Here is a 261,907-nt window from a genome sequence, read left to right as displayed (position 1 = left end):
CCATGGCCTCCAACCACCCGGCCTTCTCCTTCCACCAGAAGGAGAGCCTCCGACAGCAGCTCGCCGACCTGCAGCGGCGGCCCGGCAACGGCCGCAACTTCCAGAAGGCGGTCACCAAGGTAAATGGAACCGGGGTGGGGGGGGGGGGGGAGAATGGTGGGGTGCGATGGGGGGAGGGGGGGGGGATGGAGGGGGAGGGGCAAATGGAGGAAGGGGGGAATGGGGAGGGGCAAGGAGGAAGGGGCAAATGGAGGGGGGAATGGGGAGGGGCAAGGAGGAAGGGGCAAATGGAGGGGGAATGGGGAAGGGCAAATGGAGGGGGGAATGGGGGAGGGGGCAAATGGAGGGGGAGGGGCAAGGAGGAAGGGGCAAATGGAAGTGGAATGGGGAAGGGGCAAATGGAAGTGGAATGGGGAGGGGAATGGGGAAGGGGCAAATGGGAGGGGAATGGGGAAGGGGCAAATGGGAGGGGAATGGGGAAGGGGCAAATGGAAGTGGAATGGGGAGGGGCAAAGAGGAAGGGGCAAATGGGGGAAGGGCAAGAAGGAAGGGGCAAATGGAGGGGGGAAATGGTGGAATGGGGAGGGGCAAGGAGAAAGGGGGGAATGGGGAGGGGCAAATGGAGGGGGAATGGGGAAGGGCAAGGAGGAAGGGGCAAATAGAAGGGAATGGGGAGGGGCAAGGAGGAAGGGCAAATGGAGGGAATGGGGAAGGGCAAAGAGGAAGGGGCAAATGGAGGGGGGAAGGGGAGGAGGGGGCAAATGGGGGAGAGGGGATGAAGGGAGGGGGCAGATGGGGGAGGAGGGGGCAGATGGGGGTGGGGGTGAAGGGAGAGGGGGAAGCGAGGGGCGATAGGGAGGAGATGGGGGCCATAGGAGGGGAGGGGGAGGGGGCGGGAATTGGCGGAGGAGGTCGGCGGGGAGAACACGACGGGGCGTTGGGGATAATTGGAGGGCGCTTCAGGGACAGGAATTGGAGGAGGGGGGGGGGCGAAGGGGATTTGTTTGGGGGAGGGGGGATCGGGTGAGGGAAGGGGAGGGCGAAGTTAGCTGAAGGGGAGAATTGAAGGTTTGGGGGGGAGAATACGAGGGGGAGGGGGGGGTGCGGGGGATAATTGGAGGGGGGGGGATGGGGAGAAATTACTGCCGTGCCCGGCACCGTCTGCTTTGACAATTTAAAAAGAACATCATTGTTTTTTACGTGTGTGAGTCTCTCAGTCTTTTTAACCCTCGATATTTGATTTTATATTTTTTTAACAGCCGGGCCTCAGGCCGTTGGGTGGGGGGGGGGGCGGGATGTGTGTGGTGGTGGCGCGCAGGCGCACTCTGGGCGGTCCGTGTGGCCAGGGGAGGGGGGCGGGGGCGGGGCGTGCGGAGCCTGTGGTATTTCGTCTCTTTTTTTTGAATGGGGCCGTTGGCGCTTGAAAGCAGCCAATCAGGTGCCGCGCTCAGGTAGGTGTCCGTTGGTGGTGGGGTGGGGGGAGGGGAGGGGAGCGGTTGTGGCAGAGTCTGGATCCCCAGCTCTGTGGCGGGATGTGTTTGATCGCTAATCTCACACCAATCTTGATGGGATTTCCCCCCACCCCCACCCGCCCTCTCGACCGTCTTCCTTTGTGGCCACGAAGGAAAGGTCTGTGGCAATTACCTATTCATTCAGAAGAAAGTGTTATTTGAAAGATTTGATGATGGTTGGCCCAGAGCTGTTGCCTTTCACCTAACAAGACGTTGTATAATGACATGAAGGTGCTACAGTTTAGTTTGAGCAATCGTGTTTTTCTTTTTAAAAAAAAAAACATCTAGTTCGAATGTTTATTGCAGATTGGGTTTCCATGCCAGCTGCCTCCAAACCCCAGGTATCAGCGGTGGCTGAGTTGGCAGCACTCCTCCCTCCGAGGGTTATGGTCCACTCTCGGCCTTTGAGGGTCAGGGTTGATATTCCAGTTCAGAAGTAAGGGGAGTGCTGCGCTGTTGGAGGTGTCATGCTGTGTTGGAAGATATTAAACAGCCTCTTTGTCTGTCCGCTCAGCTGAGCGTACAGTATCCCAAGGTTCAATTTTAAGAAGCCAAACGCGCCCATCCAGGACCCCCCCCCCCCGGCCCGTCCCCCTGACCTCATCCCGTCTTCCAAACCCGGCCCCGGCCGTGTAATTCACCATACCCCCCTGACCTTCCCCTCTCTGATGCTGAGCGTTCAGTGCTCGGCAAAGGACTCCGTTTCATACCCTTACGCCCTCACCTCAATGAATTTCGGGCTCAGCGCGACGCTGGACTCATCTTCCGCCGCCTTCGTCACCGTGCTCACTTCTTTGAGCAGGAGTCCTCCCCGTTCAACGGATCCTTTTACCCGCCTCCAATATTCTCCCTCCACCTGGACCCCTCCCTCTGGATTCTTACCTGCTCTTGATCTTGTCATTGAGAACTGTCGGCATGACATCAGTCATCTCAATTTCTCTGCTCCTCTCACCCACTCTAACCTGTCTCTTTCTGAACTTGCCACACTCCGTTCTCTCGGGTCCAACCCTGACTTTGTCATCAAACCCGCTGACAAGTGTGGTGCTGTTGTTGTCTGGCGCACTGACCTCTACCTCGTAGAGGCTGAGCGTCAACTTGCAGACACTTCCTCCTACCTCCCCCTGGACCATGACCCCACCACTGAACATCAAGCCATTGTTTCCAGGACTGTCACTGACCTCATCTGCTCTGGAGATCTTCCCTCCACAGCTTCCAACCTCGGACAGCCCGCTTCTACCTCCTACCCAAAAGCCACAAACCGATCGTGTCAGCCTGTTCCTGCCCCACGGAACTCATTTCTTGCTATCTTGACTCCGTTCTCTCTCCTCTTGTCCAGTCTCTTCCCACCTACATCCGCAATTCCCCTCGTGCCCTACATCTATCAACAATTTCTAGTTCCCTGGCCCCAACCGCCTCCTCTTCACCATGGACGTCCAATCCCTCTACACCTCCATGCCCCACCGGGATGGTCTGAGGGCTCTCTGCTTCTTCCTCGAACAGAGGCCTGAACAATCCCCGTCCACCACTACCCTCCTCCGTCTGGCTGAACGTGTTCTCACACAACAATTTCTCCTTTAACTCTTCTCACTTCCTCCAAATAAAAGGTTTGGCTGTGGGTACCTGCATGGGCCCCAGTTATGCCTGTCTCTTTATAGGGTATGTGGAACATTCCTTGTTCCAGTCCTACTCAGGCCCCCTCCCACAGTACATCGATGACTGCTTTGGTGCCGCTTCATGCTCTTGTCTGTATTAATTTTGATTTAAATGTATTAATTTTGCTTCCAATTTCCACCCCTCCATCATTTTCACGTGGTTCGTCACTGACACTTCCCTTCTCTTCCTGGACCTCTCTGTCTCAATTTCTGGCGATAGACTGTCCATCAATATTCATTACAAGCCTACCGACTCCCACAGCTACCTCGACTACAGCTCCTCACACCCCGCTTCCTGTAAGGACTCCATCCCATTCTCTCAGTTCCTTCGCCTCCGTTGCATCTGTTCTGATGATGCCATGTTCCAAAACAGTATCTCTGACATGTCTTCCTTCTTCCTTAATTGAGGTTTTCCACCCACGGTGGTTGACAGGACCCTCAACCGTGTCCGGCCATTCTCCCGTGCATCCGCCCTCACACCTTCCTCTCCCTCCCAGAACCATGATAGGGTCCCCCTTGTCCTCACTTATCACCCCACCAGCCTCCGCGTTCAAAGGATCATCCTTCGCCATTTCCGCCAACTCCAGCATGATGCCACCACCAAATACACCTTCCCTTCACCCCCCCCCCCCCCCCCCCCCCCAAGCGGCTTTCCACAGGGATCGTTCCCTCCGGGACACCCTGGTCCACTCCTTCATCACCCCCTACACCTCAGCCCCCTCCCACGGCACCTTCCCATGCAACCGCAGAAGGTGCAACACTTTCCCCTTTACTCCCCCCCCCCTCACCGTCCAAGGGCCCAAACACTCCTTTCAAGTGAAGCAACTCTTCACTTGCACTTCCCTCAATTGCATTCGCTGCTCCCAATGCGGTCTCCTCTACATTGGAGAGACCAAACGCAGACTGGGTGACCACTTTGTTAAGCACCTTCGGTCTGTCTGCAAGCATGACCCAGACCTCCCTGTTCCTGGCCATTTCAACACACCACCCTGCTCTCATGCCCACATGTCCGTCCTTGGCCTGCTGCAGTGTTCCAGTGAAGCTCAACGCAAACTGGAGGAACAGCACCTCATCTTCCGACTAGGCACTTTACAGCCTTCCGGACTTAATGTTGAGTTCAACAACTTCAGATCATGAACTCTCTCCTCCATCCCCACCCCCCTTTCCGATCCCCCCTTTTCCAATAATTTTTAATTTTTAAAAAATACATTTTTCTTTTCCCACCTATTTTTAAATTTATTTCGATCTATTGTTTTATCTCCACCTTTTACCCCATTTTGATCCCTTCCCCCCCACCCCATCCCCACTAGGGCCATCTGCCTCTTGCTTGTCCTGCTTGCTACCCTTAATGTCCCCATCAGCACGTTCCTTAGATAATATCACCACCGTCAACACCCCTTTGTCCTTTTGTCTATGACATCTTTGGCAATCTCTTCTTTGCCTCCACCTATCACTGGCCCCCTATCCAGCTCTACCTGTCCCACTCCCCTCTACCAGCTTATATTTCACCTTATGTCTCAATTTCCTTAGTTCTGATGAAGAGTCATACGGACTCGAAACATCAACTGTGTTCCTCTCTGCAGATGCTGTCAGACCTGCTGGGTTTTTCCAGCTGTTTTTGTTTTTGTTTCAGATTTCCAGCATCCACAGTAATTTTCTTTTATCAATTTTAAGAACATCCAGGGAGCTATCTTAATTAGCAGATTGTTATCGTTTTGCTGTTTGCGTTTGCTGTGCACATTAGAACAGTTACTGCATTTTAAAAGTTCTTCACTTCTTATAAAGCATTTAGGGAAGTCCTGTAGTTGTGAAAGACACTATATAAATACAAGCCTTTCTTTTCAGGCACGGTTGGGACACTGGGTGTTTTATTAGCAGAACTGCAGCAGTTGCACCTCTTTTTACAAGCCCCATCTCTCACATCTCAACCTGTGACCTGATATTTGGTTTAGGGAGCATCAGCCCAAAGTTGTATTCTGTTTCAGATGCTCACCTTTGCAAGCTGTACGATTGCACCCGTTCGCAACTACAAATGCTTAAATTGTCCTTACAAAGCAGTATTGCTTTTAATGTAGACAATTCCTTTTTCTTTTGTCAGGATATTCATTGTTGCACAAAGCAAACTTTCCTCCCTGAAGGTATTGACTGTTTGTTGATGTACAGTTCTTCAGTTATCAACAATTTTCAGGGCATGGCTGAAGTATCTAATTTTTCATATGTGAAGCTGTATAGTGAGTGATGGTGGGATATTCAACTGTTGGTTGCGTCACAGAACCCAGTCATATTCTCTTTACAGCAGCAACAACAACAGGATGGGAATTGGGAGCAAAGAAGTGTCATAATATAACTGGAATGCTCTGGTGAATAACTCCGGTTCGGTATTGTGTAATCCTTCAATAACCCCCGCCCTTCAGGAACTGCAAATCCTTTTCGCATTCGTCCTGGGGACAGGCATTCAAAATCACTGAACTCAAGGGCTGAAAGGCTTACTTCTGTTCCTATGTTCCAATGGTTCATACTGAGGCCATGAATTCAGGTACATTTTGATCAGGGCTACTTCATTGAAAAGTCTTTTGAGCCTGTACCTGCGGCACACTCTCAGAATGTTTAATTCTGTCTGGGCAGAGATTATGAAATAGTTACACTACTGAATGAGAATTATTAGACTATTGCTAGTTATATTGAGACACTTTAAAACAAACTAGTTTAGTGAGGGCAAGCTATTTAAGTGTAAACGTTCATTGGGGTGACTCCAGTTTCTAAGTGACTAAACTGTTTTCTTGAAATTAGCTAATGGACAATTGTTGACAAACTGTAATCAGCTACATTCTCAGGTAGCTTTAAATTCTGTAATCGGATTCTCCAACAGGTAGATACACAACCATACTGGGGCGATGGCTGGTGGAGGGGGGTCATCTTAAAAACAATCTTCCACATTCAGCAGATAACATCCAGAGCAAACAGCGTTCTTGGATTTCTGAGGAATCATCTTTGGTATTGCAGCAGAAATGTCAGAGTTATAGCTTACCGAACATTTCATTTCTCCAATCCTGGAGAATACAAGCTGTGTGTGGAATTCTTATGGCGAGAGATATAGATAAGATTGAAGTGACCCAAAGACGTGCTGCATGAATCAGTGTGGGAAACACACCAGAATTACATCATTGATTAAAGACTTGGAATGGGAATCGCTACAACAAATGAGGGGAACTAATAGACTTGCTGTGTTCTATAAAATATGGAATGGGCTAGTGGGAATTGACAAAAACAAATACCTGGTGCTTTCCAGCAATGACAAAACACAAGGTAACCATCCACACAATCTGCAAAGACCATTTCTTTCCAGGAGAGTGTATCAAGAATCTTTCTTTTTAAAGACAGTCCCACAATGGGACAAGCTGCCATAGGAAATAGTCACAGTCACATTGTTTGAAATCTTCAACACCCATCTTTAGATTACTTCCATTGAAGTTTTCATTATTAGGACTACCATTTCAGCAAGTCATGCTCGGGTTTAGCTAAAACTATCCATGTAAATGTTGAAAGAATAATGGATATTAACCTGTGATGTACAGCTAAAGCAAATGCTCCCCTGTCATATTGTTGACGGCTTCTGTGAATCTGAGTCTATTGTAGAATACTTGACCTGTACAATCGTTGAGCTGAAAGGGCCTCTAGGGTTCAGGTATTCATATTTTTCATATAGAACAAAAATGCTGGAAACTACAGGTTAGGTGAGTGGAGAGAGAAACATCAGGTTAGTAGCCATTTGCAGTTCTGACAAAGGGTCATTAACCTCAGATACTAATTGTGTGTGTGTTTCCAGCATCTGCAGTATTTAAATTGTTCGTTAAAATTGGACGTAACTCTTTGTGGCCTTTTAAGCACAAGTATTCATTCTGGTCATTTAGGTAAATATATTATGAAACTTAACTACATTCAGAGCACCTGATATTGAAATAAAGGCAAAGTGCTGGAAATACTCAGTAGTTCTGGCAGCATCTGTGGAGAGAGAAACAGTGCTAATGTTTTGAGTCCAATATGACTTGAGCGTCACATTTGACTGGAGTAGTTAACTCTGTTTCTTCTCTGCACACATGCTGCCAGACCTGAGTATTTCCAGGACTTTGTTTTTAATTTAAATTTCCTGCATAATTTTACTTTATTTTAGACCTGACACTGCTTTGCTATGTAAGTTATTTATATAAAAAAAGAATATTTCAGGTATGGTACAAGAGGAATTGTATCAGTGTGGATAGAAAGTTGATTGACAAACAGGAGAGTGAGTTAGTATGATTGGGTATTGCTCGAGTTGAAAATGGTTTAGCACTTGGGCCAATGCTGGGTAATGTTCTTGATAATTATAGACACAATCTGAAATTGAACATAAGGAATAATCTCAATTTCTGACAAGTGGGGAGTTTGGAAAATACTGAGGCACTGTAAAAGTCTTCAGGAATACATAGGTTAGTGAAATGATAGCTGGCAAATGCAGTTGAATGTAGAGCAGTGTGAGGTGATTTTTGGAAGGCAAAACAAGCAATAAATACACACCAGAATAGAAAGTATTGAAAGGTGTGGCTGAAGAGAGAGGTCAAGGGGTTCAAACAACTTGAATCTACAAGTGCAATAAATAGTGATTTATTTAAAACAAAGGCTAACAGGAATTTGAGTTTTGAAATAGAGGCTGTGGTCATCTTGTTAACACCAGTTGAGCTAGAAGTTAACTAGGATTGTCAGTGATGCAGACTTCAAGAATAGGAACGACTTGTATTTATACTGTTATTACATTTCTCAAACCTCACTATTAAACATAATGTAGTACAATCTAATCTTTGAGTTGCTTAAAGCTTTAGATAGTATCATGTTCACTGTGTGAATTTAGAGCACTAAAATACATTGCAGATGTTCAGACAGGGAGCAAGATTTTTGCTATCCATTTGACTACTTTAATTTTCCAGCTAAATAACAAGATGGCCAAAGTCATCTATTTGTCTCCATGTCTGATTCAATGTATTTCTGAGAAAGTGTTGTAGCTATTTAACATGTATCAAGGTGCAACAAATGTTAATGGGACCAATGTCTAGTTAATCTGCTTTTGGTCTCTAGAATGTACTGTCTGAATGTGTGGTTGAGGCGGATTAAATCCTGGCATTCAGAAGGGGATTGGATTCATTATCTGAAAAGAAAAAAAAAAATGCAGGCAGGGCTATGGGGGAAAAAAGAGTGGGACTAAATGAGTTGCTCTTGCAGAGAGCCAGCAGTGACATGATGGGCTGAATGGTCTCATTCTGTGTTGTAACCATTCTATGGTGCTGATTGAGTGAAAAATGTTAGGTAGGTTTATTTCAGCCAACTTTCTCAGAAATACATTGAATCAGACATGGAGACAAATAGGTGACTTTAGCCATCTTGTTATTTAGCTGGAAAATTAAAGTAGCCAAATGGTAGCACAAAAATTGCTCCCTGTCTGAACATCTGCACTGTATTTTAGTGCTTTAAATTCACAGTGAACATGACACTATCTAAAGCTTTAAGCAGCTCATAAAGATTAGATTTTATTGGATTTATAAAATTACCATTGAGTGTCATTATTATGGAAGCATATTAGAAATGGTGTATGTTTTCCATTAATGAAACAAAACAAAAGGGGATGTTGCAGCAGTTCAAAGGCTTAATGATGAGAGCTTGCTGCCTTTCATAACCTATTCACACATAAAAATGGTTTGCAAATAAATTGGCTGCATGAGCCATGTGAGCATTAGACTAAATAGAGCAGGATGGGTGCCATTATTAACCTTCAGCTGATAAATTAGTAGAGCAATTTTCTTGGAGCTTGTCTCTGAATGCTTGAAATATGTTATAAAGCAGTAGCTCATTGCTTAAATTATCATTATAGTCTGGCTCTGAATTCAGGAATGTAACTAAAATTAGCTGATCATTCAGTTTCTTCACAATTGTAGAACTTCCCAAAATTCTTTATAGCCAATGGAGCACTTTTTGAAGTGTAGTCACTATTCTAATGTAGGAATGCGGCAACTAATTTGCAGGCTCCCACAAACAGAACGAGAGAACAATCAAATCACCTGTTTTAGTGATGTTAATTGAGGGACAAGTAATGGCCAGGATGCTGGCGAGAATTTCCTTTCTGTTCTTTGAAATGGCGCTTTTAACCTTTTACATCCACTTACAAAAGCAGGTGGCAGAAAGGGCGCATCTCTGATGTTGCAGCACTTGCTTAGTCCTGCCCTTTCACCTTTTGTATTTTTTTTTTGAGTCCATGTCAGAAAATGGTGTATACCCTGCGGACCACAAATACCTTAACGTTAAATGAGTTTCAGCAATCTTTATTAAAGAGCCTGTGTAGCACAAAATTACCCCTAGTTCCCCACACTGCACTAAATTGGTGGTTGGCTAGGACACTACAAGCACTGGAGATAACAAACTGGAGAGGAAATGATCACACTGATGTAGTAGGTGATGTTCTAAAATGGGGTTAAATAATTTGGAATGTCTAGTTTGCAGCCAAATGCTAAAACCAAACTAGAGCCCTGAACTGCAGTATGTTTGCTTCCTTTTTGAGTACAAGATATTTCACGTTGAGAAGGAATTTAAAGCTTAAAGATGCAAATGGGACTGTAGGGTTCATTTCTATTGGAAATACAATTATTTGGAGGTTCTGTTCTGCCTATTGTGTTCTCGTCCTAACGTACATCATTTATGTTGTGGGGCAAAATGCCAAGTGTGGCTGGCAGTTCAGAAAAACGGATACCTGTATAGTTGATTCAAAATCATAATGCAGGTTCCTGGCCACAGAGAAAGGCAATCTCATTCACTCTTGGCAGGCCTTCTACCTCTGTAGGAGCTTCAAAAATATATCTGCTGAGGTGGTTCTTGGCTCCTCTTGCAAATGCCACTTCGGTTATGTTGGTGTTGACACTTCAAAATGAGAAGTGAATGACTGTACATATAGAGGATAAATAACAGAACTCAGTGAATACAGTGAAATATAAAAGTGAAGGATTTTAAAAGTCAGCTTTTTAATTGGTATGGTGGTATCTATCCAAAATATTGAGACTGGGGAGCCCTAGATTAAATCTCTGAGCATTGAGCTAATTTAGTTCAGCTACAGTGTCATTAGGGGCAAGATTGGGCTTGAGTGTTAAGCCCTTTCTAGCTAATTAGTCTATTGACTCTCACTGTCTAGTTAACACGTGGATACTGGTCACTTGGACACAGTGCTGGAAAGCGACCAAAGGAAATGTGGAAAAGAGAACTGGGGAGTGGTGGGGAAGGAGTAACATGAAAAGCACAAATGCTTTTTTTCCTGCAGCCATTCAGGCCAGGGGTGTTGGGGTAGAGAATAAAAAGCCTTCACTGCAAGATTAGCATCTAGAAGGAAGGTATCTATTAGGGGGAAAAGCTGAGTTTAAAAAGTGAAGAATTCACACTGCTGCTTGTTCCTGTATCACTATCAGTGGAAATGATGTGTGCGTGCACCAGCAATTCCCGATAACAGAATTCTCCAGTTCCCAGCAGTGCTGAACTTTAATTGTTGTTCATTGCCTTTTGTACACACAAAGCAGAACTTCTGCATTTGGTAGTTACTGAGCTGTGCCACCAGCATTGAATATATTGGTGAAAGGGTAAAATTGTGGAAAATCCTAGTAAAGACTATGTTTAGGATCCAAAAGTTCAAGTTAAAATCACTGATTTACTACAACTATGCCTTGAACCTTCTATTTTGATAACATCACATATCGTGTACTGTCTTGTGGTTACTGCATTGCTGATCCTCCCACCAAACTTGGAATGCTTGTTTACTGTTGTATCTTTCTGCTGTTTCTCATCCTGTCAAAAATTCTTATCTACACTTTCCTAAAGTTGTTCATGCTTGGGCTATGGTTCAGCAGGTAAGGCCAGAGTTTGCAAAAATAGCAGATAAAAACAGATCTAAAGGCTCCATATCTGAATGCGCCTAGCATTCATAGCAAATTGGATGAATTGTCAACACAAAAAGAAATAAATGTGCATGACCTAATAGCCATGGCAGTGTTGTGCCCGCACAATGACCAAGCCTGGACCTGACTGTTCAAGTGTACTTGATGTTTCGGAAGGACAGGAAGCTAGGAAAAGGTGGTGGGATAGCTCTGTTAATTAAGGCTGGCATTAGTACAATAGTGAGAGGTGACCTTAGTTCTGAAGATCAAGGTGTTGAATCAGTTTGGGTAGAGATAAGAAATAGCAACGGTAAGAAGTCACTTGTGGAAGTAATGTATAGCAGACCTAACAGTTTCTACACAGTAGGATGAGGTATACAGGAAGAAATAACAGGCTTGTGAGAAAGGTATGGCAATAATCTTGAGTGATTTTAATCTACTTATAGATCGGACAAATCAGATTGGTAATGGTAGCCTGGAAGATGAGTTCATAATGTTTTTGTGGCAGTTTCTTAGAGTCGTACTTTCTAGAGCCAACCAAAGGCAAGGCTATTCTGGACCTGGTAATGTGCAAGGAGGCAGAGATTAATTGATGACCTCCTAGTAAAAGAGCCTAATAGTTGCAGTGATTATAACATGATTGAATTTCACATTCAGTTTGAGGGAGAGAAGAATGGATATAAAGTGAGTGTTTTAAACGTAAATAAGGCAATTATGAGGCTATGAAGTCAGATCTGGCTGAAGTGAACTGGGAAATTAGGTTAAGAGGTAGACATTGAAAGAGATATTTCATAACACTCAGCAAACATACATTCCAGTGAGAGAGAGAGAGACTCCTGGAGAAGGATGTACCATTCGTGGCTAAATAAGGAACTTAAGGATAGTATGAAATTGAAAGAAGCGTAGAATTCTGCTAAGGGTAGTATAGGACAGAAAATTGTACAGGATTTAAAAAGCAAGAATGACTTAAAATTAATGAGGGAGAATTTAGAGGATAAGAGAAAGCTAGCTAGAAATATAAAAGCAGCACTGAGTGTACCTACACCAGATGGACTGGACTGCAGTGGTTCAAGGTGTCTCACCACCACCACCACCTCGAAGGCAGTTAGGGATGGACAATAAATTCTGGCCTAGCTAGTGACACCCACGTACTGTGAAAGAAACTTTAAAAAAGAGTTTCTGTAAGTATTTATAAAGGAAAATAGTAAGTAAAGGGAGTATTGGTCCTCTAGAGAGTGTGTCTGGGAATTAATAATGGGAAATAAGGAAATGGTGGAAGCATTCAATAGACATTTTGTGTCTGATTTCACTAGAAGACGCACAATATCCCAGAAATACTTGTAAAGTCAAGAGGTGAAAGTTAAAATAATTACATTCACCAGGGAAAGGGTACTGAGAAAACTATTATAACTAAAGGCTGACAAATCCCCGGGACCTGATGGCTTGCATCTCAGGGTCTTAAATGATTCTGTAGATAGTAGATGCATTGGTTGTAATTTTCCAAAATTCCCTAGATTCTGGAAAGGTCCCATCAGATTGAAATATAGTGAATGTGATCTCTCTTTATTCAAGAAAGAAGGGAGACAGAAAGCAGGAAACTGCAGGCCAGTTAGCTTAACATCTCTCATAGGGAAAATGCGAGAAACTATTAAGGAGGTTATAGCAGGGCACTTAGAAAATCCTAATCTTAAGGCAGAGTCAACATGGTTTCGTGAAAGGGAAATAATGCTTGACCAATTTATTAGAGTTCCATGAGCAAGTACAAGCTACGTGGATAATGTAGATGTGGTGTACTTGGATTTCCAAAGGCATTTGGTAAGGTGACACATCAAAGATTACTACACAAATAAGAGCTCATGGTGTAGGGGATTGGTTAGCTAACAGGATGCAGAGCGTAGGAATAAATAGGTCATTTTGGGGTTGGCAAGCGGTAACTAGGAGTGCCACAGGATCAGTGCTGGGGTCTCAACTATTTACAGTCTATTTCAATGATTTGGATGAAATGGCCAAATGTATGATTATTCGTTTGGTAGTACAGAACTTGGGTATTGCTGAAAAAAGACATTTTGCTGAAGCTTTTCGTCATATCAGGTCAGCAAGAACACCAATGTCAGGGGAAGCAACAACTTTGTACTCTTGAGAAGAGAGTGCTGATTGTTTGGCAAGTGGACTCTGATTGGTAGAGGTGTTGCCATGGAGAATGCACCAGTTAATGGTGACTGATAGTTTCCAAGCATTGTTGACTGGTTAAGGCATTGCCTTGAGGAATGAACTAGCGAATGGCTATCGCTTATTTTGTTTAGCTGAAACAGGTGCAATATGTGTACACATTCTGTCTGCAAAGAACAGGGCTCTGTAAATTAATATATGTAGCTTCCAGTACACACACCTGTGCCACACTGCGAGGCTGACTGACAATCTTAAGTTGGTTGTCAGCATAATTTTTAGCACACTGAGGATTATTTAGCAAATGTTGTCCAATCGCAGAATCACATCTAATTTTGGACACCGTGTTTTGAGTTTTGCAAGTACAGGCTGGTTGGGTATGATCTGTACTTTGCCCGTTGCGAACAACGGAAGGGACATGCTATTTGATATGATCATCAGTCTTTAGGATGTATGGCCTAAGTACCTAGCATCAAACTGGCACTGAAATTCGTTTACCACATTACTCATTGATGTTATAAGCAGAAAGTCTTTTTGGCTTGACGGCAGCGTCCTGTCAGTGGTGAATACCACTTGTGTTGCTACTGCATAGCAGCAGTGTGAAACAGCTAGCTTCACCTGTTCAAATTTTTGAGATACCATGCCCTTCCAGAGTAACCTGAGGTAGACTAGGCACTTTTCAGGGCCAGAAGTGACAGCCTTGGGCCCGTTTGAGTTTGCGTGATATACAGCGTGAAATGACCTGATCAGGGTAGCCATTATCCCACAGGATGTCTTTGACACGCCCTATTTCAGCACCAAGCTTGCATGGTGCGCAAATGGCTTGGGCCCTATTTACGAGGTTGCTGATGAGGCCAATTTTATAGCCCGTATATTGATCAGTGAAGGTAGGCTTGCGGTAGACTGTGGTTGAGAACCCCCTGGCAGATTTCTCAACTAGTACATCAAGGAAAGGAAGTTCATTTGACTGATCGGTTTTGAAGGTGAGTTTGAGCGCAGGATGGAGCCCATTAAGACATGCAAGGAAATTATTACATGCTACTATGGATTTAAATATAGCAAACGTATCATCCACATATCATAAATATGCAATGCGTAGGAGGTTAGATGTCATTCCATCGAAGACACGTTTCTCCTGGAACCCGACAAAGATGTTTGAGAAAGCTGGGCCTAGAGGGGACCCCATGGCAACACCATCTCTTTGGGCATACATGGTGTTGTTAAAGCTAAACTCAGCTGTGAGAGTTGCCAAGTTTATAACCCCAGTGAATACTGATTTATGCAATGGTGGTGGGTCTAGATTGCCATGATATAATGCTGCAGCGCAAACACCTATGGCTTCCTTAAGTGGAACATTGGTGAATAGGCTAGCAATGTCAAATGAGCACATGGACACAGTGTTGCTATCGATATGCAAGTCCTGTATGGTCTTCGCAAATGTGAAGGAATCCTTCATCGTGTATCTGGAAGACTGGTTGTAACAATTCACCCAACTGTTTGGCCAATTCTTGCTGTGCAGAACCGGTAATAGATAGAGCCACTTGCCAACCAATCAGCACTCTCTTCTCATACAGTATTGTTGTTTTCCCCTGTCATTAGTATTCTTGTGATTGACCTGATGAGTGCAAGATGAAAAGCTTTGATGAAATGTCTTTCAGCAATACTCAAATGTATGATTGCTATATTGTTGATGACGCAAAGATAGGTAGGAGAGTAGGTTATGAAGAGGATATAAGGAGTCTGAAAAGGGATATAGATAGGTTAAGTGAGTGGGCAAAATTTTGGCAGATGGCGTATAATGTGGGAAAATGTGAGGTCCACCTTTGCAGGAAGAATTTTAAAAATGTATGCGTTAAATTGAGAGGTTACAGAAATCTGGTACAAAGGGATCTGGGTGTCCTGGTATATGAATCACAAAGTTAGAATGCAGGCACAGCAAGTGATTATAAAGGCAAATGGACTGTTGGCATTTATTGCAAGGGGAATGGAATATAAAAGTTGGGAAGCATGACCCTGGCCTTCCTGTTGCTTACCATTTCAGTTCACTCCCTTGTTCACATTTCTGTCCTCTGCCTGCTGCAATGTTCCAGCGAAGCCCAGTGCAAGCTGATGAACAGCACCTCATCTTCTGACTTTGCTCGATTCTAACCTGTCCCTTTTTTTCCACTAAGATAAAAGCAAAAAACTGCGGATGCTGGAAATCCAAAATAAAAATACTTGGAAATACCTCTTTTTCCACCCTCCTTCCCTTTTTTCAACAGCATAAAACCCATCACATTTCTACCTCTCTCCAGTTCTGAAAAAGCCAAATTGAACTTGAAATGTTAATTCTATTTCTTTCTCCACAGATGCTACCAGACCTGCTGAGCTTTTTCCAGCTTTTTTTTTATATAAAAAGTGGGAGAGTTTTGCTACAGTTGTACAGGGCATTGGTGAGACCACAACTGGAGTGCTGTGTACAGTTTTGGTGGTGTTACTCAAGAAAGGATCTAGTTGCATTAGAAGCAGTTCAGAGAAGGTTCACCTCCTGGGCTGAGGGGGTTATCGCATGAGGAAAGGTTGGACGAGTTGGGCCTGTATTCATTGGAGTTCAGAAGAATGAGAGGTGATTTAACTGAAACATAAGATTCTGAGGGAAGTGATGGGGTGAATGCTGAGAGGATGTTTCTCCTTGTGAGAGACTAGAGCTAGGGGACACAGTTTAAAAATAAGAGGCCTCCCATTTAAGACAGAGATGAGGACAATTTTTTAAATTTTCTGATGGTTGTTAGCCTGTGGAATTCCCTTCCCCAAAGGGTAGTGGATGCAGGGTCATTGAGTATTCTTAAGGCTGAGTTAACAGTTTTTGTCATTGACAAGGTAGTAAGAAGGTATATGGGGTAGACAGGAAAGTGCAGTTGAGGCCACATGAGATCATGGCTGATCTGACTAAAATGATGGAACAGGCTTGAGGGGCCCAATAGTCTAATTGTCCTCATCGTATGTTCGTAATAGCGACCATTGGTTTTGTCTTGCCCAAGTAATCACTCTATATGTCACTGACCTGAATGAACAGGCAATATGCCTCTGGGCATCACTGCCCCATCTGGGCCATTGCTTGGTCCTCATGCTCAACTCTATCCATGGTCTCGCCCCTTCCTATCCCTAACTTCCTCCAGCCCCACAACCCCCAGATCTCTGCATGCCTGTAGCTTGCTTTCTTTCTATCCTTTCCTCCTTTTCAGATACTCTGAAAACTTAACTTTTTTTAATATATTTTTCTTTTCCCACCCATTTCCATTATTTTTAAATTTATTTCCATCCTTAGTTTTATCTCCACCTTTTAGCCTATTTCGATCCCTTCCCCCCCCCCCCCCCCCCCCCCCACTAGGGCTATCTGTCACTTGCTCATCCTACTTTCTACCCTTAATGTCACCATTAGCACATTCCTTAGATAATATCACCACCGTCAACACCTCTTTGTCCTTTTGTCTATGACATCTTTGGCAATCTCTTCTTTGCCTCCACCTATCACTGGCCCTCTATCCAGCTCCACCTGTCCCAGCCCCCCTCAACCAGCTTATATTTTGCCTCATTTCTATATTTCCTTAGTTCTGATGAAGAGTCATATGGACTCGACACGTTAGCTGTATTCCTCTCCGCAGATGCTGTCAGACCTGCTGAGTTTTTCCAGCTATTTTTGTTTTTGTCTCAGATTTCCAGCATCTGCAGTATTTTGCTTTTATCTGAAAACCTACCTCTTTGCCCAACCTTTTGGTCATCTGTCCAGTATCTCCTTGGCTTGTTAGTACTCCCATGAAGCACTTTGGAATGTATCACGACATTAATGGTGCTATATCAATACAAGTTGTTGTTGTTTTACTTTCCAACAGAGGTCATGGAATAACGGTCCAGGAGCAGAGTCCTACCTGATTTCTTTGAACCTCGTAGTTCAAGAGCATTTGGTTTGTTAGCTGATCCTGGCCGGGATTGCAGAAGTTGTCTTATATTGGTTTTCTTTGTTTGCAATGTAAGCATAAAGCTAAATTCTGAGAAGCCTTATCAAAACCTTAAAAAATCTTGGTTCTGAGAACTAAAGAATTAAAAGAGGCAATTTGTCATTGTATCTGGGTCAGCTTTCTGGAAAAGCCTCCATACATAGTCCCATTCTGCATACCTTTCTAATTGTTTTCTATTTCAAATGTTTTTTTTCTCTTCCCTATTGTGGATTGTAGTGTCAGCAATGTTTCTTGTTAGATATTTCATGCCCTAAAGAAGTTATTTTCCTTGCAAATTCCTCCCCTCATTTTTGTTGGCGTTGAGATGGGGGAGGCTTGGTCTAAAATTTATTCCATCAGCTACCAATCCAGTGAAATGAATGATCTCTACCTTATCAAAAATCCTCAATTTTGCAAATCTTAATTCTCTCTGTTCTAATGAACAGAAGGAGGTTTGTTTTAGATTATTAAGTTAAGTTTGTCATTCCTGCATTATGAATTTCCTTTGCACCTTTCCATTATATAAAAAACAAGTAGAAATGGGTTTGAATGGCTTCCTTTGCCCCATTCAGTAGGATAGGTTGGGGTCAGTAACTAGAGCAAACCTATCTTCCTGCTGTGAAGATCAGTTTTAACGAGTGTACTGTAACTGATTGACATGCTGATTGATAAGTAGCTTGTATTCCAGTTGGCAGTAGTAAAAGCCACAACCATCAACTTGGACCCTGTATTTGTACAGCTGGTGTTTCATTTGAGCACAAGTTAGTGCAGAGCCAACAATTTAAGCGTGTGTATTTGAGGCAAATCTACTTGCTTGTCCGTCCTTGACTTTTAACTAGTTTTGCATTAACAGGTTTTGTGGGAGAATGTTTTTAATTATAAAACACCAAGAGGTATGCAAGCTTAAAGTACAGTGGAGTTTTTTTTCAAAAGGAATGAGTACTGCATGAGGTCAGACTAAGCAAAATCAAAAGCTAAGTCATCTTATTATGTGAAATATGCATTTCTCAGCCAGTGTCAGGTTGTAGTGTTTTTTTAAAAAAAAAAAGAGCTTAAGCTCACTAAATAATGCATCAAAATGCTGAATATAGAAATATAATTCTGCCTGGATGAAGCAGGTTTTAATGGAAGTTTACAATGGAGGAAACAATATGACCAGCATGCCAAGGTGCTAACTGTCTGAATGAGCGAACTGCTTGGCCCTATAATGTAAGTTAGGATGCAGGTAGCAAAATTTGGGCGAGTCAGCCTTTATATTGAGCTCAGCAGGCTAGAAAAGAGAAGCTGACCTTGGAGGTGGTTGAAAATTTTGGAGTTGGTGGGATGTTGACACTGAAATCGGACTGCATTAGATTTACCCTGGGTAAGTCATTGAGAGGCGGCCAGGGATTAAGGATTTTGATTAGAATTTTTGACAGGAACTTGAGATGGCTTGGTCATGCCAGTATTGAAAGTTCTAATTTCTTCTGGTTATTTTGCCACAGAATTTTATGGTGGTTTTTGGGGGCAGTGATGGAGAAAGGTAGGCCTGGGTGTCAACATGCGTATAGAAGCTGGCCCCATGCCTGTGGATAATATTGCCTTGAGGCAGCAAACAGACGAAAGGGGATCAAGGATGAAACATTTTTGAGGGAATCCTTTTGGGATTGTTCCCAAAAGATATACTGGCTATGATGTAATGGGTGAGAGTGCAACCAAGCAGAGCCAGTCCCAAAGAAGTGGAAAATGAAAGAAGATGGCGTGTTCAAAAGTATCGAATGCCTCAGTGGTCAAGGGAGATGATGAAGAGTAAAACACCATAGTTGCAGTCAAAAAGACTGTTGGCTACTATGATCAGGGCAGCCTCAGTACAGTGAGCTGGCGGCATCAGACTGGAAATCAGGAGAAACTGTTGGGAGAGGTAAATGTGAAACTCAGTTGTAATGATGCATTCCAAGATTTTCCAGAGGAAAGGGAAGTAAGCGATGAAATAGTAGGCAAAGTGGAGAAGTTACAGTGATGAGGTGATGACAGCCTTGGAGGGGTTGGGAGGAGGGTGAAGAGTGCCATTGACTCTGTCAACAGCAAAATATAGTTGCATAGTCGGAGAGATTGGGAGGGCAGTAGAAACCCACTTTCTGTACTATCATGGAAGAACTGATAAAATGGCATTGTTCAAAACCTGCAGGAATATTATCCACTGTCATCTCCTACCTGAATAAGGCAAAAACAGCTTGCCATTAAAACTAAGTTAATATTCAACAAATCTCCCATTGAATGTTTCAGTGGAATTGTTGCCTTCGTGAAATTTTTTGGAATTTTTCGTATCTTGTGTTGATCAATATTTGGGGGAAAGTTATAGACATTGAGTGTTGGAAGTTGTTCTTAGAATAAGCTCCTTGAAGAAGCCTTCAATAAGCTGGTTATAAAATGTCACTCCTGGAAGTTATGTTAGCTTACAGCTTTCAAATTTAGCTTGCATTATTTGACAAATACTAATCCAGTATTTAGAAGGGATATTTCATGTTTTGGGGAAGGAAGATGTGAAAATTTGCTTGATCTATAAGAGAGCCTTTGGTGATGTGTTTTTCCTTTTTGCATTTTTTTAAAGGACCGTCTTTCCAGGAAAAATTATTCCTCGGGGACAGAGAGTAACTACTACGAAAGAACTCCTCCATCATCTTGTGAAGGGGCTGAAGCAATTGCTCAGCGACCAGGTAATCTGATTTATTTTAAATTACTGATTCACTGTTCTTATCAATCAATTTCTTACAGAACTGCTCAATATTTTCATTAACCACCTTTTGAAGGATTGGGATATCTTTCCAGGGTATGATTGTATGTTTGCAGGTAAACTGGAGGATATAGTAATAAGAATAATAACCATTTTTGTCAACCCTTACTACTGTCTGATGAACTCAGAATGGTGGGATTTTTTTTCTGGATAAGATGATAGCCCATGGTGTTGGGTGTAGTATATTAGCATGGATGGAGGATTGGCTAACTAAAAGAAGACAGAGTTGGATAATTTCAGGATGACAACCTGTGACCAATGGAGTGCCACGGGGATCAGTGCTGGAGCCACAATTATTTGTAATATATAATAATGACTTGGATGAGGGAGGTGAGTGTACTATCACCAAGTTTGCGGTTGACACAAAAATAGGTGGGAAGGCAAGTGGCAAGGGTGACAGTCTACAGAGGGATATAGACGGGTTAAGTGACTGGGCAAAAACTTGGCAGATGGAATATAATGTGTGAAAATGTGAGGTTATGCACTTTGGCTGGAAGAATAGAGGAGTTGAATATTATTTAAATGGAGAAAGACTGCAGAAAGCTGCAGCACGGAGAGCGTTGGGGGCCATTGTGTACGAATCAAAAAAAGCTAGCATACAAATTCAACAGGTAATAGGGAAGGTAAATGGAATGTTGGCCTTTATTTCAAAGGGAATGGAGTATAAAAATAGGGAAGTCTTGCTAAAACTATACAAGGCACTAGTTAGACCACAGCTAGAATACTGTAAACAGTTTTGGTCCCCTTATCTAAGGAAAGATATACTGGCATTGGAGGCAGTCCAGAGAATGTTCACTAGGTTGATCCTGGGTATGGAGGGATTTTCTTATGAGGAGAGGTTGAGTAGGTTGGGCCTGTACTCATTGGAGTTTAGAAGAATGAGAGGTGACCTTATCAAAACGCACTAGAATCTTAGGGGGCTTGACAGAGTAGAAGCTGAGAGGTTATTTCCCCTTGTGGAAGAATCTAGGACCAGAGGGCATAATCTCAGAGTAAGGGGTTGCCCATTTGAGACAGAGATGAGGAATTTCTTCTGAGGGTAGTGAATCTGAGGAATTCTTTACCGTGGAGGGCTGTCGAGGCTGGGTCGTTGAGTATATTGAATGCTGAGATAGACAGATTTTTAATCAGTAAGGGAATCAAGTGTTATGGGGAATAGGCAGGAAAGTGGAATTGAGGATTATCAGATCAGCTACGGTCTCACTGAATGGTTAAGCAGACGCAATGGGCCAAATGGCCTACTTCTGCTCCTATGTCTTATGGTTTTATAGTCATGGGCAGGTTAAATGTAAAATCACCCAACAGGGGAAATAATTAAAATTAGCGGTGAGGCAGAGAGATCGGGGTGTTTATCAATCTCTAAAGGTCCATAACCACTGCTGTGTAGCTATAGCTAAGGTGAATAGAGTTCTAGGGTATAGTCTCAGGACAATTTATCCCTTGTAAAAACCTAATGTCCTTGTATACCACCTTGATTAGGCCTCAGAATACTGTATCCAGTTTTGGTCACCTTATGTTGGGTGATATTGATATTTTGAAAAGGGTGCAGAGGTCAACCACAAGATAAACCACCTTAACTATACAAATCAGCTCAAGAAACTGGGTCTCGAGTTCAGGGACGTGCAGATATGAGAGTGATTTGATTGAGGTTTGATAATGTAGGCACCGGATTGCGTTTATGTAGACCCATGCTTGAATAGGTTAGGAAGGACTGGGGTTCACATTTGTAACTTACATAGGGCAGGCCTAGGTTGGACATTAGATTGTTCTTTTCCCAGAATGAAGTGGATTCGGGAATAGCCAGCCAGCTCATGTAAGCGCTCGATTCACTGTGTCCTTCAAGCAAGAGCTGAACCAGTTTCTTGCTGGGGTGGTGATAACCTCATGGAAGAAGTAGTTATCCTGCTAACAAAAACAGAAAATGCTGGAAAAACTCAGCAAGTCTGACAGCATCTGTGAAGAGAGAAAAACAAAGTTAACCATTTCAAGTTTGTACAACCCTTCTTCAGAGCTGAAGGAAAGTGGAAATGTGATGAAATTTATACTGTTTTTAAGGGGGAGTGGGAAGGTGGAGCTGGATAGAAGGCCAGCGATATGTGGGGACAAAGAAGGGATTGACAAATATGTCATGAACTAAAGGACAAAGGGATTGTTAATGGCAGTGGTTAGTGCTTAAAAAAAAAAAGAAGGTGCTAATAGTGGTGTAGAGGTAAGAAAGCAGAATGTGATTATAGCAGAAGGATAGTATTAAGCAAAAGAACAACATTGAACAAGTGACAGATGGCCCTGTAAGGGATGGGGTGGGGGGGGAGGGGGCGGTGATGCGGCAAAAAAAGGATAGAAAATGGGATAATAAAGGGGGATAAAACTACAGATGAATAAATAAAAAATAAAAGTGGATAAAAAATAAAAATGAATATAGAAGAAAGGGATTTTTTAAAAAGGGGTGAGGATGGAGGAGAGAGTTCATGGTCTGAAATTCTTGAACTCAGTGTTAAGTCCGGAAGGTTGTAAGGTGCCTAATCGGAAGATGAGGTGCTGTTGCTGCAGTTTGCGTTGGGCATCAGTGGAACATTGCAGCAGGCCAAGGACGGACATGTGGGCATGAGAGCAGGGTGGAGTGTTGAAACGACTAGCGACCGAAAGGTTTGGGTCGTGCTTGCGGATAGATGAGGTGTTCCGCAAAGCGGTCACCCAGTCTGCGTTTGGTCTCCTTGATCTCTCTCCACAGATGATGTCAGACCTGCTGAGTTTTTCCAGCATTTTCTGTTTTTGTTTCAGATTTCCAGCATCCACAATATTTTGCAGTTATCTTGCTAACTTCAGTCAGAGCCCGTGTTATCTCCTGGACCAATTTTGATCACCTAAGGGTGTCGATAAAGAATTGTCCATGTTTTCTTTGCCCTAGCCGGTCAAGGTATTTGTGTATGTACTTTTTTTTAACTCATCCCAGGAGATTGCATTGCTCCAAGTGGCTGGGAAGTATTTGAATTATGGTGCATAAGACATCAGAACTGTGTGGACCAAGTATAGTGTCTGTTATGTATACTTGCTGTTGGTAGAGCTGGTCTGTGATGCACACCTGACCTGCCTCCTACATCACCAGAAAAGTTCAGGAGCAGATTGAAGACCTAAATATTGAGTTGTTTGTGCTGATGATGAGCTGTGATTAGCTCTTGACAAGCAATGTGGTGGTAATGTTGTTAGATATTTTGTACAGAAAGTATTCCCATTAGCTTTTCCTTTCCGCTTCAGCCAGAACTGAAGATCAAATTCTAAATTGTGACCTACATTTCTTATTGACCATGTACATCAGTGTGTCACTATAAATAAATAAGGCAGCATTATCTTTGTCCTCTTCCTGCCTGATTATATGATCAGATACAATGTGAGAGGCAGCCCAACAGACGAGAACTACTCTGGCACCAAAGTTCTTCACAGTGTGATAACTGAAGATCAAAGTTCTCAATGGGGCACTGAAATCTTTGAGACTAATTGACGAGAATACTAAGGTTTCGTTAAGTTTTAATGTTGACTGGTGGGTGCGCCAAGAAACCACATTGTTCTGCTTCGAGAAAAATATGTTGTAAAGCAGTCAAAAGACAGAACTGTGAATAACATTGAAAGAATCACCACTGTAATTGCTTAACTGTTCACTTTCCCTATTTCACATTTACTCATTTAAACCTTGCAGCAAGTTCCCTCTTTTTAAAAAAAAATGTATTGATAATTACATGATTGAAACATTACCTTTTTTTTCAGGGTAGTGAGTGCCTTTCAGGTGTGTTTGGACACTCGATTTTTTTTTTAAAAAGCTGACCAGAATGTTGGAAATAGTATTGCAATGATGTCGTGACAACTGCCAGACAGATGTCTTGTAGAGCCCAGAGGGAAATGGTAGAGCTTTTTTTTTAGGCTTTAGTTCAATTTGGCCGTTTCCTCTTTGGTCCATCTTGGCTTCAGTTTGTGCTCCGGAACTCTGTCGCAGTCGAGCTGTTCTCCGATGTAGTAGGGAACTGAGACTAAAACTGAATTTGGATTTTTTTCAGTTGGAGACAAAATTCTCCGATGTTCAGATAGGCATCAGTTTGCTTTTTACCGTTCTATTTACACTTCAAGTTCAATATTGGTGCCGACTAACTTCCGCTTTAGACATGTGCTGAACCTGAGTTGTAAGTGTGCAGTCGGGGCCCAGCCCTGACTCCAAAGTGATGAGATTTTCTATGGCAGGATTGGGTGGGGTTGGTGGTGGAGGGGATGGCAGTAGTGTCATGCCACTTCAGTTTGACACTGCTTGGACTGTAAATCCAGAGTGGGGTCACACATGGTTTATAAACCATTTGGTGGACCTGTTGATTTGCAACCCATAACTGCAGTGTAAACACCCCACTTAAAGCTTTTTACCAGCTGACTGCACATTCATTTAATTCTGTCCTAATGGACAAAAGTTATTTCAAACTGATCATGGGCTCTTTATTTTGTAACTAGAGTTTTCTGTTTGTTTTTCAGGTGTACAGATTGAAAATATTATCTTTAAAACTGTCTCAAAAAAGAGAACTGACAACTACTGGGAGTACACATTTGAGGTAAGTAATAGATTACCTTTAATTTGCTCTATATTAATGAAAAGAAAAATACAGTAGATGCTAGAAATCTGAAGTAAAAGCAAACAATCTTGTTAAGTCTCAAGTTAGCTGTTATAAGTGGTGACAGAGGAGTTCATGTTTCAGGTGTGGAGCCTTCACTTTCTGCCTGAAGTTGACTTTAGTTGAATGGAAATAGCCACTTGGTTCAGGTGCTTTTTCTATTCAAGATTGAAGATGGATAAGGGGTTGTATTTGACATCTACATTCATAGCTGCATTGAATAATGGCTTTATTAATATCACCTTTAAATTTATATGATTCGGCTTGATAAGAGCGTTACATTTAGCATGGCTGTTATCTTTGATGTCGGGAAAATCCAATAATTGAGGCTTTCAAAAAAATGACATTGTGCTTCTCGTGTTTGTTTTATTTTAGTATGCTCACTCATCACTCCCTGCAAAGGAGGAATAAATCAAAGACAAAATGTTATCAAATGACCTGTCATTCCTGAAAAAGAGAATATACTAGTAATACAGCTATGCTATTTAGACCTGGATGTAGTGATGAATCAGTCATGCCTTTTGCAAGAAAGGGATTGGAACCATCCAATAATTTGAATTAAGCAACAAAAACAAAGCAAAGGGGCGTTTAGTGCTTAAAGATATTTAATTGTGACTTTAGTTCAGAAACTGTATATATCGTGTCAATTTTTAGCTCTGGAGCTTCTTTCGAAGATGTACTTGAGCTTCTTAAAAACTTGAGATGGGTAATTGGAGGCGGTATCTGGACTTTTGTACGCAATTAAATTAACCTTTAAAGTACACAGCCCTGGATTAAATGGCAGAAGATGATTACAGTATTTGAGATTGACAAGACTAGCGCCGATATGTAATCATCATTTTTGTTTTAATCTGCAAGTAGTTGAATTAAATCAAGTGACAGTTATGGACAAAGAAGACCTTGGGACTAAAGGTGGAAGCCAGCCTGGTCCACCCCTTATCCTTTCTTTCCTCGTCCCGGCTGGGTCCAGCTCGGCGGCAAAGTCATCCCGGCTTTAAGTTATCCTATTCCACCACATACCTCCCCACCCCAGGACCCAAAATCGGGAAAATCTCTGCATCTGGTACACGTCTGGTCCTGAGCTTCCCGGATACAGGGTCTGGTACCTGTATATATAAATACCAAAGTACAGGTTCTTTAAGTCTCCATATTTTAGCATCCACTTATTTAAAATTGCAAAGCGTTTGCCTTATGATTGTCCTGCACATTAATTCTATATATTGTTCACTTTTTCAATATAAAGAAGAATTTCCTAGCGTCAATCCTAAATGTGCTGTTTACTAGCCTGAATCTGAGTGCCCTTAGCCTGCTATCGCCACTTAACTCAAAATAATAGCCTTGATTTAGCTTTTTTATATTCCCTCTCCTCACAACTCGGACACTAGGGACCAAACCTATGGCTTTTCTCTGCATTGTGGGCAGCACTTAGATGTTCTCCTTGTGTTTCAGCATCCAGAACTGGTCATGGCCCTGGAGATGCAGTCTGACCAGAGTATAATACTGTAGTTTAATGTTCTGTTGGATTTGTTGTTGCTACACTACATTGGCTGGATGTGTTGTGTCAAGTCCACTACGACTAATTCAACTTTGTCCTTGGCTAGTTCCAACACTTATTTGTGGAATACATGTATTGCTTATTTTTCCTTTCTGCATGCAGCACTTTGCACTCGTTTGCCTTAAATCCATCTACCATTTTTTCCAAATCATTCTGGTTTCTGAAATGCCTGTCCTGGTTCCACTGCCTCTTCCAGTTTGGTAATGTTTACAATTTTGACCACTTAGCATTTGATTTCTGAATCCAGGTCATTTATGTAAGTTAGAAATGGTAGTCTCAACACTGAACTCTGGGGCACCCTGTTCAATGCTCCTCTTTTCTCCCAACGCTGACATAACCCTTAATGTTGGGCAGTTTTATAACCAGAGTTGACATGTATTGACGTCAGCTGCAGGAGCCCACAAGACAGACTTGCCATTGTGAATAGGCAAACAGAATTTTGGTTTCACCCGTGGAAACATGGATATAGAAGCAAGGCAGGGTAATGTTGAACTTGTACAAGCCCTGATTCCAGGATTAGTAGTTATGAACAGAGCCTTGGGACTTTTCCCAGTGTAGCTGTAATGGTTTAACGATCAACCTTGTGGATGTCTTTGAGATAATAACTAATTATATTCAGTTAAATAGTGATAAGTTGTTAGCAAGGCAGTAACATGAGGACACAAATCTAAGCCATTCACACAAGAATTAAATGGATCGTTGCGGGGCGGGGGTGGTAAATGTCTTTACCCAATGGTTGGTTGAATGTGGAAGTCTTTATCAAAATCTGTTGTTGAAGTTGAGTAATAAATCCTTTTAAGGAAATTACTTAGATGTTTCAAACGGAATATTTAAGGGTATGGTGAGCAAGAGGTTAGGCTTTGGAATGAAAGATATTGGCGTAGACACATGGAGCCAATAACTTGTTTGTCTGCGGTTAACATGGATTTTTTTTATATCTTGTATTTGTACCATCGTTCACAACATTTGTAAAATTGTATTTGAAGGTCTTGCGGACTGATCTCTCGATGTGTACTGTGAGGAAAACACACCAAGAACTGCAGGAGTTTTTAACTAAAGTAAGTTTTTACTTGCTAAAATTTCAAATTTGCAGAGTCGGGGCAATAAGAAATAAGGTGCATAGATGACTGCCCGTTGTTCATATGGTCTTATTGTTCCAAATCAATTTTAACTTGAGTAAGATAGGAAATATTAATATGTGGTAATAAATTCCTGTCCTGCTAGATATTTGAGTGCCACCTCTGCCTCCTTTCAAAGATCCTGGTTTATTGTTTATTTTGTTGATGAGTTTGTACCCGCTGTTCTCCTGCAGAGCTCTTTGTACAATTAAGGTGAAAGCAGTATACTAATCCTAGTTCTGAAGAAGAGTCTATTTGGACTTGAAAGGTTAACTCTGTTTCTCTCTCCACAGATGCTGCCAGCCCTGCTGAGTTTTTCCAGCACTTTGTTTTTATTACTAATCCTAGTATCTGGAGGAGACAATTTCTTAACTAAGCACCGTTTACAAGGAGCCTGTGCTCTTGTAGTTGAAGCCAAAGTAGAACCTAATAGTGATTTATGCTTGGAAGAGGCTTATACTATTCGGCTGTCTGCCATATTTAAAAGTATTGAGTCCTTCCTTTTTTGGAGGTGGAAGGAATGGGATCATGGCCAGATCATCATTTTGTTCATTCTAATGACAGGTGAAATGCAAACAGCTCAGTGAACTGCTGTAATTAACTCATTGGACAGCCCAGCTTAATTGATATTCTTTGCATACCACCCTAGATTCCTATTTAAAGTGGGTTTTGTCGTATACCAATAGGAGCTTTGCTTTTTATCTTTCCCTAAGCTGGTCAGATTTCACTCCCATTTGCTGTTTTAAGTGCAGTTTAGAAAAAGGGCATGCATTGTGCAAAATGTTTGTAGTACCATCAGTTGAGATCTGTTTTTGTATTCTAATCAAAAAATTGAGTGAAATAGATTTTAGAATGCAGGCCTCGCTGTTTATTACAAGTTAGAACCATTATTATTCAAAGGACACCCCAACAGTTATCTTTGTTCTGAGCAAAGATCAGAAAAGTATTCATTAGGTAACATCTGACATGCCTTGCTACAGCAACCTTACTGGCTTGGATGCTTGCTATTTTTTTCCTCTTGTTTGGCCGTCTTTTAATTTTCTCTCCTACTTTCTGCCTCAATGGAGGAAAGTAGCCAGGGCATCCTGCAATTTTACATTTCTCAGTTTATAATGTTGCAAATGAGACCCTTTTTATTCACCAAGATGCTTCAGATAAAGTTTGAGAAGGGATTCAGGGATCCTGCCTTAGCAATTAAAGTCTTTTTAAAAATTCATTCATAGGAGCATCACTGGCAAGGCCAGCATTTATTGCTTACCCCTCACTTGCCCTTGAGAAGATGGAGGCTTTGTATTGTACATGTGAGGGTTATGAGGCTATGAAAGCATACACATTTAATAGTTTATAGGAGAAATTGACAGGTTACTACAAGGATGATTTATATTGGAAGTACAAGTGTTACACTGGTATTGGAGGAGGGGGTGCATTTTCTGAAATTAATGTATTGCTTTCAAGGGGTTGAGAGTGATTTTTTTTTCTCTCTGCGGCTCAGAGCACAAACTAACTGGCTGTTTATTACAGGAGTCACCTTCCAAGGTGACTCATTCTTACCACTGTTTGTTCTTTGGTAATGCATTTTTCCTTCAGTGTGGAGGAAGCAATATGCCTACAGACATATGATCTTCAGACTTGGACCATAAAAGGCTTCTTTGGCTTTCACAGCCCTGCCAAGAAGACGCTATTTGGTTAAGAGTCTAGGTCTGATAAAATTTCCTATTGAGTTGGTTTGATTCTTTCTCAACCTGGTTCCCGAAGAAATGTGTGAAATTATATTGCTGATCATATATTGGGGGATTAAAATAGGCCCTGAATAATGCATAGAAATGCAGTTCTTAACTGGTAAATCTGCTCATTTTAAACAACATACAGACTTTGGGCTTGTAATGGAAACCATTAGTTAACATAATTCTTTAATTCATTCACGGGAAGTGGGTGTCATTGGCAAGGCGAGCAGTTATTACTCACCCCTAATTATCCTTAAGAAGGTGAGCCACCTTCTTGAATGCCATCTTCCCTAATTAGGATGTTTTAAAGCTCAGTTATGTTTTCAGTGGTGGGTTGAATTAATTGTGCATGACCCAATTCCCCACCCTTGTGTGATTCTAAAATAGTACTCTGTTTTCTCATACAGCTTCCTAAGGATCTTTCCATTGATGCTTCTGGCAAGACTGCAGTGCGGGCATTAAGTCACGGCTCACAGACGAGAGAAGACAGACGGCACTCTGATCTGGAGTCACTCATAAGGTAACTGCTGAGCACTGGTATTAAAGTAATAATGGCGCTAAGTGCTAATTTTACCTCATCTTGTACAGATATCCCCTCTGTTTATAGAACCTACCCACTGCTGTTTTCATCTTCCTATGCATATCTACCTAATGCCAGGGTTACTCAATTCAAGTGGCTACACTGGGACAATACTTAATCATTGAGAACAAAACTTAAACTTAAATCATTCAAAGTTAAACCTTCCAGTTTTCAAATGTGGTGCTATTGGGAAACATGAAACTTTTTTAGTAATATTATTCTGGTATCTTTGTATGTCAAAAATGTTTACTTATGTTTCACAGTCATTTTTCTCTTTCCTGCCCCATCCTCCAATTCCTCCCATCTCTTGAAATCTGTGATTTACTTTTTACAGTAGTTTGACACTTCTGATATAGGAACATTTAGGCCCTCCTGGATGATCTGTGATCTAACTCCAAATCTATGTTTAAAGGCTTTGAAAATTGAACCTGCAGCAGAATCTGTTTTGATATAGTTTGCCATGTGTTTATTCTTTCAGAAACATATTTTGAGTTCTTATAAGCAAATCCAAGGAAATATGTTAAAATGTTCATTCCCCTACCATACATATATATCTTTTTATACCTAACAATATTGCATTGGTGTTTTAAGAGTTGTCTGTTTCTGCCAGTTGGATTGAATGGCAAACTTTATATTTCAGACCCCACCCCACAATTTCTGCTTTTGAGAAATGTTGTATTCTTTTGCCCTGTTAATTTTCTTTCCTGTCAGTACTGTCATTGGGCGGCATTATAAAATATCTATTTTTCTACTTTTCACCACATCCACTGTGATGTGTGCCACTTGCCTGAATCAATTTATATTTCACACTTATCTGAATTTACGCTGCTCAAATTATTTAATTTTGTTCATGTGCCTAAATGAACTTGTGCTGATGTGGGGTTATCAGTGCCGTAAGGAATTAAATCTCTGATCTGCAGCGTTTCCTTGTCTTTGTTCATCTGCCATTTCTTGTCTATCTTAATCTTATCTTTCTGGTCTTGCATACTTGTTAAGCCTGTCTTAACCATTTTTTTACTGTTCCGTTTTTCATTCTGACAATCGCATCAACATTTCTCGTACTACAAACAATCACTTGGTAGTATAGAACTTGAATATTGCTGAAAAGAGAGACACGTTGCTGAAGATTTTTGTCTTGCACTCATTCCTTTTCTCCTGTGGTATAAATTGTGATCGTTCAAAATTTGGTACTCTTGCATCAGTCCTGATTAGTACAAGACGAAAAGCTTTGGCAATGTTTCCAGTACTCTACTTTCAGCAATAGTCCTTTACATGACTTTATAATTTTACTTGTTGCTACTTTTCAACGGCATGAGTTAAAATGAGTGACAATAGCCATTTCCCCCCCTTTTTGTTTCCTCTCAGCTGCCCCATGTTCTGTTTTTGGCCCAAAACTCTTCCCATGGTGATTTTTGGCTTCTTTTCTGTGCTGGTTGACTTGCAGTGTTCTTTGCCCAGGAGAATACTTTCTTGCTTTGGGCCCACGTTCTTTGATTCAACGAGCATTCCAGCCTCTACAATGGCCTTTTCCAGCCTTGTACATCTCCTTGGAGCCTAAATAAGATTTTCCATTAATTATCCAGTTAAGGGCTATGCTCAAATTTGTCAGCCCAATAGGAACTCTGACCAACTTACACCATCCTTGCTTGGAGCTACTGCCAGGATATTAGTAAGGAATCTCTGACATCTTGCATGCAGCCAAAATAACATTGAGTAAACCAATAAAAAAAACAACTACAGATGGATAACTGTGCTTTCATAAATGGAAAATGTGATGTGCTGTAGGGCGCTTGCAAGCTACTTCTTCATACTGAGCTGTCTGACAGCCTTCCCTAATTTAGCAAGAAATGGCAAGAACTATAACCCTTTACCATGTAACTTTAGGAGAGAAGATGAGCTCTTTTTTTTTTGGAGGGAAAGGATTAAAGCTGTTTTCACGGTTTATATTTAGTTCTCTATTTTATTAACTGTGTGTCTGAAAGCATCTAAAGGCACAAAAAAAACTGAAGAGGGCACATTAGATCTTGAACCACGATACAGTGCAAAAAGAGTGCTAATGTGTGGTAAGACTTCATTCTATAGAATGAGTTCCCCTTCTCTGCTTACCGGTTACCCCTATTATAATGGTTATAAATGAATGTTCGGTGTTTTTGTTATAAGGCCTGAATTTTTAAATGCTACTCTACAAACTTGCTGGACAAAAGTTGACCATAGCAAGATCCCTTGTACATAGAACGAATTGAAAATGGGTCAAATGTAACAATGTCGGATTCACATTAAAATGCGTAGTCATTGATAGGTGATGTAGAAGCATGACCATAGAAATGTTTAGGGCTGGAAAAGACCACTTCAGCTGAACTGGCTGGCCTTGGAGCTCAAAAGCACTGCACAGAATTTATTATCCATATGTCTCAATTGATTTTCTTGCCAATTGCCCATCTAGCATTCACTTAAATTCCTGATATTACTGGCCTTGATTGCTGTCCTAGGATGCCCTCTGCAAATATGCATTGGTGACTTGTGTGAAGCAGATGTATCTGATCTTCTATGAACTTCATCTCTCAACACTAAATTTATTTTACCATTTAGCCTAGTTGCTCAAAATATCTAAGGATCCTCTGATTACAGTGAGCCTGCTCTTGTTTATAGCCTTACACCTGTTGTCACCTCCTTTGCATCATGATCAAACTTCAACAGTTCTTCCCCTCTTCCAAATCATAGATGTATAATGTGGCTAGCAATGGCCCAAGCACTAATCCTTGGGCGCTCGACTAGTCATTTGGCCTGTTGTGCAACTCGTGGCAATATACTTCAAAAACTTCCATCCTATTTCATACCTTTTCTACTTTATTTATCAGCTCCTGAGTGGCACCGTATCAAATGCTTTATTAAATTTACAATAAACATTATCCATGAAGTTTCTTTTACCGTGAATGATTCTCAGTAAACCTGTTAGAATTCTTTATCTTTGTGCCCCGCCCAGAAAGCTTTGCTGATAACTTTGTGCTTCCCTAGGTGTTCCACGATTCCCTTTTTCAGTGTGGTTCCTAACATTTTGCTCGTGCACTGTCCAGTTTATCAAACTAATCTTCAGGCTACGCACTTTTGTTTTTTGTAATTAATATAAAGGCTCAATCTTAGTTGCAATTCTTAATTCTAATGATTCCCTAAATATCATTGCTAAAAGTTGACTAACTTGTCAGTCATTGGCTTTATCAGCCATTTCCTTAATATGCCCTTGTGTGCAAGCCATTCGGCTCTGGGTCTCATTCTCTTTGTGTGTTCAATGTTTTCAGCATTTCTTCATCAGTAATTAACGTTGTCATAAAAAATTTTCTCCCTGTTTCTTGGAAAATCAACCCCTACTTCGGCTGTAGAACTTTAAAAAGGCATCCAGGTAGCCTTTTTACGATTTCTCTTTAATTGCTGTTTGTGGAAGAAGCCGCCTTTCATGAGTAACATCGGTGTTTAAAAGAAAATTGTTCAGGATATTGACCATCTTTGCTTAATTCTACCTCTCCCTTCAAAGGTCCTACATCCTTGGCTCAGTTCACTCCAGACATAGTTGCAGGAGCATTTTATGCTCCTTGCATTCTTTTATGTCTTGAAGTTTTCGTCAAGCTCTTTTTTTTTTTAAAAGTGGTTTTCACTTTATCCTTGTACTCTCCTTTGTCTACCACAGAGGTGATCTTAATGAAACATACAAGATCCTGAGGGGACTTGACAGGGTGGATACTGGGAGACTTGAACTAGGGGACACAGTTAATGTCAGGGAGAAAAAATGGCCTGCCTTTTAAGATGATGAGAATTTTTTTTCTTTGGAGGGTAGGTTAGCCTGTGGAATTTTCTTCCCCAGAATGCAGTGGAGGCTGGGTTAGACAGATTTTTGATAGACAAGGAGCCCAGGATTATGGGGGGGGGCAGAGAGAAAGGTTGAGTTGACACCATAGCCAGATCAGCCATGATCTTATCGAGTGGCAGAGCAGGCTGAAGGGCTGAATGGCCTATTCCTGTTCCTAAGTCCTATGTTCCTAACCTGAAGATCTATATTTGAGCCCCATATTCCTTGTATTATTGCCTTTTGTAGTCTCTGGGTTTTTCTTTACTCCTATACCCTGTGGTATACATAAATGCACCATACTGTAATAACAATGTTAAAGTTTACCACTACGCCATGCCTTGTGAGTGTAATGTTTTCAGCCCAGCTTCATTAATTGCTTTCTGCGTTCCCTCCAACAACTAGTGTTTGAAAATCTAAAATCTTTATTGTACTCTTTTAACTGTGGTGAGTCTGCCACCAGAGCCGACTATAGTTTTGTTTTTAACATGTTCCCTAACTCTGTGCTTTTGTAAATAAAATTGGATAGCGTTGCCAACCCCTCATGCTTTTTAACTGAGTGAACAGATAGTTTAGGGGCATGACCAGGAAGCATATACCTTGAATAAAAACAGAAGGCCGTGGAAAAGCGGGAAGGCAATGGCATAGTGGTATTGTCGCTGGGCTAGTAATCCAGAGGCCCAAGGTAATGCTATGGGGACCCAGGTTGGAATCCTGCCACGGCAGATGGTGGAATTAAAAGTCAAATGATGAAACCATTGCTGATTGTTGTAAAAACCCATCTGATTCACTAATGCCCTTTAGGGAAAGAAATCTGCTTTCTTTACCTGGTCTGGCCTACATGTGACTCTAGACCCACAGCAATGTGGTTGACCCTTAAATGCCCCCTGAACAAGGGCAACTCGGGATGGGTAATAAATGCTGACCTAGCCAGTGGCGCCCACATCCCATGAACAAATTTTTTAAAAAAGCTCAGAAGAGTCACATTGGACCTTCAAACATTAACTCTGTTCCTCTCTCCACAGATGCAGCCAGATTGGCTGAGTTTTTCCAGCTCTTTCTGTTTTTGTTCCAGATCTCTAGTGTCTGCAGTATTTTTCTTAGCATATATCTTAATCCTGATCTCTCCTTACTCCTTGCAGTTAATCCTAGGAAATTAAAAACCCCTTAAGGCAATTTAAATATGAATGTAGTTGTCATCTTAATCTGGTTAAATAGCTCAGCAACCATAGTCACACTCTGACTTGGTGACCAGTTACACAATCCAACAACAAGCTTCTTTTATTTCAAATAAACCTGGAATTAGCGTGGCATTTGGATCTGTACGTTAAAAACGCCACCATCTCTATCCTTTCATGTTAAAATATTTCCTTATAGGTATATCCCCACTTTGTTCAAATATCATTGTCCATTTTGTCACCGGAGCTCTGGATTATTTCATTCATTTCTTGATGCTGTATGCATTTGTGCACAATTTTTAAAGATATGTGCTTCCATTCCTCATGATCTGTGCTAGTCCTTAAACTTTTAAATTTCCCCATTTTCAAATGCTTGCTGTGTGGTTCAATTCTATGCTGGCTTTTTCTTGATGTTTGAATATCCCTCCTTGGCATATTAATTCACCCCCACTATTCTAGTTATTTTCTTTACCAGTTTGGTTCAAGTGAAAGCAATCCGGTTTTGGGTTCTCTTCCGGTTTTACAACTTGGCATGATGCCTGAAATATCTAAACCCTTCCCTCCTGCACCATGTCTCTAGCCATGCATTTACCTGCCTAATCCTATCCTATTTCTGCTGCCCAGCATAAAGTCTGTGAATTTGATTAGATTTTTTTTAAAAGATCTTGCACTAATCTCTTGCTGTTCTGAATGGAAAGAGCAAACTGTCCTGTTGATTCTCTTCAGTCAAAGCTAAACATAAATGTGTATCCTAAATGGCAGTCACCATACACTAGAATGCACATTAGTAGAGCCCTCCAGTCATTGTAAACAAACAGTATACATTGACCCTGCTGTTACAAAAATGCAGCTTAGGTATAAGTAGAAATGCCATCAAATATGGACTTGTTTTGGGTCTGCTTTGATTCTTGTTCCTAGTACTGTACCCTAGTAATTGCTCAGAAAAGAGCTGAGGTGGCTTTCTTAATGCAAATTTGAGGATCAATGCTCTGACCATATGACACTATAATTAGACCAAGTTGAGTGTTTGTTCTCCTATGTAGTGTTTTGCTTCTGGTATGAAATGTTGCCCAAATCTGTCGAGTACATGCAGTAAGGTAATCTCTTGCCTTTATCTATTAGGCAACTGTTTTCGTCTCCATCTCGAGCTTTCTTAAAAAGTGAACATGTTCGTGAATTCTTCTTTGGGAAGTTACCCGACTACAGTCAGCATCATAGTAAGTGAGCAACGTTAAGCAGAATTGATGAAATTCTTTAATGAAATAAACACGTGTAGTATGTGCATCTTCTCCTATTTCTTTAGAAGAACATGTAAAAAAAATAATTCCATTTTATTTTTTTTCAAATCTTGACCTCCCTTTGATTCAGCTAGTTAAAACTGAGTTCTTTATACTGAATAAGTGCTAGAAATCCACAGACCAGTCAGCACCCATAAAGAGAAGTAATGTCAGCATTTCAGGAGTAGCTCTTTGTCAGAACTGAAAACTCAGAGAGAACACTAGTAAAGTCAGGAAGAGGGGACAACAACAGAAACTCCAATCATAGATGGGGAGTTAATGATCTTTAAGTTGTTTAATAGCAAATCATTAACATGATTGTACTCAACACATTAAATTGCTCTTTCTAATCAGTCCCTGATTCTCTTCCTCTGTTTTTCCAAACCTTCTTAAAATGCTTGCTTTTCTTTGTTTTCAGTGCCTCTTGTGGTAGATGGGTTTTTGGGCATAACAAGGGTTAAAGTAAGACTGGGGAAACAGTATGATGTGGAGAGTCACATGATAGACTGAATACAGTAAAAGCCTAGCAGAAGCTAGCACCCATGCAGGGCTACACCTTGGAGACATATATAGTTATAAGTTGTTAATAAACACTTAATGTTCAATCATACAAGTTTCCAGACCTCTGAGATAACAAACAACCTTTACAGCACCTGTAGCATAAAATAATGTCTCAAGAAACTTCATTGAGATACCAAGTTAAAGGAAGAGATAATTGGCAGGGGGGAGGAGGGGGATGACCAAAAGTCTGAAGGAAGAGTTGGGTTCCGAGGAAAGTTTTGAAGGAAGAAAAGGGGTTAGAGATCCAAGCAGTGGGGCTGAGGTCGGTGAATGTAAGGCTGTCAGTGATGGGATCAAGGAAGAGTGGGTGTCTGAGGTTGGCATCAGGAATCGAGAGCTTGGTGGCTGTCGTGCTGAAGGAGGTTACATAAATGGGAAGGAACAATGCCATTGGGGGGTGGGGTGGGGATGAATTTAAACACTTTGGAGGACTGGAGGGAAATGTTGGCCAGTGTGTACGTGGGGGTTTGGTTGGTGGGTGAGTCATGGTGATGCATGTTATACTACAGAAGACAGTTTTAGATGAGCTGGTGTTTGGGTATGGGATGTACAGGAGACAATTGGGATAGTCAGGTCTGGTGGTGACTAAACAAAGATCAAGGTTTCAACCGCAGGTGGACATGGAAGAAAAGCTGCTGAAGAGGGCCTTTGGAGTTCAAGGAAAAGGAGAAAACTGAATAGGGAAGGGAAACATTTTGAAATCTTTTCATACAGGAAGATGAGGCCTTGCTTACTGTTTTCTGTAGGAACTTCTAATGAGTTTGAATTAGCATAATGGGATTAAGTATTGCTGAAAAAAGAGAGACGTCAAAGCTTTTCGTCTTGCACTCATCAGGACACTTTGCAAGACACCAATATAAGGGGAAGACAACTTATACTGTTGTCCAATTGTGAAATCGCATCTAATACTGGATACCGTGTTTTGAGTTTTACAAGCAAAGGGCTGGTTGGCCACGGTCTGTAACTTGTACGTTTTGCACACAGAACGCATGCATATGTTGCACCTGTTTCAGCTAAACAAAATGAGTGACAGCCATTCGCTGACACATTCCTCGGTAATACATTGACCAATCAGGGTCAAACTGGTTTAAATTTCAAACAATGCTTGGCAGTTAACTGTCAGCCGTCATCACTGATGCATTCTCCGTGGCAAAGCTTCTACCAATCAGAGTCCACTTGTCAACCAATCAGCACTCTTCTCATACAGTATAAATTGTTGTTTTCCCCTTATATTGGTATTCTAGTGAAATATCCTGATGCGTGTAAAATGAAAAGCTTCAACATGCCTCTTTTTTTAAGCAATACCAAACGACTGTAATGGGCTTAATTGTTTCACTGGAATATTATAATTGCAATGGGATTTACTTTTTTTTAATTGCTTCTAATTTCTTCTGCAGCAAACTTACAGCCAGCGTTAAAGTTGTCTAAATCTGTAGAACACTTCAAGGAAGACAGTTCTGAGGCTTCCAGCCAGGAAGAAGGTACATGGCTTTACACACTGCTCCATGTGCTTTTTACAAGTCTTTTCAGTTCTGGGCTTCAGTCACTTTGGACTCCTCTGAGACAAGAGGGGCAAATTGATGATTCAACTTTGTCTTTTTTATTGTCTCATTTTGCTCCCTACCCCCTCCATAAAATTTCTAATTTGCCACAGTTAATATGAATGTTCTGACATTTCTGGGTAGGCAAGGAATCAATTAAATGTAACTGCATGGCAGCTGCCAGGCTAATGCAGTTGAAGTTAATATGATACTTCATTTGATCAGCTGGTGGTGCTGTTGCATGAAAAACATCAATAGGTTCAAATCGCATTTAAATGAAATAGGTTGGCGCTCTACAATTTTTTTAAACAAGTGGCACCCAGAGCTGAGTCTTAAATGATTGTGAGTCTGTTCTGTCTCCATGCCCTTTCTTCACATGTCAAACCTGGCTGTGTGATAAGCTAATGAGGTGAAGTTTAAAAATTCAATAAGTGTCTGTACTTTGAAATGAATGCAGCTTTGCGTTCCTTTTACCCTAAATTGTTAACATCCCAGTGGTCTCATGTCGCTGCTCTTTTCAATGTAGTCCGTATCTTCTGATCATTTCTCACCCTGATTTTCTATTCCTCCCAAGGAATTTTTTTGCACAAGGGATAACCTAGTATAAAATGCAATTTGAGACTACCTGCCTTTTGATCAGATAACTGAAATTAAGAGCTACAGATAATATCTTCCTGTCACTAGAAGACCCTTTCAAATTAGGGAAAGAAAATGGAAATTGGCCAATTGGAGTGATTTGCTTTAATGGTGGGAAGGTTTGGTAGATCATTTATAACACTGACTTTTGATATTTTTCTAGATGGACAACAGCAATCGATTCATCATAAGAAAAATATGGGGAAATCAATAGGCTGCAGGTAAGTTTAAGTATAAATTTCCTTCTCAGGCATGCTGACCTATAGGAATGGTTATGGTTAGGGCTGAACTCACTGCAATTCAAGTCTGCAATTCAAAAGCATGTTTGAGAAAAATCTTTTGAAAGTTTTAATTTTTTTCAGCCTTGTGAAGTTATTTGAATGTTGGGTTTAATTTAGCAATATTCTGTTATTTTGTCTGGTATAGGGATTTGTTGTACTGGTGGAATATTTTGTTTGGTTTGTATTTAAATTCTACAGCTAAGCTCTGGGTGAAGCTTAGTGTCAATTATTACAACTGTCAAAGTCTTTTCAGTAGTCTGTTAGTAGTAACTGGCTCTCTAAGGGTCAGCGTGCTTTTTAAAATTTTATAATTTCATGAATTAAGTAGAAATGGGGTTGGAAAAAGTGAAGAATAACTTCACCACCAGTGAAGAAATCAAACATTTTTGAGGTCGGAGGCTAAATTTGGTGTTAATGGTCTGTACCTCTACTGTCCAGTGCACTGAATTAAAGCTTTGTATTGTTGACAGGAGAGGCTCATACTCCTGACAATGTTGTAGATCATGTTTCAAATTCATTCCATTGTGGTTTTTGTTTTCCTGAACATTTCAATTCTCTTTACAGTGTCTCTGGCGTAAAATCTCCAGGGGTAGGTGCAAGCTTACAGCACCCTGAACAGAATGGTGTACTGGACTGGAAGAAAAGGAACTACAGCACAAAACGTAACACTGACCACTGTACAGCTGTGATGGAACATGTGGGTTTGAAATGTTGTCTTACCAAATTCATTATTCTAATGCACTCATTGAACTTAATGCTGCAAGGCTGTCTTCCATATCTCCATGATTACCATCCAACATTTTGTAGTAATTTATTTTTAAAATTCGGTCGCTGGATGGTGAGGGTCATTGACTAGGTCCGCATTTGTTGCCCATCCCTAATTGCCTTTGAGAAGCTGGTGGTGAACTGCTTTGTTGCTGCAGTCCGTGGTGTATGTACACCGACAGTGCTGCTGAAAGGGAGTTCCAGGGTTTTGACCCAGCGACTGGAACAATGGCGATATAGTTCCAAGTCAGAATGATGTGCAGCAGGGAACTTGTGGGTAATAGTATTCCCATGTATCTGCTGCTTTTGTCCTTGCGTGCTAGAGGTTGTGGGTTTTCAAGCTGCTATTGAAACAGCTTTGATGCTTTGCATGTTGTGGATGGCACACGTGGTGAGGCAGTGAGTGTTTATGGTGGTGGATGGGGTGCCAATTAAGTGGGCTGCTTTGTCTTGAGTGTTGTTGGAGCTGCACTTATCCAGGCAAGTGGAGAGTATTCCATTACATTCCTGACTTATGACTTGTAGATGGTGGATAGGCTTTGGGGAGTCAGGAGGTGAGTTACTCGCCACAGAATTCCCAGCCTCTAACCTGCTCTTGTAGCCACAGCATTTATATGGCTGGTTCAGTTAAGTTCAGTATGTGCCTTTTCCTCTGCCCTCCCTATTCCTAACCCACCAGAATTTTCTTTAAATTGAGTAATTTTATTTAACAGCTGAAGTGTTTCAGAGCTCTGCAGTTAGCAGAGAGCAAATCAGTTGACATGAACTACAGGACTCATCAGTGAATGACGCTGTTACATATCTAGTATTGATGTGTGCTTCCTTGGGTACCTTACCACACGAGGGCTGGAAAGAGTGCATGTTGTAGCTACTCCTTATAAGGCTGAGCTCTTCAAGTTCTTTCAAGCAATTGGCTGCTACGTTTTGTAAATTTTAGTGGAATGAAGGAAATTTAAAACTTGTACAAATACTGAGATTTATTGTTTTTTTAAAAAAGTGTTCTTGTCTTTTCCCTCCTGCGTTGCCCCGCAGCTTGTTTTGGTTGGACAAAGTTTATTTTGAACATGCAACTTCCCTCTTAGACTTAGACATAGGCACACACTGTCCTGCCTCCCTTAGCAATGCTAGCATTCCAGGCAGCATCCAGAGTTGCCAATAATGATGGAAAATGTTACATGCAATATCACTTGTCACCTCATTTAAGAGCACCTACCCACAATTGAGCAGGTACATCTGGCCTCCTTTGGAAATGACAACTAGAAAATTTGATTCTGCACAGAAATGGGTGGGAATTTTCTTCAACTGAATCCTAAACCAATTTTCTGCTGCTGCATGTCCCAGTGCTTTTTTTTTTTTCTTTCTTTCATGGGATGTGAGTGTCACTGACAAGGCCAGCATTTGTTGCCGATCCCCAATTACCCTTCAACTGAGTGACTTGCTAGACCATTTCAGAAGGCAGTTAAGAGTCAATCACATTGCTGTGGATCTCAAATTGGATGTGGGCCAGACCCAGGGTAAGGATGGCAGATTTCCTTCCCTAAAGGGCATTAATGAATCAGATGGGCTTTTACAATAATTGATAGTTCAGTCACCATTATTGAGACTAGCTTTATATGATGGAGATGCGATGGCGTAGTGGTATTGTCACTGGACTAGTAATCCAGCGATACAGGGGACACTGGTTTGAAACCCCTCACAGCAAATGGTGGAATTTGAATTCAATAAAAATCTGGAATTAAAAGTCTAATGATGACCATAAAACCATTGCTGATACTTGTAAAAACCTATCTGGTTCACTAATGCCCTTTACGTGCCAAAATTAGGAGAGCTGCCTCACAGACTAGTCAAGCAAGTCATAGTCATCCTTACGGAATCATATCTTAGATATAATGTCCATCACCATCCCTGGGTATGTCCTGTCCACTGGCAGGATAGACCCAGCAGAGGTGGCGGCACAGCAGAATACAGTCAGGAGAGAGTTGCCCTAGGAGCCCCCAACATTGACTCCAAACGCCACGCAGTCTCATGGCACCAGGTCAAACACGGTTAAGGAAACCTGCTGATGAATCAGTGCTCCTTCATGTTGAACACCACTTGGAGGAAGCACTGAGGGTGGCATGGGCGCAGAATGTACTCTGGATGGGGCGACTTCAATGTCCATCACCAAGAGTGGCTCGATAGCATCACTACTGACTTAGCTGGCCGAGTTCTAAAGGACATAGCCACTATACCGGGTCTGAAGCAGGTGGTGAGGGAACCAACAAGAGGGAAAAACATACTGGACCTCATTCTCATCTGCCTGCTGCAGATACATCTGCCCCATGACGGTATCAGCAGGGTTGACCACCACAGTTGTGGAGATGAAGTCCCACCTTCACATTGAGGATAGCCTCCATGCGTGGCACTGCCACCATGCTAAATGGGATAGATTTCGAACGAATCTAGCAACTCGAGACTTGGGCATCCATGAGGTCCTGCGGGCCAACAGCAGCAGAATTGCACTCAAACACAATCTGTAAGCTCATAACCTGCATATCCCCCACTCTACCATTGCTATGAAGCAAGGGGATCAACACTGGTTCAATGAAGAGTGCAGGAGAGCATGTCAGGAGCTGCACCAGGCATACCTAAAAATGAGATGTCATTCTGGTGAAGCCATAACGCAGGACTAATTGTGTGTCAAAAAGCCTAAGCAACAGTCAGGAGACCGAGCTAAGCGATCCCACAACTAACGGATCAGATCTACAGAGCTGAAGCTTATCAAATAGGTCCCAACTTGGCAAAGGCCACATAGAAGGTCAAAGCTGAGCTGATTGGACAATGTATGTGGAAAGTTGTAATGGCTTGATGGGTGTGGGAGCTGGTGGAAGTGAAGAAGGAGATGGCATAGTCTTGTGGTTTGTGGCTGGCTTGTTTATGGCACAACATTGACCTATATAGATCAGTAAATCCCAAGTTTGATTCCCAGTCTCTGCTCTATTAACTGATGTTGGTTAGGGTGACAGCTATCATTTACACTGAAAACGGCGGGGGGTGGGGGAATTATTAGCCAGAAATCCGATTCCTGGTTTTGTGTGTGTGTCTGTATGTCTGATGAGGTTTTTGTTTATGTTCTTCACATTTGAAATATTCCATTTGATACTCTTTGCTAAGCTCACATGAAAAATGAGCACTTCTGTGAGGTACCAGAAAACTGTTGATGCCTTGTAGGACTATAATCCCAATAAGAGTTATGTTATTTCCCATCCTCCCCAAATATTTCCACTTTCTCTCTTCTGAAAGCTCCTGTGAAAAAGGAAGGATAAATACGACCTTATAGCCAAGTGCAATGGACTAGTTACCAATGAGCATACAGTCTTGCATTATTCGTTTTGTATATGTACTCTACAGGGCAGACCCAAAGCATTTGAAAAAGAACCGTAAAATGTTACAGAAGCTGAGGAGGCCATTCGGCCCATTGGCCCTGGTAGCACTATCCAGTTAACCCCACTCTTCAGTTCTTTCCCCATAGCCCTGTAAATATTTCCCTTCCAAGTATTTATTCAGTTTCCTTTTGAATGTTCCTATTGAATCTGCTTCCACCACCTTTCAGGCTGTGCATTCGCGATCACAACTCGCATATATTTTTTTAAAAAAGGTTTCCTTATGTCGCCTCCGGTTCTTTTGTCAATCACCTTAAATCTGTGTCCTCTGGCTACTTTTGCTACCAGAAACAGTTCTCTTTATTTACTCTATCAAAGCCCTTCATGATTTTAAGCCCCTCTATAAAATCCCATCCTAATGGAGAATAACCTCAGCTTCTCCATGTAACTCAATTCCCTCAACCTTGGTACCATTCTAGTAAACCTCCTTGACAACTTTCCTAAGCTGTGCTGCCAGGAATTGAACACAAAATTCTAACTGAGGCCTAACCAGTGTTTTATCAAAGGTCTAGCGTAATTTACTTGCTTTGAATCACAGTATCTTTACAGTGCAGAAGGAGGCCATGTTACCCATCGAGTCTGCACTGGCTCTCTAAAGGAACATTCTACCTAGTCCCACTCCCCTGCCTTATCCCTGTAACCTTGCACATTCATTCTTTTCAGGTAGCCATCCAATTCTTGTTTGAATACCTCGGTTGAACCAGCTTCCATAACCCTTGCAGAAAGTTTGTTCTTGACTCCAACTGCTCTCTGGGTGGAAACATTTTTCCTCACATCACTTTTACTCCTTTTGCCAATTATTTTGAATCTATGCTCTCTAGTTCTTGATGCTCCCTTGAGTGGGAGCAGTTTCTAACGATTTACCCTGTCCATACCCCTCAGGATCTTGAATACCTCTATCAAGTTTCTTCTCAGCCGCCTTTTCTCCAAAGAAAACAGTCCCAACCTCTCCACTCTATCCTGATAGCTACAGTTCTTCGTGCCTGGAATCACATGGTATCAATTATTTCCTGTAAACCAGTACTGGTTTAGAATGTTGGAATACAAAGTACACAGAAAAAAAAAATCCTAATTTAGACGGTCCTTCCTGTCCCTTAACTGCTGCTAATTTGCTGTTTACTGTGCCTCCAGATATTCAAATGGATTCTGATTATGCATTTTTTCCCCTGTCATTGTAGTGTTTGTCAGAAGATAAAAGAAATACTTCATCTGGGAGTAAGAAGTTGAACACACAGGCAGACAAGTATGTATTAATAAGATGTTGGGAGAGATTTAAGTGTTCCCTTGTTGTTTTTCTTTGTTTAAAGTAAATATTGAGGGAGGTAAAGAATTCCAATTTGAAGTTCATGAGAGGAATAAGTTGCAATAGTATGGTATAAGTCTTCATTTCAATGCAGAGAGGAGTAAAAGATATGGACTAGGTTGGGTCGCAACAACTGACTTGGGTGTCTTTGAGCTGAGAAACCCAAATAACTGCCAGATTTCCTGGTTCTGATTGCTGACCACTGATCCCTGTTTGTTAGTGCTGAGGTAATGATCAAACTTGACTGCACTACCAAACAATCCCGGTAAGAGGATTCTAATGCACTTGTTTTTTAAGCTTATCCGTGAAGAATAGCACTCGGGTATTGCAGATGCCTGCAGCTCCCCTTATCATCCTTGCATATGAAATGGGAGCAGGTGTAGATCATACGGCTCCTCGGGCTGTATCTGCCAGTGAGATCATGGCTGATGATCTGCCTCAACTCCTTTTTTCCTGCCCTATTCCCATACATAAAATTCCATTAATGTCCAAAAATCTATCTATCTCAGCCATGAATGTACTTAACACCTGTGTATCTACAGCCCTCTGAGGCAGAGAATTCCAAAGTTTCACAATCTTCTGAAGAAATTTCTCCTCATCTCAGTCCTAAATGGCTGACTTCTATTTCCTGCAACTATGATCCCTAATTCTATAGTCTCCAGCTGGAGGAAACAACCTCTTAGAACAAAATTCTTAGAGTAAATTTTTTTAGATGAGATCACCTCCCGTTCTTCTAAAATCCAGAAATTGTTCTTGATCTCTAGGACAACCCTCTCACCCTAGGAATTAATCTACTGAGCCTTTGTTGCACCACCTCCAAGACAAATATATCCTTCCTTTGGAAAGGAACCCAAAACTATACGCCACACTCCCAAGTGTGGCCTCATCCAAACCTTATATAATTGCATCTGAACTCCCTTTCGCTTGTACTCAACTCTCTTGTAATAAAGCCTTGCGTACTTTTTGCCTTTCTTATTGCTTGCTATATCCGCATGTTAACTTTGATTTGTGTACAGGGCCACCCATATCCCTCTGAATGCCAACATTTAATAGTTTCTCACCTTTTTAAAAAAAAAAAAAATTTGCTTTTCTATTCTTCCTACCAGAGTGAGAGTTAGTGCCTCCTGGGGCAGAGGTTAGGGTGGGGGTGTGGTGTATAAGAGGAGAAAATTGGGCAATTGTATATCATGCAGAGAGAAAAAAATGACACTTCTTCAGCTTAACAGAAGTCAACTGTAACAATGTACACTCAGCTGATCTTGTGAAAATAAATTATTTCACGCTGGTTAGAGTAGTAAAGTCTGTGGGGTAATAAAGGAGGGTGCCCATGTTTGTATGGGAGCTTATCCTAGTTTAGGGGTTTAGATGTTCTGCTCTATTTACTAGATTTATTTTCAAACTGTGGGGCTAGCACTTAGTGTTTTCATGTTGTAACAGGACACATTACTTTGGCTTCCTTTTATATACTCAGGCAATAAAGACTAATTCTGAAGTTGCAAAAAAAAAAAAGCACTAATTAATCTATGATGCATCCCTAATTGTTTTACCTTTTTTGCTTTATAACAGCAGCAAAAACAAGGGCGACCGAGGGAGTCACAGGGCTCCTGTTGGCAATGGTATTCTTAGAATTCCTCCTGTGCAGCACGTGTGGACTGGGTCAGGAAAAGGTAAGGACTCTTGTCATTTATTCCACTCCCTTAATAATTTATGGCTATTAATATGTATATGTATTTTTCTATTCTAGTCCACCTGTTTGTCAAGAATAAGAATAGTAGTCAGAGCTAGAGGGCATGAAGATAGTTGATCCAAAGTTTTGGGGGAAATGGGGGGAGCTGATGGGAGGGAAGGTGGACTAACTAACTTTTTCAGCTGGTGGGCAAGGGAGTTAACACTTCTGGGGATGTTGGGTTCAAGCCAGCAAAGTGGTTTACTAGGGGTGGGGTGGGTGTTGGCAAAGTGGTTGAGCAAGTGGAGAGGTTAGGGAAGCTGTCACAGTGGCCAGGCTGGGGGGGAGCTGCAGCAATGTCAGTCTTCAAAACTTCAAAATCGCAACTGGAAGGTGTTTGGGATATGGCTGTGGTACGTTAATAGCAAACTTGAAAAGGCCTTGACCATCAATAATGTCACACTCAACAGCCTCCATTACATGATGCCAAGTGGCCCCAAAAGATTTCCAGCATAGGGGACCTGTAACCCCTCTTTTATTATGAGCACGTGTGCAGATAGACTGTCCCTTACCAACTTTTAAAGCTGTTAGTGGAACATGAGCTCATTCCTCAGTTGACACTTTAGCAATTGTGAGGAGGGCGCGATGGGGGTGGATTGCAACTTTGTGTTTTGGGCTTTATGAACGCTTGATAGGGAGGGTGGTTTCAAAATCCAAATCTGTGGTAAGTGGGTGGAGGATAGGGAGAAATTATACTAAGTTAGGTTTTGAGAGAAATTGACTGGGAGGCAAAATAGTGAAAATGGCAGCATCATTAATTCTGTGCGCATTCCCTTAGAAGAAAGCGTGTTCGTTGGTGTTGAGATTTCATAGAGGCCTGCTAATTTAGAATCTCAAGAAGGAGCATCAGGATTAATGGTCCTTTTAGTACGATGACAGTCTGTCATTACAAATGCCGAGCATGGCACTATGTAGGGACATTTCACATAACTGTTGGCACTTTTAAAATGGATTCTGCCCTTGAAGAGGGCCTCACCTAGGAGTTTTCAATGCGTTTTGAAATTAACATTGCAACGTACTCGGCAATTTTACAATAATAAAGATGTGACCGTAGAGTCTAGCAAACTATTTTTAACAAATATAAAAGCAATGCACTGTGGATGCTGGAAAACTGAATAGGAAGTTTTGGAAATGTTCAGCAGGTCAGGCAGCAACTATAGAGAGAGATGATGCCTGACCTGACTTTTTCCAGTGTTTTTGTTTCTAATGGATATTTGTTATGTAAGTAAATATGTATGGTTGTAAATCTCTACGGTCACATTTATAGAGATGATGTCGGGAATATTAATCCAAAGCTTTTGACTAAGTCTTTGCTGTTGGACTGGTTTTGAAACTTGGGTGCTGATACTGGTCAAGTTCATCTGCGCAAATTGCTTCTGTTCTGCACTGTATTCCTTGAGCACAAGGCATTGAGTTTTCCAAAAGGATTATTTTTTTTGTTACTCTGCATATAGTGAAATAACTTTCAGACAAATTAGCCAAGTCCTTCCTCCCCCCACCCGTGTTTCTTTACAAAACACAATAGTTTGCATTTATATAGTACCTTAAACATCTCAAGGTGCTTCACAGGAGCATAATTTGGTAACTGTACATGTCTTTAATTTCTCAAGAAACGAATTGTATACAAATTCCACTTTTTATAATACCATTAGCTTTTTTTAAGGAAATAGCCAAGGAATTTGTTTTAATAGAGTCTCAACATTTATTTCAGCCCCTTTGATTATAATCTAGCGTAACACTAGCTGCCATAGATTCTATTTTTTTTAACTTCTAAGTGTTGACATCATTTATATTCTATGCAGTACCTTTTTTAGGGACTGGGGCTGTGGTGTTGTGGAAATTTCCTTGGACACCAACCTGAAGAATGAAAACATTTCAGTAATAGAGATTTTAGCTTTATTGCAGCAGTCAGTATGGATATAAATTTAGATTATAACTGCTCACTGAAAAACATTACTGTTTTGTCACCTCTACATTCTTCTCATTTTTCAGACTTCCCTTACTGGTTCCCATCTATTTGCAGAGCACTAGTTTTCTGCTTGGCTAAAAAAAAATCCGCTTCATGCTTTGGCCAGAGCAAGATTATTGATGTTTCATTTGTTGGTCAAAAGACAGGGTGCAATCACAGATCAGGGCTCAAGGGTGGGGGGGGCAGTGGTAGTAGTGGCGAAGTGGAGACGTGCAAGATGGCAGTGGGAGGCAGATGGATGGTTGGGGCAGGAGGAGACGTTTGTGCTCATGTGCAGTGCTATGAAGGCACTTAACTTATGGATCCAGCTCTTTGTGCCTCCTTTTTACCTGCAGGGTAAAGGCCAGGAAAACTTGGCAGACTTCAGTTAAAAATAGAAAGTTGATTAATGTGGAAGCATTCAGCCTCCTTAAAAGCTTTCAATGACTGACTTGCTTCTCGAGGACAGATTAGTTGTCTGTCCCACCTCCATTAAAACTGGAAATGGGCAAGTTGGCTTCAGATTTTAATGTCTCCTATAAATTTAAACATCCCACCCAACCGAAATCCACACTTCCTTGCAGGTTAAAATTACCCCAATTAAATCCTGCGGCTGGCTGGGTAGGGACATTTGCCACAATAAAAGCAAGGGAGTGGTTTCATTTATGCAGCAAAATATCTGATGGAATTTGGGGTCTACAGCTTAATCTACCTGTCTTCCAACTGGCTTAGTTTAAGAAATAAAGTAGCAATATGGTATTTGGTAACAACTTACTTTGCCTTAGTTCTGAGACTACTTCGGTTGCACTCTGTATTCCTTGAGTGCAGTTGTACTGGGTTTTCCAAAAGATATTTTTGTCCCCTCTCTGCTGAAAGAATTTCCACACACATGAGCCAAATTTGCTTTTTCCCTCTGGATATTTCTTATGTAACTTTGAATTACACAGACTGCTGCACCATCTTGCTACATTTCATTTCAAGTCTGTCACTAAAATCTGGCAAATGAATTATTGAAATCCGTTTTATTACTCAAGTTTTATATTGTAATGACTTTACTGACAGCAATATTAATATGTGTAATCCTCATTTTATATATACATTAGAGTATATAATGGTAGTGATTTTATTTTGGTTCAGCTTATGTTTTGGTAAGCCGTGCAAATCAGAGTTGAATAAGTCATTGAAGTGGGAAATGTTAATCATTCCAGAGGAAATATTACCAAATCAGAGGGCGATTAAAATTTTATTTCAGTTGATATTGTAAAGGTTTCACAATCAGTGGGAAAGATGCCAACTGTAGCTGGGAAATGAGGCAGAAAAAAGATTTATCAGAGAATTCTCTGGTTCACTGGTACTTACCTTGCAATATATTCAGTACTTAGTGGAAACTCCAGAAAATTCGATTTTTCCAGCAAGCTGCGAGTTAATCTCTAAAAATACTGGAAACATCAGTAGCAATGAGAAGTGTTATTTTAACAAACTAAACACTTTTAATTGGTTCTTTCCCCATTCTAAAGTTGCAATGGTTTAATTGCAGCAAAGATTATAGAATGCCTTATTGTGGTTCATAAGCTTGTAAAGCTGACTGCATCCTGATTCAACTCCCTTGTGGAAAATTCTATTTCTCAATTGAAATGACATTGACAGGAAATGAACAGTATTCAAACTGAACCTGCTTGCAACACCTATCAATCATCCAGTATCATTTGTTGACTTCCTCTGACCCTCCTGTGGTTTTTATATTCTTTAGATTTTCAAATCAATTCAGTTCTGCTCTTGCACGAACCTTTAGAAACTCTGACCATGATAGAGGCCGTTGTTTCTTCTATCCCTTTGAGGGGAGGAGGAGCAGTGGTGGAGAAATACTTGGTTTCTGCTCAGCATCTGCAATGACCAAGTTGAGACTATTAAGTCAATGTGGGAATGTTGCTGTAAACCAGTATCCTGCTACCCTATGGTGCGTTGGAGTCAGTGGGTGATTCTCCCAGTAATGAACCATTTTGATTTTAAAGTTGTACCACCACCTAGTGGCAAAGATTAAGTATACCACAACTCTACTTTAACCTTTGAGAAATTCCCTTTGACCCAACACCTGTCGAGTGTTTGACGTTTGTTCATATCGATGCCATCTACTTGCAGATTGTGTACTTTTTTTAAATTTAAAAATGTCCTTAATTGTTAATTTCAGTATGCTTTTGCTATTTAAAAATTGCATACTCTTACATGTTTTGCAAAATCATCTGGTGTAGCTGTCGAGATCGGCGGGGAGGGTGGTTAATAGCAGCTGGGTTTCTAATCACAGGAAATGAACTGGCTGCGGCAGCACACCTCCAGTTGTGGAATAGTTTTGGTGGCCATGGAGGTGTAGCCCAAACTGTCCTGCGCGCTTAGCTGAAGGACAAGGGAGAGAGAATGAAGAGGCGCAAACAAAGTATTTTGCAAAATAATGCAGTGGCCTACATGGCCTGTAGCTGTGTATCATGCTGCAAACTAAAAAGGTGATTGGCTTTATTTTATTACTGAATGGCACCTACCTAATTGTTTTAGAATTAAGGGATGTTGGCTCTGGTTTAGAAGCATGTGGAGACAGCTCTTCAGAAAGCTACAGTTCTCCCTCCAGCCCGAGACACGACGGGAGAGAGAGCTGTGAAAGTGAAGATGAGAAAGACAAAGGTGAGTTATTTTGAATTTCTAAAATCCCTCTAGATTAGTTTTGAATGACATGCAATTAAGTAAGTCACCATTTGACACATTGTGAATATTGAAATTGCTTGAAAACATATTTTACCTTAAAGCACACAATGGAAATTGGTTGGTCACACTGGTGGGGTAGTTGGATCTCAAGTGGGTATTTGATGCAAATAAAATAATTGCAAACGGTGTCCAAAAAGATTTTAGTGCCTGGTTTAAATTTTCACACTGCTGAAGATGAAATGCAAAACAGAAAAAATCTAACTCAAAATTTGGAAGATTTTTTTATTTCTGTGCACTAAGATTTTGCTGCACTGTGTGACGACAAACTACCAAGAAATTAATACCCATTTATAATTGTCTTTAATTATTCTGGGTTTCTCACTACCTTTTGCTCCAATGACAGCTGCTCTTTCGGCCTTTATGCCCTTGCTCTTTGGAATTTCTCCCAAAACTTAATTTCTTGCTACCTTTCTCTCATCGTATTAAGGCTCCCAGAGTCCCAGCCTGTCGATCCTTTCCTGACATGTATACCCATGTGTTTCTGGTATTGTCCTTGTCGATCTTCTCTTCACCCCTATATCTTTTTTAATAATATGCCGATCAGAACTACAGGCAGTAATCTACATGTGGTTTAATCAAGGTTTGATTCAGATTTAGCATAGATTCCGGACTTTTCAATTCTGTTCCTCTAGAAATAAAGTCTAGTGCTTGGTTTGACTTTTTTCATGGCCTTGCTAACCTGTGGCGCAACTTTGTGATCAAACTGACATCCACTGTTGGTTAGAGATCAAGTCTGATGTTCCACTTCTAACAGTGATATTTAGTCTTTCCAACTAATGACCAGAATTCGAGTGGGAGAGCTTGAATTTACAGTGTGATTTTTTTTTTTCAATGTACTGAAATACTTCACTATAAACTAATTATTTCGGAAGTGAAGTCACTGTCGCATTGCCAAAAGTGGTAGCCAGTTACAATGCAACATTTAACTGCCTTGTATGTGTCAGCCTGGCTCAATGGTAATACTCTTGCTTCTGAGACAAGATGGTGGGTTCAAGCCCAGAATCTGTGCCAAGAATACAGGCTGAAACTTGAATATTGTCAGATATCTCCAACAACTTGAGTTATGTTCAGTGTTTGATTACTTTCTCATCAGAATATCATCTTTGCTGTTGTACCAAATGTTCCCAATCTCTCTCTGTGCAGTATTAGTATGCTGCTGATGTACAGGGTCTCAAATTTTACAGTAAGAGTATTACAATCCAGATAGGCCATTACATCCATGGGTGTGCTAGTTGTAAAATTTTGAACTTCACTTTAGCTCTGATTTTAAATATAAGCATTATGGGTACTTTCTGTAACCAAACTTTCTTCCCAAACGCTGCGAACTTATACTCGGTTCTTTGCAACCATGAAAAAATAATTTAAAATGACATGGATCGATAAAGCACTAGTTTTGTCACCTACCAATTTGAGAAGAAATTTTAAAGACTGAGATTGATGAAGTTTTACAGTATAGTGTCTCAAATCTGACTGTCCAAAAACTGAAGTTATCTGAAAACCGGGCATTTTTAGAATGTGCCTGCATCCATCTTAATTGAGTAAAATATATTTTAAAAAATGCACCTGGACAATTTGATTAGGTGCCACATTGGTGCGCTGTCATCGGGCTGGTTATCTGCTTTGCTACTTGTGTGTCGGCCTATTCCCATGCTCCGAGTGACCCTTACACCCCCTCACCTGGTTTAACCTGAACCACCCATGGTCCGAACCTGACCTGAAATCTGGCGAGATCTGAAATGTAGCACGGCCTCTGTCCTGAGTTTTGAGACACTGTGCATGGGTCAAGGGCAGGTAAGCGCAAGTTGTGGTGCAGATCAGCTATGATCCAGTTGAATGCGAAGGCTTCTTGAAGGCTTGAGGGACTGAGTGACCTGCTTCTGTTCTGTGTCCCTAAAGCATATTTGTACTAGGTCATCTTTGAAAATTGGTCCTTCTATTTATGGTAAATATCAATTTTGCTTAACCACATAATCTTTTCCCCAGCTTATAGTTTGACTGGTTATTAGAGGAATGCCACAATTTTCCTCCACGTTGCATTGTACTGGGTGTTTTTCTGAGCATTTATCAATTTCTAGGTGCTTTTGTATAACATATATGAAAAAATCTTTTGGCAGATTCCAGTTGATCTATTTATTTTTGTTAGAAGCACGCAATGCATTACATTGTATTTCTTTCTTTCCAATAGATTCTGATAGCACTTCGGAGGATTCCGGGAAAGATAAGCAGAAAGAGAGGCTCTCCTGTAACCCAGTTCGTGGAAATATCACAAGGCCAACTGCTCAGGTTGCTCCAGTGCAAAGTGAGAACTGTAGTATTCCAGGGAATCCGCCGGCCCCTTTTCTTCCTCGCATTCCTTTAATGCCTCCTATGCACTACATGATGCAAAATGGTGGAAAGAAGCCAGATTATGTTGCTCCTGTAGACAAAACTGTTGGGATGATTGTAACCGTTCCTCCTGTTGCTGGCTCTCTCCGAGATTCTTCACATGTAACATCAGTTGGCGCTGCTGAAGCAGGGAAGAGAGTGGACCTGATCCCTTCGCCTCTTTCAGTGGCGACTCCTTTCCTACTGCAGGCTACTAGTCCTGCTCTGCATCCCATGGCACACAGACATAAAATGACAGGTTCGCAAATTAACTTGGAGAATTGCCGCGTTCCTGGACCCCAGACACCAGCAGGCACCGTGAACATTGGATCAGCCAACACTGCATTCATCCCAGTTCACAGCCACTCTCCATCGGGGAAACTATCAGCACCCTCGGTTTTGGATCCCACTGCTAAACCTTCAACGCAGAACGTCGTAGGACTGAACGCCTTGTTGCCTCAGGCTGATGGGAATATAGGAACAGTACCTGAGTCGGCCAGTTTAAAAGTGATGCTTCCTGCAGCTGGCCTGCTACCACCACCTGGCTCGTACAACTTGAGTGGAACTCCGACCAGTGTTTTGCCATTGCAGGGCACAGCAACCTCGCCATCTCCTGTAGGCCAAATCCAGTCCACTGGCTCTTCAGTCCCTACTCACACCCCGGGCCCTGTACCAAGTCTCAATACTGCGTTAACTCATAGCACAGCTCAGAGTGACAGCACCTCTTATATTAACACAATAGGAAATACAAGTACTAATGGGACCGTGCAACCAGCTCAGCAGCTTGGCTGTGGGGCTTGTAGTTCCTGTGGATGCCGAGGTAGCTGTGGAACCAATAGTAATCCTCTGCTAAACTACTACTACCCCAACACGATACCCAGCCAGCTTATCAGAGTTCCTTTTATCCCTTTCAGTGGGATAACCTCTCTTTGTAATGGTAGCTACCTCAACCAAGCACATCAAAACAACGGAACCCAGATGCCCTTTTATCAGAACCCTTACACTAATGGACTAATGCACGATCCTATGGCAAATCAGACTAACTATGGGATGCAGCAAATGCCTGGATTTGTCCGAGGATTTCCACTGATGTATCAAGTGGCCAACATGGTCACCAATGTAAATGGGTTGGGACCTAAAAAGAATGGAAATGCATCCTGTTATAATTGTGGTGTAGGTGGACACTATGCACAGGATTGTAAACAGCCATCCATGGAGGCCAGTCAGCCAGGTAAGCGGCGTGTTCAAGATAAGCCAAACAGTAATCTGGGTTTGAACATTTTAGATTGATATGGTGCTGGAATCTTGAAGTAGCACTTTCATGCTCACCTTGATATTAAGTTGTAAAGCATTGAAATTTGCTGGTCTGTTAACTATAATCATGTGATAGCTGGTTGAACCATCGAACTCTGTTTAAGACTCTTGAGTAGATCTGATGATGTAATCCCCAGGTTACTGAGTAACCAGTGAATTATTGAGTTGTGCGTTGAATATTAATGTGCTCCATGCATATTGTGGAGAAAACTTTGCAAATTCAGTAATCAATGCAACTTCTGTATTCTGCAATTTTGAAAATACAGCTTGTACCTCCCTGCTTGAGCATTAATTGAAATTTGAGAGGGGATTGGAGAAGTCAGGTTTTGAGGGCCAAAGGGCCTGTTCCTGTGCTGTACTTTTCTTTGTTCTCTTTTTGCTCAACAGTGAATTGAATATATGGGCTGAGAGATACACCTGAAACCTCCATGACGGAACTGTTTTCAACATTAGATTTTTTTAAAAAAAATACTATTTTGTTTTCCCTCTTCATACCCTGACTCTATCAATCCAACTGCAGAGCTGAGATTGGAATTCTTGGTGATTACAAGTGTAATTGTACTCCACCACATTGTTGCACAAGCCAGCATTCAGTTTTTAAACTAATTGGAACAAAGTGGTCCCCCCCCCCCACCACCCCCACCATTTACAAAGAGAGTCATTATCACTTGAGTTGGTATAAGGTGCTTGGAGAAGATAATTATGTACCCATGCTCTGAGAAGGCAGGGGTTGGGGGGTGGTGGGGGGACTGAAAGATTTCTGGGATTAATGGCAGCGTTAGCATTGAACATTCTAGAGGAGTAAACAGCAGAATGAGCAGCATGCTGAGCCATACTGCCCACATAAGCAGAGCACAAAGTTTGAGGCTGTTTTACATAAGTTGGAAAGTCTGGCAGCACTTTGCTGCAGTCCTGGTCACTGGGACCCTGGGAAGTGGTGGAGGGGAGGGGGCAACAATGATTCCCAAGGGCTCGTTTTACAAATGCACAAAAAACATTCCGGAAGCAGCGGGGAACCAAGGACCTAGTAAAAATGGAAGAACTTGAGGATATTCATGAGTTAAGAAATCGTACTGAAGAAATTTGACAGTCCCTGGGCCTGATGGGCCTACACCCCAAGATTTTAATTGGTATTATATAGCTTCCACCACTTTTCCAATAATGCATTCCAAATCATCATAACAACACTGTTTAAAAGAGAACCTCTCATCTGCCCCTAGTTCTTTTGCCAATCACCTTAAAATCTGTGTCCTCTGGTTAATTACCCACCCTCCAGCCACTGGAAACAGATTCTCCTTACTTATTCCATCGAAACCTTCACATTATTGAACACATCTCTTAAATCTCTTCACCTGCTCTGCTTGAAGGAGAACAACCCCAGCTTCCCCAGTCCCCGCATAACTCAAGCCCCCTCCCCTTGTTATCCCAGTTTTATAACTTGTGTCCGCACTTTCCCTTCATCGGCATTTCCATAGAATTTACGGGTTAGCCATTTCCGCAATGACTTTTTATTCTGATCCCATTCAAAACTTTGCATGAAAATGTTTTTGTTCTTACAGATTTATTCAGCATCCACATGCAAAATGGGATGTTGTTGTTCTACTTAAATCAAGAACAATCCAATAATCCATTTTCAAACCATAATGTTTAAAATCATCACTTCTTGCGACCCTCTTTTTAAAAAAAAAGACTTTTTAAGCAAGATTTGATGTCACTTTTCCTCTGTTGCTTCTGATGTCTGTTGTCCTGCCAGCATCCCTAATTCTGATGCCCTCTGTTCTCACGAGTGCCACCATTTCCTCCCCTGGTGTCTTTCATATTGTCCAATAATGTGGCCATAGGTCCAACTGCTCCAAATCAAGGTCATTGCCCAGTACAAACATAGGACACTTCAGTCTTTATGCAGCGAACAATCTTCAATATCTAGGCATTAGTTACAGCCAAAATCTCCAGCCCTTCCAGGAAAGCCTTCTATGTTTGCCACAATGACCTGGGCAGCTAGAAATCCTGCTTGACTTGCAGCTGGAGAAAGCAAAAATTGCAGTGCTTCCCCACCTCATCTCAGATTCCAGATCTGCCAGTTCATTTGCTGCTGCCATAGCCCATACTCAAATTCCTCTGGACAGGAAGGCAGTCAAGATGAATCGAATCCTGAGCCAGCAGGTAGAGCAAGTCTCCCAAGCTTCAAACCGCTGTTGGGTAGACTTAACCCAAGGTATCCTGGAGCAAGGCCACCACATTTAGGCAAATACCAACTACACTACACTTACTGCCCTTCATAAAGCCTGGTAAGCAGCGAGTGCCAGGTATGGTAGTCCTGACTCTCTGAAGACGAAGCACCAATGGAGATTAAATGGAAGATGCTATTGGAAGGTGGGCCTTGGTGGATTCAAGGGTAGAAAACTTGCATTTATAAAGCACCTCAACGCGTCTCAATGCATTTTACCGCTGATGAACTTTTGAACTGTAGTCACTTGAAATTAAGACATCATGGCAGCTGCCTTGTGAGCAGCAAGATCCCATAAATAACAATGAGACAACCACCAACTAGCCTGTTCTATTTATTGTGGCTGAAGGATGAATATTGGCCAAGCTATCAGAAGATCTTTGGGAGCTTTCACGTTTTCACGAGGGGATGATCCATCTTGGCCTCCTCTGGAGGTCCCCAGATGTCAGTCTTCAGCCAATTCAATTCATTCTGTGATATCAAGAAACAGCTGAAGGCACTGGACACTGGAAAGGCTATAGGTCTGACAATATAGGGCAGACAGGGTTCAATGTCTCATCTGCAGAATAGTACCTTTGACAGTGTAGTGCTTCCTCAATGGCACTGGAAAGTCAGACAATACTTTGTGCTCTGAGAACGATCCCTATATGTGAGTAGATTGTGAATGGAGTTCCCCTTCAAGGTAGATACATAGATTTGACCATAATAGTGGCTCGGCAGCACCAGTATTGACCGAGCTGGCTGAGTACTAAAGGACATAGCTGCTAGACTGGGTCTGCACAGGTGGTGAGGGAACCAACAAGAGGGAAAAACATACTTGACCTCATCCTCACCAATCTGACAGGTGACATCTGTCCATGGCAGTATCAGTAGGAGCGACCACCACACAGTTGTTGTGGCGATGAAGTCCTGTCTTCACATTGAGGACACCCTCCTTCCTGTTGTGTGGCACTACCACCGTGCTCAATGGGATGGATTTCGAACAGATCTAGTAACTCAGGACTGGGCACCTGTGAGGCACGGTGCGCCATCAGCAGCAGCAGAGTTATACTCGAACACAATCTGTAAACTCATGGCGCGGCATATCCCCCACTCTACCATTACAATCCAGCCAGGGGATCAGCCCTGGTTCAATGAAAAGTGTAGGAAGGCATGCCAGGAGCAGCACCAGGCATACCTAAAAATGAGGTGTCAACCTGGTAAAGCTATATTGGTCAGCTAGATTTGGGGGCCAAACAGCATAAGCAGCAAGTGATAGACAGAGCTAAGCGATCCCATAACCAATGAATCAGATCTAAGCTCTGCAGTCCTGCCAAATCCAGTCGTGAATGGCAGTGAACAATTAAACAACTCACTGGAGGAGGAGGCTCCAAAATTATTCCCATCCTCAAAGATGGGGGAGCCCAGCACATCAGTGCAAAAGATGAGGCTGAAGCATTTGCTACAATCTTCAGCCAGAAGTGCCGAGGGGATGATCCATCTCGGCCTCCTCTGGAGGTCCCCAGATGTCAGTCTTCAGCCAATTAATTCATTCTACGTAATATCAAGAAACAGCTGAAGGCACTGGACACTGGAAAGGCTATAGGTCTGACAATATTCCGACAATAATATTGAAGATTTGTGTGCCAGAACTTGCCGCACCCCTAGCCAAGCTGTTCCAGTACAGCTGCAACATGGCATCTACCCGACTATGTGGAAAATTGCCCAGATATGTCCTGGACACACACAAGCAGGACAAATCCAACCCAGCCAATTACCGCCCCATCAGTCTACTCTCGATCATCAGTAAAGTAATGGAAGAGGTCATCAACAGTGCTATCAAGCGGCACTTGCTTAACAAAAACCAGCTCACTGATGCCCAGTTTGGATTCAGCCAGGGCCCCATAACTCATGACCTCATTACAGCCTTGGTTCAAACTTGGACAAAAGAACTGAACTCCCAAGGTGAGGTGAGAGTGACTGCCCTTGACATCAAGGCAGCATTTGACAGTGTGTGACATCAGGGAGCCCTAGCAAAACTGGAGTCAATGGGAATCAGGGGGAAAACTCTCCACTGGTTGGAGTCATACCTAGCACAAAGGAAGATGGCTGTGGCTGTTGGAGGTCAATCATATCAGCTCCAGGAGTTCTTCAGGGTAGTGTTCTCGGCCCAACCATCTTCAGATGCTTCATCAGTGACCTCCCTTCCATCATAAGGTCAGAAGTGGGGATGTTTGCTGATGATTGCACAATGTTCACCATTCGTAACTCCTCAGACAGTGAAGCTGTTCACGTCCAAATGCAGCAAGTCCTGGACAATATCCAGGCTTGGGCTGACAAGTGGCAAGTAACATTCACGCCACACAAGTTCCAGGCAATGACCATCTCCAGCAAGAGAGAATCCAACCATCGCCCCTTCATGCTCAATGACATTACCATTACTAAATCCCTGACTATCAACACCCTGGGGTTACCATTGACCAGTCACTGAACTGAACTAGCTCTATAAATACTCTGGCTACAAGAGCAGGTCAGAAGCTAGGAATCCTGTGATGAGTAACTCACCTCCTGACTTCCCAAAGCCTGTCTACCATCTACAAGACACAAGTCAGGAGTGTGATGGAATGCCCCTCACTTGCCTGGATGAGTGCATGTCCTACAGCACTCAAGCTTGACACCATCCAAGACAAAGCAGTCCACTTGATTGGCACCACATCCACAAACACTCACTCCCTCCACCACCGATGCACAGCAGCAGTGTGTACCATCTACAAGATGTACTGCAGGATTTCACCAAGGCTCCTTAGTCAACACCTTCCAAACCCATGACCGCTACCATCTAGGAGGACAAGGGCAGCAGATTGATGGGAACACCTAACCCTGGAACATTCTTCCTAACAGCACTGAGGAAGTACCTACACCACATGGACTGCAGTGGTTCAGGGAGGCAGCTCACCGCCTTCTCAAAGGCAACTAGCGAAGGGCAATAAATGCTGGCCCAGCCAGTGGAGCCCACATCCCTTGAATTAATTTTTAAAAAGCTGACCAGTGAGGTTGAGTCAGTGACCTGACAATGGTGTTTAAGAGGCAGCTTGACAAATACATGAATAGGATGGGAATAGAGAGATATGGACCCCGGAAGTGCAAAAAATGTTTTAGTTGACGGGCAATAAGATCGGCGCAGGCTTAGACCATAAGACATAGGAGCAGAAATTAGGCCATTCGGCCTATTCAATCATGGCTGATAAGTTTCTCAACCCCATTCTCCCGCCTTCTCCCCGTAACCTTCGATCCCCTTACCAATCAAGAACCTATCTATCTTGGTCTTAAATACACTCGATGACCTGGCCTCCACAGCCTTCAGTGGCAATGAATTCCATAGATTTACCACTCTCTAGCTAAAGAAGTTTCTCTTCATCTCTGTTCTAAAAAGTCTTCCCTTTACTCTGAGGCTGTGCCCTCGGGTCCTAGTCTCTCCTACTAATGGAAACATCTTCCCCACGACCACTCTATCCAGGCCTTTCAGTATTCTGTAAGTTTCAATCAGATCCCCCCCCCCCCATATCCTTCTAAACTCCATCGAGTATAGACCCAGAGTCCTCAAAAGTTCCTCATATGTTAAGCCTTTCATTCCTGGGAGCATTCTCGTGAACCTCCTCTGGACCCTCTCCAGGGCCAGAACATCCTTCCTGAGATACGGGGCCCAAAATTGCTCTCAATATTCTAAATATGGTCTGACCAGAGCCTTATAAAGCCTCAGCAGCACATCCCTGCTTTTATATTCTAGTCCTCTCGAAATAAATGCCAACATTGCATTTGCCTTCCTAACTACCGTGTCAACCTGCAAGTTAACCTTAAGAGAAACCTGGACTAGGACTCCCAAGTCCCTTTGCACTCCAGATTTCTGAATTCTCTCCCCATTTAGAAAATAGTCTATGCCTCTATTCTTCCTACCAAAGTGCATGACCTCACACTTGCCCACGTTGTATTCCATCTGCCACTTCTTTGCCCATTCTCCTAACCTGTCTAAATCCTTCTGCAGCCTCCCTGCCGCCTCAATACTACCTGTCCCGCCACCTATCTTTGTATCATCTGCAAACTTGGCCAGGATGCCCTCAGTTCCTTCATCTAGATCATTAATGTATAAAGTGAAAAGTTGTGGTCCCAACACTGACCCCTGCGGAACTCCACTAGTCACCGGCTGCCATCCTGAGAAGGACCCCTTATCCCCACTCTCTGCCTCCTGCCAGACAGCCAATCTTCTATCCATGCTAGTACCTTGCCTGTAACACCATGGGCTCTTATCTTACTGAGCAGCCTCCTGTGCGGCACCTTGTCAAAGGCCTTCTGGAAGTCCAAGTAGATAAAATCCATTGGCTCTCCTTTATCTAACCTACTCGTTACCTCCTCAAAGAATTCTAACAGATTTGTCAGGCATGACCTCCCCTTGATGAAACTATGCTGACTTTGTCCGATTTTACCATGCACTTCCAATTATTCTGAAATCTCATCCTTAATAATGGACTCTAAAATCTTACCAACGACCGACGTCAGGCTAATCGGCCTTTAATTTCCCGTCTTTTGCCTCACTCCCTTAAACAGGGAGGTTACATTAGCGATTTTCCATTACTCTGGGACCCTCCCTGACTCCAGTGATTCCTGAAAGATCACCACTAACGCCTCCACTATCTCTTCAGCTATCTCCTTCATAACTCTGGGGTGTAATCCATCTGGTCCAGGTGATTTATCCACCTTTCAGTTTTCCTAGCACCTTTCAGTTTTCCTAGCACCTTCACCTTAGTAATGGCCACCATACTCACCTCTGCCCACCGACTCTCTTGAACTTTGGGGATGTCACTCGTGTCTTCCACTGTGAAGACTGATGCAAAGTACCTATTCAGTTCCTCCACCATTTCTTTGTTCCCCACTACTACTACTCCAGCGTCATTTTCCAGCGGCCCTATGTCCACTTTTGCCTCTCTCTTACCCTTTATATATCTTTAAAAAAAAAACTCTTGCAATCTTCTTTTATATTACTGGCTAGTTTACCTTCATATTTAATCTTCTCCCTCATTTCTTCTTTAGTTGTCCTCTGTTGGTCTTTGTAGGCTTCTCAATCCCTGGTTTCCCATTGCTCTTCACTGCATTGTATGCTTTCTCTTTAGCGTTTATGCTGTCCCTGACTTCCCTTGTCAGCCATGGTTGCCTCGTCCTCCCTTTAGTATGCTGCTTCCTAGGGATGAATTTTTGCTGTCTCCCAAATTACTCCCAGAAACTCCTGCCATTGCTGTTCCACTGTCTTTCCTGCTAGGCTCATCTCCCAGTCAATTCTGGCCAGCTCCTCCCTCATGCCTCTGTAGTTGTCTTTATTTAACTGTAATACCGTTACATCTGATTCCAGCTTTTTCCCCTCAGATTGCAGGGTAAATTCTATCATATTATGGTCACTTCCTCCTAAGGGTTCCTTCACCTTAAGCTCCCTTATCAAATCTGCCTCATTACACATCACTAAATCTAGAATTGTCTGTTCCATAGTAGGCTCCACCACAAGCTGCTCCAAAAAGCCATCTTGTAGACATTCCACAAATTCCCTTTTCTTGGGATCCACTACCAACCTGATTTTCCCAGTCTACCTGCATATTGAAATCCCCTATGATCACTGTAACCTTGCCTTTCTTACACACCTTTTCTATCTCCTGGTGTATCTTGTGCCCTACACCATGACTACTGTTCGGAGGCCTGTACATAATTCCCATTATGGTTTTTTTAACCTTTTGCGGTTCCACAACTCTACCCACACAGATTCTACATCATCTGACCCTACATTTCTTGCTATTGATTTAATTTCATTTCTTACTAACAAAGCAAACCCATCCCCTCTGCCAACCTGCCTATCTTTTCGATAGGATGTATATCCTTGGATATTTAGCTCCCAGTCCTGATCCCCTTGCAGCCATGTCTCCGTAATGCCCACCACATCATACCTGCCAATTTCAATCTGCGCCACAAGCTCATTTACCTTATTTCATATACTGCGTGCATTCAGATACAACACCTTCAGTCCTGTATTTCCCGTCCCCTTTCTCATTGTTGTCCCTTTATCTGATGTGCTTGAAGTTAGATTCCTAGTCCTTTCCAAACACTGTCCTATTTTGTGTTCTGGAGACTTTAATAGCCTCTCCTGGGCTCTCCTTTCTTTCAGTTTTTTCATAATTTTCCATGAAGTTGAATCCACTCCCCCACACGCTAACCTGCTGCTTTGTTTCCCATTATTCATACTTCTTGGAGTTTTACCCCCCCCCCCCCCCCCACTCCCCCACTTTCTAGTTTAAAGTCCTGTTGTCCACCCTATTTACCCTTTTCGCTAGAACATTGGTCCCAGATCGGTTCAGGTGGAGACCGTCCCAACGGTACAGATCCCTCCTGTTCCAATACTGATGCCAGTGCCCCACGAAATGGAACCCCTCTTTCCCACACCACTCCTTTAGCCACGTGTTTACTTCCCTTATTCTCGCGTCCCTATGCCAATTTGCACGTGGTTCGGGTAGTAATCCGGAGATTATACAGGTCCTTGAGGACCTGTTCTTTAATTTAGTTCCTAGTTCCTGATAATCCCCAAACAGGTTCTCTTTCCTAGTCTTACCTATGTTATTTGTCCCGACGTGGGCCACAACAACTGGATCCTCCCCCTCCCCCTCCAATGTCCTTTCAAGCCGGTCAGAGATGTCCCTCACCCTGGCACCGGGCAGGCAACATACCATGCGGGACTCTCGATCCTGCTTACAAAGGAAGCTATCAATTCCCCTAATTATAGAATCCCCTACAACTACCACTTGTCTTTTTGCTCCCCACTCTTGAATGGCCTCCTGTGCCACAGTGCCGTGATCAGCTGGCTCATCCTCCCTGCAGCCCTCTTCCTCATCCACACAGAGAGCAAGTACCTTGTACCTGTTGGACAAGGTTAAGAGCTGAGGCTCCTCTGTTCCTGAACACATGATCCCTCTACCTGCCTCGCTTGCAGTCACACCCTGCTGACCCTGACCACTGACCGGACTTAAGGTACTTAATCTACTGGGTGCTTGGAGGGCCGAAGGGCCTGTTCCTGTGCTGTACTGTTCTTTGTTCTTTGTACTTTTGTTCTTTGTTCTTCTCTTTTTGCTCAACAGTGAATTGAATATATGGGCTGAGATACACCTGAAACCTCCATGACGGAACTGTTTTCAACATTAGATTTTTTTTTAAAAATACTATTTTGTTTTCCCTCTTCATACCCTGACTCTATCAATCCAACTGCAGAGCTGAGATTAGAATTTTTGGTGATTGCAAGTGTAATTGTACTCCACCACATTGTTGTACAAGCCAGCATTCAGTTTTTAAACTAATTGGAACAAAGTCCCCCCCCCCCCCCCGCCATTTACAAAGAGAGTCATTATCACTTGAGTTGGTATAAGGTGCTTGGAGAAGATAATTATGTACCCATGCTCTGAGAAGGCCAGGGTTGGTGGGTGGTGGGGGGACAGAAAGATTCCTGGGATTGATGGCAGCGTTAGCATTGAACATTCTAGAGGAGTAAACAGCAGAATGAGCAGCATACTGAACCATACTGCCCAAATAAGCAGAGCACAAAGTTTGAGGCTGTTTTACATAAGTTGGAAAGTCTGGAAGCACTTTGCTGCAGTCTTGGTTACTGGGACCCTGGGAAGTGGTGGAGGGGAGGGGGCAACAATGATTCCCAAGGGCTCATTTTACAAATTGCACATTTCTGGGAGTTTCTCCCAATGGTTTCCTGTCTGCTAGAATTTTTGCAAGCATGCTCCCAGTTTTCTTTGAGGGGATGGGGAGATTATGGGATGTGTCTGCATGGTTTCTCAATTTATATGCTGCCAGGCTTCACACCAGGAGTACAGTCAGAGAATTGTCCCTAGTATATTTGTAACACATGAGACATGGGTGAAAGCAGTGTGGAAGCCTGAAAATGACTGTCTGAGTTGTGTATTGGAGGCAAAAACTCGAGTCATCTACAATCTAATGGGGTGGAGGGGTGGGGGTGAAGCTGGGGAAGGATGAGAGGCTCCCTCATCTGCATAGTCTTTGCGATTAAATTTAACCTGTGTTTTACAAGTGATGAGGCCACACCATGTCATTGAGCAGACCAGAGTTTGTTGTGCTCTTGTTCATCAAGATTGGGTTTTCACAGGGCTGGCTGTCGGCCAGGCTGGAGCTGCACAAACCGGATGGTCGATCTGAAATGGTGTACAGTTGGAAGCTGTCTTAATTGGGGCAGAGTAAGTTTTTGCAAGAATGGCCTTGAAAGCCTGATTGCATTTGGAGAACTGCCTTACTTTCTCTAGTTGTTCAGCAAGTCGCATGCAGAAAGTACAGCAACCAAAGGCACATACTACACCATGATCTGTTGTGGTTTAACGTGCTGAGCAGACTGCTGTTTGTGTTGCTCATTTAACAGGACAAAAGTATGGGGGGGTTGCTCAACAGATTCTAGAGTAGTTTCTTAAATCAATTAAGCATGTGTTATCATCACCTTGTATTTTTACCCTCAAAACAAAAATTGCTCATGTCCACCGACAAATTGTTTTGGACCAAAGCAGGTGTTCTAGAACTAAGTACCTATCCACAAAACAAAAGAAGGAATTGAAAATACAGTATTTTCTAAGTGCACCAGACATTTAAAACGTTTGATTGGGAAAAGCAATCTGTAAAGCCTAGGACATGAGAACTCATGGTTGTACTGAATCTTTTCTTGCTAGTACAGAACTTGAATATTGCTGAGAAGAGAGACCTGCTGCCAAAGCAGTCGCAAGATGAAAAGCTTTGGTAACGAGTCTGTCTTTTCAACAATATTCAAACCTTTTCTATTTGAGGTTGTTGGGCATATGACGTGTGGCTACACAAAATGTAAAAATTAACTCAGATTCTCTTGTTCAAGGCACATTAATGAGAAAACAAATGGAACTTTAAATTGACATTGCTTTTCCAGAAATGTGGCTCAGGTCATCTCAAGTATAAATTAAACTTCATTATTGAACCTGCCAACTGATTTAGCTTTTCGCTGATGGAAACTGCGGTCCCCTGGATGTAACTTATTCTTTGTTTGGACCTCAGAGCCAGGAAATCCTCCCCTGCCGTAGTCTTCCATCCGAAAATTTCAGGTCTTTTAAAACTCGCTGAGCCACGCTTCCTGATTACAGCCCTGTTTTCTCCTTTTATTTTCTTAATCTTTGGTGTAATGAACTGTGAGCCCACTCCCTTCACTTTGGTTTTACAATTTCAAACAAAGCTGGGGGTGATTAACTGGGAACGTCAAGTGTGGGTCTCGCTTTTGACTGGATCATGGTGACAAGCAGAAGAATCTCTCTTCTGTTTCTCAGACCCTGATCTCAATGTCATCACTCACACTCACTGCCCAAAAGTAAGAAATCCTCCCACAATCTTTCTCATGAGTGAAAGTGAGCGTTGATTGTGTGACAGGCATTTGGACTAGTCAAATTTTTTTTTTTTTTTTAAAAATCTGTGGGTGGGATTAAAGTTGGCAAAAGGTACTGTTCTGTGCCTCGACCACGCTAAAGTGATTTTAGTGATTAATTTTTTTCCCCTAACCTCCTTGTTGTTTCCAACTCCCATTGCCTCCCCTCTTTCCTATCCCCACCAAAAAGAATCCTTTACCATGCAAGCCGTTTGGCCAAAGTAGCATTTTAGTAGTCTTATGGATACCGTATTGCAATCTTATGTACAAACTACAGCAAGATGTAATTGATGGCAATGGAAACTTTCTCCACAGATTAATGACATGGCTTTCACAATGTTCTTCACTGTATCTTGTAATAAATGTTTGGAATGTGCTGCAGTGGCTTTTTAATAAAACCAATTTTTTTCTCATTTTCAGGTGCCTTCAAATTAAAGTTTGCTCCATCTCATGATTTGGATTCAGCCGACTAAGCTAGAAAATTATGTCAACTTAGCATTGAGCCTGAATATGTGGGTCTGACCCTAACAATACACTTGATGCTCTGTTAGTCAAGCAAAAACGGTTTTCTCCATTAGATTGGGATTAGTACATGGTCACTGAAGTCTGGGTTGTCTTGAACTTATTGTGGCATTTTTCCCATATATGAACGTGTCTTGACCTATTTTGGCTGCAGTGTTCATGAAGCAAACAGAGCAGTCGACCTAGAAATGCTTACAATATTGACCTCTCGTTTTGCACTGATGAATGTATTATACCAAGTGGCACGTGCAATGTTCGCTGTTTGTTCATAATTTATGGCAGTGTTTGAGAACCAACCTGTCCGATAAAGACACTGGGCTGGAATGAGCAGACTGCTGCCGGTTAAAATGCCAGGTCACATCTTGCATCATGGTACATCTTCTGTCTGCGTCAAGTTGTCTTCAAATTTCGAGTCTCTGTTCCCTCTCTGTTTCATGGTTTTTTGTTTCTCTTTCAGTTGATGTAGAAACCACTCCGCTTTCAAAAGTAGATGCATGAATTTAAAGTACTTCTGTTTGGCATAGTGGATAAAAGAGTAAATATAGACATTGACATAGGGTAATGCCTTTTATATTGTCTTTTTTTGAAGAGAAAAATCTTTGGAAAATTGAGTGCCTGTATTAATCTAGATAAAAAAAACAGGAAAAACAATCTTCAGAATATTGTCTGGTTAGTTTCTTTTTAGACTTTAAAAAAAGGACAGATTTTAAAGCATTTTATTTAGTGCAGCTAATTACCTTTGTTACTTTAATTTTTGGTGGTGATATTTATAACAACTGTTTAAATTTGACAAAAGCGTGAATGTTTTTCAGTTTGTCTTTGGATCAAACCATTGAATAGCCACAATCATTTTTGTGAATCCCATCTTTATACTGTACCATAAACTTGCAACGGATATTACTTGATTTCCTTCTTTAAAAAAAGGCTCTAAGCTGAAACCGATATTGGGGCAGTGTTTACTTGGATTTTAGAATGTAAAACAAACTTTATTTTACTCATAGCTATACAGAAAAAAGGTTACATGTCTCCATGATTTAAAAAAAACCACTTAAGATATTTATTGTAGGTAGCGTGATCTCTGCAGATTTGACGTGGTAGTGAATTCACCATTTCACTTGCATTTGCCACTACTATAATGTGAAGACTGATGCTTGATATTTGTAGATGGTATTAATCATGTCAGCGTTGTCACTGATTTATGCTGCTGCTTTTTTTTTTTAAAAGGAGAGATAAAAGCCAATATGCACTATTCTGCTTCCAGGTTTATTTCTTAAAAGTGCACTGAGGTTATTCGCAAGATGATGGCATTTTTGAGGGTTGCTGCATCCTACAGCGTAAGGTTGAATTAGTGCTGTCCAAGTGTGACCCTTGGCATTCCTTTAACATTAATGGGGATAAATGGAGCTGTGATATTGGCATGCAGCAGTCTGCTTTTTTATAAATGTATAGAGTCCCCACTCTTTTTGAGTGGATTGATGTATTTTGTTGACTTGAAAACGAGTGAGTGTCATAGGAGTTGAATGTGTTTTTGTTTGTAGGCTCTTAAGAGGCCTTTGTCTTGTCTTAAAGCCCTGGTGTCAACAAAATGCTTGTCATCAAAGAGTATTTTTTTAGGGAGAAAAATTGCAGTTGACTTCATCTGTCTATGCTTACTCTAGTCAGGCTGCTTTGAGTAGCTAGGACATTGACCCAAACTTCTTATTAGCATGTGAGAAATACCTGTTGACATTTGGGCCTTTTTAATGCCACCCATGTGAATCAATTAATTGTTATTTCCAGATCGCTAGAGGATGAAGTGTGGCTTTTATTTTCCTTGAAGCACATTTCTTTTACTTCACTTTTTTTTTGGATGACCAATTGAATACAAAACAGCTATCTTGGTGCGACTGTGCTGTTGAGTTCAAAGATTTAAAAATGGTAAGCCACGTGACCCTGTAAGACAATGTGTAAATAACTTGGTGGCTATATTGGAACTAATTTTATGTACTGTATATAGGAGGTACGTTGCTACCTTCAGTTCGTTCATATGTTTACTGTATTCTTTGATATTCAAGATGTTATGTACTGGAAAGGTCACTTATATTTCTAGAACAAATTTTTGGATTTTATGCAACTTTTTTCCCTGAATTAATAGCAATAAAAATTATACAAATCTTTTATTACAGTTTCCTCTCATTTTAAGCACTGTTCTTGTAGGTTGTGCACATAAACCCAATAACCAAACTTGTTTTGCTATTATCTGTCTCGTAACTCCATTAGCAAAAGACTGTACATTAAGAGGGTAGTGTTTGAATCCTTAACTTGGTTGTCATTACTTGTCCCATTTGACAGTTTTGCTGGTTCCAATTTAATGTTCTGTCAACTGCAAAAATGGTTTCTGGGGCTATGTCCATCCTTATGAACGTGCAGTTACTGGGATAGTAACCATGCCCATATCTGATACCAGACCATACCAACCTTATAAAAGGGAAGGCCTATCTTGTACATGAGATTCTTCCCATTATCCATGTACTCAATATTTTGATTACCACTGTACTTATTTTCACAGAGAAATCATATTGAGATTTTTGTTTTAACTAGTTTTGTCATTAATTCTTGGTCCTCATAACTTTCACAATTGGTAGCAAGAATTGTGTAGGGAAAACGATTTACTTTCCTTTTGATGGTCATTGCTTGTGCTTGCTACTTGACTAGGTCACTAGCATTTTACCTACATACTACTATGTCTGAGGTAAGGTGAGATATAGTTCAGTGGTGGAAGAATAGACTTAATAGCCATCCTTTTATCAAAACCTGATTGAAGTGTTCTGGTATACCAGAAAATTGACCAGTAATTAAAAAATGTGTCTCTAAATTATACTGTCGTAACCAGACCTGGGTACAGAATAAAAACAGAAAAAGCTGGGAAAACTCAGCAGGTCTGACAGCATCTGTGGAGAGAGGAACAGAGTTATTGTTTTGAATCCATATAACTCTTCAGAGCTCAGGGTACAGAATGCTACTTATAAAACAACCTCTCACTGTGGTTGAGAAATCTCTGTTCGTATCTATCTTTATAAGCAGTTAGCTTATAGGGAGACGGTGGAATAGTGGTATTGTCACTGACTAGTTTTCCAGAGATCCAGGATAATGCTCTGGGGACCCGGGTTCAAATCTCTCCATGGCAGATGGAATTAAAATCTGGAATTAAAAGTCATGATTGTCTTGTAAACCCACCTGGTTCATTAATGTTCTTTAGAGAAGGAAATTTGACTCCAGACCCACAGCAATGTGGTTGACTGTTAAATGCCCTCTGAACAAGGGATGGGTTATAAATGCTGGCCTAGCCAGTGATGCCCACATCCCATGAACGAATTTAAAAAAAACTCAACTTGGACAAAAGTTAATTTCACTGAGCTTAAGAGTCCAGGTGGGTTGGAAACCAAGACTGACTGGAGAAACGGTAAATGAAAAATGGCAGGCTTTTTCCAGTTATATTAGAGGGAGGTAAATAGTGGGTGCCAGCATCAGGTCCACTGTTCCTTGGCATATATTAACGTTGGCTACAGAGCATAATTTTAAAGTTTGTAGAAGATGTGGAGCTTGTGTACTAAACAGTGAGGAGGACAGTAGCAAACAGGGGAAGACACAAACTGTGAAATGGACAGACACATGACAATGAAATTTAATACAGTGAAGTGGAAAATATGCTTTTTGGAAATATTAACGAGGAAACTAAAACTAAGGGACACAATTTTAAAAGGGGAGTAGGAACAGAGAAACCTGGAAGTGTATGTACACAAATCTTTCAAAGTGATAGGACACATTGATGGATGTTTTTTAAAGGCATACAGGACCTTTGGCTTTATTGCTAGAGCAATAGATTACAAAACCAGGAAATTATGCTTAACTTATTTAAATCACCAGATATGCCCCAGCTGAAGTATTGTGTTCAATTCTGTGCGCTGCACTTTAAGAAGGATGTCAGGCATTAGGCTGCAGAGATTTACTATAATGGTGGTGCTAGTAATGTGGAACTTGAGTTATGTGGAGAGAGTGGAGAAGCTTGTGTTGCTCTCCTTAGAGCAGAGAAGGTTAAAGAGAAGTTTATTAGAGGTATTCAATATCATGCAGGGCTTTGATTGACTAAGTGAGGAACTGTTTACATGGCAGAAGGGTCAGTAACCAGGGATATAAATTTAGTCATTGGTAGAAGAACCAGAGGAGACGAGATTTCTTTGTGCCACGAGTCAAGTTGTGATCTGAAGTGGGCTGCCTGAGAGTTGGTAGAAGCAAATTGAATAGTAACTTTCAAAAAGGAATTGCATAATTATTTGAAAGGGAAAAAGAAAATTACAGGGCCATAGGGAAAGAACAGGGGCTAGGTTATCTCTTTGAAAGAGCCAGCATAGGCATGATGAGCTGAATGGCCTTCTGCTATAGCATTCTATGATTCTAACTAACATTGCTATAACAGATGACCTGGCTATTACTTTATTGCTGTTTTTGGGATCATGCTGTGTGCGTATTGGCTGTGACATTTCCTACAACCATGACTACACTTTGCAAGTACTTCATTGATTGTCCAGCTCTTCAGAATATCCTGAGGTTGTGGAAGTTACTGCATAAATGCACGTGTTTTTCTCTTTATAACCCCATTCAGACCCTTGTGATTTGTCTTTTTTGAAATCCAAGGAAATTGCATTATCTGGGTAGCCTGCATCCATTAGTTTAGTTACAGCAGATTTCTGAGCCATAGCTTAGGTAAGAAGTATGTGTGTATGCTAGATTTATGTTGGTTGGCTCAGGTCAAAGTTAGGTCAGTTTGTGCAATCTGAGTTACGATTAGACATCTGAGATTTAAATGTTCAGTTGGTCTAAAAGCAGTTTCAAATCTGAATTCATTGTTTCCTCAATTTTTCAAGCCAAAGTTCAGATCATGGAAGTTCAAAGTATTTGCATTTGATCATGATGGAAACTGAATCTCAATCCTAACTCCTGATTTGTTGCTTTTTTTAAAAAAATGCAAGTATATTTGCAGCATGATCCTCGAGTGGAATTTCCTGTGTATTTGCGCCCAGAGGTGGACATAATCGAGGCATAAAGTGAATACCCAGTATTAAAAAAACTTGATTGTACATATATGTTTGTTTGTGTGCTTACACCTAAATTTCCTGCATCTCTTAAACCTGTCTATTGATCCTTGCGTCATATATATCATGACTTAATATAGTGGCCCCACCTCATGCTAAAGAGTTATTCATGTGAATTTCCTTTAATTGCACTGGTTCCAAGAGGGTTTAAAATCATGGCCAAAATTTTAAGTGCCACAGGAAACTCATTTTCCTGGGGCAGTATCCTTACTGAAAATGACTTTGCTTTCTGTTTGAATGCATTTTTATGACTCCAGCATGATGTACACTCAGTTTAAAAAGCTTCCATGATTCCATTTTCTTAAAGGTGCTGTGCCTAATGTGCGTGAATGGTTCTTAGATTACCTGAAACTTCAACTATAAGACATAAAGAAGGAATATGTGTTTCCTTGGGCCCTGATTTATGCTTGTTTGCATAGAAATTTCTCCTCCAATGTATGCTAAAGAAGAATTTTATAATATATTGATCAAATGGACCAAATTTCAGATGTAAGATTCCTCTTAGCCCTGCAGGAAATTCTGTCATTTCTTTGAAGTTTGGATATTGGAGCAGATTTTTGTTTCTTTTTGTAAATAAATCTGCTTAGGTTTTTACTAGCAGGAAGCAGCAACTCACCAAAATTTAAAGCAGCTAAAGGTTAGTTGGCAAATCGTCATTGACTTGCTGACAAGCAGCCAAATAACTATAATTTATTTGTTCTTCAAGATCACTTTAAAAAGCCATGTTAGCAACTCGACTGCTGGTTAATGTCACTTCTATTTAATTTGATTATTTACCAAACTGACCTTTTATTATAACCGAGAATACAGATGTTTGCTGTTTACCGTCCAATTCATGACCTAATAAATCTGGCACATGCATAAGAAAATGAACATTAATTTTAGACAGGAACAAATTTTCCCAGTTGGATTTTCATGTTGAATAGCTTTGGATAGTGCTCACAATAGTAAAGTGAGTCATACTTGATTCACTTTTTATTGGTGGCTATTTTCAACTATGTTGAAACCCCTGGATAATGTATGCATTGCATTTCTCTTCCATTGTGAATTGTTGCTGTTTAATGTGACATAAAGTTTATATATACTATGACACCAAAATGTGGCAAGTGTTGCAGTCACAATGCACAAACAATAACTTATCTCCCATTACACTTACTGGGCTGATATGGGAGTGCACATGGTAACTGGACAGGCTTTGAAATAAGTCTATGATTTGGACAGTGATGTAAACGTTCCTTTATTGGTCCCTGGAAAATTTGAGGCAATTAGTATTTTTTTGTGTATGCTGGACATGTGCTACATTTACAACAGCACTTGATGGAGATTCCCCATGGTGTTGCGCGGCGAGCCAGAGGTTATGCAATCACAAAGTGGATGCTAGACTGTGGAAGAAGGGAGCAATGAATATCTGGAAGAATTTTGAGACACATGTAATCATACCTGCCTCTTCTCCGCACTCTTCCCCCCACCCCCCCTCCCCACCCACAACGCTCTCTTTTGTTTCACTTTCTAAATAAAAAGTCTTAATTTTTCTGCCAAAACCTGCAGTCTGTTTCGGTCTGTTTAAAGGAAAAGCTCATTCAATTGTTGTTACACATTGAAAAATAGAAGAATTCACAATTAAATAAAATATCCAGATTACATAGAATATGCAGCACAAAAACAGGCCATTTGGCTCAACCAGTTCATGCTCGCATTTATCATTTACTCACGTCTCCTTCATCCTTCCTCATCCAACTAGCCACACAACTGTGTATAAACCATGTATCAACATACCCTTATGTTCCCTTCTTCCTTATGTACTTGGCTATCTTCCCCTTAAAAGCATCTATACTGTTCACCTCAACCACTCCATGTGGTAACCTGTTCCACATTCTTATCACTCGCTGTGTAAAGAAATTTTCCTGAATTCCCTCTTTGATTTCTTGGCGACTACATTAATGGACTCTATTTTTGCTCTTACATACAAGTGGAAACATTGTCTACCTTGTCAAGCCCTTCATAATTTTGAAGACCTGTTAGGTCAGTCCTCTGCTTTCTCTTCGAGAAAAGCGATCCACCCTGTTTATCCTTCCCTGATTGATATAATCGCTCAGTTCTGGTATCATTTTGTTGATCTGTTTTGCAACCACCAGTACCTTTTATATCCTGTAGGAAATTATACAAACATTTCCTGCAAATTTTCTTCACTTTGCATATACGTGAGTGCAAGATGCTTGGAATAGGAAGCACAGGTGTTTGCTGCAAATTGTAATTCAGTGATGGCCCAATGGAGGGTGTATAACTTAAACCCAAGGCTTCTCAGTAGCACAGGCTTCTTTTATGCTAAATGTTATTTCGGGCATTTTAAACCCATAAAATATTCTATAGGTGGGAGTTTAGTCTCTGTAATACTTGTTATTCTGGGTGTTCTTGTACATGAATCATAAAGTAAGCATATAGGTAAGGAATTAGAATACAAGAGTAAGGAATTCTTACTACAATTGTACAGGGGCTTCGTGAGACAACAGTTGGGAGTACAGTGTACAGTTTTAGTCTCCTTGCCTAAGGAAGGATAAACTTGCTTTAGAGGGAGTGCAACAAAGGTTCAACTAGACTGGTTCCTGGGGTGAGGGGATTGCCCTGTGAGAACATTGGCCTTTAGCAGTTGGGAGGTTGGAGTTTTGGAGGAAGGGTGAGAAAAAGTGTGAAGGGCTGGACTTTGGAGTAACTGCATGGGGGAAGGCATATGTGAGCACTGGGATTCTGAGCTTGAGCACCTGTGCTTAAGAGAAGAATTGAAGCTTGAGTGAAGGAGCACACAGCAAGCTCATTCATGTGTGGGGACAGAGGAACAAGGGAAGCAATCTAGCAGAACTGGGAGCCAGGAGACCAGGAAATGTCTAGAGCAAACAGGAGGGCTTAGAGGTACTTGGGCAGATGAATAATGTTTCAGGTGGGTTAAGAATTTGGATTGGGTGAGTTGGCACAAAGGCTATCGAGTATTTGATGGGTGAGCCATAGGGCAGCCAATGGCAAAGTACTTGGGTAAGGCCATAGTCCAGTCCACTCTGACCCAATCCTGCCAACTGAGATGCTTGCCCCCATGTGCTAGTTTTCTCCTTGGTTATCACAAAACTAGTATCTGTATAATCCTTGATCTAGTACTGTGGTTAGAGGATTGGGGCAAAACTAAAACTTTTATTTGCTGGGCAGGTTTTGTAACAATGAAAGGAGGCAGATGCTCCAGATATCTGAACCAGACCTTCAACATTGAAGGTAAAGCACAAACCCAGAGCCATATTCCTCCAAGAGGTTGAGGAGAGTGGCTGTCTCTGTAACACTAAAGGCTAAAAGCACTGCTCGTTTAATAAATATCAAATGGATAAATAGGTGACCCTTAATAAAAAGGCTGTTTGGCCTTTCAAAAATCATTTCCAAAGTTCAAAAGTTAATCCTTCACTTCAAAAAAAAAAGGTATTCTTTGGATGGGGGTGTCACTGACAAGGGAGTATTTATGGCTCATCCTCCATTGCCATTTAATATTTTTAAACCGAGAAAAGTTCATTTATTTTACTTGTAATATCTTATTCTGTCAGTTCTGGAATATTGGACTTTCCTTTAATGGGGATAGAATACTAAAGAGGGGAAGTGATGCTCCAGTTGTAGAGTGCTATGTTTAGACTCCATCTGGAGCACTGCATTTAGTTTTGGACAAGGGTTGCATAAACTTGGTTTGTATTTCCTTGATTTTAAAGCACTGAGGGCAAATGATTGAGGGGTGATCTAATTGAGGTATTTAATATAATTAAGGGATTTGATGGGTAGATACAGAGGAACTATTCTGTCTTGTTGAGGAATCCAGAACAAAAGGGAGCACAATCTTCCAGGAGTTAAATCTAAGGTAGTTGAAATCTGGAATTCACTTCCCCCAAAAGGCTGTGAATTCTGGGTCAATTCAAATTTTTAAGATGTGTAAGGATGTGAAAGGATATGGAACAAAAGCAAGTAAATAGAGCTTAGAGGTCTGGATCAACCATAATCTGAATGGCAGAAGCTAGAGGGACTGAATGAGCTACTCCAGTTACTGTGTAATGGAATCATTTGGAAAAGAATGCACTGGTCCTGATGATGGTCTGCTCACTTGAGGAAGGAGAAGCATCCTTATTTGCATTCTGGAGCCACAATGAATTGCATTCTGGAGCCACAATGAAGAGGTGGTGCTAATTGTGATTCACATGGACAGCAGCCAAACAGGATTAACCAAGGCATTTATAGAATCAAGAGTTAGCAAAGCCCAATAATTACCCCTCCCAGCCAAGTTATGCTGGCTTCTCAGAATTTTTCTGGTGATTTACAACACCATACAGGCACCCCCCCATTGAATAATACAAGTATTTTATTCAGAATTATTTACTTTTGCAGGTTGCTGGTATTTATAACAAGGAATTTTCAATTTGAGTAAAAATTCTAAGATGGCAGTCTAAACCAACTTGACTAACTTTTGGACCGATTTGATTGGTTCAACTTCTCTTTGCTTTTACCTTGTACCCATTCCTTCCAGCCCATTTGTGATTTGTAGTTTCCTGAGCTTCAAGATTGGTGTTTTTCCTCCCTGAATGGTGCTGGCTGACTGGTATGATACCTGTTTGCTCCCTTGTAATTTGTTGCTGTTTCTTTTGAACATGAAATTTGAGAAAATGCAAGGTTTATGCGTACAGAAGGATACAGAAGCAGGTTTCCTTCCTTAAAAGATGGGATTTACGACAATCTCTGACAGCTTCATTATCACTTTCACTAATACAATTTTTTTTTAATTTGCAGATTTTTAAAAAACTGAACTCAAATTCTTAGGCTGCTGAGCTTCTCAACTTTTCCGCTTCTGAGGTCCCCCCCCACTCCCTGTGTTAAAAATTCCACAAGTATTAGTTATGCAATAAAACATAAGTTTTTACTTTTGTTCTACTTGGTGAAACCTGTTGCTGAGAGACAATTCAGCCAATAATTGATGGTATCTTCAATAAGCACTCATTCATGTACGTCATGGTCACTGTTCATCCTGGTGAGATATTTCATTTTCATTGTCATTTCTGAAAATCCAGCTGATTGTGCTAAATGGGACCAACACTTTCATTGCTGCTGAAGAAGCAGTGCTGTATTCGTTGGAGCATTTCACACCAAAATGTCTGCCGTGACCGTTTACCTAACTTGGTTCTAAGAGAACTGTCTCGAAAAGTCAGTGAGCTCTTTCAACAGCTTTGGGTCAGAGGGTAATAGTCTAGCTTAAATATTCTCACCACAGGGGTCTTTGTAGCCCACATGGGTATGTGGCAGATTGTTTTATCTGGAAAATAAGTATTACATTTGTTGCATAGACTAGAAAAGTAAACTACCAGTTGGGGTTTGCTTATGTCAAAAGTCAACCTTTTTTTCTGGAATGCAAGATTGCAAGAGCTCAGATATGCCCATGGTCACCCCATAAACATGAGCACTCTAGACTTGCTGCTTTTTGAATATGTTAATTCTTTCACTCTCTGGGATCAAAAAGTTCTCCCTCTCTGCATAGTTTTACTTAACTTATTAATTTCACTGAATATGTCTGCGATGTAACCCAGTTTAACCAGCCAACCACCATTCAGAACCTCGAAGTTCAGGTTTCTTATCAGCTAGGAAAGTATGTACCTGTTCCCTGAGATGAAGCATACAGATGAACATTCTGCCTCAAGATAACCATCTCACTTCTGAAAGCATAAGCATGAAATTTTGCTCTGTACCTATTTCATCACGAAGTACAGCAGAACACCTTTAGTATATCGCTCCAGATTTAAAGCATTACCACAAGTGTTGAGAACATCATGAGCTGGTTCTATATCTTAAACAACACCAGATTGCTTTCTGGTTATTGCTGCAGCTCCATCAGTGCAGACCCCAATGCAATTTATAATCATAGAATAGTTGCAGCACAGGAAGAGGCCATTAAGCTCTTACTATCTGTGCCGGCTCTGCATCTCACCTATTCCCACTTCCCACCCCCCCTCCTTTTTCCAGTAGCCCTGCAGTTTTTTTTTTCTTTTCAGATAATTATCCAATTCTCTTTTGAGGGCCTCTATCTGCTTCCACTACACTCTGTGCATTCCAGATCTTAACCACTTGCTGCATAAAAAAGTTTTCCCTCATTTTGCCGTTGCTTCTTTTGCATTAAATTGGTGGCCTTTGGGGTCTCGATCCTTCCGCCAACGGGAGCAGTTTCTCCTTGTCTACTCCGACCAGACCCCTTGATTTTGAACACAGTCAAATCTTCTTTTAATCATCTCTTCAAGGAGTACAGCCCCAGCTTCTCCATTTGTCCAGCTAATTTCTCCCAAAGTCCTGAAATCATCCAGAAATTCGAAAATATTGAACGACTTTGCTGCCTGGAGCTCTTTACAAAACAAAAAGTCATCTCTTATTTCCTTTTTCCACGCAAGTCCAACATAGGTGAGTAAATGGGACATTTTAGAAATGTCAATTCTAACAAAAGGTCATCAACCTGAAATGCTAACTGTTTCTCTCACCATAGGTGCTGCCTGACCTGCTGAGTATATCCATCATTTTCTGTTTCTATTTCCAATTTCTAGCGTCTGCAGTATTTTTTTTTTGGAAGTGACTGTGGATTCAAGTTGTATAGCAGAGTCATTGCCATGCAGCCGATCAATGCACTGCAAAAGTGTCTTCTGACATTAAATCAGACCCTCATTTGAGAATATCATTTGACGTCGGGATTTTTTCCAGCTCCTTGGCCTCCTCTCCAAATATTTCCCTCACCATTTCAATAGCACACACATCATTATCTACCCCTCAGCAATCCTATGCAATATATTTTGCTTCAGCTACTCTTTAAGCGCCAAGTAGGATAACACTCCAAGCTTTTTGTCAATGGCAGTTGTGGATGTCGTTCCTGCTTTAGGACTAACCATTTCCTTTGCCTTTTGCATATGTCATGCTTGATAATTAAATGCCTGTGTCATTTGAAAGGTTTCAAACTTTCGTTGGACAGTTCATGTGCACAAACTAGACATGGTGTTTGAGATACATCTCCACTTCCAGTACAAATAAACTAAATTACTGTCTTTGTATTTCCTTAATTTTGCAGGGTTAATGATGGCTTTAATTTTTTACTCTCACCTTCTCCTTGGTGTTCTTCACTTAACAGCTGAACTTAATGAAAGAAGTTCTGTATCATTGATCTGTGGATGTTATTGTTTTGCAGCTAATGATTCAGTTAAAGATTTATCTACATTTGGTACTTATTCTGTTAACGAGTTTCTTGCTCTTTGTATTTGGGTTCTTATGTTCTTTATAAAATAGCTCCATTACGGCTTATATAAGGAATGTGTTGTAACCGCAGGACCTGTTAATTTATGCACTTTCAGAATGTAACATGTAACAAGTAAGGATGTGCATAAATGCCAACCTTGGTCACATCCCAAGAATCAAACTATACCTTAAAAATATCCCAGCCCTCACGTGAATAAAGCATGATAACCTCAAATGGGAGAACATATCAGATACCTCACATAGACGAACATCAAGTACCCCAGGTGTGAGCAAAGGAACAGGTACTACAACCCCTTCTGAAGAGATATTGCCAGCTCTTCCTCCTAGATGCCTGACCTGTTCAATGACATTGGAAGCACTGACCATATTTTTCAGCTATTTTCTTCCTGATTCCCTTAGTGTTCAAGATTGCATGCCCTCAGACACCAGTGCCTTTTCTACTTTCAATTCCTCCAGTGCTATTACTTTATGTATTTTTATCTTATTGAGTTGCTCCACCTTCTCTTGACCTTTGCCTTCCCTGCAGATATGGAAGGAGTATGCTTGCATACCAGGTCAGATGGCAAGCCCTATAATCCATCAAGACTGAAAGCGAAGTCAAAAACTCATCATAGCCTGACCAGAGATCGCCTCTACACTGATGATGCTGCACTAGTCGCCCACACTCATCTACAAAGATCATGGACTGCCCCTCCTCCCTGACTACAAGAGTCAAGAAAACTGCGGACATGGGACAAGCACCCTGCTGGAAGTGGTGAGCAAATTGTGCTACGTTGGGTGCACGCTGACACAATTTGTTCCTTAATACGGTACCGGATACACACAGCAACGAGCACCTTTGGCTGACTCATGAGACATGCATGGGATAACATCAAGCTGACCCTTAGGACCAAACTGATCGTTTATAAGGCCCATGTTCTCAGCATATTGTTGTATGGCTGTGAAACATGGACGACTTACAGTTATCAAGAAGCTCAACGATTTCCACCTTCATTATTTGCAGCACGTTATGGGCCTATCTTGGCTGGACAAAATCATGAATGTGATAGCCCTCTCAAAGGCAGAACTCCCAGTTATGTTAGCACTCAACAGAGATGGCTTCATTGGCTTGGGCACATCAGCAGGATGACTGTCGCATAGCCAAGGACTTGCCGTGTGATGAGATAGCCGGAGCCAGATGACCAGTGGGGCATCCAAAGCACTACTTCTGGGATGCTTGCAAGCGTGACATGAAGGCCATAAACATTGATTATCATATGGGAGCCACTAGCTGATGACAGGATAACAGCGATATCTCCTGTAGGCTGATCTACACCACCATCGTGACCAATGGCTACTGCAGCTTGGTGCCAGACGCCAACGTCAAAAATAACGAGACACCTGGTAGCTTCATGTGCAGCACTTGTGGCAGAACCTGCCTTTCGAAGACTGGCCTCTTCAGCCATCAGCAAAGGTGTGCCATATGGCGACATCCTATCCGAAATGTATTGCTTGCTGTGTGCCCATCTTTTGCAGATGTAAGGATGCTGACAATCTCTTGTACTGTTTCATTTCTGTGATCACATTCAAGTAAAATTGGGGAGAAAGTATTCATTCAGCACCTCGTCATTCATTATTCTCCATAAAAAGATATGCTTTTTCATCTCTGATAGCCCTCTTTTCTGTATTTCTTTTCACTTTTTGTGTTGTTAAATTCCTTTATTTCCCTTTGTTACAACATCTTTTTAACGCCTTTAATGAAATAAAATGTCCCAAGTTGCTTCACAGGAGTATTATCTTTCCTCTGTTTTCTATTGTCAGCTTGAATTTCTTCTGTTACAGGTATTAAACTTAGATGTACTTTTTAAAATAAATATTCTCATGGAACCACAGATGAACTGAAATCAAATAAAACTTCAGTTTTTGCTGCGCCACTTTTAACTCTGGTGGGAATATATTCGGTCCGTTCTCATCATCACCTGCTTGAACATTTCCTATTTGTGCATTTTTATTTGTCTGTTTTATAACCGTGATGAAAGGTTATTGACTCGAAATTGTTTTTCTCTCCATTGCCTGCCCGGCTGAGTGTTACCAACATTTCTGTCTTGAATCCGGATTTCCAGCGTCTGCAGTATTTTGCTTTAGAAACTCGCATGTTGCTTCCTTGGATTCAGCAAGTTTTCCTCTTTGCATTGTTGTGTTATCTGAATTAGAAACAGTAGAAGCACCAACACCGACCATTAGGGCATCCTACTCAACTACAACCCAACGAAACTTCTCTTAAGCAGCCATTATATCCCACCGTAAAGCTAATATACTCATTCTCAAGTTTTACTCCGAATCCTTTCAGCTTTAAACTTATAAGTTAGCTGCTCATGGAGAATTTGATCGAGTGCTTTTTCGAAGTCAAAGTATATTCATTAATAGGGGTGTCACTTGTGTGAAATTTTGTTTGATGCATACTGCAGAGCTTAACCATGAAATTTATTCCAATGAGGACCTTTTCCAGCAGATACCTCTATTGATGTTGTACATAATGTTTTCTGTTTTTATTAAACAAATTTCTCATGTTTTTGCATTTTTGATATTTCTATGGAATTAATTGATTTGGGAATGAGTTCTGTTTTTAATGGGGTGATTGGAAAAAGTAAATTTGCACAGGTTAATGAATCAAATGTTGAAGTCAACACAATGACTGGGGAATACAAGCCATTGGTTATCTCAAATGGTGACACAACAAAAATACACTCAGCCACAGCAGATTCTATTTACGTGGACAAAGCATGCAGTGTTTACATCTTCCAAGAATCTATTTTAAGCAGTCCCGTTTAGTTGGCAAATCCCTGCATGGTGAAAGTTTCTTTGACACCGACACTGCCCCTCTGTTACCTGGGTTCAGAATTAACCAAAAGATGAGAAAATCCCATGTTCGGGGCCATCAGATTTTGACTGAGGGGCAATGCTGGTTAAAAGGCAGGAGGTTAGTTCTAACAGTTAGCTGGTTGGAGAGAAAGGTAAAGCCAAAAAGAAAAATCAGTCCATAAAAGGGACATTTTACGTTTTAAGGAGTCAAATGGGATTGAAGTAAGTAGAACTTTCTTCGACTGTTGGTATGAATGTTCACTTGCTGTCGAACAAAGTTGCCCAGCGATCCATAGCTGATGTCATCTGTCTTGGAGAAAAATTGAAGTGCATGTGCAAAAGATACTCAGTTTAGTTCACAAAGGGCCCTACTGTCATGCTCCTGGCTTACACTATAATTGGATACTGAGCAGTAATGGTACACTCCTGAATGTAAGGTGCTCTGACCATTTACAGGTGTGAGCAGTGCTGCTGTACTGAGAACATTTAAGGCAGACCTGAAACTCGTAACATCCACTTTTTGTTATCCTTGCTCTTTTACCCAAAAATATCACAGCATCATCACTGCATAGTTCAAAGTGGAATGCTGTCTTTCTTGAAAATAATAATGAGGGTGCGGTGTGTTCAACATGACGTACTTTCTCTTTGCAGCTTTATTTTTCTACTGTATTACTTGCAAGTTTACGTTGTCTATGGTTGTCTTTTAAAGTAGAGCTGCTCTTGTGATACAGACCAGCTTATGCTCCTAACACATTTGTTTTGAACACCTCCCATTGATCTTTTACCCATTAACAAATTTGCCCCACTTTACTGTCTTATCCCATTGAATTCACCTTACCTAGGCTATCTATAAGCATCACCTGTCTCAAGTGGCAAAATGGCCTACTACTACTTACAAAATCTAGAATTTTAGTATAAAAGCAGAAAATGCTGGAAAAACTCTGAAGAAGGGTCACACAGACTTGAAACGTTAGCATCTGTGGAGAGAGAAACAGAGTTGTCAGACCTGCTGAGTTTTTCCAGCATTTTCTGTTTTCATTTCCGATTTCCAGCATCCCCAGTATTTTGCTTTTATCTTAGAATTTTAGTAACTGTTTTGCGTTTCTCCCTTTCAAAAGCAATGTTGAACTTGATCATAAAAGTTGCGCTAGTGCCACCAGTTGCAGATAAATGGATCTTACACAGCTGGTGGCAACCCAAAGTACACTTAGCATATTCACTAAGGCTGGCTGCTGGCAAACCTGTTCTTGTACAATATAAAACCAGTTAATGGCACACCATGGAGTGCTAATCATTTTGAAGAGCTGCAAATTAAGAGCTTTGTGGATCTGTGGAGAACATGTGCCTACAAGTAGCTCAAAACACGATGGAGGTGGCAGATAAGATGTTAACTCTTTTCATTGAGTTGGTGAATAGTAAATGGGCTGTAATGTGGGGTATTATGGATTGATTTAAGGGGACACTTTTGTACAGGCGAAACAAGTGACTGCTGAAAAGTGTCGAATATTAGATGTGATCCGTGATTGGACAACATTTGCTAAATTATCAATGTGCTAAAAATTATGCTGACAAATTTAAGACAGTCAATCAGACGCACAATGTGGCGCATTTGCGTGTACTGGAAGCTACATGTATTAATACACAGGGCCCTGTTCTTTGCAGACAAAACGTGTACCTGCATTGCACCTGTTTCAGCTAAACAAAATAAGTGACAGCCATTTGTTGGCTCATTCCTCAGGGCAATGCCTTGACCAATCGGGGTCAAGCTACCTGATTTAAATTTGAGACAATGCTTGGCAGTTAACTGTCAGTCACCATCATTGATGTATTCTCCATGGCAACACTACTTGCCAACCAATCAGCACTTTCCTCACATACAGTATAAATTGTTCTTTTCCCCCCTTGTATTGGTATTCTTGAGTGTCCTGATAAGTACAAGATGAAAAGCTTAGACTTGTCTCTTTTTTCAGAAATACTCAAGTTCTGCACTACCAAATGACTAAGTGACTAATTCTTGTGTGCTTTCTATTACAATGGTACAGCTAAAAATAAATGTAGTCTAAGATGTTAGTACAAGTGTTTTGTGATTGTTCCACAAGCTTGAGCAATGGCATAAATCTACATGAGCTTATCATAAACTGACAGAAATGACTCAGACAACTGAAAAATTTGTGGTTGCAATATTACAGTTTGAAATTAGTGTTATTTTTAACATGTTCTTCAGTTAGAGAGAAAGGAAAATGTAGGGGGAGTAGTATAGTTTTAAGTACTCAAACTATTTATGTTAGAAGATAACATTCTGGCCCTGCTTTTTCTGAAACATCAATTGTCATGGTAATCATTTTCTGATAGAATCCCCTTCCTTGCTAGCGTGTACCAGTGACATTAATTACGTTTCCCAGAACAGCAGACTGTGACTTCAGATTGGCCTGATGTTTGATCTGGAGTCCTCCAAAACCACAAGGTCTCACAGTGCAGATAGGTTGGAAGTCACATGCCTCACTATCTCATGAAACAACTCCAGGATACTATCAGTAAATGCCAGAATGGTTTGGTGTCAGTAAGAGGGGTGGGGGTTAGGAACAACCCTCCACTCTTGAAGGTCTCCAAGTCAGCAATAAAACTGATTTTTAAAAAAACAAAAAAATGACGTTTCAATTAAAGGGGAGAAAGCATGTCCCTATTTACTGGTAGGTACACTTCAGTGATGGTTGGACTAGTGTGTAGGGAGGTGTCAGCTGTGGCTCAGTTCATAGCACCCTCGCTTTTGAATCAGAGGGTTGTGGGTTCATGTCCCACTCCTGGAAAACCAAGAACTGTGATTGTACTCGAAAGAGTTGCAATCTGTGACTGTTGATAACTCGAAAGAGTTTGGACTAGTGTGTGAGATTTCCCAGTGCTGTTTTATAGGCTGTGGAGATGTAATTACAACTACATTCTTACTTTAACTCTATAAGAACTGTTAGGAGGAAGGGCGATGGTTTATTTTAACTCCATTGTCTAGAAAATATTTATAATAATGTGATATATTGGTGAGCAATCATAACAAACTGCACTCCATATTCATTTTTAAAATAAACATTTTGTACTGCATTAATTTGGATGATTCCATTTTTATTTCATGCTAGGCGTTATCCTGATTTTTGCAGACGTATTTTGTATGTTGTTTAATTTTCACTTTGCTTTAATTTTTTTGGGAGGTCAAGAAAGCTACATCTAGCACTGTTACTCCCACTCTTAGTGTAGGTTTATCAGTCTAGGCGATTCCATCATGAATGTGAAAAGCTCACAAGAACTCAGCCGTTTTCTGTGTGGCTCAGCTGGTTTCACATTAACGTTAATATTTTCCTAAAGGTAAAAGCAAAATACTGCGGATGCTGGAAATCAAACAAAAACAAAAATTGCTGGAAAAAACTCAGGTCTGACAGCAGCTGTGGAGAGAAAAAGTTAACGTTTCGAGTCGGGATGACTACTTCAGAATTGTTCTTAAAGGTTCTCTTCTGCTCTATTTGCACTCCACATAGAAAGCTGGTTAGCTTGACACTGACGCACAGAATCAAAGAGCGGAGTCTGAATTCCTGTCATCTACATTATAGCAGCTGTCTTTGTCAACTTGCCTCAAGTTCTCACAATGCAGATAGGCCTCACTTTGTCATGAAGCAATTCCAGAATATTAGCAGTAAATGCCAGAATGGTTTGATGTAGGAACAACCCTCCACTCTTGAAGGTCTCCAAGTCAGCAATAACACTGATTTTTAAAAACATATAGAAGTGGGACAATTCCTCCCCACCACTGCCCCCTCTCTTTCTTAATACATCGAAGCTGACTTATGGCTCTGGAGCTCGCAGTTAACAAACGTTAATTTATATTTAGCACCTTTCACAACCTCGGGGCATCCTAAGGATTGGGGCAAAAATGAACTGAATGTATCTTGTACAGGTTTATGTGTAGGATTAGAGAGTAAACTAAGAATTGAAACCTTATGTGTGCGCAGTACCAGCTGTACACAGGTGTACACAGATTTGAGTTCAACTCCACTCAGTTCTTTTTGAGATGGGAGTTGCCAAGCAAAGGCTGCATTTCCCAGCAGCAAATAGTAAATTGAAAGTCATGCCCCTGGCACGTTCTGATTACAGAAACAACAGCAATCTGGAATTTGGAAGCCAAGCAGTGAATTTCACTGTGGGCTTTTGGGACCCTTCAGAGGGAAAAATGGTGCCCACTTGCTGGCAGCAGGACTACCTCAGCAATTTTACCGCATGCAGCCCGCTAATCAGCAGTCTGCGCTTTGGCTGTTCAGTTCAGGACGGCAGGTGGGGGCCCCTGATGCTGCCCGCCCAATCCAAAGGTCCAACCACCAGCAGAGGTGGATACACCACTGAAGCAGGCGGGAGACCTCGAGCTTCCAACAGGTAAGCTCAAAAACATTCAGGAGAGGATATGGATGCCTTCCTAGCCGTGGGTCATTAACCTTTGATTCCAAAGCCCCCCCCTTGGCTGCTGCAGGGAGGCTGCCCCTGTTCAGTTGGCAGTTCCCCACGGAATAGCCCTTAATGAGACCATTAATTATGCAAATTGGCTGCTCGTCTCCTCGGAGCGGGCATTGTCGTCCCTGGCTGGGAAAATGCCTCGGCGGTGGGACCACGCCAGGAAGCCATACTGGCGCTACTCCCCACTATTTAAAGCAGCTACCCCCCTCCCTGTCTGCCACTTGGGAAGCAAAATTCATCCCAGCTGTCCTTGTTTACTCTCGGTCACAATGAATGCTCCTTACAATGATGGAAAAAAAACGATTAAAGATTATAAACATACAGTTGAAAAAGTACCCAAATACTCCCCTTACATTTAAAAGTTACATCTAAAATCTATATTAAATTCGATTTCCATCAGTCCTGGTCACCCACCCACTATCTCCACGGAGGTATTTGATCTTGGAGGCGATAAACAGGTCAAATATTTCCTTCGGAGGAAGATCAGACGGAGAACCACCACCGGCTTTCCTCGCTCAAGGTTTCTGGCCAATCGGGTGGAAATATCTCAAATCATTAAGCAAGTCAGACATCTCAGGAAGTGGTTGACCTGACATCTTATGTGGTGAGTGCTTATGAATTAATAACACCTCAAGAATGAAATGACTCACCGCACCAAATTTTTAAAATTACAGGTTGTTTTTATAGATCAGTGAACTCCCTTTTCCACACCTCACCAATCCAGGCTTCGAAGAAAAGCGAGGGGTCTGTATCATTTCCCCATCCAGCAGAAACTATAAGGAAAAAGCCAGCAACGTGACAACTCTAAAGGTAAAAACTTGCAGAGAAACAGAAATCAAGGGAACTATAATATAGTTCAATCAGCCTCAACACTTAAGGACTCGAGGACTAAAACTCTCCTGTTAATATCTTACAAATGCCTCAAACAAATATGCCTTCATTAATTGTGTCTTAAATCTTGCTGTATTCCAGAAATCTTCCATTCATAGTTCCAGTCGAGGCGGCGTCCAAAACCTTTGCACGGACATTATCTGCATGCAACAGCTTTCAGTAAACAAAAATACACGTGTCCATGCTTGCTACTTTGTTACTTCCCCTAGGTGGCATTTGTGCCCTTAAACTGAGTCTTGTGGTTCATTTATGTACTTTCTCGTTTGCAAGATTACTTAAGGCTGGCAGCTGTGCATTCCCAGGGACCTCCTGGGATTGAAGCGGCTCTTGCATACTGGCAGCTGAGTCCTGATACAAACCAGCTGCAGGTTTTGCTACTTCCGCAAATGAATGGCCCAGTGGGCTTTCTGCCACATGTGAAGAAATTGGAGGGGAGCTGGTGGGAAGGCCATCCTGAGAAACAGCACCATCAGATGAGTGGTCTCAGTTCCAAAGCATGATCCTGCTGCAAAGCTCACTGTGGCCACTGATCTGGGCAACAACTGAATTGATGGGGCACCAGTGAATCTGTGAAGTCCTGTTTCATGGCTCTATCTAGTCCGTTAAAGCAGAAATAGCCCCTATTTAACTCTGAATGCCGAAATTCCTATGCCGGTGGCCCTAAGGGCATCTTGCATAGGGACTCCCCTACAAATGCATCTGAATTTGCCACATACCCCACGCTGGGCTAGTGTTGCAAGGATGTGCACATGGTTAGCCAGCTGCAACGTGCTGCTTGATATAGATCCTATGATGTCGCAAACATTTGATGTTCGGAATGCCTCTGTCTTTTAAATCTGACTCAGCAACCCAGTTGGCCCTTTGGCCAATAGGTTCAACCTCCTTTGTCAAACACCTTTTGCTCCTCCTCACCTCTCCACCACCTTTCTGGACTCCGTCACTTCTTTTGTTGCCAAACTGTTTGCCTGCCATTCAGCCCTGGATGAGTTGCAAGTTGTTTCAGTTAAAGGTTGGGGAGCAAGAGGTCATTGTCTTAAGGCCCTGATCACAAACTCTGGTACTATGTCATTAACTCCATTCCCCTCTGGCTGAACCAGATCTTTTGCAATCTCAATGTCCTATTTTAACCACCTAAGTTTCCAACCCCAAAACATTTCCACCATAAAGACTGCCTACTTCCAACTCTGTGCTTTGTCCACATTCTTCCTTGCCTCATTCGTGCTTTTGTCACTTCTTTACTCCAATATTCAAATGCTGGCCTGGCTGGGCCCCATTCTCCACCCTCTGAAAATGTCACCGCATCCAATTCTTGGCTGCCCAGATCTTAACTTTCACCAGGTCTATCGCTAACCCAAGATAAAAGCAAAAAACTGCGGATGCTGGAAATCCAAAACAAAAACAAAAATAAACATACCTGGAAAAATTCAGCAGGTCTGACAGCATTGCGGAGAGGAATACAGTTAACGTTTCGAGTCCGTATGACTCTTCAACAGAACTAAGGACAAATAGAAGAGAGGTGAAATATAAGCTGGTTTAAGGGGGGGTGGGACAGGGAGAGCTGGATAGAGGGCCAGTGATAGGTGGAGATCGCTAACCTACATTAGTTCATGGTACGCCTTCAATATAAATTCTCATCCTCATGTTTAAATCCCTTCATGGCCTCACCTCCACCTAGTTCTTCTGACGTCTAGGCTGCCCCCGATTGGCAGGCTATTTGGCCAATAACTGCTGTTGCTCTGACAGTCTCCAAAGCAGCCACCCAGCGGTGGCAATGGGTGGGATCAGGCAGAAAGAGAACAAAACCCGTACTGGGTTACAGTCATGTGAAGCAAAGCACAACTACTGAGAGGGGGAACAAAAACAGAATTACCTGGAAAAACTCATCAGGTCTGGCAGCATCGGTGGAGAAGAAAAGAGTTGACGTTTCGAGTCCACATGACCCTTCTACTGAGAGGGGGAAGTGGATGTTGGAAAAAAAATGGAAAAGGTTGGAATTCTGGCCAAGGTCATCTCCTACCTGTCTTTTTAAAATTCCATGGCTTTTCAACGCCTTTGAGATTTTTTTTCTTGAAATTTCCATGACTTCTCCGGAACTGGAAAAGTCACTTACAAATTCCATAACTTTTTCCAGGTTTTCCATGGCGCACAGGAACCCTGTGCTTTTCAAAAGTAAATTACCAGAATGGTTGTTGCTTAAATTTAAGTTCTGCAAATGGCATCTGTATTTTCTTAGGAATGAGAGGATTCTTAATGTCAAACTGCCGTGCTGTTTAACCAGTATCTCCTTGCAGCGAACATCAGAAAGTGAGCACCAGGTCCTAGGCAATCGGTGAACCCCATCTACTGTACCAGCAATTCACAATCTGCGAGGCAGGATGAACACAGCACCTTTTACGAACACAGGATGTTCCAAAGTGCTTTTACAGCCAATTATGTACCTTTCCAGTGTAGTTAGTCACTGTTGTCATGTAGGAAACGCAGAAGTCAATTTGCGTACTGCGAGCTCCCACAAGACAGAAATGTGATCATGGGCAGATAATCTGTTTTTATTAATGTTGAGGGATAAATATCGGTCAGGACACCATGGAAACTCTTAAATAAGACCCAAGCACCGCTCGCTGGCTGGCTGCTTTGGAGAGGGGGGGGGGGGGGGGATGGATGGGAGGGGGGGGGGGGGGGATGGATGGGAGGGGGGGGGGATGGATGGGAGGGGGGGGGGATGGATGGGGGGGAGAGAGGGAGGGGAAAAGGGGAGGGGAAGAGGGGAGGGGGAAGGGAAGGGGGAAGGGAAGAGGAGGGGACGTGGTCCCAGCGGTGGTGGGGGGGGGTTGGTAGGATCCAGCGGTGCGGGAGTGGAGGGGTTTGTTCCAGCGGAGGGCGGAGGGGGAAAGGGGAGGAGGGGGGAGAGGGCGTGGTCCCAAAGATGGGGGGGGGGGGGGGGGCGGGGTAGGACCCAGCGGTACGGGAGTGGAGGGGTTTGTTCCAGCGGAGGGGGGAGGGGAGGGGATAGGGTTTGTTCCAGCGGAGGGGGGAGGGGGAGGGCGGAGGGGGGAAGAGGGGAGGGGACGTGGTCCCAGCGGTGGGTGGGGCGTAGGACCCAGCGGTGCGGGAGTGGAGGGGTTTGTTCCAACGGAGAGGGGAGGGGGAGGGCGGAGGGGGGAAGAGGGGAGGGGACGTGGTCCCAGCGGTGGGTGGGGCGTAGGACCCAGCGGTGCGGGAGTGGAGGGGTTTGTTCCAGCGGAGGGGGGAGGGGAGGGGATAGGGTTTGTTCCAGCGGAGGGGGGAGGGGGAGGAGAGGGGTTTGTTCCAGCGGAGGGGGAGGGGGTGGTTTCCATTGCTAAGTCGCTTTGAGCCACCAACAGTTGTCAAATGAACTGTGCAAACAAAAGACTGACAAGGTAACAAGTCCGGGTCCGCTGGACTGATCCAGATCTGTAGAGTTCCATTCACTCCTCTTGCATAAGGCTAATGTATGATCCGATTTTGGAGATAACACTTTAAACGCCTCTTTTTTTAAATTTTCCTCCTAGAAACGTCGGAAGCAAATCAACTCCTTCGACGGCCAAGGAGGCGGCGTGTGCGCATGCGTGGGGAAGGCGCACCGCCCGACGGGAACTGTAGTTCGCATGTTCCCTCCCCTCCCCCCCCCCCCCCCCCCCCGCGCGCGCGCGCGCGGCGGCGGCCGGGGACAGCTGAAAGTGCGCCTTGAAAGGACGGCGAGCCGCGAAAGGTGGGGGTTGCTCCTCAACGGCCGGGCCGCGAGGACGCCGCGGTCCTGTGACGTCACGGCGACAACTTATGAATATTCAGCGCGCAGAGCCACCCCTTCACGCAAAAAGAAGCAAATACCCAAGATGTTTTTTTTTATTGTTTTATTTATCAAACTTCTAAAAATCATTATGTTTTTTTTCTAAAAAAAAAATTATATTTTTTTAAACATGAAAAAAATGAATGACGAATGAAAAGGGGTGGTTGGGAGGAGGTAGACAGTGATGAATATTTATGAGGGAGGAGCCGTTGGTGGGGTGGGGGGGGTTGGCAGGGGCAGGGCTGCTGAATTATTCATGAGGCGGAGGCTGCCCTCTCGCGCCCAGTGTAGTCCGCCCGCCTGGTTGCGCTCGAGCGTCTTCCATTCAGTAATGGCGATAGTAAGCTGGAGTCGCTGAGGGAGGGAAAGAAAGCCAGCCAGCCAGTGACACTTCCCAAGAATGCTGTCATCCGGCCCGAAATCAAGGAAAGGCGACGCGTCTCGGACCGGCTTTTGAAGAAAAAAAAAAATTGCGAAGAACCTTGCGTATAATTTTTGTTTTTGCTTTTTTTTTTGGTGTGTGTGTGTGAAGAGAGAGAGAGAGAGAGAGAAAAACAAAAAAAAACCAACACTTTGGGAACATGGAAGCCGCGTTGGTTCGCGATCTGCACAGGGAGTGCTCGGGTGTTTCGAGGTGTAAAAGTGTTAAATCGAAAGGCGGCGGCAATGCTGTGAGCGCCGAGGAGTTGCAGAGGCTGGATTCCTGTCGGGAAGGTGGAGGTGGTGGTGGAGGAGGAGGAGGTGGTGGTGGAGTAGTAGTAGGAGGAGGAGGAGGCGAGCAAGTGCTGTCTCCCTCCAGCGCCGCGAGAGCCTTGCTCCCTCACCGCAGACCCGGCAACCAGAGCTGGAACAACAACTCCGACTCGCTGCTGTCTCGGAGGAGGCTGAGGAGGAACCTCTCGGCCACGGCGGCCACCACCCCTTCTGGCGGCCACAGCCGCAGCCTGGACCGCCGGAAGATGCCGGGCACCAAGCTGACGGCGGCCGACCGGGACTGGGTCCGAGCCGATGCGCAGAGAGGGTGCCTGCACCTCTACGACCGGCACCTGTGCTCCTACCTGCGACCCGTCATCTGTACCCTGGACACCACCGCGGCCGAGGTGGCTGCCAAGCTGCTGCGCCCCGGCCAACCAGGGGGCATGGCAAAGGCCGACGGCGCGGTCTTTGCCCCTCTGGACAACGTTGCTGGCAGGGTGAAGAGCGTCAGTGCCAGGTCAGGGCCGGCCTCTTCGGTCAGGCCGGGGCCAACAGACACTTTGAGCACCAGGTCGGCAGATATCGCTGCTAACAAGCAAGGGCATGTGTGTACCGCTGCCCATGGGAAACCAGGATTGTCACTGGGCACTGCAGCCAATGCTGGGCAACACTCAAACACTGATATCATCTGGTACGGAAAAGACAACACTACCCTTGCCAGGTTTGGGACTTCACTGGATCACCAGAATGCCACACAGAAGGAAATGAATACTGTGAGTACCAGGCAGGTGTACATAGCACCAGTCACTGCCAGGGAAGGACCAAAATCTGATTCTGAAATTAACAGGCTCAGGTCTTCGTTGGATAATAACACTAATCAACTCAAATTGTTAAACAATTCTTTTAAGTTGATGGCTGCAGATAGTGTTGCTGCTAGACGTAGACCTTCACTGGACAGCGTCACAGCAAATAATGAAAACGTAAATGGCAGTGCCATAAATGATACTGTGGTCAAGGTAGAATATGTGGACCGGTCTGAACTGAGGCGTGACCTCCTTACTAGCAGACAGGGACTGCTGGATGATGGCAGGCTGAATTCTTTTACCCCTGGCACGTTGGGAATGGGAACAGCTGATAGCTTGCTCACATCAATGGTCTATGTGCAACTTCATGGCGAAACTACTAGGAGGCTGGAGCCGCATGAAAACCCCCTTGAAATTCAAAATGAATACCTCTTTAAACTGGGATTTAAAGATCCTTGTAGGGTGCAAGAGGAGGGAATGGATATTGAAATCGGTTGCCTGATTCGATTTTATGCAGGTATGATTGTTAGGTTACATTGATCAGTAGCTGTGAGCTTTCTTTACTGAAACAAAATTGGAATGCTACTTGTCAGTAGCGTCTGAAATAATTTTTTTATTATATACATACTCTGAGAAACCTCTGAAATTGATAAACCTATATAGTACAAATATTTAGGAGCAGTTGAGAATTTTCACCTGTTTAAAACAATAAATGCTGATGTTCGTGTGTGTTTTATTTTTCTTTTGGGAAGAAGGGAAAATGGCAGGTAGACAGACGTACACTTGACTGCTTGCAGTGACTAACTTAGTTCGCAAACATATCTTTTAGGCAGTACTTGAAGTCATGGATGCAGGTACTGGAAAGTGAAATTACAGTAGTCTATAGATTGCAGAAAGGTGAGAATTTATGTTTTTAATGTTTTATAATATATTAAGTATAGTGAGTTAAAAATATTGACATTGAGTAGCATAAATTGTTTAACTGGCATGAACAAAATGCTTTAAAAACAGCATTAACATGTATTTTAATAGGCATAGAACATCATGCATCATACTTGTCAAAGTTTTAAAAGGGAAATAGCAATGATGGAGGCACAAGTGAGTTAGTTGTATTTTGTTGTTGGGTGAGTGAATTAAAACCATGATCACACCCACAGTGGAGCATTATATTCCTCTCTCTGCATGCTTTTTATTTGGACGTGTTGCCCCTTTTATGTTTGTGTAGTTGAATTGGCATTCAAGAGTGTTTCAAATGTGTTTGTGTTTTAGTGCATAATGCTGTTTCTGTTAAGGGTTTAAATAATGCAGTGAAACCGCTTGATTCATTTCCAGAATGTGCTGCACAAAAGGTGCTAGAGCTGGGGGTAACTGACTACACTGGTGACTATTATGAGCTTTATCGTCACTACAGATGGTTATTACGTTCTTCAGGAATGTAAAATAACACTTACACCCACATGATCAGTGATCTGTGCTTTGCAGGAAAACACGACAATATCCTAAATATAAGTATCAGGCTTATTTGCAATATCTACAGTTTGTGCCACACCTGGCATGCAAATATACTCTGAAAGCAATTAATGTCCTTAATGTGTGATATGTTATTGAACTATATCTTGTCACATAGCATGATTTTACATGACAGGGTAGAAGGAACATCTCAGTTCAGATCATAACCTATAAGTGTACCAATAGGACTACATTAAATGTGCTATATAAATGCAAGCCTTTAATAATACCATGGTTCTGATTAGTCTGTGTAATTTGTAAAGCGTTGTGAGGAATTCTATGATTAAAAACCCACAAAGTTGTTCATCCAAATACCATTTAACTACATCAGTTAGATGCGCTTCTGAATGATCCTTGTAAATAATCTTCGTGTGTTTTTATGAAATTTATTTGCTTTTGAAGATGCTAGGAGTTGTGTGCGTCGTAATGAAAATCTTGCAAGATACTTGGAGATATGGAAATGGACCTTTATTGAACTACTTAAAAGTGCAATATATAAATTAAACTGGTAAAACTACAAAATTACTTGCAAAATCAGTAATAGTAAGAACATAAGAAATAGGAGCAGGAGTAGACCACATGGCCTATTGAGCCTGCTCCACCATTCAGTATGATCATGGTGGATCTTGGGTTTCAACTCCATTTTCCTGCCTGCTCCTCCATAATTCCCTGAGACACCTAAAATCTGTCTATCCGAGTCTTAAATGTATTCAAAAATGGAGCATCCACAAAGCTCGGTTAGAGAATTCCAAAGATTCACAACCCTTTTGAGTGAAGTAATTTCTCCAAATCTCAGTCTTAAATGATTTGCTTCTTATCCTCAGCTGCCCCTGTGTTTTAGATTCTCTGACTAATAAAAACAATCTCGCAGCATCCACCTTATCAAGTCCCTTCAGAATTTTGTAGGTTTCAGTGAGAGAGCCTCTCATTCTTCTAAACTCCATTGTAGGACATTGTAGAACCCCTCTCATCCCAGGTACGAATTTAATGAACCTTTGTTGTACTGCCGCCAATGCACATATATCCTTTCTTAAATGTGGAGACCAAAACTGCACCCAGTACTCCAGATGCAGTCTCGCAAAAATCCTGTTCAACGGTAGCAAGACTTCTTTATTCTCGTACTCCAATCCCCTTGCAATTAAGCCTAGTATGCCATTTGCCTTCTTAATTGCTTGCTGAACCTGCATGCTACCCTTCTGCATTCCTTATACAAGGAAACTTAAGTCTCTTGGAACATCAACACTTAATATTTCTTAAAAGAGGAACTTGTCTGCATTTTTATTATTAAGACCAAAGTGGATAATTTCATGGTTCCCTATATTATACTCCATCTGCCATCTTGTTGCCCACTCACCTAACCTGCCTATGTTTCTTTGCAGCCTCTGTGTCTTCGCTGCAGCTTACCTTTCCACCTAGCTTGGTATCATCAGCAAACTTAAATACATTACTCTCTCTTCATCTAAGTCATCAAAATAGATTGTGAATAGCTGAAGCCCCTGCACTGATCCTTGCAGCAGTCTACTATTCACAGCCTGCCAACATGAAAAAGCCCCATTTATGCAGACTCTCTGTTTTCTATCTATTAACCAAAACTCTATCCATGCTAATGTATTACCATCAACTCCGTGATCCCTTACCTATTAACCTTTTGTGCGGCACCTTATCGAATGCCTTTTAGAAATACAGGTATACTGTATCTACTGGTTCCCTTCTATCTACCCTCCTAGTTACATTCTCAAAAAACTCTAATAAATTTGTCAAACAGGAATTTCCCTTTAGTGAAACCATGTTGACTAGTTCTAATCACACTATGCTTTTTTCTAAATGCATTAAGACTTCCTTAATAATAGATTCCAGCATTTTCCCAACTGATGTTAGACTAACTGGCCTGTAGTTTACTGTTTTCTCTCTCCTTTCTTGAAAAGTGGTGTAACATTTGGCAACTTCCAGTCTAGTGGGGCTATCCCCAAATCTAAGGAATTTTGGAAAATCATAGCTAGCACATTCACTATCTCTGTAGCTATCCCTTTAGAACACTAGGGTGTAAGCTATCAGGCCCTAGGGATTTGTCAGATTTTCGTCCCTTATGTTTCTTCAATACTTTATTTCTGATATTAATTTTCCTAATTTCCTCTTTTTAGCCCCTAGGTTATCGTCTATTTCTTGTATGAAACTTGTGTCCTCTACTGTGAAGACAGACACAAAATATTTGTTTAATGCCTCCATTTGCTTTATTCCCCATGATAATTTCTCTTGCCCTTGCTTCTGAGAGACTAGTGTTTTCTTTAGCTACTTTCTTCCTTTTTATATGCTTATAAAAGCTCTTACATTGTGTTATGTTTTTATGTTATTTTAAGCTATTTTACATTATGTTTTTATATTGCTGGCTAGTTTACTGTCATTCTAATTTTTTTCCCTCTTTAGCAACTTTTTGGTAACCCTTTTGCTGGTTTCCAAAACACTTCCAATCCTTAGACTTGCTACTTTTTTTCAACATTGGTGAGGTGAAATATCTTCAACTTCATCATTATCTTCATGAAACAGAGTAATTGTCATCATTGAGGGTAATCTGATTTATGTTTCCATTACAGGATAGTTCTGTTTGTCATTGATCCACACCAGTAAGCCTTCCTGGGAGGGAGGGGGGAGGGTTGCGTGTGGTGTGGTAGTAATGCTTGACTGTCTGTGCTGATAGATTTTCCTTTTGAAGAGAGAGAACTTTGCCATATTCAAACAATTCATCTGCAACTGATGCCCAGTGGCTCAATCCACTGAACAATTTTGAACTTCTTTGCTGTGTATAGCTCTTGCAAGGGCATGTGGGTACATTTTTAATTTGAAGTTCTTAAATGTCAAATGTGCATATATTTAAGGAGGACATATATTGTCTTTCAAAAATTTGAGTACTCAACTAATTTGACCATTTTATTATACTGCATCAATTATATTTTAAGTCGGTGTGGTTTAACATAGAACAGCATTTAAACTAGAACAAGGTTGGTTTTCTGAATTATTTATTTACCTGAACAGGGGTACGTCCCTGACTGTCCAAACTACTGGGAACACAAGAAGCACAATTTTTAAATGTGGCTGCTGCAGATCAATAGATCAAATATTGCAGTGAGTGAGTGGTCAGTCTCTTGAATGGGTGCCCTAGGGAAACAGTGGAAGCAGCTAGTTCAGATTAATTCAAATGTCAATTAATTTCTTTCAGAAAATTATATTTTGGGATACAGTATATGAGTAATTTGAGACCTGATGTGGTGAGTGTAGCATGCTTGGGAGAGTAGGTGATCTTGGCTCTCTATCACTGGGGATGTTTTTTGACTTATGTTTAGATCTGTGGTAGTCTAATTGATAGAGATTGATTGCTGTGACCATAACACCATTTTTAGTATCGTGCATCCGCTAGGATGGCAGAAGGCAAACTAGACGAACCTTTTTCTTGTCTGGCAATTCCTATTTTCTACAGTGATTATTATTTGCTATCTCGGTGCCCAGGAGACCTGTAGTCCTAGGTTTGAATCTTATAAAGCATACACTGATTCAAGAATTTCATTAAAAATCCCAACAGAAGGGCGAAGACATATAACTGCAGCCCGTCAGATGCAACTGTTACTTTCAATAGGATGATGGTTATATAACAACCACAAGTGTAATTGTGTACAATGTGAATGTTGTACCACAGATATGAATATTTCTGTCACGCTGTTATATAGTTTCAATTAAGTTGCTAAACCTTGAAAAATATAGCTGCTAAAGGTTGGATTTATTTTGATAAATGGCAACAAAGTAAAATAAACCTGTCTCACTCTTTCCAGTTAAGTGTAGAAACAATATTCAAATTTATTTTTCCCTTACTAGTGTACTTTTTTTCATGTTTGCTTTCACCTGTAGCACATTCTCTTTCTCCTAACAGTGTTGTTTAATTTTGTAGATGATGTTTTTGTGGAATCCTCAAATTACATTTGATACAAATGTAATTATTGTTATTATGAAATGCATTTTAGCACCAAAATGCTAAACTAAGAGAACATTAAATGCTTGGAGTGTATTTTAGGCAATGCATTGCAAACTGCCAGAAGCAAGGGCCTGTTGTTTACATTATCTGTTCTTTTACATTTATCTTATGTTAATATTATCTTAGTGGAAGGATTTTATGGACCAAATGATCACTTATTATTGATCTAAGCAAAAGATGCTTACTCACTGAGTTTTGCATTCCAATAAGTGCATTGACTTCACAGGAAACAAGTATTTTTGTACATTGAAGCAATCAATATTCATATTATAATGAAAAATGAGAGCCTTGGTGAGCTGTAATTTTTACAAAATTACATTGAATCCTCTTAATCTATCACTGATATAGGAGTACGTGGGGCAGAAGCAAAATGCCTGATTAAGATGAATCTGAAAAAGAAGTCAAATTGTGTGGCAGTAGAGTTGAAGATGCTCAGATGATTTTGCCCATGTTTTGTGGCAATTTTACTGTCAATACTGCAATGCTTTGTGCATTGGCTGTATAGAATCTTGGTTAAGGGCACTCATTCTCTGATTCTTGTTTGTTCAGTATTAACTTGAAACCTTGCCTGAAGTGCAAAGCTTAAATCTCCAGAATGCTTGTAAATTGTAATTAACATCTGCCTCTAATACAAGAAAATTGCCACCCACAGATATATATGATACTTGTGTGCTTAAAACTGCTTTGCAAAGTACATGATGTTCGTCCGATGAGGTCTACTTTGGACAAGTTGTTGTGGTCAAAAAGATTATTGAATGACAGCTTAGCATCTTACAACCACTCCTTTGTCTATGTGAAATAGTTATTAGGCACTGCCATGTTAACTAAAAGCAAAAGCCATTGCAAATATGAATTTTACATGAGGCATATTTAAGTTTGTGGCAAACAATTATAGGTCTGGTGATCTTGTTCAGAATTATTGACGACAAATCTGATTAATTTTTAATGTGCTTGCTGGATACCCAGCAGGTAGCTTCCTGAGTTGGTGTTGCCAGCAGAGAGTCTTACCTGCTGGATCGCCATTTTCGGAAATTATGGGTGGCACCCATGATTTTCCATCAAATAAATGGAATTGTAGGTGCTATGACTGGGATTTACCTGCATGCACAACCTGCAGGTGAGGTTCTTTGGAAATTACACAAACCCAGAAAATTGAGCTCTAAGCTACTTGTTTGTAATGTTGAGTTGAAGGTAAGCAGTTTCTTTTTTTGTCCTGTCCTTTCTCTTCCCATGAATTTTCTTTCCTTCCTTTCCCTCCTGAAGAAGATGATTCCCTCTCAGGTTACAGTATTTTTCAAAAGCACACAAGATAGCAGCTGAACTTGTGCCTGTCCCTACCCAACATCTAAATGCACTTCCAGCAGGGGTGGTTGATAGGAGTTAGAAGCACAAGCCTTGATGTCTTTCTCCTCCCTAACCTTGCAAATTATAATGTCTTACTGTTCCACTTGGTGAGTGCAGCTAACATAGTACAGACTAAGGATAAAACCTGGGATCTTCCTGGTACACCTACTACTGGTTTCATCAGTTGAGCCACATTGAGCATTTTCACAAGTATGATTTCTGGGTCTGAATTGTCTAGTGTTACTACTGTTTGGTAGAAGGACAACATGATTTCCTTCAAATGTATTTGGTGAATGAGTTCAATAATATGCTAATTTTATACTACACTTTTTGTGTGCAGGTCACTGAATCATTTGCATTGTGTGTACACATGGAACTTCAGTGAACCTGTCATATGTCAGTCACAGGATATGAATGTGAATAATTGTAATTTTGTCATTGACTTTATCATCTACCAAAGATTGGTGGCATTTGTTTTTGCCTGAAAATACAATGAAAAAGCAGTTAGGCAAATATATTGAAATTGAAATTTAAGTGAGCTAGAAGTAGGGAACTGAAAGGTGTGCACTTTTACTTTGGTTGCAGGGGGGAAGAAGATGTGCTTTTCCCTTAGTTAACTAGTGGTGGGAGTTTTTGTTGATGTAAATTTTGTAATGGCAACTGTTTACACTCGAGATTTGCAATGTCCTTGTCACCTTACAAGATGACTGTGCTGATGTAGTCATGCTTTTTCTGTCAGTTGCGTGATGTAATAACTATATTCCTTTGAAAACTGCAACAAAATGAACAACCATTGGAAACAGGGACTGAGGTTTAATTTGCTTACATTTCAGATTACATTAGAAGCAAGTATACTTAAGTGAGTGTGACTAGCGTCCAATACATTTTCTTAACCACATATTCAACTTTTTACAACGCTAATCAGCAGCAGCCAGATTAACACCACAAAGTACAAGCTTCCAGTAGACAGAAAAGAAGCTGTTTCCAAGAAGATTTAGAACATGCTCTGCAAAAATATAGGTTAAAATTACTAATCAGGCATTAATTCATTTGAGCTTTAAATAGTATTATTCTTTACTGCAGTGATGGATGATCAAACCTAGCTCTTAAAAAGCTAGTATAATTTAGTTTTATATATATAAATCGTATTAAAAGTTGAATCATGAAAATGATTCTCAATTATATTTGCCTGTCTACACTTAACTATTTCATTTAATTCATGTCCCCTGTCATTTCAAATATCAGCATTAATGTTGTTTTAGTATTAATCTTTCTGTTTAAGCTTCTCTAGTTTTTAAAAACATTCATGTGAATGAAGAAGGTTACTTTTTATAATTGTCTTTTACCAGACCGTCCCATTTGGCAATTAAGAGTAGCGATGTTAACAACCTGAAACTTTAAATGAAAGGCTCTTTTGAAGACCCATGCTACTTCCTGTGGCCAGTCCAACGTTCCCACGGTTACAGTTGAGGTTGTGCTCAGCCTTGTACTCTCAATTCAGAACCTTGTATCTGAGAGAATTCTTCTTGTGTTGACTACACTTTTTATATGCTACTGATTTATAGACTTGCAATACCAACAACTAAAATCCTACTTTGAATATAACTGGCCTTATCCACATTTTTATTTTAAAAAGCATTCTCTCCAATTGCCCATAAAGGGTGCTTTTTTTACTGAGTAAAAGTTATCTTTTTCAAGAATTTTTGGCATTCTCAAATAATCACCATTTATGTTTTTTTAAAAATCTCCATACGCCATGCTTTGAATATTCAAGCAGCATGCTGCAGTTACTAAGTTTCCAAGGATCAACTTTTTATATAATTTAGATATAAAGCAAAATCATTGCAGTTTTTTGAGAGCTAGGGTTGTTCATCCATCAGTGCAGTTAATAATAATACTATTTAAAACTCAAATGAATTAATAATCAGTAATTTTAGCCTATATTTTTGTAGAGCATCTTCTAAAGCTTCTTTCTTGGATACTGGAAGCTTGTACTTTGTGGTGTTAATCTAGCTGCTGTTTACCAGTGTTGTAAAAAGCCACTCAGTTGAATATGTGGTTAAGAAAATATATTGGAGGCTAGTCACACTCACATAAGTATACTTCTAATGTAATCTGCAATGAAGCAAAGTAAATCTCAGTCGCTGTTTCCACACACCCTCCTCTCCTGTCCACACCACGCCAACCCTACAAAAGTATCTGTATAGATTAGTTACATTAGTTTGAGCTGCTTTTTAAAGTCTATGTCTGTGATTGCACATTTTCTTTTAGATGCTTCTGGAAGTGTAGAAGCATAACATGCTGGTTTCATCATTCCTGTTATACTAAAATAAGCGCAATTTGGTAGACCATTTAAAGTGGGTAAAATCATGCTCAAATTTAACAAAGGTCTTTAGACATCGGAGACTAACTTGTTCTAGATTTATTAAACCCGGCCTATTTTGACTGAAAAACTTTAATATTTTCATTCAGCAGAGCTTCTAGATACTTATAATGGAACTGTCAAGTTCATGATTCTTGGTTCTGCAGCAGTTAACATTCAAAGATGTGAACTGACACTTTTCCCCTGAGCTAACTTAGTCCCCAAGGAACTACTTCTTATTTTTTCTAAGCTAATTAGCCATTGCGACTGACATCTTGAGCACTCCTGTTTAAATCTTCTGTGGTGTTTGTAAACATCATAGGAATCTGTAGTCTACTGATGGTGTGTGCTGCCAATACTTTTTGTTATAAGCTGGAGAACAGGAGTTTCAATAAGCTATTTCTCATATCAAATATACAACAGGAGCAACTTGCATCACAGATACAGATGCAGAGTCAAAGAAAAACTTATTGGGAGGGATGAGCAAAAGCTTGGTCAAAGAGGTAGTGAAAGGAGAGTCTTAATGTAGCTGAGGAAGATGGAAAGGTAGGGGCTTTAAGGAGGAGATTCAAGAGCATGGATGCTAAGGCAGGTAAAGGCATGACAGCTAGTGTTGGGTATGGAGGGTGGCACTGGAGGTTTGAGTCACAGGAATGGAGATTTTTGGAGTGCAGCAGAGTTAGTTGGAGAGGGGTTCAGCTATGAAGAGATTTAAACATGAAAATGATCATTTTAAATTTGAGATATTGGGGCACTGCAAGCCATTCTAAGTCAGCAGGCACAGGTTGGTCGGTAAGCAGAACCTGGTGAGTAATAAAGCAGCAGAGCTTTGAGTGAGCTGTAGTTTAAGCAGAGTGGATGACGACAGGCTGGTGAGTAGAAGATTGTAATGTTTAGGTGTGGAGACGACAAAGGCATGTTTGAAGGTTCAGTGGTAAATGTGCTGAGATAGGTATGAAAGTGCTTGATGTTATAGACGTGGAAGTAACATCCGAGGACATGGAGTCAGAAGTTGAGTCTGGGGTTTGTGTTAGGGTACCAAATTAGCGAGCGGTCTGTTCAGCCTTAGATGGTGGCATGGAGGAGCATGGATTTAGCGGCGATGGTATGGAGTTTGTGACAGAGGATGAAAATTATGGCTGCCCTAGAAAATCCTAAAACAAAAGGATACCATACTCATTCCTTATATTCAGAGTTGTAATAATAGTCCTAAACATCCCTAACCTGTCAGTTTGAAATAATTGTTTCACTACACTGTATGTAAAAGAGAAGGGGTGGTAGAAAGTGGTGTCTTGGCACATTGTACACTAGACGTTACTGACCATCTGCATATTCTAGGGCAGATTCCACAATGTTTAAAAAAAATGTTGCCTTGCAGCATTTCCTGGCAATAGCTTGGATGCTTTAAAGGGTGTGATTTTTAAATGTTCATTGATCTTTGAACTCCATTTTGCACATGTCTGTTTCTGTGAATTTTGACCTTGCATGTTTATAGCCTGATTTTTCTTTTGGTTTCAGGTACCCTTGTGTTTAATTCTCTGACCAGCCTTTATCCTTAAGTGGCCACTAATTTTACTATGTCTGACATACAACCACAGATTTTGTTACACCCTTTTTTTTGCCATGTTTTCATTTTTCTTATCCTTTCAAGTTTTATTGTGTGTTTGCTTCCTTTATGCTCCTTTTTCATATTTGTTGCTTATGGGGCCAAGAAAAAGAGAGGATTTTTTTTTTACACAATCGATTTCCTTGCAGAATTTTTCAGATTCTTTTCCCTTTAATTGGCCTGTGCTTTTCATCTGCTTTATTGCATCTCTCAGAAGATTCCATGGTTCCTGGGTGGGGTGTGTAAGGGCAGACCCCATTACTTAAAACATCAATATTTAAAATGGACAGTTGCTTATATTGGCTAAAAAGTGATGACCATTATTCATTACCTCATTAAGGCACACTGAATGTAATAAAAAGAATCTATTGAGACAGATGTCATTTTAATATTTCATATCTTTGGATGGCAATCTTCTACACAGACATACAGGTTTGGTATGCGATTCCATCACCCCCCACCACTAAGGATTAGCCAAAATAGGAAGAAAACTCTTCCAGTGAATTTATGCATACAGTCCATTGGCTGTAATAAATGGCTGGGATTTGAAAACCATCTGGTAAATATGGACCTCTGGTAACTATTTTTGTCACATTTCTTTCAGCTGTGATGTTTATGATGTAACCACAAATGCTCAAAATAAATAATGACTGAAATTAAGCCGTTGCTAAATCCACAATGTAACTTTTAACTGCATGAAGACTCTTAAATCTCTTAAATGAAACCGATTTAAAACCTTGTTGAATATTTGTTGTTGTTTGTAACAAAGTTAATAATGCTGTAGTGGGAGCTACCTTTTCTGTGGCAGTTCTTTTAAAATAAATGGAATTATTTTAAATTTTATTTAAGATATCACATATCTAGAGGACACATTCATGTGACCAATATCTGTCCCCAATAATGGTGGAAACCGTTCTGTGATTAATCACAATTGTGTGGGACAGGCTGTGTGGACAACTAGATATGTTTTTTGTATATTTTTCAACTTATTTCATCAACATAGTTTTCTTTAACTTTTTCATCCTATTCTCTCTTTCTACCTCTGTACACAATATTTGTGGTCTCTTAAACAGTGGTTTCTATTTTTTTTAGAAGAAGCTGCTGGGAATTTTCTTCTGTTAATCATAGGTATCATACAGTAATGCGCACATCCACCAAATGTGCCAAAAACAGCAGCACATATAGCAAGAGCGCAATGACAGGCCTTAGTCGCCATTTTTGACAAGAATTATATAAAATTTATTCAAAGACTGATAAGAGTTTTGAAGGGATTTTGTTTTGATGAAAAGACCTTTGGGGAGGAGGAAAAGCTAGAAGAGCTGAAATATCATGATACACTTTTGGTGTCATGGACACCACATGCTGGTAAATGAATGAAGTGTAGCTTATCACTAGTTAATGAAGGCATTGTCTTTTTAATTACCAAGGACTGGCTTATAGTAGACTAATGCTGAAGTGAAGCTTGAGAGTCATGACTCCAAATTTAGAGACTTGTGTTAGAGACTAATTTATTGCACTGTGATTGAATTTTTTTTAAACAAGACATGGTGAACACCTTATCAATTTCAAGAGTGGTAAGTGTGATCAGGCATGAAAATGATTTACAGCCTTGGGCAGCACATAACTTGTATGTGAAGTGGGACTGCCACATTCTTCAGTAGGAGAAAAATATAGATAACTGCTGCCCTCCCCAAGAACCATGTCAATCAAATGGTGAAAAAAATGCTTAACAAAATAAGTACAGAAAACCAATAGCTTTTTATCATTAAATGTGTGTATTTTGAAGCTATTTAAAAGGAAAAGAAATGGCTGATCTGTTCTCTGTATGCTCTACACAGTATTCACCACCTAAAGAGGATCAGCGGATGACAATTCCTCAGTCACTTTGTGTAAGTTGCAAGGGAGTGTAATGAGAGCTTTTGCTCTCTCTTCCTCCCTATAAAATATATCTTTGGCTTACAATGGGTATGCTTGTTGCATATTTGATTTTAGGACAAGTGATATAAAGTTTGTTATTGGCTAAATGAGTGCTACCAAATCATTGCTTCATTCAGTGAGTTGTGCCACATAACTGCAGTGTTGATTTCACCAGGATATTTGATTAGTAGCAGTTGTTTGTTGTTTTTATAGTTCCTCTGAAGATGTTGAGACATTCACAATTTTAATTTCAGTTACACTATTGCTGATGGTTGGTAAGAAAATAGTAGTTTAGAAAAATATTTATGAGGTTGCACATAAATGTGCAGTTTGGTTGAGGTCTTGCTTTTGGATGAATATAAAAGGCAGTGAGATAAAGACAGGAGAAAGTATTTCACTTAAAGCTGCTAATCCAATTGTGGTAATGAAGTTAAAGGTTTGTCTTTTCTGTCTTGCATGCCAAAGACTGTTTTAGCTTTTGACTGCTTGTGCCAAACTGGGTCCTAGTGAGCAAAAAAAAACTCATGATAAACACATATCGTTCAATATTGCTTAGAAGGAAAAAGAAGCCAGCGAAACACATTGATATCAATGTAAACATGATGGAGAACAACAAATGAGTTTCCATAGTAACAGATGTAAAGATTGATAGGCAACAAAATGAGATGTCAGGAGGGGTGGAGTGGGAGAATAGGAAAGGTAGGGACACTGGAAACTGCTTTTAACCATAGTTGAGTCAATGGTATCAAAGCAGAAGGGAAAAAAAACAATACTTTGTGAAAGCCAACCAGCAAAACCAAGCTAGAATTCTAACTAGATCCTACCACAGTTGTTTGGAAGATTTTTCCTCCGGATGTTGTTCATTGTTGAATTTAAAAATAAGCAGAATCCATTCAGCAACTTGAACGTTGTTGAGGATCTGAATTCCTCTAATTTAGTGGCAAGACCGGGCTTTAATGCATTCATAGAGCTCTGCACTGGCTTCCTGACTTATTGCCAAAGTCTATTCACAGTGCAATGAACACAGGAAGTTCTCACATTCATTGAAAAAAAAAGAGCTGCAGATCAGAGAAACAACTGTTAGGAAAACACGCTAGTGCCTCCAAGAGCAATCAGCCTACTTTTGATAGTCTGTACTTGAGAGTTTACTGCACTAATTGACCTTTGACTTGCTACAGTATGCCTTTAAAATGAGAACTGTGTTGCAAGCAGAGTTGCTAGGGTGCCCTGACCATGGTTTAAAACGCTGTGGCCTTTTGTCAACACTTATGAAAGCTTTTGCATAAATATTGGGCTAGCTTGTAGTAAGCTAATTAAGTATGTGTAACAGCAGTGATCCTTCATGGTCACCCAAGGTGAAATTTTGTTAAAATAAATTGGGATCTTTTTAAAAGAAATCTAAAGAATGGACTAACTACTGACTTTTTTTTTGGTGTGCATTTGCTTTCCCTTAAAAACAATGGCAAAGATGACATGGACATAAGCCCACTCAAAATATGATGTAGACAGGATAGAAATATTACCAGGATACACACACTGTCCCTCACCACCCCCTCACTTGAGTGAAAGATGGAACTACTTGAATTTGCCGAGTTTTGAAGTAAGTTGTTGAATAGAAAAAGCTTAACTTTGGGGAACCACTTTATTTAGTCTGTTGTTAGAGTCTGAGTTGAGTATTATAGTTAGATTTTTAGCAGATAATGAGCTGTTGCCAGCGGTGATGCCATAGAACAGTATAGCACAGAAGGAGGCCATTTAGTCCATCGTGTCTGTGTCAGTTCTCTGAAAGAGAAATTCATCTAGTGTCAGTATGCCATCCTTGATCATACTAGGATATTCTAGTTGACGGGGAGTCAGTAGTAGTTTCCATTTGTATTTTATTTGTTTATTGGATGTGGGTGTCGTTGATGAGGCCAGCATTTATTGCCCACCCTTAACTGCCCTTGAGAAGGTGGTAGCAAGCAACCACCTTGAATCACGACAGTCCATGTGGTATAGGTACACCCACAGTACTGTTAGGGAAGGACTTTCAGGATTTTGGCCCAGCAAGACTGAAGGAATGCTGATTTATTTCCAAGTCAGGATGGTATGTTTCTTGGAGGGAATCTTTTAGGTGGTGTTCCCATGCACCTGCTTCTCTCGTTCTTTGAGGTAGTAGAGATTGTGGGTTTGGAAGCTGCTGTTGAAGATGTTTTGAAGAGTTGCTGCAGTGCATCTGGAGATGGTAAACACTGCAACCATGGTGTGCTGGTGGTGAAGGGAATGAATGTTTAAGGTGATTGAAGGATGGGCAATCAAGCTGATTTGCTTTGTCCTGGATGGTGTTGGAGCTGCACTGATCCAGGAAACTGGGAAGTATTTTATCACTCCTGATTTGTGCCTTGCAGATGGTGGAAAATCTTTGGGGAGTGAGGAGGTGAATTACCTGTCGCAGAATATCCAGCTTCTTACTTGCCCTCTTAGCCACTGTATTTACATGACTAGACAAATTAAGTTTCTGGTCAGTGGTAACCCTCAAGATGTTGGGAGTGGGGGGTGGTGTTCAGTGATATTAATGTCATAGAATGTCATGGGGAGATGATTAGATTTTCTCTTGTTGGAGATGGTCATTGCCTGTGTCACGACTCACTGTATTATCAAGCCCCACTGTTGCCTGAGCTACAACAAATGTGAAAAGTTTGACCAAACCACCAGACTGCCTCAATTCTACCTAACTGTTTAATTTGGGTTAACAGAATGAGAACACCAGGTTTGTAAACTTAATAAGTAGATACCTATTTATTGATCAAACTGTCATCAACCAGTGGCGAAAGAAAGAAATATGAACTTCTAACTTCTAACACTGTAAGTTAAACTCTACCCCCTTAAATTATATGTGTGTGTATATATATATATATATATATATATATATATATACACACACACACGGCACGCAAAACATGTATTTTAAGGGTGAGATAAAACAGTTCAATAGCACCAATCCGGAGTACAGGATTTGATGGGTTGATTTTGATTGATCCCTACCAAATTCCTTTTAGTTCTTGTTGATGCCACGAGGTGGTCTGCCAGTACTTCCAGTATTTAGTTCACTGGTTGAAAACTTGCTTTCCAATGTCTCTAACAGTGCTTTTCCCTTTTTCCTTTTTACAGGGGTTTCCTCCGAGACAGAGTAGGTTATAGAGATATGAGGAAAAGAGATTTTAGATGCTTTCTCTTTGCAGGCCAGGAGCTTTCTGCTGCATTGCTATCCCACAAAACCCTGGTCAGCTGGTCCACAGTCCAACAGAAATAAAAAGATAGGTTACTTACACCTGACACTTGTATGGTGTAAATGTTCTCTCCAGTGCGTTTGTTCAATACCTTCAATTTTACTTTTTAATCATGAAGAAAATGATTATAAGAGGGGTGGAAGAGAGAAGCAAAAACAGAAATAAAGAAAGGAAAGCCATTCACATTAGACTTTTGGATTACAGAAAAGCAATAAAGACCTCAATCACTGTCAGTTTGGCTCAGTCGATAGCACTCTTGGCAGAATTACAGCATTGTAGCATCAAACCACATTCCAGGACTTGAGAATAGAATGTAGGCTGGCATTTCAGTGCAGTACTGGGGGATGCTGTTGTTGGATGTGCCAACTTTTGGCTGCCATATTAAACTGAGGTCCTTCTGCTATTCAAGAGGTAGAATGAATTCTCCTCCAGGCAACCTGGCCCATATTCCATCCTCAACCAAAGCCATCAAAAGCAGATTATATGGTCCATTCATTCATTCATTCCTTCATTCTGCTGCATGTGGGACAGCGCAATGTAAAAATTTGCTTGTGCAATTGTTTATAAAACAACAGTGGTTACAATTCATTTAAAAAGTATTTGTCATAAGAACATAAGTAGGAGCAGGAGTAGGCCATTTGGCCCCTCAAGCCTGCCCTGCCATTCAATAAGATCATGGCTGGTCTGCCCCAGGCCCCAACTCTTCTTTCATGCCAGCTCCTCATAACCCTCAACTCCCTGATATTTCAAAAATCTATCTGCCTCCTCTTTAAATACATTCAGTGATCTCCACAACTTTCTAGGGTAGAGAATTCCAGACATTCACTACCCTCTGAGAGAAGAGAAGAAATTCCTTTGCACTTCAGCTTTAAATGAGTGTCCCCTTATCCTGTAACTCTGTCCCCCAGTTCGAGATTCCCCCACTAGTGGAAACATCTTCTCAACATCTACCCTGTCAAGCCTCCTCAGAATCTTGCCCTTTTCAATAAGATCACCCCTCATTCTTCTAAACTCTAATGAATAAAAGCCTAACCTGTTTGGCCTTTCTTGATAAGTCAACCCCTTCATCCCAGGAATCAGCCCAGTGAATCTCTTTTGAACTGCCTCCAATGCCAGTATATCCTTTCTTAAATACGGGTTCCAAAACTGTACACAGTACTCCAGATGTGGCCTCACCAACACCCTGTACATTTGTAACAAGACTTCCCTATTTTTAAACTTGAACCCCCTAGCAATATAGGCCAAAATTCCATTTGCCTTCTTAATTACTTGCTGCACCTGCAGGTTAACTTTTTGCGTTTCATGCACAAGAACATCCAGATCCCTCTGTGCTGCTCTTTTTTTTGGAGTCTCTCTCCATTTAAATAACAGTCTGCCTTTTGATTCTTCCTACTAAAGTGCATGGCCTCAAACTTTCTTACACTTAAACTCCATCTGCTAAGTTTTTGCCCACTCATCAACCGTCTATATCCCCCTTGCAGACTCCTTTATGTCCTCATCACAACATGCCCTCCCACCTATTTTTGTATCGTCAGCAAATTTGGATACATTACACTCTGCCCCCTCCTCCAAGTCATTAATATAGATAATAAACAATTGAGGCCCCAGGACTGATCCGTGTGGCACTCCACTAGTTACGCCTTTCCAACCTGATAAGGACCCATTAATCTTGACTCTGTCTTCTGTGTGTTAACCAGTCCTCAATCCATGCTAATACATTACCCCCAATACCATGAGCTCCTATCTTTTATGTGGCAACTTATTGAATGCTTTCTGGAAATCCAAATACACAACGTCTACTGGTTCCCCTTTATGAACTCTGCTTGTTTTATCCTCAAAGAGCTCTAGCAAATTTGTCAAACCTGATTTCTCTTTCACAAAACCATGTTGACTCTGTTTGATTGTGTTAAGATTTTCTAAATGTCCTGCTATTTCTTCCTTAATGATGGACTCTATCATTTTCCCAACGACAGATGTTAGGCGGACTGGCCTATAGTTTTCTACTTTTTGTCTCCCTCCTGCCTTGAACAGGGGCATCGCATTAGTGGTTTTCCAATCTGCTGGGACCCTCCCGGAATCCAGTGAGTTCTGGAATATTTCGACCAATGCCTCCATTATCTCTGCAGCCACTTTCTTTTATAATAAATGACTTAAATGGCTGTAAGATTTTGGATAATACTGCTAATGTTTAGGGTTTGTTGTTGGTCTGTAACAATTTATGGATTTTATTGTTAACCACTTTTTAAATGGTTCAGTTTGAATTTCTGCTAGTTGGGGACAGGGAGGCTATTGCTTGTGAGAAACTACACGGAATGGTTCAATGACTTAAAGTTGCCTGAGAGTCTGGATTCAGCAGCTCTATATTTGAAGAAATGGCAGAAAAGTAGCTTGAACTGAGAATGACACTATCTTTAAACAAAACCATGCATTGATTTAATTGATTAACCATATCTGTAGGCTAGAACATCTATATCAGAGGGAGAGTTTTCTTTCTGTTTTGACATGATGATAGGAAGTGTTTTTAACATTTGTTTAATGGTTTTATTATTTGTGGGAATGGTTGACATGAATGAATTATTGACATAAGGAAGTGATGTTATTTGTGACTGCTCTGTATCTAAAGAAAATGTGTTATTTGCTCACTATGGATTGTAAATTCTGGAGGCCATGGGTAAAGGGATGGACATTGCTCTTTAGTCTACATGGCTCTAGTTACAGAGATGGGGTGACACGAGATGGCCCACACCCTAAGCCAATGGAAGAGGTGAATTTGGACTATTTACAAAAAAGGGATTCCGGTATAATGAAGTGGGGATAAAAATTGTACAATTGAATTCTTTGGCACAGTTTAATCATGGCTTCTGTGGTATGATTCTTCTGGACACAGTTCAACATCACTTCAGTGACAGAGAAAGACATCGCCTGTGCTGGCATTGCTCAAGGAATCCTAGGAGCTTGAGGGATAAGGGGCTCCCATGTTGTTTCCGCTGTTTTTTGTTAAGTATATGTAAAATCTTATGTAATAAATTCTACTTGATTCATAAATACTAGTTATTCGTACCTTGTTAGGTCAGGCACAACTGAGGGATCCTAGTGTAAGAAATTTAGAATTCAGAACTTGGAAATTTTAATGAGACAGGTTTTCCTCTCTCAAAATCCTAAATCTTACATGGCTTTGGAGAGTCACAATGTAAATGTGTAGAAACACCTCAAGTAAGATTAGGAAAGCCAACTGGCATGTAACATGTTGAAAAGTATTGTTTTGAGATTCTTAATAAGAACTAAGTCATCCTATTCGGACCTGATATTAGTAGATGGTTGGGACTCAGGAGTCATACAATTTATACCAGGCAAAGTCTAAGTAATTTTTATGTTATAAGAGTGCAGCTGGCGGCAAATGCACAGCGCTCTCACTGTTGGTTATCTTTGCAAAAGTAAGTGCCTTACTGATATTCTGATTGTAGTGAAGCTGCTGCTGAATTCACCATCTATGCTTCTGCCCTCGTAACACACAGAGCTGGCTTATTGTGTTTGTCATCATGGTAGAAAAATAATCAACTTAATTAAAATGTTGAGGTGTCCTGTTTGTGCCTCATTCCTGTGCTTGCTGACCTATTTTGGCTCCTGGTTAAACAATATCTTGATTTTAAAATTCCCATCCATGTTTTCAAATCTCTTTGTAGCCTTGTCCCTCCCTATCTTTGTAATCTCCTCCAATCCTGCCCCTGCAACCCTTCGAGATATTTGTGCTCCTCCAGTCCTGATTTCATGTACGTTGCCAATTATCATTGCTGTGCCTTCAATTACCTAGGCCCCAAGCTCTGGAATTCCCTCCGTGCACCTTTCTGCCTCTCTTCTTTGCTTCCTCCTTTAAGACACTTCTTAAAACTTACCTCTGAGTTTTTGGGTCATCTGACCTAATATCTGCTTCTGTGACTTGGTGTCATTCTATGTTTTATAATGCTTCCGTGAAGTGCTTGGGACATTTCATTACTTTAAAGGCAATATATAAATATATGTTGTTGTTGATAGTAACTCAAGCACGCATTTACAAGAAACCAGTGCTGGGAATTTCCTGTGGAATTCTCTTGATTGGTCACCATACCTTTGGTGGAAGATTGGGGGATATCCCAGATACACATGAGTGTAGGTTTCTACTGATGCTTGATGGCTGGTCAAGAGAACTCCCAACGATGTTCCTGCTGTATGTCTCCATATTTCTAATTTTCACTTGCAGGCTTCCATACACCGGGCAAGTTAAAATAAATTGGAAGCTTACATTGAGGTTGGTACAGCACTGCTTACCTAAATCAAGATTTAAAAATTAAGAGTGAAATAAAATGCATACGTTTACTGGCAATATTTTCGTCTGAAACTCTGCTCATAAAGGTTTGAGCGTATAATCCAGGCTAGCAGTTGAGTGCAGTGCTGTTTGAAGAACTGTCTTTTGGATGAATGAGATCCTACCTACCTGTTCAGCTGCGCATAAAAGATTCTGCAGCTCTAATTGAGGATCAGGGTAGTTCTTCTGACATTTATCCCTCAACCAACATTGAGGATTTGTTATTCATATGATGTGGAAGTTGCTGGTAAGCCCAACTTTTATTGCCTATAGCTAATTGCCCTTGAGGAAATGACGAGCCACCTTCTTGACAACTGAATGGCTTGTTGTCGATGTTCCCTCATAAGCCACACAGCTGCCCAAAAATCCCTTTAGAAAGTGCTGGTGAGCTGCTGCCTTGAATCTCTGCAGCCTGTGGTGAAGGTAAACCCTCAGGGCTGTTAGGGAGAGAGTTCTAAGTCAAGATGGTGTGTATCTTGCAGAGGAATGTACATGCAGCGGTGTTCTGATGCATCTGCTGCCCTTCTAGGTGATAGAGGTTGTTAGTTTGGAAGGTGCTGTTGAAGAAGCCTTGGCTGGCAGTGGAGGGTGTGAATGTTTGAGATGGTGGATGGGGTGCTGATCAAGTGGGTTGCTTTGACCAAATGGTGTCAAGCGTTTTGTGTGTGGTTTGAGGTGCTTTCACCCAGTCAAGTGGAGAGCATTCCATCACACTCTTGACTTGTGGCTTGCAGATGTTGGGCAAGCTTTGGGAAGACAGGTGAGTTACTTACGACAGAACACCCAGACCCTGTTCTGTCTTTGTAACCTCAGTATTTATATGGCTTGTCCGGTTCAGTTTCTGGTCAGTGGTATCCACCAGGATGTTGATAGTGGATTCGGTGATGGTAATGCCATTGAATTTCATGGGGAGATGGTTAGATCCTCTCTTGTTGGAGATGGTCAGTGCCTGGCACTTGTGTGGCACAAATGTTATTGCAAATTATCAGCCCCAGCCTGAACATTGTCCAGGTCTTGCTCCATGTCGACTGCTTTCAGAATCTGAGGAGTTGCGAATGGTATTGACCACTCTGCAATCATCAGCGAACATGGGAGGAAAGGCCATTTATGAAGCAGTTGAAGAGCATTGGACCTAGCACACAACCCTGAGGAACTCCTGCAACGATATCCTGGGCTGAGATGATTGCTGTCCAACAACAGCAGCCATTTTCCTTTGTATTAGCTATGACTCCCAACCAGTGAAGAGTTTTCCTCCTGATTTCCATTGACTTCAATTTTGCCTGGGCTCCTTGATGGTGTACTTGATCAAATACTGTATCAATGTTAAGGGAAATCACTCTCACCTCACCTCTGGGAATCAGCTCTCTTGTCCATGTTTGGATCAAGGCTATAATGAGGTGTGAAGCCTAGAGGCTCTGGCAGAACCAAAACTGAGTATCAGTGAGCAGGGTATTGCTGAGAGCTCTGCTCTGAAGAAGGGTCATATGGACTCGAAACATCAACTCTGTTTCTCCACATTTACAGTTTTTGTTTCAGATTTCCAGTATCTGCAGTATTTTGCTTTTATCAGGGTATTGCTGAGTAAGTGTTGTTTGATTGCACTGTCAATTCTGGTGCTGATGGCATGCAGCACCTCATGGATTTTGAGCTAATGGATCTTTCTGAACCTATCCCTTTGAAGTAATAGAGTTGTGTCATAGAGGTCTACAGCACAGAAAAAGGCCCTTCGGATCATCGAGTCTGCGCCAGTCAAACAAGTACCTAACTATTCTAGTCCCATTTTCCTGTACCAGCCCATAGGCTTGTATGCCATCCTTTCAGGCAGAGAGTTCCGGATTCCCACCACCCTCTGGGTGAAAAAACTCTTCCTCATATCCCCTCTAAACCTCCTGCTTCTTACCTTAAATCTATGCCCCCTGGTTATTGATCCCTCCACCAAGGGGAAAAGTTCCTTCCTATCTACCCTATCTATGCCCCTCATAATTTTATACCACTCAATCACGTCCCCCCTCAATCTCCTCTGCTCCAGGGAAAATAACCCCAGTCTATCCACTCTTTCCTCACAACTAAAACTTTCCAGCCCAGGTAACATCCTGGTAAATCTCTTCTGCGCTCCCTCTAGCGCAATCACATCCTTCCTATAATGCGGATTCCAGAACTGCACACAATACTCTAGCTGTGACCTAACCAGTGTTTTATACAGTTCCAGCATAACTTCCCTGCTCTTATATTCTATGCCTCGGCTAATAAAGGCAAGTATGCCATATGCTGCCTTAATCACCTAATCTACCTGTCCTCCTACCTTAAGGGACCGGTGGACATGCACACCAAGGTCCCTCTGATCCTAGGTACTTCCCAGGGTCCTACCATTCACCTTGTATTCCCGTGCCTTGTTTGTCCTGCCCAAGTGCATCACCTCACACTTATCAGGATTAAATTCCATTTGCCACTGATCAGCCCATCTGACCAGCCCGTCTATATCCTCCTGTAATCTAAGGCTATCCTCCTCACTATTTACCACCCCACCAATTTTTGTGTCATCAGCGAACTTACTGATCAACCCTCCTACATTCAAGTCTAAATCGTTCATATGTACCACAAACAACAAGGGACCCAACACCGATCCCTGCAAACCCCACTGGACACAGGCATCTAGTCACAAAAATACCCCTCGATCATCACCCTCTGCTTCCTGCCACTCAGCTAATTCTGGATCCAATTTGCCAAATTGCCTTGGATCCCATGGGCTCTTACCTTCGTTATCAATCTCCTTTGCGGGACCTTATCAAAAGCCTTGCTGAAGTCCAAGTAGACTGCGTCAAATGCATTGCCCTCATCTACACACCTGGTCACCTCTTCGAAAAATTCAATCAAATTGGTCAGGCATGACCTCCCCTTAACAAAACCATGCTGACTGTCCTTGATTAATCCCTGCCTCTCCAAGTGTAGATTAATTCTGTCCCTCAGAATTGCTTCCAATAGTTTCCCCACCACTGAGGTTAGACTGACTGGCCTGTAGTTCCCTGGTTTATCCCTTCCTCCCTTCTTGAGTAATGGTACCACATTGGCTGTCCTCCATTCCTCTGGCACCTCTCCTGTGGCCAGAGGGGTATTGAAAATTATTGCCAGCGCCCCTACTATCTCCTCCCTTGACTCACTCAACAGCTTGGGTTACATTTCACCCGGGCCTGGGGATTTATCTACTTTTAAGCCTGCCAGACCACTTAGAGCATCCTCCCTTTCTATGCTAATTTCTTCAATTATATCTCAGTCCTTCTGCCTGATTTCCATACCCACGTCGTCCCTCTCACTTGTGAACCCTACCTACGTCTTCCGGCTCCACACACACATTACCACTACGGTCCTTAATGCGCCCTACTCTTGCCCTAGTTATCCTCTTACTCTTAATGTGCTTGTAAAATAACTTTGGATTTTCCTTTATTTTACCTGCCAATGTTTTTTCATGCCCCCTTTTTGCTCTCCTAATTTCCTTTTTAAGTTTCCCCCTACGCATTCTATACTCCTCTAGGGCTTCCGCTGTTTTGAGCCCTCGGTATCTGCCATAAGCCTCCCCTTTTCTCTTTATCCAATCCTGTATATCCCTCAACACCCAGGGTTCCCTGGATTTGTTGGTCCCACCCTTTATCTTTACTGGAATATGTTGGCCCTGTACTCTCCCTATTTCCTTCTTGAATCTGACTCTGACGCAGATTTACCTAAACGTAGCTGCTCCCACTCCACTCTGGCCAAATTATATTTGACCTTATTAAAATCGGCCTTCCCCCAATTTAGAACTCTGATTTCTGGCCCATCCTTGTCCTTTTCCATAACAACCTTGAATCTAACGGAGTTATGATCACTATCTGCAAAATGCCGCCCCCCCCCCCCCCCCCCCCCCCGCCACTGATACCTCTACCACTTGCCCAGCTTCATTCCCTAAAATTAAGTCCAGGACCGCCCCATCTCTTGTAGGACCTTCTACGTACTGGCTTAAAAAGCTCCCCTGGATGCATTTTAAGAATTCCACTCCCTCTAAACCTACCACACTATGACTAACCCAATTAATGTTGGGGAAGTTGAAACCCCCTGCTATTACTACCTTCTTATTTTTACATTTCTCTGAAATTTGCCTACATATCTGCTCTTCTATTTCTCTGACTGTCCGGGGGCCTATAATACATTCCCAGCAATGTGATTGCTCCTTTTTTGTTTTTAAGTTCTACCCATATGGCTTCATTTGAGGAGCCTTCTAAGACGTCATCCCTACTTACTGCTGTAATTGATTCCTTGATCAATATTACGATACCTCCCTTCTCTTTTACCTCCTTCCCTGTCTCACCTGAAGACCCTATATCCTGGAATATTGAGCTGCCAATCCTACCCCTCTCTCAACCATGTATCTGTGACAGCAATTACATCATACTCCCATGTGTTAATTTGTGCCCATACCTCATCTGCCTTATCAGAATCCTTGCGTTAAAATAAATACCATCCAACCTTTCCAAACTCCCTTGTGCCTTAACTAGCCTATAATTTCTATGCCTTCCAGATTCACTTGCTCTCTCTCCTAATTTTGGCTGTGTATCTACCCCTGCTGAACCTCGTCTCAGGAATCCCCCTGCCAGCTTAGTCCTGAGTGTGAAGACTGGACTTAATTTCCACAAGGACTGTGTGGTTGTCACTCCTACCAATATTGACATGGATGGATGCATCTCTGACATTAGACTGTTGAGGACAATGTCAAGTAGGTTTTTTCCTTTTGTCATCCCATGCCGCAGGCAGATATATTCTTCAGAACTGGGCCAGCTTGGTCAGTGGTGGTACTGCTAGGCCAGTCTTAGTGATGGACTTTGAAGTTCCCACTCACAGTACATTCTGTGCCCTTGCCGTCCTCAGTGCTTCCTTGAAGTAGTGTTCAACACGGAGGAGTACTGATTCACCAGCTGACGGAGGGCAGTAGATGACAATCAGCAGGTTTTCTTGTTCAGGTTTGACCTGACATGAGAGTTCATGAGATCCAGAGTCAATGTTGAAGACTCCCAAGGCAATTCTCTCCCGACTGATTACCACTCTGCTGCCACCACTGGTGGATATGTCCTGACAGGACAAACCAGGAATGGTGATGGAGAAATCTGTGATATTGGCTGTAAAATATGATTCGATGAGTATGACTATGTCAGGTTGTTGCTTGATTAATCTGTGGGACAGCTGTCCCAATTTTGGCATAAGACCTCAAATGTTAGTGAGGAGGACTATGCACAGTCGACTAGGCAGGGTGTGCTTAGGTCACAGCTAGGTGATCTGTCCGGTTTTATTCTTCAACTTTTCTGTAGTGACTTGCTAGACCATTTCAGAGGGTGGTTAAGAGTCTTGAATGACATGTAGGCAATAGCCCAGTTAGGATGCTAGATTTATTTCCCTGAAGGACAATAATGAACCAGTTGGATTTTTGTGTAATCTGATAGTTTCATGATCATCATTACTGAGACAAGCTTTTTAATTCCAGAATTCTTAATTAGTTGAATTTAAATTTTCCTAGCTGTTTTCGTGGGATTTGAACACATGCCTGTGGATTTACTAGTCCAGTAACATTAACACCATGCTACCATTCTCTACTGTTGTTGGCATGGGTTTCAGTTTTAAGCATCGTGCAATTTGACGCTAGATAAAGTGTATTGTTGTAGGGCTTCTTAAGTTCTAAGAGAGTAGTGTAGTGATACCATTTTATTTTTAATAGATTACAGGAAAACTCATAATTCTGCTTGAAGAATTGCAGATGTCAGAGGAAAACTTTAGGTGTGTGTGTGTGTGTGTGTATATAGAACTGAGTTAATTTGATGCTACTGTGTGGAATCCATGGGAAAAGGGTTGTCCTGCTCATTTGGTGTAGCAACATTGTAAACACGTTCAAAAAGATACTGTTCAGGATTTTGTTCCTTCAGTTTCATATCCCTCTTACACTTGTCGTTTCTCTGGCTCCAGCCTTGTGTACAGTTTTATCTCCCCCATCCCTTTCATTGGGATCATATTGGTGGTGGAGATTTTAACTGCCTTGATCCTGCTTGCTGGAACTGGCTGTCTCAACACAGCTACCTCTCATGGGTGTTTGTTTTTCCATCCCCCTCCCCTTTACCCCTTTCTCCGCAGTTAACCACAAAACTGCACTGGGACAGATCCTGGGGATAATTGGCCAACTATGTAGCCTCTCGGCCAGAGTGAACAAAGAAAAGTACAGCACAGGAATAGGCCCTTTGGCCCTCCAAGCCTGTGCCGTTCATATTGCCCGTCAACTAAAACATTTTGCACTTCCAGGGTCCGTATAGTGATTGGTTATAAAGGAGAGAAAATATTAATTAAAATTGTGCTGGAGTATGTAGTTTATTTTCTCTGTTTTAAAGGTTTTTTAATGACCTGAACCTCTAATTACTTGAAACTTAGTTGAGAATTTCCACACGTTACCAGTGCCTAATCAGACAGGACTATAGATTTTAGTGGAAGAATATTCAGCAATGTACTCTAGGATGCATTTTTTTTTACAGTCCACTGAATCAAAATAAATGCAGGCTTGTACTTCTACTCAAAGCAACCATCAATTAACCACTTTGATCTGGCTTCCTGCAGCTACCTCCTTTCAAAATTTCTGGTATTTTGCATTGCAGATCACACTTAATCTCTCCAAATGTTTCCTTACGCATCTTTCTATTTTTATCACAGCACATAATGACTGTTTCATCTGAAAACGTGCACTTATAATGTCACACTAGTCACATTGTACAGCAATGCCAGAATGGCTCAAACATTTAATTGAACGTGTAGCTGTTTACGATTTAAAGAATAAACATTTTATGTAATGCTACATTTTTGGCCCGAGGGGGGAAAAAATGGCCTACAATAGTCCCTCACTATAATTCTCTAATATACCACAGCCTAAAATTTGCTTCTGGATCTTTCAAGAGAATCTATTAATAAATAGTTTCTGATGCATTCTTATTTAGTCTGGCTCCCAAAGACTGTATTTTTGCCAAGGTCTAGTGTATGTTGCTTCATTTCCTTTAATTTTTGCAAATCTCTTGTATTAAAAGCAATTGACTGCCCATCAAGCACTAATTCTCATTCTGACTATATGACTATATTGTATTTTAACTGGCAGCATTTTGTGGCAATCTTTTAGCAATTTGGCCATGCATTTTTTAAATATATTGTAACAAACCTGCTGCAGGACTATAAAAGTAACAGTTCAGATACTTCATCTTTCTCCTCACTCTTTCCCTCTCCCCTCCTGATAGCATTCAGTCACCTCTCAGCATTGAACTAAATGCCTCGTTCAATGATGGTATTAGGGTGTAGGGAGGGTCTGATGTAGTGCAAACCTCAGCCACCCTAGATATCTTGGTGGCCTGGGAGGTGCTTGGAGTTATTCTGTTTCTCCACCTCCTTACGTGCATGGCACCACACACCTTTGGCGAAGCAAAATACAATAGACGGCTCCCTCATAATGTACTCGGGACTCACCCTCCTGTGTCCTCCACCTGTACCAGCTGCATTAGCAAACATCAGCTAGTGCTCCAACATGAATTGTTTAGTTTACAGGTAAAAATATTAGCAATTTACCCATGCTCTGGTGGTCACTGCTGCTTGTTCTAAAGTGCTGAACTGCCAATTATGAAAACCCATTTTTCAGGAGTGTGCCATTTGTTTGAATGTGACAATGATGAGAAAGTTAGTCCAGTATTGATGCACTTACTAGATTTTGCTAAGATGTAGTATGCAATAAATAGTAAATCATCAAGTGTCAAAACATTAGAACTTAAAAGACTTGCATTATTTTATAGCGTGTGTAAGAGACCAATATTGCATATGGATTTTGTGTCACATCATTGGTAATTTTGTGAGGTTGATTTTTTTTCCACAGGAAGTGAGAGTCACTGGCTAGGTCAGCATTTGTTGCTCATCCCTAATTGTCCTTGACAAGGTGGTGATGAGCCGCCGCCTTAAATTGCTGTAGTCCATGTGGTGTAGGTACACCCACAGTGCTATTAGGAAGGGAGTTCCAGGATTTTGACCCAGTATCAGTGATGGAATGGTTATATAGTTCCAAGTCAGGATGGTGAACACAGCTGTCACTGTGCATTGGTGCTGGAGGAAATGAATGTTGAAGGTGATGTACGGGGTGCCAATTAACTGGGCTGCTTTGTCCCGGATTGAGTCAAGTGACTGTTGATAACTCGAAAGAATTTAGAGGTGTCAGCTGTGGCTCAGTTCATAGCACCCTCGCCTTTGAATCAGAGGGTTGTGGGTTCATGTCCCACTCCTGGAAAACCAAGAACTGTGATTGTACTCGAAAGAAGTTGCAATCTGTGACTGTTGGTAACTCGAAAGAGTTTTCAGGCAAGTGGAGAGTATTCCATCACACTCCTGACTTCACTTGTAGATGGTGGACAGGCTTTGGGAAGTTGGGGGATGAGTTACTCGCTGCAGAATTCTCAGCCTCTGATCTGCTCTTGTAGCCACAGTATTTATATGGCTTGTCCAGTTTACTTTCTGGTCAATAATAAGCTCCAGGATATTGATAGTGGGGGATTCAACAATGGTATTGCCATTAAATGTCAAGGGGAGATGTTTAGTTTCTTTTGTTGACAATGGTCATTGACAGGCACTTGTGTGGCACAAATGTTACTTGCCACTTATCAGCCCAAGCCTTGATGTTGTCCAGGTCTTGCTGCATACAAAATAAAGGGTGCAACTCTATAGGGGGTATTGGAGCAGAGGGCCCTGGTTGTATATGTCCATATGCCATTGAAGGTGGCAGGACAAGTTGAGAGAGCGGTTAATAAAGCATATAGCTTCATAGGTTTTATTATTAGGGCAATGGAGTACAAGAGTAAAGAATGTATGTTGAACTTGTATAAGTCACTATTTCAGCCTCAGCTGGAATACTGCATTTAGTTCAGGGTGCCACGCTTTAGGAAGGATGGGAAGGCATTGGAAAGAGCGCAGGAAAGATTCATGAGAATGGTTCCAGTGATGAGGAACTCCAGCTATGAAGATAAATTGAAGAAGTAAGGACTGTTTTCCTTAGAGAAAAGAAGGCTGAGAAGAGATTTGTTAGAGGTATTCAAAATCATGGCAGTTCTGGACAGAGTAAACAGGGAGAAACTATTCCCATTCTTGAAAGGATTGAGAATGAGAGGGCACAGATTTTAACTAATTGGCAAATGAAGTAAAAGTGATATGAGAAAATGTTTTTTTTTCCCACACAGTGAGTGGTTAAGATCTGGAATGCACTGCCTGAGAGAATGGTGGAGGCAGGTTCAATCACATTCAAAAGGGAATTATACTGTTATCTGAAAAAGTGTGCAGAGTTACAGGAAGAAGGTGGGAGAATGTCTTTAAGTAACTCGCTCATTCGGAGAGCTGTTGCAGACATGATGAGCCTCTTTCTGCACTGTAACAATCCTGTGATTGTGTGGACACAGGCTGCTTCAGTATCTGAGGAATCGTGAATGATGCTGAACATTGATTGCACAGTGAACATCCCCACTTCTGACCTTATGACGGAGGGAAGGTAATTAATGAAGCAGCTGAAGCTGTTTGGGCCTAGGACACTACCCTGAGGAACTCCAGCAATGTCCTGGGACTGAGATGATTGAGCTCCAACAACCATAACCATCATCCTTTGACTAGCTACATCCTTTGACTCCAACCAGTGGATTTAGTGCACAAATTACTTAACAGAAATAATATTAACCATTCTGAGGAGGCAGTCTATGGTTTTATGTTTGAATGTTCGCCTTCAGTTATATGGTTGGATGTATGACATAAAATGATGAAGCCAGTTGGAAAAAACTGTGCTGTAGCTTTGGGAGTAACAGATCAGTTTCTCTTTCTGGTAATACACCTTTGGCCAACCTGCAGTGCCTTATCTTTTAGTTTACTGCAGATACTAGCAGAGAGCTGCAAAATATTTACAGTGAAATTGGTATCTTTATTGCAACAGAAGACGATGGCACTGTGCTATGTGATAGTGTCAGCACCTCATCTGACCGTACCCTGGAGAGAGATTCAGCGCATCATTAGGCCATGCCCCGGACAGAGTGAGTCGGCACCTTGCCTTACCATAACCTAAGGGGAGAGAGACCGTTTCTCTCCCTCCCCAGACCCCCAGATATGCTTAACTTGGATTTTGTAAGCATGTACCTTTTATAATAGGTACAAAACCCAAATATATCTGATATTTCATACGTGCTTCATTTGTTTATATGAGAGAAATCTGTTGAACGGCCCTTTTTCCTCACTGTCTCCAACTTCCTCATTTCCTGGCCTACTAAATTTATACAGAATGAAATCTTGAACAGTCTTTTGCACTGGTTTCTGATTTAGAACTAAGAAGCTTGTGTTCAGAGGATTAATAGAATCCATTTTCTTCCTAACACTGCAATTTCATTACTTTTGTTCCTCTATCTTGGTTTATTAAGCAGATACTTCCCCGTAGCGTAGTGTTTTTAGCAAAGTTATAGTAAGTCTTGCTTAAAATTATAGTTGTGTTTCTGAAAAGTGCAAATTTAAGTGAAACAACTTTAAGCGAATCAGATTCTCCCATTACAATCAATGTAAAAGCTTTAGTTATGTTCTGTAGAACTTTTCCCTTCAGAAATAATATTAAAGCATTACACCCTGTAAGTTGAAATACTACACATTCCTAAATTCCCATATTTGTAAATTAAATAACTTTTGAAATAAATTAAAAATAGAAAAGAAATATGATGACTCTTTCTACTTGCCCTTTTGCCTGCTTCCCTGCCCGATCCTCCCACTCGCTGCTTCTCTGCCCTGTTGAGAGTGAGGGTTCAGGAGCGGTGAGAGGGAGGAAGTGAGCAAGGGAGTGAGAGGAGCTTGACATTTTTCAGGTGATGAGTTTCTTAATTGAGAGAGTTCGTGTATCTTGTAAGGATTAAGATAATTACAATGTGTGCTTTTTAAAAGTAATTATAATCTTGAAATTTTTTCAAATTCATTATATGAAGAGATTCCACAGTGGGGAACAGCTGAGCAAGAGTTTTACTTCTTCACAAGGAAGACCTTTATATCCCACTTGTGACTCTACTATCCCTGGAATAAACTGGTTACTGCAGCCCATGTCATCCACTGAAAAATATTTAGCGCTGTATATCTTGAAGCCTCGATAGCTTTCAGGGTCAAGCTGAAGTAGTTTTGGAAACTTGCCAATTCAGTCTTATCTGGTATACTTTTTTCTATTCAGCTTCTCCAGCGTAAATGGTGCTGTTGAATCAGCTGTGAGGCATTATTTGGATAATGAGACTAAGCATGAAATATTTGGTCAGTCATGCTGAAAAATTTGCAGAAACCGAGCAAGCTAGATTGTGAAATAAAGTGGATATTGAAGTTTAAAGTAGATAAAACAAGGGCTATTAAGCTGTTATATTCCTCTCGTGCACTGGACTTTAGTTTTAATACTCCAAAGGTAACAAGTTAAGAATTTCTTTATGCATCAAACTCCTTTTCTTTCTCCTTTTTGGTCCTTACAAATGGATGGTCCATTTGTGTCCGTGGAAAAGTTCCAATTTTGTATAAGTCGCTACAAATTTGCAATGAGGCATGGGTGTAACTTTAAAGCTCTACTTTACAAGCTGGTAATAAATTTACTAAATATTTTATTTAGTTCATGGTCTGTAGATTGCATCAGGACTCTTTCACCATTTTGATCACAGCAAAATATGCGGCCTGTCTATGCATTTTCCCCTTCAAGGACCTAAGTAATCAAACTGTAGATTTTAGCCGTCAAACTCGTGCTCCTCTCACTTAATTTAGTAGGTATGCTGCGACAGGTTTGGGTTTCACATTGCTCCACATTTATCTTCCTCCTTCCTTAAACAATATAGATGCTGATGGTCAATTTTACTTCTTTACAATGAAAGGATGAAAACAATGCAATTTGTTTGACTCATTCAGGAGCTGCCCAGCTATGTTACCAGCTACAGTACTTAATTCAGTTTAAGTGTAAATGAGAATGAATAAGTGTTTTAAGGTAGAAGCAGGCTGATGACTGGAAAAAAAATAGTGGGTGATTACTGATAACCCAAAAGAAAGTTTGGTCATTCAGAGAAAGGCACAGGTGCAAATGCAGTAGAGGGCACTTGATGACCCTAAGAGAGGCTTTCACTTATATATCGCCTTTTCATGATCTCTGGATGTCCCAAAGTGTTTTACAGTCAATTAGTACTTTTAAGTTGTTGTCACTGTAATGTAGGAAAACAGGACCAGAGGACTGTTTCGGCCTCATGTTCCTGGCTGTTTTCCCTTCAAGGCTGCCAGACTCCATTCCCCTCTCCCACCACCACCACAGCAACGCCCCCTCCCCTACCACCTCCCTTTTTTCCTGGACCCAAGAATTACTTTTGCAGTGCTCCCAGATACCGAGTGTCATCCCAATGCTGCCAGGTCCAGGGCTGTCATCAATGCTGATAATTCAGTGCCCCTAATAATAGCACTTGGCATAATTACTTTGAAAAATTCTGACTCACTGCCAACAATACCTGTGAATATCAGCTTGTGTGTGCCAACATCATGCTGTGTTTTTGTCTGGATGCGAGGAGGACAATTTATGTTCAAAAACTTGAGCACTGTGATGAATATATTATCTTGCAGGCATGAGTTTCACACACTGGCATGCATGAAAAGAATGTTCTGTTTTTCCAAAAAAAAAACTTCCAGAAGCAGATTACGGTGGAAATTTGCACTCATTGTTCAGATTGAGCAAAGTGAAAGGATACTGTTAGATTTGTGCTTTGATAGATAATAAAACCTGTAAGACGATCTAGAAAATCCCGAAAGTAATCACAGTAAAATGGATTTTATCAACTTGGCTTCTGAAAAAAGGCTTGTGATTTAAGTGCCCGTTGGAAATTCAAACAACAGATGTGGCTATTGATAGAGGCGTTTTAGTAATCCCAAGTGAGGAAACTTTGCTGCACAGTGCGATGCCTTGGTACTCATTGCACCTTCAGTCAATCAATCTGATAGCCTTGTACTGATTTGGTTAACTGCAAGTAAGCAATGTTGCTGTTTCAAAGATTGATATCCTTAATTAAAACTAAAGGCTTACTATGACTCGAAAAAACTACAGAAACGTAAGCCCTGATTTTGTTCGAAAACTATGTGTTGAGGAAGGGTTGGATTAAATTTGGGGCATATATTTGTGCAATTCTGCTGAATCGGAGTGTAAAAGCAGGTTGGCTACAAAAGGGGCCTTCACCCTGAACCAGCCCCACTCCCAGCAAGTGACTTGGGTTAAAATTGGAGCTATAATTGTAGTACTACTTCCAGTTGAAACACAAAATATTCTATTTGTCTGTGTATTTTAGGAACAAATTATCTAACTCGGAAGGGTTTAACACAAGTACCACCTCTGCTGGTGGGAGCATTTGTTCTCGCTGGAGTGGATCAGGCTGATGCTTTAGCTACACTTCGTAAAGTATTTGTACAACTCGACAGTTGTGATTCTTTTTGATAAACTATATGTAAAATATCACTCTTGCTTCTTGTATACTGCTACCTCAGCCATTAGGGAAATGTTTCATTTTTGTTTTTATGTGCACATTAATAGTCAAGATCACAGGAGACACATTACAAACCACGACCACTTCATGGAAGTACAATATATAGCTATGCTATTTTTGGAAGAGTCATCTGTTAGAATTGGCAAGGCAGTTGGTGTTAGTAATAAACTGGATACCAGTAGGTGAAATTCTAAACTATCCCTCAAGACAAAAGTCAGACTGTGCAATGCTGAAACCTGGACAATGACAAGGCTACAAAGAAGGAACGTGACACTTCCAACATTGCATATCTTCACAAGATAATAGGGGTTAGCTGGCCAGATGAAGTGACAAGGAAGGTAGAGAATGAAGCAACTGCTCGTAAGCCAACCTGTGGAGCTAAAGCTTGGAATGAAAAAATGTACTGTACACCAAGTATTGAAATATAGTGATATGGAAAAATGAGGTATGGAAGGCCACAAAGAACCTAGCAAAATGCTGAGAAGAAGGAGCTCCTGGAAACTGGTAACATCCGAAAGCAAAAAATAGAGAAATACTTCCATTTATACAGCTCTTTTCGTGATGTGGGTATGTCCCCAAGTGCATTGCAGTCAATTGTGTACTTTTGCAGTGTAGTCATGTTTTAATATAGGAATCTAGGTGTAGCGCCAAAGCACCCACAGACAAAGATTAATTGTCAGATCATTAACCATGCTTTATTCCCATGTGAAAAGCTGTTCTCCCAAGCTCCCAGACTCTGAAGAAATATGATTCACTGGAATGTTGGTAGATTTAATAGAAAAATCACAAGCTAGCAAATAACTGCCTGAAGGCATCTGTCAACTACAGTGTACTGACTGGATTACATGCACTTGCATGTAATTCTTCATGCCTTGTAATGTTAAATATTGAAATGTTAATTTTTTTTCATGGCTTTTCACTTTTGGCTATTGGTTAAACTACCAACATATTTCTGACCGTTGTTGCCCTGAATAGGTTACACAATTGGTTGCTGGCTCCCATGAGGGTGAGAATATAGTTCACCTTCCAAGTGCTATGATCAGCATGTTTTAAGCTGCTGAGGGTATTCAGTTATGATCAGAAATTGCATTCATGTTTGTTTACATAGGTGCCTGTTATGCATTTATCATTTACTTGGGCACTGTCTGTTCGTCATTGGAAAATAAGAGAATTTGTTCTTCAAGCTTATCAGTTAACCTGAATTTCAGGGCACCAGCATATAAATATTTGTTTTACTTTTTGAGTATTACATGTTTTTTTCAGTCTCCTAATTTCAAGAGAATGTTTGTTTTAATTTTGAATATCGTTAGAGTTTCAGGAATCAGTTTTTTTTAAGTTTGCTGTTTTAGAATAAATCCTAATTTTATAACTAGTGAACTATTAGTACAAAAATAATTGGAACTGCTTTGCCAGGCATTTTCCCTCCGCTTTTATCATTCTTCAGTAAACATCAGTACTGAAATGGTCAGGTGGCTATGGACGTCGCTGGCTTAGTCAGCGTTTATTGCACATCTCTTAATTGTAATTTTAGAACAACTAATGCTCAGATGGAAATTGGTTTACCTTGACCAATCTTCACAATAGAGAATAGAGTCCCAACAGTCTGCAAGGCCCTTTATCTGTAGATCAGCCAGGATGCACATGCTTGGCTTTAAGTTGTTCCTGCTCTAAGCTAAGGCAGAATGGATATTTGTTTTGTAAAGTCCAGTGTTTGCTCATCTGCCTGAGATTTTATTTTCTGCAAGTAGGGCAAATCAAGATACTCAAATGGCTGAAACATGAGGAAGCTTTGTTGTAAGTGGAATTTAACTTATACATTGTTTAAAGGCATTGACAAGGTGCTGTCTCAACTGGCTACAATGGCCAGGCTGTGTCAGCAGAAAGTGGGCAATGAAGGAACCTGCATTTACACTTGAGAGGCCACCAAGTACCATTTGTAGTACATCCCAGGGTTGGTTTTCAGCTCCCTGTTTTGAGTAACCTATAGCATGAGTTGGCTTTGATATAGTGTCCCTCAATTTAGTTTAAAACATCTGAAAAGAGCTACATGGATTTTGGGCTGTGTCCTCTTGGAATTTTTAGATTGTGTGGCGCTGCCAATTCATGCGGTGTCTCTTTGTGCATAATATAAATCTATTAGCCTGAACGCAAAAGGTTTAAAGTACAATGTTTACTGCCTTTCGGAGCAAATAAAAGAACATGGTGGACGTAGACGACAGGCAATGATTTATAATCAAGGGGCAACTGCTAGTTCTGTAGCACACTCCCACACACGGGCTTTGTTTTGTAGGAAACTCTGTTTATGGAAACTGACTCTCTGCAATTCAAAATGTTGGAAGAAAGTCTCAACTGTAATATTCTGGGTAGCAAATGTATAAACAAAATGTCTGAGCTCCAACAGAAATGGCCTGCACATAAAGGTTTTTTTAAAAAATTGATTTAATCTCCAATTTATAGCATTCCTGCATCATTGGTCAAGTATTCTCTTATTTGTTTGAATATTTCTGTAACATTGTTTTGTTTAGTTAGGAATGGCTTGGTGGAACAATCATCTATTCCATTGAAGCAAATTCCATACATTTGTATAAAAAGTGCTTTCTTTTTTCCTCTCTAAGTATATTTCCTGTTAAGTTTTAATCTCGTCACCTGTAATTTTCTGTAAGGCTATTGTAGTCAAGTGTGATGCTGTTTGGGTTTTGATAAACTGCTTAAAATTCAACCTAAACTTTGTAATGTCATCTGTGATCACTTCCTTATGGCACATGGCAACCTTTCTGTTTTCCTCATCTGTATCATTTGGTTGTCAACAAGCTGTACCCATAGTCTGACATCTAATTGTGCATTTGCTCCCTCTGGGAGACGTGGATTTTTGGAACACAGTGGATCCTGACATGCTGTAATACCAGAGCAATGCGAATTTAACATTGCTAATTTTTATGGCTTCCCCTGATGGCAGGAAAGGGAATGGCCACAGTCAGAAGAATAAAGTTGTGAACGTGACTTGATAGCAACCGTGCACAATTGTTCATCTTGCAGTGTGAGTGGGGAGACCACAGCACAGCAGGAATCAATTGCATATTCCATACTGAAATGGTTCTTGTGTATAAATGATGCATGAATAATTTGTTCATTGGAATAGAATGAAAAATCAAACAGCTTGCACAAATTAATTAATGGTTTATTTTCTTTCCCTTTATCTATGTGGGTATGTGTTGTCATGCACTTCAGTGCATAGAACACCAATGGTATGTTCCAATGTAGAGATTTCCAATTGATAGCTTAAAGCTGTCATGAGATTGGTGTGACATGGTTTGTTCTCAATATTAACTCCCCACACGAAGGGTTGTGTGGGGATGGGTGTGTTAAATCATCAAATGCATTAAATGTGACACTAATTCACTGCGCATGCACCTTTTGCCATTTTATGGTGGTGTACTTGGTGAGTCAGAGTATCCTGCAAAGGATCATTAACATACTTATATTGAGCTCCCACAGTGCAGTTCCAAGCCCAATTTAAAATTAACTGCTGCCGTGTATGTTTCCCAGAGGTCAGGAAACCTGCTGTGGAAGGGAGGTGAGAGCTGCTGGCTTCACACAAGGTAAGTGTCTTTTCCAGTACTCCTTGTAGGCAAGGAGGAACAGAAGTGTTCAACTGGCTCCAAAAGGAAGCCTTTGGCTTTCGCTTTGCTGATCATGGCCTCTCTTTTCCCCCTTCCTGCTCGTGACCCCCCCCACCTCCCCAGCAATTCGCCAGTCCAGGTGTCCTTTTCTTTTCCTCCTTGCCGCTCCCCCTCAATCTGCTGGGACTTCCCCCAAGTGTCCCCAGTTACAATCTCCTGCCACTGGTTTTCCTTCCTGGCCACTGTAAAAAGCTGTCAATTTGGTCAGCTGCCAGGCAGGAAATGATCCTTGAAATGATGTCACATCATTGTTTTGCGGGACCTCTGTGTCCCAACCTTGGTAGGTTCTTTAGCTATTTTTTTGTCTCGCCTGAACCTTTTTCGCCTCTCCATTAATTTATTTCTTTGTTTGGAAAACCATCCAGATTATGTGTCAGGTTTCCAAGAAGAAATTTACCTGCTTTTTAATGGGTGATTTTTCAGGTTCTAAATTGATTGCAAGAAAATACTATATCTGAAATTTAAGCATACTTATTTTCTGTGTCTAAGTTCTGAGTGATCTGATGTGTGTTTTCAGCACATTCTGTTTTGTTACAAGGATAGAGATTCAGATTTAGGAACTCCTACTAATTGATATGACTCGGGTGTCAAATACAAGGCTGTCTGTATCAAACCTTTTTTCTAAATGTGCGCAAGAATTGGGTGACATGGTGCTTTGACATATCAGTGTACAGTAACATGGAATGGAAACGTGCCTGCCCAATTCCTGCTTTGCTGACTTCCTGATCACAATTAGGTAGTGCTAAGTAGGAGGCTGGGCACTTGCAGGGTTGGAGGGAAAATCATAGAGAGACTAGTTATTTGGTCTAAATTGCACACCCTTTTTAGTTCTAAATGGGTTGATAAATAAATTGACCAAGCTTTTGGCCATCTACTGTAATATCTTATGTGGTTCGGTGTCAAATTTTGTTTGATAATCACTCCTGTGAAGCGCCGTGGGATGCTCTATTACATTAAAGATGCTATGTAAATCCAAGTTGCTGTTAGTAATGGGGCAGTTGAGAAGCAAATACTTTATTTTTTTTGAGAAAACAGAAAAAGCTGTATGTACATTATTTCTGAAGCCTCATCAGAAAATTAATGAACAAAATAATATTGAGAAGTATGTTTATCTGCATAATGAATAACAAAACCTGATGGCCTTTCTGTGTAACCTTTCACTTGCTGCTTGTTGTGACAAATGGAAGTAAATCTTGTTGACATTTCCTACAGCCTATATCAGCTTAGTGTTGCAAGTTGTGCCATTGTCTCACTGTCCTGGGAAAATGTGATTCAAATTGACAAAACCAAATGACTCCTGAAATATTGTAAGATGTGGATTTACTGTACTGAAGCAAAGTATTATCTCTTCTCTCCCGTGGTGTAAAAGAACAAATGGTACTAATAATAATTGTTTGACTCCTCTCCTGTTCTTTGTTGTAACTAACATTTTGTAATCTTTGAGTTTAATTGAATTTGATAACCAGGCCCTTTGCATTGTGATGTATGTTTTCACTTCAGACATGATTAGATGCGTTATTGAATTTTGAGCAGAAGTCACAGCAAAATAGGCTTCCTGGGAGACTGACGCTTGGATTAACTAACTGTAAGAGCAATTTTTTGCACTGAAGTAAAAGCATATAACAGTTTAATAATTGTATATTATAACATCACACATTGTGTGAAAGGGCCTCAGGTTCATTCTACGATTTTTGTTTCACTTCCAAAGCTAACCTCCGACACTTACCCCCTGCTAATATAATGGCTCTGTAAACGTTGCCTGTTCAATACCATGACCCAGAAATTGATTATGAATTATTTTTGGGCACATAACTAGTGCATAACGAAGAGCACATCCCAGGAAGCCAAAGGTCAGCCTGAAATTGGGCCTCATGTATATTATTTCGACGAGCTGCTGCCCTGTGTTATGTACCCAGGAGAAACTGGTGTATTTTGCACAGCTGAATATCAGGCCACTTACCCTGCTGTTAGCATGAGAAAATCCCAGAAGGGTTGTAGTGTAGCAACAAGGAGGGCAAACTAATTGGGAGTGCTGTGGAGTTTGAGGCAGCTATCCTGTTCCTCTTGCCTCAACAGAAAATTAACACATGATGTTTTGATGATGGATGCTACTTAGGAGAAGCTTCAGGGTAGCAGGGCCAGGCATATACTCCGCCCTCTGATATCCAATATGCTATACCAACGACAACTTACATTTGTATAGTGTCTTTAACATAATGAAATGCCACAAGGCACTTCACAGGACTATTATAAAACAAAATATGACACTGAGTCACGTAGGGAAATGTTAAGTCAATTGACCAAAAATTTGATCAGAGAGGTAGGTTTTAAGGAGTATTGTAATGGAGGAAAGTGAGGCAGAGATGTGTTTGAGCTGTAGGGAAGGAATTCCATAGCTTAAGGCCTAGGCAGCTGAAGGCATGGCCACAATGGTGGAGTGATTAAAATTGGTGATGCTCAAGAGGTGAGAATTAGATGAACATAGATATCATGTAGGGTTTTAGATGAGGTTAGAGATAGGGAGGGGTGAGGCCATGGAGGGATTAAAACAAGGATGAGAATTTTAAAATCAAGGGCTGGAATTTTTCAGCCCCTCACGCCAGCAGGATCTTCCAGTCCCTCCAGTGTGAATGAAGATTTCAACGGCTCGCTGGCCCCGCTGAGAGGGGGTTGCTGGGGCTGGAAAATTCCAGCCAAGGTGTTGCTTCACCAGGAGTTAATGTAAGTCAGCAAGCATAGGGATAATAGGTGAAAGGGACTTGGTGTGAGTTAAGACATTGGCAGCAGAGTTTTGGATGACCTCAAGTTTGTCAAGGTAGAATCTGGAAGACCAGGTCAAGACTAGAAGTGGCTAGTGAGCTAGTTGATGTGTTAGTTTTTCCAAAATTCCTTAGATTTGGGGAAGGTCCCATTAGATTGGAAAATAGCAAATGTAACTTCTTTATTCAAAAAAGGAAGGAGACAGAAAGCAGGAAACTACAGGCCAGTTAGCTTCTAAAATTTTCCCTATTACAGATGTTAAACTATCATTAAAGACGTTATAGCAAGGCAATTTGAAAAATTTAAGGTAATCAGGCAAGAGTCAACATGGTTTTGTGGAACGGGAAAACATGTTGAATCAATTTTTTGGAGTTCTTTGAAGAAGTAACATATGCTGTGGATAAAGGGGAGCTGGTGGATGTACTGTACTTAGATTACCAGAAGGCATTTGATAGGTTATAACATTTCCCTATGACAGACATGCAGCTAATTGGCCTGTAGTTTCCTGCTTTCTGCCTCCGTTCCTTTTTGAATAAAGGAGTTATATTCACCATTTTCCAATCTAATGGAACCTCCCCCGAATCTGGGGGATTTTGGAAAATTAAAGCAATGCACCAGCTGTTTCACTAGCCACTTCTTTTAAAACCTTAGGATGAAGTCCATCAGTACCCAGGGCAGCTCCAATAGTCTTCTCAGGACCACTTCCCTGGTGATTATAATTTTCCTGAGTTCCTCCCTCCCTTCCATTTCCTGATTTTACAGCAATTTCTGGGATGTTATTTGTATCCTCTATAGTGAAAACTGATGCAAAATACCAGTTCAATTCATCTACCATCTCCTTATTTACCATTATTAATTCCCCAGAGTCACTTTCCATAGGAGCCACGCTCACTATGTTTACTGTTTGTTATCTATTTTACTGTTATCTATTGAAACCCTTACTATATGACTTCATATTTCTAGCTAGCTTTCTTTTGTACTCTAATTTTTCTTTCCCTATCAACCTTTTGGTCATCCTTTACTATTTTTAATTGTCTGTCTAATCTTCTGACCTGCCACTCACCTTTGCTATTATATGCTTTTTCTTTAAGTTTGATGTTATATTTAATTTTTTGTTTAGTTAAACACGGATCATGGGTCCTCCCCTTGGAATTTTTCTTTCTTGTTGGAATGTATCTATTTTGTGTATTCTGAAATATCCCCTTAAATGTATAAATAAATCCCCTTCTACCTAACTCCTAGATTGGCTTCATAGAAAACTAGATCACACTCTTAAGAACTAAGCTATGTCATTGTGAATTTGTTATGAATAATACAGTATTTCTTTCCCCTGAATTTCTGATTGCTGTGGGAACCTGACTAAACTGTCTTAGAAATCAAATATATTTTTTTCTCTCAAGTTTCACAATCAATTTGAACTGAACAGTTCTTTTCATTTCCCAAAAAAAAATTACTGAGACTTCTTGGATTTTGAATATCTGACCATTCAAATTTAAGAAGCTGTATGTTCCATTTGAATTGAGCCAATTATGAAGCATTTTTTTGAAACCTGAAATGCATCATTGTATTTGGACAAACAAGGTACAAGGTACTGCTGTAATATTTATTATAACTAGATTTAAAGACATGGCCCCCAAAGCATAACAAGTCAAACTAATTACTTTTATCACAGAGCCCTTTCCCAGTCGGAACCAGAGGGAGACTGGAGACTACCTAAACCAATTTCAGTGCACCCTTACTGCTAATGTACAAAAAGACTTCCCACGTGTTTGGATTTTGTTCAAATCCAGGCCCTAGTGTGCAATGTCCAATGTCTAATCCACTGAACCAGCTAGTCCTTTTAACCAATGCAATAACACTTGATGATGAATTACAAAATGGAGTATAGTTGTCTGCATGATAAACGTGATTAAAGTGAATGTATATTCATGACCACATTAATGTTATTGAGGTGAATTTAGGATTGTATCAATAACAGCATCAATCAGCACAGGAATTGGCAATATTCCAATTTAAGTTACAGTAAAGCAATAAAATGATGTAAACTAAGTTTTAAGGTTTGCGAAGCATGATTTAATACCTACCATTTCATTTCCCTATAGCAAGATTGTAATCAGTTTTCATGTAGTCAAAGGCAATGGCAACGCATTTTAGATACACTTGAATTTATAGTGGCCAAGCATGAGGGTCAGTTTCCAGTTTAGAAAGCATTTTGTCAGATGATACTGTCCCCTGGTTTCATGGCAAGGTATGCATTCTTATTTCAGCGTAGTTTTGAAATGCTTGATTTTTATTGAGTTTAGAAGGCTCCAAGTGTCTAATAACTAGCCAAAGATGAAAACATTGTCGGTCTTTTCACACAGTAGATTCAGTATTGTCTCCATTCTTTAGGTGGAGAAAATGTCATTGTTAGTGGTGCTAGCCTTTCGTGCCATGTCAAGCAGAGGCCCTGTCTGCCATTTCAGGTGGCGTTCAAGATTCCAATGCTCAACTTTAAGAAGAGCAGGGAGATTTCTTGGTATCTTGGCTGACACTTTTCCACCAATTGACACTTACCAAAACCAATAGTTAACAGACCATTAATCTCATTAGCTGTTTGTGGGACCTATTAAGTGTGCAAAATAGCTGTCACATCCACCTACAAAGCAAAAGTGACCAGCACTTAAGTAATTCTTCGCATGTGAAGCACTTTGCAACGTAAGTTTATTTTTTCACTTTTTTCCTTTTCAAAAATGATTAGAATTGGCTGTTTGAAATTTTCAGGTTGGTTGTTCTGCTTAGGGAATTAGTTATATGTTCGTTGTAATCTCAATGCTCCAGCTATTGTGTGTGCAGTGCTGCAATTTATCTTTGGCAAGCATACATCTTTCCTGCATAGATGAATGGCATTATGGCAGATTGCTAGGCATGGATGTGCTAACGGACCAATGATTACTTTTATTCTGTGATCCCACATGCACAAATGGCTTGGCCACTTCCTGGGCTGTGAAGAAACTGGAACCATTTTTAGGTTAGTCTCATCCCAATTGAAAATCAGCTCATTTAAAATAGTTGCACCAATAATCAGAGTTTCATCAGGAGATACAGGAATGATGGGGTGGGGATTTTGCATTACATGTGGCTGGGTCCAATTCAGTCCAAACATGTTTCTGTTTTCTGGGTTTTTTTTGTGACTTGTTGTGCCCTTGCATTTGATAAAACCAAGACAATCCCAACCAACTTATCTTGCAATGTAGTGAGCAGAACCACAAACTTTATCCAACTTTGTTTTCAAGTTGTGTACAGCTGCAACTGTACCAATGCTGAGTTTTGCAAGAGCTCATGTGAATCATTGTGCTTTGATATAATCTTGTACTTTTCGAATTAAGTTCAGTCTACTCTTGCTTATTAAGTCAATTAATATGTATGCCTAGATAATACAAATTGTTTTTAAAAAATCTACTTTATTAAACTTCTGTTAAAGCTCAACCATCTAAATAGTTAGTGGTAAGCTGCAACTGAAATAAGCATCCTCTATTATTTAATATTAATATATCAAAAAGAAAGACTTGTGTTTCTGTAGCTCCTTTCATGACTGTAGGACATCCCAGAGTGTTTTGCAACCAATTAAGTACTTTTGAAGTGTGTCTGTTGTAATGTAGAAAATACAGCAGCCAATTTGTGTTCAACAAGTGCCTACAAATAACAATGATGATGATCTGTGATCTTGGTTTGAGGGGTAAATGTTGGCCAAGACACTGGGGCGAACTCCCCTGTTCTTCAAAATGTGCCATGGAATCCACCTGAGAGAGCAGATGGGAGCTTGATTTAATGCCTAATCCAAAAGACAGCACATCCACAAGTGCAGTGCACCTTCAGTACTGCACTATCTTCTGACTTGAAGGCGAGAATGCTTCCAACTGAGCAATGGATAACAGTTCAAGAATTGTTCTTTTTTTGCTTTTTGCTGCTTTATTCACAAAACTGTTTCTGGTGCTGTGACAAATGCCTTGCTGCTACTCATCCGTGATTCCTCTGACACCTTACGTCACATCAACAATTTCCAGTTTCCTGGCCCCAACCGCTTCCTCTTCACCATGGATGTCCAATCCCTCTACACCTCCATCCCCCACCAGGATGGTCTGAGGGCCCTTAGCTTCTTCCTTGAACAGAGGCCCCAACAATCCCCATCCACCACTACTCTCCTCCGTCTGGCTGAACTTGTTCTCACACTGAACAATTTCTCCTTTAACTCCTCTCACTTCCTCCAAATAAAAGGTGTGGCTATGGGTACCCGCATGGGCCCCAGCTATGCCTGTCTCTTTATGGGGTATGTGGAACATTCCTTGTTCCAGTCCTACTCCGGCCCCCTCCCACAACTCTTTCTCTGGTACATTGATGATTACTTCGGTGCTGCTTCATGCTCTCGTCGGGACCTGGAAAAATTTATTAATTTTGCTTCCAATCTCCACCCCTCCATCATCTTCACATGGTCCATCTCTGACACTTCTCTTCCCTTCCTTGACCTCTCTGTCTCAATTTCTGATGATAGACTGTCCACCAATATCCATTACAAGCCTACCGACTCCCACAGCTACCTCGACTACAGCTCCTCACACCCCGCTTCCTGTAAAGACTCCATCCCATTCTCTCAGTTCCTTCGCCTCCGTCGCATCTGTTCTGATGACGCTACCTTCAAAAACAGCTCCTCTGACATGTCCTCCTTCTTCCTTAACCGAGGTTTTCCATCCACGGTCGTTGACAGGGCCCTCAACCGTGTCCGGCCCATATCCCGCGCATCCGCCCTCACGCCTTCTCCTCCTTCCCAGAAACATGATAGGGTCCCCCTTGTCCTCACTTATCACCCCACCAGCCTCCGCATTCAAAGGATCATCCTCCGCCATTTCCGCCAACTCCAGCATGATGCCACCACCAAACACATCTTCCCTTCACCCCCCTTGACGGCATTCCGTAGGGATCGTTCCCTCCGGGACACCCTGGTCCACTCCTCCATCACCCCCTACTCCTCAACCCCCACTTATGGCACCTCCCCATGCCCACGCAGAAGATGCAACACCTGCCCCTTCACTTCCTCTCTCCTCACCGTCCAAGGGCCCAAACACTCCTTTCAAGTGAAGCAGCATTTCACTTGCATTTCCCCTAACTTAGTCTACTGCATTCGTTGCTCCCAATGCGGTCTCCTCTACATTGGAGAGACCAAACGCAAACTGGGCGACCGTTTTGCGGAACACCTGCGGTCTGTCCGCAAGAAAGACCCAAACCTCCCTGTTGCTTGCCATTTTAACACTCCACCCTGTTCTCTTGCCAACATGTCTGTCCTTGGCTTGCTGCATTGTTCCAGTGAAGCCCGACGCAAACTGGAGGAACAGCACCTCATCTTCCGACTAGGCACTTTACAGCCCTCTGGGCTGAATATTGAATTCAACAACTTTAGATCTTAAACTCCCCCTCCCCCCATCCCCACCCCGTTTCTTTTCCCCCCCCACCCGCTTTTTTTTCAATAATTTATATAGATTCTTCTTTCCCCACCTATTTCCATTATTTTTAAATCTAAAACTAAAACCTTTAGTCTTTCCACCCCACCCCCACTAGAGCTGTACTTTGAATATCCTGTATTCCATTCTTAATTAGCACTTTTCTCAGACAAAGACCACCACCTTCAACACCTCTTTGACCCTTTTGTCTCTGACATCTTTTGATTATCTGCTCACACCACATCCTCAATGTGTCTCTTTCCCCCCCGCCCCCCACCCACCTTAAACCAATTTATATTTCTCCCTTGTTGAAACTATGCTGCAGTTCTGCCGAAGGGCCATGGAGGCTCGAAACGTTGACTGATTTCTTCTCCGCCGATGCTGCCAGACTTGCTGAGTTTTTCCAGGTAATTCTGTTTTCGTTTTGTTTTGGATTTCCAGCATCCGCAGTAGCTTTTAGCTTTTTGTTTTTATTATTGCTGCTACTCATGTCTGTCTGCTTGACGGTGCACTTCCCTATACAGGAATTCAATTTGGGGGCTTTTATGCTTATACATGGATGTGTGACTTGGGTGCTAATATCTTATTTTATGCTTTAAGAGCAGCATTATGATCTTGTTCGATTGCACTGCAGCCTGTTTTCAGTCAGGTGGTATACTGAATCTAGGAATATTTTTGAGTTGCATCTATTGAAGAGACTCAAACTCTAGTCAATTCCGAGTTAGTTGCTCTCAGATGGAATGATGAGTAGGTGAGCCACTGTTAGCCCAAGCTCCTAATTGGGTAGAAAAAATTGACCAAATTTCCAGGGATGGCATAATAGGTGAGGACTAGATCAGACTCTGTTATTGTACCCAATGTGATCAAATAGCTTATTGCCGAGGCTCATGTGAATAGTGACCACTTGTATGAGGTACAACTGGTTGAGTAATCAACAACCTTTTAGGAAATAAGGGGAGAATATCACTGAACATTTATGTTCCAAGTCCCATTCAGCACAAGCTGGTGAAACAGCCTCTTTTGTACTACTAGGCAATTTAACCAACAGGAGGCAGGAAAATGCGGCTTCTGTGCTTCCCTGTTTACCTTCCTCCTGTTTTAACCATCCTTAAAGTGGTCTTAATGATAGGATTGTCTTGTATTTTGTCCTTTATCATTTATTTTAAATGTCTGTCTTCTGGATCAAACACTATTCATGTACATCAGCACCTTCTTTAGTCTTTAACACTACTGTTAACACTCCCTTTGTATTTTGTCCGTGACACCTTTGTCAAATCTCTGTTGTGCTCCCACCTATCCCTGACCTATTTTGCTCCACCCTCTCTCAGAACAGTATAAAATCTATCACATTTCTACCTCTCCATAGCTTTGAAGAAGTCATATGGACTCAAACGTTAACTGTTTCTCTCTCCACAGATGCTGTCAGACCTCAAGCTGATTTTACTGCGCTCCCGTCTTCCTGGAAATTTAAATCGGGCGCGGTGACGTCGGGAGTTCCCCCCCCCCCGATGTCACTGCACGTCATTTTATGCGTCGGTGAGCGAGCCCCCCCCCCCCCGCTCGCCGACTCGTAAAATTCTGCCCAGAGGATTAGATTGAATATTCTTCTAATGTCCTGTGGCTGCACTGCACTGAGATGTTTCTCATTTTTCTCAACATGGTGGAAGTGACAAATTTATGTGTTCTGACTCATAGATGTCTACAGAACAGAAGGAGGCCATTTGGCCCATCATGTCCTCGCCGGTCAACAAAGATCTGACTACACTAATTCCATTTTCCAGCGCTTGGCCCATAGCCCTGGAGGCTATGGCAACGCAAGTGAATATCTAAATATCTAATACTACTTAAATGTTACAAGAGCCCTTTCAGGCAGTGAGTTCCAGACTCCCACCACCCACTGGGTGAAAAAATTTCTCCTCAACTCTCCTCTTAGCCTTCTACCTCTTACCTTAAATCTATGCCCCCTGACTATTGACTCCTCTAGTAATGGAAAAAGTGCCTTCCTATCCACCCTATCTATGCCCCTCATAATCTTATACACCTGTATTAGGTCCCCTCTCAACCTTTATTGCTCCAAGGAAAACAACCCCAGCCTATCCAATCTTTCCTCATAGCTCAGACCCTCCAGCCCAGGCAGCATCCTGGTAAATCTCCTCTGCACCCTCAGTGCAATCACATCCTTCCTATAATGTGGTGACCAGAATGGCACGCAGTACTCCAGTTGTGGCCTAACCAGCATTTTATACAGTTCCAGCATAACCTCCCTGCTCATGTATTCTATGCCTCTGCTAATAAAGGCAAGTATCCCATATGCCTTCTTAACCACCTATCCTGCTACCTTCAGGGATCTATGGAAATGCACACCAAGGTCCCTTTAATCTTCAGTACTTTCCAGGGCCCCACCATTCACAGTGTAATCCCTTGCCTTGTTAGCCCGCCCCAAGTGCATTACCTCACACTTTTCTAGGTTGAGTTCCATTTGCCACTGCTCTGCCCACCTGACCAGTCCATTAATATCCTCCTGCAGTTTACAGCTATCCTCCTCACTATTTACCACCCTCCCAATTTTCGTGTCATCCGTGAGCTTTTTGATCGTACCCCTTACATTTAAGTCCAAATCATTTATATACACCACAAATAGCAAGGGCCCCAGCACCGAGTCCTGCGGAACCCCACTGGAAACAGACTTCCAGTCACAGAAACATCTCTTTACCATCACCCTCTGCTTCCTGCCTCTCGGCCAATTTTGAATCCAACGTGCCACTTTGCCTTGGATCCCATGGGCTCTTACTTTCTTGACCAGTCTACCATGAGGGACCTTATCAAAAGTGTTGTTAAAGTCCATGCAGACCACATCAAATGCATTTACCTTCATCACTCTCCTCAAAAAATTCGATCACATTTGTCAAACACAACCGTCCAATAACAAATCCATGCTGACTATACCTGATTAATCCTTGTCTCTCCAAGTGCAGATATGTTCTGTCCCTCAGAATTCTTTCTAGTAACTTCCCCACCACCGAGGTTGGACTGACTGGCCTGTAATTTCCTGGTCTATCTCTTTCTCCCTTTTTTAATAATGGGACAACGTTAGCAGTCCTCCAGTCCTCTGGCACCTCAACTGTGGCCAGAGAGGATTTGCAAATTACTGCCAGAGCCCCTGATATCTCTTCCCTTGCCTCCCTCAACAGCCTAGGATACATCTCATCCGGGCCTGTGTATTTATCCAATTTTAATGCCACTAGACCCACTTTTACCTCCTCTTTCTCTATGTTAATTTCCTCTAATATTTCACAGTCCTCCCCTGACGTGTATGTCTGCATCGTCCTTTTCCATTGTGAAGATCGGCGCAAAGTATTCATTATGGACTGCACCCATGTCCACACACACATTACCTTTATGGTCACTAAGTGGCCCTACTCTTTCCCTAATTATACTCTGGTTCTTTATATATTAAAAAACACCTTTGGGTTTTCCTTTATTCTACCCCACTAATCTCATGCACTGTCTTAGCTTTCCTAATTTTCTTTTTAAGTTCCCCTCTGCATTTTTTATACTCCTCTAAGGTCTCTGACGGTTTGAGCCCTCGGTATCTGCCATAGCTTCTCTTTTTCCCTTAATCCTAACCTTTATGTCTCTTGACATCCAGGGCTCTCCGGACTTGGTCCCCCACTTTGTCTTTACAGGAACATATCTGCCCTACACTCTCGCCATTTCCTCCTTGAATGCCTCCCACTGCTCTGACACAATTTTATCTGCAAGTAGCTGTTCCCAGTCCACTTGGGCCAAATCGTATCTCACCTTAGTAAAATTAGCCTTTCCCCAGTTTAGAACCTTTATTCCTGGCCCAACCTTATCCTTTTCCATAACTATCCTAAGTGAGGATACTGAGTTATGGTCACTATCCCCAAAATGCTCCCCTACTGATACGCCTTCCACCTGCCTGGGCTCATTTCTAAACATTAGGTCCAGAACTGCCCCCTCCTTTGTTGGGCTTTCTACATACTGGCTAAAAAGATTCTCCCGGATGCAAGTTAAGAATGTTGTCCCCCACCCCCACCTTGCATACTAAAACTATCCCAGTTGATAGTTGGGTCGTTAAAATCCCTTACGATTACCGCCCTATTATTCTTACACTTCTCTCAAATTTGATCCTCTGTCTCTCCCTGACTGTTTGGGGGCCTATAGTACACACCCAACAGCGTGTTTGCACCTTTTGTGTTTTTTTACTTCTACCCATGTGGCTCCATTTGATGACCTTTCCAAGATATCATTCCTCCTCGCTGCTATAATTGATTCCTTGATCAATATTGCAACCCCCCCCCTTTTCTATCCCCCCTCTCTATCTCATCTGAATACCCTATAAACCAGGAATGTTGAGCTGCCAATTCTGCCCTCCTTTTAGCCAAGTCTTGGCCATAGCTATGATATCATACTCCCATGTGCCTATCTGTGCCCTCAGCTTGTCTGTCTTATTCCTCAGGCTCCTTGCATTAAAATATATTCCATTTAGCTTTGCTAAACTCACTGCTTTCTTATCTAGCCCATGTTTCCTCTGCCTTCCAGATTCACTTACTAGTGTTTTAACTTCTAATTCCATCTCAGCTTCTCTCCCCTCTGAACTACTTTTCAGGATCCCATCCCCCTGCCAATATAGTTTAAATCTGCCCCAACAGCATTGGCAAACCTCCCCATGAGGATGTTGATCCTGTTCCTGTTCAGATGTAACCCGTCCAGCTTGTACAGGTCTCTCTTCCCCCAGAAACGGTCCCAATGCCCCAGGAATCTAAAGCTCTCACTACTGCGTGGCACTGAGTAATCCGGAGATTATTACTTTTTAAGTCCTGCTTTTCATTTTCCTACCTAACTCCCTAAAGTCTGCTTGCAAGACCTCATTTCTCTTTCTTCTGTGTCATTGGTCCCAACATGGACCACGACCTCTGGCTGTTTACCCTTTCACCCTCCCCCTTCAGAATATCCTGCAGCCATTTCTGCTTTTGAGAAACTACCTTAGAAATTGAATTATGCCCTCAGTCTTTGCATGTCACAAGGGAAAACAAAAAAATTTGTGCTTTTTAAAAATGATATAAACTGCCTACTGTAGACATTATAAAAGAGCAATATAACAGATGGTGAGTTTATGGCAGTAATTGTCTCCTGGCTGCCTGCTTACATTTATAGATTACTTAAGCTCTGCTCTTGTCATTTATGACATTCAAATTCCTTGATTTGATTTGCTCCCAGCAATCTTTAATTGCTCCTGCATTTCACCCCAGCCTGAAGGTCTCTTCATTTTATAATGTGGAAGATTGTATGTTTTGTAATACATGACAGTCATCTTGTAAATTAGCTGTGTTGTATTGAGGTGGACGTCGTTCACAGGGAAACTGGATATTGAGGTCAATGCTTATATGATGTTGGGAATACAAAAACAGAAAGGAAGAAGCAAGAGAAAAATTACAAGCCAACAATACAAATGAGGGCCTCGGATGATGCCATAAACAGCAAGAAACGCTATTTCAGTAGTTTTAAGAATCTCAGAAATTGGACAAGTAGCTCATGGTTTGCTTAGAAGAAAATTGATTCTTATTACTCAAAGCATTTTCTTTCTCAGAATAGATTGTGGTTTCAATCCCCCACCCCAGGATTTGAACATACAATCTATGCTGATACTTAAGTACCAAGAGAGCACTGCAATGTTGGAGTTACTGCTCTTCAGATGAGATGTTAATTTGATGCCTTGGTTTTTCTGTTCAGGAGGACATTAAAGAACCCATAGCATTTCAAATTTTACATTTGCTGCTCATTGCTTAAACGGAAGTACGCCCATTATAGTCAAAGTTTTTTTTATTGGAAAAGTCATTATTTCAGTTACGGTTTTCAGTTTGCTGCTGTTTCCTCACTGCTCGAGGGCACAAGGCTAGGGATGTGACTGGGTTTATGACTCAAAGTTTGAAGATAAATTTTCTTTTATGACTGGACCTTCAGTTGCTGTGAGGTTTATTTTGAACCTGAAATTTCATGTAATATAGTACCTTGTAGATATATTTGAATATTGCAGTTGTTTATATATGTTTATATATAGTTGTGTAAAAATAGAGAAATGTCACTATGTATGTATATTTATCTTGCACTGGGATTATTTGTAGAAAGAGTCCTAAGTAAAGTCTACTGGGCATCAAGCTGAGAGATTTGTCAGAAATTTCCTGGTAAAAGAGATTGAGTGGTTGTATAATAACTTCTGAAGATCAGTTTGTTGCAGGCATTTGTCATTATTGGGAGTGAACTGTGGCATGATGTGAAATAGTCTAATCAGGTTTTACTGGAAGCCAACCTAAAGAATTAGACGTGTAGCTATGATTTACTATAACTTTTTATTTGCCAAGGACAACGCTTTGTCCTGCAATTTTCAACACAAGCTAGTTGGTTTAATTTTTTTAATGTCTGTCTAAAGTTCAGTGCCCTGTTAATAGCACACCTTGTTCGGCAGTTGCTTCTGTCCCGAAGTATTGGGCATTACGTACTCTTTGTGGCAGCCTTGTGATTTAAACAAAGTGCTGTAGCATTACCAAGTGCAAGGGACTGTTTTGATTGATTTACATGTGGTGACCTGTCACCATCTGAGGACTGTATCCTTACCCTTAATAAATTATACGAGCTCGGAACTTGAATTTAGGAACATGGTTTGCTGTGCGAGGTGGTGGTGGGGTGCCGTGGGCTGCAGAGATCATATATGTTTAAAAATAAAGCCCATTTTCCTGTTCCTGCACCACATAGCCTATTTAAATAATCAGTCCCTGTTTCTTAGAAACCGCTCTGTAAAAGGACTTGATTTAGTTGTGGGTAAAACTCATGTTTTGTCCATGTGAAGAAGTTGCTTCCACCCCTTTGCCACCCACTCATGGCTCTCAATGCTTAAAATTTAAATAAAGGTGCAGTGGCAAAAAGACAGTAATGTTCATCATTAGGACCATTTTAAAACTGATTAAAACTATTGCATTGTGCATGACCTTCCAGCTATCACATACACTTTTATTTCTATTTGGACATTCCCTGAAGGCCTTTGAGTGGGGTCCTCTCCCTAAACCTTTGGCCACATTCACATTATCAGTGTAGTCAAAAAAGTTTAGAATTTCTTTGCTGCTCCTGTGCAGGGGTCACAATATATACTTAAGTCACACATGTATATGTTCTACCTCATGGCCCAGGATTATTGATTGAGTGGGAATTCATGGTCTTGGAATAGTTTTTGGCAGATCAGGAAAAGAGGACGGTAAGAGCATCAGGTACTGAAGTAGAAATGTAGTAAGGAAAGTATCAGGCAGCAGTGATTTTTTTTTGTGAGGAGAGGAAGGAGGAAAAATGTCTCTTGTGAAGAGGGGGAATGGGAAAGTGCATGTTAGATGGGGACACTTGGAAGGAGTATCACTTTCCTGGATTCAGGACTTGGAAAATTCTTCATTTATTCCTTCCTTCCCTAGCCCTTCAATGGAAATATTAAATTGCTCTTCAGTATATGTAGTGTGGATATCTAGCCTTCGACATGCAAGTGACCTCTCTTTGCATTCTCCAACTTCAGCTTCATTTCTCATCACTGACTGGGATTTTACAGGGTGGCAGTGACTCTGTATACTGCTGGAAAGTCAGAGACAACCCTACCCCCGCAGGAAGACCCGACTGCATTTTACTCTCTTCAGGTAATTAACTGTCTGCATTCAGGGCTTCAGTCCTTTGAGAGGAGGTCCTGTCCCCCGAAGAGCTGCTGGTCATTTGAATGGCTTGCTGCTCTATTGTCCCAGCAGCACTATTGGGAGTGGTGGCCAATGCAGGTACTGCCATCCATGGTGGAGGCTTTGGAATTAATTTAAGTCAGGTTGGGCTCACTAGGGCTAATCAGGAAATAATCTGCTGGGGAGGGGAGTGTTGGTTAGTCATGGTGACAGGGTTGGGGTCTTTTAAAGGGGGTGGCCTTTGCTGCAGGGACTGCGGGCCCTCTGAGCCATTGGGTGCCCAAACAGGAGCCACCCCCATTCCCAACCGAGCCTGCAGCCTCGCCACGTGACAGAGGGCCCATACGTCGCTGGTAAAATAATGGTAACTGGGCTAAGGGTGGCAGGGCTGTTCGTCACCTCCCCTGCTGCTGGTAAAATGCCAGTGATAGCAGGAAGTTGACGGGCATGCCACCCCCACCACCTCATCCAATTTTACGACACCACCCACCTCCCAGCATGCCCCCTGGGGCTGCACAAAATACCAGCCATTTTGTGCCAAATGCTGTTTTCCCTGAATTTTTATGAATGGCCCAAGTGCACAATCTCTTGAGGCTTACATACTAGTCTTGTTCTGTGTATTTACATATCTAGATTTGATAGCACATTATAAAGTTTGAAAAATGAACAATTTAAATTGAACTTAAATTGTCTCACTAAGTTCAAGAAAACTCTTCCTCATATGTAATCTGAATATCGAGTTATAAATGGTGATAAACACCTACTAGATTCATGTCTTAAAAATCATATAGAGTCATACAGGTCTACAGCACAGAAAAAGACCCTTCGGCCCATCGAGTCTGCGCCGGTCAAACAAGTACCTAACTATTCTAATCCCATTTTCCAGCATTAGGCCCATAGCCTTGTATGCCATGGCATCGCAAGTGCACACCCAAATACTTCTTAAATGTTATGAGGGTTTCTGCCTTTACCACCCTTTCAGACAGTGAGTTCCAGATTCCCACCACCCTCTGGGTGAAAAAATTCTTCCTCACATCCCCTCTAAACCTCCTGCCCGTTACCTTAAATCTATGCCCCCTGGTTATTGATCCCTCCACCAAGGGAAAAGTTCCTTCCTGTCTACCCTATCTATGCCCCTCATAATTTTTATACACCTCCATCTCCTCTGCTCCAGGGAAAATAACCCCAGTCTATCCAATCTCTCCTCATAACTAAAACTCTCCAGCCCAGGCAACATCCTGGTAAGTCTCCTCTGCACTCGCTCTAATGCAATCACATCCTTCCTATAATGCGGATTCCGGAACTGCACAGAATACTCTAGCTGTGGCTGAACCAGCATTTTATACAGTTCCAGCATAACCTCCCTGCTCTTATATTCTATGCCTCGGCTAATCTTGAATCTTGTCAAGATCTTTAATTCAACACTTTTTGAAAAATAAAATGGAATAGGTGCAGTCACGAAAGGCTAGACAACCTTAGAATTACTGTTTCATAAATCACTGCATACAACATTCTAAACCTATGTACAATGCTTAAAGTTCTGTCTGATTTAGTCCCATTTGCTTTTGAAGTTCAATAATTATTTGAAGCAGGGAGGCAGATGGATGTAATCATAGAACATGTATAAAAGCCAGTAAGAGTTTCCAATTCTGTCCCAATTGACAACAATGCCGTTGAGAGCTGTGGTACCACTTCAATGTCCAAACTTGAAATGAGGCAAGATTACAGAGCGTCATTGTTTTATTCCAGGAATAGCATGAATAGCGTACACTTTTCCATTTGAGATTTCCCTGAAATTGGACTCTCAGATCTCAGACATTTAAAACAGTTGTCTTAATTATTTTATTGAGTAGTGAAAACGTATCTAGCCTTTAGAACTTCCTTTTAATTATAGCATTCATTTTATGGCATGTAAACCTCATTAATTGATATCTGCTTTGGAACATTTTCTACTTTGGGCTGCAAATTCCATTCCATCTCTGCTAAAGCTTATTTTCAAGATATTGGCTGTCCACTTCTGAAGAGAGGCTGAGTTCATATTGAAGGATATTAAATTAACCCATGTGTTTTTCTCTTTTTTTGTTTTAAATAAAATCCCAATTTCAACTGAATTCTTTAATACAGAACTGTGAAGGATTGATATTACAGATTAAGGTATTCATAACACACCGGGGTTTTGGGTCACTTATTACTTAACTAGGGATTTGCTCACAAGAAAAATATAAAGAGGACTGTCTGTGCTGCAGTCTCAGCCTTGGACAACAAGACGTAGGAGCAGAAGTAAGCCATTTGGCCCATTGAGTCTGCTCCGCCATTCAATGAGATCATGGCTGGTCTGATAATTCTTAACTCCACTTTCCTGCCATTTCTCCATAACCCTTGATTCCCTTACTGATTAAAAATCTGTCTATCGCAGCCTTGTGTATACTTAACGACCCAGCCTCGACAACCCTCGGCAGTAAAGATTCACCACCCTCAGAGGAAATTCCTCCTCATCTCTCTCTTAAATGGGTAACCCCTTACTCTGAGATTATGCTGTCTGGTCCTAGACTCTCCCACAAGGGGAAACAACCTCTCAACATCTACCCTGTCAAGCCCCCTAAGAATCTTATGTTTCAATAAGGTCGCCTCTCATTCTTTAAACTCCAATGAGTACAGGCCCAACTTACTCAACCTCTCCTCATAAGAAAATCCCTTCATACCCGGGATCAACCTAATGAACCTTCTCCGGTCTGCCTCCAGATAGATAAGGGGACCAAAACTGTTCACAGTATTCTAGGTGTGGTCTAACTAGTGCCTTGTACAGTTTTAGTAAGACTTCCCTATTTTTATACTCCATTCCCTTTGAAATAAAGGCCAGCATTCAATTTGCCTTCCCTATCATCTGACGGATTTGTATGCTAGCGTTTTGTGATTTATGCATGAGGACCCCTAAATCCCTATGTGCTGCAGCCTTCTGCAGTCTTTCTCCATTTAAATAATATTCAGCTCCTCTATTCTTCCTGCCAAAGTGCAGAACCTCTCAGTTTCCCACATGTGAGTTGGTTTTGTGTTAAAGCCCTGGAGTGGGACTTGAACCCAGAACCTTGAAGCCAGGCTTCATGCTCAACAACCTACTTTGGTGGCTATTTCACAACCAAGTCACGAAGCAGAATCTCACTATTAGGGCCTTTTTTAAAAAAAAAAAGATAACCAGTAAATATTTTTGTTCCAGCTGTTGCGGTTGATTATTAGAATACTTGAACAGCTCTGGTGACATAATTAGGTTATTGAACCTGAAATTGTAAGGAAGCTGAATTAAAACAGTGCTTCTTCTTTTTATCGTGTCCACGGACAGCCTATACATGGCCCAGCCAGAACTGGACACATTTTTGCGCCTTGTTGTTGAATTCGGCAAGATCTGCAACAGTGCAGGGTTCCTCTAGCGATAGGCATTGCAGGAGATGTTGCATAGTCTGTGGCTCAGTTCCACATTCACAAGTTGTCGGGCTGGTTGTATATTCCCATTTGCTTAGTAACACCTTTGAACGAACTACACCAGTCCTAAATCTGTTAAGGCACTTCCAGATTGCCCAGTTACAATTAGCTCCTGGGGGAAGGCTTTCATCCGGTAGAATTTCCATCACTGGGGGTTGTTCGAGACTGGCGAGCCGGTCTTTCCACAAGGCGATGCGGGCTTCAGATGAGGTTGATTGTGATGGAACAACACTGTTCATGAAGCTCTTCCTTGACTTTAGGCAGCTGGGTGTAGTGTATGACCATGTAGAGGGTGCCTCTCATCTGATGTTTGACAGAGTCACTCTTTCTTGCTGGCTACCGTTCTTCTTATATCGGGGGAGCGATACCTGCCAGGATATATAGGCTGTTGGTGTTTGTTGGTTTTAAACAACCTGTGATAAGTCGGCAGCTTGCATTCAGAACGGCATCCAACTTCTTAGCATGAGTAGATCTTTCCCATGCAGGGCAGGCATATTCGGCAGTGGAATAGCAAAGAGCAAGTGCACTGGTTCGCAATGTTTTCGGGCTTGCTCCCCATTTTGTGTTAGTGAGCTTATTCAGGATGTTGTTTTGTGCGCTCACTTTTGCCTTTGTCTTTTCGATGTGGTTCTTGAAGGTGAGGCATCTGTCAAGGGTGACTCCTAAGTAAATAGGGTGCTCGCAATGCTTCAGTGTTGCTCCACACCAGGTTACTTTAAGCTGGCGTTTGGCTTCACAGTTTCTGAGGTGGAATGAACAAACTTGCATCTTTGACAGGTTTGCGCGAAGGTGGCTTTCTTCATAGTAGGATGTTAGTCCCTCCAAGGCTTCAAAGCATTTTCTCCACGGTGTTAAAATCAGTGCTTTGGGCAGTGACACATAAGTCATCAGCATATATAAAGCGGCGTGTGACACCGTCTATAGGTTGGTCATTCGTGTAGATGTTGTACAGCAGCGGTGCAAGCACACTTCCCTGAGGAAGACCATTCTTCTGAATACGCCACCTGCTGCGTTTCCCACCTAGTTCAACATAGAACCGGCAATTCTGAAGCATGCTTTCTAACAGCTCTGTTAAGTGAATATCTTTTGTCATCTCTAGGATCTTGCAGAGGAGACGTCTATGGTTCACTGTATCATATGCTGCTGACATCTACAAAAATGGCATCTGTTACCATCCCTTGCTCAAAGCCATCTTGATATGTTGTGTGAGATTGAGCAGTTGATTTGTTTGATTGGCTAGTTGTTGATTTGCCAGGGCGGAAACCTGCTTGCTCTGGAATGATCTTCTCATCTACAGTTGGTGCTATCCTATTGAGTATCAGGCATTCAAACAGCTTATTGGTGTGGCAAAGCAGTGAAATTGGCCAAAAACTCTTAGGATCTGAGGGATCTTTTCCGGGTTTTAATAGTGCTATTACATGTGCCTTCTGCCAAATATTAGGTAGCTTGTGTGTTGCCAGGCAGTGGTTGAACAATTGTAGGAGCCATTTCTTTGCTTGCTGTCCAAATTGCTTTATCTGCTCCATTGCTATGTTGTCAAGACCAATTGCTTTCCTGTGTTTTAGACTAGATATACCAGTTTCCAGCTCTTCCATGGTGAATGGTCCAGTGAAGCCAGGGTCATCGCTGTACTTCTTCAGTGCTGATGATGAATCATCCTTGGGTTTATAACCCTATTGATTCAGTCTGACTGAAGCAGTCCGTGCCCGCATGCAGCGATACCTGGACACCACTGAGGCTTGGCTTGATAAGTGGCAAGTAACATGACCATCTCCAATAAGAGAGAATCTAAACATCTACCCTTCACATTCAATGACATTACCATTGCTGAATCCTCCATCACCAACAATCCTGGAGGTTACCAATGACTAGAAACTGAACTGGACAAGTCATATAAATACTGTGGCTACAAGAGCAGGTCAGAGGCTGGGAATTCTGTGGTGAGTAACTTGCCTCCTGACTTCTCAAAGTCTGACCACCATCTACAAGGCACAAGTCAGCAGTGTGTTGGAATATTCTCCACTTTTCTGGATGAGTGCATCTCCATCAACGCTTTAGAAGCTTGATACCATCCATCCAGGATCGTGCAGCCCACTTAATCAGCACCCCATCCACTATCTTAAACATTCGCTCCGACCACCAACAGTGCATAGTGGCAGCAGCATCTACCATCCATAAGATGTACTGTAGCAACTCACCAAGCCTCCTCCTATGGCTCCTTCCAAACCAGTTACCACCACCTAGGCTGACAAAGGCAGCAGAAGCATGAGAACAACACCACCTGCAAGTTCCTCTCCAAGCCACACACCTTCCTGTCTTGGAACTATATCGCCCTTCCTTCACTGTCGCTGTGTTAAAAACAGGGGACTCCCTACCTTCCTAACAGCACTGTGGGTATACCTACACCACATGGACTGCAGCGGTTCAAGAGGGCAACTCACCATCACCTTCTCAAAGGAATTTAAAGATGGGCAACAAATCCCACATCCCGTGAATGAATAATAAAATTCAGCTTCCTTGCAATTTTCTCAGCTCTTAAGGCATTACTTTGTTTTAAGTCTCCTTTCTTTAAGTAGTGGGGGGGATGCCTCTCTGCGCTGGGCAGCAACATTGTATACATGCTCTTTAGAAACACACACACAGCCAGAAGAAACCTTCCCATGCAATAGAAATGGATATACTAAAACAAAAACAGTCACGAATATTATTAAATAATGCCTATAAGGCTGAGATATCTGAGAAATGGCTTTTGAATGAGATGCAACCTGCAAATACTAACCATCCAACCAGATAGCTCTGTTCTATTCATTTTTTTTTTGCCATGTTTGAATTTTGTGAAATTGGAGACTTACAAAAGGCTGCTCTTAACAATATTGCCTCTTTAATGGATGCATTGTAAATCAGAAAATTAAGCTATGTTGGTATCAGTGACCTGCGATTATATGCTACTTAATGGGAACATTAATATGACTTTTGCTTGATCTATGAAATGCCATAGTGTGCACTAGGATACTCATGAACTTATTGCTAGTGTCCTTGTCCTGTGTGTCCTCATAAGGATGTTCTTGTCTATAAGCTACGTTGTTACCACTTGTCAATTTTGCGTACATTCAGATTTATCAGCTACATAGCATGTGGCAAAGTGGAAGCAATATGCAGCTAAACTTCCAAGCTACTGTGCTGATGAGAAATAAGGGCACCAGATGCTGGAAATGCACAGCAGGTTAGTTGACGCAGGAAAAAATAGTTTCAATTGGGACCTTTCATTCTCACTGGCATGATCAGGCTAGAGAAACCACTTTATTTACTGCTGCATCACTGCTACTGGAATGAAGATTGGTGAAGATATGTGGTGTGTTTACATCACTGCTGATTTAATTGATATACTTCCCCCCCCTCCACCCTGCCCTCTCTTGTTAGGGAAGCACAAGCATGTTGCTGTGTGCATCCTCTAAGCTCCGTATGTGTCAGTAACTGGAGTATGCTCGGGTTTCAGCTTCCTGCAGCACAGCAAGTTGGAGCAATAGTGCACTGCTGCCTTGTGAAATGTAAAATTCTAACCCTTAATAATGGGGAAGTGATGGTGTAAGTGCTATCTGGTAATTCAGACATCAGCACTTATTCCCACATTATTCTTAACTGGGTGAATGGAATTAAGGGAGTGAAAGACCATTATAACCGGTTGATTAAATTATCTATAGTATTTTAATTTAGGACCTGAAAGCTGCTATTGATGTCACAGTGTAAGGTGGGAAACACACAAAACTGCATTGATGGAAATTACATCAATGCTGTAACCCATTCTGAATTAAACTGAAGTGTAAAAAAAATGATCAGTAGGTTTCCACTACTGTGTTACTATCTCAATTTGAGTCAGGAGCAGCAATGAACTCTCACTGCAGAAGCGCAGGAATACTGCTTCCTGGAAACAATGCACTAGTCTTACTGCAAGAACAGCGGATCTTAACACTGCAATGAGGTTCTCAGAAACATGGAAGCCTGTCCTTAGGTTCCTTGTCATATCTTATAAAGAAAGCATCAAATGTGTTGCTGGTGCATCAGTCCAAGGCAACCCAGAAACTCCAGGGTAGATTTTTAACTTGTTAACCGATCATAAAACCATTGTTGCAGACTGGCAGAAACTGTCTTACTTTCATTTCCATTTATTTATATTAGAAGCTCAGCTAGTCCCCAACCTGCAATTAGAAACTTTTAAGCTCTATGCATTATTCTTTGTTTGCTATTGATGAGGCTTCTTCTTTTATTTGCCCTTTAGCCTAAAGCCTAGTTTATTGGAAGCACCTTCACCTTCATGTTATTTATTTATGGAAAGGTACAAGGCTTACTTAAGGCTGTGCAGTTATAAACCAATTTGCCTTCAAGTCCAAACGGGGCCTACAGCACATCCTCTATCTATTCATTAATATTTTTTAAAACCAGTGAGCCTGGAGGCACAAGCAACTTGCAGACTCATACTGACTTGAAATCTTAGAGACCACGGCAAACCTTTTCTGTACATAAAAGGGTGATTTAAAGTGTTCCATCTTGATTCATTATTTAGTATGCATTTTTAAATAGCCATGTACTTTATCTCTTTCCAAAATCATGGGGTCAAAATCCTCCTATTTCCTATTATAAATCTGGCTTCATAAACGAGTCTTAAAACTCATGTATCGTCTAGTACATGCCATGCATTAGGCTAGGAAATGACAGAAAAAACAAGTAACCAAATTGCTGGCACCCTGATTACACTGGCACTGTTACTACATTAATGTAGCCTTTATAATTAAAAAGGCTAAACATATATCTCACACAATAGGAGTCTCATTACTGAATATAGGTTGAAGATTCCATTGCAATACCTTGCTAGATATCTGTAATTTCTGAAACCTAGCTGTGCTTATTAAAGGTACAAACATTTTCATGAGTAATTTGTTTTGTATGCCCTGATCCTCCTCCTCCTATACTTGTGACTAGTTATAAAATGAGGAAAAGCTATTTTGCAGGGAAAACCTTTTTACACAGTGCATGTTTGGGATCTGGAAGACTCTGCCTGAGAGTGTGATTCGGTTAGATTCAATCATGGCTTTCAAAAGGAAATTGGATAACACTTGAAGACTAACTGAGTTGCTTTTGCAGAGAACCGGCCTGGACACCACAAGCCAAATGGCTGCTGCCTGTGATGTTACCATTCTATGATCCTATGAGAAGCTCCTTTTGCCATTTTAAAAATAGTCAAGTTGTTATGTACAGGCCTTGAAGCTCATTGTAAATTGTGACTACTGAAGCACTTTACACAAGCATTTTCTAAGATAATGTATTTTGATGGCTCATTAAAGTGACAGAGGTTAGTGCTGTGAAATGGAACACATTTTTCCTTATTAGCTCCTGGAGCGCTTTTAGCTTTTCACTTCACAGAATGGTAACCAAGAAATGGTATTTGTACCTTTTTTGTTATTCAGCAGCTGAAATTTACAGAAAATTACTTCAGTGAATGATCCAGAATTGAGAACTGAGCACATTTTAAAGTGTGAAGGACATTCAATGATTGAAAGGTCAATGAAATAGAACATGAGATTTATGAAAGGAATGGGGAGGGGCATGTGTCACCCCTATCCCTCTGGAAGTGAAATAAAAGGTGAAATAAACTTTATTTACTGGAAGAAAGATATATATTAATTGTAAATATGTTGTTTATTCCTGTAGAGGATAACTAGACATGAAGTGATTTAAGCTCTGTAGTGATACAGAGGGGAGGTGGCGGCATAGTAGTATTGTCACTGGACTAGTATTCCAGAGACCCAGAGTAATGCTGTCGGGACCTGGGCTCTAATCTCACCATGGCAGATGGTAAAATTTGAATTTAATTTTTAAAAATCTGGAATTAAAAGTCTGATGATGACCATGAAACCATTGCTGATTGTTGTAAAAACCCATCTAGTTCACTACCGTCCTTTATGGAAGGAAATCTGCTGTCCTTACCTGGTCTGGCCTACACGTGACGCCAGACCCACAACAATGTGGTTGACTCTTAACTGTCCTCTGAACAAGAGCAACTAGGGGTGGGCAGCAAATGCTGGCCCAGCCAGTGATGCCCACATCCCATGAATGAATTAAAAAAAAAACCCACCAGTACCTCATATGCCTTTTCATTAAGTCCCCATCCAGAAGTAATCTGTTGTTGTAAGATGTCTGCAGCTGAAGCATTATGTATGTGCCTCACCAGATTATTGGAGGAACAGGATTAATAAGTAGATTTTGAAGGGGACAAATCTTTCTCTGTGAGTGTGTGTGCTCCTTTGTAGCCATGTCCATGTAGCAGTTTCAATATTTGTTTGAGAAATTGATTTTTAATAAGTATATTTTAAAAAAAAAAATCAGGTTGTGGTTTTGGTAACTTTGGTAATCTTGGTAATATTTATTTTTGTAAAGGATCATGATGCCTACAACGAGGTTCAGTTACACATCTTAGACATATTTTGGCTCATTTAATGGCTCTATGTCAAACAGGATCCATGAAAGATGGCTGCAAAATCAACCAATAAAATGTTACTTGAAGGGATGCATGTGCTCTGTGGATAAATATTAGAAATGTTATCTGCAGTTATTCAACATGCAGTCATAGACCAGAGGTTCATTATGCTGATCTCTTAAGACTTGTTTAGGAAGTGAATGGAAAAACTTCACAGCCGGTGATCAGGCAGATCCTCAGTCTTTTGGCTAGAAAAGCTGGAGATGATGTCCTGCAGTTGATTTAAGATTAGTGGACAAATTTCACACTGCTATCCAAAATGGCTGTTTATAGGCTAGTTATTTTAAAATGTATTCTGGTGCAGGCTGGATTGTTATGCCTGCAGCATAAATTGAATATGTAGGTGTATAGGCCAAGTGAAAGTAGAATAAGTTAGGAGTTCCATCCTATTCAAAAATCCTTCCAGCAGAGGTCACTGGATAATGATAAAGGATGGGAATGTTAGCTGTATTTCTGTTTGTTGATGCTATTTGTTGCCCCTCACTGCTACCTTCTAACAAAGATTGTCCATCTCAAAATAGACATTGTAGAATCTGCTACCTCTCAGGAACAGTGGGACGATGCTTCTGGAAAATGAGTCTGAAGGCATTGGATGAAGGTGGAAGGCATCAGTCAAACTGATCCCAAGGTTAAAAAAACCTATCCTGCAGTTTAGGTTCATGTATTAATCATCTACTTGGCAGGGTATTAAAGGGGTTCCAGCATTTGCGGAACCATACGTAAACTGTGGGCTTGATACTTTCAAATTAGGAGGTGAACAATTGGGCAAAAGAGGACTATTTATTGTACCTTTTCTATGGTTCACAGCAATGTTCATAGTTCACAGGTTAGAATGAAGTTCATGCAGTAGTCACAGTTCTGTAACTTTAGAGAGAGAACTTTGAGGGCAGAGTGAATTAAGTTTTATAAATAACAAAGAAGGGAATGATGCCCCTTCACCCGTCCCCTGGGTTACCCACTTCAGCACCCCATTGGTAGTTAGCAGTTTCCCATCCGAAGCCACCATGGCACTGCACCAAGTGGCAGTGACTGTCCTAGCCAAACCTCTGGGTCAGGCTCCCTGCCCTGCCCTTCTGCCCCCCAGATCTCAAGTCTTGGTCTCTCCCTGCAGTCTCGGCCTCTGGTGATGGCGGCAGCAGTTTCGACCTCAGAACATGGTTGTGGCTGGCCCAGAATGCAGCAAGGGGGTGGGGCCAGAGTGCAGTTGAAAATGGCAAAGCAAATCAGAAAAATTGCCCTAAAGAATAAACTACATTAAAACGAAACAACATTAAGTGAGACGACTTAAAGCGGTGACTTGCTGTATTAAATTCAGGCTACTTTTTTTTTGTGGTATGTTTGATTGTATGCTACCCTTTGGCTTTCTCTTGAATCCCTTTTTATGCCATGCAGGGATCCACGGAAAAGTGCTATGTAGCAGCAATTAGGAAGTACATTTATACATTTCCTCATTGTGGAGAAACATCTCGGTCTAAGATTTTTCCCTGATGGCTCTGGATATTAGAAACTTGACCTGTGCGAAATCAGAGAGACACAAACCCTTGTCCACTGTGCACCTTGCCTGTATAATAAAATGCCACATCAAGCTGCTTTAAAGAAAGCTCAGACAACTCATTGTATCATACCTTTGTAGGAAATTATGTCTACCCTAAACTCTAAAATGAAAGTAACTGGTTGGCTGATTTGGAGGGGGGTGAAAGAAGCAGTCCATAGGTTCTGTCTATTCTGATGCAACATCTATGGCAGACTGAAATGTTGTGGAAGCTAGATGGGATTTGTCGCTCTATACTGACGTGGTGTGGTGAACGCAGATAATATACATGTAGATTTTCAAAAGTTCTGAATTGAAGTACCTATGCATAGAAGTCCATTATCCAAATGCACAGATAGCTGTGCAGTTGTAGACTGTCTTCAACTTCGATGCTTCTTGACACAGTCAGCTTGTCTTAAATTCTTACTTGAACTCACTTCAAGCCAGGGTTGCAGCACTTTATTTTGACCAAGGTTCCTCTTTACAGTGATATTCACAGTTGTGGGAGAGACATTTTTTAATACTGACCAAACTGAAATGCTGATTTAAGCAGAAGAACAGCTGGACTGAAGATTTAAAAAAAAACCCATACATTTCAGGAAAGTGGATCATCTTCTAGCTATGAGCCTTTAATCCCTGACCATATTAAATCTAAATTGGAGCCCAGTAATTTCTCAAGGGAACAGGGCTATAACTGTTGCTTCTAAATCAGGAAAGATAAGATCCACTTTGTCCATATTGTGCAGTATAGCAAGTCTTTCTAAATGCATGCTTCTAACCAAGCACAACATTTCTTAGCAAATTGAATTATGTATCTGTCAGGACTAAACTAGCTGGTGCTCATGGAACTCTGTACCAACAAGCTTTTGATGTGTGATTGCCTTGCATAGAAATTGGGTTCTTTTGGGGTTTTTCTTCTCTCCTCTGGATCATGGGTGACCTACATCACTAACAAAAACATGGCATTTAATTACTTTGCAGAGAGCCACTTGACATATGGTTCAGAATCATCTTGTACTCCAAGGAGAGAATGCAACTTTAATTAAGTCTTCACTGTCTAATAACAGACAGTGTAGCAGCTTTTTCAAAATCTGTAAATTTATCAGATCAGTGAAATAAAAAAGGTGTTCAAAAAAGGGTGTAAAGATAAGCCCAGTAACTACAGGCCAGTCAGTTTAGCCTTTGTGGTGGGGAAGCTTCTAGAAGTGATAATTCAGGACAAAATTAATAGTCACTTGGGCCAATGCAGGTTAATTAAGGAAAGCCAGCACAAATTTGTTAAGAGAAAATTGTGTTCAACTAACTTGCTTGAATTTTTTGATGAGCTAACAGTGGGGGTTGATGAGGGTAATATTGTTGTTGTGGTGTACATGGACTTCCAAAAGGGATTTGATAAATTGCGCACAGCAGACTTATGAGCAAAGTTAGTGCTCATGGAATAAAAGGGACAGTTGCAACAAGGATTCAAAATTGGCTGGGTGACAGGAAATGGAGAGTAGTAATTAATGGTTGTTTTTTGGACTGGAGGAAGGTTGAGAGTGGATTTCCCCAGGGGTGGATTGTTAATACCCTGGCTTTTTCTGATATATATTAATGACAGAGACCTTGGTGTAGAGGGCACAATTTCAAAATTTGCAGACTATACAAAACTTGGAAGTGCTGTGAACTTCTGTGAGGAGGATAGTGTAGAACTTCAGAAGGACATTGGCAGTTTGGTGGAATGGGCAGATAAGTGGTAAAATGAAATTTAGTGCAGAAAAGTGCAAAGTGATTATTTTGGTATAAACAACATGAAGAGACAATATAAAATAAAGGGTACAATTCTAAAGGGTGTGCAGGAGCAAAGCCACCTGGGTGTATATGTGCATAAGTCATTGAAGGTGGCAGGCCAAATTGAGAGTGTGATTAATAAAACATACAGAATCCTAGGCTTTATCAGTAGATGCATGGAGTACAAAAACAAGTGTTATGTTAGAATTGTATAAAACACCGGTTCAGCCTCAACTGGAGTATTGTGTCCAGTTCCAGGCATCACACTTTCGGAAGAATGTGAAGATGTTAGAGAAGGTGCAGAAAAGATTCACGAGAATGGTTCCAGGGATGAGGAACTTCTGTTATGTAAATAGATTGGAGAAGTTGGAACTGCTTTCCTTGAAGAAAAGGTTGAGAGGAGATTTAATAGAGATATTCAAAATCAGAGGTCTGGACAGAGTAAATAGAGAGAAACTGTTCCCATTGGAAGGATCGAGAACCAAAGGGCACAAATTTAAGGTAGTTGGCGAAAGAAGCAATGGCGACATAAGGGAAAACTTGTTCACACAGCAAGTGGTTAGGATCTGGAATGCACTGCCTGAGATTGGGATTGAGGCAGGTCAATCAAGGCACTCGAGAGGGAATTGGACTATTATCTGAAATGAAATAAGATGCAGGGCTACGGGGCGAAGGCGGTTGGAGTGACACTAGGTGAATTGCTCCTTCAGAGAGCCAGCACAGACATGATAGGCTGAATGGTCTCCTTTCATGCTGTAACCATTCTATGATTCTGTAAGAACCTCTTGGGGTTAATTGTAGCCTTTATTTAATATCAGTAACAAATATTTGAATGGCTGAAAAATAACTCCTTTGCTTCTTTGTGATTTAAAAAATTCAAAGTAGCTCATAATCCTGAAACTGGAGATAAAAATCCATATTTATGTGCTGATTAGTGTAAACTGATGCCTATGATAACAGATGTTTTTAAGCTCTGACAAAATAGGGTGTTGTCTTTTCTGCATTTTGTTGCTCTTGTGACCCTTATGACTTCACAGTAATATAACGCTGGTTTAGCTTGACTGTCATGTTTAGCTACCCAAGTGACTGCACTTCAGAAAGCATTGTGTAAAGTGCTTTGAGACATTTTGACAACATGATTAAGGTGCTGTGCAAATACAAGTATTAAAAAGCAGTGAGGGGTTGCCAGAGGCTAAATTAAAGTCTGTTGTGTGTGTGCAGTCCTCAAAGTAGTGATGAATTCCTATGGTTCTTAGCCAATTGGAATGAAAAATGCTGTATTATTTTACTCTTTGCATCAAAAATGAAACATTTTAAACACACACAGACTTTATTGGGCTGTTATGCAAGTTCAAATTATCCTTTTTTGCTTTGCTGATAAAAGAGACACGTCGAAGCTTTTCACCTTGCACTCATCGGGCCAATTTGTAAGAATACCGATATATGTTGAAAACAGCAATTTATGCTATATGACAGAGATTGGTTGGCAAGTAGACTCTTAATGTTCCACACACTATAAGATTGGTCTTATCGGCAACCTTGTAAGTAGGGCCCAAGCCATTTGCTCATCATGCAAGCTTGATGCTGAAATAGGGTGCATCAAAGGCATCTGAGGGATAATGACTACCCTTATCAGATCATTTCACGCTGTATATCATGAGCAATCTCATGAACAGGCCTGAAAAATGCCCAGTCTACCTCATTACCCTGGAAGGACAAGGTATCTCAACAATTTGAGCAACAGGTGAAGCTAGTTATTTTATGCTGCTACTATGCTGTAGCAACACGAGTGGTATTGGCCACTAACAGAATGCTGCCATCAAGCCAAAAAGACATTTTGCGTATTGCACAAATGAATAATGTGGTATATGAATTTCAGTGCCAGTGTGATGCTAGTTATGTAGGCTGTATGTCCTAAAGACTAGTGGATCATATCAAACAGCATGTCCAGCCACTGTTTGCAACAGGCAAGGTACAGACTGTACGCAACCAGCCCATGCTTACAAAACTCAAAACACATCATCCAACATGAGATGTGATTCCGCGATTGGACATTTACTAAATAATCCTCATTGTGCTATGAATTTCGCTGACAATCAATTTAAGATTGTGAGTCGGGCTCACAGTGTGGCAATTTACGTGTCCTGGAAGCTATAAATATTAATACAGGGCCCTGTTCTATGCAGACAGACCATGTACACACATTGTGCCTGTTTCGGCCAAACAAAATAAGCGACAGCCATTCGATGACTCATTCCTCAGGGCAATGCCTTGATCAATGAGGGTCAAACTGCCTGGTTTAAATTTCAAACAATGCTTGGCAGTTAACTGTCATTTCCTTCATTGTTGCTGGGTCAAAATCCTGGAGCTTCCTCCCTAACAGCACTGTGGGTGTTCCTACACCACATGACTGCAGCAGTTCAAGAAGGCAGCTCACCTCCACTTTCTCAAGAGCAATTAGGGAAAGGCAATAAATGCTGGCCTAGCCAGTGACACCCACATCCCACTATTAAATAAAAAAGAAACCATCAGTTGGTGCATTCTCCATGGCAACGCATCTACCAATCAGAGTCCACTTACTAACCAAACAGCACACTCTTCTCATACAGTATAAATTGTTGCTTCTCCCTTATATTGGTATTCTTGCAAAGTGTCCTGATGAGTGCAAGACAAAAGCTTTGATATGGCTCTTCTTTCTGCAATACTCCAGCTCCATACTACCAAATGACCATTTTTGCTTTCTTGAGTGCTGTGGGTTTTTTATTTGGTTGGAATGCAAAGTAAAAGGCTAAAAAGATTAATGCATCCTGCTTACTTTACTGTTACAGGAGCAGGTAACAGTTCTATCTAATTTTTTTATTCTTTTATGGCATTTGTTGCCCGTACCTAATTGCCCTTGAGAAGGTGGTGGTGAGCTGCGTTCTCGAACTGCTGCAGTCCATGTGGTGTAGGAACACCCACAGCGCTGTAAGGGAGTTCTAGGATTTTGACCCAGCAACAGTGAAGGAACAGTGCAACGACAATACGATATACTTAGAAGTCAGGATGGAGTGTGGCTTGGAGGGGAACTTCAAGTGGTGGTGTCCCCATGGATCTGCCGCCCTTGACTTTCTAGGTAGCCTAGGAAGTCCCGTGTTTGGAAGGTGCTGTCGAAGGATCCTTGGTACGATGCTGCAGTGCACATTATATATGGTACATAGTGCTGCCACTGCGTGTTGGTGGTGGAGGGAGTGAATGTTTAACATGGTGAACGGGATGCCAATCAAGCAGGCTGCTTCATCCTGGATGTTATTGAGCTTCTTCAGTGCTGTTAGAGCCACACTTGTCCAGGCAAATGGAGAGTATTCTATCACACTCCTGACTTGTCGATGGCGGTCAGGCTTTGGGGAGTCGGGTGGTGAATTACTTGCCACAGAATTCCCAGTCTCTGACCTGCTCTTGTAGCCACAGTATTTAGTTGGTCCAGTTCAGTTTCTGGTCAATGATAAACCCCAGGGTGGTGTTAGAGGGGAATTCAGCAATGGTTTTTTTTTATTCGTTCATGGGCTGTGAGCATTGCTGACTAGGCCAGCATTTATTTCCCATCCCTAACTGTCCTTGAGAAGGTGGTGGTAAGCTAACTTCTTGAACCGCTGCTGTCCATGTGGTGTAGGTACATCTACAGTGCTGTTAGCGAGGGAGTTCCAGGATTTTGACCCAGCGACAGTGGCAATATAGTTCTGAGTCAGGATGGCGACTGACTTGGAGAGAAACCTCCAGGTGGTGGGGTTCCCATGTGTCTGTTGCCCTTGTCATTCTAGATGGTTGTGGGTTTGGAGGTGCTGTCTAAGGAGCCTTGGTGAGTTGCTGCAGTGCATCTTTTAGATGGTACACACTGCTGCCACTGTGCGTCAGTGGTGGAGGGAATGAATGTTAGCAGATAAGGTGCCAATCAAATGGGCTGCTTTGTCCTGGATGGTGTGAAGCTTCTTGAGTGTTGTTGGAGCTGCACTCATCCAGGCAAGTGAAGAGCATTCCATCACACTCCTGACTTGTGCCTTGTAGATGGTGGACAGGCTTTGGTGAGTCAGGAGGTGAGTTATTCACTGCAGGATTCATAGCCTCTGACCTGATCTTGTAGCCACAGTATTTATCTAGCTAGTCCAGTTCAGTTTCTGGTCATTGGTAACCCCAGGATGATGTTAGTGGGGGATTCAGCAATAGCAATGCCATTGAATGTCGTGGGGCTCTGGTTAGATTCTCTCTTCTTGGAGATGGTTATTGCCCAGCATCTGTGTGGCGCGAATGTTACTTGCCACTTGTCAGCCCAAGCCTGGATATTGTCCAGGTTTTGCTGCATTTGGACATGGACTGCTTCCATACCTGAGGAGTTACAATGGTGCTGAACATTGTGCAATCATCAGCGAACATCCCCACTTCTGACCTTATGATGGAAGGAAGGTCATTGATGAAGCAGCTGAAGATGGTTAGGCCTAGGACATTACCCTGAGGAACTCTTGCAGTGATATTCTGGAACTGAGATGATTGACCTCCAACAACTACAACTATCTTCCTTTGTGCTAGGTATGACTCCAACTAGCAGAGTGTTTTTCCCCTGATTCCCATTGACTTCAGTTTTGCTAGGGCTCCTCAATGCCATAATTGATCAACTGCTGCCTTGATTCAAGGGCAGTTACTCTCACCTCACCTCTGGAGTCCAGCTCTTGTGTCCATATTTGGATCAAGGCCATAATGAGGTCAGAAGCTGAGTGACCCTGGCAGAACCCAAACTGAGCACCAGTGAGCAAGTTAATGCTGTGTAGGTGTCACTTGATTGCACTGTCGACGACCCTTTCCATTACTTTGATGATTAAGAGTAGATTGAAGAGCTGGTACTTGGCCAGGTTGGATTTGTCTTGCCCTTTGTGGACAGGACAAAACTGGGCAATTTTCGACAATGTCATGAATTTGCCTTAGTTGTAGCTATACTGGAATAGCTTGGCTACTTCTGGAGTACAAATATTCATTACTATTGCTGGAATGTCGTCAGCATGCTTTTTCAGCATCCAGTGCCTTCAGCTGTTTCTTGATATCATATGGGGTGAACCGGACCGGCTGAAGACTGACATCTGTGATGCTGAGGACCTGAGAAGGAGGCTGAGATGGATCATCCACTTGGCACTGCAGGCCGTTGTTTGTTGCAAATGCTTCAGCTTTGCCTTTGCACTGACATTCTGAGCTCTCCCATCTTTGAGGATGGGGATATTTGTGGAGCCCCCTCCTTTGGTTAGTTGTTCAATTGTCTGCCACTGTTCATGGCTGGATGAGACAGAACTGCGGAGCTTAGATCTGATCCATTGGTTGTGGGATCACTTAGTTCTGTCCGTTGTATGCTGTTTCTGTTGTTTGGCATGCAAGTAGTCCTGTGTTGCAGCTTCACCAGGTTGACACCTCATTTTAGGTATGCCTGGTGCTGCTCCTGGCATGCCCTCTTGCACTCTTCATTGAACTGGGGTTGATCGTCCAGCTTGATGGTAGAGTGGGATTATGCCAGCCCTTGAGGTTACAGATTGTGGTTGAATACAAATCTGCTGTTGCTGATGGCCCACAGCACCTCATGGATGCTCAGTTTTTGAGTTGCTAGATCTGTTCGAAATCTATCCCATTTAGCATAGTGGAAGTGCTGCACAACATGATCAATGGTACCTCAATGTAAAGACAGGACTTGTCACCACAAGGACTGTGGTTGGTCATTCCTACCAATACTATTGTGGACAGATGCATCTGCGACAAGTAAAATGGTGAGAACGAGGTCAAGTAGGTTCTTCCCTCTTGTTGGCTCCCTCACAACCTGCCCCAGGCTCAGTCTTGCAGCTATGTCCTTCAGGACGTGGCCAGCTTGGTCAGTGGTGGTACTATCGAGTCAGTCTTGATGATGGACATCAGAGACCCCATCCAGGGTACATTCTTGGTGCTGCTTTTAATTGGTGTTCAACATGGAGGAGTAGTGATTCATCAGTTGAGGGGTGGGATGTGGTAGGTGGTAATCAGCAGGAGGTTTCCTTGCCCATGTTTGACCTGATGCCATGAGATTTCATGGGTCCTGCACTCCAAGAGCAACTCCCTCCAGATAGTTTAGCACTGTGCCGCCTCCTCTGGTGGGTCTATCCTGCTGGTAGGACAGGACATACTCGGGGATGATGATTGTTGTAAGGTGTTGGATATAGTTTGGTAGTCTTTGATGAAGAAGTCTTCGTAGTCATACATCGATTAACTTTAAGTCCTTATTGACTCTTAGCACTATTTACAAATATACAGTAAAGGGTATAAGCTAGGAACTGTCTCAATCATTGATGGTAGACATGGCTCTGTCCAACACTAGACTGATCCAGGGTGTGGGTCATGTGTTCTCTTAGATCACTGTGTGGGTAGTGCCACACTCAGTCCCACATTAACCCTATATGTGCCAGACCCTTATACTAGACCTCCCCCAAATCTTTACCCAATGTATTTTAAGTGATTATTGTTTACCTTATATCTTACATTGTTATTTACATTGTCATTACTACACTATCACTATCCCATTTCCCCCCTTCAAATCCTTGAATTCAAAGGCTCAGCCAGTCTTGAGGTCTTGTAACTCTTCCATATCTCATTTGCACTACTGTCGGAGGAATGGTAGGTTTTGTCGCTGCTGGTTTTACCTGTAGGTTTGGAGGTTGTTCTAACATCTGGGTATGTTTCCATCCTTTTCTTCCATTGGTTCATGTTAAACTGCACTTAGTTGGTTTGGCTGTTGCACTGGTTGGTAGTTGTTACCCTAACTCGTTTCTTGCGGGGTGGACAAACATTGTATTCATCTCCTTGTCATTTCTTTTGCTTCTTCCGTCGTCCTTTGGGTTGTGGCAGTGCCCTCTGTGGCGGAGGATGTGCATTCCTGAGGTTTAATGGTACATTCACTGCTGATTTGCTGTTGGCAATGGATAGCTGCTACCAGGTTCCAGCACCTTTGTGGCTTTGGCATGCTAGCTGGGAGTTGCAGTGTACGTTCGGTGGTTGCAGTGTTGATCTGCTGTACCATCATCAGAGACTAAGGTTGAGGCTCATTGGACTGCTGGTTGCTCTCTTTTACATCCCCCGTTGGAGGCATTGTGGTTACCTCCAGGGTGGTTTGCTGATCTGAGCAGTGAAGGTTTTCCGGTACCTGTAATGAGAATGGACAAGCTCCGCAAAGAGAGAACAGTCAGAGCTGAAGAAGTAGTGAGGATACTCTATATTTGTTCGAGTATTCGGGAGCTTGCAATTTTGTAGGATTAACAACAGTGGTTGTCTTGACATCTTCTGTTTTGAGATCCAAGGCTACACAGGCATCTCTATTTTAGAGAAAAGGGCTGGTTACGGATGGTGTACAACAACTCAAAGATTTGTTTGCTGCTATACCTTGGTGAATCATGCCTATGACTGGAAGTCTGATTTCTTTGGGCTCATAGATTGGCATGTCTGTTGTTTGAAGCCAGAGGCCTTTAGCTATGGTTCTTTGTTTGACAGGACTGTGGCAGTGGCTCCTGTGTCGAATTTAAAATTTGTTAAATGGCCATTGACTGAAATGTCTGCATTCCAAAATGAGAAGCCAAGATCTCATCCAAGAAGCATGGCTGTATGTCTTCTGGGCTTGCAGTCTCGACCTTGTGGATGATCTCTGGGCCTTTTGTGTGTTTCAGAGCTTTTGTCTTGCATAGTTTGCAGTAGTACCCAATCCTGTTGCACTGAAAACATTGGGCTGAAATAGCAGGACATTGATCTTGCCTTGTGGGGGTGCTTTGCTCCAGTGTTGGCATGGTCGCTCTGCTGGCCAGTTTGGGTATTGCTTTCCATGGCCAGGAGTGTCCCTGTGCCTTTGCTTAACAAACTGAATTGTGGGTTGGCCTCTGTACCATGCTTTATTTTCTCCCTTAAAATGGTTCTGTGCTGCTCAGAATTCTGACTGCCTAACGATCTGGATTGCCTTTCCAAGGTTAGATCCTCCTTTGCTTAAATGAGGTCAGAGAGTGTATCATCCATTACTTCTACCTGTATTCTGTCTCTATTGAGTTCAGATTTTAACTCTCTGTATTCTCAACCTTCTGCAATGCTGTACAGTTTATTGAAGAATGAATCAACAAGTTCAACTGGCTGCTGGACTCGTTTGTTAAGTTTACCTCTTTCAAATGTGTTATTGCTTCTTAGATTAAAATAAACATCAAAAGATTTTAGTATTTCTGCTAAATTTAGCAGATGATTCATTGATTTCCTGTCTTGCAGCAATTGGGCTACTGAGTAAAGCAGTGTGTTAACCTGCTCTGCTTCTGACCTTTTGTCTAAACCTGAAGTGATGCTGGCAGCATCGGTGGAGAAGAGCACAGTTGACGTTTCGAGTCCTCATGACCCTTCAACAGAACTAAGTAAAAATAGGAAAGGGGTTCACCTGCTGAGTTTTTCCAGGTATTTCTGTTTTTGTTTTTGATTTCCAGCATCCGCAGTTCTTTGCTTTTATCTCTGAAGTGATGCTGTATCTTATGAATCTTTTCCTCCAAAGCCCCCAATTATGTGATTGATCAGGGCCTTGAATCAGTCCGAATTGATTTGAAGTGTGGAATTCTGACCTGTGGTTAAATTTTTCAAAGTGTAGGTTCTGCTTTAAGAGCTTTCTGAATTTCAAGTTGGCATTGGCGTTCACTTGGAGACAAAGGGATTTCCCGCACTTGCGGTTTTGGTGGGCTCCAGTACAATGGTGATCGCACTCGGCTTGTAAAAGCAGCATTTTCAACAGTGGCTGCCTGTGTCGAATGCCTGCAGAGTTCTCTTGCTCTCTTGCATTTTACTGGAAAGTATTGAATTTGTTGAATCCTGGTTTTTGCTCTCTCTCAACTGAGTTTAGAAATCACTATGATCCCGGATTATTTAGTTAATTATTTTTTCTGTTTCGGAGCAAGCTCGGATGTGCTGACTTTGGGATCGGATTTTAGTGTTGGCTTCTTTCCAACTGCACTTTTGACTCTTGAGTTATTTAAAAATTTCTCAGGACTTGCTGTAGCCTGGAGTTGTAAAAGATTTGGCTCACTCCTGGCAGATCTGTTCTGTTGACTCTGCACTCTGGGATTAGAAGCTGGGCTTCAAAAGGATATTCAATGGAGTCTTCTGCTGCAGCGTGGAATTTTAAATTTCTGCCTCCAGCTTCCAAGCCTTTCTTCAGAGCTTTTTCTGAGCAATTTTTCCTCTGCGCCTATGCTTCTGGTGGTGCTTTTCAGTTCAGACTGCTTTGCTAATTTCTTTTCCTCAGTCTACCAGCATTTTAGTTTTCCTCTGCATTTTCTGCGAGATCTTGGATTTTTCCACAAGCTGTTACCATGTTGTAGGGTGTTGGAATCAGTTCAGTAGGTCTAAAGAAGTCTTCATAGTCATATGTAGGTTAACTAAAAGTCTTTTTTGATCCTTAGCACTATTTACAAATATACAGTAAAGGATACAAGCTAGAGCTGTCGCTATGCTTGCTGATACACACGGCCTTGTCCAACACTGACTCTGGGTACGGGTTATGCGCGCTCTGACATCACTGTGTGGTATTGTTCTCAGTCCCACATTAACCCTATATACGCCAGACAGATCCTTGTACTACAGTGATGGTGGTGTCTGGTACAATGTGTATAAGGTAAGATTCCGTGAGTATGACTAAGTCAGGTTGTTGCTTGACTAGTCCCTGGGACAGCTCTCCCAATTTTGACACAAGCCCCCAGATATTTCTGAGGAAAACTTTGCAAGATTGACAGGGCTGGGTGTGTCGTTGTTCCCAGTAGCTCACTTCATGCTGGGTGGTCTGTCCAGTTTCATTCCTTTCTGACTTTGTAGCAGTTTTGTATGACTGAGTGGCTTGCTAGGACATTTAAGAAAAAAAACACATTGCTGTGTCAGGGCGGCAGATTTTGTTCCTTAAAGGGCGTTATGATAGTTTCATGGTCACCATTACAGGGTAATCACCGTGACTAGTTTTTTTAAAATTCCAGTTTCATTAATTGTATTTAAATTTCACTAGCAGCTGTGGGATTTGAACCCTTGATCCCCAAAGCATCAGCCTGGGCCTCTGGATTACTAGTCCAGTGATATATCCACTATGCCATTGCCTCCCTTGATGACAGAATCTCACTGTAGGATGGCTCTGCTCTCCATTTGTTGTGGTGTAAAATAAAAGTGATTCATGTACACTGATATATTGATGCCCATTTTTGCTTTTCAGATCTTGAAAGTCTTCTAAACACCCCTCTCCCCTCCCACAAAAAACCTTGCTTCTATGCATTGAAAAAGTCAATGTTCATGTTGGGCTGTTGTGGAATGGCAAGTGATGCCTTTCTGGAAGTGAAGAAAAATTAACATTTGGCAATTGCTGCAAATTGTTTAATTCAGTCAGCCTTGTAATGCCATGATATAGCACTAATGTTTAATAAGCAAACAATGTCAAATTTGAATTCACCCCTGCCCTCCATAGAACTGTTAATATCAACAGATAAGCTTTTACTTAAGAAATTAATTTGAATGCGTCAGAAAACCTTGCAATTTTAAAATGTTTATCCTTTCCAAAGTGGCCTCTGTAGAGAAAGCAGTGTCAAATAAATTCTAAAAGCAAAATATTGCAGATCCTGGAAATCTGGAATTAAAAACAATGTGCTGGAAAAACTCAGCAAGCCTTTGTGGAGAGAGAAACAGAGTTAACGTTTTGAGTTGAATATGACACTTTTTCGGAACGACTTGTTTTTAATGTCAAATAAATGTCCTGCACTGTAAACCAAAATAAACACAGCTATTTTCAATAGTATATGTCTTGCAATGACAACTCACAGTTATATAGTGCTGTTCAAGTAATACAGCATTCCACTGGCTAAAGATGAAAGTAACTAGACGTCAAACAATAGGAGGGGAGAGAATTAGCAATGCTAACTGAAGGTTAGGAGGCTTTTGCAGGAAGAGAGACAGGTAATTGGGCTAGAGGGCTTTAGAAAGCTTTCCAGAGAATGGTACAGAAGCTATAACAGAAGGTGGATTGAGGTTAGGGATGCAAAGGAGGCCAGAGTTAGAAGAGTGGGGATACTGTATTTATCAGGATAGAAGGTTGAAAGAGGTTGTGCATGTAGGAAGAGAGAAGGCTTGGAGGGAAGTGTAGCTGAGGACAAAGATTTTGAAATTATTGCATCGAGGGATGGGGAGCCACTGAAAGTTAGTGATAGGACGTGGGTGATAGCGTTTACTAATATTTCAATTTGTGAAAGGTGGAACGAACAAGTGCAGTATTAGAGTAATTGAATCTTAAAGGGGTAGTGAGTCTCAGGGTGGACAAAAACTTGTGGAAGCAACAATGAGGGTGAGGTAAGGACAATGTTGTTGAAGTAGGCAGCCTCCATGATAAGGCTGAGATGAGGTCTGAAAGTTAAGTCAGGATCAAATGAGTCATTGAGATTTTGCATTCTTGAGCTGAGCCTGAGTGAGCAACTTGGAAGCTGGTCAGAGTTTGAACAAGATGCGAAATTTTTTCATGGGGCTTGAGCAGAGAGACTTAAATGTGATCTGAAGGAAGTTCTTGCTGATCCGGGAATTGACATTGATGAAGCAGTTGGACACCACAGTGGTGGTTGAGAAATCCAGGTTGTTGACAGATAAGTAGAATTCGACATTCAGCATATGTGTGGAAACTGACCCCATGCCTCTGATTGATATTGCTGCAGGTAGCATGTAGACAAGAATGAGAAGAGGGACTTTGGAGCCATGGATTGCACTGAGGCAATCATGTGGGGGTGGGGACAGAGCCAGGAAGCCATTGCCTGGGACCTGCTGGTTTTATTGGGATAGATCAAAGTGGAACCACGTTAAGGCTGTGCCACAAATAATGGTCAAACACTATAAATGGAATGTGGAAGGTTGCAGCATGGCTGAAAATCTGATATGCCAAATATAAGACATAAACTTGAAGCATTTTTTTAACAATTGTGATAAGTAACAAGATTATGTATACAGCTTTATTCTAATGTTTATTACACCACACTCCATTTTAGTACTCTGCTTTTTTAAATGTGCACTATGTTTAAAGAAAGTGAGTGTGCCAGGTAGCAAAATGACCATCTTCTTACCTAAGAATCTGTAACTGTTCATTTGTACCCACCTTGATCAGTTCACTGCTCCTGTGTTTATATGTACATAAGTCACTAAATGTGGCAGGACAGGTAGAGAGAGCTGTTTCTAAAGCTAGTACTCTAGGCTTCTTTAATAGGGGCAGAGAGTACAAGAGCAGGGAGGTAATGATGAACTTATATAAGACACAGTTTAGACCTCAGCTGAAGTATTGTGTACAGTTCTGGGTGTCACATTATAGGAAGGATGTGAGCACATTGGAGAAAGTGCAGAAGAGGTTTACAAGAATGGTTCCGGGGATGAGACACTTCAGCTATGAGGAAAGATTGGAAAAGTTGGAACTGTTTTCCTTGGAGAGGAGAAGGCTGAGAGGAGACTTGATAGAAGCTTTCAAAATCATGAGGGGTGTGGACGGAGTAGATAGGGAGAAATTATTCCTGCTCGTAAAAGGATTGAGAAACAGAGGGCACAGTTTTAAAGTGTTTTGCAAAAGAAGGAAATGCGAGGTGAGAAAAAACTTTTTCACACAGAATAGTTAGGGATTGGAATGCACTGCCTGGAAGTGTGGTGGAGGCAGATTCAATTAAGACATTCAAGAGGACATTGGATGATTATCTAAATAGAAACATTGTGCAGGGTTACAGGGAAAAGGCAGGAGATTGGCACTAAGTTAAAATGCTCAGAGAGCCAGTGCAGACATGATGGGCTGAATGGCCTCCTACACAGTAACAAATCTGTGATTCGGTGTTTTCCCCCTCAATATTGTTTGCTCACACTCTCACTGCATCATAATATTACACTCACCCAGCAGTGAAATGGCAAGAAATTTCCATCCATACGGTGGAGAAAAATTGTATTTACCTCTTTTCCAGCAGGCATCAATATTATAGGACACAAAATTAGGTCTAACCACCTCCCTTCCCCCACCCCGCCCCTCCCTATTTAAAATGGACTTGTCTTAATATATAAATAAAATTGAAAAGCCCAGTGACAGTTTGCTTATGGCTTCATTTGTGTTGATGCTGAACTGTGTGTTAGTAAATGATTAGGTTATTCATCCTTACTTTATTTATAAAATTAAATTTGTTTATTTAAAACTTAAATAATTATTAAGCTCTATACATTATGTCTGGAATGCTTAGGAATATCTTCACATTTAAGGGAAGCAAATCTGCAAATATAACCTGAAATAAATTGGTTACTTGTCCATGTTCAAACAGCACTGCAGAGTTAGTGTAAGAATGAAGTAGGGGTTGTGGCTTTAAATAAAAGGTATGTTGCCTTTTACTCCACATGTTCTCCTTTTGCTGAATATTTCTTCAGGCTATGCATTAAAAAAATGATCTTCTATCACTAGGACAGAGAGAATATTAAGGGAGGATCTAATGGTTGTTTTGAAAATTAGAGAAAAATTTGGGGCAAAAATTGCAAGATTGTTTTCACTAGTTGGTGAATTGGTAGACTCAGGGTTATCACTTGTACAACCAAACGCAAAGTTAAAGATCTTTTTTGCATCAGAGATTTTTGGAGATGAAATGTTTAGCCACGAGTTGAGACAGACAGTATCATAGGAAATTACAACAGCAGAACGCCTTTTGGTCCATTTTAATTCATTCATTTAAAATGGCTCTCAAATAACTCCTTACTGCTGTTTCCCCAATTGTTTCTTGAATGTTCCCTTATTACTTCATCCAGAAATCCATTCACGTATTGATTTTTCTGTTAAAATAAACTTTCTGGCACAAGTCTTAAATTTGTCTTTAGCTAGTTTGATAACTTTTAAAATGACTGATGTGGGAACTTGACATGGTGGGTGGAATTTTAACTGTGTAATGCTGTTTCCAAAGGCAGCACAAGAAATGGCAGCCACTTCTGCGCTCTTGCTTTTTGCTGGTTTGCACGTGATTCCAATTTAAAATTTGAAGTGTCGGCGGCGTGCACAGGAGACGTGCAATCACATGGCGGGGGAAGCTTTTCAGTGGTGAAATCTGCCATCAGCTGACAATGCAGCAGGTACAGGTGGGCTATAAAAGAGCCTCCTGGACAAACAGGGGGAGGCTCTTCTTCATGGCCACAACTTATCTGCCCAATTCCTTTGTCATTAACATAAAACGTACTGAGAGCACAAAGGTGGCATGGCTGTTTTTCACACTTAAATTTCACTTGCAAATGTCTCACATTATATTGGTTTTGCTTTATTCATGTGTGCATCATCGTTATTTGTTGAGACTTAAAAAGGTTATTAAATACCTTTTGAAAGTCCTTATAACAGCACCACATATCTATCAAGCTAGTGGCCTTTTCAAAGACATGATGTACTCTTCAAAGGGAGTCAGCATGGTTTGTGATCAGTTGGTATCTGTGCAGGTGATAGTTCCCTGTCTCTGATGATAGATTCCAATAACTTCATCCCAATTGATATTAAACTGATGGCTCTTTTGATTATCTGATTTCTCAACCCCTTCTTAAATAATAATGTGATTTTTGGAATTTTCCAAAGGCACTGTTCCTGAACTTAAAAAGCATTTTGAAAATCTGCAATTTCCTCATCTATTTCTTTTAATTCCTTGGGGGGGGGGGGGGGGGTGCAGAAAGTCTGGAAATTTGTCTTACCTTAAATCCAATTATTTTTTTTATGCTTTCTTTTACTTGCATTAAACCCACCACGTTATTCCACAGTTAAAACGGATACAAAGTTCTCATTTAGCAATTCCGCCAATTCCTTATTAACTATTATAGTCTTGCCTGCAGCTGTCTTTAATAGGCTCACCTACTACTATTCTGTCTCTTAATATAGTCCCCCGATTTACAAAAAAAAACCGTTGCTATCTTGCAATTTTTTTCATAGTTCCTTTTTACACCGCTTATTACTTTCTTTCCATTTTATTGCTCAGTCCATTAGGTTTTCTTTTTTTTTGCCTTTGTGTAAGTCTTTTTGCTTGATATTCTTTCTTAACTGATTTGTTATCCACGGTTGTTTAAATGCACAAGTAGAGCGTTTGCCTTATAGGGATATATATGGGCTTTGTACATTACAGAATCCTCCTTTGAATACTTCACATTGTGCCTGTAGATTTACCCATTAAAGTACAGCCCAGTTAATTGTGTGAAATATGTTTCTCATTCATTCGATCTGTGTCAGGAGACCCAGACTGACAAGTGTAGGTGTTCGGGAGGGGTTGGTTAGTGTTGGGGGCGCGGCTGAGTGGCGATGCAAGATGGGGCTGATAAATGTCGGGGTTCAGGGAGTAAGCAGTGCCGGGGATGACGGGTTTGACAAGGGGCAGAGGGGGAACCGAGAATTAAAAACAGATGAGTACAGACTTCAACAGCCGTGCCTTAAGTTCATGATGTGAAAGGGTCATGGTGTCCCTGGAATTGTATTCGCCACCAGGGTTTTTGACTCACCTCACTGATGGATCCACATTAGAGCCGGGACAGGAAGGTCCTAAGGCTCCGCTTTTTTTAAAAAAAAGGTAATTCCGCAGTTTCGATTGTGGTCAGCGGCGTGCGTTCTTGCTCGACCACTGGCCGGAAGATCCGGGCCAGTATCACAAATATTGTAGTCCTGCCACCTCCTAAAAGTGTGCTAAATAATCCATGTATTAGGAGATTTTGGACTGAAGTGATGTATCATAATTTTGCTTTTAACTGAATATTCCCTAACACCTGTAGTGACCCTCGCCCCATTTCCTCGATGGTATGTGCTGAAGCTCCAGACATCATGGACGGATATGAAATCGTGTTAATCACTCCAGTTGATTTGTGGAACCTAGCTTTAATGGTAGTTGTGTTTGATCAATTAAATGTTAATTTTATGGGATTTTTTTTGTATCCGGTTGAGAGGGAGCTATTGTTGCATTGTCTTAAAGGTCGCTTTTGGCTTTGGAAAAAAAATGTAAACACGCTGTTCCTTTCCATCCCTGATTGAATAAACTGTAACCTTCTTAAAAGACGTTAAAGGAAATGATGCTTACGTTTTGAAGTGTTACTTTAAAAATGGGGAATGTATTTCCTCACACTGAATATTTTGAAGCCCTCCTGTGAAGAACAATAGCTGAACATTGGCCAGTGGTTCTTTTAGTCACAAACAAAAACAAAAATACCTGGGAAAACTCAGCAGGTCTGACAGCATCTGCGGAGAGATATACAGTTGACATTTCGAGTCCATATGACTCTTCATCAGAACTAAGGAAATAGAGAAATGAGGTGAAATATAAGATGGTAGATGGGGGTGGGACAGGTAGAGCTGGATAGGGGGCCAGTGATAGGTGGAGGCAAAGAAGAGATTGGCAAAGATGTCATAGACATAAGGACAAAGGGGTGTTGACGGTGGTGATATTATCTAAGGAATGTGCTAATGGGGATATTAAGGATAGCAAGCAGGACAAGCTAGTGGCAGATGGCCCTAGTGGGGGTGGTGTGGGGGGAAGGGATAAAAATGGGCTAAAAGTTGCCGATAAAACAATAGATCGAAATAAATTTTAAAATAGGTGGGAAAAGAAAAATAAAGTGCCTAGTCGGAAGCTGAGGTGCTGTTCCTCCAGTTTGGGTTGAGCTTCACTGGAACATTGCAGCAGGCCAAGGACGGACATGTGGGCATGAGAGCAGGGTGGTGTGTTGAAATGGCAAGTGACAGGGAGGTTTGGGTCACGCTTGCGGACAGACCGAAGGTGTTCCGCAAAGCGGTCACCCAGTCTGCGTTTGGTGTCTCCAGTGTAGAGGAGACCGCATTGGGAGCAGTGAATGCAGTAGACTAAATTGAGGGAAGTGCGAGTGAAGTGCTGCTTCACTTGAAAGGAGTGTTTGGACCCTTGGATTGTAAGGAGGGGAGAAGTAAAGGGGCAGGCGTTGCACCTTCTGTGGTTGCATGGGAAGGTGCCGTGGGAAGGGGTTGTGGTGTAGGGGGTGATGGAGGAGTGGACCAGGGTGTCCCGGAGGGAACGATCCCTGTGGAAAGCCGCCGGGGGGGGTGAAGGGAAGATGTGTTTGGTGATAGCATCATGCTGGAGTTGGCGGAAATGGCGGAGGATGATCCTTTGAACGCAGAGGCTGGTGGGGTGATAAGTGAGGACAAGGGGGACCCTATCATGGTTCTGGGAGGGAGAGGAAGGTGTGAGGGCAGATACGCGGGAGATGGGCCGGACATGGTTGAGGGCCCTGTCAACCACCATGGGGGAAAACCTAGATGAAGGAAGACATGTCAGAGGAACTGTTTTTGAAAGTGGCACCATTAGAACAGATGCGACGGAGGCGAAGAAACTGAGAGAATGGGGTGTGAGGAGCTGTAGTCGAGGTAGCTGTAGGAGTCGGTAGGCTTGTAATGAATATTAGTGGACAGTCAATCGCCAGAAATTGAGACAGAGAGGTCAAGGAAGGGAAGGGAAGTGTCAGTGATGGACCATGTGAAAATGATGGAGGGGTGGAAATTGGAAGCAAAATTAATAAATTTTTCCAGATCCAGACAAGAGCATGAAGTGGCACCAAAGCAGTCATTGATGTACCGGAGAAAAAGTTGTGGGAGGGGACCTGAGTTGGACTGGAACAAGAAATGTTCCACATACCCCATAAAGAGACAGGCATAATTGCGGCCCATGTGGGTACCCATAGCCACACCTTTTATTTGGAGGAAGTGAGAAGAGTTTAAGGAGAAATTGTTCAGTGAGAGAACAAGTTCAGTTAGACGGAGGGGAGTAGTGATGGATGGGGATTGTTCGGGCCTCTGTTCGAGGAAGAAGCAGAGAGCTCTCAGACCATCCCAGTGGGGGATGGAGGTGTAGAGGGATTAGACATCCATGGTGAAGAGGAGGCGGTTGGGGCCAGGGAACTGGAAATTGTTGATATGATGTAGCTCGTGAGAGGAATCGTGGATGTAGATGGGAAGAGACTGGACAAAGGGAGAGAGAATGGAGTCAAGATGGCAAGAAATGAGTTCCATGGGGCAGGAACAGGCTGACACGATTGGTCTGCCGGGACAGTCCTGTTTGTGGATTTTGGGTAGGAGGTAGATGTGGGCCGTCCGAGGTTGGGAGACTGAGGTTGGAAGCTGTGGAGGGAAGATCGCCAGAGTAGATGAGGTCAGTAATAGTCCTGGAAAGAACGGCTTGATGTTCAGTGGTGGGGTCATGGCCCAGGGGGAGGTAGGAGGTAGGAGGAAGTGTCTGCGAGTTGATGCTCAGCCTCTGCAAGGTAGAGGTCAGTGCGCCAAACAACAACAGCACCACCCTTGTCAGCGGGTTTGATGGTTCTTTTAGTCAGCCTTGTATAAAGTTGCAAAACCAAATCTTTATTTTTCAGGGATGAGTAATGTGCCTCTTTCGGTCATTGGAATACATGAAACATTAAGTGCTTTTGACCCATTAATCATATAAAAAATGTGTATTTTCAAAAATTTAATGTCGTTTTATGAAATTAGACATGTTTTTACGTCTGAATTCCAGTTCCTATATGTTAAAGTATTGGATGGAAAGTAAATCATTTAAAATCTAATTGGTTGGCACATAAGGCACTCCAGCACCACTCCTGTCTCATTGTCTGCCATAACAGTGAGATTTAGTCACCACGTTGTGATGTGAATTAAGAAGAGAAAAAACTCTTAAACAGGAGTGGATAATTCCGTGTTGAAAAGGCAATGTTGCTTTTTGTCAAACTGGTAAAATGGCTGCCCATAGAAATTGAGAGGCTATACATTACAGATTGCAATGGAACAAGAAATAAAATTCTTGAAACTACCTGAAAGTCTGATTTGTTTAAACTACCTGTACCAGTATTTTTAGTGCCATTTTGAGTCTGTCTGTGTTTCACCTCCATTCCCTCTCTGCCTAAAGATGCTCACCGTTACTCTAGGGAAACAATGCAGTGGGTAATTTATTGCTTTGTTTAATACTACCATCACCCAGGAGAGTTACAGCATTGGGATTTGTGCTGCTGTTCAGAGATCAACCATACAGTAAGACTGAAAACTAATGTACTGTAGAGTACATTATAGATGGTATCTTTCTCAACTGTGGCATATCATAACTGATTTTAGCAGGTTGAAAATGACAGCATTTTAAAATGTGAGGGAAGGGAAACTTTTTAAAAATTATTGATTACAATTTTTAACATGCCTTTGCTAAGTAAAGTTCAGTGCAGATGCATTTGATTTTTGAGTGTTAGCATTCTGACTGTGGTAGTCTTTCTTTAGTTTAATGGTTTATTTTAGTCATTGAATTACAGTCTTGGTATTGTTTCAAAATATGAATGTGCGCACCACAAATTTAAGTGAGGTGGTCGTAGCCTTTTGCAAAATGTAGTCAAAGTCAAAACTTAATATACAATTATATAGAGTATGTTTCTGACCTAGAAACCTAGAGAGCTGATGGTCTGTGATTTTTAATGCCCTGGTTTAGGCTTTTATTTTTTAGTGTTTATGCAGAAGAGCGACTAGCTCTTAAGAGGTTCAGCAGTTGAAATATCCAGAATAAGGCCTGTTTTGCCAGGTTTAAATTTGTTAGTGGATGGTTGAGGGAATTGATAATTCTATTTTAGGTCGATTCTTTTTGTTCTGTTTTATTCTGTCAGTGTTTGGAAGCTTATAGATTCTGCTGAGCAATCAACATTTTGAAAGAAGAGAGCATCCTCTTGGGAATGAGAAGTAAATATCCTGACACCTACCCTATCTGTATGATTCAGGACAATAATAGGCAAACATTTAGCAGTTGAGTCTTTGGGGAGCTTTTGGTGTTTTCAGTTGAACCTTCACAAATCCAAGTGGCATAGTTTTATGATGGGAATATACAGCAGATTTGCCGGCACCTAAAAAGGGAAAAGATAGGTTAGCATTTGGGTGCCAAACCCCTATTGTTAAGAGCTTCTTGAGCAGATTAACCAGCTGATATTGTAGCATGTGTTTTCTGGATGATTACAGTTTGTTTGCCTCCAGGGATGTATGTTGTATGATCAACTGCTGTAATTTCAGCTGACATGGGGCTCAGAATGAGCAATAATTCAGGGGAGGCAGAAATGCTTTTAAAACCTTGACTCTTATAGATTTAATGAATACAACTATCCAGTCACAGAGAATTAAATTAATTTTTATTAAAATCCACATTACTTTTGAAATCTATTAATAGTAATCTAATGCAGCACAAATAATTGTCCTTGAAACATGTTTACCTGTGCACCATTTGTTACCATAGACTTGCATATATTTTCACCCCTAAAGTACTTGCTGCCTATTCTTTTTTATGTGTTTAGTGCTGATTTTTATTAACTAGAAATTTCATTTATATGAAAGGGAAAACATTTGTGTTGTGGTTCTTAGGTTGCCTAATATAGAATTGTATAGGGCTTTAAAGCAAGTGATTTATTGTTGCGTGCATCAGGCCTGAAGAGAATTTGCTAAATTATTGTCCATTCTTGATCCCAGTGGAGATCTACTGTGTTTAATGGAGTACCTGATGTATTCTGCTAACTGCAGGGTGAAGCCATAAATGCTGGTGGGGGGTGGGGTCTGGAAAGGAGAAGTAACAACAAAAAAGGCAATAGTCAATAATATTCTCCTGAATTGCCACGTAATCCATGTTATTACTGAGAGAAGTCCTTCAACCAACCCTTGAAAATGAATAAAAGAACTGATGTTGAGTGGGGAATAATTGTGGGTCTTGTTGCCTTGATTATAGTCCTCGGGGTTGGAGGTAAATTTGTTGCTTTAAATTTAAAACCATATTTACAACCATTTGATTTCTTTCTTGGTATGTTACTTGATTTGCCAAAGTTGAGTGATTCAGCCACAGTTTTGATCAGATCTGGTTTTGTTCTGAGTTAAACATTTAGCAAGCTAAATTGAAAATTTAGAAGACACTCTGCTATTCTTGTTTACAAAGTCAACAACTCGTTTTGATTGTGCCTTTTCTTACCAAAATTGTCTCTCTCCTTTTGAACTTGGTTTATTCTGCACCCCCCCAGACACAGTTTATTAAATTCCCTATTAAGCTTTATTGTAAAGCTCCTGCATGGATACAAGTGTAGGCGCTCCATGACATTCAGATTAAACAACTTCAGTAGTTCCACATATCACTGTGTGTTTTCTTCAATGATGACTCTTTATCAATAATACATTTGACTCCACGGTAAATATGAATGGGGATGGAGTGTAAAGGAGTATTTTTCCAACTTCAAGCTCCTACCCTGGAGCAGTGCTTGCTGAGATCGCAAGTCAGAAATTCAGTGTGAGCCACAGATTAATGTTAATGGTCAGAAAAACTGTGCAGTCCACACCCAGTTTTTCAACATGTGTTTCTGACACGGAATGCTTCCCCTCTTTTCCTCCCCTGACCCCCCAACCCCACCAGAAGTGCGGACAAAAAATTGTCAATAATTTCATATAGTCTTGCCTGCCAAATTAAGCCCCTGCTACAAGATGCCCAGATTCCCACCCTTGGAAACTTAAAACCTGTCACATTTCCAACTTTTTCCAGGTCTGATGAAAGGCCTTCGACCTGAAAAGTTAGTTGTTTCTGCACCGATGCTGGCTGACCTGAACATTTCCTGTTTTTATATCAGATTTTCATCATCCCTGCATTATTTTGCTTTTTTATAGAAGCCAGCATTTGTTCTGAAGAGTGTTTATGAGGAAATCCAGCTTTCATTCCCTATGAGGGGAGCTTGAGGAGACTGTGAATATATCCTCTAGAGTTGAGAAGAATGAGAAGTGAGCTGGTGGCACACACATGTACGCCACATCCTACTGTGATGGCGGCTGCCCCTTGAACACTTCCAGTAGCCAACTGCATCAAAATGCCAGGTGGCACCTCCCTGGGTGCAGGCCACTGTCAGGATCGGCTCACCCCTGAAACAGCGGGCCCACTTCCAGGATACAAATAGGGCTCCCGTGCGCGCACACATGCACTCACTCTCACGCACCCACACTCACTCACTCTCTCTCTCACGTACACACATGCACGCATACATGCGCACACACATGCATGCACACTCACTTACACGCACTCAGCAGCCAGCCTCTCTTTCCCGAGGCCCTGGGCCTCACAACCAGCCTCTTCTCCCTGGGACCCCGGCACTCTACTCCATTGCACTCTGTTCTCCAGGTCCGGGTTAGAGGGGCTGGAGTTCTGCTCCGGCAGCACTACATCGCTGGTCGGGGAGCCGCACTTAGCCAGTGGTGACTCCCATCAAGGCTTAATGGCCTTGCAATTAAGAACACTGTTCTACAACAAAACCTCAGAGTACCAAATAAAGGAAATGGATTAAAATTCCATACACCAGCTCCACATTCACTGTGTGCACTAATGGCCTCCACTCCTTGGCATTCCCTCTCCAAAGGAGACCAAACAATGGTGTCCATGCTCTTCGCTATGGTGACCATAGACATCCATGTAGTAGGAGGAACTGAACACAAAGCACTTTTATATGTTTTTTTAATGTCTTGGGAAATATTGTGGTATTCTATTTAAAAAAAAAAGCTCGGTGCCTCTGTATGATTTAAATAAGATAGGAGGTTGATAGGATTCAGGTTGTCTGGGGGTTTGGAAACATGGAAAGGATAAGAGGTGTTAAGTTGAGGCACAAGTAAATAGGTTACATCTAACATTTGCATTTTTAGGATAAGTTGAGAGGTTGTTCGAATTTCAAAGGGGAGTCAGAGGTAGTAAGGGAAATATTTGCATTTTGCAGGAGCCCACAGGTAAATAATAGTGGGGTTATTATATTTTTATTGACTCAAAGGCAAAGTCAAAATGGAAACATGAAAGATCTTGTATTTGGAAGGGTTTGAATTTCAAAGGGGCGTGAGAACAATGGGACTGAGATGAAAGGGAAAAAAGGTATATTAGAGTTACTGTGGATAGCTGGATTTTAGCTGTTGAGCTGGAGAAATGGCTGTATTGCTGTTAAGCTGGAGGTGACTGGAGTTGTTTGAGCTGTTGAGAAATCTTGGGCAAGGAATTTTATCCTGAAGTGAATTCCACTGTGGAGTGGAAGAGGGTAAAGGTCATATGGTACACCTTTATTGAAGCTACAGCTGTTTGCTTTTTGTAATATTACTGGATTTCACATTTAAATATCTATAAGGGAGTGTTGCATGCAAAGTGTTTACTTGTGGGTTTGACCAAGTAGAGAGTTTGAGGGAATGTTTTGTAAGACTAACTGTAATTGTGTAACTAATTTTGAGTGCTTAAGCCTTTTCTTGTTAATAAAACTTTTATTTTTAATTTTTAAAAAACCCGAAAGTGTTACTGGACCTCTTACTGCTGAGGATGGAACATTGTTCTTCGTTATCAAAATACAAAAAAAAGGGTTGTGGCCTGTAAGTCAAGTTTCCCTCTGGGGTTTGGTTTGTGCAGCAAGTAACACTGGCTGTGGTCATAACACAGCTCTCAAGGTTGCAAGCTTAATTTCTCCAAAATGGAAGGTTCATCTCTCATGCGGAACATCCCCAAACATGTGCATAAGACCATTGCTTAGCCAAGATCCAGCTTCAAATACCTCCTGGGTAATAGAAATCCAGAAGCATGACAGAAACATGACTGACCTCAAAATCCCTGTGGATCCAAGCCTATGCATGTTGATCTTGCACACTAAAGACTGAGTTCCCCTTTCAACATGCAAAACTGTCACTGATACCTGTAGGTGATAGCCCAGCAGCACAGGAAATATCTATTCTCAGTGGTGGATAAAATCCTAAACGCACAAAGTCAAGGGAGAGTACTTAGAATAAATGTTCCCTATGTTGCTGGGCTCGCTAAATTGAAAAGGATAAACTTGGCGGATTAACATAAGAAATTGGAACAGGATTAGGCCATATGGTCCTTCAAGTGTTTTCCGCCATTCAACAAGATAATGGCTGATTTTTGACTTCATCAGTTTCCAGTCGATTCTCATATCCCATGACTACCTTAGAATCAAAAATATATCAATTTCAGCCTCGAATATACCCAACAACTCGGGATTCCAGAAATCGGTCTATTAACAATAACACCAACTGCCCTGATCCCTGGTCTCATATTGACTGGGATTCGGAGAAGGGAGAACAAGGGTTTGTCATACGAGTGCTGTGTTTATAGTAGGAAACTATCACAACAACAATGCATGCATGTACTGCATTGTATTACAAGTGCAGCCCCTCTGAAGGCAGGAATCCAGGAGAATGGGTCCCGGCCCATTTAACATAAATTCTATATTTGATCTGAGATTTCATTTAGACCAGTCAGTGTAGCTTCAGCGGTGGGCAAGATTGTAGAAACAATTTTTTGGTTTTAGAATTAGTAGTCACATGGAAAAATATGGGTTGATAAGGAAGAGCCAGCATGGACCTCTAAAGGGGAAATCGTGTTTAATTAACTTGCTGGAGTTTTTTGAAGAGGTAACAGAAAAGGTCGATGAGGGTAATGCTGTTTGTACATGGGCTTTCAAAAGGCACTTGATACAGTGCCACACAACAGACTTGTGAGAAAAGTTATTGCTCATGGAGTAAAAGGGACAGTAGCAACGTGGTTGCAAAATTGGATGATAAATAGGAAGCAGAAAGTAATTGTCAATGAATATTTTTCAGGCTGGAGGAAGGTTTGTAGCGGAGTTCCCCAGGGGTCAGTATTGGGACCCTTGCTTTTCCTGATATATATCTTATTGATCTAGATCTTGGTGTGCAGGGGACAATTTCAAAGTTTGCAGATGATACGAAGCTTGGGAGTGTTGTGAACTGCGAGGAAGACAGTGTGAAACTTCAAAAGGACATAGACAAGTTGGTGGAGTGGGCAGATAGGTGGCAGATGAAGTTCAATGCAGAGAAGTGTGAGGTGATGCATTTTGGTAGGAAAAACATGGACAGACAATATAAAATAAGGAGTGAAATTTTGAAGGGGGTGCAGGAGCAGAAAGACCTGGTTGTATATTTGCATAGATCATTGAAGGTGGCAGGACAGGTGGAGAGAGCAGTTAATAAAGCATATAGTATCCTGGGCTTCATTAATAGGGGCAGAGAGCACAAGAGCAAGGAGATTATGCTGAATTTATATAAGACACTCGTTAGACCTCAGCTGGAGTATTATGTACAGTTCTGGGCGCCACATTATAGGAAGGATGTGAACACATTGGAGACAGTACAGAAGAGGTTTACAAGAATTCTTCCAGAGATGAGAAACTTCAGTTACAAAGATGGATTGAAGGGGTTGGGACTGTTCTCCTTGGAGAGAAGAAGGCTAAGAGGAGACTTGATAGAGGTGTTCAAAATCATGAGGGGGCTGGACAGAGTAGATAGGGAGAAGCTGTTCCTGCTCGTAAGATAATCAAGAACGAGAGGGCACAGGTTTAAAGCGATTTGCAAAAGAAGCAAACATGACGTGAGAAAAAACTTTTTCACGCAATGAGTGGTTCGGGTCTGGGATGCACTGCCTGGAAGTGTGGTGGAGGCAGGTTCAATTGAGGCATTCAAGAGGGCACTAGATAATTGTTTCTGTTCAAATAATATGCCGGGGTGCAGGGAAAAGGCAGGGCAATGGCACCAGGTCATGATGTTACCAGGCCATAATGTTCATTTGGAGAGCTGGTGCAGACACGGTGGGCCGAAAGGCTTCCTTCTGTGCTGTTAAAATTCTTGAATCTGTGAACAAAAGAGACAAGAATTATAGTGGAGTTGTTTTTATATTGGTAACGGGAAAATGCAAAGAAGCACTTTATAGGAGATCATTAATGTTCAACGGAAGAGAAGAGAGGCTATAAGAAGCAGTCAGAATTATTTTAAATGCAATTAGTCATGCTTCACAAATCTGCTGGAATTCTTTGGGGAGGTGAATTAAATTAGCAGATGAAGGCTATCATAAACACGAGGTGAGAAAAGGCCTTCCAGCTCACTGAAGCACATACCTTTAACAAAGGAACCATGAACTGTGTATACAATAACTGTGCGGCAATTTTCAGGGGTGGACTGAGAAAAGGATCTGGGTTTGATTATTGATCATTTATCAAAATTGTACTGAGTCCAATGTCATTCACAATTTACATAAATTATTTTGGATTCTGGAATTGGAAGTAGAATTTCAAAATTTACAGGCAGCACCAAATTGAGGAGTGTAGTTAATAGTGAGGAGGATGGTGATAAAATACGAGACAACATTAATAAGCTTGCAGAATTAGCAAATTAATTTCAATATATGTAATTGTGAGGTGTTACATTTTGGTAGGAATAATGAGGAGGACAAATATCCTGGAAAATTAAGAGTCAAAAGGGGATAGAGGAGCAAAGGGATCCAGGAGTGCAAATGCGCAAGTCACTAAAGTAGCAATGTACTGTGTATGCATACGTATAGAACCTTGATTCAAACACACTTGAAGCCCTTGCAGTTTTGGTCTCTATTATAAAAGTAATATAGAGGGACTTGAGAATATGCAATAGGATTTGCAAGGATGATACAAGAACCCAAGAGGTTTTTACTTACCTCCGCTCACTGTCTTTCCAACTTGCCGTCTCCCTTCTCACCGGTTCTTCTGCTCCCCGCCCCTCCCGCTTGCCATTGATGTCAACCCTCGCTGTGGGCGAGGGCTCAGGAGATGAGCAACGAGAGGTGGGAAGCAACCCATGGAGAGAGCAGCTTCAAGTTGCCAGGTTGCGGAGGTAAGTTGCAAGCTGGAGAGGTGGCGACCAGAAGGATCAGGGAAAGGGAGAGGCCACTCTAAAATGGCACCGATTGGATCACAGGACCCTAAGTCACACCTGGCGCAAAACGACATTAAAACAAAACACTCGATGCTAAATGTCAATACCTGCCCCATTAACTGACCAACAATAAATCGAAACTACTCAGATAGGGGTGACTTAAAGTGAGGACTTAATGTACATGAGGGAGAAAGGGATAGAAAGTTGACTATTTTAACATGCTACTGGGCAGCCTCTCACATTCCACCCGCCGTAAACTTGAGGTCATCCAAAACTCTGCTGCCTGTGTCTTAAGTAGCATTAAATGCTGTTCACCCATCGATGATCCTGATGAAGCAACACTTAGAATTCTCATCTTTGCTTTCAAATCCCAGCATAAGCTGGCCCCTTCCTGTCTCTGTAATCTCCTCCAGCCCCACAACTCTTCAAAAAAATCAAGAATACTCTAATTTCTGCCTCTTGATCCCTGATTTTAATTGCTCCACCGTTGGTGACCGATCCTCCAGCAGCCTTGCCCCTAATCTCTGAAATTCCCTCCTTAAAGCTCTTCGCCTCTCCACCTCTCTCTCCTTTGAGACCACTCTTAAAACCTATCTCTCTGACCAAGCTTTTCGCTATCTGTCCTAATGCCTCTTTATGTGGCTCAGTGTCATATCTTGTTTTATAATGGCTCTGAAAGTGCCTTGCGATGTTCTGTTACATTAAAGGAGCTATATAAGTACAAGATGTTGCTTTGTTAATAGGGTTAAATGAAGAAGGGTGGGATGAGGCTCGTATGGAGCATAACCGCCGGCATGGACTAGACACAATTGTCCTGGCAGAGGTTAGGTAGTGCTGCGGGGAGGATTTTAAACTAATTTGGCTGGGCTAGGGGCACCAGAATGGTGTTAAAGAGGTGATGTAAGGTGTGTAGAAAACTAGGGAGACAAACAATATTAGGCTAAAGAGTAGGTCAAAAATATGGGGTAAATGTGAGGTAGACTGAGGTTTGGAGTGCATGTCCATAAATGCACGGAGTATGGTAAATAAAGTTGGTTATCTGCAGCCACAAGTAGCTATATCGAATTATGTTATGGTGGCAAGAACTAAGACCTGGTGCAAACAAGTGGAAGATAAGCACTTAAGACTCCTGGCTAAAATGTATTTGGGGGAAAATAGGGAAGGAAAAGGAGGGCATTAGCAGTACTGATCAAATATGCTGTTATAACACTGGAAAGAGATGAAAGTACAGGACAATAGTTATTACTTGCTGTGTGTATACTTTCGGCCATCAAAAAAAAGGGGAGATAGAGGTGCCAATTTCTGAGCAAATTTCCGAGCAAATTTCAGAACGTTGCGAGAACGTCAGAGTAGTGCTAATAGGGGACACCAATTATTTTAATATCAATTGGGAAAGTAACAGTAGAAGAAGGAGAGGAATTCCTGAAATGTATACAAGAGTACTATGTTGATCATTATGCCTCCAATGAGGAAATGAGCAGAGTTGGAACTGATTCTAGTGAATAAAGTACTATCGGAAAAGTGGAGCCAGTTTCGGTTTCAGTGTGTGTGGGGTGGGGTGGGGGGAGGGGGAGCATTTAGTAAATAGTGATCACAATATGATTATCTTAGAGTAGTTATGGAAAAGGACAAAGAGCAATCGAAGGTGAAAATACTCAACCGGTGGAGGGGTAAGTTTAGTGAGTTGAGCAGAAATTTGGCCGAGGTGGATTGAATTCTAAGATCGGTAGGTTAAAACGTTAAATGAGCAATAAGAGACATTCAAAGGGGAAATAGTTTGGTTAAGGACAAGATGCATTCCCATGAAGGGAAAGGGAAAAGCATTCAAAGATCCGTGGATGATAATTTAGAAATTAAAATGAAACAGAAAAAAATCAGTTGAGAACCAAGCAGAATGCAGAATCTAGAGAGGAAAACTGAAAAAAGAGGAGTATGTGAGTAGGTTCTCTGATAATTTAAAAGAAAACAAAAAAGTCCTTTCTAAATATATATATATATATATATATGTGTGTGGTAAAAGGAAGTGAAAGGAATATTGACAACGCCCAAAGTAGAATAGTCACCCTTCCGGATGGGAAGCCTTCAAAGTTGCTGAGGGAGGTAAAGGTCAAAATTGCTGAGGTTCTGACTGCAATCTTCCAATTCTTCTTGGTGACCAGTCAGCCCAATGTCAGTGGTCAACTTTTAGAGACACTAATCCAGAACAAACTTAATTGGTGCTTTGTGAAATATTGAGTAATAAATGTAAGCCGACGTGGGTTTGTTAAAGACAAATCATGTTTGACTAATTTGAACTCTCTTAAGTAATGGAGAGGGTTGATGATGGTAGTGCGGTTGATGTGCATGTGTATATATATTATATATGGACTTTCAATAGGCATTTGATAAAGTACCACATAATAGATTTGTCAATGAAAGGGAAGCCCATGTGATTAAAGGTTCAGTGGCTGTGTGGATAAGCAGAGAGTAAATGGTTTTCATACTGAAGCGAAAATGTAGTGGTGTCCCTCAGGGGTCGGTGTTGGGACCAATATATATAAATGGCTTGGACTTGGGCATAAAGGGTTTAATTTCAAAGTTTGCAGATGAAACAAAACTCTGAAATGTGAAAACAATAAGGGGGAGAATAGCCTACTTCAAGATGACTTGGACAGATTGGTGAAATGGGCAGATTAATCGTGAGTGAGGTTTTAACAAGTGGAAGTATGAAGTGATTTATTATGGTGGGAAGAATGAGGAGAAGTAGTATAAACTTGTACACTTTTAAAGGGGGTGCAGGAACAGAAAGTCCTGGGGATGTATTTCTTCCAGTATTGGAAAGCAGCAAGACAAATTGAGAAGGTTGTTTACAAAGACATATAGGATCCTTGGTTTTATAAATAAATACAGAAACAAGAATGTTATGCTAAATCTTTTTAAAACACTGATTAGGCCCAGATGAAGTATTGAGATCAATTCTGAGCACCATACTTTTGGAAGGGTGTCAAGGCCTAAGAAAGGGTGCAGAATAGATGTACCAGAAATGAAAAACGTCAGTTATGTGGAGAGACGAGAGAAACTGGGATTGTTCTCCACAGAGCACATAAGCTTAAGGGAAGATTTGATAGAGCTGTTTAAATAGCATGAATGGCTTTGATAAAGTAGAGTACATAAGGAGAAACTTTCCAGTGGTAGAAGGGTTGGTATCTAGAGGTCACAAATTTAAAGTAATTGAAATGAGATGAGAACTTTTTATGCAGTGAGTTTTTGCGATCTGAATGAACTACCTGAAAGGATGGTAAAAGCAGGTTCAATAATTACTTTCAAAAGGGAATTGGATAAATTTTTGAAGGGGAAAGGACAGGAGAGTGTGACCAATTGAATAGCTCTACCAAAGAGCTGGCACAGGCATGAGGAGTAAATGAACTCCTGTGCCGTCGTATCACTCTGGCACCATGGAATCCTTATGACAAGACTCCTTAAGTTATGTCATGAACAATCTTTGTTCCTATCAAAGTGCACAAAGCTCAACTGAATAGTTGGCTGGCATAATAGATGTTTAAGTAATTCTTGGAACAAATTTTATTTTTTAAATGTGATACTTAGGTGTTGCACACTAAGTATTAGCAGTGATGTATAAATTGATAATTTTAACTAGGATGTCATGATCTGGTAATTAAGACAAGTCATCAATGCTGCCATTGATTGCTGTGCATCAAGTGAATTAATAAGCTGCTGGATACGACCTCTGAAAATGAACAAAAGATTTTGTGTTGCTTACTATTCAGTTTCCTCAACACCTCCGCCGCCCCCCCTGCCCAACCCCCACTTCATCTAAAAGTACAGTTCTTGTGAGGTATGGCCCAAGGTACTAGATGCTCTCCAGTATATCGCCGGATATGAATTTGGGCAAAGAATGTTGAAGGCTGTTCAACCTTGGTAGGCAAGACAGCTGAATCTGACCATGTCCAAATGCATACATTTTCTGTCAGGTCACACAGTAGCAATTGGGCGCAGACACTTAACGTTGAATTTTACTTTCCTTCTTTGCAGAGGCTCATTTTAAGTTATCGCCCTCAAAAGTTGTTCTGCTGGCATCAGATACAAGACTGTTGAGCACTAGCTTAATAGTGAATAATGGTGATCAGCAGCCTTCCTCATGCTGGATGGATGAGTACTTGTTGCTGAACACAGACACAAAGTGGATTTCTAGTGATTAACAAAATATAAGGATTTTTAAGCATCTGTTAAAGATATTTTTTTTAAATATAGTGAGACTAGTAACCATATTCCCCCTGACATACTTTGTTTGGTGATAGGTCATTTTTCTTGTTTGTACAGTCGGATTCTCTCTTCCCTTTCCTGTATCTGCATGGGTTGCAACCTTGTAACACACTCTAAATTCATAATTCTATTTATAATGTATAGCCCAATTCCATCGCACATGCCATTGGCTCAAGCATAGAGAAGTAACTGTATGGAATTCTCTTGTTAACATCGTAATTTGAATTAAGAGAACTAAATAATTCTCAAGATGTAGCATTTTAAATTGTGAGCACACCATGGGGTTTTTCTTCAATTTATATCAATAACCTTCTATGTTTAAGATTCTATGCAATGTCAACAAAATATTTTGCATTCACTGGGGGGCGGGGGGAATAAACCTCTCACTATCTAAGCCTTCATATCATTGATATGATACTGAGGAAAAAATACATCCTGCCATGTGAGAAGAAGTCTTGTAATGCTTGTAATCCTGTTAGCTTGTGTTAACAAATAAAAAACCAAATCAAAGGGGTAATCTGTTATTACAATTTCTTGAAACTGTCATTCATTCTCAGATTAATTGAACACCACCTGTGCTGAAACCCATTAGCATTTGGAACTCAGCCAAGCATTGATAATGGCCGCAGCTGTCCAAACAATAGACTACTGTACTCCCTTGGAAGGAAAGAACAGAAGGTGCTCATTTCAGTTTCAAAGCAGAGTGCTTGTCGATCAATTTAAGGGTGGTTAGATTTTTTTTCAAGTGTCAAAACCAGAATGTTTAAGTTACCATTGAAAAGGTGACAGCACAGGCTGACGGTACGTTTTGTAACATGTTTCACCGCATTATGGTGCTTTCTCTGTTGGCAATTGAACAAATACACAAGGGTGATCAACATAAGGATTATTTTAATAGATTGATGAATCACTGCATTAAAAACACATTTACATTACAATACAGTGCCTAATGGTGACATTTAAAGGTGTGAAAACACTTCCACTTACCTTTCAGCATTTTCCGACTCCTCAGCAACCTTCCCATTTTCTTCACAAACTGTCGAATCTTGCGTGCTTTTCATGAGCTTCCCAAATCCTGGATCACCAGATGAAAATGATGTGCAGGAGCAAATCTGATTTTCGTCCCTCATTTGGAATGGGGAACCTGACCTCAGCAGGAGCAGGTGTATGTTTTGCAACCTAGGCATTCCCAACCAGCAAAAAGGCTGGAGGAAAATGGCACAGGGTTGAGAATGCGGCAAAAAATTGGATTTCCTCCCAAAAAAAAGTGTAGCCAGTCGTGCATCAAAACGTGCCTCCACACCCAGATGAAAATTTGACCCCTGTTCTCAACTGAATTACTCTACTGGATGAGGATGTCAAGTCAAGAGGCAGGAAAATAAACCGAGATGGGATGATTAAAGGAAAATCCCCATAGACATTTTAGACACTACCCTTCTATTGGTATTTTAATGCCACTTTTAAATAAACACTCGGGTTAAAATACAAAAAAATTGTATGACTACCCAGTTACATAATGGTAAGAGTATCGCGTATTGACTAGGAGGATCCCAGATTCAACCTCCAGTCCACTCTGAATTAGCCAGCTTCACTATGCTATAGGAAGAGGGGGAATAAGCAACCAAGGTTCCTGCTGGAAAATGTATCCGTGGATGTCAGGATCAGGCTTTAGGTCTTGTGCTCTCCTACACCTATGGCAGAAAAGCAAAAAAGAGTGTACTGGAAAGCTTCCAGTACCCATGGAACAATGCTCGACATAAGTCTGAGCTCCATAGCAAGAGACCATCATGTCATTCCAGCAGAAAAATAAATGCTTTCATGTAACTGAGTGATGAAAGGCTAATGATGTACAAATAAATTTTACTTCACATTGTCTTTTAATGCACCTTCATTTTCATAATGCAGCCTCGCATGTGTTAACAGAACTGAGAGACTTGACAATTTTGAAATAAAAGTACTATTTAAATGTTATGAATATGAAATTAAATATCTGGATTAAGTGTAGTGTTTCAGAAGTTATTTGCTTCTTAATGTGAAAATGGCTTGTGTTGGTGTGAAGAAATCGATAAAATGAGTAACCAGAGACGTTGCAAAATATGCTTCTGTTGTTCATTCATGAAAATAATGCGTCCTTCCACTAAAGTCCATCTAGTAAAGATGTTGGAGCTAATTTTTGACCACTGTAATGGATACAGAGAACTCTAATAATTTTTACCCTGCAAACATCATTTATTCGATTTATCTAAATCTGAAATAATTATTTGTCTAGTTTGCAGAAACGTACCGCTTAAAAATTATATTCTTCAAAACCACTTTGTAGATTTTTGTTCTTGCTTGTTGAAGATGGCGCCTGGAGAATGGAAGTATGCAGTGAGTAGACATTAAAGATGATGTTTTAAAAGCAAAACCAGCAAGTCATCATTTTTGTGTCTTAGAGATTGCCAGAAGGTAACAGAAGAATACAAAACACCACATCTTAGTCTAATCATGGGGAAATTAACTGCTTGAATTTGGAAGATATGAGAACTGAACTTGAGGCACAAAATTGAAACTTCAATAAATTTGATCTAATTCTGGGTGTATATTCCTATATTACAAGAGTGACTATGCTTCAAAAGTGCTTCATTGGCCATAAAGTGCTTTGGGTTGTCTCAACTTTGTGAAAGGCACTATATAAATGCAAGTCTTTCTTTCATCTCTAAAAAAGATGGACCCAATGCCTTAAACATGAACTTTGCGCGTGAAAGCCCAATGATTTAAATTCATGCTGCTTCAAAATAAAGTTTTTTCCTCCAACACGCCCACACAATTTTGTATGGGAACAAGTATAATGGGCTGGAGAGTAAGAAGGGTGCTAAATGGCTCAGTTAGTAAATTCACTACGGAGTGTGGAACTGAGCCTTACAGACAAACAAAGAAGTTCCAGGTTCAGTTTATGATCTGTGCTAATAGTTGGCCTCTGCTGCAACTAAACTGGATCTTTATAGTTCACCTCAGCCGCTTGACTGGATTTCCTTTTTCCAGTTCATTATCTAGTTTGTGTGAAAGATCTGGCCTCCGTCCAGCAGCCGCAGTCCATAATGTAAACAAGCCCAGCTCCTTTATTCCTTAGGAATGTTAGGCCCATGCAAATTTGATGAATATGTGTACAGATATAAAGGTAATTTAAATCATCAGGTGCAAGTACACTGGAAAACCAAATTCTCTGCAACAGCAGAAATTGTTCCAGTTGGCATTTTCAGCCTGAGTTTTTAATGGCCACAGGGTTCCACATCCAACTGTTCAGAAGCAAAATCTGCCATCAGAAGTGAAGTCATACTCCCTAAGACAAAAAAGAGAGGCCACTGAAGTTCAGACAAAGGATGTTGTTTCTAACCAGCTGAATCAGTGGAGCATTTCATAATGAGCTGTTGAGCAGTCCATTCCCAATTGTCAAAATGGATTAGTTATGTTAATACTGAATCCTCTCATTGCATAAGGTCTGACGTTTATGGATTGTATTCTACTTATTTTAAATGAACAGTTTAGGCTACTGAGCAGATGTCTTCATTACCCTCTACCTCCTGAAAAGTTGGGAAATGTTCAAGCCAAAGTTACACAATATATTTGCAACAACATTACAAGCAAAGGATTTGTAAGATCAAATTAATTCAGCTACCGGTGTCTGGTTATCAGGCAGCTGACATGACTAATATTGAGCATTTGACAAACCAGGGATGCCTCTCAAGTGAAGGAATTTAAATTTGTTCATTAAAGTTCACGTTTAAAACTGAGCAGAAATGAACTTGGTGAGTGACCCATATTGAATATCGGGTTCAGGATTTTTTTTTGTTGTTTAACGTTTAAATGTGAAAATGTACATATATCTATTTATATTACTTGAGGCACCATTGTTCATTTCCTTCCCAAGTACATTCAAACTGATTCCTTTCAACATTGGTACAGCCCCAGTAACAACATAGTAGGCCCTTTCCCAGTTTTAATCCAACAAAAAAGTGCGACAGATATCCATGTGTAAATATAGTTTTTTACATCACAAGCAGAAGAATGTGAAAACTACTTCCACATTACAAGTTCCCCAAACTATATTCCTGTTACTCCAAAAAAAAACTAACAGTTATCTTTATTAATGAAAAGTTTCTGAATATAAGTTGCGTTTGGCCAAGGGATGCGAAGTCTTGGCATAAAGAAGAAAACTAGAATATCTTGAAAATCTAGAAGGAAGGCATTCATGTGTGTGTGGAACTGCTCTCGTTTATTCTGATTATCAGATTTACCTGCACTGTTTGTGAAAAGGAAATACATGTTGGCCATTAGATGTGTGATCATTTGCATATTGTATTTTAGTTTTACCACCAGTGTTTGGGAGCCTAGGAAAAGTATTAGTGGTTGTATGGTGAGAGAGTAACAGTGGCCATAGTGTGGAATGTATCACGTACAAACTGCGATTCCATCTGCTACTTTCCACTGGGCAGGTGTCTGAATTGGTGTGAGCCTGATATGTCCAGCATGACTCAGAAATTTTCATTGAGGGTTGATGGTAGAAAATAATAAAAAAATTATTTTGAGGAAGATTCTAACTTCTGTTCTGTTATACAGGTATGTATTGATGCCTCTTGGATTTAACCTATAATTTAACATTTCCTTTTAAGTAGGGTTTCCTTTAATCTGTTTTAAACTGAATATAGCATATGTCAATAGGTACAACGATGGATGCTCCAATGATTTAAAATCTGTCTATCCCAGCCTTAAATGTATTCAACAATGGATGCTCCATTGTTGAATACATTTAAGGCTGGTTTGGACAGATTTTTGGGGTCTCAGGGAATTAAGGGACATTGGCAACAGGCGCGAAATGGAGTTGAAGCCCAAGATCAGCCATGATCATAATGAATGGAGGAGCAGGCTTCACGGGCCATATGGTCTAGTCCTGCTCTTATTTCTTGTGTTCTCATGCATATATGTTTATGCTACAGGAGTTGGTTTTCACAAACCAAATGGGTGCTTTCAGATCTGAAGGCCTCTGACATTCTCTTTCTTCCCTACCCTGCTCCCGCAATTAATTCGTGCAAACCTGGGAGATTACAGTTGTAAAGATTGCATCAGATAAATTTGAAAGTTAATGGCTTACTCTGCCACAAAAATGATAACTACAAAAGGCAACAAACGGATTAGTGATCTTTGCAGTAGTTTTAATCCTTAACTCATAATACTTATTTGAATACCAATGAAACCATGGCCAGCATGAAGAATAACGGTGGTGTGGAGCTTTGTGGTACATCAAACTGTGACATATCTGTTCCATGTTTTTATGCGACCTCAGCCAGCTGTAGTGGGAACTAAGATGGAGTAAGCTAACTGTAGTCTTCTGGATGTTTAGTTTTGGAACAATTTAAGTAGTGTGCAAGGCAGCTAAATTTATTGTTTTATCTCCTTTTATAATTTGTTTAAATCAAATTTACTTGCACACAAGTTATAGCCTGAAAGCAGCAGTCTGATTTTTGTAGTGCCTTCCATATTTGAGGTAATAGTTAGCAAGTCACATGGTCCCCAGTGTAGAATGCGAGATAAATGTGTGTTTGTTAGCCCTGCAGCCGGTCACAAGAAAAGTTTCTGATCACAGGAGTCCGAGGGCTGAGTATGGAAATTGCCATTCGCTGAGAGTGTGAATACTTGGGAAAGGATTGTAACACATTGTATGTTGGGAAAAATAGCTGAATTTGGTAGCTAAGAATTTTTAAAAAAGTTTTGCATAATTTGCTAAGCAATGATCCCTCTAATTTCCTTTTGTAGTGAGTTTGTTGCACCGCACGGTCCCTTTAAGACTGCCGCATGGTCGCCCATGCACTCATTGTAAAGGAATTGCTTGTGTGCAGCTAGTTTATGCCGTTGTGCAATAAGTTCCGGGCTGTTGCACGGCGTGTACCCGCACAGCTTAGAGAAGATTTTGGTGCTGAGTAAGTAGTTTCCACTTTACTGGAGTTTATAATTCAGGATTTTTAAAAGCATAATCAGACAAACTATATCTTAGTGCATTGTTATTTAGCTTTGGAAGTCTATGGAGAGCATCTCAGGCAACCATGCAGATTAAAGAGGAAAAACTAGATTGTGACTGGCTGTGCAAATTCAATTTTGTTCAAATGATTTTGATGTTTAAAATAATTTAAAACTTTAGACTTTCAAGAAAAACTGTGTGCCTTTGATTACAATCCCGATTTTTATCCTCCATAAGGATATTCTAAATTTAAGCGAAAAGAGTGATGCTATTTTTCATATCTTTTTGTATGTAGGGAACAATGTGTGCTGCACAAGGAGGGAAATCTAGAATCAGCATTTGTCAGATTCCTTGACACTGGCCATCCTATCCCAAAGGGTTTAAAGGCATTTTCGCTAGATTGTCACTATGCAGTGACAATGAACAAGCCCTGACTCTCTGGTAGCATTATGCAGTGACAATGAACAAGCCCTGACTCTCTGGTAGCATATGTTCCATTTAAATTGATCTGGAAACTACGTATGTCCTATTATTTACTGATGACTGTATGGCATAGGTCAATTTCCATTGTGGCTCAGAGGTGGATTTTCACCTTCTATGATATCAGCACCTTGAGATTTTTTGCATTTTCTATCATTTAAAGTTCACCTGGAGTCTTTTTCCAAAACTGTTTTGCATCTGCTGTTTTTAAAAACCTTACCCTCCGACTTCATTAATTATTATTGCTTTGAGTGGGTTTGACTATTTTTCTCAAAATCCTATTTTTTGCTGCTTTCAATACAATTTGTTAGTTATCTCTGAACCTCTATTTGGAGCACAATTTAAGTGGAGGAAATTAATGTAACTTTCATCTTAAATCTTGGAGTGAAATTCTTTAAAGAAACGAGATTATTACTATCGCACGCCAAGATTAAGGAGCCCAATATTTAAGCTCTCTTAGGAAAATTGTACCAGGAATGATTGATTCATGACTTCTGGTGCACTTGCACCACGGCTTTTGGCATCTTTCCTGATTCAGACGCAAGGAGTGCCAACTGAAACCGAGAGTGGGACTGAATATAGTCAACAGACTATACAAAATAGAAGAAAGGATTGCTGGGAAATAGGTAGTGCTTTTATTAACGTGATCAATTGCTCATTGTCAGCAATGTTTTATAGTCACTACAGAGGCTATTCAGTAGGGAGTGGCAGCAAAAACTTGGTCTTTATCTGTAACTGTTTACTGTTTCTGCCTGTTGTAGTGATTGACCTTCCCCCTCCATTAATTTTTGTGTAGGGTACATCATGATTTCCCTCTCTTTTTCATTGACTTTCTAAATCTGACATCTCACTTAATCCTGTCCAAATTATTTGGGACTATATTTAAGTCATTTGCTGAAATCTGCCAAGCTTCAAACACTGAATTTGCAGGTGCTTTATCAGTTTGGAGTGCACATGTGGTGCAGGCATCTGATGAAGGACTTCCTCTTGATGTAAATTTTCAGAGATAAAGTGATCTTGCAACTCTTAAAACTGTTTTATGGTTTTCTTTTCATGAAGGTCCTGATTCCATGTTGTAACTTCAAGTCTCAGCCACTCAATCCAGTTAGCAATTTTTCAAATTGGGATGTCACTGATTGTACTGTATATGTAAGGGAGCTGGACACATAGGAGTTGGTTAAGAGGCATTTCAAGCTGGCCTTATCAGTGTGTCTGTGGTTTGAAACCCAAGTTTGTAGCTGTTCTCTTTCACAGAACCAGTAGTACAATATGCCAGCCGTGGCTCGGCAGTAACACTCCTGCCTCTGTTCAGAAGTCTGTGGGTTCATGTCTAGTGACTTGAGCATAAAAGCCTAAATTCTCTCCAGTGCAGTCATGATGGGGTGATGCACTATCATTGGTACCGTTTTTTGGATGAGATGTTATGCCCCATCTATCCTCTTGGATATCTTGGCCATTATTTATACCTCAACTAACCTTCTTAAAAGCAGATTATCTGGTCATTTTCTCAGTGCTATTTGTGGAACCTTGCTGTGTGCAAGTTGGCTGCTGTGTTTCCTAAATTGTAAGAGTGACTAGACTCGGGCAAAGTACTTAATTGACTGAAACACTTTGGAATGTCCTGAGGTCAGAAAAAACTATATAAATGCAAACTCATTCTTCTTCACTACAATTAAGGGAATTTGCTTATCTGTTACCCGATTTTGTGAATCATATTGGTAATATTTCTGTTCATGGACATTTTAAATATTAACATATATGCTATGTCTAAATCCTCGCAGTGTTTGGCAATTATCCTCTTCTGAATGCTGTTTAATGTCAAATACTTTTGATGCAAATTGCATCTGTAAGGCAGGTACTTGTAAATGCAAAGTCTATGCTTAAAATTGCTGATGTGCAATCTCATAAAGCCTGTTGACAGGAATAGTTCAACTATTATCACAAGGTATTTGCCTGATTCACCTGGGTTGAAGAGTCAGCGGACCTAATGATTTATGTGTTGTGATCCACTGTGATTAAATGTATTCATAAGGATTTCATTACATGACTTGCCCCCATACTCCAGCCATTCGTTGGCCAACACATCCATCCTCGTGATGCACTGCCTTCCAATGCCAATTGGAATGCAAAGAAAACTCATTACCCAATTGAGTGTTACTTGACTGTAAGTCAAACGGCCTTTTCCCCCCCATTTTCAATATTTTTATATCTGGTAAGGAGAAATATTCAATTAAAAAAAAAAGCTCTTTTTTTATGATTTTCTCCAGGATTGCACACAGCAGTGTCCTGGAGATTGATCTTCAATTCCTGGGAACTGCAGGCCATTCTGGAGGGTTGGCAATCCTATTGTAAAAGTTTGCAGATAAAAATCTAGCAATTTTCTAATGGAGAAGAGATTCTGAAAGACTTGGTAATGAGGATGCAAGAGAGCGGTACATGTTCTACCTTCAAAAGCAGTTCAATCTGCAGGCACAGGGTTATCACCCAGCCCAGCTTTCAGCCTGTACCTGACTGAAGGTGGATGATAACATAAAGTAATTGAATATGTGCTGATGTTCTACTTGCAATGCATTCATTGCGATGTCTTTTGAGCGCACTCTTTTTCTCTCTCTCTCTCTCTCTTTCCCCACCCTTTAATATAATGGTAGATATCTTGTTTATATTTGGTAGGACTGTTTTAAAAATGGGGAAGACAGTACCTGTGGTGTCATTTCCCTTCATTTGTAAATCTTCATGTGAAAACAAAAGCAATGTCAAAGATGGAGGTGTGGTTCTTGTAACCTGGAGCAGTGATTCCTCAAGCAAGCATACAGGCTGCTTCTACTGAATATACAAGAGCAAATAAAAGCTGACAAATTCTTTTCAGGATGGGATGGCAGGGAGAAAAATTCTGTTATCCTTTCCAACTCACACAGAAAAAATAATGGAGGCAAATAAACAAAGTTGAATTTCTGCCACTTTCAATAAATAGCTTTAACTTGCTCAGAACTAAATATGGAACCTAACCTGCTCACTCCTCTTTCCCCTGCCCCACTACTTTTAAAAAAAAAATTGGGGGCCAAACAAAATAGTTGTTTATATGTATTTACTTATCCCTTGCTCCAGGTAGCAAAGTTTCTCCTTTCCATCAACATCACATGGGATCTGTGGATCAACAATATGGCTCGTTACAATGCACAGTTCTGCAGGGATGTGTAGGAAATGTCAATTTCCCTCTTGTGCACTTTTGATGCTCTCTACCTTGAGCATTTCTCAATTTCAGGGTACTGTATATACTTGTGTAAAAGTCAAATTTCTAAGAAATTTTTAGCTAAAAATTAAGGAGGTGCTTTTTACATGATTAATATTTTCGAGAGGTTGAAATCCACCCTCTTCCATCTTCTCGTTATTACAGAGTTACCAGGTCGGAGACTGCTCCTGTGAACTGCGTCCCCAAAAGTAGTGCAAAAAGAGCCAAAAAGCATTTTTATTTATAAATTAATAATAACCTCCATGGAGACAGACATTAATTTACTAATTAATTAACTAAATTCATCAAATTTTTATCAATTCATCAATAACAAAAGCCATATGTATACATGTATAAAATTTCATTCAGTTTTTCTCATGGCCAGTTGTCTTCACTAGCGCTGTTTTTCTCTCCAACTTTGCTCACCGTTTCACTGGCTGGTATGTCAAAATTCATGGAGATTTTAACCATGTTCCCAATGCAAGCCAATCTATATTCATTCTTTTGTTGATGTTTGATTATAAACCACTGAACTGTGTGCCTGTTACCAGGTTGTGCTGGGAGACGCTGTGAAATCTTGGTCTTCTGTCACTGTACAAAGTTGTTTCTCTTCATAAATCTGGTACATCATCCAGGGCTGGCTTTGAATTCTGCAATGCCTAACTTTGTTGCTTGTTTCAGGGTGAAAATTCAGCTAGATCCGTGAGCAGCTGAAAGTCCATTCTGATCATTTTCATTGATGTATTTTGCAACTTCATTTTCTAACTGCAGCTACATACTAGTCTTTGCTCTGTTTGCGCATTTATTCTTAGGCATCTGCCTAGGTTTTGTAGAGAGCTTCCTCCAATCTCTAACATTCTTCTCCGATATCTTGAATTCTCTAACTGCTGCACAATTATTTGCCTGCTCTGCAATCCCAATGACTGAGAGTTTGAACTGGGCTGGGTATTTGCTGTTTCTTCTCGATACCATGATGTATAGTAGAGAGCACGATTGGCGGGAATACAACGTGCACCAGTGAAGTGGTAGCCTTGACATCACATGTTGACATATGCAGACACAAGGAGCTGAACAGCCACTTTCGATGGTGTGTTATTCTATGATTCTATTAATGAGTAGGTTTGCATCAGGGCGAGTGTGACTTCAACGGTGAGTGAGTGATAAGTACAAAAAGTTTGGATTTTTGGCTAAAAATCAGGGGTTGACTTACAAAGAGATGTATGAAAAATGAATGATTTTTTGACCAAAGGTTGAGGGTCAACTTTCACTTGAGATATATACAGTACTTCAGATTTATTACTCTAGTATATGCAATAACTTCCAACACTCCCCACTCTAGCATAGAAACGAAACATCTTCTTATTGATCTAGTGCCTTAGCACATCTGTCAGCTTACTCTAAAGTGCCTTGCATCATGTTAATTATTTTTTGAAATGCAGTCACTGTTAAGTGGATAAATATGAAAGCCAATTTACATAGAGCAAGGTTCCACAAACAGCAGTATAGATAAACAACCTGTTTACATGTTTGTCAGTATCTGATCGACTAGCGATCTACCAGGACTGAAACCTTTTGTTATTGTCTTCACTTCTTGTATAGAAGAGGTTCTAATCTGCTGAAAAGTAGGAGGGTACACTTCGTGACTCAAAACCTGTTTGCACAAAACAGGTGAGGATATCATCATCAATGACCTGTAGCCTATGTTGATCGCAAGTCAGCATAAACCCCCTTTTGGCAAACATTATGCATTCTTGGGGTCCCTGGTAAGTTCATACAGTTGGTGTCTTTATACACTAACAGCTCAGTGAGAATTGGAAGAAACGAGAGTCACCCCCTCCCAGTCAACTCAATTCTGGTTTCAATTAAGGATGTTTGCTCATTCAGATTCTTTTGATGATTCAGAATCTTTCAATTCTAGAAAAAAGCACTCACATAAAATCTACCAAGCAATGCTCTTGGCACACTACAATGAGATGTGTGTGCTTGTAGAGATGAGGCAGGAATGTTGATTAGCACACCTGGGAAAGTTCCATGTGTTCCAGTGGTTGCATGGGATCTTTTAGATCTGAAGAGTCAGATGGAACTTCAGTTTAATGTCTCTTTGGACAGACAGCACCTCCAACAGTTCAGCATTCCCAGTACTGCAGTGAAATGCCTAGATTATGTCCTGGAGCAGGGTTTGAACCCACAATCTTTTCATTTGGAGATAAGAGTATTATCAACTGAACTAGGCAGCACTTTGGATTGTGTAAGATTGTAGCGTTCCTTTACTTGGCTGTCCTCCAGGAGTCTGCTTTGCCTGCTGGAACAGGCTCTTATACGCCATGCTGGAAATGGCATTCAGATTATGCTGGTACTGTTTATGGCTGTCTCGGCTGAATTAAACATGTTTATCAAACAACTTCTTTCTGTATGATCCAATGTTATTCTCGACAGGGTGGATGTGGAGAGAATGTTTCCTCTTGTAGAAGAATCTAGAACTAGGGGGTCGCTCATTTAAAAGAGATGAGAAATTTTTTCTCTGATGGTGATGAGTCTTTGGATCATGTTGTTATCCTTACTTCAGACAAAGTCTGTAATTCTCTGCCAGTTAACTTGAACCTCTTGGAGCAGTATTCATCTCTTAACTGATCCAATACTCTATTTGTCAATGAATGTACATAAATTAACCAGAAAATAACACCAGCCATGGAGGCTGTCAATTATCTGACTTTGGAGTTGTGAAGGTGGCTCACCACAATCTTCTTGAAGACAAAATCGGGGGTAGGCAATAAATTCTGGCCTTGACAGCAGCTCCCACATTTCATGGATGAAGGAAAAAATATATTATTTGGCATCGGTTGAAAGACCTGATTGCTGAGGTAGTATTTGCTTATTGGTAAATCAGTGTTGTAGGCAGTAGATTCATAAGTAACTATAATAACCTGAATTCTTTCAACTGAAATGCTGCAGCTGCATTTTCGCTTTTCCAAATGCACGCATTTTCATTTTGGAAACTTTTAATTTCTTTCTGGCTGCTTTTTATTGCCTCACTCAACTGATCATCGTTGTGTGAAGACCTATCCTGGAAACTAATCAGTTCACCATCCTTTTCCCACCCCCACTAAAAAGCTAATAGTAATTTAAAGATGGTTCTGAAATATGCATAGATTAGTCTCCTGATAAACCAGCATGTAGGAGAATGGGACAAGCTTAAGAAGATGAAGAGGAGGCCGCAGAAAATCAAGGACAGTCCAAATAGGGAAAGTACACCAAATGCCTCAAATAAAATCATGAGTGCCTGTGGAATCTGAGAACATTGAAGTTAGTCATTGTTTTTTTTTATCTCAGAGCATATCTGCATAAGAGAACATGATGTGAAAACTGTTAAAAATGTTTTGAGTATGTATAGAGGATTAACTTCTTGTGAGCAGAAATGTTGGAACCCTGATGATGTTTGTTCTGCTTTTTCACAGGGCATGTTTGAATCTATATTATCTATCCTTGTGCACCCTTTTGTATTGACCAGCCATTCCCAAGGAATGTAGTTCAGTAATTGTATTGGTTTCTGTCTTGTTTGCACTCAGTCCAAAATGGGAAATTGTGTATGTTTGAGATCATGCATATTTAAGTGGAGAACATGGCGAGGATACCATGTAGAGTTCTATTTTTCCAATTTATTCCTGCGGTGAGCTACTTCACCTTCACTTGGCGCTTTTCCTGATGAGACAGTTGAGACAAGTAACCTGCCAATCATGAATTTGCAGGTGCACAACCTTGTGTGATATTACACTCATTGCTCGGAGTTTTTCAAATGGGTTATTTCAATCAAATTAGTAAACAGAAATACTATCAGATTTCAATTTTTTAGCCCCATGTATAATTTTTGTTTGGACAGGTAGAAATTCTGATTGCTGGTACATCTATTTTTGTTTTTATTAAAAAATGCAGTTGCGATTGCTTAAACTCTATGAATGAATGTTTACTTTTTGACTGCGTATTGCAGCATATTCTGCTTTTACTGCACTTCCCACTAGCTACACTGGTTCAAATTTAGTAACATAGAAATGAGTCATTTAACTTTGCCCTATATTTAGATTTGGACTATCATTTTGATTGTATCTCTGAGTAGTATAAACCAGTCCATCAGCTGGCACTGTTCCCATGAAAGTAATGTGTGATCAGAGATTGTGTATCTAGTCTCTCTTGAATTAAATGAGGTAGGTCTGTTTTTGTTTAATATCTACACGGACTAAATGAATCTCTTGTGGTATTGCAGACAGTTAGAGGAAATGTACACGTTTAGCTGTGTCCATTGTAACAGGCCAAATAGTGGGAGGGCCTGGGTGACTTGCACTGCAGTGCCATCAATGGTAGGAGGAATAGTAAGCAAAAAAATGTTATCACAGGAAAAGTAATGGGCCGTTGAACCTCTTCAATGAGATCATGGCTTTACGCTCAATCCCTTAATGTTGTGTATTGTACTGAGAAGAACCCGCCATGTACCTGCTAGTATGCAGGTACTGCAGGGAATTAGGAAAGCTAATAGAATGTTATCGTTTACTGTGAGGGGAATTGATTACAAAAGTAGGGAGGTTATGCTTCAGTTGTACAGGACACTGGTGAGACCACATCTGGAGCAGTACTGGTCTCCTTATTTAAGGAAAGATGTAAATGTGTTGGAAGCAGTTCAGAGAAGGTTTACTAGACTAATACCAGGATTGGGCTGGTTGTCTTATGAGGAAAGGCTGGACAGGTTAGGCTTGTATCCATTGGAATTTAGAAGAGTAAGAGGCAACTTAATTGAAACCTTTAAGATCCTGAGGGGCCTTGACAGGGTGGATGTGGAGAGAATGTTTTCTCTTATGGGAGAATCTAGAACTAGGGGGTCACTGTTTTAAAAATATGGGATTGCTCATTTAAAAGAGATGAAAATTTTTTTCTCTGAGGGTAGTGAGTCTTTGGCATTCTCTTCCTCAAACGGCAGTGGAAGCAGAGGCTTTGAATATTTTTAAGGCAGAGCTAGATAGATCCTTGATTAACCAGGGGGCGCCAGGTTATCGGGGGTAGGCAGGAATGTGGGGTTGAGGGTACATTCAGATCAGCCTTGATCTTATTGAATGGCAGAGCAGGCTCGAGGGGCCAAGTGGCCTACTCCTCCTAATTCATTAGTTTGTATGTGGACTCTCAGCAAACAGCCATTATTGAACAACTTTCAACTCTCCGGTCTTCGCTAGATATTTAAATGCATCTAGTTTCTTCACTCCTCCTCTAATCACTTACTTCTCCTTATCACCTCGGTTTTTCGCCATGACCTGCTAACTAGTACTGAACTCTTTGTTTCATGCCTTGTGCATCATGACTCATCTTAATTTTGTCTTGTTTTTCTCTTACTTTGATATTGATGCTAGGCTTAAGCAAACTAAACCTTGTCCTAGAAGCATGTTTAAACACTAATTCGTAAGGTGAGCAACCTGTTGTAGACTGTGTGGTTATTCTGTAAGAGGACAGAAAATTGTCTAGCCTGTGTCAGAGAAGCATGGAAATTACTCCCTAGCTTGTCACCTAGCAAATGCTTCTGCAAATGCCTCTCCGCAACCGGTATACTACTTTCTGCAGCACCGGTCAATGTTGGGTCAATGGTATTAGTGTGTTTGACTACATTCTTACTCAGAAATATTTCAAACTTTTCTGCCATAAATGGTGACAATTGTCTGACACCAACACCTCTGGCAACCATAAATTGCAAACTAACTTCTCAAAACCTCAATAGTTTTGGCTCTTGTGATATTGGGAATAGACTCAACATTTATCCACTTGCCACAGGCTTCTCCACATCATTTTCCATTATGTGAGATAACCAAGGGTGAGAGTGGACGAAGACAAAAAGGTTTGAAAATTAGTAGCTGAAAACAAAGATGACTGTACATTTTTTGTGACTAGGGGTCATGTTATTATAGCAGATTTTATGATCTGTAGTGAAATGCAAATGCTTCTATGCCACTTCAAATGAGTGGAATATTAGGCTTCAAGTGGGTGGAAACATTAGTTTTCCCTTTGTTTACCTTCTATTACTGTCAAGACTGTGGAGCAATACATTTGTATAAAATCACCAGTGACCTCGGCATTTCAGCATTCGATGCAGTTAGTGCATGTAATACAGGATAAAGTCCATACTAACAACAAAACATGATCTTGTTGCATCATGTCCTTTGCATCGCTTCACATGTACTACAGCAGTGCTTCTCAAACTATTTTTCAATGTGACCTCGTTTTAACTCACCACCAACTTCTCAAGGGCAGTTAGGGATGGGCAAAAAGGCTGGACCTGCCAGTGATGCCTACATCCCATGAAAGAAAATACGAAGAAGACTCTTGAAAATTAACATGACCCCCAGAGGCCAGCAAAAACAAAGCAGCAATAAAGTAGCCTAGAAACATTCTGTGTGTTATTATTAAAGCTTGCATATTACAGATCAATATATAATCCTACATCATACAAATATGAAAATCTGTGTTTTTAAAGTACTTTGTAAAAATGTTAGTTTATGTATGTCTTTAGGCTTCAGCCAAGCTCTGCATATTCTCTGGTGACAGGACACTCAGTGAAGCTGCCTTCCCTCCCCCATACGCTCACTCATTCAGCAGCCACTCTTCCCAACTGCCTACCCCACACTCTCACTCGGCAGCTGCTCCCCACCTCACTTGGCAGTCCCTCTTCCCAAACCCTTTCCCCTCACTCATACCCTCCCTCCCTACTCAGTCCCCCACTCATGCCTATGTGTACAGAGCTGAGTTGAGAACAAACACCCCATGCTCCAACCTCATTACTAGTAGAGACTCGCTCTTCTTCTTTCATTTTTAAATTCTTCTCAGCCTCTTGAAAGATGTCGAATGATTGGTGAAGATGCAGCTGAAAGTCTCCTGCATGGTGGACAACAGGCCGCTCACAGTCAACTTGCCAACCAGTTCGCACCTTTTTCTCCTGGAGTGTAAATGATTGTGATCGTTTCAAATTTGTCCATGACATTTTAATGATCTGTGTACATGGACCAACAAAAGCTAATAAAAGCAGATATTACCAGCATTATGATAAAAGCAAAAAACTGCGGATGCTGGAAATCCAAAACAAAAACAAAAATACCTGGAAAAACTCAGCAGGTCTGACAGCATCTGCGGAGAGGAACACAGTTAACGTTTCAAGTCCGTATGACTCTTCAACAGAACTAAGGAAAAATAGAAAAGAGGTGAAATATATGCTGGTTTAATGGGGGGTGGAACAGGTAGAGCTGGATAGATGGCCAGTGATAGGTGTAGATAACCAAAAGATGTCATAGACAAAAAGACAAAGAGGTGTTGAAGGTGGTGATACTATTTCTAAATGTATTTCTATCCATTGTTCCATCTCCACCCCCCAGCCCACCTTGATCCCCACCCCACCCCTACCATGGCTGCCCCCACCCCTCTCGTCCCACTCTCCACCCCCAACATTACCAGCATTATTGTAGCTCCCTTCTTGACCTCAGCTGTACTCAAAACACGTACCTTTCCCTACAGAGAGCCAGTGGATAGCAACCAGAAGCAGGAAGTGAAATTCAGCAGACAATTGCTTTGTAAATAATCTGCATTTATTCATTTAGCCATGTGCCTGTTAAATTATTTTCAGATGATCTAAGCATTAGTAAGTGACTCAATAACTGTTGAGTGAACAGTCTTTATAAATGTCAGTTCATTGTTGATATCTCATTAAATCACCTGACTGCTCTTTCCGAGTTCTGTAATGAGTAATGGAAATGGGAAGGCCCAGAGAAAAAGGGAACTGATGTTGAGGACAGAACAGGCAGCTTTGTACATGAGCATTTGTTGGTTGTGTTTTTCATGGAAATTTTCACATAATTTTGCTATCCTCCAAAGTAAAAAGAAATGAAAGTAATGCAAACTAGAAAGGTCGTAGGTTTGACCTCTGGTCTGTTCTGAGCTAACTGATCTCAGCTGGAACACCAATACAGAGCTACAATTATCTCAAATGCACTTGAGTTAGGGAAGAGAAGGATCAGTCAGGATTCTGATCTTCATCCCAATAAAATGACCAGTAATGGAAGTGTGTGTTTTAGTGTGTGCTTCTTTAGAAAATGATGGGATGGGCTTAGCTGTGATAACCCCTACATTTAAACAGCTCATTGGCATGGAAAGATGATACTTTCAGCCACAAGGATGATGGGGGAGAGATAAATAAATGCTGGATGGCACCCAAATATGTAACTTGGTCAATCTCCAATAACTATTGATTTTACAGGATTGTAGGGAACATGGCTATATGCTACCTGTACACCAGCCTTTGCAGAGGTTAGTTTCTTAATTAAATATTAAGTTTTGTCCTTTGTTGAGATGAAACCAGTCTAGTTTCCTGCCCTAGCTTTTCTCCCATAACCTTGCAAATAGTTTTCTCGAGATCATGCCTGGTTGCTTTTTGAAATTTCCTATGATGTCTGCTTAAACCATTTTTTCAGCTACTGCATTCTAGATTTTTTATTCTTTCATGGGATGTGGGTGTCACTGGCAAGGCCAGCATTTGTTGCCCTTGAACTGAGTGGCTTGTTAGGCCATTTAAGAGGGCAGCTGAGAGTCAACCACATTATTGTGGGTCTGGAGTCATAGGTAGGTCAGCCGCTTTCCTTCTCTAAAGGACATTAGTGAAGCAGATGGGTATTTACGATAACCGATGATAGTTGTCATGGTCACCATCACTGGTACTAGCTTCATATTCCAGATTTTTAAAAAAATATTTTTATTAATTGAACCCTTGACCCCAGAGCATGAGCCTGTGCCTCTGGATTACTAGTCCATTGACATTACCACTATGCCACCATCTTCCCCCCAAGATCTTGAACACCCTCGAGTTTTAAAAATAACTATCCTCATTTCACCCCTTCTTTTGCCAGCTACTTTAAACCTATGAGCTCTGGCTATTGATCCCCTTCCCAGAGGTAACAGAGCAATTAATGAGAAACCATAAAAACATCAAATAATTTAAAATAACTTTTATTAGGGGTCTCCTTACCATCTCTATTACAAAGAGAATAATTCTAGCTTCTCCAACCTCCATATAACTGAAGTCTCTTTTCTGTTTTCTTCCTGATATATCTCTCCCGCACCCTTTCCAAGGCCTTGCTATCCTTCCTAAAGTGTGATGCCCTGAATTATATAGAATTCTCTAGCTGAGGCCTAACCAGTGGTTGGATGAGCATGATTTCCTTTTTATTAAGCCAGATATCCCATAAGCTTTCTAACCGACTTATCAGCTTACCCTGCCACCTTCAAAGATTTGTAAATATACCCAACCAGGTCCCTCTGTTCTTGCACCCCATCCCCTCAAAAATAGAAGGATTTAGATTACATTGTCTTTCCATATTCCTCTCAAAGTGCATTACTTCAATCTTGCCTGTGTTAAATAGCATATCTCATTTCTCTGTACATTTCACCAGTTAATCTATGTCCTCCTGAAGTCTGCCACTCTCCTCCTCACTATTTACCATTTTGACAAGTTTTGTGCCATTCACAAACTTAGAAATTGTACACTTTATACTGTATCGAAGTCCAGATCATTTATATAGAACATAAAAAAACCAATGGTCGTAATCTTGATTCTTGGGGGGAATCCCACTGCATACTTCTCCCCAGTCAGAAAAGCATATGTTTACCACTACTTTCTACCTCTTATCCCTTTGGCAATTACATACCTAATTTATCACAGTCTCATTAATCCAAGGCGTTTCTATTTCTAAATAAATCTGTTTCGTGGTGCTTTAGTAAATGCCTTTTGAAAGTCCATGTGTACAGCGCCGCCAATCCCCTCTGCCACATTAAAGAATTCCAGTTAGTTGGACACAATTTACCATTAACAAATCTCTGCTGCTTATCTTTTATTATCCGATGCTTCTAGTATGTGTTGTTCCAGTTTGTCAAAAGGAGCAGGAAACCTCTCTTGCTGGTCAGTGTTATTTTCTAATCTGTTTCGTGTCTTAATCTTTGTTGCTCCTGCCTCCACTATGCATGGAAAATTCAGTGCTAATTGCTGTGCCATATTCTATGCTTTTCTGTATCCACCCTAATCTGCACTCTATTCCTAATTTACCCTGCTATTCCTGGTTCTCATGCTCCCTGCCAGCCTACATCCATCCTGCATTTTGTTCTGCATTGTTCCCTGCTGCTCTCCCATGAAATGCTTTGTTCTATGTTCCCTCCTCTCCGCCATAAATTATCTTTCCTTCAGGATGATTTTTTTTCTCATTGTGCCCACCCCAGGCCACTCAGCTCCCTGAAAAGTACTCTGAGACATATCAAAATTTGATGAGCACTGTGGAATTGCAAGTTGTTGATGTTGCTAATGTTGAATCTGAGCCTTCTGAACTACTTATGGGAGGTGATATTTTCCTACTGTAAGGTGTAACAAGGAAGGAAATGCACACACTTGTTAAAATAAACTTACTGGCACCAATTTGATACCATAGCCCAAGTTAATAGCAGCTCTTGCTTCATTCACTGTGTAGTAACTATAAATATGTTTTAAATTCGTACCATATGGTTAAAGGAGGGCATTGTTTATCAGTTCCTTTAATAGAGTAGCGTTTTTTCCCTTCCCTGACTTCCCAGGTTTACAAATTCACGTGTTTGTATAAACTTTTGTGCAAACCATTTTTGAAATATGAATAAATGGTTGTGGTTCTGTTTTCTGCTGAAGGGGCGGAGGAAAGAGAATAAGAAAGAAAACAGGAAATAGTTGTATTGGCAGCTCACCACACCCATCAACAATCTGGTATAGTGCGTGGGTACAAAAATCCTTTTGGAGTTAGCGCTCTCATTTCTATAGTTTGAAACAGCCTTTGGCACTGGGAGAGAGATTTCATATGGAGGAGTCTAAAGGCAGTTGCACTTTGATTCAAAGAGTAAGACTGGAAGTTTCAATATCTCCTGTGACCGTTTCCTGTATATTAAAAGGCAAGAGTATAAAATTAAATATAATGTTTTACAATTTTTAATTGAAGCAGATTAGTACACCTGCCCAAATTGTTGCCCAGTTCAGAAAGCAGCGTACAAACTGAAATAAAAGCAGAAAGTGCTGGAAACTGTAAATGTTCAGCAGATCTGGCAGCATTTATGGAAAGAGAAACATTTAATGTTTTGAGTCAAATATCTTCTTCAGAACAAACTGAAATGACTGAAAACTGTTAGGCTTTCTTCATTTAAGGGCTGTACAACCTTCTACTTAAAATTCACAGTACTGAAAACTGTTGGACTGTATGCGCAAACTATGAAATTTTACACCGTTCATCTTATTCTGTAAAGCAATTAACATTGTTATTCCCCACCCCATACTGAGTAGCTGATGGCATGGTTTGCAATAGGGATATTGAGTATCCTTGTATTGGTGTGCTGCTGATTAGCTTTGACAAATTGCCGCAGTGCATCCTGTGGATTGGAAACACTACAGCTACAATGCTCTGGTGGAGGAATGGGTGGATGTTTAAGCTAGTGAATAGGGTACCAAGCAAGTGGAATGCTTTGCCCTGGTTTCAGCCTTTTTTCAGTGGTGCTGCTGTAGTCATCTACACAAGCAGAGAATATTCCATCTCACACGTAACTTGTGCCTGTTGGACGACGGAGAGGCTTTGGGGATTCGGGCGATGAGCCAGGTACCACAGACTACCCAGTCTCTGACCTGCTCTAGTCACCTTAGCATTTATGTGGCTGATCCAGTTGAGATTCTGACCAGTAGTGATGTCTAGGTTATTGCTGGTGGTGAGAGATTCGGTGATAATGCTACCGTTGAATATCAAGGGCAGTTTCAGTCTGTGTCCATAAATTGTGGCAGAAATAAATGCAGTCAAAAGTTGTAACCATTATATCATTATACAGAATTGATATGAAAGTCTATTATGTGAGAGCAGACAGCTATAATTGATGCAGATGTGATGTGTCAGGCAGTACATAGTCTGAGTATAGTTTAAATTGTAATGGCTGGTATGCTGGTTGAAACAAGCCTGCTAATAGCTATTTTTCTTGAGGTTCTGGGAGACCGGCATCCGTCATACACTCTTGACATTTGTACTGCTAAATCTGGTTCCCTTACACAACCACAAAATTACAATATAGCAGGAGATCGTTTGGTCGATCGCATCTGCTCTGTTTTTGTGGGTCTTCAAATCTGTCACTGGAGTAAAGGAATGAAAAAAACTGGAAATCTGAAACAAAACTGAAAAGTTCTAGAAATATGTAGGTCTGTCAGTGTCTGTAAAGAGAAAATTCAAAGTAATGTTTTGGTGCAAATCATTCATCAGTTCTCAAAAAGGCTCTCTACCTAAAACATTAACCTGTCTTTTCTCTTTGTCGCTGATAGATCTGTGTATCTCCAGCATTTAAATAAAAATGTTGAGCTGAATACGGGACCCAGGTTTAGCACAGGGAGCCGGTTCAGAGACGCCAGTCTCTTGGCATTGGAGTTAATGATGCCAGGTGCTAATTATACAATCAAAAATTGGGGGTACGAAGATAATGTTCCCCTACTTCCTACCTCTTCAGAATTCATTTGCTGCAGTTTCCAGTAGCTCATCAGAGTTCACTTTATTAGCAAGCTGTTCAATCATGAGGTTTCACAGTTGAACTTAACCTTGTCGCAGTTGAACCTAATCTTCACCTACGTATGTTGAGATAGAGCTGAATGACGTTGACACCTTTTGCCACATTAAATAGTTACTGATTTCTTCTCTCCACCCCATTGATTAATTGCTTTCTTTATCTTCTAGGGAAACCTTATAGTATTGACCACTTGGAGCGAATCCAGCTGTGTGGGTTGTTCAATGTTCGGAAAGGGAAGATGCAGCTTCATAAATGGACCAAGCGTCAAGTTATCCTGTGTGGTACTTGTTTGATAGTTTCATCTGTGAAAGACAGCCAGTCTGGAAAAATGCATGTTCTACCTTTAATTGGCGGAAAGGTATAGTGGTGTTGCTCATTGTGTGTGAGATATACATATGCATGAAAGTTATTTCATAACAGATTTTGAAATGTAGAATTTATTTATCAATATATCTTGCTGTTGCAAGTCGTATTTTAAACCAATGCCATCATGAAATATTTCAGACTTTGCCAAATATATTTGGACAGTGACTATTTTTTTGAAATACCATTGCTACCTTTTGTGCAGAGTGAAGATAATTTTATATGAATATTTAATCTGTTATTTTACTACCAGTGAGTTAGTTGCCTCACAGTAGAACACACAAATTACACACTAGAAATAGAGGATAACCAAGGGGCCAAAAGAGTGAGGAACTTAAGGTAATTAAAATCAGCACAGAAAAGGTATTAAGAAACATACAGGACTAAAATCCGATAAATACCCAGGATTTGATGGTTTATGTCCTAGGGTCCTAAAAGAGGTATCTGCAGAGATAGTGGATGTAATGGTTATGATTTTGCAAAATTCCTTAGATTCTACAACGGGCCCAGCTAATTGGATGTCAGTAAATGTAACTCCGCTGTTCAAGAAAAGAGGGTGAGATAAAGTGGAGCAATAGGCCAGTTAGCCTGACACCAGTCATCAGGAAAATGCTGGAATCTCTCTTATTAAGGAAGTCTTACAATAATTTTCTAAGTGCATTGTTATGATCAAACAAAGTCAACATGATTTTACAAAAGGGAAATTGTGTTTGACAAATTTTACAGTTTTTTTAGGATGTAACTAGTAGGATAGATAAAGGGGAGCCAGTAAATTTAGTATACTTGGACTTCTAAAAGGTACTTGATTGGATGCCTTAGAAAAAGCAAATACGCACTTTAGGAGCTCTTGGAGTTGGAGGTAATACGTTAGCATGGGTAGAGGATTGGTTAATGGACAGGAGCCAGAGCATAGAGATAAACAGGATGTTTTTAAGTTGACAGGCTGGTGTGACAAGTAGAGTGCTGCAAGGAACAGTGCTAGGGCCACATTTATTTATAGAGAGACCAAGAGTAATATATTTCAGTTTGCTAATTATACAAAGCTAGATGGGAATGTAAGCTGTGAGGAGGATAGAAAAAAGAGGCTGCAAAGGGATATAGACAGGTTAAGTGAGTGGGCAAGAAGATGGCAAATTGAGTGGAATGTAGGGAATAATGAGGTGGTAAGAATAGAAAAGCAGAATATTTTGCAAAAGGCATGAAACTTGCAAATGTTGATGTTTAGAGGGACTTGGGTGTACTTTTAAGGAGAGCGTAGAAAGTTAGCATGCAGGCACAGCAAGCAATTAGGAAGGCAAATGTCATGTTGGCCTTTTGCAAGGGAATTGGAATACAAGAATAAGGGAGTCTTGCTATAATTGTACAGGACTTTGGTGAGACCATGCCTGGAGCAGTGTGTGCAGTTTTGGTTTTCATATTTAAGGAAAGCTTGGAGGTCACACAGCCAAGATTCACTGGATTGGTTCTTAGGGTGAGAGGGTTGCCCTTTGATGAGAGGCTAAGTATATGGGGCCTATATTCTCTGGACTTTAGAAGAATTAGAGATGATCTCATGGAAACATACAAGATTCTTAAGGGACTTGATAGGGTAGACTGTGAGAGCTGGTTTACCCTGGTTGGGGAATCTAGAATGCAGGAGCACAAACTCAAGTTAAAGGGGTGATCATTCAGGACCGAGATTAAGAGAAATTTCTTCACTTAGAGTTGTGAATCTTTGGAATTCTCTACTCCAGAGGGTTGTAGATTCTCCATTGTTGAATATATTTAAGACAGCGATGGACACACTTTTGGCCTCTTGGAATAAAAGGATTGTGGGGAATAGGCGGGAAAGTGGAATTAAGGCTGATGATCAGCCATGATGGTATCGAATGGTGGAGTAGGCTCAATGGGCTGAATGGTCTACTGCTCCTATTTCTTATGTTCTTAAATCTCAACAATTGTGCCTCTGAGTCAGAGTTTGTTGATTCAAGCCCCATTCCAGGATTGAGCAGATGATCTTAGCTGACTCTAGTCCTGAGCAAGAGGTAAAATATTGCATATGGGTCCTCCATTTAAATGTTAAATCAAGGTCCCAATTCCCTGTATTGATGCTTCTGATTGGCATTAAAGACCCCAAAATATTTTTCAGATAAGAGCAGGGTTGTCTCTTGGCCTCCTGGTTATTCCATCAACATTCCTCCAAAACACATGCAAATTAGTCTTCTCTCATTGCTACCTCTGGGATGTTCTAGCACAGAATGCTTGTGTTGGTGTATTAAACAATCACTGTAATTCAAAATGAATTATTATTTTGAAATACTCTACAATCTTGTGACATAAGCACTGTATAAATGCAATTTTTTTTTTTGCATAGGTGGAAGAAGTGAAGAAGCACCAGTACTGTCTGGCCTTCACCTCATCAGGACCTCAGAGTCAGACTTACTACATCAGCTTTGACACCTTCCCAGAGTATTTACGCTGGCTTCGGCAGGCTTCAAAGGTGAGGCTACAGGGACTGTGCTTCTAACCATAAGTGTTGTGTTTGTAATTATTGCTTCTGGCAAGACAGCAAGCCACTTTTTGCATGCTGTGATTCAAGATTGGATAGTTATTTGTGCATAGCGGAGAACCAGGAGAGCTGTTTCTAAAGCTTGTTTATTTGCTTCTGGCAAATTCCACTGATGTGTTTACTCAGTTTTTTTGTAAAAGATTAGCAAAGTTCACTCACCAGTCTATATTTGCTGGTGTGCTGTGTGGTGATAGAGCAGCCTTTAATTTATTTAAAAAAAATTTTTTTTGGAAGTTTTTACTTCACAGCTGACAAGCCAGTTTTCCAGTTGCTCCTCCGGCATGTACAGTGTAAGGTACACAGTTGATCAACCAATGAGGACATAAGGGTTGGGGGTGGTGCCCAGAGGAAAAACCTTGCTGCCTGTGTTAAACATGTATCATGCCTGTCAGCCTTCCCTCCTTTTTGTTATTCTGCAATATGTCTCCCTGGGCCATGGACCATTCAGACAGACCAGCTGTTTTCAAGCCTGCACAATACTGCTGAAAAATCAGATGTTGGGAGAAGACCCAGAACAGCTTATTCTTGGAATATTTCCTATCCCCCCTCCATAAGGAAGCACTCAACCTCTGTTTGGGAGCTTTCCTTGATACTAAAGTCTGAGTCCAGGATTTCCTATTGTAGATAATTCAAATTATACATGTATCTCTAGGCTCTCTGTTAGAAGGGAGGGACAAGTAAAGTGAGTCAAAGCTGACCTACCTCACGCTCCCAAGGTATTATCTCTCTCTAAAAAATAAAGCGGTGAGTAACAGTGGCAGGTCAGAGAAATAACACGGATCAGATGTAGGAGTAGGAGAATTTAGGAAGGAAAGGAAGTGAGACTTTCCTGACAGAGCAAAAGGAGGGGGAGAAATAAAAAGAATAGTGGTGAAAAAAAGAAGAAAAGTCATAAGAGAGCGATGGCTACTAATAGCAATAAGAAAAGGGGCTAAAATGTAAGAAACATAATTGAAGCATCAATAGTTTCAGTAGACAAATCTGACAGTTATAACTGAATTAAACTGGACCTCATATGGATCATGACTGCGTGCTAAACATTCTGGGTTGCAACATTTTTAGAAGAGATCAGGAATGAAAAAGGGAATATGTATTTATGTACATGTTTCAATATCACAGAGGAAAGATGCTTATGGAACCTTGCAGCACAGAAGGAGGCCACTCATTCCAGAGTGCTTGCACCTGTTCTTAGTAAGAGTTATGCTACTAGCCCCACATCCTGCTCTTCATAGCCCTGCAAACTTACCTTTTTCAAATATGTATCCAATTCCTTTTTGCAAGTCACTATTGAAGTTGCTTGCACCATCCTCTCAGGCAGTGTATTCATATCATCTTGTGTTTATATAAAAAAAAATGTTTTCCTCACCTCTCCTCTGTCTCTTGGTAACTTTCTTAAATCTGTAGTCTATTGCAAGTAATAACATACAAATAGGGTTTCAGTGACATGAATTTAGGGGGAGGGATGTGTGGAAAGGGTGCGGTACAATATTGAGTGTCCTTTACAGACAGACAAATTGTTGAAATGTCTACAGACATTTCAGAAAGGTGTGTATGAATAATAAGACGGTATTGGGGGATTTTAACTATCCAGACATAGATTAGGAGAACTGATCTGAAGAAGTTTAAGCAGGAAGGGATTTGTAAAATGCATTCAAAATTATTTGTTGAGTCAGAATGTAAGCCACCCTATTATTTTTGTAGCAGGTCAGCAACATTAAGGCAGGAAAAAATGTCTCCTTTTAACCAATGTTACATAGTGGGATAAACTCCAGGTGTGGAATTTCTTTCTAAATTTAAATAAAATGCTACTGTGACAGAATTATTGCCATGTGCTCCAAAATGTCCTTGCAGAAACAGATAGAAACTGGCTGTCATGGCATATAACTTGTGTCTACCTCATTCCTGCTTTGTGTCTAACTCAGCAACATTGTCCACCCCGGCCACTACCTCATCTCCCCTGCTTTATTAATTGCTCTCTCAACATGCCCTGCCATCTCCATTGACTTATGTGCATATACACTGAGATCCCCCTGTTCCTGCACCTCTTTTAGAGTCCCTCCATTTTTTTTTGTACTGTCTCTCCATATTCTTCCTGCCAAAATGAATTGCTTCACACTTTTCTGCATTGAACTTCATCTGCTACCTGTCTGCCCAATCCACCAACATGCCTATGACCTTTTGAAGCTCAAGACTATTCTCAGCACAGTTGACAACATTTCCAATCTTCGTATCATCTGCCAATTTTGAAATCATGCCCTGAACACCACAGTCTAGGTCATTAATATATATCAGGAAGAGCAAGGATCCCAACACTGACCATGTCAACAAGCCTTCCTCCAATCCAAATGTGGTCAACCTTTTCAAAGGCTGCAGACAGATCAAGAAGGACAAGGAGGTAAAAATTTATCTTTGACAAAGTCACATAGGATGTCATTTGTGACTTTGATAAGAGCTGTTTCGGTTCGGTGGTGGGGCAGAAACCTGATTTGGGGGATTCAAGCATGGAATTCTGCGAACGATGAGAATGGGTTTGGGAGGCAACAATATGTTCAAGAGCTTTGGAGAAGAAAGGAAAGTTGGAGATGGGATGGTAGTTTGCAAGAGTGGTGGGGTCGAGGGTTAGTTTTTTTTGAGGAGAGCCATTGATGACGACAGACGTAAAGGAGAGAGGGACAGCATCTGAAGAGAGAGAACCATTTAAATTATCAGCTAACATGGCCATGAGGGGAAGTTGTTTGATCAATTTAGTGGGAATAGGATCGATGGAATAGAGGGTGTGTCTCACGTTCAAGGACATGAAAGGGAGATGGGAGAAAAACTAGAGAAAGATGTGTGATCAGTTCTAGGTAGGTGGGAGCATTAAAGGAAGTTTGGTCAGGTGTGTTAGTGGATGGGAGAGATGTGGTCGAGCAGCATCAAGCAGACTTCTTGTTGGAGGTGAGGGTGGAGGGTACTGGGTAGGAGTTTAAGAAGGTGGTTTTCAGTAGAGAAAAGAGGCTGGGGTTATCTTTGCATTCGAGGATGATCCTGGAATAGTAAGCAGTTTTAGCAGATGAGAACAGGACCCGATAGTGTTTTAAGTAGTCCAACCAGATCTGGCAATGGATGGCTAAACTAGTTGACCACCATGTCCTTTCAAGTCTGTGTCCCTTGGACTTAAGGGAGTGGTGATGAGGGCCTTAACAGGGGAACGGCCAGCATGAGGGAGAGTAATAGTTTTGTTGGGGACTAGGACATTAAAGGTTGTGGTTGAGTAAATCAATAACTGCATCAATGCTGTGGCGAATGCAGAGCCAAAAGGTGGATAGTTGAGATTTTGAAAGTGCAGTTGTAAGTGAATTGAGGATAGCATTTTCCAGGGATAGATACAAAAAGGGGCTGTAAGTGGTGAGTGATACAAGGAAATGATAAAAGGTGGCCTTATCTGTAAGCACTGTGAAATATGGAGAGGAAAAGAATCAGCCAGGGATCCTGCTGCTGATTATTATCCAGTTATTTGTGCTAACTTGAATTGATGTCAGTGAGAATAAAATTAGACTGTTCTCTGATGTCTTGTGGTCAGACTGTCTAAACACTCTGATAGAAGCTGACACAAAGGTAACTACATGGGTGAAATGCCAGACGACAGGCAGAACTCGTGGGATTATACAAGCCTACATCTTCAGAAAATATGGGAAAAATATTAAGGTGTGTTTCTGTACCACAAATCAATTTCGATCTTTTTCCTTGAAAAACAGAAAAAGACTTGCATTGTTTGTGAATGGTTTTGGTCTAGTCATATTGTTTATTTTGACTTAACCCAAAAAACTCAGGCCTGCAAAGATTTAATTGTGGTGAAGTTCTTAAGCAGAAATCCATTTATCTGCTTATTTTTTTTAAGGGTATTACTCAAGGTCTGGTTTGAGAGAATTCAACTGGTTATTTAGCTTGTTCTGTACCAAAGCTCAAAATTGACAAATTGTGTTCGGGGGAATCATGTGAAGAGAGGGTAGCAGATGGAAAGATTTTGCATATTTTTAAATCCAAATTGTTCCAATGCTAGTAAGCAGTTATTTGCATCAACTGCAGGGAATGCTAATGAAACATTTAATTGCATCTCAGTTTAAGCAACTAGGCAATAGAATAAATATATGGCTCTTTGTTCTCTCATTCCAATGTTGCTTTGTACTACTTTCTAGTCATTTCTTCGTTCCAAAACAGAGGTCTACTTGGTGCATTTCCATTCACCATAGGTTGTGCCTTGTTTTTACAATAAAATACCACAAAAGGAATCTTCAAAGCAAATGGGGACCAAAATAGTTTCTTCAAGTTATGCATTTATTACTGTATTTGAACTATGATTCTGAATTCAACCTCATTTTTATTCATTCTAATAAAAATCCACAAATTCATAACATTCTATTGATGGAGATTTCTCAATTTTAATTATTACGAAATTAAAATTCAGAATCTATCCACTGTTCTTCTATGAAGCATGATTTGCAATTGGGACAAAGGGAAATTTGAGTATGCAAATCATCAGAAAATTATTTCAAAAATTGTACAGCAGTTTGTAGCCATGAACTGGCTGTTTTACTTTTTGAATGAGTTGCAAAAATTAAAACTGATCCCACAGGTATTTGTAAATATACTGGAGAAGATGAAGTTCAATGTGGGGAAATATGAAGAGATTCATTTTGGTAGGAAGAACAGGGAGAGACAACATAACATAAAGAATAAAACTTTGAAGGGGGTGCAGGAGCAGAGGGACCTGGGTATATATGTGCATAAATCATTGAAGGTGGCAGGACAGGTTAGAGAACAGTTAATAAAGCATACAGCATCCCGGCCTATGCCCTTTTAGAGTACAATGTCAAGGAGGTTATGCTGACCTTGTATTAGACACTAGTTCAGGCTCAGCTGGAGTATTGCGTCCAGTTCTGGGCACTGCACTTTAAGAAAGATGTGAAAGCATTGTAGAGAGTGCAGAAAAGATTCACTAGAATGGTTCCAGGGATAAGGAACTTCAGTTATGAAGATAGGTTGAAAAATGTTTTCCTTTGAGAGGAGAAGGTGGAGAGGAGACTTGACAGAGGCATTCAAAATTATGAGGAGTCTGGACTGAGTAGGTAGAGAGAAATTGCTCCCACTCGTGTGAAGATTGAGAATGAGAGGGCACAGATATAAAGTAAGTGGCAACAGCAGCAAAAGCAGCATGAGGAAGAACGTTTTCACGCAGTGAGTGGTTGGGGTCTGGAATGCATTGCCTGAGATTGTGGTGAAGGCAGGTTTAATCATAGCAAAAGAGAATTAGAACGTGCAAGGTTATGGGGAGAAGGTGGGAGAATGGCACTAGGTGAATTGCTGATTCGGAGAGCTGGTGCAGACATGATGGGCCAAATGGCCACTACCTGCTCTATAACAATTCTGTGATTGTGATTTTTTTTAATTTAGGGGTTTATGTTCCCGAACAAACTGTTCTTAAAGTATTCACTCATTCTAAAAATAAATCCATACTACTGAATGAATTTATAATCTCTTGAATCTTTAGCTTTTCTTGGACATTTTTATATTTACGTTTTTATATTTACATCTTACTCATGCAATATACCTTTTCAATATGATGGTAGTGGGTGTTTCTTGGGAGGGGCAAAAGAGAGAGAAATCTCCAAATCTCAGATCAAGACTTGAAAAGAAGCATTGACTGGAATGCATAACAGTCCTGCCTGAATGCAGGTTTGGCTTTTGTTTTGTTCCCCATTTCTCCTGTTCTCTTGCTTCAGTGGTGACTGGTGCAACTCAATGCCCTAGACACTAGCAGCCCTGTGGTAACTTGTCTAAAGAACAGTCCTGCATTTTTGAACCTCCACAGGCTATTCCGTTGTTGGTCCATTTATCCATTGAACCGTTAGGGAGCATTTTACAGCTGAGCTTAGTTGTGTTCTCATTCAACATCTACACATGTGCTTTCAGCCAGATCACTAAATGATTTGTGCACAACCCTGGCTGATTTTCCAATCTTGTCCACTAGCCTCAGACTTCAGCCAGTTTTTATATCCCAACTACTGTGCTGAGATCTGTTAAATCATAATCGTCCAGGTATAGAATGTAAAACGTTTCGGCTGTTTTTTTTATGTTTTTTGGCTATCATGTGCTGCAATTGTCCACAGAGCCATCAGGATGAGGTTGATCAATTTTTCCCTTTGCAAGTATTCTCCTCTCTTCGAAGCACTGACTCCTTACAGCAGTAGAGGTCCTACCCTCTGGTACCTTGCCAATGTGGCTATTATTTAAATTTGAGCTTTGATAATTACATTGTTAAATATTTCATAGTGGAGGTCATCGCAGTTGACCACAGGCCCATCTTAACCTAGCATCCATATGCATAATAAAAACAGAAAGCCCTGGAAAAACTCAGCAGGTCTGGCATCTGTGGAGAGAGAAACAGAGTTAACGTTTCAAGTCCAATATTAGTCGTCTTCAGAATTCCAAAGAGAAGAGTCATATTGAACTCAAAATGGTAACTGTTTCTCTCTCTGCAGATGTTGCCAGACCTGATGAGTTTTACCAGCGCTTTGTTTTCATTTCAGATGTCTAGCACCTACAGTATTTTGTTTTTATTATCCATATGCATACCGTCAGCATTAAATCATTTTATCCTCGTTATAAGTAGATTGGGATCTGTGCCATTACACTGCTAACTCAAATTAAGCCATGGAGTGAAGGTAAGAGCTCTTTTGGCGCTGTTTGACTAAGATGTTCTGTGAATAAACTTAGGGTTCCAAGGGAGAGAAGGTTGGAGCTTTACTAATAAAAAAAAAAAATTCTACCTCCACAACCAGTTACCCTAACATCAAAGAGTAAAATCACAAAAATGGAATCCTTACCAGAATCATTTTCCAAAACTGATTGGAAGTTTCTAGGTTTGATCTGTAGTTTGTGCATCAGAAATAAAGTACCTTTCTATAAAAGCTGAAAATTTGCTCAGAAATAAATGTAATTCAGTCATACAGTTATTAGGAAACCCCAGCATACTGAAAACCCTCTACGCTTTGAATGCTGCCTTGCTCGACGTACACCCTGATTTTGGAGCTTACCTGCTAGCAATTGAAAGTCATCTTTATAGTCTCCCATGCTTCTGCTGCTGTCATTTTATTTCCACCCATGAAAAATGCAAATGGAAGAGAAAATTCTGCCACCTAAGATGAGGTTGGAGACAATTGTAAAAGACTGAAGAACGATGGATAACAAGATGTCACCTTATTGTCAGAGGGACCAAAATAGTCACTGTGTGGAACTGTGCCAAAATAGAAAAAAATGTGCAGTGAAATTATGTCGAAGGAATCAGGATGCAAGCACCTATCTAGAGCACAGTGCTTTTTTTTGTGGCTTATGAGAATGGTAAAGAGTCAAGACCATTGTGGACTTTGTACTACAGAAGGAAGCACAAGGCCAGAAGGGCAAGCACAGGTCAATCAATAACATTGAAGGCCAGAATAGAAGTCCAGAATTGATGACAGCTCAGGATGGTTGGTTAAATAGGCTAAACATTGCCATGTCTTACATCTGTGGAAAGAAGCTGTCAGTGACTTTGCCATCATGGATTTTTTCAGAAGAAAATAATCCAAGAAAAAAACTTGTGTCCAGATTAAGGTTGCAGCTTTAGCAAAGTGATATTATGCATAATCTGCAGCCTCATCTCTTCCAGCAAGCACATGAGAGACTTGTCAACATTGGAGCAAAATTCCTCAGAAACTTTAAATTACTTTTCCCTCTCCTAAATCCTCAAAAGGATTTCTCCCTCACTACCCTTTTCCCCAGCTTCAATGAATTATCTCCCCCATTATCTCCTTTATTTTTTTCTCTCTTTCCCTAGCCCCCGAGTGAAAGTATTGCTGGAATAAGGCTAGGAGTTCAGTCGTCAAGGGATGAGCTTGTGCACATTATTTTTCTTTAATTCACTTTTCCCTTTTTTTCTCTGCTTCCTTGCTTGTTTTCTCATTCTCTTTTACTTCTCTTATTTTCCTGGTCTCTTCTATTTGTTTCTAACAGCTCAGATAATAAAAAAAGTGAGAAATGAGATTTTTTTAAAAATCAAGACTTCAACTGTTAACCATCAGGGAAGAAAAGAATTGACTGACTGCCAAGGCAGACTTATTATTATTAGGACTGGGATGGGAGGAGTTCGCAGTTTATCTAGCCCCACTACTCCAGAGGCCCTACCATCAGTGTAAGTGTTTAATTCACTTGCCAGAATAACCAATTATTTACTTTTGCCACTGTTAGACCCAGAATAAAAGAAGCTTTAATCAGGCTTCTTTAAATAAACTCAATGATTGATTTATTATAAAACAAAACCTTTTTTAAGAACAAGTTGCAGGGACTGGTTAACACACAATTTGCAATTTGGAAATGTAAATATCTATCCCTTTTTTCCCTCAAGCACACGCACGCACACACTCTCACACACAAACAAATAGGGTCTCTGCAGAGATAGGTGGTTGAAGATAAAACTTTATAAAAAGGCTAGAGTTCACAGGGTTTTGACGCTATTGATCTGGTGCTCCCTTGTGTGAAGACAGGTTGCTAGTCCCATTAGATGTCTGGATGTTCTCACCAACAGAGCTTCAGCGTGGAGGAGAATCGAGCTGGATCAATCCTTCTCTCAGCCTCTCTGGTTTCTAATTACAGACAAGTTCCACTGAGATGAAGATTCCTAGCTGGATATTGATAACCACCCTGCATTTCCAGCGAGGCAAGAAGAGTGCCAGCTGGGCAGCTTTTCTCCTTCTCAGTTCATTCCCAATTGAGTTCAAAACAACAAGCTCAAAACATAAAGCTCATCTCAGTCAGCTGATTTCCAGTATATCACTAAGGCCTTTTCCTTTAAAACCGTTTTTCCCCCAGCAATTAGTGATTGCAGTTCAAATAAATAGCTCTCCTCTACAATTGTCATGCTGGTCATTTAGTTGCTGTCATGTGATTTCTTGGAAAAAGCATGCTTGCTCACAGTCCAAGATGAATTTATGACCCAGGTCAGGTCAGTTCACAAGTGTTCAAGTAACGCAATGTCCTTCCAAATCTTAAAAGAAAATATAGTTCTTGCAGATATGGTTCTGACATTAAGTACCAACAATGAGTAAAGGTCAGCGAAGCCATACATACAGAACTTCTGTTCGATCTCATTCTCATGTGCTAGCCTTCCATCTCCCCATCTGCTGAGAGAATCAAATAAATGAGGGGCTAAAAATGTGTCCCATATTTTGACGCAAAACAGGGGTAGAATGTGCCAATTTTGTGGTTTCTTTTGTGGCTTAACCAGAGATCTTCATAGTCACAGTAACCATAAAGCACATCTCTCAATGGTACCCAACCTACTATTTTGCGCAGTGATATAAGCCACAGCAAGGAATTCACCCAGGCCCCCTTTATGAATCCGAGCGTTGAATCTGCATTTATTGCACAAAGTGGCAAAGGTCAGTGACTCTGTGAAAAGAAAAATCCTCCTGACATCCAAACCAGTTCTCTTATGTAACCTATGTAAGAGCATGTCCCCTGATTCCCTCTAAGCTATCTGATTCAAATTGTCTATCCATATGGATATAGTCTCTTCATTATGTTAAAATGCTCAATTGAAATATAAAGGCCATCACACTAAGCTGTTCATGGTAACTTAAAAATTGGAAATCAGTCTGGTGGACTTCCTCTGAATATGCCCCACTGTGAGGAGACCAAAACTGAACACAGTATTCAAATGAAGCCTAACCAATGTCTCATACAAAATGAATATTGTTCCTTTGTTATTATCCTATCAATACATTCTAATGCTGTTAGTTTTTGAGAACCATGACAGCAAGCAGTTAACTATTAAAGCTCTCCACAGGAGTGAACGGCTGGAGTGGTTGTTAAGTATTTTCTTTAATGTGGTGCACAGCTCCTCTGTATGCTTATCAAATTTAAATCATCCATCACTCATTCTTAGCTTACTTGGTAACTAAGTGTTCCATAAAGTCCAGTGTTAAGTCTTTTTTTTTACTGATCGCTGCCTATTATTATTGAGCCTCTGTTTAAAAGACCTACCTGCTTACAGTCTTCATCCAGTTGAGGGATTTCCTACAGCGTTTGATTTCAGAAGATGCCATGTGTTGGGATAAAGAAGCATGGTTTAAAAATTGATGAAACTTTGTGTCTATTGTGTTCTCAGATTGTGTCCCAGAGAATTAGCTCAGTGGATTTGTCGTGTTGCAGCTTAGAGAATCTCCCCAGTAACCTCTTCTACAGCCAGGACCTGACTCACCTGAACCTCAAACAGAATTTCCTCAAGCAGAATCCAGGGCCTGCAGCAAATGGAGGTCTGAATGACCTTCAAAGGTAACATCTATTTTTTAAAAAATACTTCAATTTTTTTGTTAATGTTTTAAATCATTGTCATTTTTAAAATATTTGCTTATTGTGCTTAAGGGGGATAGAAATTCTAGATGGAGTGCATTTGATTAAAAAATACTAGACCCATCTCTACAATGTATAACTATAAAAACGTACGACTCTTATTTCAAAACATTCTTTGCTCCCAGACAAATTCTGGAGTGTCATCTTCTCCTTTGCTGCTCCAATGGTGCTGCTCCAATGGTGTGTCCAGAAGTAGCATTATTTACTGCAAACGGGCACTTGGTGTTTTGCAGGAGCCAATTGGCAGAGCATTTAGGTGGCTCAGGGTCTAGACTTGCTCCCAGGCTGCAAAGTGCACGGCCTCCATTAAAGTGAATGGTCTCTATTACAATACGCTAAGCATCTTTTAAGTACAACAGCTTTCATTTGCATAGTCCTTTTAGTAGGTTGGATCAGAATTTGGAAACTAAGCAGGGATGGGTTTGACAAAACAAACAATTCAGTTCTGGTTTTGTTTGCTCTGCACCTCTACAAATGAAATGAATCAATAAAATTGAAAAAAGGAGAAAAACTTAATTAAGAAAAATATCTAATGCAATGCTTTCTATCCATAGTATTCCTTACTTCTATATAGAAAAACTTAGTAATGAAAATATGATTTACAATAGAAAGTATTTAATACCCAAGAGACACCCATGATTTTCTCTCCTCAACACCTCAAGCATGTGTACCTTGCAATCTCCCACACACCGCCTTTCCTGCCCCACCTTTCCCAGAACAAAGAAACAGTAAAAACTGGGAAATGAATGCTGGTCCAAACTTTTTTTTCTTCTGGGCTGTGACTTCAGATAAGTTGGTCATGCTTGCATGCAACTAGAGGAGAAGCAGCTTTTGTATAAAATAGGGATGAGCATTTGGAGAAGGGAGAAGAACAAGCGAAAGTCAATGGAGATGAAAATTAAAAATCCTCGCTTTTACAAGCAGTCTGCGTGATGATTGATTATGTGGCTAGGATGTGATAGAATCTTCACTCTGCTGTAAATCTATATGACTTTGGCTTTTTTTCCTCTAAGTGAATTGTGTGAGTGATGCAGTCTTATCAAATCAGTTGTGCTGAATTGCAGGTGGGGAAGATTTTTATTTTGGAGGGTTGTTTCACATAAGTGCACAAAAATTTAACATCATCTTTTTGATAGAGGCAATGCTTTCCTTTTTTCCTGAAGGTTTACAGTTCCACTGAATTTCTTTTCACATTTGTCTTGCTCAGTTCTGTTCACTGTTTACTTTCAAGGACAGCTCTTTGCCTGGTTTGCTTTAGCTCTAGGAACTTAAAAAATGAAAGGTGGCTAATAATAACTTCCATATTTAAAAATACTGATATTTTAATCAGTTTTGAAAATTACTTTGCATTTTTTTATATTCTCTGTATATAATCTGTGACAGCAGTTTACAACTGTGCTTCAGGAAAGTAGTATTTAGCTTCCAAAACAGAGAACATTGACTGATCTGTACAAAAGAATAAATTCAGCACTGTGCTGAATTGAACACAGATTTATTTCTGATCTGATTATGATCAAAGCTTGGCAATTGCATTTTGATCTTAGATTTTCACAAGCCACTTTTTATATCCATGCATTGACTTTCAACTTAATCAGAATAATTAATAGATATTCTGTTCAATTCTATCAAAATTTAGTGTATAACTAAAGGTTTTTTTGGTAATCCTAAAATTTCACAGTTGAAATTACATTATTATGCACTGACAGCTATATTGGTAGATGCGATTGATTTTTATCCCCCCCCCCCCAATTTCCTTCCAATCGCCATCTTACAGCTGTCAGTCATGGCTCAGTGGTAGCATTCCGACTTCTGAGCTACAAGGTTGCTTCTAAGACTTGAGCAAAAAAATGTAGGCTGGCAGTCCAGTCCAGTGCAGTGCTAAGGGAGTGCTGTAATATCTTAGGTGTCATTTTTCATATGACATGTTTAAACCGAAGTCCTGTCTGTTCTATTGTGGCCTTAAAAAATCCCAGTGCACCATTTGAAAAAGAGCAGTGGCGTTCTCTCCAGTGTCCTGGTCAATATTTATTGCTCAATCAATGCCTAAAGCACGATCTGATCATTTATTTTATTGCTGTTTATTGGAGCTTGCTGTGCACAAATTGGCTGCCATGTTCATCTGCATTTCAACAGTAAATAAAGTTCAAAAGTGCTTAATTGACAATGAAGCATTTTGGGACATCCTGAGATCATGACAAGTGCTATGTAAATTCAAGCTCTCTCTTCAATTAAGTTCTCCTGAACACACATTCTTGCTGGGGATACCATTTCACAGGCTTCCTCCAACACCCAGTCCAAGTGTCCATTCTTCTCTGTAATCCCCTAAACGGTGAGTGTCACCTGGCTTTTTCAGATACCCTTGTCATGGCACTGATCAGACTGAAAGTCTAAGCTCCATTCCCTTGTAAATCTCTGTAAATATTTTATGAGTCCTACTGGAACAGATAATTTGGAACTGGCATTTATATTCTTGCCGTAATACTAATTAAATGAAAGCTGAGAAGTTGAATAATTCAGAGTCTCTGCAATGTTGGCATTGATTTGTTTCAACATTTATTTGAGGAGGAGAGGAAGATGGATCAAAATATTTCAATTTTGGTTTTGGGCTGTGTGTAGAGTTGTAGACTATTAGGATTTTTGAATTTAGAAGGGCTCGGAGTGCATGTATTTTTAGGTTTTCCCAGTTCAAAAGAAATGCTACTTATCAATCTTAGTTTTACAATGATGCACTCGTTCTCTGAATTATATTCTAATGTTCTCAGAAATGCCACAGCACTATCAAATAAAGAAAAAGATGATTTCAGGCTATTAAAATAATAAAGCTACACTTTAGAGCTGAGTTAAAGATTAGGTATATAGTTAGCAGAATTTAAGAAAATACAAGTTGCTTTCCACATTATAGGGATAGTATCTGAGGGCTAGTCCAAATCAGCAGTGTGGAATTATATGTTGGATGTTTTTAGATATTGTAAGGAGGTAATGGGAGAGAAGGTTAATTTGCTTTGTGACGTGCAGTGGGTTGAAGGAAGAGAAAATCTCCTGCCATCTGCTATTGAGGACCTTGAACAGAATGAAGTATTGAGTCAAGTAGAATTGCAGTTACAAAAACAGAAAATGCTGGAAAAACTCAGCAGGTCTAACAGCATTTGTGGAGAGAAAGACAGAGTTAATACTTCAAGACCCGAAACATTAACTTTCTTTCTCTCCACAGATGCTGTTAGACCTGCTGAGTTTTTCCAGCATTTTCTGTTTTTGTTTTAGATTTCCAGTATCCGCAATATGTTGCTTTTATTGTAGAATTACAGTTAATTTGGTATTCTCTTCACTAGGATGCTCTTTCCAAGTTAAAAGCAAAATACTGCGGATGCTGGAAATCTCTGAAGAAGGGTCATATGGACTCGAAACGTTAATTTTGTTTTTCTCTCCCCACAGATGCTGTCAGACCTGAGTTTTTCCAGCATTTTCTGTTTTTGCTCTTTCTGAATGTTGCTGTAACACCATATTTGGGCTGAGCAATTTTACCTGCTGTGAAGTATTTATCAGTGACTTTTTAAAATTTGTTTTTGCATTCAGTCTAAAATGCTGTAAAATTGTATCAGTTTTCTGCTGAGGATATTCATGCTTTCTTTATCTTAGACATAAAGAATGATGAATTTATGCTTTTGATAGCATACACCATGTATTACTGTGTTTAGAAATCTCACTGATTGCATCCTACAACATTTTGAAATTGGAAGAAAATTGATTGAGAAGAAAAGCTGCCTGCATTTATGTAGTTCTCGCTGTGCTGTACAGCTTTTTGAGGTTTTCTACAAGGGCTTATTTTTAAAGTGGAATAAACCATTCAATCATATTTCTTGGCATCTTTTGAAAAGTCCCCAATTACATGCAACTCATTTTTTAAAAAAAAATGATTAGATGTAACTCCGTAACAATATATTGCTCACGCAGTCAGAAATGCCGGTCAACTGATAATTTGCCCCATGAGTAGCAGCAACAATAAGTTTCACTTAACTGTGTATAGCTCCTTGAACATAGTAAATACGTTCCAAAGAGCTAAACAGGAGCATTATCAGACAAAATCTGATACACAGCCACGCAGAGAAATTGTGACATTTAACTAAAAGCTTGGGCAAAACTGTAGGTTTTAAGGAGCAACTTACAGCCCTGAGTTACTGATTTAATAATAAACCATGCTGTATTGCAGAAAGGGTTTTTTTTTAAGAAAAGCTGCTTATGTATAGACTTTCTGTAATATTTATTAGGTATGTATATTCTCTTAACCTATTTTAACAATCCTTTATTGTGGGATCACATAATATTTCTTGGATGAGACAGAATCCTATTCCTGTTTTACATTGTATAGTTGCATGAAAACTCTATGGCTTTGTTTGTGTTCCATTATTGTCATGGGTTCATTGATTCAGTGCAATTTGTTCAGAAATGGTTCTTCATTTTCTGTTAACGGTTTTTAGATTTCAAGGTTATCTGTATGCAACTCCAGCTGTGTTTTAATCAGCCATCTCATCAGGAGGTCAGGGGTGAGCATCAGTCTTTCCTGGATTGAGATGGGTGGCTAGATTTATTGTTTTTCATATTGCCACAGAATTCCCCTGCCATTTTGAAATTATCCACAGTAGAGATTTTTGAATCACTTTTTTCATTAAATGTAATGATGTGGTTTCCTACATATCTCACAAAAGGATTGCTTTTGGTACTGACTTAATTTGTACCTTGCTCCTTAGGGCATGCCCTCAGAAATCCTGTGAAATTATAAGGCTGACATTTCTAGAAATAAAAACAAAACTCTTTACATGCATTTAGATACTTTTTTAATGTGCAAGACAATTTTTAACTTGATGCAAATCTAATTTGATGCAAAGTGCAAGGGGACCTGTTGGTGTACTTAAAAAGGAAGGGTAATTTTAAGGATTGGTACCCATATGTCTTTTTAAGTGTCTTTGATTTATCAATTTTAGCTAAACCAGGTTTTCCTGCCAGTATGTAATGACCAGGTGTGCCTGGATGTGCAGAAGATCTGCCAGAGTCGTCCAGTTTGAAAAGCACCTTTGCGATGGTTAGACCATTTCTATTTTCAGTAAGCCATATGCAAAAAGTCAGTGAGTAATATATTGCCAGGTTTCTAATGTTGGCACTTCAGTGAACAGGCAATGCACACCAGCCTCCACTTCCAAAAGGGGCTTGAAATAAGTGAACTGGCAGCCTTCTCAACTGAGGAATGGTGAGTATTGTATGGAGATCTAAAATAAGGGAAAGGATCTGAGTAATATTCAGCCCCGTGCTGTATCTTTTGATCTATGACCTGCAATGTGAAGCTGTTGTTTCAATGTTACATTTTTTATTTTTTCCTCATAAACTTGTCTGCAGGTTCATGAAGCTGAAAAGTCTAAATCTGTCCAATAACCACATGGGAGAATTTCCACTAGGTGTTTGTGATATTCCAACCCTTTCTGAACTCAACCTTTCCTGTAATGCTCTACGATCAATCCCTTCAGCAGTTAGCAACATGGATAAGTAAGTACTGGAGCCTAATGCAAAAAAAACATTTTTATTTATCGTTATTAATTTGTTCCACATTGCCTGCATCATTTTATTCTTAAAGGGGGAATAGAAAGCAAGAGCCTCTAAATAAACTTTGATGATGGGCAAAAAGACTGATGTTGCTCTCTTCTTTCTCCTCCTTTCTGAAATTCAGCCTACAGACGTTTTTACTCGATGGCAACTGTCTTAGTTCTCTTCCACTGGAGCTGGGGAACTTACAGCAGCTGAGCTACCTGGGCCTTTCCTTCAATGAATTCAGAAACATTCCAGTGGTTCTGGAGAACCTGACAGCTGTGGAGAAACTTTGTATGTCGGGCAACTACTTAGAGACATTATGCCTGCAAAGGTTGAGCAGAATATCTCACATCAAACAAGTGGATTTAAGGTAGTTTAGTTGTAATTTCAGTTGTAATTAGGTTGACAAATTTACAGGATTCACCATAACACAACTCTATTTTCATGGCCTGAGTAAAACAAAGGCAACTAACATCTTGTGTTTGTCTGCCTCCAAATCATTAGAATGATCTGACATGATAGTTTGAATTCTAGTTTCTCTAGAATTGCAGCCTCAGCAATGGCCACTGCTATCTTTGGCACTGCTGAGCTGCTAGCCCTCTGATTGGGTCACTAGTTGTTGGGGATAGGAAGCGTCCTTAATTGGACAGCACCCTGTTAATTGGCTGCTGCTGGAAATATGTCGCCATGGGTCCCGCCTCCTGCACAAGCCGGGTTGCCTCCCCTTCATCCTTAACAACAGAAGTGCTTCTGCACTTCAGAGCAATGTTTTTCATTTGTGATTCTAAATTTAGAATCCACTGTTATTTATTAAAAATTACTCATTAAATAGTTTTATTTTATGAATTTCTTTATTTATTCATTAATTTTTTTAAAGTTTTGGGCTCATACTTCACTAATGGAATAATATTTGTTCATTTAAAGGATAGCTTTCTACTAAGCAACATGTTTAAAATGTAGGACTTAGCATGACATATCAAAACTCTCTGGAAATGCTGATTTTTTTTTTCCTCACTGTTGTCCAATTGAATTTAGACTCAATCACATCACCAAATTGGACGTAGCAGATGTGGATTTCCTGCAACACATTACACATCTAGATCTGCGTGACAATAACCTGACTGCCCTTGATGCCGCAGTATTTGAGAATATTGAGGTTATACACTGTGAACGAAACCACCTGACTAGTCTTAAAGTCAGTGGATATTTCCTGAAGAATCTTTATGCTGCTTCAAATGGTATGTTTATACTTTCTAACACTGTACCTAAAAACACGACATTCAGTTTAGCGTGCGTATATATTTCTCATGAGCACAGAATTGAGGCTAATGTATTTTGCAGCTTTCGTAAGATCTCAAAACTAATGGGACTAAAGGCTGACAAGTCGCCAGAACCTGATGGCCTGCATCAAAGGGATTTAAAGGAAATGGCTGCCGAGATAGGGGATGCATTAGTTGAAATATTCCAGAACTGTCTGGATTCCGGAAGGGTCCCAGAGGATTGGGGAACCGCTAATGTGACACCCCTGTTCAAGAAGGGAGGGAGACAAAAAACAGGAAACTATAGGCCAGCTGGCCTAACATCTGTCATTGGGAAAATGCTAGAGTCCATTATTAAGGAAGAACTAGCAGGACATTTAGAAAAGCTTAATGCAATCAAACAGAGTCAACATGGTTTTGTGAAAGGGAAATCGTGTTTGACAAATTTGCTAGAGTTCTTTGAGGATATAACAAGCAGAGTTGATAAAGGGGAACCAGTCGATGTGTATTTGGATTTCCAGAAGGCATTCGATAAAGTGCCACATAAAAGGTTGTTACACAAGATAGGAGCTCACAGTGTTGGAGGTAATGTATTAGCATGGGGATTGGTTAACACGCAGAAGACAGAGAGTCGGGATTAATGGGTCTTTGTCAGGTTGGAAAGACGTAACTAGTGGAGTGCCACAAGGATCAGTCCTAGGGCCTCAATTATTTACTATCTATATTAATGACTTGGAGGAGGGGGCAAAGTGTAATGTATCCAAATGCTGATTTGGACTGCTGATACAAAAGTATGTGGGAGGGCATGTTGTGATGAGGACAAAAGGAATCTGCAAGGGGATATAGATGAGTTGAGTGAGTGGGCAAAAACTTAGCAGATGGAGTTTAATGTAGGAAAGTGTGAGGTAATGCACTTTGGTAGGAAGAATCAAAAGGCAGACTATTATCTAAGTGGAGAGAGACTCCAAAAAAGTGCAGCACAGAGGGTCCTGGGTGTTCTTGCGCATGAAACACAAAAAGTTAACCTGCAGGTGCTGCAAGTAATTAAGAAGGCAAATGGAATTTTGGCCTGTATTGCTAGGGGGGTTAGAGTTTAAAAATAGGGAAGTCTTGTTACAACTGTGCAGGGTGTTGGTGAGGCCGCACCTGGAGTACTGTGTACAGTTTTGGTCCCTGTGTTTAAGAAAGGATATACTGGCATTGGAGGCAATTCAAAAGAGATTCACTAGGCTGATTCCTGGGATGAAGGAGTTTACTTATCGAGAATGATTAAACAGGTTAGGCCTTTATTCATTAGAGTTTAGAAGAATGAGGAGTGATCTAATTGAAACGTACAAGATTCTGAGGAGGCTTGACAGGGTAGATGTTGAGAAGATGTTTCCACTAGTGGGGGAATCTCAAACTGGTGGACATAGTTACAGAATAAACTGAGATGCAAAGGAATTTCTTCTCTGAGGGTAGTGAATGTCTGGAATTCTCTACCCCTGAGAATTGAGGAGGCTAGATCATTGAAAGTACTTAAAGAGGAGGTAGATAGATTTTTGAAATATCGGGGAGTTGAGGGTCTCACTGTGTCTTCCAAGCAGCTGCGGTTTCAACGCTCTCTGATGCTGTGAACTCGGTGAAGTCTGACCAAAACATCGAGGGTCTTTTCCTGCCATGTGGCACGATCTATGGCTGCTCATGTTGTACCTGTACTTAATCTTGCTGCTACACTGTTTGACCACCGCTGATCACCATGTTCTGTTTTTATAATGATATAAAGGCACCAATCACTCAAGAGATTGGGTAAACAAATCCAAACAATTATTTAGACTAGACACTTAAGAACAGCTATACAAAGGTAGAAAGGTTGAAGACATCAGCAGCAGAACTGTGTGTGCTGTGTCCTGCTCACAGGCCAAAGTGAAACTGAGACTGGAGCACATGACACAGCTCCCTTCTAGTGATAGCATGCTGCTACCTCTTAAAAGCATATTACAACAGTGAATGTCACACAGGTGGTGGGGATGAGGGTTCTAGCTTGTTCTCCTGCATGGCCTTCACTGTGGCATTCCCCATGAGTGACTTGCATTTGAGACCAGTCCGCAGATCACATGGGGGAATGGTCCACGGACTGCATCTTGAGACTCGTTGAGACAATGTTTGAACCATGTCTTCAAGAACTATATTTTATTTTAAAATTTGGAAGGACTTGAGATTATTTGGACACATAGGAACTGACCTGGGGTTTTCTTTGGAAAAAAAGAGGTCATAAGTTCACCTTGGATTGTGGGTAAGCATGCCTTTTCTAAGAAATCACATGATGTCAACTAAATGACCAGGATGGCAATTGTGGAGGAGAGCTATTTGCTTATTTGAACTGCAATCATTTTAATTGATTGGGGAAAAAAGACTTTTAAAGGCAAAGACCTGGTGATTTACTGGAAATCATCTGAGGAAGGAATTTTAAGTTTTGAACTCAGTTGGGAATGAACTGAGAAGGGGAAAAGCTGCCCAACTTGTGCGCTTCTTGCCTTCCTTGAAATCCACCATGGTTATCAGTATCTGGTCAGAAATCTTCATCTTAGTGGAACTTGTATGTAGTTGGAAATCCGAGAGGCTGAGATGAGCAGGGTTGATCCGGCTCTATTTTCCTCCATGCTGAAGCTCTGTTGGTTAGAACTTACAGATATCTACTGGGACTAGTGACCCATCCTCGCACGAGGGAGCACCAGATCAACAGTGTCAAAACCCTGCAAATTTTATCCTATTTATAAAGTGTTTTTCTTCAACCACTCATCTCTGCAGAGACACTATTTGTTTGTCCTATGTTTGTTTGTGTGTGTTGGGGAATTTTAAAAGGGATAGATAGTTACACTTCTAGATTACAAATTGTGTGTTAACCAGTTCTTGAAACTTCTTTAATAAAGAAGTTTTGTTTTATAATAAATCTTTATTGAAAGAAGTCTGGTTAAAGCCTCTTTTAATCTGGGTCTAACAATAGCGAAGGTAAATAATTGCCGTTTTGGTAAGTGAATTAAATATTCACACTAATGATGTGACCTCTGGAGTTGTGGGGCTAGATAAACTGTGCACTTCTCCCATCCTGTTCGTAACAATAAGTAATGGAGAATTGCAGCATATAAAGAGAATGGTGAGCATAGTATGAACAGATTGTTTTGCATAGAGGGATCTTTTTGCAGTAAGCTTCAAGCTCACTGATGTGTTGGAATTTAGAAACTTTGGGGTAAATTTTATAAATTGGTCCTTGCACTTGATTTGCCACTTTCCCAGTTTTATTTTTGGCTATTGATTCTAAGACATAAAATTGGACACTGGGAAATTGGGCCTGGAGATCAATCAGCTCTCCTATTGATTGAGACTCAGTTTGGGAAGTACTAACTTGTAACTTTTGCCCCATTGTGTCATTAAGAATGATCTTGGTGTGAACGATCTTGGTGTGACATGAAATGAGGCAAAATCATATAAATAGGAAGTGCCTTGGTGATTTGAAGTGATGACAGTTGATAGTAATTATTCTGATCTCTCTTAAGGAAACTTGGCAACCCTATCCAATAATTAAGATGGAAGGAGAAGACAAAAGTTGGATACATATTGAGTAAAGGATGAGCTGAAAATATATATCTTTTTGAGGAAAAGGGATTGCAGTGTGTTGAATTACCAGCATGGTGACATTGAGTGTTGTAATTCTGATCTCTGTGGCCAGGTCCAGACTGGCATTTGCAGGATCCTCGAGAGAGGGTGGTCTTCAGGAGGCATGTAGTCCAGAGAGATCAGAAGAGAAGAATATTAAACATTAAAAAAAATCATGCAGTGATCTTCCTTTCGAGCCAACTTAAGAAACTAATTAAACTATTCTTCATTTCAGAACTTGTATACATTGATGCTTATCCAGTCCCCAATAATCTCACTTCTATGGATATATCAAGGTAAGTAACTTGTAGCAGGTTAGCCTATAAGACTATAAAGCCTGTAAAGACAGTTAAGCCTATAAAAAGAGAATTTTGGAGGTATTTTTGGAAAGTAAAAGAGGAAGAGAGAAGCGATATATCACGCTGCTGCTGTTCTACTTTTGCACTAGTTTTGCACCAGCTTCAAAGTAAATCTTGTACCAAAAGAGTAGTGTGACATAAGGATCTACTAATTACTTTTGTTGCAGTTCCTTCAAACTTTCCAAAAACCAATAATCTGAGCGCACATTCATGATGTATTAACTCGGCTTTAATGGCTAGACCTAGGATAATGCAAATGAATTCTAGTTCAACTGAGTCTGATGTTTTCCCTGAATATGCAGCGAGCAAAGCGATCCGTACAAACACAAGTGCTCTGGTTTTCCCCAAACTCTGAGCACAACAGTGTGTGACTGGGCTTAGACCGTTACCCTTGCACAGAGGCACACAAAGTTTTAAAGAAAGCTGTAGTACTGCCTGATAATAACACAGCATTTGCAAGTGAGGCATTATTGAATATATAAAGTTAGTTTTCAATAGTTTTTCATTTGCTGTATTTGCATTGTTTTGCTTTTGCAGAAACAGACTGGATAGCTTACCTGAATGGGTGTGTGAAAGTAAAAAGCTGGAGGTCTTGGATATTAGCCACAATCAAATCTGTGAGCTCCCTGCAAAGTAAGTATTGGTTCTTATAAGGCAACCGCAAAGGGAAAATTTAATAAGAACAACTTACAATCCATCTATATGTTATATTGTTAAGAATCTGTTACTAGCTAGTTAATAAGTATTATCCTTGAATTGAAATTTCTGTAAATTTTATTTACTCTTTCAAAGGGAGTGGGTGTGATGTCATGATGACTGAACTTGAATTTTAAAAATAATCCATTGGAAATCACAAAGTTCTTTACAATTTCCAAATGATGTAAAAGGCATATTTAACTTAAAGTTCATTCATCATGGATGATAAAAGTGTGGATTAGGGGCTCAGCAGTAATGGAGAGAGATATTGGAGCAAACAAACCAGATTACAAAAGTGGTTTGTAATTCTGGAAATATGCAGCAGGATAGGCAGTACCTGAGGAGAGAAACAGAATTAACATTTCAAGTCAATGACCCTTCATCAGAATTGAGGAAAGATAGAAATGTAATTGAACAAGTGAACAAGGTGGGGAAGGAAGAGCAGAAGAATAGGTCTGTGATAAGGCAGAGGGCAGGAGAGATTAAATGACACTCTTTCAATCTCTTTCATTTGCTCAAAACCTATTCCATTTCTATCTTTCCTCAGCTCTGATGAAGAGTCATCAGTCTGAAATGTTAACTCTGTTTCTCTCTCTACAGAATCTGCCTGGCCTGCTGAGTATTTCCAGCATTTTGTTTTTATTTCAGGCTTCCATCATCTGCAATATTTTGATTACAGAGGTGGAAAATAGTTGGTCTTGGTAATGGAAAAGATACAGGAAAAATCTTGGTTTGGGATCAATGCTCTCCATATCTTGGTATAAAGTGATTGCTGAACAAGGTCATTAAATTAAGGCCAGGGCACATGGGTGTTGGCTGAAACCAAAGAAGGTTGCTGATATTTTGGGGATATTCAAGCTGGAGGAAATATCCAGATATCCATGTGCAATATTGTGCAGTCAGTATAGTAATAGCCTTTTAATGGAGGAAGCAGAAGGGTGAAATAGGGCCTCCATTGCCATGCACATATAAGCTGATAAAGAGGTGAGAGTCAAGGACGGTGCCTTGGAGTATGCTGGAGGCGACTGTGGGTATGGTAAAAACCTCTGGATAGGATGTTATATCTTTGTTGTGACATGTATGAATGGAACTGAGAGAGAGTAGGGCCATGGATATTGTGGCAGTCCAAAGGTTGAAGACGTCAATTAGCAGTCATAAGCACAGATCAATGTTAGATGAGATTTTTCACTTGTTTGGTTCTCACTGGCCAATCGCAGTGCCAAATAAACCCAATAAGAAGTGTTTACTACTGAAACAACCAATGTTCCAAGGGACGAAACAGAAAATTGCGAAGTCCCATCAGCAATAGACATGCCTTTCAATAAATGGAACAACCCAGCTGGTTGTATGATCAGCTGCAATCAATGAGATTTCTAGAAAATGACACACATCAGTCAAAGATCACCATTAGGGGACAATAGGTCCTGCTTAAAGGAGTCTCAAAGATTTGAGAATTCTTAATACTAGCCGAGGAGTGGCACTGCTAAGACAGGATACAGAAAATCCTACAAACCTGCTTTTTGTACGTTATTGTATTATTTGCAGTTCCTTTTAAAAACATTCACTTTTTCAGCTCATTTGACAAAATGGTGCTAATTCAGTTATTGTATTATTGTGGACATAATAGATCAAGTCAAAAGAACCAGGGATTCACATTCATTCCCATTTGCATATAATGAGTTTTCTGTACCTACCGTGGTTGTATTTTCTTGATCGGTTTTGACAGAGTTGATAATTTCACTGATGAGAAACATAGAATTTAATATTGTCTGTTTTCTTGTCAGGTTGTTCTGCAGTGGTAGTTTACGCAAACTGCTGGCAGGTCACAACCAGCTCCGGAGACTTCCAGAACGATTTGAGCGGACGCACGCAGAGGTTCTTGACATCCAGCACAATCACCTAATTGAGTTGCCCTCAAACCTTTTCTTAAAAGCTGACTGGTAATGAATTCTAAACACTCTCAAATTATTTTTGTACCTTATTACACCTGACAATTTTCAACATGCTAGTATCCATGATAACTGACTAGTCTGTTTGGAAGTAATGAAACAATGATCAGCAGCCAATTTTAATGAATCCTAAAGTTTTGTTGAACGTTGGTCCTGGCACAGTTGTAGCACTCTTGCTTCTGAGTCAGAAAGTTGCAGGTTCAAGTCTCACTCAAGACTTGAGCACACACAGCTCGCGATGTGGAGCTGACAGACTACTCTATAGCCAGAGATGCATTTTTAAATGAGACACTGAATGGAGGCTTATTCATGTCGACATAATCAAACTCATGGCACTATTTGAAGAACAGAGACAGACTGGCACTATTTGAAGAACAGGGAGAGACTGGCCTGACTTCCATATTCTTTAGTAAAATTGGATTACCTGGTCATTTATGTTATTGCTGTTTTATGGGACCTTTCTGTGTGCAAATTGTCTGCCATCTCTGCATATATTACAACAGTGACAATACTTCATAAGCATTTCATTGGATGTGAAATGCTATTCGATGTCTTGGTATGAAAGGCTTCATATAAATGCAAGTAGATCTTTCTTGGATGAAGAAGTAGGGGGTTGAATGTCCAAATTGCAGACGACTAAGTTAGGAAGTTAGGAGCAGGAAGTTACAAAGGAACATAACAGACTCAGGAAGTGGAATAGCTATGGCGGGTCAAATTCAATACAGGGAAGTGTAAAATCATCCACTTGGATCTGAGAAAGCCATATCATAATATTTTCTTAATGGTGAGAGATTAGGAATTCTGAAGGAGCAAAGGGATTTGACTATCCTTGCGTAGAAAGCACTGACAGCACAGGTATAAAAGTATTACAAAATGGCTAATGGAATGTCAGAGGGGGCTTATCTCAAGGGGGTTGGAACTCAGAAGTAAAGAACTGGTGCTTCAGCTGTACAGTGTATGGTCAAATCCTACCTGGGGTACTGCATTCAATTTTTGTCAATTAACCTCAGGAAAGATATTGGCCTTGGAAGATGTAGAGCACAGATTCACTAGAATATGCCAGGGCTTAAGAGACTAAATTATGACGACAGGTTGCATAACCTTAAAGGCCTTATATAAAAGCTATGGAAGTTGAAACTAAATGGTGAACTATATTACTGAGGCGCATGTGAGGGTGATTCACAGGTGAATTGAAAATGTGACAGCCACCATTACTATCCTGCTCAATTTGTAGCTGTACCCAGCACTAAAAGAGAGAAGTTGAGAGTTAATTCTTGAACATAAGTTGTAGAATGTCAAATTCTAGTGCAATTCCAAATTATAGTGTAAAATTGAGCCCCAAGGCCTGAATATTTAAGACCCCGTGCTACTAAATACATGACAAGAGGCCAACATTGTCCTCTATTGATTCAACTGTAGAGAAATTAGTATCTAAAAAATATATTAAAAAGTCATAATAATGCTGATATTTATTTCCCCCGTTTTGTATATAGGTCAGTGATGTTGTTCAGTCAATGTTGCAGTTAGGACAATCAGTTTGCTGTTTGGTATTTACTTACTGTAAATTACAGCATATAGGTCAACTTGGTATATAAGACAACCTGATTTTTTTCGGCCACAAAAGTCAGGTTTTTGCATATGCTCACATATAAGTTGACCTGCCCCCCCCCCCCCTGTTCTTTTGCCACTATGTACTAGAGTCGCATTAGTAGCAGCTTCCATTTTTCACCCCACAAATGCATGTTTTACTTACTGGTAACTTATAACTGGGTGCAAAGAATCAAGCAGGCGTGACAGGCTATGTTGCGAAGATGAGTGGGAGGTTAAGACACGCCCACGCAGTGCAGGCTCCAATGGTGAATGACAAAAGTAGAGACCACTCATACCTATGGTGGCGGTTCATACTCGACAAATAAGTCAACTCCTGTTTTTGAAACAATTATTCAAGGCTTCAAAGAACGACTGAAATTTACAGTATTCAGTGATCTGCTACAGCACATTCTTTATAATATGAGATTGTCTCAGTGTTGGGTAAAAGATAGGATCTTACAAAATTATTAAATCATTAAAATTTTGATGACTAATTGGAATCTTTTTTCTCCCCAACAGTTTGCGGTGCCTCAACGTTTCAGCAAATAAATTGGAGATACTCCCTCCCTCCTGCCTGTCTGAGGAAAGCAACAGTGTATTACAAGAGTTGTACCTAACAAATAATTATCTCACAGATAAATGTGTGCCATTGCTTACAGGGCACACTTGTCTTAAGGTTCTACATCTCGCATACAACCGGCTACAGAGCTTTCCAGCCAGGTGAGATTGCCCAGCCATCCCTGTACCAAACAATACTAATATGGAAATCCACTCCCTGTGTGATTCTATCTTTTCAGAATTGTGCTAGAGAAAGCTGTAGTTGTTTTATGAATGTATCTAAGGTTTCGGTAAAATATTGTTGCACTAAGTAGCTACAGAGTACAGTGATTTTCAGGCACACAATGGCTGACTGAAGTAAATAGAGGGGTAATTTGAAATTGGAGCAACATTTAGGAAAGATATGAAGGTGTTAGAGAGGGTGCAGAAAGGATTTACGAGAATGGTTCCAGGAATGAAGGACTTCAGTTACATGCATAAATTGCAGAAGCTGAGCTGTGCTCCTCAGGGAAGAGAAAGCTGAGAAGAGATTTGATAAAAGTGCTCAAAATCATGAGGGACCTGGACATAGTAGATAGGGAGAACCTGTCCCCATTGACGGAAGGGTCAAGAACTGAGGACACCGATTTAAGGTGAATGGCAAAAGAACCGAAGACGACATGAGGAAATATTTTTTTTATGCAGCATGTGATCAGAATCTGGAATGTACCGCCTGAGTGTGTGGTGGAGGCAGATTCAATGGTGGCTTTCAAAAGAGAATTGGATAATTATCCAAAGAGAAAAAAAATTGCAGGGCTATGAAGAAAGGGCAGGGGAGTGACACCAGGTGAGTTGCTCTTGCAGGGAGCCGGCATGAACACGATGGGCTGAATAGCCGCCTTCTGTGGTCTAACCATTCTACGGGCAGAACATTACGCTTGGCGTGCAGGCGCGCACCCGACAAGCCAGAGCATAACATTACGCCTGATGATGGGTGTGTGTTCCGATGTTATCGCGCAGTCTCGCAATATTTTGTTCGGCGGGCGTGTGCCTGCCAATAATTAAAAGGCATATTAAGGCCATTAACAATCTAATTAAATTCAAATTTACGCTGCCCGTCCAACCTAACGATTGGCGGGCAGGCGAAAAGGCCAAGCGGCCTTTACATTTTTTAGGAAACCTCATCCATGAACGGGATGAGGTTTCCTAAAGCAAATGAACTTTAAATAAAATCTTTATTTTTGAATTTAAAACATGTCCCAGCTCATGAAGGGACATGTTTTATTAAATTTTTATTCATCATGTTTTTTTTACATAGTGCTTCAATCTCCCTGAGGCAGCTCCGTGCCTCAGGGAGAATGAAGTGCGCTTTCTTGCGCATGCGCGAACTGCATGCTAGGTCCGGCTCTCCCTCCTCCCTCTCCCGCCTGCACAGGCAGCGCTCAGCGCTGCTGCTTGCGTTCCAAGTGGGGCGGGCCTTAATTGGCATGTCCGTGTGAAATCACAGTGCGAAGCTGATCACGGGCAGTGGCCGGCTTCCCAACTGCCCTAACCAAGGGCAAAATCCTGTCCTATTGTAATTGTAAACCTGTAATTCTTGTGAAAACGCACCACACTGAGCGATGATAAAGATAATGGATTGACGGACTAAGTTTTCTGTTGCTGAGAATGCCATGTACTCTGCTCACATTTGTTTATTTCTTAGATCTGAGCACACAATTCAAGGCTAGCACTCCAATGCAGTACTGAGGGAGTGCTGCACTGTTGGAGGTGCCATCATTTGGATGTGATATTAAACCGAGGCCTCATCTGTGCTCTTGGTGGACGTAAAAGCTTATATTGCACTCTTTCAAAGAAGAGCAGGGGAGTTATTCCTTGTGTCCTGACCAATATTTATCCCTCAATTGGCATCACAAAAAATAGACAATCTAGCCATTATCACCTTGCCGTTTGTGGGAGTTTGCTGTGAACAAATTCACTGCTGTGTTTCCTACACTACAACAGTGACTGCATTTCAAAAAGTACTTCATTGGCTGTTAAAGCACCTTGAGATGGCCAGTGGTCCTGAAAACTGCTATATAAATGCAAATCTCTTTTTCTGGACATTAATAGGTTCATTTAACCCGTACAGCCAATGAAAGTATATTTTTTCACTTCCTCAGTCATGAGCTGCAGACTTTCTCACAATGATTATTTGTGAGAACAAAGCAAATTGTTAGTTGTGGGAATGGGACAGGTATTAAGGGTATGTCAGTAAGAATTTATCCCCTTCCCCACCCTTGGAGATGAATGGCTCCTGCAATTGTACTGCTCTATTTAGCTTTCCTAAGCAAGTTTTATCCACACAGGTCATAATTCATTGCTGTTTGATCACATATAGGAACAGTGTTTCTGATAACAAAAACAAAAATACCTGGAAAAACTCAGCAGGTCTGGCAGCATCTTAGTCATACGGACTCGAAACGTTAACTGTGTTCCTCTCCGCAGATGCTGCCAGACCTGCTGAGTTTTTCCAGGTATTTTTGTTTTTGTTTTGGATTTCTAGCACCCGCAGTTCTTGCTTTTATCTTAGTGTTTCTGATAATGCTTCTTTTTCAGGTCAGTAAATGGACTGCTAATTGTAAGAAAGATGCTTGCTTTCCTCATTATTAGATGAAGTTTATATAAATGTTTCTCACCTCTTTTACAGTAAAATGGCAAAACTTGAAGAATTGGAAGAAATCGATCTAAGTGGGAACAAACTGAAAACCATTCCAACCACCATTATGAATTGCAAGAGGATGCACACTGTTATTGCACATTCTAACTGTATTGAAGTCTTCCCTGAAGTGATGCAACTCCCTGAAATTAAGGCAAGAAAATATGCCCAATTCCTATTATCTACAGAGCAAAAAATAATCAATATAACTATAGAAGCAATAAAAATACTGATTTAACAGCTGGTGCCTGGAGCTTTTAGAGCTAGTATCAGAGCTCAGAGAAAAGCTGGCATTATCCAAAATAATTTTGGATGTTTTATATATTCCGTTATTTTTTTGTATGAATTTTATGGTGCTGACTCTGGTCCATGCCAGTATCATGTGGCTAGAAGATAAAATATGATAAGTTTTAGGAATGGAGAAAAAATGTTAAGCCTAGCAAGCCTATTGTTTTTTTATTGACTTTACCTTCCTCCTCACCATATCATTCAGTCCTTTACCAACACTTCCAATTGTGTATTGAGCCTGTGTATAATGTCTGCATTTAATGGCCTTCCCTGGGGATTAACTCGGCTACCTCCCTGAATGAAGAGGTTCGGTTTGACTTCCCTTCTTAATTCCAGTTGTTTAAGTGGTAACCAATTTTATTAGAATCCATTGCTACAGCAATTTTCCTGGGCCTAAATTTCTTTTCTATCCCAGGACATCCTATTTTAAGCACTGCTTCTCTGTTGTATTTGCCATTTTCTTTTGTTGTTGTTTCAATTTAGACAGGGAAAAAATGGAAAAAGAAACAATTCTTAGCCACGTGTGCACATGTCCATAAAAAGCAATAGTGTCTGCTAGATTGAGAATATATTTTTGGCAGTTCAATTCAAATTACCAACACATTCAAAATATTGAGCCTGGATTATATTGTGGAGTCTCAGCATATTGAATTGACTGTTGCCTGATGTTAAGTGATTTGGTCTAAGAATTAATTCTTAACTTCCATTGCAAACAGCGATTGAGATTTTTATCTGATCAATTTTACTTAAATTAATTTTCTGATACGCTGCATTTGAAAGTACAAAGGTATAAATAACGTGAATGGAGTTGGATATTCTTAATTTCTTAGAAGCCCTCACTACCTCTAATCTCTGTATCCAGCAATCATAGCTGTAGTCGATGCTGATGTAGGTCAACTCATAGGATTGGAAATAGAGATTTGCATATTTCAAATGAAACAAAACCAGCTTTATAAGACAATTATTCTTTAGTAGTTGCCAGGAAGACCATTAATAAGTTCATATTTCATTTAAATCAGATATCCTCTTTAGACAAAACAAACTTGTTGTTTAGGAGAATTAAATCAAGGATCATGTTCGTTATAGATTTCTTTGTAGCAGAATTTTTCTTAAAGATACTCTAAATGATTTGTTTATTTTAACTTAAATCTTTTTGTCTAATCCCACAAATGGAATCATATTTCTAGTTTCAATTCTCTTAAGCCTTGGGATCAGGACATTGTAGTTTCCACAGTGGTAGAAATTTTCTATACAAGTGTCATAATAAGACAATACCCAGGCAAAACCAGTTATTTCCACTGGGGTAATTGGCATGTACAATATGTACAATTAAAAACTTCAACTCAGAAATGTGCTGCACACTTTTTTTTGCCGTAAATGCCATTTTACAAGTCTATTCAACCAGAACTAAATGTTTACCCTATCTGTACAATTGGGAAAAAAGGGAAAGAAAGCTTTCAGTTTGTGCAAGAGTACAATTCATAAGTCCCCTTGATTCTTGCCTAGGCAGTAGCTAACAGAATCTTGCATAACTCAGTAAGTATGGGAAGCAGGAGGTTGATGAACTGGAATCCAGCCAAACCCATTGCCTGTGTACTTCTTTCTGCAGTGCGTTGACCTGAGCTGTAATGAGCTGAACGAGATCACATTGCCTGAAAATCTGCCACTGAAACTGCAGGAACTAGACCTGACTGGAAACCCCAGGCTGGTCCTGGATCACAAAACTCTGGAGCTGCTGAAGTAGGCAATCACCATTCCCTCTTAATATTGTGTCAGCAATCAGTTTTGTTCTCTTGTGCAGCTTTCTGTAGCCTGTGGCGAATGCGGTCTTTGAACCTTAGATTTTACTGAGTGTTTAAATTACTTATTCTCACTCAAGCATGAGAAAGGAATGTACTTTCCCAGGACAGACTGCTTGACTGAAATTATATAACTTATCTATTTTATATATAAATATTTATGCCTGCGTTTATATGATACATTGAAGGTAAATTAATTAACTTTATAGATCTATATGAACAGAACTTCATTCAATTAGCAGATATCTGAATTGTTTAAAAAAATACTAGGGCCTGGATTATCATGCCTCTAGAGGTGGGGAGAATTTAAAAATGGCAGACAGGATCCGATTATGCAATTTCTGCCCCCATTCCTGGCATCTCCAATTTTTGTTGGCCCAAGATAAGGGTGTGGATAGTGAGCCTGCACCCTGGACTCTTGACCTGACCGGCTCCATTGTGGGGGTAGTTATCTCCTACCCCCTCTGGCAATTTTCTTAGAATTGGGCCAGCTTCTCCATGACTTGTGGTTCACAGCCACCAGAGAAGATGTGAACCATGGTCTGGATTTGAGAGGTTTTTGAAAGATAATGTCAAGAGGTCTTATCCATGCCCCTTCCCCACCGTCAACCATGCTAACTCGTGACCTCCACCCATCTCCAATGGCCCCTCACCCCTCGTTGCACTTCCATACTTAAAAAATGCATGATGAGGCTTGGCTGAGAGCCTAGACTCCCATAAAATGTTTTACTTTGTTGACACAGCTGGGAGAACGATAAACTTTGCCTGACTGACAGTGTTATGATGTTATAATAAGCTATTTTTTCTGTGATCTATTTTGTCAATATCTCAGTCTTTATTTTCACAAGATAAAGAGGTGTCAAGTGCTTATAGCTTCTGTTATTGAGACTTTAAAGGTCTGGTTGATTGGCACTTTTATAGGGTTGTAGCAACAGCAGTTTTTTTTAAGATCATTATGAATGGGTGCTTTTTAAGCCGTTCCAATCAAGCCATTTTTACTACAGAGTTCAGTGGTTCTGTGCAGTGTATGCTCTGTGAATGGGCATAGAAGTGCCACGAGTTGGCATGGAGGGTATGAGGGCCATTGGGAGTAGGTGGGGGGCATGAGTTGGCCTAGATGTGACATGGGGAGTATGTGAGGGGTGAGGACTAGAGGTGCTAAAATATAAACAAACAGCTGGGACAAAGTGCCAGAGAACCAAGGCAGGCTTTTTAAATAGCTGTCTCAGCATTCGGCCACCCCAGTCTGCTTACGTGGACGGTTGCCTCAACTCCATCCCCAACTTGGCTCTCCCTCAGCACCCCGGAATGAAAGCTGGGCACATTCTACCAAGATGAGTCTGCGATCTCGAAGATGAAAATCCAGGCCTCAGTATCTCTTGCATTGTGGAAATGGAGCAAGAGATGTCATCATGGTTGACTAAAAAAAGTTGTATTTTTAAAAATTTACCTGAGTGAAGAATTCATCTTTATTCATCAAAGAAAACTGCACAAAATTTTGATAGTCACAGCAACAAACGAAACTTCAGAAATAATATAAACAGTTAGAAAGCAGAGCAGTTTCAAAGAAGAATCATATTGGACTCGAAACATTAACTCTGTTTCTCTCTCCACAATACTGCCAAACCTGCTGAATTTTTCCCGCGCTTTCTGTTTTTATTTCAGATCTCCAGCAACTCAGTATTTTGCTTTATTAGAAAGCAGAGTACTTGACTTGCACACCAACCTACAGATCAATAAGGTTAACTGGCTAATTGGGCTATTTGATGTCAGTGGAAAATCATTTATTTTTGCATCTTTATTGTATAAACTACAAACAAATGATTAAAAGCTGACCTCTGTGGTAAAATTGAAGCCCTAGATGAATGTTGCATACAGAGGTCTATCAGTATCACTGTCTTTTTTTTGTAGAAAGTAGAATAGTTTGTCATTTGATCTTTGTGGCCTAAGTTCTCTAGAGTCTCTGATTTACCATTTTCATCATTGTACTTATTCAGAAACCTCTTTCAGAATCCTGCAGGTGTCATGGGGAGTGTGTGAGGGGCGAGGGCTAGAGGGCCGAAAATATAAGCAATGTCTGGGGCAAAGTCTTTTGAATAGCCCGCCTCCGATCTGCTTCCAGGGGCAGCGGGCTCAATTCCATCCTGCATTCACCACCCCGCCAACCCGGAGTGAAAATTAGGTCTAACAGGGTACTTTCAACCAAGACGGGTCTGCCGGGCCAGGAAATTTCCCAACTCCAGCTACCTGTCTCAAAGACGAAAATCCGGACCTGGATATCTCTTGCATATTCCGTGCACCTCTCTCTTGCACTTCCATGCCCATTCGCCCAGTATACACTCTGCATGAACAGAACCACTGAACACTATAGTAAATAACTCCACTGGAAGCATAGAGCTTTCATAACAGATTTTTAAAAAAATCAAATACTATGAAAAGCTTGTTCATATTTTTACACTGCTCATATATTTTAAAAGTACAAAGTGGTCTAATTGATTTGTTTTCTTCTCTCCCCTCAAACCCTCTTTCTCTCTCTCTCCCCCCCCCCCCCCCCCCCGGCAATTAATTCATCTCAGTAATATCCGTTGCTTCAAGATAGATCAGTCCTCCGCATCTTTTACAGTCGGCGAAGCTTCCGGTGCACCTGCTGTGTGGAGTCACGGCTATACAGAAGTTTCTGGAGTGAAGAACAGGTGTGTTTATATTGTGATAACTGCAGGGAAAATGGAATTTGTGCCATGGAAAGCGTGTACATCATCTGCTCTGAGAGGTTCTCATGTGAAAGTCAGTTTAAAAAAAAGTTTGCAAATTACTGAAGAAACCAATCCTGGAAGCTAGATTTGTCTGTTGTGATCTGGTCTGCTCTTTGCAGAAGATTCTTTCCTTTGTTTGTGCCGTTGCTAGGATGAAGAAAGTAACTGACACGTTACGTCTATATAAGATCCTTGTGTCTTCAGAAGTAAAGAGCTAGTGTCTTAATGGATCTTTACAAATTCAAAAACTTCTTTATCTTCCACTGAAGTAAGTTTATAGAAGAATTGAAAAGGAGAATGACAGAAATGAGAGCAACCTCAGAAAATGAATACGCAAAAGAAATTCAATCCATAGAATTGAATTTAAGTACCACATGGCAGTTACCAAAAAAAAAAACTGCATTCTCTTGGCTAAAACTAAATGTAGTTATCATTTTTAAACCTTCAGGCTGCCATAAATAATTGGAGGATTTATTGTGCAGTGATGGAGAGTAGTAATCGGCCTTTTCCAAAGGTTTTATATCAAGTTTTTTATATGTTGCAATTAAACCGTTCCTTACACTTTTTAAAGATGACCTGAGTCAATATTTTGAGATGGTGCAGCTGTTTTTGTAAAACCATACAATGTAAATTTTAATTGTGAAGAGATTTGAAACACTTCCTTGAAACCTCGATAAGCCAACAAGAAAATTAGGATATTTTTAAAGAAGATGATTGTGAGGGGAAAGAAATGGTAAACTTGCTTTCTTTATTTCACACCCAGGTTATGTGTGGCTGCCTTGTCAGTGAATAATTTTTGTGACAACAGAGAGGCTCTGTATGGAGTATTTGATGGTGACCGGAATGTAGAAGTGCCCTACCTCCTGCAGTGCACCATGAGCGATGTTTTGGCAGAGGAACTGCAGAAATCAAAGAGCGATGAGGAATACATGACTAATACTTTCCTGGTCATGCAGAGGTTAGTAAATTCATTGGTAATCTGTTACATGATGATGTGTTGTTGCTCCTGGATAGTTTGCGTTGCAATTTAATACCATCTTATTTGAATAGAGAAATGTAGTGGACTGTCTGGTATCGGTTGTCCAATTAAGCTGTCTCGGTTCGGCTAAGCCGGTGACATAATGTCTTATTGCCCTCATGCATGTTCTGTTTGTCTGTGCCTGTGATCAACTATGTTTATTTTTTTTAAATCAGAAAAAAATGGTAATCTGAAACCCAGATTTACAATTTATTTTCACTTGTAAATAATGTTTTCTGCTAAAGAAAATAGTTTGGAAGCTTAACATTCATTATTCCTCACTCAATAATGTTTTTAAATGATTGATTAATATTCAAAATGACAACACAGAAGTAGTGCAATACCTCACTTCATATGCTGCCATGGAGTCATATAATTCATTTTCACTTGTAATCATCCCTATGTTCATCCCTCAATTTTTATATTTAAGAAAGAGGACAGAACATGTTCAGGGAAATATAAATCAGTCAGGTAAACATCAGTGGTAGGAAAAATAATGGAGTTCTCACTAAAGGAGAGAAAAGAAGAACATCTAGAAATGAGAAATATAACAAATAGTCAGCATGGGTTTCAAAAGGGAAACTCTAGCTTGACCAGCATATTGAAGTTTTTGAGGAGATAACAGCAAGAGTAGACAATAGTAATGAAGTTGATGTAATTCACCTGGATTTTCAAAAGGGCTTTGACAAGGTGTCCCATAAGGAATAAGATCAGGGAATGTGGAGTTGGAGAGAAGTGGCAGAATGGTTTACTAGCTGGCTAAAAGATAGAAAGCAGAGAGTGGGAATAAAGGATAGTTATTCAGAATGGCAGAAGTTAGGAAGTGGTGTTCCACAAGGATCAGTCCTGGGATGACACCTGTTCACAATTCACATTAACAATTTGGACTTTGGAATTAGAAACATAATTTCTAAATTTGCAGATGACATCAAATTGGTGGGGATGATCAATATTGAGGAGGACTGCAACAGATTACAGGAGGACATTGATAAACTTGCAGAATGAGCAAATAATTGACAAATGAAGTTTAACACAGATAAAGGTTCTGTAAGAAGACTAGGGAGGTCTCTTGGTGCTTGGAAGGTGCAAGTCGAGATGGGATTGAGGAATAAAAGGATCTCTGAGTACAAATACACCAATCGCTAAAAGTTGCACCACAGTGCAGCGAAGTTATTTTAAAAAAATGAAAAACAAGCACTAGACTTTATTTCTAGAGGGATAGAAATGAGAAGTGGGGAAGTTATGCTAGACCTGTATGAATCTTGGTTAGACCATATTGAGATTACTGTGTGCCGTTCTGGTTTATGAAAAGGGTACAGAAGTACTGGAAAAGGTGTGGAGAAGATTTACAAGGATGATACCAGATATGCGTGGGGATACATATCTGGAAAGGATTGACAGGCTGGGCCTCTTTTCCTTTGAAAAAAGAAGGCTGAAGGGTGACCTAATAAGAGGCCTTGAAAATTATGAAAGTTTTGACAGAGTGGATTCAGAGAGAATGCTGTCTCTGGTGGGGAAGGGCATAATTAGAGAACATCAATATAAGATAGTTATGAAGAAATCCACTATGGCATTCAGAAGAAACTTCTTCGCCTAAAGAGTGGCCAGGCAGTGGTTGAAGCAAATAGTATAGATCCATTTAAGGGAAGTCTAAACAAGCATATGAGGGAGAAGGAAATAGATGGTTACCATAGTAGATTTAGATGAGAAAAGATGGGAGAAGGTTCAAGTGGAGCATAAACACCAGTTTGGACTGGCTGGGTCAAATGGGCTCTTTCTGTAATCCATGCTGAGTCCATGGCCACAAACAGGCTATGATAGTGAGGCAGTGAGTGAAGGGAAATGCATCGCCAGAAGGAAGGAGGTCAAATGCCCCTCCAAGTCACACGCTATGCTGACTTGGAAATACATCAACATTCCTTCATCGCCGCTGGACCAAAATCTGAAAATTCCCTCCCTAAAAGCACTGTGGACATACCTACACACAAGGAATGCAGCAGTTCAAGAAGGCTGCCACTTTCTGAAGGGCAGTTAGGGATGGGCGTTAAATGTTGTCCTTGTCAGTGATGGTGACCGACATTCCATGAACGAATAAAAAAAAAAAATCAGAGGAAATCTCGTCCTGATTAGTCCCAGGTTAACATTGACTCAGTCAACATTGTTATGGCATTTTCCGATATATTCCCCAGTGCTGTTCGAATCAGTGTACCGCCACTGGGAACCTGTTCTGTTGCTTCCCTTCTCTCTGCTCCCATCCTCAGTTCCCCTCCTGCTCACACTCCTGCCCTCAGCCCTGAAGCCCCTTTTCCACCCCTTTCCCATCCTCCATTCTCACCTTTTAAAGTCTCCGGTGTCCGTTGCTACCACCGGGTACTTCAGCTGTCTCCTCTTCCTCCTCGCTCCCACCCTTGCCCTCAGCCCTGAAGTCCCGCTTCCCCTTGTTCACACCCTCCATTCTTACCTTTAAGGTGCACGTTGCCGCCACTGGGACATCCTCAGCTGGCTCCTCTTCCCCAATGCTCCCGTTCCCGCTGTCAGCAAGCACTGACCAAAGTCCCAAGGTTATTTCTTCAGCTGCTCCCTGCACCAACCACCTTCTGCCACTAGATGGAGCTTAGCCACTCCAAAACCAGGCAGCTCGAGTGTAATTTTTTTTTACATTCATTTACATTTATATTTCCTTTATATTTTAAAATTTATTTTAGTTTAACGGTTATTTAATTTATGAATGTAGGCACTTAGGAACATAGAACAGGAGTAGGCCATTCAAGCCTGCTTCGCCATTTAACTAAATCATGGCTGATCTTGTATTCAATGCCATCCTCCTGTAGTATCCCCATATCACTTAATGTCATTGGTATCTATAAATCTATTGATCTCTGCTTTGAACATACTCAATGACTGAGCCTCCACAGCCCTCTGGGGTGGAGAATTCCAAAGATTTACCACCCTCTGACTGAAGAAATTCCTCCTCATCTCAGTCCTAAATGGCCTACCTCATATCCTGAGACTATGTCCCCTGGTTCTAGACCCCCCCACTCCCAACCAAGGGAAACATCCTTCTTGCATCTACCCTGTCAAGCCCTGTGAGAATTTTGTACATTTCAATGAGATCACCCCTCATTCCTCTACATACAGGCCCAGTCTCCTTAGGAATGTACAGCATTTCAAATTATAATGTTTTAAAGATTTTTTTTCTGATGAGAAAGGTTCTAATGTACCTAACTACAGTATTTCTTTTATATTTAGTGATGTATTTTATTTTTAAAGTTATTTCAGCTAAGAATGCATAGTGCTGCACATGTATGGTACAGTATTTCAACTTCTACATTGGTTTTTCCAGGCAAGAAATGTTTGAAAGAACCTAATTCCACTTTTAACCTTGATTCTTATGGGAAACTATGATTCACTTAAAGTTATTTCACTTAAAGTCGTGATTTTATGTAATGCAACTACAAATTTTAAGTGAGGCCTTACTGTACTAGCCAATACCTGGAACATCACCCATTTAACTTTGGAGAAAATAACCTCAAAACTGAACTCAATCAACAATCAAAAAAGATGCTATTTATAGTCAAGTCCCCTGAAAGACAAGAATTTGATTTTTACCAGCAAAGTGCATGTTGTTGTATATGACTCATATCCTTGCATGGAAGGTAATATTGAAAAAGAGCAGGATCCAAAATCCAGCTGTGACACAAATTATTTTCAATAGGACCTTCTCACACTTTGCACCTGCTAGAGAGGGTGGCAGATGGCCATTCTCAGGCAATTACTAAAATCTATCTGCTATTTGATGCATTAGAGCAACTTGGGAATGACACCTGGGAATGGAAACAATTTTTTCCAACAGTGGAGAGGCATCTGACCTACACTTGATCCTTCTTCACACAGACACCACTGACATCCCAGATTCTGCTTTTAGGACGATTGCAGGTGCAAACTCAAGAAATTTTACTACTCTTTGGCAGTATGTATTTACATTGCAGTGTACTATATTTCAATGCCACATTCACAGTGGGAAAGATTTCCACTGTTCCCTGTAAAGGATGTTTGTAAAGAACAATTTTGCTACAAATAGTGTACTGCAAGAATCTATTTTCCTCACTCCCTAACCTCTCCTCCAGCGCTTCCATCAGCTCTCAAGTACTAACTTCGCTGTTTTGATTAAAATTGAAGAGGAAAAATGTAAACTTTTAATTGCATACTCAATAAAGTAAGCATTAGTATTCGGATTGTAGCACCAAACACTCTATTCTCGGCCGTCGTGGAAACCAAAGACAATGAATGTGCATTCCTGGCAGTTGCCCCAGTGCCTTTTTGTCAGACAAATAAGTTTTCCCGTTAGTTAATGATACTCTTGACGATTTTTAATATTCTAGTGTAAAATTTCTGGATCTTTCACTCCAGCTTTAACAATACACCCTCTATGTATAAGTTGTACGAAATTGGTATGTTTGTTGGAGGTCTTGTCAGACTTGACCTTTTGAGTTTGTTCTTTAGCTCTGTACCCAGTTTTTGAGTGCTATACAGAAAACATAGGCAGTCACTGGTAATTACAGGTAAACTAGAGTTGAATGTACAATGATTTGATCCATGAAGATTTCAGTAGTGTTTTCCTGCTGTAATGAAAACTCTAACCATGATCAGAAGATGACAAATGGATGCTCATTGCTTCTTTTTTGCTTTTGAATCATGTCTTCCAGTTTTCCTGAAAATTCTAACTCCTGCATTACCGTGTACTGGCCTTGAATAGATGCAAAGTATTTCTCTTTGACGGCAGATCAGTGTGTGGAAGTGAAATTACTGCCTTATTTTTTTCCCCCTTCATACAGTTCCATGCACGCATGCAGATCTCCAGTTCCTCATGAAAGTGATCATTCTTCATATATTAGCCAAGACACTGAAGGAAGTTGTATTGGACACATTATAGCTGATCCTATTCTTAATCATGCTTTGCAGCAGGGGTTGCCATCTGGCTGATACCTCTCCCCTTGACTTAGGGGTGCTGAGGCCTATTGTAATGCCCCTGCTGCACTGGCTGAATTTAACTAATTCAACGGATGCCAGGGATCAGTTCCACTTTGCTCTTCTGAAAAATGTGCATGTTGCATCTTATAATTATTTTATAGAAACGTTCTTAAGATTTAGTTAAGCATACAGCTCACTGAGATCTACTCACAGGTTGAAGGGCACAAGATTAAAGCAGTAATTTCACCTCCAAACACTGATCTGTCTTCAAAGAGAAATACCGTGCATCTGTTCAAGGCCAGTACAATACTGTAATTAAAAATACTGGCAAATGTAGAGGTATTTAACAAATTCTATATTTAAATTTCATACACTTCTTTACCATCAATCCTGAACAAAATCTAATGTAGCTGGACAAAATGGAGGAAGTTTAAAGATTGAGCACAGAGAAACAAACAGGAGGATTTCAGAGGTTATACAGATTCATTTTTGACTGGAAGTAATTACAAAGAAGTAATCTAATCAAGGGTTTCAAATGACATAAACCATGAGAGCAAAGCTCAAGGACTTTTGTTGTAATAGTAATCTGAATCCCTCGATTAGATTACAGTCTTGAATTACTCTAGAGTTTATATAATTATGCACTATGAACTTTATAACAGGGTGTTTATTTGGTTCTCTAAGTTTGAATTTATGCCCTCAGCAGGTGTCAATGCCAGCTTTAGAAGTCGTATTCTATATTGTTTATTAATGTGTAATGATGTTCAAACAGCCAGATTACAATAGCAATGTCATTACTCCAAATTTGTAGAGACCTAAATTGTGCTTCGTAATGAGAAATTGTATTGCTTGCTTGCACTATAATTTTAACATTGACACGAACTGCATCTATTTCTCTCACTCAGCAGAATTATTTGTTCAGTTTCATTTGTGTTTGTTTAATGTAATTGTCAGTACAACACATTCTGAAACCTAATATTTCCACACAATTCACCACAGAACATACTTCAAATAAATCATATCTGGTGTTTAAAGCAAAGTCAGAAGTGCTTTCTTCATACACTGATATACAATTTCTCCACCAGTTTCCACAGATTTTTAAAATGGATTGTTATTCTGCAGCTCATGGTAATGTTACATTTTTGTGGAGCAAAACATTTATCATCCATTATGCTTTTTATTACTACCTCTTATATTTGACACTCCTATAATTCAGTCCAATTGTTCTGATAATGGTTTTATTTTTCAGGAAACTTGGAACTGCCGGACAGAAGCTAGGAGGCTCTGCTGTGCTTTGTCATATAAAACATGACCCTATGGATCCCAGTGGTTGCTTCACGCTGACTGCAGCCAATGTGGGAAAGTGCCAAGCCATCCTATGCAGAGATGGCAAGCCATTGCCTCTCTCAAAGCTGTACTCTGTCCGCTGTGATGAAGAATTAGAGAGAGTTAAACAGCACAAAGCTATTGTCACTGAGGTAAAATATCCAGTACCCAGCTAGATAAAGCTAAGTTACATCATGGACAGTTATCCAAATGACCAAATTACTGCAAACTGTTTACATCCTTGCAGCGATTGTCAGTTACTTCCAGATAATATTCGTAATGTGGATACATTTTGAGGCGTGTAATTAATTTTCATGTGACTAAGTTTATAATCTTTTAACAAATCTGGCAGAGTATGCATTTTGTATGGCAGAATCTGATGATGTCTTGTTTTTAAGAGGGGAATTTATAAACTCAGGAAAAATTGTTGAAAACAATGATGTTTCTAAAACTAATTGTGCACCTTAATATGATTAAAAAGAACAATGGATCCAGTATTCTCTTGCATAACAAATGAAGAACAAACTTGCATTTCCCTGCTGATAAGGAAGTGATGGGTCTCAGTTGGCAGTGTAGGTGGCGAGATTGTTAATATTTGAAATTAAATTGTTTCATTTTTTAATCATGTTAAATTAGTCAACTAATTAATATTTTCACTATCCTGTAAGGCTGTGCAGCTGTGGCTGTGCATATTTGTTGCAGCCTGGCTCAGTTTTCTGTGCATCTAGGGAGGGACACCATGGACTGAATATCAGCTGACCCAGAGAGAAGTGCATATAGAATCAGATAAATGCAGAAGAAAAGTATGTGCTTTTCCTGGCCGTCCTATCAAAGCTATTGCCTCTAATTTGATTTGGAATTGGCAGGAATAGTGAATTGATTTTAAATAATTAAATTGTCTAAAAGGAAAATTACCCTCATGAGGAATGTGGGCATGTTGAGTTGCATTTGAAAGCAAAGGTTTGGAATTTTTAAAGAAAATCACAGGTTTGAGGCCAGGATAGTGTACTGGACTGGATTACAGTTCTTTCACTTTTTGAACCTTAATTCTTCTTCATTCATCCTACACAGTGAAATAGTAACTGCTACTGTCCCACCAGGAAAAAAAATCACCTGGAAAAACCATCCCTTTATCAGCCCTCAATCAGCTTTGTGACTATTTCCTAGCCCTCCAGCCTCCTCTTTCTGTTGCTGGTTAGACCTGTTGTTTCCAATGCAGAGAGTGTTCAGTTGCTGTTTAGGAATTTGAAGTTTCCCCTTTTCAGTACCTGAATGTGTAAAGAGGAAGATTCTTGAGTTTCTTGATACAATAGTTTCAATTGTAGCTGTGCGCTGTTCTAGCAACACAACTATCAACCTTGGTCCTCTCAGACCTACCTTGATCAGGTTGATGCCAAGTGATCACAGCCCTGCAATCGATGCTGCACCCTGCTTCATAATTCATATTGAATGTTGGAGATCCTTCCTGGCTACACCATTTCCCACTTCCACTTGAAGCCATTCTAGATGTAGCACGTGGTCTTAAATTGATCAAATTGTTCACCAGGAAGGAATCTTGGCTGCGATCATATCCAAGCTCAATTCAACTTGACACAGAGAATTTGAGATTCCGTTATGACAGAGCACTCTGCCATTCGCAGAATGGGAATGAAACTAAAAGTGGATAGGAAGCAATACACCAGCTGCACCAGTCAAACCATGTTGTTCCAGAAAATATGTTTGGGGTCAGCTCCCAAGATGGTAAGGGCAGCACAGAACACACAATATCTCAGTTCCTGACTCGTGCCACATTGCATTGTCAAATGGCTGTACCACATGAAATAATCATTTTAGCTCCTACACTGTCATCAATTAAGGTTAATTGCAACAAGTGGAGCCAGACGTAAATCCAGCTGTGGGGAAACAGAGAAACCAAGTAAAGGAAGTCTCTACTATTCACTCCTTTCCTTCCCCTCTTCTCTTCAGGGAAACCTCTACCCTTCTATTTTCCACTCCTCAAGAACTCAGTCATTGAAAGCATGTCACAACATATAGCACCCTTTCACATTTAAGTGCTGCTGCAGCAATCCCCAGAAACCCTTGGCTCAAACACCTTTGCAGATACGTGTAGTTCAAAAATGAACGCCCAAAAGCAAGAGAATATTTTGGTAAAATAAGAAGTGACTTTCTCCTATTCCCAGGAAGGAGGAGTCCTACAAGGAAATGGTGGGAGAATTAAAATTCTTCTATTATTTGGTATACATGCCAAACCAATATACAGCCAACAAACCTTTAACAGTTCCAAATGAATTCTCTCAATGCAGCCACTGGAACAGCATATCAAGGGAACAGGATGCAAAAGTTCAGATGTTTACTGTCTGAACTTCAGAAGATGCTGTTGATTCTTCCTGTTAAATGTACTGTTCATGCTGAGGTTCATTCTTCAAAATGGAACTCCTGGCTTGGCTGATCCAGGAAACCCAGTTTCTATCTTGAGTATAAGAGCAGGGGCAAGCAGTTACCCTAACTCTGCCTTCAGAAGTCGGAACTTTGCAGCTGAAAGTGTCCAGACAGATGGACAGAAGGAGATGGCACAACAAAAAAAAACCCTAGCAATTTAGGTTAAAATTACCTTAATTAAATCTCAAAAAAATAGTTAACCACTGAAATTCTGCTTTTTAAATAGTCTGATATTCTCATGTCATAATCTGCTCAGAAATCAGGACATTAAGAAGCTTACTGCTACTGACAGGTTCCCAAAACACACTCGTGTCCAAATTCTCAAGATAAACAATTGCAATTAAGATCTAACTTTTTTCTGTTTTCTTATTGGCTACAATATACTTTTATTAATGTTAATCTGTATAATTTTTACACCTCTTTTATATGCCATTTGCATTTTTGTTCTAAAATTAATATTTTACCTTTTATTGTAGGATAATAAAGTCAACGGGGTGACTGATTCTACAAGGATTTTGGGCTACACATTCCTCCATCCATACGTCGTGCCTCGGCCTCATGTTCATTCTGTTACACTCACACCTCAAGATGAGTTCTTCATTCTAGGCAGTAAGGGTCTCTGGGACAGCATCTCCTATTTGGAAGCTGTGGAATCTGTGAGAAATGTACCTGATGCCCAAGCTGCTGCCAAGAAGCTCTGTACCCTGGCCCAGAGTTATGGATGCAATGACAGCATCAGTGCTGTGGTTGTCCAGCTGAACGTTAGTGAGGACTGCTTCTGCTGTTGTGACATGAATGGCGTACCACCTCCCAGCCCAGGCATTTTCCCTCCATCAGTAAGCGTGGTTATAAAAGACAGGCCGGCAGACACCTTGGGCATGCCGTCATCCAGTAGTGGCGTTGCCTCAGAGATAAGCAGTGAAATATCCACCTCTGAGATGAGCAGCGAAGTGGGTTCAACAGCCTCCGATGAGCCTCCCCAGGTCACAATGAATGATGGAGGCCCCATGTTCCATGGTGAGCAGCGTTGTATGCTGCACCCAGTATGTTTGACCAACTCATTCCAGCGACAACTCTCCAGTGCCACTTTCTCCAGTGCGTTTTCAGACAATGGATTGGACAGTGAAGACGAGGAGCCCATTGAAGGCGTCTTTTCCAATGGCAGCAGAGTGGAAGTTGAGGTCGACATTCACTGTATTCAGGTAAAGGAAAAGATGTCAATACATTCAACTTCTGATGCATGCGACGAAGGAATAGTTATCAGTGCAAATGAAGATGAAAACTCTGAAAAACTGCTCCTCCTTAAAGTTCACAGTGAAAATGACTGGCTAGGTAATGACAAGAATAAGTTTGAATACTCCACGACAGGGACTATTGGCCGGAGGCGAGGGAATGGTTCTGTTGCACCTTCGGAGAAGAGCCACAACTTGATCGAAGTGGCAGCTGATGCACCGATGAAAAAGAGTGGAGGCTACTTTGCTGCTCCTGCACAGCCCGACCCAGACGACCAATTCATAATTCCTCCAGAATTGGAGGAAGAAGTGAAGGAGATAATGAAGCAACACCAGGAACAACAACAACGCCAGTATCAACTGGACCAGCTTCCAGATTGCTATGATACACCTCTATGACCAGGAGGAAAACAATTAGTTTTAGTGAATTTGAGCCTTATTTGCTCTTTTAAATTTACTTTTAAATTGAGACTGTTCAGATATCAAGAGATTTTTGTCCCACTTTCTAAACCCTCCCCTCTGCCAGTTACATACACTGATGTGCAGCCATTTTTTTAAATCATCTCTAGTTGGTTCTGTTGTTGTTGATTAATTAAGATATAAATAACAGATTAACATCAGTTTTCCTATAGCATATCATTTGTACAAGATGAGGATACATTTAGTATATTGCAGGCAGTCATTATTCTTAAACTGTTGAGTATTTGTTTTAAAAACAGAAAAGCCTAAGTATTATGAATGAATGATTGATTCTAGTTAATGCTATAAATGTGGTATTTCTAAAATCATGGCTTTTTAAAGCGAAAGTCATAGAAATTTGTAGACTTTAAAGACTAACTCCTAGGAGTTGCAAACTCGTTAATGTGACATAGTCACTGAGATTTTACTAATCTTCTCTGAGAGAACAGCTGATTCACAAATTATTTGTAAATAGTTTAAATGTTGTATAGTGATGCATAAACATAATGTTCCGCCATCAGAGTCCTGTACCTGGAAAAGAATAAAGAATAGGGGACTTTTTAAAAAAATTTCTCCTCTACGCAACTGTAAGAAGGTATTGAGTGACTGGATTTCAGTGTGATTACTACCGGGCCATGCTTTTTCTTTTAAGGATCATTTTTTTTGTTCTTTGTCAGCTGGCCTGTTCTCACAGTTGAGTTTCTGCTCTTCCATCTCTTCCGCTCACCAGCACTGTACCGATGTTGTCGCAAAGAAAACAAAATTATATACAAAGGATTCGTGAACAGATATGTTAATACACTTTTGTTTAAAATAAATCTACAATTTAAATAAATCTATCTGGCTGATTTTTAATGAAAAGTAAAAACCTAAGCTTTTGTGATTGAATTTAAAGATTAGAAGGCCTGTAACCTGACATAAATGAAAGACGGAATTAGCGGTTGGAGCTGAGCTGCAAGCGGGTAAAAGTGCATGGTTTAAAATTGCTTGTAATCCAGCA

At 40.8% G+C, this 261,907-nt stretch overlaps 2 protein-coding genes across 2 annotated transcripts; both read left to right on the top strand.

Moving 5' to 3' along the window:
* Nucleotides 1–2: 2 nt before the first annotated feature.
* On the top strand, nt 3–68,918 carry LOC144674520 (zinc finger CCHC domain-containing protein 2-like). Its single transcript, XM_078535830.1, has 14 exons — nt 3–119; nt 19,837–19,942; nt 24,529–24,605; nt 27,207–27,278; nt 29,470–29,582; nt 35,781–35,875; nt 37,894–37,977; nt 38,837–38,894; nt 39,519–39,651; nt 44,320–44,384; nt 46,011–46,111; nt 50,666–50,791; nt 53,058–54,467; nt 66,658–68,918. The coding sequence occupies exons 1-14, from the start codon at nt 3–5 to the stop codon at nt 66,708–66,710; spliced, it is 2,610 nt and encodes an 869-aa protein (XP_078391956.1). The 3' UTR covers nt 66,711–68,918.
* A 22,573-nt stretch (nt 68,919–91,491) lies between these two features.
* Nucleotides 91,492–261,501, top strand: phlpp1 (PH domain and leucine rich repeat protein phosphatase 1). The gene is made up of 17 exons (XM_078539642.1): nt 91,492–93,234; nt 213,150–213,340; nt 215,699–215,824; nt 226,077–226,243; nt 231,710–231,856; nt 232,038–232,268; nt 232,934–233,136; nt 237,029–237,089; nt 237,690–237,785; nt 239,633–239,788; nt 241,907–242,107; nt 244,614–244,776; nt 246,520–246,650; nt 249,286–249,402; nt 250,226–250,420; nt 256,701–256,929; nt 259,693–261,501. Exons 1-17 carry the CDS (start codon nt 91,800–91,802, stop codon nt 260,845–260,847), a joined length of 5,004 nt encoding a protein of 1,667 aa, XP_078395768.1. The 5' UTR covers nt 91,492–91,799; the 3' UTR covers nt 260,848–261,501.
* Nucleotides 261,502–261,907: the final 406 nt, after the last annotated feature.

Source organism: Cetorhinus maximus, chromosome 3, assembly GCF_964194155.1.
Source record: "Cetorhinus maximus chromosome 3, sCetMax3.hap1.1, whole genome shotgun sequence".
NCBI lineage: Eukaryota > Metazoa > Chordata > Chondrichthyes > Lamniformes > Cetorhinidae > Cetorhinus > Cetorhinus maximus.
The sequence above is the reverse complement of the archived record's forward strand: the minus strand, read 5'-3'. Positions and strand labels throughout refer to the sequence as shown.

Excerpts from the sequence above, each read along its gene's own strand:
- LOC144674520 (XM_078535830.1), top strand. The coding sequence starts at position 3 with ATGGCCTCCAACCACCCGGCCTTCTCCTTCCACCAGAAGGAGAGCCTC. Across the intron at positions 24,606-27,206 it reads ACTGGGAGTACACATTTGAG|GTCTTGCGGACTGATCTCTC; the intron begins GTAAGTAATAGA and ends TTGTATTTGAAG. Across the intron at positions 46,112-50,665 it reads GTGGACTGGGTCAGGAAAAG|AATTAAGGGATGTTGGCTCT; the intron begins GTAAGGACTCTT and ends TAATTGTTTTAG.
- phlpp1 (XM_078539642.1), top strand. The coding sequence starts at position 91,800 with ATGGAAGCCGCGTTGGTTCGCGATCTGCACAGGGAGTGCTCGGGTGTT. Across the intron at positions 233,137-237,028 it reads TCTTTATGCTGCTTCAAATG|AACTTGTATACATTGATGCT; the intron begins GTATGTTTATAC and ends TCTTCATTTCAG. Across the intron at positions 244,777-246,519 it reads TGCAACTCCCTGAAATTAAG|TGCGTTGACCTGAGCTGTAA; the intron begins GCAAGAAAATAT and ends TTCTTTCTGCAG.